This window comes from Ctenopharyngodon idella, chromosome 13 (assembly GCF_019924925.1).
Source record: "Ctenopharyngodon idella isolate HZGC_01 chromosome 13, HZGC01, whole genome shotgun sequence".
Lineage (NCBI taxonomy): Eukaryota > Metazoa > Chordata > Actinopteri > Cypriniformes > Xenocyprididae > Ctenopharyngodon > Ctenopharyngodon idella.
The window spans coordinates 32,081,905-32,365,343 of NC_067232.1; the positions used below are offsets into that span (position 1 = coordinate 32,081,905).

The 283,439-nt window shown below is 37.6% G+C and overlaps 6 protein-coding genes across 9 annotated transcripts; 4 read left to right on the forward strand and 2 right to left on the reverse strand.

Annotated features, from left to right (window-relative positions):
• The first annotated feature begins 314 nt into the window (after positions 1–314).
• On the forward strand, positions 315–13,540 carry znf451 (zinc finger protein 451). 3 transcript variants are annotated; one of them, XM_051916349.1, is made up of 14 exons: positions 315–453; positions 691–778; positions 910–993; positions 4,293–4,406; positions 5,389–5,500; positions 5,577–5,724; positions 5,829–5,955; positions 6,614–6,773; positions 6,943–7,090; positions 9,233–10,710; positions 12,538–12,630; positions 12,800–12,877; positions 13,049–13,080; positions 13,378–13,540. In XM_051916349.1, the coding sequence occupies exons 2-13, from the start codon at positions 725–727 to the stop codon at positions 13,060–13,062; spliced, it is 2,610 nt and encodes an 869-aa protein (XP_051772309.1). In that variant the 5' UTR covers positions 315–453; positions 691–724; the 3' UTR covers positions 13,063–13,080; positions 13,378–13,540. The 3 variants fall into 3 exon arrangements, with proteins under 3 accessions (XP_051772309.1, XP_051772307.1, XP_051772308.1); XM_051916347.1 differs by lacking the exon at positions 13,049–13,080; XM_051916348.1 differs by lacking the exon at positions 13,049–13,080 and having other exon boundaries at positions 347–485.
• Positions 13,541–14,174: 634 nt separating this feature from the next.
• On the forward strand, positions 14,175–20,988 carry bag2 (BCL2 associated athanogene 2). Its single transcript, XM_051916359.1, has 3 exons — positions 14,175–14,409; positions 17,300–17,409; positions 17,491–20,988. Exons 1-3 carry the CDS (start codon positions 14,288–14,290, stop codon positions 17,883–17,885), a joined length of 627 nt encoding a protein of 208 aa, XP_051772319.1. The 5' UTR covers positions 14,175–14,287; the 3' UTR covers positions 17,886–20,988.
• Positions 20,989–21,106: 118 nt separating this feature from the next.
• rab23 (RAB23, member RAS oncogene family) lies at positions 21,107–36,990 on the reverse strand. The gene is made up of 7 exons (XM_051916356.1): positions 36,511–36,990; positions 33,158–33,388; positions 28,668–28,753; positions 28,425–28,581; positions 28,261–28,343; positions 28,094–28,186; positions 21,107–27,370 (listed from the first exon to the last, which is right to left on the reverse strand). Exons 2-7 carry the CDS (start codon positions 33,310–33,312, stop codon positions 27,231–27,233), a joined length of 714 nt encoding a protein of 237 aa, XP_051772316.1. The 5' UTR covers positions 33,313–33,388; positions 36,511–36,990; the 3' UTR covers positions 21,107–27,230.
• An 11,141-nt stretch (positions 36,991–48,131) lies between these two features.
• On the reverse strand, positions 48,132–130,909 carry ifngr1l (interferon gamma receptor 1-like). Its single transcript, XM_051916353.1, is given in 7 exon segments — positions 48,132–49,797; positions 49,800–49,849; positions 49,851–50,044; positions 54,565–54,698; positions 119,332–119,513; positions 119,612–119,729; positions 130,711–130,909. Coding segments are annotated over 7 exon segments (813 nt in total). The 5' UTR covers positions 130,781–130,909; the 3' UTR covers positions 48,132–49,732.
• Positions 130,910–143,236: 12,327 nt separating this feature from the next.
• On the forward strand, positions 143,237–152,674 carry si:ch73-52p7.1 (uncharacterized protein LOC100321084 homolog). Of its 2 annotated transcripts, XM_051916358.1 has the most exons (4): positions 143,237–143,410; positions 143,841–144,159; positions 149,103–149,274; positions 151,374–152,674. In XM_051916358.1, exon 4 carries the CDS (start codon positions 151,397–151,399, stop codon positions 152,033–152,035), a length of 639 nt encoding a protein of 212 aa, XP_051772318.1. In that variant the 5' UTR covers positions 143,237–143,410; positions 143,841–144,159; positions 149,103–149,274; positions 151,374–151,396; the 3' UTR covers positions 152,036–152,674. The 2 variants fall into 2 exon arrangements, with proteins under 2 accessions (XP_051772318.1, XP_051772317.1); XM_051916357.1 differs by lacking the exon at positions 143,841–144,159.
• A 55,221-nt stretch (positions 152,675–207,895) lies between these two features.
• Positions 207,896–209,965, forward strand: olig3 (oligodendrocyte transcription factor 3). Its single transcript, XM_051917386.1, has one exon. It carries the CDS (start codon positions 208,343–208,345, stop codon positions 209,108–209,110), a length of 768 nt encoding a protein of 255 aa, XP_051773346.1. The 5' UTR covers positions 207,896–208,342; the 3' UTR covers positions 209,111–209,965.
• Positions 209,966–283,439: the final 73,474 nt, after the last annotated feature.

Consider the following 283,439-nt stretch of genomic DNA (forward strand, 5'->3'; position numbering starts at 1 on the left):
TCTTGTCTTGTAAAATATACATTTTCCTTGTCAACCATAAATGACTGTACAGTTACCTTTCTTTCTTTTTTTTTTTTACATTAAAATTGCTAACAATTTTATAACAATACATTAGGCTACATACAGTAGTAGGCCTGTGTCAGAAATAGGCTTAGCAGTTTTCCATTTATTGTTTTTTTTTTTTAATCAAGTTAATTAAAAAAATGTATTTAAAAAATGCACAATAGTTTCAATGTTATTATTTTTTAATAATGAAAAACAAAAAACAAAAACAAAACACGTGTTCATATCAGGTTCACATGGACGTTGGACGACTTTTATTTTGACGATGTTTCTTCCTGTAACGTCAGTCTTATCGCTGGCTTCCTATGCGCTCAGTTTTGGTAATGTTTTGCTAACTTTGAGGCGAACCAGCATTAGAAACTGTAATTTTGTCTTGACAGTGAATTGTTTGTAAGTATCATCGTTGCAGAACTTATTGTTTGGTGAGACTTTATCCCATTTTCTTGTCGACGAGTAGTTGAGATTCATGCAAGCTGTTTGCAGGATTGATTACCCGTTTTCCCTCTAGAAGGAAATAACTATTCACTTTTATTAACGTAAAATAATAATTAAACGCTAGTTAAAATATTAATACTTAAGCATGCAGCACTGAAAATGCACTTCATAATGCTGTCTTTTAATTCGCAGTGGTTGATGTAATGCTCCTCAGAGCACAGATGTGATGTCTGCCTCTACAGTCATTGAGGAGGTGGAGGATGATGTGGAGTTTGTGTCTGTAAGTGTGCTTAAAATGTCACTGCCTGGATTTCTAATTTGAGTTATGAGGACAGTTGTGTGGATCTGGGTCTTCTCACTTGAGAACTGGATTGAGTCTGTATATTAAAGCACTGATTCATGTTGTTTTAGGAGGGCCCTCTCAGACCAGTGCTGGAATGCATAGACCTGCTGAGTGACGGAGAGGATGAAGGAGGCTTGAACGCTGCAGACACCGTGAGTTTCTTCACACACTGTCTGCAATATACAAGTTAAAGGTGTAGAAAATGTGTTCATCGTTTATGCACCGTCATGTTGTTCCACAACACAAAAAACACAAAAGAAGTTTGGCAGAATGTCCAGTCTGCTCTTTTCCATCATGATTCATGCAGCCAAACTCCAAGTCTTCTGAAGCCATTTGATAGCTTTGTGTGAGGAACAGGTAATTATTTTTGGTGCTTTTGTAACTTAAAGTCAGCATGAAACAGAAGTTGTGATCATCTTTTTTTTCTCTGTTGTGACGTATATCTGAGTGAAACGGCTTCTGGAACACGAACAAATGTAGGGTGGGGCTTGATTTTGTCTGTGGGGAATTGATTGGATGATTGAATGGTTGTGGTTTGCTATTGGTGGATCTCATGTGAGTGACAGGTTGCCCCGCCCTCAAAATATGTAAATATGTTTTTTTGCCTTCCACAGAAGAAAAGAAATTCATATAAGGTTTTGAAATGACAAGAGGTAAGAGTAAATCAGGGGTGCCCATTCCTGTTCTTGGAGATCCTGCAGAGTTCAGATCCAACTCTGATCCAACACACCTGTCTGTAATTATCAAGTGCTCCTGAAGATCTTCATTAGTCGCTTCAGTTGCGTTTGATCTGGGTTGGAGCTGAACTTTGCTGGAAGGTAGATCTCCAGGAACAAGTTTTAGCACATCAGAGTAAACGATGATGGACTTAAAGGGTTGGTTCACCCAAAAATGAAATTTCTGTCAATAATTACTCACCCTCATGTTGTCCCAAACCCGTAAGACCTTTGTTCTTCTTCAGAACACAAATTAAGATATTTTTGATGAAATCTGAGGGTTTCTGAACCACACATAGGCAGCAACATCATTGCAGCTTTTGAGGTCCAGAAAGGTACTAAAGATATCATCAAAACAGTCATGTGACTGCAGTGGTTCAACCTTAATGTAATGAAGCGACGAGAAATACTTTTTGTGTGCAAAAACAAAACAAAAATAACGACTTTATTCAACAATTTGAACTGTTGTCATACGCAGTTGGCGTAGTGAACGCAGTTCAGAGCTTCCAGGTTCTACGTCAGAACGCCGACTCATTATTGGCCGGCTCCTGCGTCAGCATCACACACATGCATCACATGTACGGCGTCGCCCAATACTGAGCCGACGTTCGGACCTAAACACAGAAACCTGCACTGCGTTCACTACATCAACTGTGTATGACAAACAGTTCAAATGGGACATGTCCCCACCACTTTTTGCCAGGGTAAATATTGTACCCACCCCTTTTTGAAACTTCTCGCGGCACCAAAAAGTGGTGGGGGCAATACCAGTGCTGCACGGATGTACCTAATAGAAAAGAAACAGCTGGGATGTGTTGTTTTTGGAATCATGTTGAGTGACAAAATGCACATAAACGTGTCCCTGCTCTTGATATATAATCACTGATGAATATCTTTGGTTTTAATGAGAAAAGAAAAAAACTATTTGAGGGTGGATTAGAACCCAGAAACTCTGACACGCTTAACAAAAGTTCTACCACCAGACCATTAAGGCACACAATCTGTGTATTTATTCACTGATGTGAAGAATCTCAGGACTAACAATATTGTATTTTATATAATATATATATATATATATATATATATATATATATATAATATATATATATATATATATATATATATATATATATAGTAGATGTAAGGATTAAACTATCTTGTTAAACACGACTTCTGTCTCGATAAATTAAACTGCGTGTACTACGGAAATTGATTTCTGAACATTTTTTCTGCTGTTGTTATTGTACATGTCATTGTATTAGCACCCCATTCCATCTCCATTACTTTTGACCTAACTCCTTTATCACATTGATTTAAAAATGATAATCTTGTACTATATTGATATAAAAATACAAAGTGAAAGAAAATATATTCCATTCTTTGTTATTAACAAATGAAGTGCATTGAATATTACATTACATCACAGTTTCCCAGACTGGGGTTTCTGAGTTTATTGAAAAGCTATCAAGTAATGAAATCATGAAAATTTAAAATGGAAAAAAAGAAAAAAACTTAAAAATAAAATAAGTAAAAATAAAAACAATAAAACTAAAAAAGATTTAAAAACTTTTCAATGGTCATGTGACCATTAACTGACATCAGAGAACAGTGAACTTAATTTTTTTATTTATTATTATTATTATTATTATTATGGATTTAATTTTATTGACCTAACTTATTAACTTAAAATTTCAGGGCTTTCTTTAAGTAAATATATAAGGTCAAAGAGGTCCAGCTGACAAAAAAGTTGGGGAATCCCTGAATTGCATGTAAAATGAAATGATGTGATGTGTTTGAAAAAAAAAAAAAAAAAAATCCCTCCAAAGACTGTAATAAATGACTGTTTAAATGGCTGTTTTTTTAATATTTTAAACTGTAATTTATTCCTGTGATCAAAGCTGAATTTTCAGCATCATCGGTCTTCAGGGGCGTCACAGTGGCTCAGTGGGTAGCACTGTCGCCTCGCAGCAAGAAGGTCCGCTGTTCGAGCCCTGGCTGAGTTTGCATGTTCTCCCCGTGTCAGCGTGGGTTTCCTCCGTGTGCTCCACACTAAAGGCACCAAAGACATGCAGGTTAGGTGGATTGGACATGCCAAATTGGCCTTAGGATTAGGAGTGTGTCTGAGTGTGCGTCAGGAAGGGCATCCGGCGTAAAATCTATACCAAATGTGTGTGTGCGGATAATTCCGATGAAGCAGACCCTGCTGCAAATGAGCTGCAAATGTAAACTAACGCTAGGAAAATATTAGGGCTTTATGAATGATTATTTTATAGAAAGTTCAAGTGGTGTGTGTAAGGAATTGGAAGCAAGCAGAGTACAGTTGTTTCTAAAGCACGCAGTGCCATCTGCTGTTGAAAACTAAGCTCAGAATCGATTTGACAGAGAATCACGATGGATTCAGAAAATCTCTGAATCGATCCAGAATCATTTCTCGATTCGTGATGCATCGATTTATTGTCCTAGCCCTAGAAAATATATATTACTCCAGTCTTCAGTGTCACATGATCCTTCAGAAATCATTCTAATATGCTGATTTGCTGCTCAAGAAACATTTCTGATTATTATCAATAAAAACAGTTGTTTTTGTGAACATTTTGATACTTTGATGAATAGAAAGCTCCAAAGAACAGTATTTATTTGAAATACAATTTTTTAAAATAACATCTTTACTGTGTAATGTATCCTCGTTGAATACATTTCTTTTAAAAAGTAATTTGTGTCCGTGTTGTGCTCAGATCGAGGATCAGGTTGACCGACAGCGGGCTCATGCTGTGTCCACGCTGGACAGACTGGCCCGTCAGGTTGCTGTGGAGAAACAGGAGAGGGCTGAAAAGTGCAAAGCTTTCAAGGTTTGCCTCTTCTCAATCCTTATGGAAATGAAAAATATGCATAGTTGTTGCATATACAATCACTTGAGACTGAGTGATCATATATGCTTCTGTAGAATCCACAACTTTCTACTTCCTTAAAGTACTTATATGCATATTAAAATATAAATATATAAAATATATATATTAATATTTTACGATAATCTGTAAAAGTATATTTTTGTTTTTATCAAGAACTAGAAGTAGAAATTTCAATTTAACACATTTAGTGTGTTACATTATAAAACACTTAGTTCTTTAGAAAGTATGCAAGGAAATTACAAAATATTTAATCATGCCATGATTAAATAATCATGTAATTAGTTTACAGCCCTAAGTAAATAGTTTTAAATTTTACCACCATTTTTTATTTGATTATTTAATTTGCAATGCTTCCTTGAGGAGTAGCACCTTTTTCACTTTTAAACTTTTTTATTTTTTGCTTCAAATCAGTTTTTAATGATTCACCTCAGAGCAGGTTGGTTTGGTTTGTTACTTAGGACTCATCCTTTGAATAATTATTTTTAATGCCTGTGGAGACAATGAATTGTGAAAAATATTTCATTTAAGAAGATCATGTAATTTTTTTCCTTGAATATTTAACGTTAGAAGTTAAAGTGTAGCCATTTGTGATTTAAATATATTTAATAGTATTCATTTTTTATTTGTTTTAATGCATTTCTTCAGTGATGCTATTAAAACCTTTGAATTCTGTTCTGTGTGATCTCTAAAAAGTGACATTTGTTATGAATGATATATTTAACAAAACAAAATTGCATAATTTGTATCATTTTCAAATACTTCTTTGCATCAAATTAAAGTTTGTAATATAAAGTAAAATGATTCATCAATTTGGTTTATGGCTTATAACTATAAAACTCCATAAAAATACCCCTGGAACCAAGGCTGCTGGGAAAAGTGTGAGGTCACTGTTGAGCTCTATATTTTGTCATTTGTACTGTAGGAGAAGATTATTTCACAGCAAGCACATGGGCGACACGAGCTGTCGGTCAGCCGGAGTAATAATGACAGAGATGATGCCAAGCGTTGTGTGGACATTTGGCTAAAAATGCCAGGTCTGTAACTTCAACTAATATGAGTGTGTGTGTATGTAAGAGGGGTTCTTGTGCTCACGTTGTCTGGACTGCTCAGGATTACAGCCAGGCTCCATCAACTCCTGCTCACTGTGGAGACGCAGATCGGCTCCTGCTGCGGCACGCTTCTCCCCGCAGACCTGCCCGGTCATCAACTGCGGCAGAGTCTACGACAATGTGCCTTTGCTTGAGGGGCATCTTAAACGGTACTTAGCACAAGCTGCAAAATTGCATTGTTTACAGTTGAATTTAAATAATTGCACATTTATAATTTTTTTTTTTTTAAATGGTATTTTACTTTCATTGACAGCTTTGATCATTCACCGTGTGACCCCACTATCACCCTGAAAGGCAACCCTTCTTCCATCTACGCCTGTGTGGCCTGTGGACGCCACTTTAGCTCTAAAGAGTCGTGGAGGGACCATCTGGAGACTAAGGTTTTCAGTTTTATTAATATTTTCAGCTTTTCCATGGTAAATTGATTGGATGGTTGTGGTTTGCTATTGGTGGATCTCATGTGAGTGACAGGTTGCACCGCCCTCATCATCAGAGAAGAGAAGTCACTGCAAGAGGGAGGGGAAGTTATTCTGATTCAAGATTATAGAAACATGAATTTAAAACAATAATGATGTGCACGGATCATTCATTCATAATAAACACTGCAATATTCCATATGTACATTTTGATTTCATGGTGACTTTTGTTTGTATCATTGAATCTCTACAAGTTAAATACCACCCATGAGTGAAACGGTGAATGTTGAGAACTAATGTGCATTTGTTTACACATGTTCTGATGCAGTTTGAGGAGTATAGAGCTGTTTTTTGTGCAAGTGAGATGAGCATCACATTTTCCACCCTCTTTGACCTTTACAATTAAATGGGCCGGTTGTTGTTGCCAGGCTTGAGAAAATCTAAGTCTGAATGCATTGCCACACAAATTAAGACCAGAAATGATTGGAGATTATCTCAAAAGATTTAGGACAAATATTTTGTGCATTATTATGATCTTACTTAATTGTCTTATAATGGAAATTCTATGAGAAAACAGCGTCTTAAAGCATGCTCTGCCTCTTGTGCTTGATGTCATCTGTAGGTGTCCTCCTCCGACGCAAATGGTCACAGTCGTTCCCAGACCTATCAGCTGATTGTATGCTTTGCATGTCCTGCCTGTTACCTCCTCTTCAACATCAAGGACGAATGCCTTCAGCACATGTCTGCAAAAAACCACTTCACTCAGTCCATCTCTCTCTGTGGTGTGTGGTCGATCAAATCAAAACTGCACATGTATCATGACTCTGAACAATGGACTGGATGACACAGCTAAAAAATATCTTGACATTTCAGTTTGTTCAGAAATATCATCATTCAGCTTTCTGATCAAGCTTTATCATTAATTAATTTATTTGTTTTGAACATTTCCAGAAGCAAAACCATCAGCCGCGCCCGTGCCAGTTCCACGGTACGCGAAGAACCGCTTGATCGCTCTCTGTAAGGATATCAGCTTCAACGTCAAGTGCACAGCCTGCTCTAAGGTGCTTGCCTCGCATATGGAGGCCAGAGCACACTTCAAGTAAGTTTATATTGGTGTTTTCTTGGATTTAAAGTGCCCCTATTATGCTATTTTAATCCTACAACAGGTTCACATGCATCCAAGGTCAAAAAACACTGTAATTTTCTCATCATATATACACTGCAGCATCAGCTGTTTTTTCACAGTGTCTGAAACGGTTCGATCAAGGATTCGGTCTCTCTAAACCCCACCTTTAGGAGAGACTGCTGTGCTTGATTGGTCAGATGGCCCAGTCTGTTGTGATTGGTCGACCGCTTACCGCTTACGCCCGTTACCATATCTGAATTTCAGCTCTTCCTCCGCACTTTATACACAGTGATACGAACAGTAACGATGGCATCAGTTGTACCATATCAATTCCTCATCCTTTGGAAGTTCATGCGAAGTTGATTTGTTTTGGCAGCAGAAAACAGCATCTTCCTGACATGTCAAACACAAACCAAACTCTTCCAGTCTCAGATACAACTGCAGCGTTTGAGGGCGTGGCAAAGTATACGTTGTTCGCAGGCAGCAAGGCAGTGGATTTTGGCAATATTGTGATTAAAATTTACCTCATATAAACGCAATACTTCGATTAAAGTAATACGATTAAGCTCATAATCGTAGAAAGCATAATCGCATTAAGGCTAGGTGGTGTACGCTGATTTTAATCGCAATAAACAGGCATGTAAACACCTTAAATGCATTATTACCGCTCTGACCAAAGTGTGCATGTGCCCGGACATTTCATGAATTTCATGAATGAACTCCGTGACATTATTCTTAAGTTTTCTCTTCACCAAATCACTAAACTCAGTCAACACAACTCGCTGCGTAGTCTCTGCTCCGTATCTTCATCCAGATGGTGCGAAGAACGTGACGGAAGTGCAGGCAAACCCGGCATTGCGATGTTCATCATGACGCCGAATAATATCCAGTACATCCATAAAAATGTCTTTTGAATTTGATGTGAGTAGATGTGGCCGGTAACATGCATACTGTATGCCTATCTGAGTGTGGGATAACCATACTTATTAGCGAATAATCAGAATAATGAAAATTGCATGTAAACTGGAGTGAAGAGTTCTGCTCGTGTCATGTAAACATCTGTGATTAAGACCTTACTCTGATTATGAGAAATAATTGTATTATTGGTGCCCATGTAAAAGTAGTCAATAAAGATCATAGGCTGGCATTATGCAAATTTGTTCCAAACCTACATAGGTTAGACAGGAAGTAAAACCCTAATTACTGATGACTCATTTCAGGCAGTTTGCTTCTTTCATTTTGAAGGCAATAACTCCATCTATCTGCACTTTGATCTTTGAAACTTTGCAGACCTTTTACATTCACAAACAGCTGCATTAAATACTACAAAAAAGGTATCTGAGAAAAGCATAATGGGGTACTTTAAGTTTTATTTTCCTCAATCCATCGGAAAAGATGGATGTGTAAGCATGTTAAAGGTGCACTCATTTTTTTTTCTCTAGCCAGTACCACAAAGGTCTTGGACTTCATACTTAGATCTTTAGGTGTGCATTCGACATTTACAGATAGTATTGTATAAGTACACAATTTGCATGCAGTTTTGTCACCTGATTAATTATTCTGCAACTGATATGGGCTGGTACGATCTGCTTAAAAACCCCAGATTACCGTCTTTTTAAACCTTGCTTTTAACCCTGGGTAAAGCAATGTTTGAAAGCATTCAAAATTAGTGCCAAAGTCAATCAGTGTGCAACTAAACAGTGTTAAAACGAAACAATTAGTAGTTTAGGAACAAACAACCATTCATAAACAGATCAGTGCTTGCCTCATTAATATTCATACATTTTGTACAGTCACAGTGACTTTCTTGAAATGAATTTCATTTCAGAATTTTAGGGGAAATATCAACGTCAATGTCAAAAAAGTGATGATGAACAAATTCAAGTGAAAAAGAGACTTACTGTTTCTGTAGTATGCATACTTTGCACACTATGCATATTTTCAAGATGACCTATTCCATTACGAAATAAACAGTATACACCAGAACAGACTGTGAAGAATACTGTATATCCCATTTCATTTCCATCCAGATAGTGATAAAGTGCATCTTTGCAACATTGAGATCCAGGTTTTATTGTGCACTAACAACTCCATGCTTCTTGTTTGGTTTCCCAGTGTGCACTGCAGACATGGCTGCGCTATTGCCACTGCTGATCAAAGCGTGGCTGACATCATGAGGAAGATGGCGGTCATGGGTCAGTGCTCCTCATGCCTCAAACCTTTTCTTAGCGTGGGTCAGATGGAGGAGCACAAAGAGCAGATGAAACATGAGGTGGAGAGGGTCGACAGCATGGCCTGGGCCCTTCTTTACTACAGCAACTACTGTGAAATCCGAAACGCTCAGAAAGGCACGGCGCGTGGGGCCAAAGAGAATCCGAACGATTCACATGGGCCTTTAGCCAAGCGAAAAAGACTGGCTAGCTTAGATTCCCAAGTCAAGTCAGGAAAACGGTTCCAGCTCGCCTGGTTCTGTGAATGCGGTCTACGCTTCACAGAGGAGGATAGTGCAAGAAAGCACCTCCTAGCGGCAAACCAGATCTTTCACAAATGTGCGGTCTGTGGAAAGTTAATGGGAGAATCGTCCATAACGCGCTTGCATATGAGCCGTTTCCACGGTGGCGCGCATTTGTCCAACTTCCTTTTCCACTGCAGGCAGTGCAAGGTGGAAATGCCAAGGATGGAAGACATCATGGCCCATATTGGTGTGAGCCACAGAGGGCACAACTACTACCAAGAAAGAGAAGACACCGTAGATGACCGTGTCTCCTCTAGTATGTCCCCCAAACCGTCCACCAGTGCGGAAGCCAAAATGCTCAGGCCAGCCAGTTCCTCTTGTGTCTCGCCTCCGAAAGCCGAGTCTTGGCTCTGTCGGATGTGTGAAGACCTCTTCGACTCTGAAGCAGCAGTGCGGACACACTGCAGCGATTTAAGCAGCCACAGTTTCCAGAGGTTTGCCTGTGGCCACTGTCCGCAGAAGTTTTTCAAAGAGTCCACCCTGCGGCGCCATTGTGCCAACGAGCACGGTGGCGACATCGTCCTCCGCTACTTCTGTGGACTCTGCGAAAGCATGCTGTACGACACCGAGAACGAGTTTCAGGAGCATTACAACAGTCTGCACAGCCAAGATTATTACTGCTTGGAAAATGCTCAGAATACTTCCCAGGCAGCCACGGAAAACGCTGTTGAGAGTCCCATAGCGAGTACAAGCCATTCCCAACCTTGTCCTTGCATGGGCTCTGAGAAATCCAAAGAGGAAAGGAAACCCATTTTCACAAAGTGCATGAAACAGTTGGCTGCTGAAAACAAATGCAGCTACTGCTGCCGCCAGTGCGACAAGAACACGCCTGCCTACGCGGAGATGAAGACGCATATCCTTCTTCAACACAAGACCGAGGGCAGTGAGAAAAGTTTTGATGTTCTGTGCACCATTTGCTCACAGAGCCACAAAGATGTACCTAGTTTCCATTCACACTACCATAAGCATCACTGCCCGGCAGAGCCTTGCGCTTGTTCCCGACCCAACGGCACAGACGAGAAACAAGCCCCCACCGGCAACATCATAAATGCAGAGGAGATCTTCCCTCAGAGTAATGGTGAGGTTTATAAAGTTAAGGCCTGTTCACACCAAGAACGATAACTATAACGATAACTATGTTTGCGTCCACACCAATGAACGATAACGGTCTGCAGATTCAAAGTGCGTGCAACATGTTTTTGCTGTTCTTGTTGCATTTACACGGCTTTAACCAGCAGATGTCCTCAGCATGCTATGTTTCGAGTGAATCTAGTTAGTGCAATTGATCTATTCTAACAGTCAATTTAGCTGACAAAGTCAATATAGTGGAATAAAAACAACGCCTTTTTCACTGCAGCTTCAAAGGGAGCTAGATGATGTTGTTGAAACTAGCGCTGGATATCTGAGGTCATTTTGTTTTTACACTGTTTGCTAGCTTGGCATAATGATCTCATCGTTAATACTTTTCACAATTTATTCCGAGGGTATGACCGATTGTTTTCCATATATCCATTTCCTTTAAAGTATCCTTGAAAAGGGGGTTTGACTTGTCAAACATTAGTGGATTTTTCTTGACCTCGGCGATTAACTTCTCTGCAGTGTCGCCTGCCATTTTAAATGTGTGAGCCCTTAAATTAGAATGGGTCCTGATTGGCTGTCAGTGTGTTATCGTTCAATAGTTGGAAAAAAATTGTTCTGAAAGTGATCCCAAGGATATCGTTTTTCTATATTGTTATCGTTATATTTGTGGTATGGACTCTGCTATTCTTTTATATTTAGAACGATTTTTAGAATTAAATCTTTATCTTTATCATTATCTTTATAGTTATTGTTCTTGGGGTGAACAAGCCTTTACTGGCTTGTTTTTTCCCCCTTAATGACGACGCCAATAGAGTGCTGCAGTGATGACGTTTTTTTAGGCCAACCCATAAGTTTGCATCACCCTGATTCCCTTGACAAAAACTCAATAGGATTTTTCCATTGGCTTTTGGATTAATGCAGAAAATAAGCTCTCTGACCAACAAAAGCTTATGGTTCTTACACGTTTTGTTCTTTATGATAATCTTCACAAATGAACACAACTTTTGAATGTAGAAGTAAGAAGCTAAATGTAGGCTGTAAACGAACAACACTGCAAAACATTTTCCCTGGAAGTTTAGTTAGAATAGTGTGCAAGAGCATGATTATAAACACAACCAGGCTGTGGAAGTGACTAGTTAGTAGATGTTTACCTGTTTGACCTGATGATGTTTAATGTTCCCGACAACCTCTTTAGTCCCATTGAGCCACTTTCAAGACAAGTAAAAGCTTTTAAAAAAAGAGTTTATTACTAATGTTTTTATGTTGTAGAATAAAAACAGAGCTTGTGTTCACCACGGACCTTATTTCTGGCAAAAACCACAAAAAATCCATTGACTTCAGGATGATGGAAATGGAAGTTTTAAAATGCGCACCCATTTCTGGGTTTTGGCTTACAAAAATACATCATCCCTGCAGCACAGTATTGAATTATAGATCAGGTCACACTTTAGTTTAGGGTGCAATTCTCACTAGTAACTAACAATTAACTATGACTTTTTCCTCAAACTCCTAATTACTGCTTATTAATAGTTAGTAAGGTAGTTGTTAAGTTTAGGTATTGGGTAGGATTGAGGGATATAGAATATGATCATGCAGAATAAAGCATTAATATGTGCTTTATAAGTACTAATAAACAGCCAATATCCTAGTAATATGCATGTTAATAAGCAACTAGTTAATAGTGAGACTAATGTCTAAACTAAAGTGTTACCGTAGATCAGTTATCCCTTCAAATTCCACTACCAGTCTGGACAAATTTGACTAAATTAGTTTTTTATGATTTTAAAAATAACGCTTCCTGTTGTTGTTTTTTTTTTTTTTTCAGTGGAGGAGTTTCAAGATGTAAAGAATGCCATTACCTCAAGTGTTCTTGGTGTTAAAAAAGAGGTGTGCGTTTCGCAAGATATTGAAGATGAAGGTAGGTTTTCACCTTTCTCTTCTCTGGATTTTATTTATTTTGGTACTTCTATATTATTTCATTTTAGATTTGCAATGTTATTTTTTATCTTAGTACTGTTATAATCTAAATAGATATTATTTTACATGGAAAACATAATGTTTAAGTACCAATTTTTCTTTCTCCTTAGATACATTTGATCATGACATGAAACTGGCTTTGGCCTTGAGTGCGGAGGAGGCCATGAAATCAAAGGAGTTGGATATTGGTGGGTCATCATGATGATTTCATAATCTTGACACGTTTTTGTGACACGTTTTTGTGACACTGGTACTGAAGATGTTATTTCTGAACCGTATGGAGGCGGTACTGTACTTCTGAAGTCAGAGCTCAATGAGAGTTCACTGTTCATTCATTAATCATATGTTTATTTTGCCAGCTTTGCATGCATGAAGAGTATTATCATTGTGGGTATGTTTCATTTTTATGGAACTCTGTCTCAGAGTGATATTTACTGTAATAGATGGGATTTTAGGAGGGTCTCAGGAGCACATATATGGTGCTGGGGTTGGGTGTAACCGCACAGAGGTTGAATTTGTCAAGTTGAACATTGTGTCACTGCAGCGTCATCATGGTAATATGGTAATATCACTGGCTGGAAGAATTACAAATCTGCATACAACCATTCCTTAAATTTGATCTGTACATAAGGTTTGTTTTTAAAACAATATAACGTGATTTTTTTCCCCCCATTTTCTCATTTTGCAGAGATGGAAGAAGCCTTGAAAAGAAGCTTACAGGAGTTTTGATAAGAGAAGAGACACGGTTCTGTTTTCCCATGTCGTCCATGCACTGTAGTCATTAAACATGTATTTCTTTTCTTTCTGTGTTTTTCTTTTAAGTTTAAATAAAGGAAAGTAATTAAAATGGCTTTTCTTGTTCCTGTCTGAGCAGTATCTCATTGTGTTCTGGTTATTGTCTTCTCTCTGATGTAATCTTGGCCCTTGACCCTAAAAATGAATCCCACCCTCCTTTGAAATCCCAGAGGTGAACTCCTCCGCTCTGTCTGAAGGAGTGAATTACCCAGGGAAGTTCCAGCCCATGTTTGGAGATGTTACTCTGGGGTGCTGGAAACCGCTAGAACGTGGTCGATAGCTCTGAGAAGTCCGATTCATATCAGCGAATCGGTTCTTTTGGACGATTCATTCCAACGAACGGGTTCAGATTTAATTCACTGATTCAAAAAAAAAATAATAATAATAATACTGATTCTTTTGAGCCATCACACAAAGTTTTCCGCGTGGGTCATTTCATGTGTTCCTTTGAGTTGATGTAAGATATTTTTAGATATATAAAAATATTAACACATTTCTTTTAGTTTAGAAAAACGAGTACCACAGTGTCATCTGAAAAGTTGGCGCTGTTACTCTCTAACTTGCATGATTTGTGCCAGATGAAGTCTGTCTTGCTCGAGAAAAGACTGTTGAATGTTGCATCCCACCCACTTTACAATCGCACAGTTCGGTGCGCTGTGCGAATCGATTCGATTGAATCATTCTAAATGTGAACGATTCACTCGCAGACCGGTCATCGATATATTGCTCGGGTGTGCCACTGTGGTATATCCTATAGGTCACTGCACCCGTATAATCATTCAGTAACGCGACTAGCAGCAGATATGGCACAAGCTAAAATTAATGCCAAAATGAACGATGCATCTAAAGGCAAATTCACCCGAACCATGTCAATGGCGGACCGGTCCGGACGCTTACTGGAAAGTCTGGATCAAATTGAAACGAGGTGAGATCAATGGATATTGACTGTCTTTACAGACGAGATCTGAAAAGATCAATAAGCACTTGACTCGACTTCGCTCAAATAACTACATTTGCTTATCGCCGCAACTGAACAGTAAAAGTTTCTAGAACACTGTAAATGCAACTGTGTCTAAATGTGGAATTGTCGAAGAAAACTATAGGTTTTGTGATTATTGCACCGTAATTCTTGTAATGAATTTAGGAAAATGCAAAACATAAGATAGCCTACTATTCCGTCTGTAAACTATGAATATAAGATACCCATTTTATAATAAACGTATTTACTATGTACTAACATTTAAATCTTTTGACACAATGCACTCATGTACATACATTGTACTTCTACTTAAAAAACCTGCATGTAATTACAGCTGGGATTAATTTCTAGAATCACATCAATAATTACACTGTTGACTGTTGCTTCCTTCCATTTAATATTTAGCAATATTATACATCTGACTGCACATGACATCACTGTTTTCTGCAGAACTGCTTTATAGATGAAATGAACTAATTTAAAAAATGATGATCTTTACAGTGGAACTGACTCAACACTGAACTGACTTCAGCTGAACAATGACACGGTTTTCTTTGGAAAATGAACTTTGCATCATCGACTCATGTTCCTGTTATCACTGTAAAGCTGCTTTGAATCAATCTGTATTGTATAAAGTGCTTTAGAAATAAAGGGGACTTGACTTCCCTTACCCTTTAACACACCCTTAAACCTACCCATACCAGCAAACCTGTTCTAACCATTCCTGTATCCAGCTCAATAGCAGCACAAGTGTTTTCCAGTACATCAACACAAGAAGTACATTGTTACTACAAATATTGTTCTTATTATTTGACACCTAAAGTGTGACCAATATGACATTTTCAGTGAGGACTGTTGTCACGAGGGCTGTAGATCTATAAGAACTAAAGGTAGGGCGGGCAATTATTTTCATAAACACTTTTTGTTATGCTGGTTGGAACACAATTCACATCCTGATAGCAATCAATAATAGAAGTGTTCTAAATATTAAAACATGTACATATATCTTCTGTGGAAGTCTCGGGACCAAAAAATATTCATTCAGTCATTGCATTCATTTCGAATATGTCCTCTCTGCCTGTCAGCATATGTATTTCCATACCTCCGCACACCTGCTCACGCAGGCGTCACACTTCATCAGCGCGTTCCATCATGAGGTTATGCAGAGTTGTTGACAGACAGTCACCGAGTGCCACAAACAAACAGCAGCCACCTTTTACAGTTCCTCCTGAACCAAAACAACTAGCTTACTACATAGTTCACGCCATGTAGTAACCGTAATTACCATATGGCAACCTGTTAAGTTCTGCCCGGAGCTGTTCACGTCCTCAGACTCGCATTTATGCTTTTCTATTTCAACACTATCAACACCTAAATGAATCTGCAGCAGTCAGATTGTACAAGTAGAGCTCTGTAAGTTGTTTGCATTCATTATTATTGTAATGTTATGTGCTTTGAGACATGAGGTCATTTAACGTTGTCTCTCGTCTCGTGAGGCTGCAGAATCTGCTCTGGCTGTGCATATTAAAAGTTAATAGGAGTTTAAAGGGAGACCTAATGCAATGACTGGACAAAAAAAGAAGATGTAGATGTTTTGAAGGGGTGGTTGTTTATAATTTCACTTTTTTAACTTTAGTTAGTGTGTAATGTTGCTGTTTGAGCATAAACAACATCTGCAAAGTTACGATGCTCAAAGTTCAATGCAAAGGGAGATATTTTCTTTTACAGAAATCGCTTTTTAAAGACTACAACAAACGGCTGGTAGGGACTACAATGAGCTTTTTCCTGGGTTAGTGACATCACTAAAATTTACATAAACCTCACAATAAAGGGGGCGAGGCCATGTTGGGCTGCTTTAGAGAAGAGGAAGAGTTGTTGTAGTAGAGTGTTGTTATCATGCCGTCATTTTACACCGGACTGCTTCACAAACAAGGGTCAATTCAACACTGGATTTGCACAAAAGATTAACATGACGACACATGCTAGTGGATGAGTTGAATCAACTCCACAGCAACTACATAAATGTATCCATTAACGTCCAGTTTCATTCTAAAAGTTGTAACTTCTTCCTGAATCTCTCCATCAGTGTCGACTCCGGTTTGAACAATGTAAGGCTGAACACCGTTACTGACAATCCTCATTTTGGCTGCGTGAGATTCTCCAGCTTTGTTGTTGTTGAGCAACCGAAGCGTGAGCTGTTAAAGCTCCGCCCTCTTCTGGAAAGGGGGCCGGGAGCAGCAGCTCATTTGCATTTAAAGGGACACACACAAAAACGGCGTGTTTTTGCTCACACCCAAATAGGGGCAAAATTGACAAGCTATAATAAATGATCTGGGGGTATTTTGAGCTGAAACTTTACAGACACATTCTGGGAACACCAGAGACTTATATTACATCTTGTAAAATGGGCATTTAAAACAAATAAGTTATCATTATAAAGTGTTTATAAAACAAATTGCCTATCCTACCTTTAAGTTTTGGAGTCAAAATAAAAAAAAACACAAATTATTTTTTCTAGCAGTGATATTTTATGTTGAGTTCAAAAAACTTAAATTCAGAATGTTTATGAATTCTGTCCTCCAAACTAAAATTCCAGAATTGTAGGGTAAGAATACACAATAAAACCACACTAGCAAGACTATATAGTGAAGATGGATTTGAACTGACCTGTTTTCAGGACAGCTGACATTGTCAGTTACAGCAAAATGTGTTTATATTTGCATGTTACATTTTTTTTTTTTTCATTTTTGCTGCTGGTTTGCTTTGTGTTTCATAATTGACTATGTAAGCAAGTTTTACAGAGTTGTGTCTTGTATAAATGTGACGTTTGTCTCAGGGTGGAGGCTCTGCGTGAGGAAGCCACTGCTATGGAGCAGGAGAGAGAGAGCTTGATTGAGATGATCCAATCCATACAAAACAGCCAGGAAATGAGGAGCATTTGTGACGGTATGCCTTCTATGCTGCGTGAAGAGCATTTGCGGCTTCTAATGGATCACGTGTAAAACATCATTTGAACTTGTATTTCAGGGGAAAGGGAAGAGCTTTCTCTGACCGCCACCAGACTCATGGGCAGGGCGCTAACAGTGCACGTCTCTGTGGATACGATCCGAAACAGCCAGCAGGAAGAGGCCTTGAAGAAAGCCATAGCCATTATTGATGAGATTGCCACTAAAATGCTGGAAGACATGGAGGCGGCTAAAAAGAGGCTGCAGGCGCTTCATGCTGCATGTGTGACTGACGCACCGCCGGTGCCTGTTGATCAGAAGTTTCAGAGCGTCGTGATCAGCTGTGCCCTGGAGGACCAGAAGAAAATCAAGAGGCGCCTCGAGACCCTCATCAGGAACGTGGATAATGCTGAGAAAACCATTAAAATTATGGATAACCAGAAAGTTGATCATTCTAGTCTTGCCAATGGCAAATAGAGTGCATTAGTGCCTCCCCACTTTTTCAGCGGCCTTGTTCCGGAACTATTTTTTCCATTCATTTTTTTCCCATAGGGATTTAAAAAAAGTCCAATAGAGGATATGCTCCAATAATGGGTGTGTTCGAATAACTGATGTGTTCCAATAATATTGAATATGTCCCAATAACAATGTTCCAATTATATTTAAGAGTGTTCGAACACAGGGTGTGCTCCAATAATAGGCATATCTCAATAGCAAATATGTCCCAAATATATGTGTGTTCCAATAATGAGTGTGTTCCAGTGTTTTTTAGATGTGTTCCAATAATTGGCAAACGGATCTTTATAAAAATTTACATTGTTATTGCAGATGAAATGTAACATGGATAACATTACATAAATATTTTTATCATGTTAAACGTTGATTATTAGTCACTCAAACCCCTTTATCTAAACCTCTCTACCTAACTGTTGGTCGCGCAAATCCGCCATGTTTTGTAGTTTTTTAACACTTTTTATTCGTGTTTGTAGTTCTAAACCAAATCCTCCTCCCAAGAGCAATGGGTTATGGGTAATATTAGCCATTATAGTGTGCATGGATCCACACTTCGAAAATCTACCAAAAATAGTAGACCATCCGGGGACTTTTTACATACTCTTTTCAACATACTATGCTTTGGGACACACTTATTGTAATCCTACATACTATTTGGGACACAGAGGTATTTTTGTAGGCCAAGCCGGAAGTTTGCATAACCCTGGTTCCCTCGACAAAAACCCAATAGGATTTTTCTATTGGCTTTTGCTTTATTGCAGAAAATAAGGTTTGTGACTAACAAAAGTTTATAATTCTTCCATGTTTTGCGATAATCATGAATTCATGAATTCAACTTTTAGGAATTTTGAAGCCTAAATATAATCGGCAGAAGTCAAAAGCTAAACGTAGGCTATCCACCTTTTTCCTGCACCCCATGATGCTTTGCGCAAATTATGGGAGTAACTTCCACTAAACTGTAAACAGTCAGTGAAAAGTTGCCTCTATGAATGCAATGAACATTTTCAAAAACTGGGTACAATGAGATGACATTATCCACTCGCCCATCCAACATTAAAAGGAAACTTTAAAAGTATAAAGCATTAACAAATTACTACAACAGGCCATGATTATATCATAGAATAAAACGTTAAAATATCTTGAGCTTGTGTTCACCACAGACCTTATTTAAAGCTTTTGACTACAAAAAATCCATTCAAAAAATCCATTTTGACTTCAGGATGATGGAACTGGAAGTACAAAAATGCACTTGTTTCTGGGTTTTGGCCAACAAAAATATATCATCCCTGCAGCACTCAATTCACACACTTATGCAGCATTCTGTAGTATAAATAGTGTGTTCACACTGAAAATTCACGTGATGATGCACTTAACTGAAACTAACTGACAATAACTGACTATTTTGGTGCAGTTTGATCGCTGTGCCTGATTGGTGGAATTTTCTGTACAGCATCATGGGTAATGTAGTTTTTTTTAAAATCACAAATTCAGCTGTTAAACACAGTTATTTTATAAATAAGTTGAAATAATACATGCTGATGGGTTCAACAGAAGCATATACTGCTGATTAACACCATCTTAACTGTCTTTAAAGATTTATAAGTTATCGTTAAAAATCAGTTTCCTTATGGAGAAAATGAATGGAGTTTTTACTTCCGGAACTTGACTGCTGCACGCTGTAGAGGTTGAGGGGAATCACGAGCACCGCACATGTGCCTTTGACAGCCTTCAGGACAACACACACACACACACACACAACTGATATGTAAAGGTGTTACATTATTTACCACTGGCCTCTTGGTCACATGAATATTTATTTTTATTTTACTTCTATGCATTTAACATACAGGAAAAAAAGCTATACTGATCTTAAACCTTTTGTTATAATTTGTTATAATAATTCATTATATGTTAGATTTATTAACCAATATGAAGCAATGTGAATTCAGTCAGAGTTCAGAAGTGGTTCTTACCTACATTCCATCTGAAGCCCCATGAATATTATTTCACTGGCTTGTCGTAGTTTATTTTTAGCGCAGCTGCACATGATATTCTTGTTTGCTCTCTACATTCTAACGAGAACGTTTGGCTCTCGGCTTGCTGGGAATCTCACATTTGGGCGTCAGGTTTTTTAGTCTTAAGAGTGCAGAATGAAACTGGCCAGAGCAGCTGGAGGAAACATTACAGCAAAACACAAACTGCCTTTGATGATTCTTGGATTTGTGATCACTTTGTAAGGGCTCTCAGGGGCCGTTTACACGACACTGTTTTCAACTAAAAACGGAAAACTTTTTATGCGTTTGGGACGTTTATTTAAGTTTTGGGGGCCTGAAAACGCAAAGTTCAAGTTTTTGAAAATGATACTGGTGACGTCATGTGCATGTGTTAAGTGTTCAGTCTATAGGCTTGTAGTGTTTCTTTACAAAATGACATCTTTATCTTCTGGCCTGGCAGCAGAATACAGCATTTTTAGTCATTTTCATGAATCCGTGTGAACGGGGATCGTTTTGACAATGTTGTCATCTGTACACAAAAAATGCCAAGGAAAAACTTTTCTGTGGTGAAGTTTATAACTTTTGCCATATAACTAATTAAGCCAATTAACAATAACAATAATCCTTTATTAAGGCCTTGCCATACAGTTAAGGTCTGTTGTAAGACACAGCACAAGGTGGCTTATTGCTTTGGAAAACGGTTGCAATAGCTTTATTATAAACCCATGTTCAATAAAGCTATAATTATAATAATTAAAATAAAAACATGGTTTATTAGTCTGAATAGGCTGTTTACAGTTGCCAATCAGTGTAGCAAATCAACCAAACAATGTTTAGAGTCAGAACTATTCAGAGTTACACTACAGTGTTCAAACGTTTGGGGATTTTTAATTTTTAAAATCTCTTCTTCTCACCAAGGCTGCATTTATGATCAGGATTCTTTGATGAACAAAGTAAAAAAGAACAGCATTTATTTGAAGTAGAAAACTTTTGTAACATTATAAACATCTTTACTGTCATTTTTGATCAATTTAATGCATCCTTAATGAATAAAAGTATTGATTTCTTTTGGGGTTGTCGTTTGAATAGTTATTTCTGGATTTATTTTGGGTACTTAAATACTCACAAAGTTGTTTTGTAATCATGCACATACAAGGTTGTGTGAAAAAAGTACAATAAAAATCAAAGAACTACAATAGATTCTTTATTTTGTCCATTTTTAACAACCACCCAACAAACCAAAAACAAAACGGAGCGAAGTATCACCTGTTGAACTGTGTGGCACGGCAGATAAAACATCCGAACAGACCTTTTTATCATACCGTGAAAAACAATCACTTCAAATGACAATTCTGCTGACTAAGAAATACGCAGGTAGTGAAGGGTGCTGGCATATTCTCAACATCTACTAGAAAGTCATGAATACATCAGTATAAAGAAGAATGAAAAACTAAAACAGAAAAGAAATCAATTTTGAAAGCAGTTTTCATATTAGAAAAAATTATCCTTACTGTATATTTAAAATAACCTAACAATAACATGATCAGGAATTATATCAGATGAATAAAGTGCCTTTAGTCCACTGTAGTGTCGTCATGTGAACATCAATAATAATCAGGTATATCCAGCGCTGTAAACATGAAGGCCCTTGTGGCGAAGTACCATGTTTCCACATTCAAACATAAATCAAGGCATGCGTTTCATGAATAAATACAATCAATCAAAAGTTAAGCCACATGGAAGGAATCCCTCGCACTGGAGCACAAAATCTGTGGAAAACCGACCCATTCCTTTCAATCCATCAGAGATTATTTTAGAATAATGTGGAAAGGTGAACAATTCAGTAACATCCTCTGATTCACTTACATTGTAAAGCATGAAACTCAGAGAGGGAATGTTGGGTTGATGGACCCAAATTTAGTAAAACATTTAGCACATTTAAGTTTTCAGTAAGCTCAATTCAACACTTGCACTAAAACTTTCATTTGTTGCGGTCACTCTTGTGCGTTTAGTGGTTAAGGCTCTGGAGCTTTGGGAGGCTAGATTTAGTCATAGATCCTCTAGAAATCTAAATTATACGTTCACCTACATGAAACAAACTTCTGGAATGGTTTCCTGTACATATATATAAAGCCTAATACTGTCTCAGTGCAATTCAGCCCCAGGTGATAAACAGGTGATGGATGAGGAATCGATGCTAAACTTGATAACCGTTACTCAGATGTATTCTGGAAACTTTAAAGTGAGTTTTATACTTTGATTGTAATTTCATGGTTCTGGGAGGATGGTGAGTGTAACTCGCTTAAAATATGTGCATTTACTTTTTAATAACGAAGAATATGGATTCCAGTAATTCACATGATAAAACAGACATCATGATGAAAAACTTCAAGCGTTTGATATTTTATGAATTCAAAAATATGTTAGCAACATAATGAAATGTGTACAGTGAAGGGCTGGGCGATATACTGAATGATCATTTCTAGTTTGTCCTACAGAAATTGTAATCAGACATGTTTCATGATCTATTTGTGAGAGTAGAGCGTTACAGAGATGTTTTTATAGAATCAGATTTTAACTTTAGCGGCAAGAACATTAGTGAGTGAGTGGGTTATGAAAATAATAATGAAAAGGGTTTCAAGCAAACACTTAAGGCAGTGGTCATTGGCCTCAAGGTAAATCTTTATATCTTTTACATGTTATTTAAAATTCAAAACAACAGCAGTACTTTGAAGTAGGGATGGGCATTTTTTCTCAAGTACTGCTTGGTAAAACCAAAGAGTATAGAAGCCAAGAGTTGAAACTCAGCTTTTTTGGTAACGGCCACTAGGTGGCGCTTTGGAAGCGCGGCCGCCATTTTGGGGTGAAAATGCCAACTGGACAACAGCACAGATACACAGAAACAGACAGAATGACGAAAATCACACAAAATCTGCGAATCTCACAGCCAAATCAGAAGCGCAATAGAACATTTCTCAAATTAAACCATCATTAAATTTTATGACACCTACAGTCAATGTTGTATTGTGTTATTTGTTTTATGTTATCAATTGTGGAATCCAACCATTAAGTATACATTTGAGGTAGTTTTAGCCTACTTTATTGAGTATTTCCATTTTATGCAACTTTTCACATTTACTATTACTATTATTAGTTACTATTACTCCACTAGGTCTGAAATATATATTGTACGTTTTAATCTCCTGGATCACACTATAAACATGATAATAGAACATGATGCATTGCTGTGTCTGTTATCCCATAATTCCCACTTTTGGACACAGTGGTTGTGTTTTTTTGTTTACATAGTCTTGCTTTAACGGACATTAATATAAGACAACACTGCAAAAACAGTTTACTGTCAAGCTGTTCTATTGTCCAACATTCCCAATTTTTCTGATGCATGTCCTTAATTTAATTTCATATGTTGGTATTAATTCAGTGTTTATAATGCTAATACTTGAACTTCAAAGAATTTTAACCCAAACTGACTGGGTTTCTAGAGAGCAAAGGTTTTGTGAAAAAAAGTGGAAGACGTAAACACAAAGTCTGTAAAATAAACTGTTAAATGATCACTGATAAATGTATTTGATGATCACAAGTGATTGTACGTTATCATGTGTTGTCATCATTCAGGTTGGATTTCAGCTTTAATGTACTTTTTTTTTTTTTTTTTTTTTTTTTAAACAAAGCAGTTGATATTGTCATAGCGACAGCAAGACACTAGTAGACTGCCAAATCACTTTCACCCCAAAATGGCGGAAGCGTAGGGCTGCTGCTGGGTGCCGGTGTCGCAATGGAACGTTCTATTGAGTTTCACTTCTTGTCAATAAAAGTTCTTTGGTAAAACGATTAATCGGTTAATAGGGGGCGGGGTTGTTATGCCCGTCATGACGAAACTAGGCTTTTTGAATTAAAACATACTGTTGATGAAACTGTGACGAGAAAATAACTTGTTGTTGTTAGTAACGCACCATCAATGTTTTGAACAAGAAACCTGATATATGAAATATGATTGTTTCAAATAACTCAATCACTAATGTCACTGACGCTGAAGAGTGAATGAACACTGGGAAACCGAAGCGCTTTGCTATAGCGGGTTAATAGACTCAAACAAATGCATCTTATATGAAATTATTAAGATATATACAACATAAAAGTAATATTACAACTTACATTTGCACAAAAGGAAGTGAATGCACACGTGAACTTGACCGTGCTCAGAATGTGTAACTTCTATGTGGATGCGCTCTTCCCGTAACAATGCGATGAAACACAGGCTAAACAAGGGTCTGTGTCTAATCAAAGACTATAGATAGAAAAAGATGGTTCACTCCTATTAGTTATGAATGGCAGAAACTGCAACGCGCAATATGGCGGAATACGTCCCGCCTTCTAAGTAAAAGAGCCAGTCGCTGATTGATAAAGTCATTGTATCACTGCAGCTGTCGTTAGAGGCTCCGGTTCCCATAGAAACCCGAGACTCGCACTTAAGACTGCACATGCGCATTGGCTTTTTTTTAATGCTGTTTGAGCCCATTCAAATAGATAGGACTTGGTCTTGGATCCCTGGAATAGCTGCTCTTTTTTTCTGACCATCGATCATGAAAACGATGATCGCCGTGACTTATATTTTTATGATCGATGGTCGCTGTCACGTTCGGGCCCATCCCTACTTTGTTCCCTACTGAGTTGTATTCTATGCTGATTTGTTTAGCAATACATTCATTTAAAGTTTTTTTTTAATGTTCCTCCCTATTTAAGGACTTCAATGCTTTAGTAAATAAACAGCAAAACAATATATGTAAGTAAACATTGAGGTTTATTTATTTTTTTGTTACATTGGTGTGTAGATGAATGAAAATTATTAAATTTAATTAGGGGCCAAGCACCAAAGGTGCATAGGTACCTGTTATAATCGCTGGCGTTCTTCTTATTATTCTTCTTCAATTTCCGCTCGAGTCTATGGCAGCCCATAGAACCGTATGCTAAAATGTTGTGAAATTTGGCACACAGATAGAGAACAGTCTGATATGTCGACATAGCAAATTTGGAGTCTGTAACTCAATCCCTCTAGCGCCACCGCCTGTCCAAATTTGCACTCATGTTTATGCTAATAACTTTTGAACCGTAAGGAGTTTCCTCTGATTCCGTTGCTCAAGCCAATTCGATTGCACCCATTTTTAATTCTATGAAAAACCTACTTTTTCAAACTCATCCTCCGTTACTCCGATTTTCACAAAAATTGAACCAGATCATCTTCAGACCATGCTGACAAAAAGTTATGGAATTCAAGTCGATTTGTCAAACCGTTTTCGAAAAGCATGCAAACGAATTTTACATAGCGCTTGCGAAAATAGACGCAAGGTTGTATCTCCTCAACGCTTTATCGTATTCAGACCAAACTTGGTCCATGTCATCACAAGCATGACCTGAGGTAACATGCTGCATTTCGGCACAACACCACCTACTGGTCCGGAGATATGAAAAATTGCTATTTTTGTTTAGAACTTTGTCCAAAAATCATAAAAGTGGTCTTCATAAAAATCATAAAACCTTCGGCCATTTGAAATCCCATACTGGCCATTTTGGGCATCAGCCATTTTGAATTTTGGCATTAAAAAATTTTATGAACAGTGTATCGCTACGAAACTTGGTATGTGCCTTTGGCACTATGCCCTAACAGTACTCAAAAAGTTTCAGGGCAGCGCCACCTTGTGGTCAAAAGTTATAATGAAATTTACAAAAATGCTAATAACTTTTGAATAAATGAAACTGGTCTTAACAGATTCCTTGGGTCATGCCGAGAACACATACCAATTTTGCCATATTTTGCCAAACTTCCTGTCCACCATTTTGATTTTTTTTTTTCATAACCTACTTTTTCTAACTCCTCCTAGACTGTTTGTCCGAATTTCACCAAAATGGAATCGTATCATTTTTAGACTGTGCTTGCAAAAAATTATGGATTTCATGTTGATAGACGAAACCGTTTTCGTATACCACAGCAACGAAGCTGTAATTGTAATTGTGTTCATTTAGTTTAAAACAGTGTAGAATTATGCATGATTTTTACTGCATTTTAGTGTGAACATTTTGATGCATAATTTACTACAGTGGCTTTTTGGTTAAAATGACCGATTGAAAAAATAAATGCATATATATTAAGTAGAATGTAGAATAACTTCAAAAGGCTTAATAATATCAATACATAATTTCTAGTAACTATATCGCCCAGCCCTAGCAGTGAGTGTATGATGTTATATGCTGTAATATCTGACAGCATTGCCAGTTGTCAGCAAATGAATAATAAAAAAAAAAAGTTAAACTTCCTTATTCCAAAAGAATGTGTTTATATAATTCCACCTCTTGCATTTGGTATTGAGTTAGAATATGACAAAGTCTCAGAAGAGCATGGTGATGCATATCAATGATGTTGATTTCATTTGAAACAATATCTAAAAATCTGACTTGATCAACCATTTACTAACGCTATTTACATTTCTTACAAGTACGTAGAGTTTAGAAACATTTTGGCACTGTGTTAAATGTTATGGATTTAAGTAAGTCATTACTTTACTACATTTTTCATACAAAAATACCTATAAGAACATACAGGTTGAACTTCATGACACTGTTCATATAAGAAACAAATGAACATTACTTTTAAGGGAAGATTGCAAATGATGCATCTCCATCGATAATAACATATTGCACAAACGATGAACAGTCCAAAAGCACAAATGGTGTGTTAAAAATCTGATTTTTTTTTCTTTTGTAATTAATCTCATTAGAGAAAATCTGATTATTACCCTGCTGTGTACCACATCAAATAATGCACATCTGTGAGAAAATATATTCGCTTCTCATTTAAATTTTGAGCCATAATCATTGTTAAAATGTGAGGACGGGCAGTGTCCATTTTGATACTCGTACAAAAATAGCTTAACAGATCTCCAATTTACTGTCACTCACTGTGGGTTGTTTTTGACTTTTAGGACACAGTCAAGTCACTTCTGCGCCAGTAGAGCATATTGTGTGTCATATTTTTTTACGCAATTCTGACTGATGCTCCTATTGGCGCAGAAATTCACCATCTAATTTAAAAACTAGTGTTTAAAGCAGCTGCAGCCAGCAGAGGGCTCGGGTGCGCAAACATTCACCCGCAGCAGACACACTCATCCACAGGAGTCCATGATGGTATGAAACACAGAATATGACAGATCTGCTGTGGATGAAGAGACCTTTCTTTATGTTTAGTGAAGCCTCATGTCACCTGCGGCTCATCGACCCCAGCAGTGAATCAGGAGCCGCTCTACAGCAGTCTGCAGCTACCGAAGGGGTTTTTTGTTTTCTTCGTCCTCTGCTTGTTTGGGCGCAGATTTATGACCTCACGGCCATTCAGATCACTGGCATTCTGGTTCGGATGAGAGCCACCGGTAGTGTTAAAAACGCCTGGAAAAAAGCAAGAGAAAGAGACCATTTAAGAAAAGCACGAAAATGCTAAATCTGAAGTTTAATGACCACTGGTAGTGTTGTTTAAATATGCAAAAAAAAAAAAAAAAAAAAAAATTATATATATATATATATATATATATATAAAAATAAAATTTATATATGAAAAAAGCTATGGTTAACTTTGATCCTAGTCAAAAATAAATAAATTGATAAAATATGCTCTTATGCTCACCAAGGATGTATTTATTTATGTATTTATGTATGAAATATTATAATTTAACTGTTTTTTATGTGAATATATGTAATTATATAATCATTTATAATAATAATTTATTCCTGTGATCAAAGTTGAATTTTCAGCATCATTACTCCAGTCTTCAGTGTCACATGATCCTTCAGAAATCATTCTAATATGATTTGCTACTCAAAAACATTTATGATTATTATCAATGTTGAAAACAGTTGTGCTGCTTCATAATTTTGTGGAAACCACAATACATTTCCCCCCTCAGGATTCTTTGATGAATAGAAAGTTCAAAAGAACAGCATTTATTTGAAATAGAAATCTTTTGAAACATTATAAATGTCTGTACTGTCAGTTTTGATCCATTTAATGCATCCTTGCTCAATAAAAGCATTAATTTCTTTCAAAAAGAATAAAAAATGACTTACCGACCGCAAACATTTAACAGTAGTAATGTCACCCAAAAGTTCTCTTACCTATTTTATTGCTGGATGTGTGAACAACCTCGGTCTCTTCCGCTGACTGTTGTTTGAGTCGCTGCAGGTATTTGTCAGCTAGGTACTTAAAAACTACAACAAATAAAATGTGTTACTTTATAGTAAAGCACAATCAGTTTTACAAACTGAAAAACTTTATCGCTCACCTTCATTGACGTTGAGATCTTCCTTCACTGATGTCCGATAGAATCTCAACTTCAGCCTCTTAGCAAGACCTTCAGCCTCTTCACTGAAGCAACAACACAAAGGTTTTTCACATCAATCCCTAGAAGGAACGCATTAAAGTGCATTACTGAACTCTGATTCTTACTTCTTGATAACCGTGTCATCCAGCAGATCGATTTTGTTCTGCACCAGGACGGTGGGAATGTCGCCCACCTCCATCTCCACCTTCTCCCTCCAGCTGCTGATGGCCTCAAACGAGTCTCTGTCGGTGGTGGAGAACACCAGCACACAGGCCTGAGCCCCTGCAGGACCAATCACACGTCAATGCCTCTCATCTTACAGCAAAACACAAGCCTACACCTGAAGAGAAACATCCCAGCGTTCGCACCTCTGTAATAGGCCTTGGTGATGGCATCAAACTCCTCCTGTCCGGCCGTGTCCCACAACATCAATCTGACGTCCTCGCCGTTAACTCTGGAACACATGCAGACAATCTCAAAATCCATATATGCATAGGTCTTGAAACCTTGAATACAACAGTTACATCAAATAATACAGCAAAAAATTTGTTGGGGCAGCCTCTCACAGCTGCAATTCAGATCAGTGGTTGCATAAACTGCTTGGGACTAGTCATGTTAGTCATCAATTTTTTTTTCTTCAAGACTGGTCATAACTTAAGTCAGTTACATAAAAAGGTAGATTGGTCTAGTTTGAATCCAAAAAGTAAGACTGGTTAGCCCTAAGCAATTGCTTGTTGGTCAGACTAGTTAAGACAGTCTTAAGTTAGCAATAATGTTTACACAACCGGCCCCTGCTTTCGCTCTCAGTTTGACGAAACTTTGAAACCGATGAAGCCACTGACAGCTCATCTGTTCCTCGTTTCGTTTTATGTGTATAACCAGTAAACCACACAGATTTTCTCTGGCATTCCCTGAGGATGACACATTTCATGTTATAATATCTGGAAAGAGACCGTGATCCAGGAACTACACGTTTGTGTCGGCTACTGCAAAAGAAGCAAGAGGATCTTCTTTTCCCACAGGGTTGCCTGAGCGTCACAGCGTGTTATTTGTCATATACTATATTTAAATACAAACAGGAAACGCGCTTGCTCGGAAGTGTTAAATCATCTCTCTTGGGTCAAGTGTGAGCCATAATTACTGGCATTTATTTCTGTTCATGTGACCAATTCAGGATGTTTTTTTAGTGATATGTACAGTACATATGAGTGGAATACTGAACATTCTGTGTATATATGTTGCCTACTAATTTCTAAAAATCAGCATATGAAATACAGATGGGCGGTACTGCCAAAACATTACATTATATAGTATGAGAATTCTATATCATAAAAACACTATGTCAAACAGGTCAGTCCATTTAAAAAAACTGCAAAGGTTAAAAAAAACAAAAAGTTTTTTTTTTTTTTTTTTTAAATCAGAATTGTGAGTTATGAACTTGGAATTGTGAGATATCCAGTCAGAATTGTGAGATATAAACTCAACTGCGAGAAAAAGTCAGAATTGCGAGATATAAACTCAACTGTGAGAAAAAAGTCAGAATTGCGAGATATAAACTCAACTGCGAGAAAAAAGTCAGAATTGCAAAATATAAACAACTGCGAGAAAAAGTCAGAATTGCGAGATATAAACTCAACTGCGAGAAAAAGTCAGAATTGCGAGATATAAACTCAACTGTGAGAAAAAAGTCAAAATTGTGAGATATAAACAACTGCGAGAAAACTGCTGAATTGTGAGACATAAACGTATGTAATTGCGGGAAAATGTTTTTAATGTTTTTTTATACTTATTGAAGTATAGTGTGCAAGCAGAACATTTCAGGTCTGAGACTTATCTTAAAAGGTAGGGTAGGCAATTTCGGAGAGGCTAATAATAGCAAGCTAGCTTTGAAAACATAATATTCCCCCTCCCTTCAGAGCGTCTCCAAAGCCACGCCTCCTTCAAAACACATGAATGCTCACAGCCAGAGCAGAGTCTGCAAAGCGTTACGAGAGACAGCGTTAAATTACCGGACTAAATGCAATGATTGGACAAACATTTTTTGGTCCTGAGATAGGGCTGCACAATATATTCTTTTAGCATAGATATTGCGACGTGCGCATCCACGATAATCACTTCGCAGGATACACGATGTCAAGTATAGGGATTGTAGTTGATCCGTATGGACCAGGCACCACGGTTCGAAAAGCAGGTGATTCTCAGATTAATTGCAAAATTTAACCATCATAGAGCTAAAGTTGATCATTTGCACGTTTTAGGTCCTTTCAGTTTAAACATTCCAGCGATTTTAAAACCACAAAAGTAATTTTGTACTCTGTTCTCTTCCACGTCTATTGGTGCTTGAACGGACACATGCAAAATTATGTCAAAATGCCTTGACGAGTATCCTCGTAAACATAGTTGCTTATGGCTTTATGAACAAACAGTTGAGAAAGAAAAAAGATGCATATCATTATATTGGATCCATGCATTCAGTCTTAAAGTGACAGTAGCCTAATATTCCTGCTGCTGTCTGTGTCATTAATGTTAATCAAACAACAAAATACAAAGAGAAAAAGAGAAAATCACTTTTGTAGCATTTACAAAGATTAATTATATTTAATTTATACAGTGAAGACTATGCATTGTTATTTTACATTTGATTATTCAATTTCTGTACTTGAATACTGTTAGACTTACCTGAAAAACAAAGCACTGCTTATTTCATTTGTATCTTTGTTCTATTGTATTTATCTATGCTTGTAATTTGTTTATTATTTTCTATGCAGATTCACTCCCCTACAAAATCACACCTAGAATGATTCATTCTTTCCAAATACAGCTATTCAAGTCATCTGGTGATTTTTTTTTTTTTTTTTTTTTTTCATACTGCTATATATAATCGCAGAAAATATCACAATGTCAGTTTTCCAACATTGTGCAGCCCTATCCTGAGACTTCCACAGTTGTACATTTTATTTAGACCACTTCTATTATTGATTGCTATCAGGATGTGAAGAGAGTTCCAACCAGCATAACAAAAAGTGTTTATGAAAAACATTGTCTAGCCTAGCTTTAAGCGAGGAGGTGTGAGAGAGCAGTTTTACAGTGTGCTGTAAAACTGAGTTTCAGATTAGACTGGTTGCAGAGCTATGGCTAGAAGAAATCTGGGGAAAAGCCTATTTTATTCATGTGCTTAAAAACCTACAATGGTCCATTTGAGATGGATTAACTCAAACTGGTTTATATAACATATGATAATGCCTATTAATGGATTATCTAGTAAATTAAACAAATAAAATACGTAATTATTCAGACCGTGATGGGTGCAAACCAAATGATCAGATTATTCATAACAAAGGAATGAGTCAGTGCAAAAACAGCTTCGTAGTATGTGAATCTTGGATTAAAAGCAAAACTCAAAAAGGCTTGGCTTGTTTGTCCCTCTCTGTATTTTCACACTGTTATGTGTTTCTTTGTCACTCTCACATGTAAATAATGTAAATAATGTAAAGCAGTTCTGTCCACTAAACATATCTACTGTGTTATATACAGTATACTGCATCTGGTTAATTTTGTAAATCTGTAAAAGGAAGGTCAAGGTGAATGCTTTGCATTGTGGGATACATATCCCATGTGATATACTCATCTTCTATACTACACATTCTGGCAGATTCAGTAGATCATTGGGGTTTTCCATGCAGAAAATGTGCATATTGTGCACTGGTTTACATACAGCAAAAATAATTTGCATTAGTAATGATAGTATGCTATTCCAAATGTCTTCTTGGATTATTCCATTTCTGAAGAAATGGGATTCTTCCTGGTAAAAGAGTTTAAAAAAAAAAAAAAAAAAAAAAAAAAAAGCACAACAAAGAAATGCAGCCAGCCTTAAATGGGTACTTCACCGCTGGTAAAATGGGCTTTCAATAAAACTTGGCTGACTATACTGTAGAAAGGCGGGGAAAATTTTTTAAATCAGTGCTACCTGACTACAGAAAACAGAGAAAAAGACTGCTGTTTTCCCTTTTGCCAAATAGGTAGGAAAACTTCAATACCCACAATGTACTGGGCATGTTGCCATCCAAGGCCACGCCCACCAGTCTGCTACTGATATGCTTACCAGAGTCAGATACCACCTTGCTTTAGTAGGAAATACTTCTTAGCAAACTTTTAGTCATAATGATGTCGACTTGTATTGAATTCAAAGAGTAAATGTTTAGTGGAGTGAGTTACTTTCGGTTTCAGTGAAGGATAAAGCGCGTTGTAGGCAGCGGATAAAGGCTGCAGAGAATTGTAAATACGAAGAAAGCCACGAACACAGTGTTTCAGACCAAAAGGAGGGGAAAAATGAGTTTTTAACTTGTAAAAAGCATTCACAATAGTGTTGCCATAGAAACGCATAATTCCCATTTAGAGGATGTGAACCAAGTAGATTGTCACATGATCTCATCTCGAAATTAAGGTAATTATGACATGGTGTGAACACAGCAATAGTACGATACAATGTTCAGTGATAAACCTACCCTTACAATAACTGTTCTGTTAATAACCCTCTGTCGATCCGACTGTCCGTGGCGGGGATACAAACATGCATAAGTATAATCTGTAGTTTTCACAAAAGCCCTGGAGCTGTCAAAAGACTTATGCTGACAAATAAACGTGATTTTCTCAGTCCAGGTAAGACGGAGAACGAGTAAACATTGTTCATTTACATGTACTACCAGTACTTACATTGTAACAATACAAAGTGGGTTGAAAATAGGCGAAGTTACGCTTTAATGTGGTACATCTGCAAATGACTGCCGAGCAATAGTGTTTAAACACAGAAACCAAAAGCTGTGCATGAGAACTGACTGAAGCGTAAAAGCATGCTTACATTATCTGTCTTTCCAGAAAGTCAACCCCAATGGTCTTTTTGTAGTCCTTGGTGAAGATGCCCTTGCAGTATCTCTGAATCATACTGGACTTCCCGACCGCTCCGTTCCCCACCACCACCACCTTGATGGCCACTTCCATGTCCTCCTCCAGCATGGCTGGATCTGTGTGGGCTTTCACTTCACTTTGACCCGGCTCACTGCTGCTGCTGTAAGATCTTCTTAACTCTAGCCTGTTTTAGGAAACATCAGTTATAATCCCACACATCAGGTGTTACTTAAACATACTTTTGCTGACAAGATGCAAAACACATTATAATATAAACCAAAAAAGTAGACGTAATTGTCAAGTCCTGCATCATGACTAGATGGTCATTATGTGTTAGTCTCTGAGTATTTTGGGTCAGCCGTGGCACACTTTCCATTGAGTAAGCCTGCTGTCGGTCTGGACAGGGTTTCCCACATCATGATGTTTCTTGCATGGTTGATTTATTTATTTATTTGAACCATTAAGATTATTTTCACTGTGATGGCACAAATCAGCTTTTGCCCCCAAATTCTCCTGGCTGTAATGCATCTAATTTGGACTTTTGTTTGCAATTTCTATTATTCTCAGTGGTGATTGTGATTAATATAATGCAAAGATTTATTACTGAAATCAGCATTAACTGAAGGAAGTACAACAAATACCACCATAATTTAGAAATATTAGATTTTAATAATATATTAAATAATAACGTTTTAATAATATACATATTTTAAGGTCATAAGAATTTAGGCGAACATGCACTTAACTGTCATGATAATAATTTCACAATGCCAAAAAATAAATAAATAAATAAATAAAATCTAAAAATAGGGTTCATTTCATAAGCAAAGTGGAATTTTATCTCTTTCTTTTGGTTTGGGGATGAAATATGACTAGACATGATTTTGACAGGTTTCATAGGATTCACTCAAAATAACAAATCAACGCTGCATAGATTCAACAATTATAATCAATGAAAATTAGCTGTTTTATGGACTTTGAATCTGCAGAAAGGTAGAAATTATTGTCACGATACTGGAATTTCTCATTTTGATACGATACCTTGAAATATATCGATATTCAGTACCATTTTTGATATCACGGGGAAAAACTGACATATAGATATTTTTAATATTATCATCATTCATCTCAAATAATTTCAATGCTGATTCAATTAAGTTCAATAGCTGTGTGTTGCCAAAGTTCATTAAGTTTGAAATTAATCTGATTCAGCTATAAAGCAGCTCTACAGAAGACAAGTGCTGCGTCCCAATTCACATACTATTCATCCTAAATCAGAATTAGTGTCCCAAATTGTAGTATGTTGAAATAAGTATTCCCAGATGGTTTACTTTTTCTGGTTAGAATCTGAAGTGCAGATTTGTGCACACTCTAATGGCTAATATTATTCACAACCCATTGTGCATTGGACGAGGATTCGATTAGAACTACAAACACTAATGAAAAGTGTTAAAAAACTACAAACATGGCAGCTATGCGAGTCTGATGTTAAGTAGAGAGGTTTAGATGAAGGGGTTTGTGTAATTAATAATCAGAATCTAACCTGACGAAAATATATTTTTTCAATGTTATCCACATTATATTTCATCTGCAACAGCATTGTGAACTTTTATAAAGACATGTTTGGTCATTAACTTTTAAATGCATCATTATGACAAAGTAGTGTATGTCCCAAAGCTTGTCTACTCTTCTGCCACACATTCAAAGGTATGTACTTTTCTTCACAAAAACTGTACAAACTTTTAGGTCATAGTAAAATTAAGTAGGTGAATTGGGATGCACACAATAGTTTTGTCTGCACCAGGAGGCTTGAACGTGAACGCAAAAGTGCAATCCAAGAATGCTGGATAGATAGCAGCGAGACACTACCGCTTACATATCAGGTTACGTTAGCGAGGCCTCCCACGTTTCTCTGGGTAACTAAATACAGCAGCCGACCTGACACAACAATAACCATATCCATGAGTCTCTACATCATCTCCACAGGATATTCTTTCATAAAAGACACACGCAAAATGATGCTGCCCTTATATGGCTCAAATCAGATTAAAATATTATCTATCTAAGTTTGTGCGTATATATTAATTTTATTTATGTTCTAATGATACATATATTTAATTGGACTTTTTATACTTCAGAATACAATACATTTATAAAACAATTCAATAAAAACTAAGTTATTTTTCAATGTGTTTTAACCACATTTGACAGACAAGATTAGATTTCCTTCCTTTCGTTTGGTTTGGTTTGGTTTTCAGAACAAAGGATGAATCACAGCATTGTTTCCTGACAGGTGTTTATGAGGTCTGGCTGTCTGAAGGACTGTGTTACTGTAATGGCACTGAGATCCACGTAACCAAGGAAGTCTGCATGATATACAAAGTGCTCTCACTCAGTGTGGCTGTATATGGCAGGCGGGAAAACACACTGAACCCTAAAATAAACGTATGACACTCTATAGCACCAAAACTTCAAGGGATCCGTCTGTTTAAAGCAGCTGTTAGTGGACAAATTACAAACATCACAGAACGTCTTGCACAGGATTTCACGTGTTGCAGTTAGTTTATTTAAGAGATCTATACAGTACTTTGCTTATTACACTAATAAAAAAGTGGCAAAAACACTGGAGGAAATGTATCCATCACCATGTTTTTTACCATGGTATGCTACTCAAATTCACTTCAAAGAATTGCAAGGAACCCCCATAATATTTAATATTGTACTGTTATTACTATAAGTACATGGAACATGTAAGAAGTATACTGTAAGATAAAGAACTGTAGTGGAACGTTCTCAGAACTTTAGCTAAATTTCTAGCATTCTCTCAAGCGAACGTTCTTTAAGTGACATTAATAGAACGTTCGTTCAATGTTGTCTGGTCTTTAATAATGTTCTCAGAACGTTAGCACGATTTCATTCGCGAAACGTTTTTTTCCTGAAATATTTTGGGTGGTTGAAAAAATGTTTTTTCAAATATTTCAGAGAACATTCTGAAGTAACGTCCCCATAATGTTTGCAGAATGAACAAATGGAATGTTCCCTTAACGTTCGCATAACCAAAAAAAAAAAAGAGTTACGAAACGTAACGTAATGTTTTCGTAACTTAATGGGAACGTTAGCAAAATTTTCTTAGAACATACATGTGTTCATTGGGATGTTACATTGATGTATCTGATAGTAACGGCATGGTACTTTGTTACAGTTGTACTGCACTATTAACATGTTCATGCACGATGGTATTTGGATGGGACTTAAAATAATTCCATGGCACATTTTATTAGTGAGAAAGAGATCGCGATGTCTTACCTGCATTCGTGTTACCAGGTTACATTGTTTCGTCTTTGAAGATGCGACACGAGAATAATGATACACGCGAGATTTCCAGAAGGATCCAAACACGCAGCTCTAGTGATTTATGAACAAACACACCTGCTGAATGTAAATATAACACAGCAGCAGCTGCATGAAGACAGCTTTTTAAGTCCGCTCAGTTTATCAAAGGAGTGGCCTCCTCCTCCTCTACTGCTCTCTCTCTCTCTTACCTAGACTAACAATCCCGCTTCAACCTGGATGATCAATGTCAAACGGGCTCGGAGGAAGCAAATGTCAACAGATATAAATGAGAACAGATTTAACAGAGCGTCTTAACGTGGTTTACGGTCATTCACGACTCTGTGTGCATCTCATCTGTTGACCGCAGCAGAAGTAATGTGAAGCGGGAGACCACTCTGTGATTTCGGTCTATCGCCCACCGAAAAGACCCTTTTCAAAATAAAAGCCTGGCTTTATTTATACATTTGTTTAATTGTATTTAGTCACCATGAAAACAAAATGGACAATTCTTGATTTTTATGGAATATTGCATTATTTATTATAAATGATTTATCCGTGATTTATCTTTTTTTTTTTTTTTTTTTTTTTTTTTTTTTTTAATTTATGTGTCCCCATGCTCTTTAATCAAAATTTGGGGGGAAAAAAACTTTCCCTCTTGTTGCTGCAAGATCTCTTCTCTTCTTTGATGACGTGTTTACTTGTGCGAGGGCGGGACAAGTTTGACCATTAGCAAACCACAACCATCCAATCAATTGTCCATGGACATGGAATTCTCCATCCTACATTTTTTTTTTCTCGTTCGAGAAGCCATATGTCGTGTTGTATTGTAAATGTTTTATGCACAAAAACAAATTTCTCAAGATTTTGCCTAGATTTTACATCTTATCGCTAAGATTTTGCTTGTTGTTAAATCTCTTAAATCAATTGATAAGTTTCTTAAGACTTAAGGTAATATTTTTCATACTGATTAAGATGTTATTGTTTTGTTTGTTTGTTTTTCATTTTGTTCAATGCAGTGCTGTTTGATGTTTTTTTTTTTTTTTTTTTTTTGCAATAAAAAAATAAAAAGATAGAGCAAAACAAAACACCGGTCACAAATTAGAAGTCTAAAACAAGAAGTTTTAAAGAGATGAAGAGCTTGAGTTTGTTGCACAGCCCTATTTGTTTGAACTGTGAGAAGCGTCTAAGCGTACGATACTCCTACATCCTACGTCATACATCACATCAGGTGTTACTCGTTTGGCGCAAGCCAACTTGCGCAGTATGCGTATGGTCATCCGCCGGAAGCTAGTAATTTGTAAAGTTTTAAATATCGATATTTTTCTTACAATTTTCTTATAATTTTCATTTTTGGGTGAATTATTCCTTTAAGAAATACAGTAGTGTCATCAGCTAGTTGAGATATTTTAAATTATTTATATAGAGATACCTTTTAAACTGGGATTTTGTAAAATATCAATTGATAGAAGGAAATATCAACAGCTAGAAGGAAAAGAAATGGGGAAATGGGGCAACCTTGGCGCACTCCTCTATCACAATTAAAGCGTTTAGTAGTTTGAAAGCCGACCAAAACTGTGTCATTATAAAGCATTCTCACCAAGTTGATAAAAGTACATCCAAAACCAAAAACGCTAAGAGATTTAAGCAAAAATTGGTATTCTAAAGATCAAACGCTTTATAAAAATCCAAAAACATTATAAAAGCATCTGAATCAATATTCTGTGAATAATCAATGAAATCAAGAACTAATCTTATGTTGGAGCTGATATGTCTTTTTTTCATAATTCCATTTTGTGTTTCGCCAATTATAAAATTAAGTAGTAATAGCTGTCGAGGTTCGCAGGTTCGTCGACTCATTCTGTGTGTGTTACCACAGCTGATTAGTTGATCAGCGCCAGCTGGAGCTCATCAGGGTCGCTATTTAATGTCTGTGCTTTTTGCGCTGTGTTGTCGTCAGATCGTTGGTGTTCTCAGGCGGTGTGTTTCCTGGCCGTGTTTTTGTCTCTCGTGTCATGTTCTTCGTCCTTGTTTGGATTACCTGCTTCAAGCCTGTTTGGATTTTCTTCCTGTTGGGATTTTCTTCCTGTTGGATATTACTCTGAGGACTGGTTGCCCATTGCGGTCCCTGCACTGCCAAGCGACTGTTGCCACGACATTCTGACTGTTGCTTTCTCTGCTCTGCTGAAAGTTTGCTCTAATAAATTGTTTTTCTGCATTCGCCATTGACTCCTCGTCATTTCCCGTGACAGAACGATCTGACCAATATGGATTCAGCGAATGCTTCTGATTTACAGGATTTCCTGTCAAGCAACAGTGCTCGCATGGATCGTCAAGAGGAACAAATGGTTGCTACGGGTCGCGCGGTGCAAGCCTTGGTAGCGCAGGTGTCCGAGCTCACTGCCCAAATTCAACACCTGAAGGCCGAAACAACAAGATCGCCCACTGCGCCACCCCCACTGCCAATTCCCCCAGCTTCAGTGGCGACAAGCCATCAGAGCGAACCCCGTCTACCACCTCCTGTACAATATTCCAGTGAGCCCAATCTCTGTCGAGCATTTTTAACTAAGTGCTTGTTGTTCTTCTCTCTACAGCCTTTGACGTTTTCTACTGAACAGACTAAAGTGGCTCTGGTGATGACGTTATTATCGGGACATGTGGCTCTGTGAGGAACGGCGGTGTGGGAGAATCAACATCCCTGCTGTTCCTCGTTCCAAGTGCTCTCAGATGAAATGAGGCGGGTCTTTGGTCGCGGGTCGCAAGGTGGCTCGTGTGCTGGTGGATCTATGTCAAGGACATCGACCCATGTCAGATTACTCTATTGAGTTTCATACCCTGGCGGCCAAGTGCAGATGGAACAAGGAGGCGCAGTGGGACATTCAAAAGGAGATCTTCACCCTGGAATTACCCACAGATCTTGACGGTCTCATCGAACTGGCTCTTCGGGTGGATGCTCATTTGCAGCGACGGGACCAACAAGCTTTGCAAACTTTTGTTCCTGAAGTTCCTGAGTATTCTGCTTCCAGTGTCTGTAATATGGTCAGCCCCGCATTAGATCAAGAACCCATGCAGGTGGGCAGAGCTTGGCTAACACGGGAGGAGAAGGATCAGCGGAGATTAAAAGGACTGTGTCTCTGTTGTGGTGCTGCTGGACACATCGCGGCTAACTGTCCTGTAAAAGGCCAAACCCGGCAGTAGAACCTGCCTGTTATCACACACACCACCGGCCTGATAACCTTCATTAATTCTGGTAATCACCCTGAGGAGTTATTGTTCCTGCTCACTGACTCTCCTATGGCCCCTATCGTTCTTGGTCACCCCTGGCTTGTTCGTCATTGTCCACTCATAGACTGGGGTCTTAACACCGTAGAGCAACTATTGTCATGCTTCTTGTCTTGTGTCTGCTTGTTCGTCTGTGTCTTGTTCTGTGTTGCAGGATGAGTCGGTGAGCCTGTCTAACGTGCCTGAGGAGTACCTTGACCTGAAGGAAGTGTTCAGTAAGTCCCGGGCTTCTTCTCTTCCTCTACATCGTCCCTATGACTGTGCTATAGATCTATTGCCAGGTATGTCTCTGCCTAAGGGCAATACTCGCAGAAAGGGTTATACTCGCTTTCTGCTCCAGAAAGGGAGGCCATGGAAAAATATATTTTTGATTCTCTAGCAGCCAGGCTCATCCGCCCTTCCTCTTCTCCAGCAGGGGCAGGATTCTTTATTGTAGAATAGAAGGATGGTTTGCTGCGACCATGCATTGACTACCAAGGGCTGAACAACATCACGGTAAAGAATACTTATCCTTTGCCGTTGATGTCTTCAGCTTTCAAGAGGCTGCAGGGAGCATCCATTTTCACAAAACTGGATTTACGTAATGCCTATCATTTGGTTCGCATAAGGGAGGGGGATGAGTGGAAAACTGCGTTCAATACCCCTAGAGGGCACTTTGAATACCTTGTTATGCTTTTCGGCCTGTCCAACTCTCCCGCAGTCTTCCAAGCTCTCGATAATGATGTGCTAAGAGACATGGTCGATCAGTTCATATATGTCTACCTGGATGACATATTGATATTTTCCTCTTCTCTCCAGGAACATGTTCAACACGTCAGGCGGGTGCTCCAGAGGCTGCTCAAGAATGGGCTTTTTGTCAAGGCGGAGAAATGCGTTTTCCCATGCACAGTTGGTTCCTTTTCTGGGGTTCATCATCTCGTCCGAGGGAGTGCACATGGATCCCGACAAGGTTAAGGCTGTGATGGATTGGCCAACCCCAGATTCCCCGTAAGGCTCTGCAGAGGTTTCTGGGGCTCACCAATTTCTATCGGCGGTTTATTCGCAATTTCAGCCAACTAGCCACTCCTCTGACCGCTTGGACCTCCACCAAGACGATGTTCAGGCGGTCTAGCGCAGCTGAAGCTGCCTTTTCCAACCTCAAAAGCCTGCTTCGTTTCGGCTCCTAATCTTGTTGCCCCTGATCCTTCACATCAGTTTGTGGTGGAGGTCGACGCTTCAGAGGTGGGGGTATGCACGGTTCTTTCCCAGCGCGCTCTCACAGGTTTTTTATCTGTCGAACGCAATTACGACATTGGTAACAGAGTTGCTGGCAGTCAAGGTAGCGTTGAAAGAGTGGCGTCATTGGTTAGAGGGTTCGAGGGTACCCCTTATCATCTGGACTGATCACAAGAACCTTGAATACATCGGATCTGCCAGGCAGGCAGGCTCGGTGGGCACTTTTTTTTCCGGTCATTTTGATTTTTCTATCTCTTATCGTCCGGGTTCTAAGAACATCAAACCTGATGCCTTGTCTCGTGTTTTTGACCATTCAGAGCGTTCGTCCACTCCCAAGAGCATCATTCCTGAGAGACTCGTTGTCTCTACACTCACATGGGAGATCGAATCAAAGGTTCCGCATGGCCTTACAAAGGGTAACGCCTCAGTCCAATTGTCCACGAGTCGCTTATCTGTGCCGGAGGAATTACGGTCGATGTTTTTCGATGGGGTCATTGCTGTAACGTTGCTTGCCACCCGGGGGTTAATCGTACCATATTTTTGGTCAAGCAGTGATTCTGGTGGCAATCCATGGCTTGTGACATTCGGGTTTTGTGTTGGCCTGCTCGGTGTGTGCTCATTGTAAGACTTCCAATCAGCCTCCGGGGGGGTTACTTCAACCGCTGTCTGTCCCTTCAAGACCCTGGTCCCACATCGCACTAGATTTCGTTACTGCCCTACCTCCTTCTCAGGGCAACATGATCATTTTGACTGTGGTGGACCGGTTTTCGAAGGCGGCTCATTTTATTCCCTTGCCTAAATTACCCTCTGCCAAGGAGACGGCGGTTACTGTCATTGATCATGTGTTTCGCACTCATGGCCTCCCGATGGACGTGGTCTCTGACGGGGACCCCAATTTGTTTCCAAATTTTGGAAGGAATTTTGTTGGTTACTGGGGGCGAGTGTCAGTCTTTCTTCTGGATTCCATCCTCAGAGCAACAGTCAGACTGAGCGGGCCAATCAGGACTTAGAGAGAGTGTTGCGATGTTTGGTGTCTCAGAGTCCGTCCTCCTGGAGCCAGCAACTCTCATGGGTTGAGTACGCGCATAACTCGTTACCAGTATCGTCTACGGGCCTCTCTCCGTTTGAATGTAGCTTAGGGTACCAGCCACCCATTTTTCCGAGTCTGGAATCCGAAGTCGTGGTCCCCTCTGCTTGCGCTTTCATCCAGTGGTGTCGTCACACTTGGAGGAGAGCCGGATGGACTCTCCTTCAGGTGGGGGTGCGCACTAAGGCTCAGGCCGATTGCCACCGGTCAAAGCCTCCCATCTACGTCGTTGGTCAAAAAGTGTGAACATTCCTCTCCGCTCCGTTTGTAGTAAATTAGCTGCTAAATTTATTGGCCCATTCACTGTCACTAAGATCCTTAGCCCAGTGGCAGTCCACCTCAAAGTAGAATTCATCCCGTTTTTCATGTCTCCAAATTGAAACCTGTTTTTCACTCACCTATTTTCTTCCTGTTGGATATTACTCTGAGGACTGGTTGCCCATTGCGATCCCTGTGCTGCCAAGACACTGTTGCCATCTGCACCCACAACATTCTGACTGTTGCTTTCTCTGCTATGCTGAAAGTTTGTTGTAATAATTAATTTTTCTGCATTCACAATTGACTCCTCGTCATTTCCCGTGACAAATAGCGTTATAGTGTAGGACATAGTGTAGCACGTCACTGCGTAGTGTAGCATTGTGTACTACGTCGCGGAAGTTAAAGGGTTAGTTCACCCCAAAATGAAAATTCTGTCATTAATTATACACCCTCATGTCGTTCCACACCTGCAAGACCTTCGTTCATCTTGTAGCGTCTGGATAGATCCGGCGTAGTCAATCAACTTTGGAAATTTCAGAATACTTTTAGCCTCCTGAACTGTGCATGTAAATCACGAATCGGCTCCGGCAAGTCCGGGACCAATTGCCCCATTGGCACCTTTGTTACCCCAGTAAAGAAAAACAGAACATATTCTCACCAGCTCCAGAGACTTCAAAGAGTCACCCTGGTGGGACTAAAGGTGATGTGGTCACAGACACTGGCCACAACCCCAATACACACACACATACAGACACTCACAAACACGCATGGAGATTGTGAATGTACATTTATCCTCCAAATATGACTGTGCCAAAGTGTACCCGTCGCTGTATTTAAAGGTGCATGTATTTATCCCTAGTATATAAGCTTAGCTATGACTGTAGTTGTATTAGTTTTCTTCTAAACGATAAAACTCAAGTATAAACTGTATCTCCCCTTTTATGTCTTTGCCATCTGACAAGTTTGGTCTCATTGTAAAGCTTTCGTTATGCTCTAATTGAAAATGTATGTCACATGACTGTAAAATGCATTCTTCTATTTTTAATGGTACTTTGAAGAAAATGTACTCAGATCGGACACTTCATAAACCATGCAAATTAGGTCATAAATGGAGACAAAGAAAGAGTTTGCCCGCCAAAATCGCACCCTCATCATTGGCTGATGTATCCCAGGAGGAGTTCTGGTCTGTTGTCCTTAAAACACAATGACACGCGTCTCTCGATTGTCTCTCGATTGTCTCTCGCCATTTCACACCCGTCTCTCCCGGACGTCTCAGGCGACCGCGCTTCCATCACGCGCCCCCTCTTTTCGGGACGACCATCTTTTGGCAACAAGTTTCTTTGTCAAACCCTCTTCATCCGTCGCCCTAAGTCTTCACTCTTCATCGCCTAGGAGACGGACTCTTTTTCTTTATTTTCCGGTTATCTTACTCTTAAGTTAAACCCTTGTTTGAAAATCCCGCCGAAGAACACCTTCTCGTAAAAGGACCAATCGCTTCAGCCGCATGCACCGAAACTCCTGCAGAAACACGAAACGACCACAGCACCTGAACCTATGCAAGTATAGAACCATTCTCTCCAAAGCGTTTTAAGCTCGATGTGTAAGCTGAGTTTCCTTGCTGGCTCTCAAAGGTTTTAACTGTTCGTAAGTTGCCATTCCTTTGATCACCTCTGTTTTCTTGACTTTACTTTCGCTTTCTATATATGTGTATTGTTTGCGTATGTTTAGTAGTATAGTCTCTGTATCCGTAGTTTCATATATTAAATACATTATATTCATGCTCGATTGTTGTTTTTGCTCATGCAACAAACCCAGGTCACTTTAACGTTTCGATCCAGTATCCTTGCTTTACGCATTGATGCTAGAATAGGAAGTCTTTCTCGTGGCCAGAGAAAAACCTTCCTTTTATAATTGGCTATGAGGAGCTAACGGTTTGCTGGACAAACTAATAGTTTCTCTAAATTATTATCAAACCAGAACTAATCATATATGTGATTGATTATAATTCGTTGTGATTAATTCACAATATATGTATAATTCCCTCTCGGGTCGGTATATGTATTATAATTAATCATAAAGCTTTATGATTTATTATATTCATATATTTCACCCATAAATTAATTAAATACCTGTACAGATTCGCTACAATCTTCAGAACGCAAATTAAGATATTTTTGATGAAATCCGATGGCTCAGTGAGGCCTCCATTGACAGCAAGATAATTCAATGCCCAGAAAGCTACTAAAGACATATTTAAAACAGTTTGTGTGACTACAGTGGTTCAATTTTAATGTTATGAAGCGACGAGAATACTTTTTGTGCATCAAAAAAAACCAAACAAAAAAAAAAAGACTTTTTAACAATATCTAGTGACGGGTGATTTCGAAACACTGCTTCATGAAGCTTTGAAGCTTTATGAATCTTTTGTTTCAATCAGTGGTTCGGAGCATGTATTAGTGATGTCCGGTTCGCGAACGAATCGTTCTTTTGAACCGGTTCTTTTTAGTGAACCGGTCGAACCAGTTCACCAAATCGGACTGAATGGTTCGAAACAGTTTGCATCTCCAGAGCAAGCACTAATCCACAAATTACTAAAGTTACTCACTTTTTGACGTGCCTGACACTCCCTTTGACTCTAAATAAACCAACATCCCGTTATTCAGTTACTCCAACAGTACACTGACATAACCTGCTGTGAGAGAACTGATGATGATGAGCACGAGCAGCTGATGATATACTGAGCATGCGCGGCGTACACGAATGAACGTGCACGGCCTGTCACCATTCTCGTTCTCGAGTCAAGAATCGGTTGCATCCGGTTGCAACGGTTTTCGGATCACCAGTACACAACCGAGAACTGCTTCTTTCGGACATGTCCGATTTGAGAACCGATGAGCTGATGATACTGCGCATGCGTGTAATTTTTCAAGAGAATGAAAAGCATTTTAGTCAAGTTTTGTTGAACATCGGAAAGTGTGATAATATAAAACATACTGGAAATATGTTTATGACTTAATTCAAAATATAAAGTTTATTGTGCTTTTCCAAATACACTACAATAGATTAATAGCATACAAAATATATACTGTACATTATTTTTCAGAAGCTTCATTTTGCTTCTCTGATACATATCATCATCATGTAAAGTTACTGTCTGTTTCAGACTGGATGTGAGTGCTCAAGTCCCTGTAGCTCTGGCAGTGTGTGATCTGGACACACACCGAGGCTGTTCTCATTGAGGGCCAAGACCCTGTTTTGATAATCTCAGACATTCTCAGACTTAACTTTGCTTTGTTAGAGTTGATGAAAAGCATAGAACTGTAAAAACAATCCAAATAAAACACTAAAAAAGATGACATATTTAATTTGTTTACATGCATGTCACCATTAACCAACATCAGAGCACAGTGAACATGAAAGTGTTGTTGTTGAATTATTGAAATATTAACTTTATTAATCTCAAGGGGACTTCAAGTAAATATTTTAGGTCAACAGAGAAAAACATTTGGGAATCCCTGCCCTACAATGTTGAAGATCAGAAATGGTATAATTGTGATACTTGTAAAATGAGAAGAAATATTTTTGAATAATATTTTCAAATCTTAAACACGATTATAACACAGCATTATGGATTATTAAGTTTTGGATGATTTCACTTACCATTATAAAACACATGACATGAAAGTAGGTTGTTTTTCAGTGCAACGTATGGTCAAAGAACAGACACGATGTATGCTTTATATAAATATATACAAATATGTGTGTAAGAAATTATTAGTAATATAATATTTATTAGTAGTAGTTATTTCTCTACACAGTATTTTACTGTTAACTAAATACAACCTGTTTTTGTTAATGAAAACAGGATGTGCTCTTTTGAGTAGAGATGCACTGATACTAAATTTCTCTGCCGATACCGATAGCCGATTATTCAGAATGATATCGGCCGATGCCGATACCGATAGTTTGGTTTTTCTTAAGGAAAAAAAATCTCTCCCAAATAATGTTGCAAACTATACAGGGAACCTCTCATTTGGTACACTACACTATTAGAGTTTACAATTAACAACAGAAGTTTTATATTCAGCTGCTGTTTATTTTCAGATATAATAATTACACTCAAATAAAAACTGAAATGTTTGTATAAAACTTAGTATCACATAAGGTAGTTTTCATAAGCACTTATTGTCTTCATGGCAAATTTACACAAACATAATTAACAGTAAATAAGCTCCTCTCTAGTGTTATATATATATATATATATATAGATAGATAGATAGATAGATAGATAGATTTATAGTTTATATAGATTATAGATTATAGATAGATAGATAGATAGATAGATAGATAGATAGATAGATAAATAGCTAAGGAACTGTGAACATTGGAAAACATTCCTGAGGTAAATTTGACATGATGTGACATTGTTCACAAGCTGTTTTATTGACGTCTTTCGGCAGTTGAAGCACAAATAAAGTGATTACATGAGACGTGATACATTCTGGTAAGTTGTACTAGGCTATATCTTTCAACATACCTTTGATATTCATGCATGTTTTTCGAGATATAACTTGTATTGAAGAGGAAGAAAAGACTTGAGCTTTGCGCAGCCGCCTGAACTGAGGCATTACAGCGATCTGACACGTCACATTTAAGAGCGTCAAAACACCATTTATTGTTTGAATTTCATGATAAAATGGACAGAATTTGAAAACTGAAACTTTTATTCTTATCAGAAGTAACAAAGCACAAAGCCTTTTGCGATTATTGGACGGGAGGCGCTACAAATAATATTTGATGTAGCAAAAAATAAAAATAAAAACGCAGACCTGGCAACCCTGGCTTAAAATACGGGTGGTTCATAGGGTCAAAAAGAGCCTGCTTTAGCGTCACTATTTTTAAACTGTTAATGCGTTAAAATTCAACACAAAAGCTGGTTTGCCAACCGCCAAGAAGAAGAAGAAAAAATTCAACACAAGAGTGATTTTCTTCACACACATTAGGCCTATGTATGAGTTGCAGTATGAACACGTTTTTCCGCACCCTTTTGATTGGCCGGATATAATCGGCCCTGATCATCGGCCGTTTTTAAACAATCGGCCGATGGCCGATAGTGATAATAATAGCTTTTATCGGCCGATACCGATTGTTGGCCGATACATCGGTGCATCTCTACTTTTGAGGGTCCATGTTAAAGGGGTAGTTAATTAAAAAATAAAAATTGTGATGCCCTCATCTTATTTCAAAGTTGTAGGCCTATGACAATTTTTTTTTGTGGGACATATTTTAAAAATGTATCAGTGTATTTTTCATACAATGGAAGTCAATGGGCACCAAAATCAGTTCTACTGGTTCCTAATGTTCTTCAGAATATCTTCTTCACAGGAGAAAATAAAACATACTGGTTTCGAACGGGTGAGTAAATGATGCCAAAATTTTCATTTTTGGATGGACTATACCTTTAATGTATTATAATTGATTAGTACTTGGAGACTAGTGATTCCCAAATAGGTGTGGAATGATTTTGATGTTGCTTTGTTGAAGCAAAAAAAAAGAAAGAAAAGAAAATTGTGACAGATACAAGTAAATGTGCAATTGTGTTACTTTAATTAGGCTACAATTTTACATAATATCCAGTAAAAATGTGTAGTTTGGTGTTGATAAAGGAAGTTTGAGGCTTACTGACATGGCTGTGGAGGCTGGGAAACACTGGCTATAAAATAAATTAAGAATTACACAAATACTCACAGCAGGCTAGCTTATATACATTTTATTAGGGCACAGATGTTTATTTCAGGCATTGTTGTTAACACTCTGCTGTCACCGAATTACAAAAAGGTATTGTACAGGCTACTAACCAAAATTTTCAAATTAATAAGAAAACCTCACAAATGAAAAAAAAAAGAAAAAAAGATAAAGACATCAAATAGTAATAAACTGTATTAGCCTAGACGAGCATGGGTTATTCGCTGATTGTTTGCTCTGCTGTGTCTGTAATCAATCAGGCAAAACAGCACAGATGATTTATCATATCATTACACAATATATTCATAGTTTTGAAAATGTCAGCTGTTGCAGTTAATGCTTAACATTGAAACTTCATTGCCGTTCCGACACACACAGTACAATCTTTTCGTCCATTGTGCTTTCTGCGTTTGTTTGGATGCCCCATTTCTATTGGCCGCGCAGGTAATCGTCACAGAGCGCAGCGGCAAAAGCTGAACTATTTGGAACTTTGACCGCGGCCTGCGCGAAAGCTGTGCTTAGGTCGACGCATCAACAAATCGTCCTCGCGCAGCACAAGCCATTGAAATAAATGGGTTTCATAGCGCAGCGCATTCCGCGTCCTGTGTGAAAGGGCCTTGACGTGGGTCCTCATTCAAAGTTTAACGCAGACTGTCAGGACAAGCCTTTATGCAAAATGGAAATGTTTGTGTTAATTCGTAACATTTATAGATAAGGATATAGCCGTAGAATGAACATTTTGCGCTGAAGATGCACATGCATCTGTCAAAGCGCCTGACAGGGCAAGCCATTACACTAATGAATTAGCTCGAAGCTTAAAATAAAGAATTCTCATGTTTTGATCAGCTTTGATCACGCATCTTTCCTGCAGCAGCTCAATCTGTTTCCTCCACTATTTTTAGGTGTATTTTGTCCATAGAAATGCTTTATTCAGTGCTGTAATTTGACACGACTGGCGTAAGTCTTCCGTGCACGGTGGGTAGACCCGACTAATCGATAATGAGAATCGTTGTCGATGATTTTCATTATCGATTATTATCGATTTTATCAAATAGTTGTTGCAGCCCTATCGCTGCAGCCATATCATTTAAGCGCGTCCAGACAGAGTGAGCTTTTGCGCGGTAGCAAGGGAGGAGGAAATATATTGCAAACTCCAATTCTTTCTTGACCCAAGAAATTATAAAAATGTGTTCTCATCTCATGCAGAAGTACAGTCAAAATGTTGATTCTGTAACGGCATGAGAGGACATGTGCCCGTAATTTTCCCACTGACATGTTGGAATACTCTTTGGTTTTTAATGCTTTATTCAACATCACAACAGGCATAATAAATGGAATACACAAATATTAGTCAAATACACAAATGATTACGCTGTTTTTACCCCACTACTGGGAAACAACCTGATTTATTAATAAACACTTTATCTTTGCTAGCAAAATAGAAAAAGATTCTAATTTTCTGTGATTATAAAATGAAGTAAATGAGTAAAGAAAGAAGTAAATAAGCAAATTAATGATCAAAGTCAACTATTGTAACACTGATCTCACAGGCTGACCTTATGATTATTGAGCATATTGCCCAACACTAGTCATTCTTACACATGTTCAGGCCTACATTACTGGTGGCCGTGGGCCGTATGCCTCAGCAAAGTCCTCTGGACCAATCTCAATCAGACATCTGGATTGTTATAATCAGACGACTGGCCCAAGACTGTAGATTCAACATCACTCAGGTTCATTCATTTCTGTGTTAGCAAGGTCAGTGGTCATTTCACAGACTTCCTCATCTGGAGAATTGGGGAAAGAACAATAGCTGCCTTTGTTCAGTAGGGGTTGGTGTTTAACAGGTGCCATTCGAGAAATGGCGGGCTGCTCGGATTGTGAAAGGAGTGTTGTAGGAGGTTGGTCGTGATCTATGCTTCGCTGCATATGGAAAAGAGCAAATGGTTAGTCTTGGCACTGCTGATAGTACTACTAAAATACTGAGTCAGCAGGAAGTCACTAGACACAAATCAAAACAAAAGCTGCATAAAGCATAACAGCACAAAGGAACAGTTTTTAAACTCAATTTAGTCAATTTACTGATCTTTATATTATTCCAAACATATGACTTTCTTCTGTGGGTTGTTCTTGCCCATAACATGAATTTTGAAGTCACAGTACAGCACTATGGCCACATACACACAGCAGTTGTCAATTCATCTTTTAGCGCTTAATCCTGTTCTGGACATACAGAGTTCAGTCATTTATGGGTGTGACAACAACATTTTGCAACCAAATTAAAATTCAGGTAGTGACAAGAACATTTACGAAATTCTACACAATGGGTACCAAACTGAACTGAACAACTAGTTGTTAATGATGCATTTAAATGTGCATCAGGGACATGTCTCTCTTACGTAAGTGTGGTGCAAGAAAACCCCAGGGAAAGAAGAACGAGCCTTGATTCATGTGTTGCCAGATCTCGCTAAAAAACAAAAAGCCCCTAAATTGAAATAAATCCAAATGCTTTATATTCAAAACAAGACCAAAATATTGTGACCCACACCTCCCCACTTTAATAACTCCATGAACTTGAAAGCTTTATAAGCCAAACCCAAGCAAGCCCAAAAAATGCCTATAATAAGTGGACAAGGTAACCCTTCAAGTGCGCTGTGTGAAGCAGCCATGCAAACATAAAACATGACACCATTGACGACACCGTAGACGGTGGTTTAGTTAAAACTGCCAAACAATGAAGTTTCTTGTCGCTATAATGTTACTTTGCTCAAAATAATGGATACAAAACACACAAGACGCCAGAATGTTGCTTTGGTTACCACAATGTCAATCATTGCGATTTCAGGATTCCCTTCACTCCTGTATAAATGCAGTTGTCAGTCCTGAAACTTTACAGTGTGTATGTGGCTTATTATATGGGTCATTCCGTGTCAACTCAACCAGAGGTCCCCGGCTCAAATTTTTGATTTTGTTAATATTTTTTCTGTTGAAAGAAACATAAATAATATTAAAGATTAAAAAGCCAAAATATTAAATGTCACAGATGTGTATTTACTGAGTAATCCACTATTTTGTAGAGGGGGGTCAAAATAACAATTTTCACCTTAGATTTGGAGCCAATTTTCAGGGGTGTAAAAATGACTTTAGAAAGACGGCAGCATCATTATATTATTTTTTACACAGAGATTGGTAGGTCTATTAGTAAAATCTGTTGACTTTAACAATCTTTGTTTCATTATATGCCAACAGTGACAGTTCAAAAATCGTAAAAAGCACTTCTTGTGTTTCTTGCCTCAAGTTTGCATGCCTGTAACTCAAGAAGTATTAAAGATATCTTAATATCATTTTAGATTCTGGTTCTTAACAAACTTTCCTTTTGGTATCTGCATTTTAAAGGCCCTCGATGGTTCAATCCCAGAGATATGGAGATCTTAATGCGGATCCATTAGTAAATTGTACACATTTTCAGTGGACAAAAACCAAATGTGGGTCACTTTTCATACAGCTGATACTTTTTTATTTTAAAGAGGAGTATCTGAAGAACAAATAATGTTGAAACTAGAAATGTATCTCATGTTTTTTTTCTAATATCTCAATTCCATAGAACATACCTGAGTGCCATAAATACTCCTTTTCCAAAGTTTGCATGCCTGCAACTCAAATTATTCAAGATATCTTAATATCCTTCTAGATTCTCATTCTTAATAAACTTTTCTTTTGAAATCTTCAGTCAACAGATTTTACAAATAGACCTACCAATCTCTAAATAAAATAAAATAATGATGCTGCCATCTAAAGTAATTTTTACACCCGTATAAATTGGCTCCAAATCTCAGGTGAAAATTGTCATTTTGACCCGCCTCTACAAAATAGTGGATTACTCAGTAAATACACATCTGTGACTGTGACATTTAATATTTTGGCTTTCATCACTATTTATGTTTGTCTTTCTACAGAAAAAACATTAACAAAATCGAAAATTTGAGCCGGGGACCTCTGGTTGATTTGACACGATTTGACCCATAAGCATATTCTTCAACAACAACAACAACAGTGTCCCACAGAGGACAAAAAGACATACAGTGCATTATGGGATCTTTCACCAATAATACACTAAAATTTGGGCAAAACCAGCGGTGCACATAACTTTTTTGGTCTGGTTCTCAAGGGAGCACCTGGAGACCATGCTTGGTACTCATACTTTACGCGACACACTTACCCTAAAAGCTGTCCTCATCATTTTCCTCCTGACTGCACTCCTCACTATCTTCTTTTCTCTCGAACATGGTAGATGATGATAATGATTTTTTTTATTTTACTAACATTAATGACGCAGACAACAGCAAGAATATTAGGCTGCTGTCACTTTAAGAAGGAAAGCACGGACCGAATAACTGACACACATCCGGTTCCTTTCTCAACTGTTCACTTATGATGACATAACCAAGAGAATACTTGCCGAGACAGGTATTTTGACATAATTTAGTTTGAGCGCTCTCTCTCTCTCTGTGTGCGTGTTTCGGGGGTGTGAGGCTGTGCGCACAGATAACAGCTCGCGAGGTACGATTTTCGCCTCTTCTTCCACTTTTAAAATAGTTTGAATGTGTTAGTTGGTGAGACAAAACATGTCCAAATGATAAACTTTCACTCTATGATGGTTAAATTTAGCAGTTACTGCGATCCGTTGCACACCTAATAATTAAAGAACACACTTCTCATCATAACCAGAGATGGAGAAAAATCCTACTCCAGAAAGTAAACGTGTCCCTTTGAACCGGTCCTCAAAAATGTTAGTACTCGAAAGCACTTCCCGCAATGTTTTCTGGTGCGCATAATTTATTTTTACCACGCAAGCGCACATGCGTACCACTTATGTGCACCCCTGGGCAAAACAATGTATTTTAGAAGGCAGCAAATACTTATATTTCAATAGTAGATATATTATGTAAAATATATCAATAATAATATAACAATAATAAACAGATTACCATTCTTTTTGGTGCAGATAGTGGCACAGAAATAAAACTCTTTACCTATAAAATATTTTGTAACCAAAATCACCCCTTATTCCCTAGTGAAATATTAGTAGTGCCAAAGTGGAGTGCACTTATTCAATCCCAGAATTCAGTTACTTAAATTGGAACGTAAAGCAGTGGCAAAGCTACGGGTAGTTGGTCATTTTCCAAAAAGATGTGTGAAATAATTTAATAAGCGCTAACAATTATAATAAACGTATTTTCACACTATAACTTTATTAATTTATTTAGTTAAAAGAATGATTAAATGCATTTTTCATGGTCAATTGCAGGTGGATGGTTTCCCCTCTCCCAGACCTTATTCGCCAGAGAAACAAGTGCGCCACCATCTTTATAATATTGTCTTTGAACTTCCGGTTTTACAGTAGCTCTGTATATTTCTATGGCATTGCTGTCAAAGAATAACTAGCTGGTGAAGTAAATTTACTTGTTGTAGAGTTAACAAAAGTTATTATGAGCATTGTATGTTTAAAGCAGCTGCTTAATAAAGTTAATAAATACGTTAATAAAGTGAGATTAAATACAAAGTATGTTTGTGTAATTTAATATAGTTAATTATTACAGGTTTGCGTAAAATTCTGATTGCATTTCACTGTTTTTTATTCATTTTGAGGAATACTAAATGTTTTTGTGCAAGTGAGATGAGTAAATGAATGTTCACATTTAGACTAGAATCACAATAACCATCATGTTCACACAGCACACACAACACCTCTGCACTTTATTTCTCTCAACATGAAGACAGGAGAGCTGTCAGTCAATACATGTGAAAAAATAACTTAGATATTTTGTTGTAAATTGAAAAAGTAATGCGTTACTTTACTAGTTACTTGAAAAAGTAATCTGATTACGTAACTCAAGTTACTTATGTGTTAGTAACCAGAAAGTAACTAATGCCTTACCCCCAAGACTGCTGCTAACAATGTAATCTATTATATGTAGAGTTACACTTCAACTAAGTTTAATGGTGCAGCGCAAAAATATTTAGTAGTTGTAATTTAGTGCCCATATATACCAAAACTAAGTTAATTTGCACACAGCTGGTTCAACCGGCCCCTGATGTCTACTTAACAGCACAATAAGAAAGCTGCACGCACTGTATTAGAAAAAATGAACAAAGTAAAAATGATGAGGATCTTACCGGTCTCAGGTGTCACAGGTGGGACACAGACGTTTCTGTAGGTATATGTAGGAATAGCATCAATCTTCCCTTCAAACTTCAACTCAACACACTGTCCGGCCACACTTTGCTTAAGGGGGATTTCTGTAGTGCATAGATCCTCATCCGCAAAACATAAGTATGAACTCTTTTTCTGAAGATGGAGAATAGAATAGAGTGATTTTTAAAAAGAAAAATTGCAATAACAGGTCTTTCAAAGGTTTTTTTTTTTTGACTGCATTTCTGACCTGATCATGTGTGATTGTGTACTTGAATTCATTATTCAGAATTTCCTCCTCATAAAGTAAGTAAGGGTGCTGAAAGGACACTTCAATCACATCTTTGTGGACAGATGTATTTACAGCTGGAAAGTCCATAGAGCCTGTAAAAAAGCACAAGCCAATATTGCTTAGAGAAACAACAACAACAACAACAAAAAACCCCAGAAATAATAATCGAATAATATTATTCAGAAATAAAAAAGTAATCTCGCGACTAAGGCAAATTAATTCTATCTAGAGATGTTTATTTAGGGTAGATGTTCATTTTTTTTCTTAACAGAGAACCAAAGCTGGTTAGCTGATCATTAACCACTAACCGACAAGCTTGTGTTAAATTAAATATTGTGAGTGTATGAAAATAAAAGTAAACCCTTTACAGTTTCAAATGATGTCTTATCTGTATGACCATAGATTGAGTATTTTAAGTTGTTTCCACTGTTATAAGGGTGGGAATCAAGTGATCACACCGGCACCTCACGCGGACACACGACATACCACTACTAGCATTGCTAACTTGACAACATCGCAGCCTGTTCATTATCAAAATAAAATACATGTCAACCAAACATATAAAATGTTACACTGCTCAATTTAAACAGTCTGTGTACAGTCTGTGCCATTCAGAATGAATGGATGAATGAAATGTGGCCAAATGAGAATGAACACATAATACACAGTAAAGGCAGCTATATGTTTAAATAGACACAGTACTGAAAGGACCAATCAAGTAAATATTAATGACGTCATCACTAGGGGTGTAACGATATGGGCCTATTGTAATACTGCGATATAAAAATGCGACAATATGCATTGGTGATATGAACAATATGAATTTAAATTTTTGGATGAAGCCTTTAAATCATGGGAATAGTCATTTGAAATGCTTTGCGATTAAAACTGTGATAGATTGCATTGATCATCTGAAGTGCATACGCAGCAGCAATCCTTAAAGTGAAAGCATAGACATTTAATTCACCATATTGAGTCCAAGCCTATTCAAGTCCAACCCTGATGTAATACCAAATTAAGCATTTTAATCAACAGTACATTTTTGTTAACTTTTTACCATAATAATACAAAACCCTTGTCTTTATTTTGGCTTAAACTATCGTAATTGTATTGTGTCATGTATCGTGAAATGTATCGAATCGTGACACGAGTGTATCGTTACTCTCCTGGTCATCACTGTCAGTTACTTCTGAATGCTGAACATTCTTTCAAACAAGATTTTCAAAGATATTTAAGCTCAAAGTTTACTAAAACTATAATTAAGTGTGTCCATACACACCAGTTTGGGATGAATAAATTAAAATTAAAATATTAATAGTATTTCATCATTAGTGTCTTGCAAACACTGTTAAAACACTGTAAAAAGTATAATACTGTGTATGATTGTTACATACAGAAGGGAGCGGAGACACAGGTAAGGATTAACAGGTTTATTTCAGGTAAAGCAGAGCGTGAGCAGAGTGCAGGTGAGTGATGGCAGATGAATAGGTCGATGAGCCGATGAACTGGAACTGATACTTGACTGTGTTCTCTTAGGGAGCGTGGATGCCGGGAGACGTGGAACAGACGAACACACAGGAGAAGCACAGGAGACGAGGAGACCCTAGGAATCACTGTGGACGCTGGAGACAGGTAAGTAGTCGAGTAAGGGAGTCCTGGAGGTAAGTAAACACTGGTATGTGTTAACGAGACCGGACAGTGACTGAGTGAACTGGCGTGACTTTTATGTGGCTGTGGTGATGAGTGTGAATGAGCGTCAGGTGTGGCTTGTCAGTACTCAGGAGAGGGAGTGCGATGTGATTGGGTGAGTGTAGAGCCTGGCGTGTCTGTGACAATGATTAAGTTATACTCAGAGAACTTACATTTATATGTATGTTTCTTCTCATCATAATAGTCTATGCTGTAGGTGAATTTAATGGAGGCACTTTCTGATTTCTCTTGTCCAACCTGTGCTGTCACAGCCACAAAGTAATCATCACCCGCATCGTTGCTGTAGTCGCTGATATCAAGGTACGTCTGGGAAGTGTCAACAGTTTGGGAATCACTAGAGACAAGACAGAAAGAGTGTCTTTTGAATAAGAAATGTCACATTTTTTGAAACTTTTTGTCAGCTGCTTTTGACGCACACACACCCACACACACACACACACACACACACGTACCTATCAAAAGTTCTGACCAGTACACTGAACTTCAGCTGTTCAGCTGGATGACTGTAGTTCCAGTACAACACATTCACAAAGTTGTGGCAAACAACACTGACGTTTGTTGCAGAAGGAACTGTAGAAGAAAAAAAAAAAAAAAAAAACGGCAAGATTTAGACACCATCACAAACTCTCTATTACAACAACTCCTTCAAGTATTGCTTAACAGGTACTGAAATGTTGAGGCTAGGGCTGGGTAATAAGCAAAAAAATAAAATAAAATCTTGATATTTTTTTTCAGAACGTTTGACCGATTCAAGATTTCAGGGTCTAGGGTTGGGAAGTGGTAACATTGTGATTATGATAAATATTTGGTGTGGTGATGATGGCAAGAGACAAAACGCTAAACGAAATAATGTCAGAAGAATTGATTGGGTGATTCTCACAAAAACGTGGTTTTAAAAATTTCAAACATAAAAATAAAAAAATGGGATAGCTAAAGTGTGTGTTCCCTTTCGAAAGGGAACTCAACTCTGCGTTTACCGCTATAGGGGAACCGTCACTTGTGACAGGTGTCTGAATGCCAAAGAATCACACCACTCCAATCCTATTGGCCGGCAACAGCCTATGACGTCATCATAGCGCGAACCCGGAAGTATAAAGGGAGCGCCTGAGGAAGCAGTCAACATCTTCTCCTCTTTCGGGACTGTTCTGTCTATGCCATTGTTTTCAACGCCGGTAAGGAATTACTCTATATATGCCTTACAAACGTTCAGGAGAATGTGTTCATCCGTGTCCCAGGTTTTTGACACTTGATTTACACGTTTCTGGCGTTTTTTCTGTCTGGAGAGGAGCACGCATAGACGGTGCTTGAGGGCGCCGTCTGTGTGTTTGTCTATTGTTCACTGTGAGCGTCTCCCTATCGGGATGCTCCGTTCTCGTTTGGCACTCATCCCGAGGGAAGAGGTGTCTGCATCTGTGCCTGGTGATTCTAGCCTCGTGTGTGCTGAGGCAATACGGCGGCTGCAATCATAGGGCTCGCAGGTGAGCTCGTTGGGAAGCTTCCCCGGGGCTGACGAGGATGAGGGGCTGGATGACGGTGACGTCCGTGTTTGTAGTCATCGCGTCCGATAACGAGCGCTCCTCTGGCTGCTGGGGTATGTGGAGCTGCTGTGTTTTTGGGACGCGCTTTTCGGCGTTCTGCAGCTGCCGTGAGAGCGCGTTAAGAAAGGGGCCGTGCGCGGATGGCTCATCGAACGGTTCCTTTCTGTCCATGAATGTTGCAGCTCCCAGACTTTTCATTCCTTCCTCATCTCCGTGTTTGAGATCGGGAGGGCATGAGAAGTCCCCTAGCCGTTCAGATTTGGATCTGAGCCAGACAGACGGGAGGAGGAAGAAGCCAGAGTGAGATGGGTGATCGATTGTAAACACCGTTGCGTTTGTAATCGATCCCCCAGCTATTTAAAGGCCGATTTATATCTACCCTCTCCTCTTCTTCTTTCACCTCATATATATATATATATATCATGCTCAGATACTTCTTATGGTCAGACTGATGGCTGGGCCCAAAGTAATTATTTCTGTCGGCCTGCTTTTTCGGTTTAATAATGAGAGGATCTTTTAGGCTTAAAAGAACCTTAGATTCTATCCTTTTTCATGTAAAAAAAAAAGAGAGTATTAGGGATCTTTGGTCTTTTAACCGCAGGAATATGAGATGGGTCTATTTTATGTTTTTAAAATAAGACCTTGTTTTCCTGTATAGTTTTTCTGAGCATGTAGTTTATCAGGAGGCTGGCCCATCTCGAGCTGAGGCTCTGAGACAGGGCCAGAGGTCCAGTATGGCCGCTCAGGCACCTCCTCTTTTCAGAACAGGGAGCAGAGACGGCTGGACTCGAGGAGGAAAAAGCAGGTTTGAGGAGGTGATCAATCACATACACCAATAGCGTCTGTGATCAATGCCCTCTCAATGCAGGGGCAACTTTGCATTTGCCTTCACCCCTTCTTCCTCCGCCTCCTGAGTTTGAGCTTCTTTCTACTTGCTCAGGTGTTTCTTTTACAGTTAGGCTGATGGCTGGGCCTTTGATAATATTTTTTCTAAAGGCCGCCTTCTGGCTTGATAGTGAAAGTGCTTTTAGGCTTAAAAGAACTCTTGATTTCATCCTTCTTCATGCATAAAAATAAGGAGGGGAAAATCTTTGTTCTACGAGCCGCAGGAAGGTAAGCTAGGTCTATATTTATGTTTATAAAAAGTATGGACCTTGTTTTTCCTGTATAGCTTTCCTGAGCATGTAGTCAGTAAATTTAGAAGGGGTTCTTTTGGGCAAAATAACTAGCATTAGGATGGCTAGTTTTCAAAACATGCAGGCCGCTTTATGGCCGCTATTTTGTAGCCTCCTATGTTAGAGTAGCTTCTCAGCTAATACTTTAGTTTGGTTTGAGTTAGCACTCGTCACTTCAGTTATTTGTGTGCAGGTCGGCTTTATCAGCCCCCTGACATTGTTTGCTTGTAGTGCTTCATTTTCTCCTCATATTTGAAGGATTCAAAATTAAGCCCAAGCTTTGTTTGGCCCAGTAGGCCTTAGCTAGCGGCTAGGCTAGAGCTAGGTTTAGGTGCTTGTTTGTTACATCACCCTTACTATTACTATCCCTATGAGGTTGTATAGTTCCTAGTTCTGGCCTCCTCCTGAGGGAGTTGCTGGCCGTATGCCCATTTTCCCTTCGATGTGATGTAGGTGCTAGGTTATCAGCTAGGGTTATAGGCTGTTATGAGCCTTCCTGGTGCTGTTTTTCCCAGGTGGTAGGCCCTTATCTTTGAGAAGATAAGTTATGCAGTGTTGCTAGGCCCCACTTTGTAGAACTTTGTCATGCTTATAATGTTTTTTTTTCATGAGCCCCTTGAATTATATTCAAGTTTGAGTATACAGTGCTAAATGCTTTTAGCTTTCGTTCTCAAGGGTTCAACACAGATCTCAGATCTGTTTTGTGAAAACATTTATCCTGTTTGGATGGCATGGATTACAAAGCATTTATTTTTGCTTTGGGTTCTAAGCCTTAGCCCTACAAACTTTAAAATATGTGAGCTTACTCTAGTGCTGCCACAGGTTATCACCTGTTTCTGTGATAGCAGGCTGTGTTTAGCCTCTATCTAAGGACGTGGTGTTTTGTTGTACTCCCCGGCTAGGGTTTGTGTTTCACTGAGTGCATCACCTGTTGAATAGCACACTCAGGTTGAGTGTAGAGAGTCTTATTCTGGTTAGAATAGAAATGATCTCTGATAGCTCCCAGTCGATCATGACCACAGCAGCTGTTTTACATGTACTATTAAGATTGTTGGCTCTTTTTGATAGCTTCTTTCTGAGTACAGCTTGTATCTCGGGCGCTGTTGGTTTACGATCGCAAGTTTGCTCACATATCTTAGCACTGCCTCAGGCTTATGCTCATGTTTGTTTGAGATGGTAGGCCTTGTAGGCCTCCCTTAGACCATGGTAGCATGTTTATTTGTACCATGTACATTGCCTGTTGGAATGTGTAGGCTTAGCTCAGGTTGTGTAGCTAGTTACCCACAATTAGCTTGTTGGGTCTAGAGCTGGTCCCCTTTGAGCTTGGTCCCTATTTATGACCACACATGGTGCTAAAAGTAGTATGCACTGCCAGGCCTCCTTTTCACTTTTCATGTTGGTTATATTTGAGATGGTTGAGTCTTGTTTGCTGACTCACACCGCCATCGGCCACGCCCACCTCTGTAAGAGTAGGCCCTAGGTCAGGCCTCTCATAGAGTACTGTGGTGGAGTGTGTACTCCTCTTATCCAAGTGTTATCGAGTACTTGGCCTACTGGCTGGTTTAGTCATGAAGCTACCACTGGCTGATGCCATGTGTTCATGAAGGTTGAAGGCCCTACCAGGGCCTCCTTTCAGTTTGCATGTTGGCACAGTTTTGTGTTGGTTTCTATGTGACTCATCACCATGGATGGGTCATGATTGCCACTAGCTGACGCCACGTGTTTACAAGTCGTAGGCCTTTTTTAGGCCTCCTATGTGTCATACTAGAGTTTCGGCTGTGTACTCCTCTCGCTTAGAGAGTAAAAGGTGCTTTTACTGAGTATGTTTTCTGAGTGGCTTGCCTCTTCAGGGTGAGTTCTTGTGTTAAACCGATTGGTTGTTCGGTTTTATGCATTTACTTCCTTGAGCATGGTCTCCTTTAGCTCTAGTTGAGCTAAGTAGTTACCTTGTTTTTAACTCGGTTCTATTTTGCTCCTAGAACTTTAGTGGCTGCTAGCTGGCGCCGCATGTGACAGGTAGGCCCTCGGGGCCTCCTTTGGGAACATGCTGGCATGTACCTTTTACATTTCTTTACTAAGAGAGTAAAGGGGATTTTATGTCGCTGGCTGGCCAGGGCTTCGGGTGACTTATTAACCTCTTTTGTAGTTGGTTTGTCCCGCCTGGAGCTTGATAACACTGCCACGAGCTGATGCCACGTGTCTGCTGAGGTTATAGGCCCACGGGGCCTTCTTTGGTGCGTGATGGCGTACGCTGTACTCCTCTTGCTTAGAGTAAAATGGTTCTTTTACTGAGTACACTGCTTGCTGGATTGTGTTAGGATGGACTGTTTTGTGGGCACTCACAGCTACTTAATTACATGGTTGGTCGTGCGCCCAGCATGTTATGTTTTCAGGTGAGTGGCCTTATGGTCCACCCTGGAATACCACCATGCGATTTGAGTTTCTGGTGTGATATTTAGTTCCTCTTCTAGAACTTTAGTTATGTTGAAGGCCCCTTTTTTTCCTGGTCTCCATGACTATGTGCCTACAGTATGGTCTGTCTGTTAGGTTGAGCTTCGTACTTCCCTTTGGGTTGACTGTGTAATTGTGCTTAGCTCCCTAAGCTGGTCATTGGTTGTAGACTTCTATGAAGTCTCCCGTTGAGACCAGCCCCAGGCTGGTTTGTGCTCCCCTGTACCAGGGTTTTTCTAGCGCACAGCCTCCTCAGTGCATTAGTCAGACACTGAGTAGATCCTAGGATGAGCGGATTATACTCTCCTCAATACGATAGCACTGAGCTGAGTTCTGCTCTCCGGGATGCGCGTGGGTTTGAGTTGCTTACTGTTCATTTGCAGTCGCTCTTACTTGCTCTCTTCTCTGAAGAATGCGTTATGGAGATTCTGTGTATCAGACAGGGTTGGCCCAGACTAAGTTTGGCCTTCGCCAAATTAGTACGGCTTCCCTGGTGGCGCTGAGGGTGACTTTGTTCCCCTCTAGTGACTGGCCGGGGTTCCTTTCGGTTTCCTGGCCACATTCCCTTTAAGGGACCGCTTTCCACGGAATGCTGGTCCCAGATGCCCTGAGCAGCTTTGGAAGGCTTTCTGCGGAAGGCCTCTTTTAGGCTCAGCTTGGGCTGTTGGCCGTAGGGAATGCTATCACTGACAGCCTTGCGTGACCCGAGGGGGAGTTGCTCCCGGCGTTTCTCTGAAACTGCTGGGCGTTTGTCTAGTCATTTGGCATGCACTCTCCTTTAGCATGGCGGCGTGGGTATATCGTTCCCCATAGCAGTAAACGCAGAGTTGGGTTCCCTTTCGAAAGGGAACGTCTCAGGTTACGTATGTAACCATGGTTCCCTGAGAACAGGGAACGAGACTCTGCGTTGCCCTGCCATGCTTCGGGCTGCCTGCTGAACAGTCCCTCAAGACGAGCAGGTGTTGACTGCTTCCTCAAGCGCTCCCTTTATACTTCTGGGTTCGCGCTATGATGATGTCATAGGCTGTCGCCGGCCAATAGGGTTGGAGTGGTGTGATTCTTTGGCATTCGGACACCTGTCACGAGTGACGGTTCCCCTATTAGCGGTAAACGCAGAGTCTCGTTCCCTGTTCTCAGGGAACCATGGTTACATACGTAACCATGAGACGTTTTTTATGGCTACTGCAAAAGGTTTGAGTTGGTTCTTGTAAAGGGTATATCTAAGCAAGAACATCTAACTTTTGAAGTTTTTCCCCAGCTTGTTCAGCCCTAAAAGGAAGGTTCACACCAAGAAAAGGTCTTTAAAGTAATGTCATGTTGTTGTTGTTTTTTTTTTAGTTTTTTTTTTTTTAGCATTTTTAAAATGATATTTCTTTATAAATGAACTCCTTCCAAATAACCCTAACCATTCTATAATGATTATTTTTTCCTAATTAGAACTTAAAATTCCTGTATTCATTATATATATTTTTTTAATGTTGCACATTATTCTATTAGAGACTGAATGGCGTACTGACTGTGTGTGTTTGTGTGTGTATACATCCTGTAATAAGGACTAAATGGCTTACAGTCTACAGATTTTACTTTATTTGTTAAGGCTATACTATATTTTTGGTTACTATATTTGTTACTAAAAACTAACTATAAAAATAACTACAAAGAGTTTTAAAAAGAGAATAGTAGAGTCCACACCACAACGATAATGGCAAAGAAAAACAATATTGCTGTAATCACTTTCAAACCAATCAGATTTGACCAAATTTAAACAGCTCAAACATTCCGCATTAATATGTGGATGTCATTACCAACACTTTGCAGCATCTCAGCAGCATGAAAAACAAGGCTTTTATTACAATTCTGAATAATTAAATTGTGATGTATACGCATGCATTTTCTGTAAAGCTGCTTTAAAACGATGTTTTATTAAAAAATCTAAAATGGCCAAAAGTATTCTGTGAGAGTTGTTTACAGGTTAGGGAGTAGAAAATATGAGCTTAGTATACAAAATAATTATGCCTGTGGAAAGTCTTCATAATGATAGATGTGCCAACATGTGTGTGAACATCCACATTTGTGTAGACTTTTCTCTTTGTCACCCTAGCCTTTGCTAAAGTTTTTCAACAGTTAGTAATAACTTAATAGTTAAACAATAGTATAACTTAAAAACAGCCTGTATGATCAAATTCTCATTAACAAAACAAAAGTTCTCTCTACCGCAACTGGCTTTAAATTGTTGCGGTAAGTGAGAATAGCATTGCGGAGGATGAGGTACCTTAGCATATTTTATTAAATTCAGAGAAGCCATGCTGATTTAGCCAACTTTTATTCAATGTACATAATTAGACATTAATGAAGTACATTTCACAGAAAATTGTTAATATAAAGTTTTTCTAAATGAGCAAAGTTTCCTGTTACGGTAATGATAATCAAAATGTCGTGTACGTGGTCTGATAAGATTTTTTTTTTTTTTTTTTTAAACTGGATAAATATAAAGAGATCTGCCTACTTGATAGCCATCTTTAAGGTTCTAGCAGATGTGCTTAATTCAAAATCAAGATTTATTTAAAATTTTGTGTGTGTAAAGAGTCCTTAAATGTTGTGGAGGATGAGAACATCAGTCATGGACACTTCATGTTTCCACTATTATTTCATTATTTCATTATTATATATTATACATTAATATTTTTCTGTCATTTGAAAACATCTATTACAACATCCATATACTTTTTTTTTTTTTTAAAGAATATTTTCATTTTTTTTTCTGTTTAAATTAGAACACAACATGCATTCAGACATACCTGGACGCATTGCGGTAATGAGAATTTTAGCTGAAAATGCAGTCAAATACATAAATAATTCATTCCTATGTTGAAATTACTCTTTGTTCAGTGTAGAGAATAATATTTTCTTTATTATGATGTTTTTATATATTACTAAAATGCATGTTTCATATTTAAAATCATTAGTGCCGTGGTGTTTTAATGGTTTCATGAGGATGACCTGATTATGCAAATTAGAAGATTAGGGTACAAAAGGTGTAAAATAGTAATAATAATGAAAAAGTACACAGAGGAAAAATAAAATAATAGGCTATTTACACAAATCAAAACAAACAAACTAACAAACCCAAGGGAAAAGGGATGTAAGCAGCAACAAAGGAAAGAACATAAAACCCAAAGAAAACTTGAGTTTAATCTAACAAAATAAAAACAAGGAAATCAAAAGTTTTCAGCATTTACACACCCTAGCTGAACTATACTAACTGCCACAACAAAACGTATAGGGGGTGGCACTCACTTCTTACCTATTGTGTCTGATCATCAAGGTCTCTAACCCCTGGTTTCACAGACAAGGCTTAAGCTAGTCTCAAACTAAAATGCAGGTTTGAGCTGTTGTAACTGAAAGCAACTTGCACTGACATATCTTAATGTCACTTCCATTTATTTTGTCTCAAGATGCACACCAGTAATGTTTTCTTCTAAGGCATGTTTAAAAAAGCTCCTTAAATATCCTAACTGAACTAAGGCTTAATCTTGGCTTAATCTAAACCCTGTTTGTGAAACCAGGCCTACTATGTGTTGCATGATGTAAGTCACATGACATCTCACCTATCCACTTTTCCCCCAGGGCATGGAGAAATCATCCCAAAAAAAAAATTACAAATGACCAAAACACGAGATGGCAACAAAAGAAGTTGTTTAAGTTAAGATTGTCGCTGAGACAAAAAACACTAGTAAACATGTTAGGCTACATGATCACAGAGAAGCAAACAAAGTAAAAGAGCTTTTTAACGCTCCTCTGATTCAATTGTGCTTTTAAACTCTGGCAACAGCATCACACAGGCTAAATAATGATGGACAGCTGCTCAGACCAATAATACTCCAGAGGGGCTGAGCCTAAGAAATTGATAGAGAGCGAGGGAGAGAGAAGAGAATACACAGGCACACCCACAAGGACGTAACAACAACATGACAACATTCTCTTTATTAACCATCTGGTTAAAGAAAGTTCTATTTCCAGTGCTACACACCTGAAGTGATCAACATGGTGTAAATATAAAACCAATGACTTGTTAAATATATAATAAATATCTTTGCAGAAAAGATGTATGAAATATGAATGCAAGTATTGTACAAACTTACCTTAAACATATCCTTTGAATTCAGAAATAACATAAAATAAGAAAAATGATAAACATTTCTTAGCCAAAAAGTAGACATTCAGTTTTAGAGGTTAACTAAAAAAGTCAAGGGAATTAAAATTCCAAATTACTGAAAGCATAACACCAGTAGTAGGTTATTATTAACATGGTTAGTGGTATTGACACAAATTTCACAATTCGATTTTGATCTTGATTCAATATCTATTCATTTGAATACAGTGTTTCCCATACCTGAACTAGACTGTGGCCCGGTGATTGAGTTAGAGGCCAAAAATAAGTTTAGCGCAGATATAATTTCATTGCCTGTTGAGCTTTCTCTTACGCATTTGCACTCACCATGAGAGAAAGAGAGGCTTTTTACACATGCCACGCAAAGAGAATCGACGTGATACATCTAAATGCAGGGCTCGACAGGACTGCACAATGGACAAGAGTTGACAGACGCGATCGGGCCAGTGCTGCATCGTCATGAAAGTTTATTATTTGCACGTGCTTTTTAGCAGGAAGACGTGAAAGATAACTCGTGCATGTCCGACAAAGCCCAAAAAGACAGTTGAGCACGCGAGCCTTTCAAAGTATACTCCTTTGTCCGTGAGCGCGGAAAAACGGATTTAGTGGACTGCCGTTTTGACGCTCTCAAGTCACTCACACATGCCCTGTTGTACACGCGGATCGTCCTGCACGCGGACGGGGTGTGTGAGCCTTTAACCAGCTGTAGTTTAGGCTACAGGTAGGCGCGGGTACCAAAACCTGGTAACGAGCCCAGCGGCTAAATTATTATACAAGCCTGTATTGTATAGATAAACTCTGACGTTATCAATTCTGTTTCTGTACGTTACTGGAGAATTTCTCTCCCTCTGAGGCTGCGTGTGAGACGGAGCAACTCACACTCTGCAGCCGTGCCTTGTTGACACACAGCTTCAACTAACGATGGCAGGGAAAACAGACCGTTTTGAAAGCGTAATTACGTTGTAGCCTACTAGAATTGATGCCGACCATGTTTATCATAAGTGCAACAAGTCATTTGTATGTGAAAGTAGAAATATGTGCAATTCAGATGAAACTTCTGGCTAAAACGTGCATATTAACTTTCCTCATTAAATGTGTCTGTGTGTCCGACACATAGCCTCCACAGCGTCATCGCTCGTGGCCAGTGCACTCGATGCAGTTATGAGCAGCAGGCTGTGTAAAATGGGTGAACTCTTATTTTTGTTATCACTTACATTTTGGCTATTTGACTTACAGTATAGAAGCATGCTTCAGAATAGTTTTGAGAAGGTGCTTAAAAAGTTGAGCCATGTATTATTATTATGAATTAGGCTACTAAGTTAATTTGACAGTCTAGATTTTTGATTACCTGTTTTGTGTATTTAATATTTAACGTACAAATTATTTTTAGTGCACTGATTGGAGAGGCTTGTGTTGTTCAATAAATGCTTAATTTAAGCAGTTTTCTGTATAACTTCTTATTACTTAACTGTTAGATTTTATGAGATGAAGGGGGGAAAAAAACAATCGGCCAAAACAATCGGCATCATATATCGGCTATCAGCTGCCCTGATTTCTAAATATTGGCATCGGCCAGAGAAAAACCCATATCGGTCGACCTCTAGTTGTTACAATATAAACATTTCTTAATTCTGCGCTTTTTCTTAATTAAAATTAAATATTAATATAATCTTATCCATTTTTGATAATTCCAGGTTGCTATGGTTGCGCAGGTTGTTTACACATTTAACTCGTGGCCATGAGAAACAGATGTCGTTCCCTCACCATATGATCTTGAGGCCATGACTTTACATTGCATGGCCACGACATAAGGATGTCGTTACCTCGACAAAATGATCTCGTGGCCACGACTTATCACGTTCCCACGAGTTTATATGTCGTGGCCCCGACAAAACTAAGTGAACCGAACATGTCCCCTCCCGGTCACCGTACTCCGCACTGTTATGAATGCCCGTGCAGCCGTGTGCATTTTACTATCATTTTATTTCGAATTAGCAATTTAAAAGCAAGGTGTAAAAGAGGGGAACGCGCATCCCCCCCTTCCTCCCAGTGATACCGTCATTACTAGTGTTGTCACATGTCGATTAACCGGTGGGAAAATGTCCTCACCGTCACAACCCTAATAGTCAAGCATATTTACAGTTCAAACCTTGTCAGTGAACTATGAGGACCAAAAAAAATAAATAAATAAAAAAAATTGTTCATTAATCATAATTGAAGTAAAATTCGATTTAGATTTTATGTCATATCGTCCAGTCCCACCACTATCATTCACACAGATGACATGTTTACCTGTTGTAATTTATCCAAGTTGTGTGCACGAAATGTGCCATCGGAGCAGCTCTAATTAAACGTCACTATTTCGTTCAATGATTCTGGCCCTCCAAAACCATTTTGCTAACGTTTACTCACTGATCGGTCTCGATCACGCGAGCACTAAACAGCACTGTGAGATCCAGTGAGAAGCGCTTGAATTCTTTTCATCTACAAATTGCCATCAGGTTGTTACAATTTTTACAGATGTTACCATTTTTGTTAATGAACAGCCTAATGAATTTATTTTTTTATCCTAACTCAAGCTACTACTACTGTCAACTCAAGCTACTGTCAAATGTGCATTTCTAAGAAACAAAACATGTAATATTATTAATATTGCAGCCTGCACTGCAAATTGTGCTGAAGATACATGCCATTAAAGTCAGGCGACACAAACCTGTTTCATTACTTGAAACAATATCACCTGTAAGAAATTCATTTTTCTAGGAAGTTCTCCCAAATCATTTGATTCTTTGAAGACGGCAAGTAAAAAGTGAGCAAGGTCATTATAGAAAGTTTTATAAAACTCCTGTCAATCCGTCATTTCCAGGAGACTTAAAGGGTTAGTTCACCCAAAAATGAAATTTCTGTCATTAATTACTCACCCTCATGTTGTTCCACACCCATAAGACCTTCATTCATCTTCAGAACACAAATTAAGATATTTTTGATGAAATCTGAGGGCTTCTGATCCACAGATAGGCAGCAACGTCATTGCTGTGATGAGAAAAGTATTCTAAGCCCTTCATAAAATTAAGGTTGAACCACTGCAGTCACGTTGACTGTTTTAACAAGGTTTTAACTACCTTTCTGGACGTCAAAAGGTGGAAGATGAACGAAGGTCTTACGGGTGTGGAACAACATGAGGGTGAGTAATTAATGACAGAAATTTCATTTTTGGGTGAACTAACCCTTTAATGTTTTTAAGATTATTTATGCCATTTGTAATTTCCTGAAAATTTAGTTCTTTACCACATGAATTTCTAAAACCTGCAGTAATCTTATTAATATTGGCTAATAAACTACTAAGAAAAAGATCTGCATTATTGGGTTGATTATTTAAATTATACAATTTACTATAAAATTTAGTTACAAAGTTAGACACGTCCTTAGGATTCTCATTGATAACACCATTTATTAATAATTTACTAACAGAGGTTATTTCCTGATTTCTTTTTTATAAACTGAAAAAATATTTGGTGTTTCCATCCCATCCATTTTCGTCTTAGCCTGAGCTGCTTTTGTAAGGTCTTCTCTTCATAGATATTGTCTAACTCATTCTGCATTGTAGCAAGTTTCAATAAATCATTGTTTGGCATAATTTGGTTATTTTTTTGCATGTAATAAACATTATTTCATTTTCTTTTTTGTAATGGATTTTCCATAGGATATTGCCAATGTCATTATTTCATTTTTGTTTGTTCCTAGAATTTCCCATAAATGAGCCATAGAAGCCTGTTGCCAATATTTAACAATTAATTTCTTAATTTGATCGCAAAAATCATTGTTTTAATACAAAATTTAGTTTTCAATATCCTCTCTTAGCCCTACTTGACTGACACCTTGAAACATTAATCTAATGCATAAGTCTTTGTGATCAGTTAAAATTAATTGTTCAATAGTAACAAATTCAACTATCTTTTATATTTTCTGAAATGAGCCAAACATCAGTGTGATGATTTGTCCCTATTACTCCATGTATACATTTGATTCGACTGTTGATTTTTATCTCCAAATGTCAGTTATGTTCAATCTTAAAAATTACTTTAGTTCATTTGCACTATTGTAGATTCTAGTGGGGCATCGATCGTTTTCCATCAAGCACCGTATTGAAGGGTGTACTCGCACTAGGCGCTCTGAACAGTGCCCGAGCGCGTTTGACCCTCAGCCCGGTTCGTTTGTGTGATCGCTCCGCGTCGTGCTCAGGCACGGTACACATGCAGTGTGATCGCTAGCTGAAGCACGGAACAGCTACTACTTTTGTGCGCTTCTGTCATCATTACGACGGCAAACGTCTTTACTACTACTTGGATAGTAGGCTACACTTTAATTAATATAATTAATTGGAGTGTATTTGGGTTTATTCGGGTCTGGGTCTCACCTTATTGATGAACAGGAATTGTAATTTCCGAGCAAAACGTCAGCATGCCTACGTATTCCTCTGATACATGCAAGTGAAAAGTACATTAAAGCTGAAATCCAACCTGAATGATGATAACACAGAATAAAATACTATCACTACTGATCATCAAATCCTTTTAACAGTTTATTTTACACACTGTGTTTAAGTCTTCCACTTTTTTCATAAAACCTTTGCTCTCTAGAAACCCAGTCAGTTTGGGTTAAAATTCTTTAAAAGGCTTATAAACACTGAATTATTACCCACATATGAAATTAAATTAAGAAAAAGCATCAGAAAAATTGGGAATGTTGGACAATAAATATGAATATAGCAGCTTGATTTTGCAGTGTTGTCTAATGTCCGTTAAAGCAAAAGTTGATGCGATAACGGACACAGCAATGCATCATGTATTATAAGATCATTATGTTTGTAGCGTGATCCATTAAAACGTACAATATAGCCTATTTCAATTCAGACCTAGATACTATTACTATTACTCCACTAGGTCTGAAATATATTGTTCGCTGCGAACATGATGATCTTAAATTTATTAATTATTAATTTACTATTAATAAATATGTAGACAAAGTTGTATAAAATGGAAATACTGGATGGATGGATGAATGGTTGGATTCCATAACTGGTAAAATAAAACATATATAAGACAATACACGATTTACTGTAGGAGCCATACAATTTACTGGTGACTTAATTTAAAAAACTGTTCTACTGCGCTTCTGATTTGGCAGTGAAATTCGCCGATTTTGGGTGCGTAAGATGTGAAGGCCCATAATGGCGGCCGCGCTACCGGAGCGCCATGTAGGGGCTGTTACACAAAAATGATCATAGTGTCGCCTCTTGGGTTCTATACTCTTTGGTTCAAGGCAACCGTATGGAGGTAGATTTGTAGCTAATCTCCAAATAAATAGATTATGATCCACAAATAAATGTAAAGATATTCACAAAAAATAATCGTATGCACAAATGAATAGAATGAGATCCACAAAATATATGTTTGGAGTATCACAAAAATTAATTACATTCACAAATAAAGAGATTTGCTAATAAAAAATAAAAAAAAAATATTTACAAATCGCTTTATAATCGGGGGCGGGAATAGACCCTTTTCACGTCACACAGCTTCCGTTTGGACTCGAAGCAGTGTATCCTCACTTCCGTCAGCGTAGTGGAATACTAGAACCGCTCGAATGAAGTGCACCCAAAAGTTGTACATATGCCACAAATGTGGTTAGAGGATGACTGTAGTCGACTAATTTCATGTAAATTCAAGGAGAGGTGTTTGTCAGATCTCAAACGAACTTACCGATCGGCGAGATTTGCTGCTTGAAGTCGGAGGAGGAGTTGAATACGGAGCACTGAAGCCGTACACTTTCTGCTGCCCGTAGTAACGTGCAAACTTTGCTGTCTTTATTGCAGATGAAGCTGTTTATATGTATTTGTCAGTATTTGTGAAATTAACGCATGTTTCCGACATTTACATGCAGAAAAAAAAACATTCAATGCTGTACTATTTCAGTGCCTGTATGTACAATGAAGATCAACATAAGCTTATTCTTTTTAAATAGTCTATTTTATTTCGATAAATGACATGCATAATAATAAAAATTGAGTTTAATATAATACTATTTCTACATGAAGACTGTTAATGTTGTAAAAACTGACTCCTGTACATGGCATTTTACCATAGTAAAAAAACATCATCATCATTCATCTCTTTATTGCAGAACAAGACTGTCGCATACAAAAATATACAAAGGATTTACTCATTGTGATAGCAGCATTAAATCGAATTATTTCTCCAGGGAATAACATGAACACATACTTCCGTTTTGTATTTTCAATACACTTCTTACAAATTATACAATCTTAATATATTGCACCAGTTCAGTTTAAACTGGTATGATGTAAAAGGATCTAAAATCTTCACACCATGTGGATGTGTTACTATCAGGTGTCCATTACTCATGAATAAAACTCACAAGAACAATACCGTTATCATAGCCTACCAATTTCTAAAAATAAAGATTTGTTTTTAAAGACAATATTCTTGTTATTCCAAATAGGCTAACAGATTTGTGTGGACACACAATCATTGTGATAAAACTCTGACAGCAATTCAAGGACACAACATTGCTAAAGTTCCCTAAGCAAGGCAGTTACAGAAAGGAAATAATAAATAACGTTACCAAAAGAGCCGACTGTGTAAATTCTTGACATAAACAGTTCGCGTTTAAAGTTATTAAAACATTTTCCCAGAGAAGTCGCCGGCGCAAAGATAATACGGAACTACGGATCCACTGCTTTGTGGATAGGCGGAAGTTAACTGACATCATTGTGAAAAGGATGTATTGAGCTGAAGCTGTTTGTGTGATTAAAAACACCCCGTTTACAAAATGTAACAGGCTTGATTGTGATTAATCTTTTAATTTGTTTTGTACATATTTCTGTGGGTGTAATTATATATAAGGTCTGCATTATCTGTCTTACAAAGAGGGACTCTCTTATTTTGACAGGTATTATGGTCTGATGTTACTGATCACTGCAGTAATGAACAAGAGAACGTGTCGTGCACATTATTACGGTTCATCTGAGTTTTCTTACGGATAGAAAGTTTACCAGTTAGTTAAGCAACCCTGAAAAGGCATCAGCTCTTACAGTGATTATCTGGAGTTAAAAACGTACATTTTAATGCTATAATGTCTACATGCGGCGCGGTGCGACATAAGTCAGTGGCAGTAAACGGATGTCCTGTTCAACTTGCACATGTATAATACCAAATATGAGCCTGAATGAGCATCAGTGATAACAGTACGAGCCTCGGCATCACTATGGTTTTGGATAATGCAAATAAAGAGGTTGCAATGCTGAAAAACACATTTTTTGTATTTATTTTGGATACTGTAAATAACTTTTACAATAAAAAAAAAAAACTTAAGTCTGATTCATCTGAAATATTTCCGTGATGAAGTGTTTGACTGCTGGACATTTTATTTTTAACTGAAATGCATAATCTATAGGCTATGTAATTCAATAACCTGTCACATTTAAAAAGTCTATCTTCTCTACAAACAATGGTAATGTTAAAACGTTTAATTAATGTTTAAAATATTATTTAAGGGCCTGTTAATGTTTAATAGCTGGTTTGCTGCTCATATCCGTCCGTGTGATTGATAAACTGGGAAATGCTATTGTTAAGTTTCATCTATTCTACAAACTCGCATGTTTATCACAAGGTTAAATCCAGTTAGATAAGTTAATAGCTAATTATTGAGGCTTTCTGTTGAATCTTGAATAACGTGACGCTTTATACCTTTATAGTTCCCATAACAGAGAGCACCGTTTCTCTGGCATTTTAAAATGGCGCATAAAATATAATAGTTTGGCTTGTCTTGACACACAGTCTAATGGTCTTACAAAATATAAATTTTAAAACTATTTTTACTGTACCATTGTTTAAGAACCCTCTACATCCTTTCTAAGCCAATGCAAGACGAGACTGCCCCGATAGTAAAGCAAAACGTGATAGGTTGTAGCGAAAGTGTGCTGCGAGCAGAAGGAAATTTTGAATGCATGACCATCTGTTTGTCTATTTTGGCCTTCACCTTTAGTAACTGGAGTTAAAAAAAAAAACCTGATTTTTTTTTTTTTTTTTTTTTTTCCCCTACTTAAAAACAATCTGCAGATGACAAAGAAACTGTCCAAAACAAGTTAACTTTATTTTGTTTTGATCTTCCCTTCTGGGATTTGATCTGGATTTTCCCCTTGGGGTTAAAGTGCAATCAGAAACAACAAGCCAAAAAGACAAGATGGCCCTGCCATTGTAAACAGTGAAAATGTAACATAACATAAAATTATGTTACCCTTTTTAAGTTTTCTTTAAAGGGGACATCGGATGCAAAATTCACTTTTACATGGTGTTTGGACATAAATGTGTGTTGGCAGTGTGTGTACACAACCACCCTATAATGATAAAAATCCACCCAGTGCTTTTTTTTTTTTTTTTAATCCCCACAAATCATAAGCACCTTGTCAGATCAAGCCGTTCACAGATTCTTGGCTAAGTGACGTAAATTTTCACAGGCCCCTCCCACGACTGTTGACGGACACTGCTGTTTTAGCATAGACCCGCCCTGAGTGAGCTGTAAACAGACAGTCCGACGCCCGCAGGTGTAGACAAGAATGTCTCCAAACTAAGGCGTTTTGTTATTGGATATAAGAATGAACATAGCAGTCGTCCTTTACTCTCGACATCTGAGCCGCGGAAGACGCAGTGGATTCATTTTGTTTTTGAAGGGAATGGCCCCCCGGATCTACCTATATGCGTTTATGTCTGCGCTAAAAAGTTTGTTTTGCTAAAAAGTTCCTGAAGGATTGATCACTTCCTCCAGAAGACGTGAGTAATGTTATAGGTTTTTTTTTTTTTTTTTATGAATCTTTGCAAATTGCCTTTCCTAATAATGTGCTAGTTAGCAAGTTCCACGACAAATGCGGCTAAAGTTAAAGGCCAGTTCACACCGCACAGATAAACACCAACAAACACGTTTGTTGGATCAGGATGCAGCCTCCGAAATGAGACACTGCCAGTGTGATTCCCCTGTCGGCATCTGTTGCCGTTGGTCGGAGTTTGTTTTTACCCAACTGAAAATGTTTAATCGCCATTTGTTGGGTCGGGGAATGTCTGAGCAGTGTGGTATGATTTTCCAACAAACTCTGACATAATCTGACCTGGCCACAAACTGTTGCCATGACGATGAGCAAGTCCCCTGCAAAGACTGCTGTTTGATCGCGCCGGCGCCTCACGCACGCACAGCAAAGCACTGCAAACGTGACATCGCAGTTTGTTCATTATCAAAATAATACAGTCGAGCAAACATATGTCGTCATTTCTATTTAGAACCTTCTCACTGTAATTCATAACTGCACGTTTATAATGAACAGTGAATTAAGGCAATTGTCTTATTACAAACTGTGTACATTTTATGTAAAGATAACATGGTAACACTACAATAAGGTTTATAAAGGTGTTAGTTAATGACTAACAAGTATTTTGAGCATTTATAACTGCATAAATAAGAATGGTGAGTTCAATGCAATACCTGCCAAATAGTGTTTACAGCCCGCCCGCAGAAGATAGGGGTGGGGTGAACAGTAGCTCATTATCATTTAAAGGGACATGCACCGAAACAGCTCGCTGTGAACAAAGGTAAAAGGGTTTTTTTTTTTACACAACCATTAAGAAATTAATCAAAGTATGTTATAGACTTTTCATGAAGACCCTAAAGAATCACACTAACTTGTGGAAAATTGGCATCTGATGTCCCCTTTAGAACACAAGTTTAATATCATGCTATTCAGTAGATAGGAGGTAGTTCTGATAAAGTGCAAACCATAACTTTTGCCGCCCTGGTGGTTAATAACAGAACTGCATGCGTCTTGAGGAAGAACATTGTAGCCGGATTTTTTTTTGTTTCTGTTTATGTCTATGACGAGTTGCACAGGTACTGTGCTACTCTGCAGCGGTTCCTACCAGACCGGCAGAGCCGGCCCAAGGCATAAGCGAGCTAAGCGGCTGCTTGGGGCCCCCCTGGCCACCAAGACCATATGAAATGACAGCTTGATTTTTACAGCGCACAATCAGTTGCAGTTCTAGTGCCTCCGTCCAATAATACTGTACAACTCGACACGTTTAGGTTTTGCATAGACCATCTTAGACTGTTTGACACTATATTTCTGTTATGATTATTTAAGTCTGAATAAATAATAATTAAGTAATTAAGTCCCATAATATTTTTCCTTCAGAAGTAATGTTGGTAGTTTATCCAATGTGCATTAATTAATTTATTCATATTTATTCATTCTAGCATGGCAAATAAACAAAGGTAACGGCTACACATGACCAATTTGAAAATTCTGTGCGACTGCCACTAGGGGGCGAAATGCGACAATCGTGCAGTGAAAAGACGGCTTACTGGCTTTTTTTTTTTATTATTATTTATTTTAGCTTACAGTGTCCTAACCACAGATTGTATATTATAGGGAGATAAGAGGGTCTGCATTTCTTACCATTGAAGAAAGCGTAACGGCTAACTTAATCACGTGCGGCACCTCTCAGCCTATTGTGTAATGGCAGTGACATCAGTGCCCTCCGTTCAAAACTCCTTCCCTGCGTACTGCCTATGCGTACCGCCAAAGTGTTAGCATTAGCTGTTACGCTTTTTTAGCTAAAGGTTGCAGGCTTGCCTTCCAGTGGCTTTGTCCTAACCAGACTTAAAGCTACAAGACAACATCAATCATAAATCACAGCCAATCATAACAGCATGTGGGCGGGCTCTGTTCGCAGCTAAACACAAAAACCAAACGAAATTGAACTAAACAAAATTAAACCATAAAACATTATTCAAAATACATACTCAGTGACTGATACAATCTTTGTCATGAAATACACTTGAGCTTTGCTTAATATTTGCATGACTTTAATAGCCACTATGAGAACAACAATGGATAATTTACCTTAGAGTTTGAAAAGAAATAAAAGGAAACAAGAACGTTCAAACTGTAATACTTTTCTTTGTGCATTTATGTCCTTGTTCCCTCTCTACGACCTGAACTATTAGCTGCAAAATCTCAGAAATATAGAAACCATTTCAAAAACAGAATCCTTTGTCGTGTCGCGGCTGGTTAGGACAGTCTTTGAAGTGGTCATTTTGTAGCCAAAGCTCTTGGTTAACAGGTACAGGTGACTGCATTTGACTTAAGTTGACGAGCAGGAAGGGAATAAAATGCAGCTGAAAAATAGCCTAATCATAACAATACGCAAAACACATGATACAACGCAATAAAAAAAATGCAGTATAGAAAAATTATATTTTGATAAATGGAAACTAAAATTTAAAGCAACAAGCAAAAATCCCTGATATTCCATAACTTCGACAAAAAAAACAAACAAAAAAAAAAAAAAATATTCCCTGACTTTCAATGTCTGGAATAGACCTTTTAAAATTCCATGATATTCCAGAAATTCCATGACCCGTGGGAACACTGGTACATTCTCATTATATAATTTTTGTAAATTTTGTACACAAAAAAAAGTTAGGGACAGCAGCTTTAAACAACACCCCTTCCAGCTCCCTAGCGATCATTTGGCGTTTACTATTATATGAGTCATTCTACGAAACGGGTGCCATTTGGGTCTGCAACGTTTGATCAGATGCAGAAGTTTTTTTTTCAAACATATACTATTTTCAGGATTATATGTGTGTCCCTGTTTACATAAGATATATTTATTCACAATAAACATTTTTTTTTTGTAAATATTTAATGATGTGTGCGCGTCCCTCAGTTTGACTTACCACCCCGTCACACTAACTTGTTTTATCTATAATGCACTGTTCCTTTAAATGACATCACAAAGCCGAAGTGACATCATTTGAGCCTTACAGCCACCAAGAACAAAAGAAGGAAACTAAGTACATTTTTTTTTTTTTTACATTGGTTTAACCCGTGGACATGAAAAACAACCTGCGGAAACAGTGTAAAAGTAGCCTAGCCCAATTCCATGGGAAAACCGCAGACTTGGCAACACCGTTAGGTTCATTCACTCACTCACTCACTTTTTACTCAACTAAAATGTCTCCCCTCCCCCAGTTTTTAAAGTTTAAAACCAGCAGATCATATAGAGAAACACTTTGTCCATACCACCCCGTCACATTTACCACCCTGTCACAGGGTCATTTTGTTAAAAGTTTATGGAAAGAAAATAAAATATTACATAAATTAATGTTGAATTATGTTCTTGTTGTGTGGACTAATCAGATAAATGTAACATTTTGTTTGTATTTTTTAAAGTGAATTCATTTTTTCAGTACAAACAGTGAGGCCATTGAAACGTCAAATTCATATTTCAAGATTAAAAATCTAAGAATAAAAAAAAAATACATTAAATTACAGACTTTTTATTGATGGTTTCCAAAAAATGGACATTTTACTATTAGGAAAACATTAGATTTTAAAAATCTATTTCTTTTTTTACTACTCCAATAGCATACATATTGTCCGTGACGGGGTGGTACAAGAATGGCTTCCTTGCCTGAATAAAAAGGATAATATCAATAAAGATTTTGTGCCTGAGGTGGGAAAATATGTTTTTGGAGGATTAACATATCTTTCAAGTTGTAGGTTTGTTTAAAAAAAAAAAAAAAAAAAGTTCTTAATGAAATTTTTGAAAAATGCAAGTGGAAATGGCACCCGTTTGGTAGAATAACTCTTATAGCTGAGGCAAGGCAACTTCAGAAAAATAGTTGCGGCTTGGTAGCACATACCTACGGTCCAAAACTTTCAGCATGTGAATAAACCCCGGCTTTTCCACAGTATATATCATGGGCACCATATCTTTTGCAATATACATTGCGACTGCATCCGTGATCGCTTTCCACCAGAACCCATTCTTATCATACCGGATTACAGTTTGTAAATGTTTGTAAGACTGTAGGTTGTTTTTTGGCGGGTGTGCTTGTGCTGCCGCGGTCTTGTTTATTTCGTAGGGTGCAACATCTCTCGCACTCGGCAGCATGCCTCTGTTTGAGGTGCTGCAGTAAGTTGGTCGTAAATTGGTTTGCTAGCAACAGACACGCTTTGCAGCGGTGAATTGTTTGTTCGTCTGACGCCGAAAAACCGAACCAATTCCAATTTACGGATGACACTTTCAGATGTGCCTTTCTTGGGAACGAGTTCTTCCCTGCTCGCTGCCATGCTATGTGTGGATCTCTATGGCAAACGCGCGGGGGGAAGGCTGAACCCGGGAGCCCAGAGGGGAGCGTAGACGATTTAGAAAACAAGTCGATGTAAACTACACATTAGAGTAAATCGATAAAATCGATTTATCGCCCAGCCATTGTCTCGCTCATCTACCACACCTGATTCAACTCATGAGCTCATTAGTAGAGACAGCGAGACCTGAAATGGGTGTCAGATATAGGGAGACATACAAAATGTGCAGTGCTGGGGGTCCTCCAGGACTGGTTTGAGAACCACTGGCTTAGACTGTTATTTATTGAATATTTAAGAAATCACACTTCACATCTCATGGACGCACGAGCTCAGATAGACAAACAGATACAACGATGTCATCGTTAGAACGATCAGCTTTAGCAATTTGATACTCACCAAAACCAAAGACACATTGACACAATAACGCATAAATCACCCCAAACTGGAATAAAGGATCCATTGACATTGTTTTTCCAAAATGTTATAATTTTCAGACGTCTGTCCCAAAACCGAACATTTCCTTAATTCTTCCCCTTCTTATTCTTCTTCAGATGTTTATAACGGTTGGCAAACCAGGTTAAATGGTGCATTTACCGCCACCAAATGGACAGGAGCGTGAAGTAGTGATGGGACGGTTGATACCGGGGCTCCGATGCTCCGACGCAGTTTTCAAAGCACTATTGTTTCACACACTGTTACCGATGCTTGTATCGAAATGACAATACCACGTGATTGATGACGTTTGAAGCTTCAAACGTCGTGCAGTATCGGAAAGTCAGGAGGGCTGGTTTGAAAAAATTGGCGCTTCACCTGATGCATGAAAGGAAAATGAATTTAATCATGTTTTATTACTGGGGTCTCAGAGACCCCGAACAGAACATAAGGCAAGAGTGATTCCGTGTGTCACACCCTGCGTTCCATTCGGAAGGGCTCATCCCTATACCCCAATCCCTCCAAAGGGTTTACCCTCCGGAGTGAGAGCTTCGAAGGGATGAAGGGTGTAGGGGTAAAAAAAAAAAACTCTTTTTTTGGAATGCACTTCTGCGTCATCTTAAAGGGTTAGTTCACCCAAAAATGAAAATTCTGTCATTAATTACTCACCCTCATGTCGTTCCACACCCGTAAGACCGTCGTTAATCTTTGGAACACAAATTAAGATATTTTAGTTGAAATCCGATGGCTCCGTGAGGCCTGCATAGCCAGCAATGACATTTCCTCTCTCAAGATCCATTAATGTACTAAAAACATATTTAAATCAGTTCATGTGAGTACAGTGGTTCAATATTAATATTATAAAGCGACGAGAATATTTTTGGTGCGCCAAAAAAATAAAAAAATAACGACTTATATAGTGATGGCTGATTTCAAAACACTGCTTCAGGAACAACTGCTGAACGAGAGTTGCAGCAGGAGTCAGATTTCACCTCACTTCTCTGAATGACGATAGATGAAGATTTGATTGCAAAGCGAAATGTAAAAGCATATTTAAGCGAGTTTGTCAGTGTACTGTTTTTTTTTTTTTCATTAAGAATAATAATGAACCCACCCACCATTCAAGCAATTGCAGCCTCCGAGTTGCTGCTACTTTAAAAGCGAAAGTTAAATGTTTTATTAATTTTTGGTGGTATTTTTGCCCTCAAGCCCCCGTTAATTTCCAACATTGCTTATGATAATCCAAATGCAGTATTTCCAGTTAATTTGGCTGAAACATCTTACTTTTGTGTTCACCATTTTCCAGTGGCTGAAGGATTGGGAGTCTGACTCTCACGCCGTCGACCCGAGTTCTAGTTCCGGCTCTGACAACAATGCCTATATTGTAACCTTGCCATCTATGAAAATGTTTTCAGGTAACAGCCTATGTATTGTTGTGGACACTAAAGGGATTGCATACACATGGCTACCACATTCATAATAGAATGTGACTAAACTGTGAACTTCTACATAGTTATGAACCATATTATACGCTTAAAGTTAATTAAAACTGACTTTTTCATCCATTAGGCATGCAGGACTTGCCTATGGTATGTCGGACCTGGGGTCCATTCCTCGTACCTCGCTTAATACATCTGAGATTATTCTAAGGGAAACCCTCAGAGATCGGTTTTATTAGTAGTAACAGTATTAGTACTAATGTAATAGAAATTATAATCTGCCAAAGAGTTACAAATAAATGACAAAATTACGGCTTATTTCTGCATTTCCAGCAAAATTGTCCCCCCATGGTTCCATCCCGTATAAGGGCAGGAGGACTGAAGGAGGCTCTCATCCATGGCACTATACCATTTCCAGGATCTGCTGTGGCTCTCCATCCTCAGTGCTCACACCAGACATTTTACATCCTACAAAAATGCACAAACATAATACAAAAGCAGTCATTTTAACAGCATAATGTCATCTGAATTCTGTATTAGAAGTAACAAAATGATCTTAATTTATGTTTCAGGTTTTCCCTTTTTTTTTTTTTTTTTTTTGTTCACAAATGTCACCTTGCCTTGCAGGTCCTGCTCCACCACAAAAGCTTTGCAGCAAATGTACAGAAATCAAGAATCAGAAAAGAGCTGTAATAACTCTGTTTGAAATTACAATAATTAAAATAAACTATAACTTAAGATTGAAATAGATGTTTTTTATTAATTTCTGTAGTACACTCACTCAAAGCCTTTGATGGCAGCATTCCTTCATCAGCCTCTCTCCACCGGATAAACACACGTGTGATCATCTGTCCCTGTAACATCCAGACAAGATTCAAGTTTCCTCTGATTTATGTGCTCAACACTACATTTACATGTTGAGGTAGTTGAGGATGTGTTAAACTCACTTTTTTTTTTTTTTATTATTAAAGATTTATTTTTGGTGTTTTTGCCTTTATTATGATAGGACAGTGATTAGACAGGAAGCGAAGTGGGAGAGAGAGAGGGGGACAGGATCGGGAAAGGACCACAAGCCGGGACTCAAACTCGGGTCGCCCGAAGTGCATTGGCGCTACATGTCGGCGCGCTGCCCACGAGGCCATCAGCGCCGACTTAAACTCACTTTTTATCCAACACAAATGTTCCTTAATATATCAACAGTACTAATGGACAAATAAAACAGATCAATTATGTTTAGTTACTTTGTTTATTTGTTTATTACATTACTTACATTCATGTAATGTAAACAGCGTTGACAACAGTGAACATCACACACACATAACTCAGATGTCTATTTCATGTTGTGATGTGCTCATCATCTGCAATACTTAACGAAAATGTTCCTATCAGATGTTAAATAAACATTTAGTAAGCATCTTAGAGATGTATATGGTTTAGAATTTAAGTAAACCCACTTTGGAGACATATGTGTGCTTACTAGAGCTGCCCTGTTAGCTATACATAATAAAACAAGTTTTTACAGAAAAATCACAACTATACTATCTTGCATTTTTATACCTTCAACAATTCAACTGTTTACTCTACAGTGGTTCAACAAGGAACTGTATTTTTGGTTACATTTGCAAACACCCGCATCGATCTTCTCCACTTCCGTTTGATTATGACATATCCTTTCCCATTGCCTCCTGGGATAGAAAAGTATCCATCGGATGAGCACTCAAGAATCTGGGCTGAAGCAGTAGGCCATCTGGGAACTTCTTGCCTACTCTTTTATGAATACTGAGGTTTCGGACATACTACTCCTTTTACGTACTGTTTTCTCCTACTATATATTAGGTAAGTAGGCATATTCGGACACGACTTAAGTATACACACGTCCAAATCTCGCGAGAATTAGTATATCACCCAGGTAATTCTCACCTACTCTTTTATGAGTACTGAGGATTCGGACATACTTATTTGCTCTCCTACTGCTTTTATCCTACTATATAGTATGGAAGTATGTGGTATGAAGTTGCTCCTGCTTTAACAGCTGTGGTCTGTATGTCAGGCCTTGTTTACACCTGGTATTAAGATGCGTTTTGGTCGATCGGATCACAAGTGGATGAGGGAGACACATTCGCATTTACACCTGGTGTTTTAATCCGTCTCTTTTGTCCACTTCTGTCCAGATTTCGCCCCAGGTGTTTTTTTTATGGCTGTTCGACCACATGAGCATTCACACTAAAAAATCAATCCGGTTGAATGTGCTTTCGGCCCTGTTTACACATGGTATCAATTGGATCACAAGTGGATGACGCTAAATACAGGTGTAAACGAGGTGTACAGCGTTTTGAGCTTGTCCACTTTTGACAACTTCCAGAGGTAGTCGAAAATACATTAGACCGGATTGCTTTTGTAGTGTAAACGCTCATGTGGTTGAATGTGTCCGAACAGCCACTAAAGACCGTCTAGTCTCCACCTACTGACAATAATGCGTAAACATTATGGGAAGAGCTCTAGCCAGATGGGATTTAAACTTTGTCGGCTGAAGACCCATGTTCTCTCACCATTCCTGATTTCTAACACACTCACAGTGTTCAGAGTGGTCTTGCTGCTGTCAGAGCAGAAATGAAAGCTGATGCTTTCCGTATGTTTTTTCACTGTCTTGGGCCCTATTGTCCATTAGATTGAAAGATCTGAAGAAGAAGAGAAAAAAGAAAAAAAAAACATACATTTACCCGCCCATAGACCCTCTCATTGAAGAAATCAAGACAGAAGTGTTTGGAAGTGGACAAAAGAGACACATTAAAATACCAGGTGTCTCCCTCATCTACTTGTGATCTGATTGACCAAAACACATCTTAGTACCAGGTGGAAACAGGGCCTTCGACTACCTCTGAAAGTGGTCGAAAGTGGACAAGCTCAAAAGTTCTCCTCCAAAACTTTATGCGTAGAGTGATTAATTTATAAATTTTAAAATTTTAATTTTAATTGATAAATTTACCGTCACTTTTGATCAATTTAATGCATCATTGCTCAATAAAAGCATTAATGTGTTACTTTACAGTAAAGCACAAACAGTTTTACAAACTGAAAAACTTTATCGCTCACCTTCATTGACGTTGAGATCTTCCTTCACTGATGTCCGATAGAATCTCAACTTCAGCCTCTTAGCAAGACCTTCAGCCTCTTCACTGAAGCAACAACACAAAGGTTTTTCACATCAATCCCTAGAAGGAACGCATTAAAGTGCATTACTGAACTCTGATTCTTACTTCTTGATAACCGTGTCGTCCAGCAGATCGATTTTGTTCTGCACCAGGACGGTGGGAATGTCGCCCACCTCCATCTCCACCTTCTCCCTCCAGCTGCTGATGGCCTCAAACGAGTCTCTGTCGGTGGTGGAGAACACCAGCACACAGGCCTGAGCCCCTGCAGGACCAATCACACGTCAATGCCTCTCATCTTACAGCAAAACACAAGCCTACACCTGAAGAGAAACATCCCAGCGTTCGCACCTCTGTAATAGGCCTTGGTGATGGCATCAAACTCCTCCTGTCCGGCCGTGTCCCACAACATCAATCTGACGTCCTCGCCGTTAACTCTGGAACACATGCAGACAATCTCAAAATCCATATATGCATAGGTCTTGAAACCTTGAATACAACAGTTACATCAAATAATACAGCAAAAAATTTGTTGGGGCAGCCTCTCACAGCTGCAATTCAGATCAGTGGTTGCATAAACTGCTTGGGACTAGTCATGTTAGTCATCAATTTTTTTTTCTTCAAGACTGGTCATAACTTAAGTCAGTTACATAAAAAGGTAGATTGGTCTAGTTTGAATCCAAAAAGTAAGACTGGTTAGCCCTAAGCAATTGCTTGTTGGTCAGACTAGTTAAGACAGTCTTAAGTTAGCGATAATGTTTACACAACCGGCCCCTGCTTTCGCTCTCAGTTTGACGAAACTTTGAAACCGATGAAGCCACTGACAGCTCATCTGTTCCTCATTTCGTTTTATGTGTATAACCAGTAAACCACACAGATTTTCTCTGGCATTCCCTGAGGATGACACATTTCACGTTATAATATCTGGAAAGAGACCGTGATCCAGGAACTACACGTTTGTGTCGGCTACTGCAAAAGAAGCAAGAGGATCTTCTTTTCCCGAAGGGTTGCCCGAGCGTCACAGCGTGTTATTTGTCATATACTATATTTAAATACAAACAGGAAACGCGCTTGCTCGGAAGTGTTAAATCATCTCTCTTGGGTCAAGTGTGAGCCATAATTACTGGCATTTATGCTCATGTGACCAGTTCAGGATGTTTTTGAGTGATGTATGAGTGGAATTCTGAACATTCTGTGTATATATGTTGCCTACTAATTTCTAAACAACAGCATATGAAATACAGATGGGCAGTACTGCAAAAATATTATATCTTAGTATGAGAATTCTGTATCACAATAACTGTGTCAACGGGTCAGTCCATTTCAAGTGGTTCAAAAAAATGTAAATGTTCCGTGTTTCCACCACAGATTTTTTTTTTTTTTTTTTTAAAGCTTTTTTTAAGTCAGAATTGTGAGATATAAACTCACAAATATGAGAAAAAAAGTCAGAATTTCGAGATATAAACTGACAAATGTGAGAAAAAAGTCAGAATTACAGGTGCATCTCAATAAATTAGAATATCATAAAAAAGTTTTTTTTTTTTTCTGTAATTTAATTCAAAAAGTAAAACTTAAATATATTCTAAATTTATTAGACATAAAGTAAAATATTTCCAGACTTTTTTTGTTTTCATTTTGATGATTACAGCTTGCTGCTCATCTAAATAAAATAAAAAATCAGTATCTCAAATTATTAGAATATTTAATTTCAAGTTCTATTAAATGACCATTCTTAATGTATAAATACTGGGTTTAGGTCAGTAATCCCAACAGCAGTCATGGGGAAGTCTGCTGACTTGACAGTTGTCCAGAAGACGATCATCAAGACCCTCTACAATGAGGGTAAGCCACAGAGGGTCATTGCTGAAAGAGCTGGCTGTTCGCAGAGTGCTGTGCCAAAGCATATTCGTGGAAAGTTGACTGGAAGGAAAAAGTGTGGTAGGAAAAGGTGTACAAGTGACAGGAATGACCACAGGCTTGAGAAGATTGTCAGGCGAAGCCGATTTAAGAGCTTAGGAGAGCTTCAAAAGGAGTGGACTGAAGCTGGAGTCAGTGCATCAAGAGCCACCGCACACAGACGTCTTCAGGAAATGGGCTACAACTGTCACATTCCACGTACCAAGCCACTTCTGAACCAAAGACAACGTCAGAAGCGTCTTACCTGGGCTAAGGAGAAAAAGAACTGAACTGTTGCTCCGTGGTCCAAAGTTCTCTTTTCAGATGAAAGTAAATTTTGCATTTCATTTGGAAATCAAGGTCCCAGAGTCTGGAGGAAGAGTGGAGAGGCACAGAAACCATGTTGCTTGAGGTCCAGTGTAAAGTTTCCACAGTCAGTGATGATTTGGGCTGCCATGTCATCTGCTGGTGTTGGTCCACTGTGTTTTCTGAAGTCCACAGTCAACGCAGCCATCTACCAGGAAATTTTAGAGCACTTCATGCTTCCTTCTGCTGACAAGCTTTATGGAGATGCTGATTTCATTTTCCAGCAGGATTTGGCACCTGCCCACACTGCCAAAGGTACCAAAAGCTGGTTCAATGACCATGGTGTTACTGTGCTTGATTGGCCATCAAACTCACCAGACCTGAACCCCATAGAGAATCTATGGGGTATTGTCAAGAGGAAGGTGAGAGACACCAGACCCAACAATGCAGATGACCTGAAGGCCGCTATCAAAGCAACCTGGGCTTCCATTACATCTGAGCAGTGCCACAGGCTGATCACCTCCATGCCACGCCGCATTGATGCAGTAATTCATGCAAAAGGAGGCCCAACCAAATATTGAGTGCATAGAAATGAACATACTTTTCAGAAGCCTGACATTTCTGTTTAAAATATCCTTTTTTTTATTGGTCTTATGAATTATTCTAATTTTTTGAGATAGTGAATTGGTGGGTTTTTGTTAAATGTGAGCCAAAATCATCACAATTAAAAGAACCAAAGACTTAAAATACTTCAGTCTGTGTGCACTGAATTTATTTAATACACGAGTTCCACAATTTGAGTTGAATTACTGAAATAAATGAACTTTTCCATGACATTCTAATTTATTGAGATGCACCTGTATACTCCACTGCGATCAGAATTGTGAGATTAAAACTCAACTGCGAGAAAATTCAGACTTGCGAGATATAAACTCAAGGAAGTATAGTGTGCATGCATAACATTTCAGGTCTGAGACTTATCTTAAAGGTAGAGTAGGCAATTTTGGAGAGGCTAGCAATAGCAAGCTAGCTTTGAAAGCATAAGATCCCACCCTCCCTTCAGATCGTCTCCAAAAACACATGAACGCCAGTTTATGCCACGCCTCCTTCAAAACACATGAACGCACACAGCCAGAGCAGAGTCTGCAAAGCGTTACAAGAGACAGCGTTAAATTACCGGACTAAATGCAATGATTGGACAAACATTTTTTGGTCCTGATATAGTGGTTGTTCCTCTGCGTTGTGTTGATTTTTGATGTTAATAAAAGGATTTTCCACACAAAGCTAGTTTTTATGGATGATTTAATTTCAGTGCCTGTGTGGTAAAACACATAAACAGACAGGCACTGTTATCTGCAACTTTCTTGCTCTTTTGCCTCTCCTCTCTAGTCCTCTCTATTGTCATTGCACTTCTATACAAATAATTCACAACAGCATTACAGTGTTTCTTGGATACCAATTAACATACCTGTGTGGTAAAACACAAACAGACAGGCATATCTGCAACTTTCTTGCTCTTCTGCCGGTTAACCATAAAATATATGTTAAGTACACCAGGTAGTTAACCACAGAACCAATGAATGCAATGTACAATATATATTAGACTACAATATCTCTCTTTAGTGTACAAAATATATTTAACTATACAAACACAGCTTCTTAGTTATACATATCAATCTATTATTGATCAATTTGTATTTATCTATATATAAATATTACTTAATCGAAATCTCACCCTAACCCTAACCCTAACCCATCTCACGCAAAATCTAACCCTAACCCTAACCCTAACCCATCTCACGCAACGCACTATTCACCCGTTAACAGTACTCAAATAAACTACATTTACCAAAGTGATAACTCGAACTACTGGTCAAATATAACATCACATGGAATTCTTTCTCACATTTGAACATTTAAACATGACATGAACACTTATAACACAATTTAACATTTGATGACGAGCTCATGAAATCGTACCTCATCTCTAGTGTCATTGCAGGAAAGAGGATGAACCTATCCACCTTATTCCTACGCCCCATGACGCTTTGCGCGAATTATGGGTGTAACTTCCGTTAAGCTAAACAGTCAGTGAAAGGCTCGCTCTATGAACGCAATAATACATTTTATTTTTAAACTGGGTACAATGAGATGACATTCTACTCACCCTTCAACCAATGAACATTAAAAGGTCATTTAAAAGTGTAAAAGCATTAACAAGGTACTCTCAACAGGCCATGAAAAAGCGCGATTCTTTCCACAGCAATAACGAACGGGTTAAATATATATATATATATATATATATATATAATGTAATATACGTTGCCTTAATAAAAAATGTTCATGAACTTCAGCATTGCGTGATACTATTTCAAAGTGATTTCCATCATTTTTACAGATAATAAATTGTATACCTGTGAAAACAAATCTGGAAAGAGACGTGAAGAAAAAAACAAGAGATTCTTCGTGCATTCCAGTGAATTATTAATGCGATATCCACCTTATTCCTGACTAGCCTACTGCGTTTCGAATTATGGGTTCCACTTCCGGTTTGTGGAACTTCCATTTAAAAAGACTGAAACGAATCGTTTCAAATCATAAGGTTGCCCTACAAATAAAGCTTATCTGTCAGTTTGACTGAATGAGCTGTCAATTTTTCTTTCATGTTTTATTTTCAGACATCATGAGAATAACGTGACGCTTGGTATTTTAACGTAACATGTTATAACAAGAATATCTATGGCAAGAGCTCTTTTCAGTCGCTGCTTTCTATCCTCGTGATTATTTTCTTTTGTCCCTTTGCATACTGCTGTAATAGTATGAAGGACAACATATACTGCACATTTGTGGTCTGTTCTCCCGATATAATTTACGATATATAATTCACTGGAATGCACGAAGAAGCTCTCGTTTTTCTCCTCAAAGCCTCACGTCTCTTTCCAGATTTGTTTTCACAGGTAAATACAATTTATTATTTATAAAAATAATGGAAATCACTTTGAAATAGTATCACGCAATGCTGAAGTTCATGAACATTTTTTATTAAGGCAACGTATTATATAATACAGATATATATCACTATAGTTATATTTAACCCGTCCGTTATTGCTGTGGAAAGAATCGCGCTTTTTCATGGCCTGTTGAAAGTACCTTGTTGATGCTTTTACACTTACATGTCCTTTTAATGTTCGTTGGTTGAAGGGTGAGTAGAATAACGTCATCTCATTGTACCCAGTTTAAAAATAAAACGTATAATTGTGTTCATAAAGCGAGCCTTTCACTGACTGTTTACAGCTTAATGGAAGTTACACCCATAATTTGCGCAAAGCGTCATGGGGCGTAGAATAAGGTATCGTAAATAATATATCGGGAGAACAGACCACAAATGTGCAGTATATGTTGTCCTTTTTCATACTATTACAGCGGTATGCAAAGGGACGAAAATAATCACGAGGATAGAAAGCAGTGACTGAAAAGAGCTCTTGCCATAGATATTCTTGTTATAACGTTACGTTAAAATACCAAGCGTTACGTTACTCTCATGATGTCTGAAAATAAAACATGAAAGAAAAATTGACAGCTCATTTAGTCAAACTGACAGATAAGATGTATTTGTAGGGCAACCTTATGATTTTAAACGATTCGTTTCAGTCTTTTTAAAAAGAAGTTCCCCAAACCGGAAGTGGAACCCATAATTCGAAACGCAGTAGGCTAGTCAGGAATAATGTGGATAGACCTTTATCACAGCGGAATTGAATACCGGAAGTGCTCGTCGAAGCAGCTCGATTCTTCCAGTTATGTATATTTTCAATTTCAACACCTAGTTGAATAAACGCCTCTTAAAATAAGCATCCGCGGGATAATTTCAAAATCCGGACATTTTCAGAGACAGGAGAAGAGATATTTTGATGATTGCTGTGTACATAATTTATCTGAGAAAGCCGTGACTCGTAAACAAACGTGATTATTTCAACACACGGTGTCAGTGTTCGTCTTAGTAACGGCAACGCTGCAGTGTGTGTGACCTGATGAATATCAGAATTAACATATTTATTCATTTGAATTAAATATTTTAGTCATTATTTTGCGTCATTTTTCATTGAAAATCATTTCACTGTATGCAATTCACAACATTTGTCAAAATTCAAAGCAGTTGCGCTGTCAACGCATTTCTGATTACTTAACATTAACACATCATTAAATTTCTTTAAGGCAGTTGGCGCATGCATTCATCTTTTTGAATACTGCTCTTACGAAATCATGGTTTTACTACAAGTAAAACCAAAAAACAATAATTAAACTGTGGTAACCACAAATCAACCATGGTATTTGTAGTAAAACTGGTAATACAAGCTGTAATCAACCCGCGAAAAAAATATGGTTACTACTTTTTTTTTCAATAATAAAACCATGGTTAATTTTCGTAAGAGAGCTCATCAGTCAAATTCTTTTTAAAAACACTGTTCATAAAAAGGAGCACTGGACTGCAGGTTGGTTGGGGAAAACATTTATTTATTATTTAGAATGCACATTTATATTTATAGGAACATTTCAGCAGGTTGAAGATATGAGATGAAACGTCCTCAGTTTGGAAATGCATAGGTCTTCTACACACGAACGTACTTATTTTAAAAGAATGATTCTTCATCCTGCCGTGTCAGTCTCACCCATGCTTTCCTCTATTCTTGTTGTGTAGGGAAATCGTGAGAATTCATAGGTTTTGAATGCGATGCGATGGGACCGGAAATAGCGATACACAGCTTCGCTTAACGGAAATAGGAAGTGTGATAAAGGTCTTGCGATGCCATTTGAACCTCTCACCTACGTATGACGTCAGCCGACGTACATAGAGACAGAGCGACACGCGTCATAATCTGAAAACCACGCCTACCGGGGGGGAAACAATCCAGCTGTCTCCATTGACTTTGTATTGCGTGAAGCTGCCTCCTTGTCATTTTTGACTTATAACAAAGAACAGAACAATGTCTAAAAGCTGCTGTGTGACAGGGTGTACAACAAACAAGCTAAAAAACCCAGAACCAAAAACCCTGGAGTTTTTATAAGCTGTCAACCCAAAAAACGAGCGTTTAAGGACTAAAAAGTGGATACAGGTGATTGAGACAGAGTGTGACACGCCCACTGGAGGGGAACGTAATCAGCGACAGGAAATATATAAAACTGACATTTGACTTAACAGTGACTAAATGTTCACTGCACATGTAGGCTTAATGAGTCATAGTGAGTGTCAGGATCCCAAAATTGACCCGTACTTCCTGCTGATGCTTCACGTCTTATTGCCTGTATCCACTTTTGTCTCCTTAAAGGCTGGCTTTTACAGTTCAGTAGCTTATAAAAACTTAGTTCTGTGTTTTTTAGCTTGTTTGCTGTACACCTTGTCACACAGCAGCTTTAAGGCATTGTTCTGTTTTTTGTTGTAAGTCAGAAATGACAAGGAGGCAGCTTCACGCAATACAAAGTCAATGGAGACGGTTGGATTGTTTTTCCCCCTGGTGTGGGCATGGCCTAAATGCGCTCTGTCTCTATACTGATATTTAACAGTAGCATGCAAAGTTTTCTGAATAAAATGCATAGAATAATATGCATGTGAAAATACAGAGAGGGACAAACAAGCCAAGCCGGTATATGCCTTATACCATGGGCATTTCCTCCGAGGAGGCAAGGGAGGCAAAAAAAAAAAAAAAATAGGATGAGAAAATAATATTACATATAAAACAACACAAATATTACAAATTATGACATTAAAAAGAGCGCAAGTCACTCGTATTTCTTAAGAAACACTGCCCAACAGCGACACCCGCAGGTAAAGTTACAGCAGGAGTCATGCCTCCCTTTGCTCTCATAGAAAACCATCAGACCCCCGGCGTGCGGTGGGTTTTATGGGGGGTAATTGAGAATGAATGGGGAAAAGTCATGTGAGAGGAGGCTATGATTGGATGTAATTGGTTACGATTGGATATGATTGGTTTGTGCGATAAATCCTGCCTCTTGTTGACGTGCACGTTCCGTGCATCAGTTTGAATGAACAAATGATGCCGTCAATTGGAAGACTAATTGAAAAGTAAGTAAACAGATCACCCAGTTAGATATCACCGCTTTATGTCACGTCAAAATCAAACTTGAAATGGACTGATGGCATGATGTCTGCGGTTTTTTTTAGTGCAATCAGCTTGGTGCAAATACATCTTCGTGTCTGTGACAGACGGTGTTTACGGAGCATGACTGATGATCCAAAATAGCCTAAGTTGACTATTAAAAAGAAAAACATCAATACACAAATAAAATATATTGTTTAAATTATTATTGCCTTTAGTTATTATTTTGGAGTGAATGTAGAAATGCTTGAAACACTAACTTGATGAGATTGACTTGGTTTTGATAAATAGAACATTACATTGTTAATGTAAAATTACAAAACAGAATTGTCTTTGGTTTCTTTTTTGATGTAAAGCAATGTTCATTTAACAAGGAAGATGTGTCAACGTTAAGAGTAATGCATGAATTTACATTGATTCATAAATAAATAAAAAATGTGCGTCCTCATTTCAGAACACCACTGCACGCCACTGCCTTATACCCACTAGGAAAGGTCAAGGATTTCCGTATATCTACGCAAGGATACGGATTTGGCGCACTTTGATGTGGTGTGACAGCTCGCTGTAGCCTCAGTTCAAGAGAAGCGTCAGCCTGATGCGCACGTAAACGTATCCTCTCCTCTGGTTAATACCAGTTACAACGCGAAATAAACATGAATCAACACCTAAAGGTATATTAAAAGATATAAACTTACCGAAATCCATATCTCCACAGCTTTTGACATTTGACAGACAAGATTAGATTTACTTCCTTTCATTTGGTTTGGTTTTCAGAACAAAGGATGAATCACAGCGACAGGTGTTTATGAGGTCTGGCTGTCTGAAGGACTGTGTTACTGTAATGGCACTGAGATCCACGTAACCAAGGAAGTCTGCATGATATACAAAGTGCTCTCACTCAGTGTGGCTGTATATGGCAGGCGGGAAAACACACTGAACCCTAAAATAAACGTATGACACTCTATAGCACCAAAACTTCAAGGGATCCGTCTGTTAGTGGACAAATTACAAACATCACAGAACGTCTTGCACAGGATTTCATGTGTTGCAGTTAGTTTATTTAAGAGATCTATACAGTAATTAGCTTATTACACTAATAAAAAAGTGGCAAAAACACTGGAGGAAATGTATCCATTACCATGTTTTTACCATGGTATGCTACTTAAATTCACTTCAAAGAATTGCAAGGAACCCCCATAATATTTAAAGGTAGTTCTAAACAAATTAGGTTTAGCTGCTTGTAATTATGCATAATGTACTGTTATTACTATAAGTACATGGATTATGAGTACACTGTAAGATAAAGAACTGTAGTGGAACGTTCTCAGAACTTTAGCTAAAGTTCTAGCAGTTGTCTCAAGCGAATGTTCTTTAAGTGACGTTAATAGAACGTTCGTTCAACGTTGTCTGGTCTTTAATAATGTTCTCAAAACGTTAGCACGATTTTCATACGTCATTCGCGAAACGTTTTTATTTTTCTGAAATATTTTGGGTGGTTGAAAAAAGGTTTTTATTATTTTTTTTTTAAATATTTCAGAGAACATTCTGAAGTAACTTCCCCATAATGTTTGATAATGTTTGTAGAATGAACAAATGGAATGTTCCCTTAACGTTCGCATAACCAAAAAAAAAAAAAAAAAAAATAAGTGTTGGAAAGTTACTTTAAAAAAAGTAATGCATTACAATATAGTGTTACTCCCTAAATGCGCTACTTTTTATGGAAAGTAATGAGTTGCGTTACTTTTTCTCACCTGGGATGGGCTTGCTTGTTTGTGTTTTAACAACAAAAAAAGTTATATTTTAGCAAATGTAAAGGTCGTTTTACCAAAAGGGAAATGACTAATGCTATGTCGTAATTACTGTAGTCTCAAGAACATGTGACGTTCTATTCGAAGCTGTTCACATCCTCGGACTGGGAATTATGCGTTTCTATGGCATCACTATCAACGCCTAATAAATCTGCAGCAGTCAGGTGGTACAAGTAGGAGCTCTCAAACAATTCCCATCTTACAAGCTGTAATTACAAGCTCTACGAGGACGTGAGTGCTTTTTAAAAGTTGAAATCATGTAATTGCGGTAATTACGACAGGGCATGAATGCACCTTAAAGGGATAGTTCATGCAAAAATGGAAATTATCCCATAATTTACTCACCCTCAAGCCATCCTACTGTAGGTGTATATGACTTTCTTCTTTCAGACAAACACAATCGGAGATATAAAAAAAAAAATCCTGGCTCTTCCAAGCTAATGGGAGTGAATGGTGACATTTTTTTTTAATGCCCAAAAAAGTGCATCCATTCATCATAAAAGTAATCCATACCTCTCCAGGGGGTTAATAAAGGCCTTCTGAATCAAAGCCATGTGTTTTTGTAAGAAAAATATCCATATTTAAAACTTTATAAACTAGAAACACTCGCTTCCGAGATGATTCTGGCGGAAGAGTGACCTTTGACCCGACGTATGATGTATGCAGAAGCATAGAGGTTTGAGCAAAACAAAATACCAGTCACAAATTACAAGTCTAAAAGGAGAATTTTAAAGAGAAATATCGGAGGAGCTTGAGTTTGTTGCCTAGCTCTATTTGTTTGAACCGCGAGAGGTGTCTACTCTCACCTAAGCTTACACTACGCCTACAACCTACGCCGTACGACGGATCTCGACTCTTTTATGAACGCACGGACAGACGTTACCGGAAACTAGTAACTAATTACAGTTTATAAAGTTATAAATATGGACATTTTTCTCACAAAAACTCATCCCTTCGCTTCAGAAGGCCTTTATTAACCCATTGGAGCCGTATAGATTACTTTCATGATGCATGGATGCACTTTTTTGGGCTTCAAAATGTTGGTTACTATTCACTCCCATTATAAAGCTGGGAAGAGCCAGAATATTTTAAAATATAACTCTGATTGTGTTCGTCTGAAAAAAGAAAGTCATATACACCTAGGCTTGAGGGTGAGTAAATCTTGGGATAATTTTCATTTTTGGGTGAACTAACCCTATAAGCCTCAGGTTGAAGAAAATACAAATTCACGCCTGTACAGTAGAGGGTGCAGCTCCAACAAACCTTTCAGCTGTGCTGCTATTCAGCAGGAAAAGAAAGTTCAACACCCCATCATCAGTGGAGTACCTCAGAGATGACGTGTTTTTGTAGGCAAAACCCGGAAGTGAGTTAGCATTTTAGGACTTCTGGTTCCATCGCCCCAAAGTCAATGGGTTTTTTGAATGGGTTTTTGCTAAATTGCCTGAAATAAAGTCTGTGGTTAACAAAGCCTCTAAATATTTTCACGTTTTGATCTATGACATAAAACACACCAGTTATAACCCGTTTGTGATTTTGTAAACCTTTATTGTGACTTAAAAATGGTGGTTGCTAACAAGTTGCTAAAAGGGACTACTTCCTTTGGCGGGGACTTTAGACGTCATCATGACAAACATAAGACTTGAATTTGATACGGCCATAGCTAGTACTTCTGCGTGTTTTTTTTTTTTCTGGTGAATTGGCAAATGGTATGCAAACACAGTATACAATCAAACATAATACAGTGAAAGATAATCTTTGAAGTTTATATGGGGCACAGTGATCAAGCTTAAGAATTTTTAAACACAAAGAAAATAATATTAAGGTTTATATAAACTAACAAAATAATAAACAAACAAATAAAACATTAACAAAAGATAAAAATATCTCAGAGAGGCATGCATAAACAAAATGATTTTCTAACATTTTTGGTAAAAACTAATAGACAGCATTTCTCATGAAAATGTGGATAAGTATTCATACACAGCACAGATCATAATCAGCGAGCATGTTTTTAAATAAAGTTTGAGGAAGCTTGGTGGTGGTGACGTTGATCCGCGACCATGGTGTGCTGTAGTCCGTTTATAGCCTGCTGTTAGCTTTTTATATCTGACGACTTTATTTAGGCTTCAAAATGTATAAATGTTGTGTTAACTTGTAAAGATTATCATGATAGACAAAACGTGCAAGTGTCATAACCCTTTGTTATTTTTTGCGATTTTCCAAAAGTCTATGGGAAAAATGCATAGGCTTCCTATCGAGGGAACCCGTGCGCCGCTAACTTCCGGGTTGGCCTACAAAAACACGTCATCTCTGAGGTACTCTATTAATACAACAAATGAGATGTTTATCAAAAGTCATTTTTATTTATTAGTATGGTTGAATTGGATCATTGAAGGTCAGCAGCAAAGACATTATTAATAAAGTGAGATTAAATACATAAAGTACAGGTGCTGGTCATATAATTAGAATATCATCAAAAAGTTGATTTATTTCATTCAATTCCATTCAAAAAGTGAAACTTGTATATTATATTCATTCATTACACACAGACTGATATATTTCAAATGTTTATTTCTTTTCATTTGGATGATTATAACTGACAACTAAGGAAAATCCCAAATTCAGTATCTCAGAAAATTAGAATATTGTGAAAAGGTTCAATATTGAAGACACCTGGTGCCACACTCTAATCAGCTAATTAACTCAAAACACCTGCAAAGGCCTTTAAATGGTCTTTCAGTCTAGTTCTGTAGGCTACACAATCATGGGGAAGACTGCTGACTTGACAGTTGTCCAAAAGATGACCATTGACACCTTGCACAAGGAGGGCAAGACACAAAAGGTCATTGCAAAAGAGGCTGGCTGTTCACAGAGCTCTGTGTCCAAGCACATTAATAGAGAGGCGAAGGGAAGGAAAAGATGTGGTAGAAAAAAGTGTACAAGCAATAGAGATAACCGCACCCTGGAGAGGATTGTGAAACAAAACCCATTCAAAAATGTGGGGGAGATTCACAAAGAGTGGACTGCAGCTGGAGTCAGTGCTTCAAGAACCACTACGCACAGACGTATGCAAGACATGGGTTTCAGCTGTCGCATTCCTTGTGTCAAGCCACTCTTGAACAACAGACAGCGTCAGAAGCGTCTCGCCTGGGCTAAAGACAAAAAGGACTGGACTGCTGCTGAGTGGTCCAAAGTTATGTTCTCTGATGAAAGTAAATTTTGCATTTCCTTTGGAAATCAGGGTCCCAGAGTCTGGAGGAAGAGAGGAGAGGCACACAATCCACGTTGCTTGAGGTCCAGTGTAAAGTTTCCAAAGTCAGTGATGGTTTGGGGTGCCGTGTCATCTGCTGGTGTTGGTCCACTTTGTTTTCTGAGGTCCAAGGTCAACGCAGCCGTATACCAGGAAGTTTTAGAGCACTTCATGCTTCCTGATGCTGACCAACTTTATGGAGATGCAGATTTCATTTTCCAACAGGACTTGGCACCTGCACACAGTGCCAAAGCTACCAGTGCCTGGTTTAAGGACCATGGTATCCCTGTTCTTAATTGGCCAGCAAGCTCGCCTGACCTTAACCCCATAGAAAATCTATGGGGTATTGTGAAGAGGAAGATGCGATATGCCAGACCCAACAATGCAGAAGAGCTGAGGGCCACTATCAGAGCAACCTGGGCTCTTATAACACCTGAGCAGTGCCACAGACTGATCGACTCCATGCCACGCCGCATTGCTGCAGTAATTCAGGCAAATGGAGCCCCAACTAAGTATTGAGTGCTGTACATGCTCATACTTTTCATGTTCATACTTTTCAGTTGGCCAAGATTTCTAAAAATCCTTTCTTTGTATTGGTCTTAAGTAATATTCTAATTTTCTGAGATCCTGAATTTGGGATTTTCCTTAGTTGTCAGTTATAATCATTAAAATTAAAAGAAATAACCATTTGAAATATATCAGTCTGTGTGTAATGAATGAATATAATATACAAGTTTCACTTTTTGAATGGAATTAGTGAAAAAAAAAAAAAAAAAAATCAACTTTTTGATGATATTCTAATTATATGACCAGCACCTGTATATTTGTGTTGTTTAATATATTTCGTTATTGCAGGTTTGCATTTCACTGCTTTTATTCATTTTGAGGATGTCAGGAAATGAACACAGACAGAGGATCCAAATGCAAGTATAACAATATTTATTGACAGAATACGCTGTACAATAACTTCACTCCAAAAGGACAGTCGAGGCAGAGACTGTGACGTGCAGAAACGGTGGCGTGCAGAGTGGCGATGAACCGGGTGGTGCAGGGCTACAGCGGGTATCAGAGACCAAGGATAATCCAACCCAGAAAACAGGGCACACGACGATAGTCCAGAATCCGAGAACCAGGAAGAGAAAAACAGAGAACACGACACCGGGACAGCCTGCAACGAACTGACAAAGACCACATAAAGACACGCACAATATATAACAAACACTAACAAGACACGGCTGACAACGGATTGCAATCAGACCATAATGGGTGACGCCCACACAATCATTCACTCACACCCATACACACACACACAACAAACACATGAGGGCGAGTAAATGAATCCATGAACCGTGACAGTACCCCCTCTCCTACGAGCGCCTCCTGGCGCTCCCAGGAGAGCCTACCTGTTGATAGTAATCATCAATAAGAGAGTGATCCAGGATGTCCCTGGCAGGAACCCAACTCCTCTCCACTAAGTACTGGAATCCGCGTCCCCTTCGTCTAGCGTCCAGAATACGACGAACCGAATAAGCGGGTTCCCCATCTATGAGGGGGGGGGACCGGAACCGGCGGATTAATGTTAGCATGAAAAACAGGTTTGATTTTAGATACGTGGAACACGGGATGAATTCTACGGTACGCTGGGGGGAATTTGAGGCGGACTGTCACCGGACTAAGAATTTTGGTGACAGTAAACGGACCAATGAATTTGGGTGCCAACTTATTACATACGGAGCGGAGCGGAATGTTCTTGGAAGAAAGCCACACTTTTTGACCGACGACGTATACGGGAGGCTTCAGCCGGTGGCGATTGGCCTGGGCCTTGGTGCGCGCTCCCACCTGAAGAAGAGTCTCTCGGGCTCTTCTCCATGTGTGACGACACCTCTGGACGAAGGCGTGAGCGGAGGGGACCGCGACTTCGGATTCCAGACTAGGAAAGATAGGTGGCTGGTAACCTAGACTACACTGGAAAGGCGACAGGCCCGTAGCAGACACTGGTAACGAGTTGTGCGCGTACTCCACCCAAGGAAGCTGCTGACTCCAGGAGGAAGGATTCTGAGCTACCCGACATCGCAACGTTCTCCCCAAATCCTGGTTGGCTCTCTCAGCTTGCCTGTTACTCTGGGGATGGAACCCAGACGACAAACTAACAGTCGCTCCCAGTAATCTGCAAAACTCCTTCCAGAATCTGGAGGTAAATTGGGATCCCCTGTCAGAAACCACGTCTACCGGGAGGCCGTGAATACAAAAGACGTGATTAACGACAGCAACCGCTGTCTCCTTGGCAGAGGGTAATTTGGGCAAGGGGATGAAATGTGCCGCCTTCGAGAACCGGTCCACTACGGTCAAAATCACCGTATTGCCCTGTGAAGGAGGGAGGCCTGTTACGAAATCTAGCGCTATGTGGGACCAGGGTCTCGAAGAGACAGACAGCGGTTGAAGAAGCCCATCTGGGGAACGATTAGAAGTCTTACCACGAGGGCAGACAGAGCAAGCCAAAACAAAATTGCGAACGTCGCGAGCCATGCAGGGCCACCAGAATCGTTGCTTAACCAAAAAATTGGTATGACTAACCCCTGGATGACAAGCCAGATTGGAATCATGGCCCCATCGGATAACGTCTGAACGTAACCTCTCTGGCACAAATAATCGACTCGGCGGGCACCCGGGCGGAGGCGTTACCCCTTCTAAGGCCGTTTGGGCCTTCGACTCGACCTCCCATGTGAGTGAAGAGACAATGAGTCTCTCAGGTAAAATACACTTGGGAGTGGACGGGCGCTCGGAACGATCAAAAACACGAGATAAAGCATCGGGCTTGATGTTTTTAGACCCGGGACGATATGATAGAGAAAAAAAAAAAAAAAAAAAAAAAAAAAAAAAAAAAATCGAAACGACCGAAAAAACAGAGCCCACCGAGCCTGCCTAGAGCTTAGTCAATTAGCGGATCTGATGTATTCTAAATTCTTATGATCGGTCCAGACGATGAAAGGTACCCCCCGAACCCTCCAACCAGTGACGCCATTCTTCCAAAGCTAATTTGACCACCAGCAGCCTGTTACCAATGTCGTAATTCTGTTCGGCAGCGGATAAGCGATGAGAAAAAAAACGCGCAAGGGTGCATCTTATCGTCTGTGGCGGCGCGCTGGGATAGAACTGCACCTACCCCCACCTCTGAAGCATCAACCTCCACCACAAACTGACGTGATGGATCAGGGGCGACAAGAATGGGAGCCGAAACAAAGCGGCTTTTCAGATTGGAATATGCAGCCTCAGCTGCATTAGACCACCTGAACGCCGTTGCGGTGGAGGTTAAGGTGGTCAAAGGAGCAGTTAGTTGGTTGAAATTGCGAATAAAACGCCAGTAAAAATTGGCGAATCCCAAAAACCTCTGCAGAGCCTTACGGGAATCTGGGATTGGCCAATCCACCACAGCCTTAACCTTGTCAGGATCCATGCGCACCCCCTCAGACGACACGATATACCCTAAAAATGGAACTGACTGTGCATGAAAAACCACTTCTCTGCCTTGACAAAAAGCCCATTCTCTAGCAGCCTCTGGAGCACTCGTCTGACGTGGGTTCAGGATCGAACGGGGGACCGACCATGTTACCTCCGCTGGCTCCGCTCTCCTCCAGTTCTTCGAAGCGCGCTACGGGCCTCTTACGCGCCGCGCGTTCCTGCAAGCGGGCATCCACCCGCAGCGCGAGCTCAATGAGACCGTCGAGACTGGTGGGTAGATCCAGCTGGTAAATCTCCTGCTGAACACGGTCGGCCAACCCATGCAGGAATTCCACTTGCATTCCGCTGCCAGGGTGCGGAATTTGATGGCGTAATCAGACACTGGTTGGATTCCCTGCCGCAGGTCCGCGAGTTTGCAAGCGGCCTCCCGTCCCGCCACCGAACGGTCGAAGACCCGTCTCATCTCCTGCGACGGTGTGGAACGAGGAGCAGCACTGATGTTTGTTCTCCCACACCGCTGTTCCCCACAACGTTGCGCGCCCCGTCAGTAGCGTCATGACCAACGAGACTTTAGATTCCTCAGAAGAAAATGTATTAGGTTGCAAAGAGAAATAAATAGAGCACTTCGTTAAAAAAGCTCTACAAACATCTGGTTCTCCAGCATACCTCTCTGGTGCAGGAATACGTGGCTCTTGTTGACTGCTGATGTTGGCGGATGGGTGGGGAACAGACGGTGGAGCTGGCGCAGTGGGAGATGAGAGATGTTGAACCTGGGTAGATAACTCAGCCACCTGCGCCACCAATGCCTGAACGGCACGAGCAGTGGCCACCACTTGCTCGTCCTGATGATCCATCCGTTGAGCACTCCTGCTCAAATACTCCTGAAGATCCGACGACCTTGCTGGATCCATAATGGTCAGTTCGTTCTGTCAGGAAATGAACACAGACAGAGGATCCAAATGCAAGTATAACAATATTTATTGACAGAATACACTGTACAATAACTTCACTCCAAAAGGACAGTCGAGGCAGAGACTGTGACGTGCAGAAACGGTGGCGTGCAGAGTGGTGATGAACCGGGTGGCGCAGGGCTACAGCGGGTATCAGAGACCAAGGATAATCCAACCCAGAAAACAGGGCACACAACGATAGTCCAGAATCCGAGAACCAGGAAGAGAAAAACAGAGAACACGACACCGGGACAGCCTGCAACGAACTGACAAAGACCACATAAAGACACGCACAATATATAACAAACACTAACAAGACACGGCTGACAACGGATCGCAATCAGACCATAATGGGTGACGCCCACACAATCATTCACTCACACCCATACACACACAACAAACACACGAGGGCGAGTAAATGAATCCATGAACCGTGACAGAGGAATACTTCATCTGTTTTTGTGCAAGTCAGATGAGTAAATGCATGTTCACGTTCACATTTAACTACAAAAACCATTATGTTCTCACAGTGCCTCTGAACTTACACCCGATTTTTCTCAACATGATGAGAGGAGAGCAGTCAGTGTATAAATGTGAAAACAAAGCAACGTGCGTTATTTGAAAAAGTATCTCAGATATTCTGTTGTAAAATTAAAAGTAATCCGTTACTTTACTAGTTACTTGGATAAAAGTAATCTGATTATGTAACTCAAGTTACTTGTAATGCGTTACCCTAATAATGGTTATAATACTATTTATGAGTTTTTATATATTTTTGGTTTAAATTAAGACAGTTAAATATTTTTTAGAAATGTTTCTGTAAGAAAAACCTTATAACACAATTTAAGCAAATTGATAAAATTGTATTTAGGAAGTCACTTATGAAACGACTCAGTTTCAGTACAGAGCGATGAGGAAACCACTCAAACCATTATTTTTTAGTTTGTCTAAAATCACATATGCTGTTGTCTGATATATGACTGTTTTATTTGATATATGGTATTATAAGAAAAAATGATAAAGACATTGAAGATCTTGATGAAGAAGTTTATTCCAGCGTAGCAGTGACAAAGTACACAAATCACCTTAGGTTCTTAGCTCTAGCCAGATGGGATTTAAACTTTGTCGGCTGAAGACCCATGTTTTGTTTGAAGATAATAAACGTACCAAGCACAGTGTTCTCTCACCATTCCTGATTTCTAACACACACTCTCAGTGTTCAGAGTGGTCTTGCGGCTGAATGAAAGCTGATGCTTTCCGTATGTTTTTCCACTGTCTTGGGCCCTATTGTCCATTAGATCGAAAGATCTGAAAAAACCCGTACATTTACCTGCCCATAGACCCTCTCCTCAAAGAAATCAGGACAGAAGTGGTTGAAAGTGGACAAAAGAGACAAATTAAAACACCAGGTGTAAACAGGAACGTGTCTCCCTCGTCTACTTGTGATCTGATCGACCAAAACACTAATCTAATCAAAACAATCTTAATACCAGGTGTAAACAGGGCCTTCGACTACCTCTGGAAGTGGTCGAAAGTGGACAAGCTCAAAACATTTTACTTGCCCCAGGGGCATCGATTCACAAGGTAGTCAAAGAAAAACTGCATAAACAGAACAGACCGGAACACATGCAAGCTACAGTGACAATGGAGGCCTACATAGATGAGAGATTGTGTGAAGAGGTTAGAAAGGACCCTCATTTGTACAACTCGAGCATGAAAAAATACAAAGATGTTTACATGGGTTGTAACTCGTGGCGAGAGATTGTTCAAAACTGTGTACGAATACAAGTCAAATTAAGTATACTTTGCAAGGCTGTGTGTTCGACTGTGTGAGTAAGCTAGCTTATGTTTAAAAAAAAACAAACAAAAAACAAGTATACTTTCAGCTTTAAGGGTTCTGTTTATCTCAATGGGATCAAGGGAGGCGAGTCTTCAGTTCCGCTGTAACTTTACCTGCAGGTGTCGCTGTTGGACAGACTTACTTATAAAAGCGAGTGACTTTTACACTTTTTAATGTGACATTTTTTAATATTTGCATTGTTGTTGTTTTTTGTAATATTATTTACTTATCCAGTTTTTTTTTTTTTTTTTTTTTTTGAAGAGGCACTGCCTCCCTTGCATATATATATATATATATATATATATATATACACACACACACATATACATATATATACACATATATATATATACGTATACATACATATATATACATACGTATACATACATATATATACACACGTATACATATACATATATACACATGTATACATACATACACATACATATACACATATATATATATATATACACACACACACATATATATATATATACACACACACACACATATACACACACACACACACACATATACACACACACACACACACACATATACACATATATATATACACATTATATATATATATATATATATATATATATATATATATATATATATATATATATATATATATATGCGTAGAGTGCCCGAGAGTTTTAATAAACAGCTTAAGTAAAGAAGAAGCCAGTCACTTGGTTTATTGCAATTTAAATGTCTAGCAACTTAATTTGGAAATACATATGAACATCAAACAGACATTATATACAGATAAATCAAATTACAAATTAAAATATTTAAAAACAAACAAACAAAATAAAAAAAATACAAAAAAAAACAGCATGAACTTGTTACACATATACAAAATTGTCACACTCGACTGGCACTAACAACAGCAAGGCCACAAGTGCAATTTTTTTTTGGAAATACCCACTGATTAACCGTATGCCTTGGAGGCATTGTGTGTGAATTCAGATGAAAAGTTCTGCCAAATGCACACATGTAAATGAGAATACTTGTACAGTTAGTAAGGGATGGGATTGTCATTTTTGGGGCCCTAAGCTAACTTCATAATTGAGGGAGCCTTTTTTTTATAGCAATCTTGTCTGGTCAGTGTGGAGATTCCTACATTCTTGATAAATTTTGATTAAGTGCAAAATTTCATTATTTTTTTTTTTTTTTTAAAGCATAATGGTTTAAAATGAGAAGAAACTTGGGGAAAAAATTAGAAGGGATTTAATAAAAAGTGCATAGAGTAAAAAAAGAAAGTAACATCAAAACTACATCATGAAATGTTTGCTCGAGGCATTCAAAGTAATGCTGTTTGCTCTTTTTAACCTACATAATTTTTTTTTAGGCACAGAAATGTACAATTACAGAGAAGCGTCTGGCAGATATTAAATGCAGCCTGTTATTATCATTATTAGACACTTGAATATGATGTTATTGCAGCAACGACTTTAAATACTGTATGTAACAGATTAAACCTCTGCATTGAAATGTGTATATAGACAAGTGAGATATTCAACTTGGCAAAGCCATTGACAAACAAGTTCTCCACTGTTAAACCTACAGCAGGACTGGATCCACTTCTTCAAGTGCCCCAAACATAAATGTATGCTATGATCTGTACATGCGTTTCATGATAAAATCAAGAAAAATAAAGTTATGGCTCATAAGCATTTACTCAGACTAGAGAGGACTTGCCGGAGCGTTTGACAGACAGGAGTGTGTAAGATGAGTTTTGATGTTATCGATTGGGAATACAGCAAAATGGATTTTTGGAAACGGCTCTGTAAACTTCTCATTGGTTACATCAGAGTGCGTTTCAGCAAAAATTCTAATTTTCACAACTTTTTGGTTGATTAATGGAGCATCGTATTTGCATTCCCATTTGAAATCAATGGAATCACATTATCTTCTGATGGAGCATAAACACCACACAGAAGAGTCTGTAAAATGTACCTTAATATTAAGACATTTTCTGTATTCATTTTTTTTCACAGGTATTTTACCCATAATCTGAACTATGCTTTTAAGTGTGTTGTGTTTTAGGATTGAAATGTCTGTAAACTTAGGGAAAAAAAGTTTTGGTAATTTTCTGACAGGACTTTGTCCATTTTTCTATGGCTTTTCTTTCTTATAGTGCCATGTGTAGACACCCTTAACATTCTCACCAAAATTATTTTATTTACACAATCATTTAATGCAGGTCACCATGGCTGTAGTTAACACTGAGAGCGTTTACATGCACGTTCTTCACCTGATTATGCTTAATAAGCTGACAATGTGTGTGGTCATGTGAAAGCATTAACATGTTTATCAGAGTAAGGACAGAAACAGCTAAAACCAATCAATACAGCTAGATTACAGCCCAGTACCCCAATTTCCACCCACATGGAAACACATTACCCTGCATTCTGTGGCCTTATTGAAATGTGCATGTATGAAATGTAACAGGAAAGTGTCTTTACTGCGGATTGAAGTGCATCCAGACAGAGCAAGCGTTTCGCGGTAGGGGAGGAGAAAATATATTGCACACTTTGACTCTTTCTTGACCCAAAAAATTATAAAAAATTGTGTTCTCATCTCGTGCAACCAAAGTAGAATTGGTTCAGTCAAAATGCTACATCCATAACTGCATGAGTGGAAAATATGAGTTGTTACAATTTCTGCTGATATTTTGGAGTATTAAAAACTCTTTAACATCACATGAAAATGTCACTTTTTTTATTTCTCTTTTTTATGTGATGTTAAAGAGTTTTTAATACTACTACTCTTGAGTCAGATACGCAAATGATTGCATTTTGACATCACTACTACTGGGGAATAACCTGATTTTTTTTTTTTTTTTTTTTTTTTTAAATCCTGTAAACGCGGTTAAAGGTGCAAAAGGTAATTCTCTACAGAAACATTTTTGTTACACTGGTTGGAAGTCTCCTCATATCCTGATAGCGATCGGGTCTAAATGGTCTAAACCAGTGGTTCCCAAACCTATCCTGGAGGACCCCCAGCACATTTTGTATGTCTCCCTATTTCTGACACACCTATTTCAGGTCTCGCTGTGTCTACTAATGAGCACATGAGTTGAATCAGGTGTGATAGATGAGGGAGACACAAAATGTGCAGAGCTGGGGGTCCTCCTGCACAGGTTTGGGAACCACTGGTCTAAACGGTCTAAATGTATTTTTAAAAATATATATGGTCTGTGGAAGGTATTGGACCATGAAATGTTCATCTAATCATTATATTCGGTATAATTAAATAATACAATGACCTGCATGTCAACGTATGTTTTTACATACCCTTGCGCACCCTTTTGCACACAGACATCATACGACATCAGTGTGTTTAATGCTATGCAGAGTTAGACAGATGTCAGTCGCGGAGCGCCGCAAAAAAACAGCAGCCACCTTTTACAGTTCCTACCGAATCAAAACAATGATGTGTTCACGCCGTAACTACCGTAATTAAGAGATGGCAACCCGTGATGTTTTAACCGGAGCTGTTCACGTCCTCAGACTCTGAATGCATTTATCAATCTGCAGCAGTCAGGTACAAGCTCTTTAAGTTGTTTACGTTCATTATCGAGTGTTATGTGCTTTGAGGAATCAGGTAGTTTAACGCTATCTCTTTGCCGAGAGCAACTATGTATGTGTGTACATTCAGGTGTTTTTGAGGAGGTGTGGCTTTGGAGATGCTCTGAAGGGAGGGTGGGATGTTATGATTCGAAAGCTAGCTCGCTATTGCTAGCCCCTTCTAAAATGTCCTATTGCACCTTTAACTTGCATTGCCAGGTTATTGGTTTGCATGTAAACCGGGACAACAGGTTTATTCAGAAAGCTGATTTTTGGGAGTTGGATGTGCATGTAAATGTTCCCACTGTCTAAACTACGAGCATCACAACTAGATCGCTCTCACCATAATTAAAAGATCTACTCACTGGCTGCACTGTAGACAGCTTTGATGGTTTTAATGGAAGCATCTAGTATCATTGGGTGTTAAGCACAACCCATGCCTGCTGGATCAGTGTATGAAATTGCTAATGGACCAAAAACTACCATCTTTCCACAAGACATAGAAAGATTTTACACACATTAAGACCTAAATTACTGCTGGCCGTGGGCCGTATCCCTCAGCAAAGTCCTCTGGACCAATCTCAATCTCAATCTCAAGGCATTTTGGACTGTTATACCCAGATGGTTCGATGACTGTAGATTCAACATCACTATCCTCCCTTGCAAGAAACTTAGGTTCATACACGTCTGTGTCAGCAAGGTCAGTGGTTATTATTTCACAGCCTTCTTCATCTGGAGAATTGGGGGTAGAACCATAGCTGTCTTCGTTCAGTAGGGGTTGGTGTGTAACACTTGTCGTTTGAGAAATGGCGGGCTGCTCGGATTGTGAAAGGAGTGCTGTAGGAGATTGGCCGGGAATTATGCTCCGCTGCATATGGAAAAGAGCAAACGGTTAGTCTTGGCACTGCTGATAGTACTACTAAAAGCAGGAAGTAGACACTAGACATGTCACAAATACAAAACAAATGCTGTATAAAACCCCTAAAGGAACAGTTCATGTAAAACTCTGTCATAATTCATATTGTTCCAAACATGCATTGTAAAAAAAAAAAAAAAAAAAAAGTTACAGTAACTACAGTAAAAACCTGCTGAATAGTTAACAGTAAGTTCCCTTACTATATATGTAATGTTACAGTAATTCTCTGTGTGACATATTTGATGGTTTTTTCATTTTAATAATTGTTTATTTCTTAGTTTTTTGGTATTAGTTGTGTATATTAGGGTTTTACATTACATCTTATGCTGTTAAATGAATGTTAGCTGCATTATTTTAGTGTCGTGTGTTTTACCATGATGGTGTTTTGTGACACTTTTCACCTTCTATATATTATTTACCTCAGCTTGTGGAAAAGCTACTTGTGTTTCTCTTTATCATCAGTGTTATGGAGGTTGTCATTATTTGTTAAAGGGACCAAACAGTTTTTAGACTTTAGTAGTAGAATGGCCTTGCTAATTCAACAGAAAAGGGCTGTTGGATTTACCTTTTTTTGTATATTTCAGTTTTAAATTGTAAAATTTACAGGTTGTTCTGTAAATATGCTTACATTTTTACTGTATTTTATAGAATTATTCTGGCAACCACAGATGCAGTTTTTTTCTGTAAAAACATTTTTTACAGTGTATGACTTTGTTCTGTGGGTCAAACTTGCACATAAAATGGATATGAAAGTCACTATGGCCATGTACACACTGCAGCTAAATTTGAAGGTCAATTCACCTTTTAGTGCTTAATCCTGATCTGTACACACACGCTTTAGTCATTTACAGGAGTGACAACTGCATTTTACAACCCAAATAACCAATTAACAGGTAGTGACAAGAACCGCATTTACAGAAATTCTACACAGTGTACACAACTAAACTGAACAACTAGTTGTTAAAGACATATTTAAATGTGCATCACAGATGTTTATCTTTCCTGTAAGTGTGGTGCAAGAAATTACAGAGAAAGTGGTATCAGCCTTGACTCTTTCCTGTTGCCAGATCTTGCTAAAAAAAACAGTTAAGAAGAAGCCCATAATAAACTGAAATAAATCCAAATGCTTTATACTGACAATAAGACCAAAATATGTACCTCCCCACTTTAATATCTCCATAAACTTGTTCGCTTTATGAGCCAAGCAGAAAAATGGTTATAATAAGTGGACATGGCAACACTGTGAAGCAGCCTCACAAAGAACACAATGCCTCTGTAGATGGTGGTTTAATTACAATTGCAGAAAATAAAAAGTCTTAGGTTGCTGTGATATTACTTTGGTCAAAAATAGTGGATAGCAAACAAGTGTGATGCCAGAATGTTGTTATGGTTACTACAATGTCAATCATTGCAATTTCGGGAGCGAGTCGTGTTCCGTACAGACACGGAACGATAATTTAGGTTGTCACTCCTAAAACTTTACAGTGTGTATGTGTCTTATTATAAGGATATTCTTCAACAAAAGGGTTGAATACTACATTTTTAGGTGAAATGTGCATATAACATAATGCAAGATGTAAAAATAAAAATAGAAAGTGAAAGTACTCAAAGACACCAACCAAAACTTCAGGAATTTTGGGGATTTTCTTCCACTTCTTGCAGAGGACCCACACAACGCCCACGGTAATGAAGAGCAACACGAACGCTCCTCCCAGCAAAGCCGCGATTATTTCTGTGTGGTCTACAGAAAAGAACATTTCAATGAAGCCATCTACTCTAGTACTCACAAAATACTGACTTTATTATAAGGTAAAGATGAAGTTCTACACCACTATCGGCATCAGACACAACTGGAAAAAACAAGTTTTCAAAAAGTAAGTTTCCAGCACTCCTCAAACCTACCACTGTTTGAACAGAGAATGGCTTAAATAGTTATTTTTCAGTATTGAATGAATTATAAATATATATTTTTTGTATCATTCATCTTGCTTAAGCCAACAGCTTGGATTATTTCCACTGAGATGGGATTCTCCACCAATAATACACAAGGTGCAAAATTTTGGGCAAAAAATGTATTTTAGGAGGCAGCACACTTGATAGTAAATTATATTGCAGTCTCTATAGTATATTATATACATATATACATATACACACAGTGGCAAGAAAAAGTATGTGAACCACTTGCAGAATCTGTGAAAATGTGCAAAATTTTAACAAAATAAGAGAGATCATACAAAATGCATGTTGTTTTTTATTTAGTACTGTCCTGAGTAAGATATTTTACATAAAAGATGTTTACATATAATTTATAAGACAAAAAAATAGCTGAATTTATTAAAATAACCCTGTTCAAAAGTTTGTGAACCCTTGATTCTTAATACTGTGTGTGGTTACCTGGATGATCTACGGCTGTTTGTTTGTTTTGTGATGGTTGTTCATGAGTCTCTTGTTTGTTTTGAGCAGTTAAACTGAGCTCTGTTCTTCAGAAACATTCTCCAGGTCCTGCAGATTCTTCAGTTTTCAAGGATTTTTTGCATATTTGAACCCTTTCCAGCAGTGACTGAATGATTTTGAGATCCATCTTTTCACACTGAGGACAATTGAGGGACTCAAACACAACTATTAAAAAAAGATTCAAACATTCACTGATGCTCCAGAAGGAAACACGATACATTAATAGATGGGGGGTGAAAACTTTTGAACAGGATGATGTACAAATTTTTCTTATTTCACTTGAATATCAATTTTTTTCATTTAGTACTGCCCTTTGGAAGCAACAGAAGATACTTTCATGTTTCCCGGAAGACAAATTAAATACAATTTACCTTGATCTTCAAATTCCAAATGTTTTCACCCCCGTCTATTAATGCATCATGTTTTTTTTCTGGAGCATCAGTGAATGTTTGAACCTTTTTTATTAGTTGTGTTTGAGTCCCTCAGTTGTCCTGAAAAGATGGATCTCAAAATCATTCAGTCACTGCTGGAAAGGGTTTAAATATGCAAAAGATGGTGGAAAACTGAAGAATCTGCAGGACCTGGAGGATTTTTCTGAAGAACAGAGCTCAGTTTAACTGCTCAGAACAAACAAGAGACTCATGAACAACCATCACACAACAAACAAACAGTCGTAGATCATCCAGGTAACCACACACAGAATTAAGAATTAGTGGTTCACAAACTTATGAATGGGGTTATTTTAATAAATTCAGCTATTTTTTTTTTTTGTCTTGTCGATTATATGTAAACATCTTTTATGTAAAATATCTTACTCAGGACAGTACTAAATAAAAAATAACATGCATTTTGTATGATCTCCCTTATTTTGTTAAAATTATTAACATTTTCACAGATTCTGTAAGTGGTTCACATACTTTTTCTTGCCACTGTATATATATATATATATAAATAAATAAAATAACAGTTCTTTCTGGTTCCGAATCTGATTGGTTGAGAGGTCTTTCCAGCCATGCGATATTCTACCAGTATCGCCACGGGAACCATTTCACCGTTTGAATCACTCCGCTGTCAGCATTCTCACAGTGAGTGTCATGACGGACGAGCAAACCCACCATATTTTTATAGATACTACTGCTATTTTGTAACGGAATGTAGTTTTAAGAGTTTTTTTTTAGGTGAGAATATAGTTGTTTAGATCTAAGATTATTTGTTTAGACGTTTTCAGAGATGTGAGCTCCAGGCCGTCAGCGAGCGTTCAGCGCTCATGTACCCGCAGAGAACAGCTTCATCTCGGCCAGTGCTTCGGGAATGGCTCTTATGTAGACAGTGTTTAAACATAAGGTATTCGCTTTGAGTATATCAAACGGGCAATCTTTGGTCTTATTAATTTATTACTTGTTCCAGAGCTAATAGATTTGGCTTAATGGCTATATTAACTTTATATTTACATTGAAATTAAATCCTGTACCAACTAGAGCGCTGCTTCCTACATCTGACTGAACTTGCTTGTGTTTATTTCCTATTTTGGTTCTTATACTGTTATAATGGCTATTGTTTTTAATTTAAATATTATTGTTCAATAAATAATATTTTATATAACATGCTGTATTTTTTGGTATTGATAAAGAGTCCATTAGTGATTTCGACTTCAGTGAAAGTTACATTAATACGCCATTAGATGGCGGCAAAGACTGCCTTTATGAGTGAGTAAGTCAGTCGCAAAGACTTTTATCTTGAAATGGACCACAAGGAAGTTGTCTTGACTTTAAACAACATCTTACGAGACGCAACTGACATATGCATTGACTAGCGCTGTCGTGGGAATGTCTTAAATGTTAAAAGGACAAAGATATCACTTTCCTTAGCGGACATTCAAACTGATTTTGTGATTATGAATATAAGATTGACCTGAAGAACATCAGCTAGATGCAGGTAATACACTCGCTCAGGCGATCTCTCTCTCATAATACTCTACATATTACAATGAGTTTCAATGAAGCGACTCAACGTTCCTTCGTTACTAGTTCTGAAGTGACGTTTTAGATTCAGTAATGGAGGCTTGGGCTCAACTGTTAAACTGTCAACTTGAGATTTGAGTCTGTGGCAGAAGGAAGTAGTTCCTCACAAAAGAGGGTTTGTAAAGACAATCCGTTGTTGCTTCTTATTTGTTTACACACTCGTGCTGTCGAACTGTTTTATAAACGCAATATCACACTCATAGCCGTGCGATATGGCCTACGGCTGAATCACAGCCGTGCTGATATACAGCCATATTGCATGGCTACGTGTGTGACATTGCTCATATGTATATATCACAATAATATTTTACCAATAATAAACAGATTACAATTCGGTTTGGATGCAGATAGTGGCACAGAAATAAAAATCTTCACCTTTAAAATATATGTTATAATAAAAATCACCCCTTATTCCTTAGTAAAATATTAGTGGTGTCTGAAACCATAGTGGAGATTATCTAGTGCACTCAATCCCAGAATGCAACCACAGTAAAACATGTGCAAACCATATACGCTCATATACGACTAGAAAATAACCATAATGCACTGTTAGGGTCTCATGGAATGAAACTGTTTGGGATGAAATTGTTTAAGATCCACAGTCGTCTCTGGTGCATGAATTTTACATCAGTGTCCAAATTCACTCATTTCTCATGTAGTGGACTATATGACATGGAAGAGTCAGTGAGGAGATGAGGTGATTTCAAACACAGCTCATGTGTGGGCTTTATCATGTGCAAACAAGAAATCTCAATCTGGCTCATATCTTTAGCATCCTGATGACTCAGGGTTCAGTAGATTATTTGCTTTAAATGAATGGTTAATGTCTTGGTGTACTGAACAGAAGCTGCTCTTTGTAAATAATTGGAATCTTTTCTGGGAGCGACCTAGGCTCTTCCGTGCTGATGGCCTGCACCCCAGCAGAATCGGAGCTGATCTTCTGTCGGAGAACATCTCCAAGACGCTTCGCACATTATGACTAGTAAGTCAAACCTCAAGTCACAGTCTGTGTTCTGCCCACTTAATTGATAGAAATATGAGTGTAGTACAGTCAATAAAAACTGTGTCTATTCCCCGAATAGTGAGGTTTAACAATAAAAATAAAGGATCTAGAAAAAATCTGATCGTGATCAAACCAGAAATTCGCAAAATTACTGAACAAAAACAATTTCTAAAGCTAGGGCTACTAAACATTAGATCGCTGACACCTAAGGCGGTTATTATAAATGAAATGATCACAGATAATAGTCTTGATGTAATTTGCCTTACTGAAACATGGCTTAAACCAAATGATTATTTCGGTCTTAATGAGTCTTGTCCACCTGGCTACTGTTATAAAAATAAATGCCGTCCGGTTGGCCGTGGCGGTGGTGTTGCAATCTACAGAGATATTCTTAACGTTACTCAGAAAACAAACTACAGGTTTAACTCATTTGAAATTCTCGTGCTAACCGTTACACTCTCAGATATAAGTGAAAAGTCGCTACTCTCTCTTGCTTTGGCTACTGTTTATAGACCTCCAGGGCCTTATGTTGATTTCCTAAAAGAGTTTGCAGACTTTCTCTCAGACCTATTGGTCAACGTCGATAAAGCGCTGATTGTTGGAGATTTTAACATTCATGTAGACAATACAAATGATGCGTTAGGGGCTGCGTTTACAGATTTACTAAACTCGTTTGGGGTCAAACAAAACGTCACTGGACCCACTCACCGTCTTAATCATACACTAGATTTAATTATATCACATGGAATCAATCCTACTGATATAGAAATTATACCGCAAAGTGATGATATCACTGATCATTACCTTGTAACATGCGTACTGCATACTGCTGATATTTGTCAAATTGCACCGCAATATCGACTAGGTAGAACAATTCTTCCGACAACTAAAGATAAATTCACAAATAAACTGCCTGATCTGTCTCAGCTGCTCATTGTACCCAAACACACAAATGATCTTGAGAAGATTACTAGCAGTATGTGCACCACTTTCACTAGTACATTAGATACTGTTGCACCCATCAGATTAAAAAAGGTTAGAGAGAAAAATACTGTACCATGGTACAACAGTATTACTCACGCTATCAAGAGAGAAACTCGTAATCTAGAACGCAAATGGAGACAAACTCGTTTAGAGGTCTTTAGAATCGCGTGGAAAGACAGCTCGTCCCGTTATAGAAAGACTCTAAAAGCAGCCAGGGCCGAGCATCTCCGCAAACTCATAGAAAATAACCAAAACAATCCAAGGTTCTTATTTAGTACAGTGGCTAGATTAACAAATAAACAGACATCACCAGAACAAAACATTTCATTGCAGTTTAGTAGCGATGACTTTATGAATTTCTTTACTGAAAAAATCGAAAGCATCAGACATACAGTTGTAAATGTACAACCTTTGACACAGTTTTATAATTCAGCCTCAGTTATCACCCCTCAAGAACAGTTGCAGTGCTTTACAACTATAGGACAGGAAGAGCTAAATAAACTTATCACAGCGTCTAAACCAACAACATGTTTATTAGATCCAATACCCACTAAACTACTGAAAGAATTGTTACCTGTAGCAGAAGAGCCTCTTCTCAATATTATTAACTCGTCTTTATCTCTAGGTCATGTTCCAAGACCGTTCGAGCTAGCAGTTATTAAGCTTCTCATTAAGAAACCACAATTAGATCCAAATGTATTGGCAAATTACAGACCCATTTCAAATCTTCCATTTATATCTAAAATACTAGAAAAAGTGGTGTCGGTCCAATTGTGCTCCTTCTTGCAAAAAAATGCTATCTATGAAAAATTTCAGTCAGGATTCATACCTAGGATAGCTAAGTCCTCTAAAGGAGGGAGAGCGTTTTCACATTTGGCTCCTAAACTCTGGAACAGCCTTCCTGATAATGTTCGGGGCTCAGACTCGCTCACCCAGTTTAAATCTAGATTAAAGACGCATCTCTTTACCCAAGCATTCACATAATGCATCTCATATCAGATCAATTGCACATGACTATCTTTGCTTAATGTTATGAACAGCAGCTATGCTAATTATTCTCCATTTGCTTTTCCGTTGCGTCCCGAGGTGACTAGAGAGTACAGCAGCTTCAGTTTAGATCCAGCCTCTTAAGAAGACCTCAGATGACCAACACTTTTGAAGAGACAGCGCCAACTCCTGCGAGGACTTCAGAAGATGCAACATCTGGATCAACACGCACATTCGCAAATTTCTATATATACTAATTATTGTTAATATGTAATTCATTTTTTTCCAGGAGCTCTTTGCTTCTACCTTCAATTAAATTGCTAACAGTGATTGTAAATTAATTGCCTAAATTATTACATTATTAACTAACTGCAGTCTCCAAATTGTAATGATGACATGCACTCTCTGTAAAGCTGCTTTGAAACGATATGTATTGTGAAAAGCGCTATACAAATAAATGTGAATTTAATTGAATTGAATTGAATGACTACTAGTTCTCACACACTATCTGCACTTAACAGCACAATAAGAAAGCTGCACGCACTGTATTAGGAAAAATGAACAAAGTAAAAATGATGAGGATCTTACCGGTCTCAGGTGTCACAGGTGGGACACAGACGTCTCTGTAGGTATATGTAGGAATAGCATCAATCTTCCCTTCAAACTTCAACTCAACACACTGTCCGGCCACACTTTGGTTAAGGGGGATTTTTGTAGTGCATAGATCCTCATCCGCAAAACATGAGTATGAACTCTTTTTCTGAAGATGGAGAATAGAATAGAGTGATTTTTAAAAAGAAAAATTGCAATAACAGGTCTTTCAAAGTTTTTTTTTTTTTTTTTTTGACTGCATTTCTGACCTGATCATGTGTGATTGTGTACTTGAATTCATTATTCAGAATCTCCTCCTCATAAAGTAAGTAAGGGTGCTGAAAGGACACTTCAATCACATCTTTGTGGACAGATGTATTTACAGCTGGAAAGTCCATAGAGCCTGTAAAAAAAGCACAAGCCAATGCTTAAAAACAATCAAAATAACAAGAAGTTGAAAATAAAGAGTCAACTTTCAAGAGACTAAGGCAGATGAACCACTAAAATGGCATCCAAATAGATTCACATTTCCTGAAGGAAACAGCAGTGCCTTGCAAGGCAGCAAAATGATAGAGTTAAAGTTTTAGGGAAGTTTGTCTTTTAGGCTTTGGTTGAGCGTAAATGAAAAGTAAAAGAGTGAAGGCAACTATATGGTTTAACAGATGCTGTACTTAAAAGGACCAATCAAGCAAATATTAATGACATTATCAATAGGGGTGTAACTATATATCGTTGTATTGCGATATAAAAATGTGACGATATATATCAGTGATGTGAACAATATGAATTGTGGTATAGAGTTAGTTTTATCCAAGACTCAGCTTAATGCATTTATAATAAGTTCACCCAAAAATTAAAATTCTGTCATTATGTACTCACCCTCATGTCGTTTCAAACCTATAAGATTTTCGTTCATCTTCCAAACACAAATAAAGATATTTTTTAATGAAACCTGAGAAATTTCTGTCAATTTAAAGTCCATTCTCCTAAAACTTAAAAGGATCCAAAAAAAGGTCATAAAGGCATTGTGTAAATAATCAATTGTGAGGTTTAATCCAAGTCTTCTGGAGAGACACGATCGCTTTATATGATTAACAGGTTTACTGATCAACACACATACTGTAGTAAACACGGACGCTCAAATGTACCTGCGTGACATGCAAGGGTGAGTAAATTAAGACAGAGTTTTAATTTTGGGCGAACTAACCCATTAAAGTTTGGGAATAGTCATTTTGACACGCTTTGCGATTAGAACTGTGATTGACTGAATTGATCATCTGAAGCACAGTATGAGTTTTTTTAGTAGTATGACGGTTCAAAGTGTTTTAAATGGCTGCTTCTTATCATGTAAGTGCAATAGTAGAGGGAGAGACAGGACATAGTGCCAAATGTCTGATTTTACCAGTAAAATGGGTCTACATTATTTATATGTAGTCAGGGACAGAATGCAAACAAATGTGTCTAACATAATTCTGTATTTTCAGCTTCAGAATCATGAATATATTTATTCTGGTGTCACCACTGCCCTTTGCATTGGGGACCAGGACCAAGTCCAAGCCTATTTAAGTCCAACCCTGATGTAATACCAATTCTAGCATTTTAATCAACAGTACATTTTTGTTAACTTTTTACCATAATAATACAAAACCCTTGTCTTTACTTTGGCTTAAAGTATCATAATTGTATTGTGTCGTGTATCATGAAATGTATCGAATCGTGACACGAGTGTATCGTTACTCTCCTGGTCATCACTGTCAGTTACTTCTGAATGCTGAACATTCTTTCAAACAAGATTTTCAAAGATACACTATATTGCCAAAAGTTTTGGGATGCCTGCCTTTACAAGCACATGAACTTTAATGACATCCCATTCTTAATCCGTAGGGTTTAAGGGCCCACCCTTTGCAGCTAAAACAGCTTCAGCTCTTCTGGAAGGCTTTCCACAAGGTTTAGGAGTGTGTTTATGGGAATTTTTGACCATTCTTCTAGAAGTGCATTTGTGAGGTCAGGCAGTGATGTTGGCGAGAAGGCCTGGCTCACAGTCTCCTCTCTAATTCATCCCAGTCGGGTTGAGGTCAGGACTCTTTGCAGGCCAGTCAAGTTCCTCCACAGCAAACTCGCTCATCCATGTCTTTATGGACCTTGCTTTGTGCACTGGTGCGCAGTCATGTTGGAACAGGAAGGGGCCATCCCCAAACTGTTCCCAAAAAAAGTTGGGAGCATGAAATTGTCCAAAATGTCCTGGTATGCTGAAGCATTAAGAGTTCCTTTCACTGGAACTAAGGGGCCAAGCCCAACCCCTGAAAAACAACCCCACACCATAATCCCCCCTCCACCAAACTTTACACTTGGTACAATGCAGTCAGGCAAGTACCGTTCTCCTGCCAACAGCCAAACCCAGACTCCATCGGATTGGCAGACAGAGAAGCGTGATTCGTCACTCCAGAGAACACGTCTCCACTGCTCTAGAGTCCAGTGCCGGCATGCTTTACACCACTGCATCCGACGCTTTGCATTGCACTTGGTGATTTAAGGCTGCTCGGCCATGGAAACCCATTCCGTGAAGCTCTCTACGCACTGTTCTTAAGCTAATCTGAAGGCCACATGAAGTTTGGAGGTCTGTAGCTGTTGACTCTGCAGAAAGTTGGCGACTTCTGCGCACTATGTGCCTCAGCATGCGCTGACCCGCTCTGTGATTTTACATGGCCTACCACTTTGTGGCTGAGTTGCTGTTGTTCCCAATGGCTTCCACTTTGTTATGATACCACTAACAGTTGACCGTGGAATATTTAGTAGTGAGGAAATTTGAGGAATGGACTTATTGCACAGGTGGCAACCTATCACGGTACCACGCTTGAATTCACTGAGCTCCTGAGAGCGACCCATTCTTTCACAAATGTTTGTAGAAGCAGTCTGCACGCCTAGCTGCTTGATTTTATACACCTGTGGCCATGGAAGTGATTGAAACACCTGAATTCAATGATTTGGAGGGGCGTCCCAACACTTTTGGCAATATAGTGTATTTAAGCTTAAAGTTTGCTAAAACTATAGAATAGTCAAAAGATTAATAAAAGTTTGAACTGAGTCCATACACACCGGCTTGGGATGAATAAATTGCAGATGTTTTATATTTAAAGCAAGTATAGTAAAACATCAATTGTGTTTGTTTAATCATCATTAGTGCCTTGCAAACACTGTAATTACATTGTAAAAAAAAAAAAAAAAAAAAAAAAAGTATAATACTGTGTATGATTAAGTTATACTCAGGGAACTTACATTTATATGTATGTTTCTTCTCATCATAATAGTCTATGCTGTAGGTGAATTTAATGGAGGCACTTTCTGATTTCTCTTGTCCAACCTGTGCTGTCACAGCCACAAAGTAATCATCACCCGCATCGTTGCTGTAGTCGCTGATATCAAGGTACGTCTGGGAAGTGTCAACAGTTTGGGAATCACTACAGACAAATGAGACAAAGAGTGTCTTGTGATTAAGAAATGTCACATTTTTTGAAACTTTTTGTCAGCTGCTTTTGACGCACACACACCCACGTACCCATAATAAGGTCTGACCAATACACTGAACTCCAGCTGTTCAGCTGGATGACTGTAGTTCCAGTACAACACATTCACGAAGTTGTGGCAAACAACACTGACGTTTGTTGCAGAAGGAACTGTAGAAGAAGAAAAAAAAAATTTAGACACAATTACAAACTCAAAACTCGTGATTACATCAATTCCTTCCAGCATTGCTTAACGGGGACTGAAATGTTGAGGCATTTTGTCAGACAGACGTCATTTCTTTCAAATGTCACAATCTTAGACTAGACTTTGAGGTTTGATCAACATGTTCACTGCATCATATGATGCTTAAATGCTTGAAATGAGTTTAGTAGACAAATAAAAATTGTGCCTACATGAAAATGTCTTTAGAAAAAGAACATTTTAATAATAAAAAAACTGCTGAGTCACATTGAGAAGTATCCAGCATACGTGCAAACCGAAATCCTTCAATAATAACCTCTAAAATAGGGATGCATGTTATATCGGCCACCATATAAGTATTGATATATGTTTATTTTTAATGTTATCGTCCCCATCAGAAAATTTGGCCGATATATTAAAGCTGATAAATAATGGATTATTTCCTTCAGCTGAGACACTTCAGAAGCACACTGTTTACCATGATGGTTTTGAATTGCTTGAAATGTTATTGTAATCACTTCAGAAAGGAAAATACAGTTAAGTACAACATGTGCAGCCCAAGTCTGTCATATAGACTACATAAAATTATAATGAGAACATTTTAATTGTGTGCTTGGGACATGGCTTTTAATGGTGAGACTTGTTTTTGTAATCAGACTCTCAAAAATGATATAAAAAATTGGTTTTAGATTTATCGGCCAATATATCGGTTGTCGGCTTTCGAATATAAAGAATTACCGGTTATCGTATTGGCACATCCTTACTCTAAAACCAGCAAACCAGACCAGCCTGAACAGAGCGGGAGACCAGCTAACATCAATAAATGAGTTTAGACTGGAATAAGCCATTTTTATATTTCATCAGGTTACATAATTGTGTTGTTATATTGTTTGACTGATAGTGTATAAGCTGAGGTGAACCTATTTGTGAAAAATAGGCTTTAGATAAATGTGTTTTGTGCATTAGCCTGCTATTTCAGGTTAATGGGGTCATTTTGATGTGAGGAAGTTGCTGTTAGTCACAGGAAATGCAACTCTTGCCCAAAATTAAGACACTCGAGGCATCAGACTCCTGGTGAATTAGGTACTAGGACTCAGTTTTTACAAAGTAAATGTTGGTTGTGATGATTACTGTGATTTGAGGGGGGAAAAAAACCAAACCAATCTTAATTTAAGCCATTAGAGTAGATAAAAATGCTTTTACAGCATTAATTTTAAAAGAATGACTTGAGCTGTTTTTCTTTATAAAGAGTGAAATGAGTTGTTTTTGTAGTGTTAAACTATATGAACATAACCTTAGCAAGTAACTAAGAGTATGTAGACATATTTCGGCTATGTCACAGTTCAGCAAAGCTATTAATGCAGTTTCTGAAGTTTGAGAAGAAAAAAATAGCCAAATTATCAATGAAAAGCCTGATAAAAAAATCTGACTTGCAAACGTGAGAAAACTTTGTTGAAGAGAAGTGAAATTTAAAGCAGAAATCAGTTTTTGCACATAAGAGGAAGTTTTGTGCTGTTAACTCAGCGCTTTCCAAGTTTCGTTTTGATATGAGAGTATTTCAATATAAATAATAATAAATTGAAAAAAATTAATTGTTGAGAAAAATTCAATTCAACATGATAGTCAAAATTTTAAGTTCTCTCAACTATTGTTTTAATAATTGTACCAAGTAAAGGTGTTTTGTCAATTTGAATTTGTTTGTTCACTAAATGCAAAATGCCTCATTCAGCCAATATATTCATCAAGACAACAAAAGATTTCATGTTCAGCAAATTTTCTTTTAGTAACTCAAATTAATTTGTTATTGAAAGCCATATGTAGTATAACCTTATAGGACACTTAAAGGGGTCATGAATTGAGAAATCAACTTTTCCTTGAGCTTTTGATACATAAGAGGTCATCGTACTATGAAGCCCAAAAGTATACTTCACTTTTTACACGTACGCGAGGGTCAGCGCACAGTGCAAATTTCGTCATCAGAGGAGTATGCGCGTACTCTACGCGCATCGTCAACTTTTTGTAACCGCGTGTACTTGTAAGTGCAGGTCGCACATGCGCATTCAATTTTTTTTTGCAGTAATTAGTTTATCCACAAGGTGGCAACTGTGCCCTGGGGGCGTTGGTTCACAAAGTAGTCGAAGAAAACCTGCATAAACAGAACAGACCAGAACACATGCAAGCTACAGCGACAATGGAGGCCTACATAGACGAGAGATTGTGTGAAGAGGTTAGAAAGTATTATTGCAATGTTAGACCCGCCCATTGGTGTGTTAGTGAGATGAGGAAGAGAGAAAAATAACATTACCTTTAAAAGGATCCTAATGCTAGGAATATGGTTATTTATAGAGATGCATCGATTGCAATTTTCTTGGTCGATTCCGATTTCCGGTTACGGCTGTTGTTTACGCTATGCCGGCATTTTCGAACCCGATTAGTTGAAAACACCGGGGTTGCATTTCAGTGTAAATGTACCAAAATGGAGACTTTTGAAAATGATGGCACGGCTGCCCACATTCACTCTGCGTATCCTTGACGATCGCGTAAACAATAGTTATTGAGACTGAACTACAATATTTGCTGGCTCTGTTGTCATTTTTAGCAGCCATTGTGCAGTTCAACTCGGCATATTTTTAATACTGCAGCTGCCTACTTGCACAAGAGGCAACTGTTTACACTTGTATGCGCATGCCCAGTGTGCGTGAACGGTCATGTGACATGCGTTTTCGGCCGTGTAGTGTAGAAGGAGATTGTTTCTGAAACGCTGTGGAAACGCCAGTGTAGACGAGGATTGTTTTCATTTTAAAACGCCGTTTTAAAATAAAAATGCACTAGTGTAAACGGGCCTTAATGATCCAAAACTAACTGTGTTTATCTGAATACTCGCCAAGACGGGCATTTTGACAATTTTATGTACTTGACCATTTTAGCGCAGTAAGCCACTCATTTTGGTACTTGCGACTCACAAGCTGTTTGAGACTTAAGCCCCAGGTATACTTCGGCCGTCCGCGTTTGTGCGCTGCACACCCCGTCCGCGTGCAGCCCAAATTTCGAGACCGCGTGCAACAATGCATGCGCAAGCAGGACAGAAGAGTCCACTAGGGGGCAATATGCACAGTACTGAGCACAATGTGTAGTCGTTGAAGAAGAGACTGTAAAGCGCGATTCAAAAACAAGACGAGTAAACTCAGAAGCATGCCTTCTCCATTGTTTTTGTTTCTTGTTCTCTTGGTGTATCTTCTGAACTATGTTGCAATGGTGGATGCACTATTTTTCTTCTCCGATCCTGCCCAGCTAATGTCCCGTTGATGACACGATGTCTGGTAAAGAGTATATGTACTGCACATGTGTCGAACTCGGTCATCCGCGCGCATCCGTGGTTTAGTATACTTTGAAGGACACGCGGACGCGACTGCGCGCGAGACGCATCCGGGCGCGGAAAGTGAAGTATACCCGGGGCTTGAGCGTGGCTTGTGCACTCCACTTAGATAGATGAGTTGTGGTGCGTGCGCTTTTGGTGCGAGTGCGAAACCTGTGGGGATTACTAAAATTATGCACATTATTTAACAAGGTGGCTGTGAGTCACTTTGCCGTCAGAAAGAAGAGAGCGAGAACGCACGGCTGACGTTATTGCCTGTGCCGCTGGCAACAAAACGAATCGGCTCGGAATCGGAAAGACGTGAGACTGGCCGGTCACCGATCCGGGCCGATCATGAGGAAAATCGTCCGATTCCGATCTCTGGCCGATCGATCGGTGCATCTCTAGTTATTTATTTTCAACAATGTGAATGTCTCAGTTGAGCTTTATGTATTTGTTTTTGCTACATTTCACTGTGATTTATTTGGTAAATAAATCGCATTTCGGCGCAGGCTTTGAAAACAGACTTTTACGATATGGACTCGACAGTAATGCAACATGTAAGTAACTGCGTTAATTCTAATGCCTGATCTGATTTTAATGATTCATGTACAGTCAGATGTTCTTTGTCTGTGTGTCAGTAAATCAAACCAGTGACTAAACGGACAACTTCATGTTGTTTCTCTTAGTAGGATGAAAATAATCAGTTATTTAAATGGTGATTAAATTATATATAGAAAGCAATCAAAGAACGCTCCCTTTACAATCACTGGAGCTGTCAATCAAACAGCGCAAGTTTATCAATGACTGAGTTCTGGACTCGCGCCAAAACTCTCGTTTTATTCAACAAATCTCTTAAGGCCGGAACACACCAAGTCGACGGTTGGCCGTCTGGCAGTTTTTGTTCGTCGGCCGACTAAGTTTTGAAATGTTGAGCGGCGTCGGCGCTCGTCGGTCCGTCGGGCCATCTGATCATTCTGATTGGCTGTTCAGCTACTGCCACCTGCTGGTACGGAAAGGCATTTCATCTTGCGCAGGCGCAGAACGGACGTGCTACTTGGCCGTCGGGCGTCGGTTTGGTGTCAGGGCAACTTTGGACACAGACGCTGCCGACGTGAGCAAACCCCGCAGTCTGCTTTCGTCACCACTAGTTCGTCGGCGTTGGCTTGGTGTGTTGCGGCCTTTAAGGTGATGATACACAGGGCAACCTTTTGAGCAATGTTGCCGAGCAACGTTGCTTGGGCACTTTCCCACTGAGAATGAGCAACAAATTTATATCTGGATACGTTAGCTCGGTCGTGGGCAATTTTTTGAGATCCTCCAATCAGAATGTTAGCAGCCAATCACGTGACCGGTTCGGAGATTTCAGAAAAAATTCAAACAAGATGGCAGCCTCTCAGCGGCACTGGAGCGGAGAAAAGGAGTGTGAACTTATATCTTTTTACGCTAGTAAGTTGTCATGCGTCAACCCAAAACAGGGAATTTACCTCATATATTGCTTAAAATACCAACAACTGTCCAATGTAATGCGTGTAAACTGTAATTAAGGCATTGAATGTTGTCAGTTAAATACTAAAAAGACGGGTGTATTTAACGTCTGTGGTAGCATAGGCTGTAGGGCGTATGGCACATGAATGTAGCTTTTGATGCGATCGACGCAAGTTCGAATCTGCCTTTTGCTGAACTTGCTCTTCTTTCTTGTCCTATCACAAATCAGATCGGAAAGGCATTTTTTTTTAATAAAAATGAAGAAAATATTTGAAAAGTTGAAATAAAGTGCCTAACAAGTGTTTATAACAAAAGTATTTATTGGGTTGGCAATAGATTTGCTCCTCTCTGATTAGTTGCTGCCAACTAGTTAGTTGCCGTGTGTCTCATCAGGTTGCCCGTTGACGGCAACAATGCCCAGCAACATTGCTCAAAAAGTTGCCCTGTGTATCATCACCTTTAGTTACATTGCGTTTGCACTGTTAGTTATGATGAAAGCATTCGTTAGTGTGCAGAAATTGAGTTACAATGACGAGATCACTGCTTTCATGAGCTCAACAACATGTCTGTGATCGGCTACAATCTTCATCACTGCAACCTTTCATGCCACCATCTAAATATAATGCCATAGATCTAAATGTAATGCTATAATCAACACTTTTCATGATTAGTTAACCTTGAGAGCTGTAAAAGTAAAAACGTGCTAAAAGTTTTCCAGAGAGTAATATTTTCATATGCAAAGATGTTAGCCAATCACAGCAGTGGGCGTTTACTCTGAAGTCTCACAGCAGACGATAAAATCAGGGTAGGAAAAATGCCTTTTATTTCTAAATTATGAAAATTTTTAATATAAAAAGCATACTAACATTATAAGTGCACCCCAGGAAACATAAAACAAAACAATGCAGTTCATGACCCCTTTAATGTGTTAAGTGAACGATGCTATGATTGTAAAGAAGAAGAACAATCATCCCTACAAAGCAAAGATATCTAAGATTAGATATAGTTTTAAATGGCTGAACATACTTTAGGTCTCTTGACACACACACAAACCGCGGTGACAAACAAATGTAAAATGGTGAGTTCTTTACATCACAACAAATAACTAACAATAATGAGAAATAAAAAAAAGTTTAAATGAAGTCATCAAAAGCAAAAAAAAAAAAAAAATCCTATAACAGTAACCACAGTTTATTCATGCTGCAATGCATGCTGGGAACTCACAAAGTCTTAACATTGCAGCAATATGAAATTCTTTGTTCAGACAACTGTTTTTGTCTAGTTGGGACAACAATTTGGGGCAGTTCTGTTAGTCTGACATGGGTTTTTGTGTAGTTTCAAGAAAATAACATTTCTTAGTTTTTAAAACTCAAGAGATTTTGTAAACTGGAAAATATGTAGTGGCCTTTTTACAGTGTAGCAATAATCCACTGGAGGCCTTTGTTTGTTCATTATGATTTCAGCCTGAGAGTGACAGAAGCAGAGGCCACACTGACTCGCAGCTGTAACCACGTGTGATTACTGACATTTTCACACCCACTCATATCAGACCTAGCTGCGGTTTTACTGTGATACAAGTGTGAAAATAAAACCAAAGTGTCCGTACTACATTACAGCACCCATACTGTACATTCAACAACAAACTCTGGCCAAAACAATGGGTAACTGGCTGGCACATTGGTGCGAACAAAAACAGAGAAAGTAAGATAAAAATGAAGGAATGAAAATAACAGGAAGGAAGTTAAAGAGCAAGAGAGAGAAGTGAGAGAAAGATACTCGTGCAAACACAAAGGGGAAAAACGTGCAGACAAAAGTTTAAGTGATAAACCTAAACTGCATCCAACATAGAGCTGCAAACTGATACTAACAAGTACAATAGAAATAAAATATAATATCTGCTAAGTGAAACCTAATGTAAGAATCTGCCTGCAAGTCATGTGACATTCATAAAGCAAGAGTAATGTACCTGGAGGTAAAACTACAGTGTTACATTATATAATGTTTAACAGATTATTCTATCTTCGGATAAACATAATTAATACTAACTTGAGGTTTTTATCATATACATGTTTTAATGTAGCCTATATGGCCTACAGATCTTAAGCATAAGGTTAGGTGATGATATACTAAAACCACCAGTGTTTTATTATTTATTACCAAGAAGAATTCATATTTTATTTATGTTTACACATATTGTATATGGGCCATTCTACAGAATTAGTTCAAAGTCAGAGCTGGAAAAAATGTCTTTTTCCACAAATTTTGTATGTATGCAAACTGTATAATAATATCCACATTTCTAGTAATTGTGCAGTTATTTCTCATATTGTATTTTCAGAAAGTTTTGGAATATTTTTCCTCTCCCCAAATTTGTCACTACCAAAACACAATAATAAATAATTTAATAAGGGTTACATTGACCTATTAAGATTTTGTTTACATCTACCTTGCAAAAAAAAAAAAAAAAAAAAAAAAACCTGTGAAAAAAAAGTTCTCACAGGTAAATAAATAACAATTACAATTTTAACAATATTTCATGTGTACGTAGTGTTCAGTAGTTTCAAAATTTAGATAATTTTGAGTCTAGCTCCAAGATGATAATCAGCACATGGTTAGCTAGCACAGTTCTGAACAGTTTTACACACATAAAAACGAAATTTTATGGAATAACACCCAAAACTGGTGCTTGATGAAAAATAGTGTTTGGTAGTGACGTTCCTTAAAGTTACACACAGGCTATGAGAGGGAGGGACACAGGAATATTTCCTGATCAGAAATGTAGAAGTGTGTTAAAATCAGTCTCAGTTAATGGAATAAAACATGCACTCTGTCGGTAGTGACATGAAAATGCAGGTTTTTTAAAACGTTTTATGATTCACAAAGAAAATAAAAAATTATTTTTTGAACCACTTTTTTTTAAAAAACAGCAATGGAATAAAATGCAAAAATTATTTCAACATCATTTTCACAAGTTGAGATTTAGGGGTTAGGGTTTAGGACAGCCACCTCCCAATTGAAAGTACCCAATAAATGATGATTTTATATATATTAATCTTACTGATATTTTAAATATTATTGTGGGTTTCAACAGATAATAGAAGGATCTTAGTAAACAGCTAAGATTTGAATAAATAAATGCTTTTTTTTTTTTTTTTTTTTGGTTGTGGGACATCAGTTTGCACCAATTCTGTAGAATGGCCCATATAATAACAACTTGATAGTCAATAATAACACTGATCTCCACCACTAACACACTCCACCACTGATCAAATCATGTCAACTCTATTTCTGCCTTGCAGAAGCTCATGAATTGATTATACGTAAAGTATTTACACAAGGCCGCCGTACTTAAAGAGCCAGACAGATTGTCTGACCGCCCACTTTTCCAAGAGCCTTGTTTCCGGAAGCATTTTGTCCACAGGGATTTAAAAAAAAGAAGGAAAAAAAAAAAAAAAAGCCATGAACAAAAAAAAAAAAAAAAAAACTTTTGAGGCAATGAACTACATCCAAGTTTAGCAAATTATATTAAAAAAATAATACATAATTCATAATAATAATAATAATAATAATAATAATGTTCAAATATATTACGACATATCACTGCACATTTTTATGATGTTTGGTGGTGGACGCCTTCACTGTTCTCTCTTGCCAAGACTTGCATTTCCAAGATAACAACTCTGACGGATGGACCCTTTAATATGGTTAATGTAGATCTCCACCAGAAATCTGGCAAGTAAACACAACTGGGATTGTAATGAGTACAGATCTCATTACACGGATCTTTGAAATGCTTCATTCAGACTGGTGTTCAATCATGGCATTCAGCTGTCAGATATTCCCTAGTATTTACGGTCATCCATGGATATGCTGTATATCAGGGTAACTTTACTGGCCACTTTCATGTCACACGCAGACTGTCATCATCTTGTGCCTCAGTTATCAATCGTAGTGAATGAACATCACCTCAGAGGACTATAGTATTATTAATTGTTGCTAGGTTGATTTGTATGTTGTAATGGACTATTTTTCTTAGTGGAATCTTTAGGATAATATACTGGTAAATTTATAAAATAATGCTTCAAGTAGTTTTTTTTGCTGGCTTACCAAATATCGAACACTTACTTATCAAACACAAAGAGTTACAGCAGCCTCAGTCATTTATTAACAGGGTTGGGTAGGTTACATTTAAAATGTATTTCACTACAGATTACAAAATACATGCTTTAAAAAGTAATTTGTAACATATTTTGTTAGATTACCCAAGTTTTGTAACTTAATCTAAATACTTTACCATACTTTGGAATACTAATAAATATGCAACACAAAAACAAAGTTATTGCGAGTTACCATCTCACAATTCTCACTTTTTTTCTCAGAACTGCATGATAAAGTCAGAATAAACTCGCAATATTGAGGAAAATCTGAATTGTGAGATATAGGGCCGGTTTCATAGACATGACTTAGACTAACCCAGGATTAGGCCTTAGTTATTTAAGTAGCTTTTATAAACGTACCCTAGAAAAAATATTACTGGTGTACATCTTGAGAAAAAACAATGGCACTGACATAGTTTAGGATATGTCAGTACAAGTTGCTTTCAGTTAAATCAGCTCAAACATGCATTTTAGTCTGGGACTAAAAGTCTTTTTAAGACTTTTTAAGACTTTATAACTTGCAATTGTGAGTTCATATTTCCCAGTTCTGACTTTATATAAGGCAATTATGAGTTCAAATCATGCAATTATGAGGGGAAAAAAAGGAAGAATGGTGAAATGCAAACTTGCAATTGTGAGGAAAAGTCAGAATTGTGAGATAAAGTGTCACAATTACCTTTTTTTTTTTTTTTCACAAACAACTATCACAAAACATGAAAACAGTCGTGGATCATCCAGGTAATAACAGGACAGTTAAGATTCAAAGGTATGTACATTTTTGAATGGGGCAATTTTTATAAATTCAGTAATTTTGTGTTGTGGAGTATATGTAAACATCTGTTATGTTATTCAAGACAGTACTAAATAAAAAATAGCATGCAATTTTTATGATCCTGCTTGGCATATTTTGTTAAAATTATTCAAATGTTGCATTTTCTGCAAGGGTTATGAATCTTATGAGCAGAAATGTAGCTTAGGATGCTTTTGTCAGAATCATCAATTGCCCGTCGCAGTTTACATTAATGTTTAAATGAAATAAATGACATTAAAATTCAAAGTAATCACTTTGATAACCTAAAATACTTTTCGGAAGTAACTGTAATTTGATTACCACCCATTTCAAATATAACTGTAATGAAATACAGTTACTCAAATTTTGTATTTTAAATACGCAACTAAGTTACACGTATTTCGTCAACAGTTACTCCAACCCTGTTTATTGATAAGAAGAACACGCCTCCAAAAATCGCTGTATTGTGGTACTTTTTTCGGTAGGCCACTATTATGAGTGTAATGTGGCGACGTAAACCTTTGTTTGTTTGCATAAAAACGCAGTCAGCGCAGTAAATAATACGGTCGATTGATTCTTGATGAGGAGGAGGAACATTTTTGTTACATTACAAATCAAGTCCCTCGGCTGCGACTCTCTGACATTTTGAGAAACAAAAAAAATGAAGGGGAACCTTTAAATGTGAGCGCATACGCCTATAAACACTCGCTCATGTTCTATAATTATGTTATAAATAGCAAAATGTGAACTATTTTGATTCTTAACATATTTTGTAGGCTATTTTTTAAACGCAAAAACAGCACAGACGATAAAATATTAAATGCATATTCTCTATAAACACTTAACGAGTTAACTTCATAACTTCAGAGATTTTCAGGCAGGGAAATCACAAACACAACGTTACATTTCCCAGATTTCCATAAACGTTTATGGGAACCACATCAGGCCTGTTACCAGAAATGATCGACGCATTTGAATATCATAGCCTACAGCTCAACACACTCAAGCAGGTTTTATTTAGAAAATAATGCTTAGACTGTTATATATTGAATATTTATGTTCATATCTCATGGACGCACGCGCTCAGATAGACAAACAGATAAAACGACATCATCTTTAGAACGAGCAGCTTTAGCAATTTTCTATTTAGCAATACTCACCAAAACCAAAGATACATTGACACAATAGGGCGTAAATCACCCCAAGCTTGAATAAAGGATCCACCGACATTGTGGTAAATCGGTTTTTTCAAAAAATTTCAGGCCAGCTTCAGATGAGCGTCCAAGACCCGACCAACATTTCCTGACTCGGCTTTGTGTTTGTGGCTCTTGCGCATTCGCCTCTACTGGACTCGATCTGGGTTGCCAAATATTCAAAATCCCCCTGACACAGTAAAAACGTGACGGGTTCCGCTTTATTTCATTATACACAATATGAGTTATTTACTTTATTTGATTGGTAAAATATGTTTTTCTAATATATAAATACTGCTGACTTGATGTGTATTTTAAGCTTTAGTTTTTACGTGATCTGGCAACCCCGGGGAATGATACGGTGCTTTCCATCTTATAATGCCTCAGGCAAAAAGCTTACATGAAACAAGTGCACTAGAGCTTACCTGAAAGATTGGTAAAACATTACAGTTTCGATATTACTCATCATATATATATATATATTCTGTAATGGGATCAGGGCTAACTTAATTTCTGTGTTATTTTTGAAAGTCAAGTTGACTATAAAACATCATCAACACTGGAGGAAAACACGTTTATTTAACAGTTTATGTACAGCATAGTGTAGAGTGTTATCATTTATACTACGGGGCTGTTGAATGCTCAAATCTGATTGGTTGACCAGCGTTCTAAGGCGCACAGTTATTTTCAGGGAAATGCACGGCTAAAGTAGTTCCAGGCAGGTCTTGACTGCATTACAGTTCCATATTACTTCGCCAAACGTTTTCAGTTATTTCAATAGGTCCTACAGACTACAACCGCAAAAGACACAAAACCCACAACGACACTGACCATGAAAATAAATATAGTAAACAATAGGGTGAAAACGACAAATTATTGTCATGGTTTTTGCCACAAAATATGTTTTATTGTGTCCAGAAAGTGCATACTCTCTTGCGCTCTCTCTCCTTCTTGTACACACCTACTGTATAGTACGTACACACAATCAAACAGAAACGTTTTGTCAGCGCTGCTCTGATGAATTAATCAGTAAATTAGTTTAGCAACTTAAAAGCTACATGACTCACCAGCGAGGAATTAACTGTGTGGTTCTTGAGGTAGGTACAATTTTAGCTTCGCTATTAGTAGACGCTGCTGCCGTGAGAGAGGCACAGACACTCAGGTAGGCTAATTCACATGCTTATTCTCTCTCTCTCTCTCTCTCTCTCTCTTTCTCAAGTACGTTAATAACTGTATCAACGGTATTATTCTGCTATCAAGGCTCAAGCCTCCATTACTAGTTCTGAAATGACGTTTTGGAATTAGCAACGGAGGCTTGGGATAAGATGCATAAGAAATTAGTCCCACACACTATGGAGCTAGAAATATGACATAATGATCTGAATTTGAATTGTGTAAATTTGAATTATTGGCAAGTATCATTTAACAGAATGCAGCATGCATAACAAATTCAAAACACCAAATTCAATTATTCGAACCACCAAATTCAAAATTCGAAACACCAAATTCAATATTCTAAAATTCAAAACGCAGAAATTCAGATCGTACTGAAAGTAGGTCAGAGGTCCAACTTCCGGGTTCCACAGGGAAGAGTAGAGGATCTCGGAAAAGTCGAACGTTGCATTTTGGCCAATTACAGAGCAGCAATAATTCTCAGCATGCGATACATTTATCTCTGGGGGTCTCTGCTACGCCTATTTGTTTTAGTATAAAGTATATTTAGTATGGAAGTGATTAGCATGCGTAACAGTCACACATATCTCTATAATTACTATATTTCTGCTGCATTCTGTTATCGAAGTTGGATGTTAGGCTATTTCACTCGCTGGTGTTTTTAGCTCAAGACATCACAAATGATCATTCAGATATGTGTAACATAGCAGGCGCGACTACATGATTTATTTCTGCTCAATATCATGCCAATGGTAGGCTTATTAAATTAAATCTGAAGGGATGTGTCTGTGACCTATTAAAAATACCATGGTAGCCTGTTCATGGTCACATCGCACCTGCAGCGCTTCTGTGAACGGAGAAAAACAGACTAAATTATAGCCTGTAAAAGGAATAGGTCTAAACGAAACATAGGCTATGTTACTCCAATTAATTAACAGATTAACAAAAGAAAAAACTGCGTAGTAAAGGCTGTGCTGAATTTTGGTTAATTTTTGCGCTCCACAAACCTGTTCACGGAAATGGTAGAAAGCGCATTGTTTTGTTTTTATTTGTAAGTGTTAACAAATAAAGAAACACACGCTTTAAAGTTTCCAATGATGATGTGTTAGCTGTATGACTATAAATGATGGAGTATTATAGCCTACTGCTGTTTAAGGAAAAAATCCAAGTGATCGCGCCGGCGCCTCATGCCTGTACAGTACACACAACAGGCTATCAGTTGGATTGTTAAATTGACATCACAGACTGTTCATCAAAATAAAATGCAGTCGACCGAATATAGCCTATAAAAATTACACTGCTCGAGTTCAGCGTGACCACCGGCCCACTATGCTGTTATGCCAAGCACATTTTTGCTCACGTGAAGAATGCTGTTTTACGAGGACACTGAACAAGAGTGAAGTACAAAAACTTGTTTACTAAGTAAAAGTTTAGCAACCAAATGTTAGCCTACATCTCGAATAATATGGAAATTGGCGTTAGTGCTGAATGAGAGAAAGCCCAATGCCGTTTGTTTCACTTTTAAATAAATTCGTTTTGGCTTTGCATTTAGGCTATATGTTGTTTATAATGAATGCCGCTATAGTTAGTGCTTTATTTTACAATTTTAGCCTATATACAATTTTATAGCCTATTACTAATTGTATAGGCCTATAGTTTTTTTCTATATTTACCCACGTTATATAGTAGGCCTATTACACATATAGCAAATGGCAACTAAAATAGCCCAAATAACATTATACCAAAAGTTATAGGCCATAATGTGTTTACACAATGATAGAGGTTACAATCAAGAGAGCTTTACTCAGTCCATTTTAAATTCTATTTTTTGCCGCCTCTGAAATAGGTTAAATCATATAGCCTACTGGCGAAGTTCAGTATGCTAGATGCACAAAACGGACTTCATTTGCGTCAAAGAAAAGCATATTTACACTGTCTGAATCATTCCCTATTCTCTATATAGTGCACTATGTGCCATTCACCATGTAGAAACTAGTAAATGTGTGAACAAATGACCGATTTCAGCCGAAGCTTCAGCGTCTGTTTATAGTGTAGGAGGAGGCGGGACTTCAGATTGTAGAGAGCATTTGATTGGACCGAAGATTTGACGAGAAACTGAAGTGTGATGTGATGTCATGAAAATCCGTGATCCATTTTAGCGGAAGTGAGAGACTGAATTTTTGAATGCTTATATCTCCTAAATGTGAATTTTGTCATTGTTTTGGAACACACCAGCTTATTCATAACCTTAAGGCGAACATATTCATACTAAAAGCTAAAAAACTTAAATTTTGATTTCAGGGGGACTTTAACATTCATCAAAGACAAATAAGGATGTTCAAAAAATGTTGTTCTCAGAATGTTTTCTTTCAACATCATAAGAACGTTCATCATGTAAAAACAACATCATAATGACATTCCAAGAACGTTAAGAACGTTTCTCTAAACATCATGAGAACGCATAGCAAAGATCAGTAATGCTACAAATGTTATTTAAAGAATGTTTTATCTTTAACAAAACATTAGTGAAAGTTGTGGTAATGTTTCCTGTTAGCTGGGTGGTCAGAGTTATAGCCTACTGTACCTGTTTATTGAAAAGAGAAACTGAAACACATGTGACACTTTGACCCAATATCAATGTGTCAAACTAAAATTTATATAAACTTAACAACACAGTTGAAAATTTCAATCAAAATCTACTTCTTTATATAGACTAATCTTATACAAACTTGTCTTAATGCCAGCGTTTCATTGAGCTCAGTTAGAAAATATTAGGAATTTTAGATGGATGACAGAATTCACAAATATGTCTCAATTTACAATACTGAAATAGCCCTTATTACAACTTCCCCATGTGAGAAATATAGCCCTTATTGAATGAACAAGACGTATTCAGTTTATCCCATCATTGTCAGGCAGGTGATATTGTTGGCAGGAAAATAGTAACTTTCATGCAAGATCTGTATTTCAAGGTCCTGTAAGTTTGATGATGTCTTCTTGGTCACTTTAGAGAAACGCTTAAGTTACTTGCCTTGAGCAGAAGGAAGTTTCTCCTGGATTTGCACACGTGTACAATGGTGATTGGTTTCTATGGTTTCTATTCTTTTACCAGTGTCAGGGTTGGGTCTTGTTTCTGTTTATCTTATTTTGTTATACTATGAGTTGGTTTTTGCTCTGTTTTCTGTTTCCTTTGTTCCTTTTTTCCACTTCTACACTCAAAAAAATGATTCTTGCCACTAATTGAAATTAAGCAAACAATTCAAATAAAATGTATTTAAAAACGTATAAAATAACTATTATTATTCCAAATTACTTTTATACAACATGAATGAAATGGATTCAAGACCAACCTGATCAAATTACATAAACTATACTTAATTCATTGCCGTAAGGCGCAAATGCAAGTGTTGCGCATGCTCATTGGAGTCTGGAGTCAAATAACAACAACTGAAGGCGGCAAACTGGCAACGGTGATCTACTCTCTGACTCAGCGAAAAGGAGGATTTGGATGCATAGATGTGGATGTTTTCAAGGTAAGATATGTTTATTAACGATTTAAACTTCAACAATATCCATTTTTATGTTTATTCGATCTTGTTTTCTTAGTTCTAGCATGATCGAGAGCTATCTGGCCTCCAATAGACTGCAACACAACTATCACTTTCAAGGTCCAGAAAGGTAGTAAAGACATCATTAAAATAGTCAACATGACTGCAGTGGTTCAACCTTAATAGTATGAAGCGACGAGAATACTTTTTGTGCGCAAAACAAAAAAACAAAAACAAAACAAAATAACTTTATTCAAAAATGTCTTCCCTTTTATGTCAGTCTCCTACGCAGTTGATGTTGTACACACAAAATATCTTAATTTGTGTTTTGAAGATGAACGAAGGTGTTAGGGGTTTGGAGCAACATGAGGGTGAGTAATTAATGACAGAAATTTCATTTTTGGGCGAATAAACCCAAAGATGTTAGCCCTTGTGCTATTCCTTGTCCAGGAAGTTAACTTGTGAGTAGCACACTTGGGCTACTGAATGCCTAAATGCTGAAATTTGACGGACAACAGAAAACCTGTTATATGTAAAGTAAATTATAATCCTTCAGATTGCTTTTCTTTTTTTCCCCAAGTGTCCTGATTGTTTATTTGTTTGAACAAATGTTTACAAGGAATGTAACCATTTACAGATCTGTATCAAGTTTTAGATAAGTGAAAGCACAAACTGATGACAATACTATGCAGTGAGATCCCAATATTACCTTGAAATTGTGAAAATAATGTTTGATGTTGAAATTTGGTTCCATGTTGATCTATGAACTTGTTGGCACACAGCCATAACCATTGTGTTAGTTTGGGAGAAGGCACAAAACTGCAGTAAACAGTTGCCTTAATTTGTGAAATACTGCATTATGTTAAATTTTTTTTGTCAGATTGGATGTTTCTTATTATTCCTGGAGCAATTGTGACAATAAATGTTTATAAATGTAACACGTATTTGACCATTTATTTAATATAAATAAAGAAATGTAAGATAGTTATATAAAGCAAGTAAGAATAAGTTATTTGAAAAGAGTAAGGTTTATGTATTACACAAGCTTAAATTGCAGTTTATCAGTTAACATAACCTTTATTTAATTCATTCAAGTCAACTGAACATAATGGGGAAGCTTAAGTAAAAGTTAACTTTTTTACGTTGGATTTATGTGATTAAATTGGATGGAAATTTTATATGCAATTGAATTACATAAGTTTTAACTTTTGGGGTTAAATATTTTTTTGAGTGTAGTTAGTTTCTATGGTTACTCATGGTTTAATTTAGTGTTTACACCTGATGTTCATTTAGGTGATTGGTTTGTTCAGTGTATTTAAGCTCTGTTTCCTTCAGTTCATTGTCTGTCCTCATCAAGATTATGCTGTTTTTTCTGTTCCTGTGTTCTGAGTTTTTTTTTTTTTTTTTTTGAGTTTGTGTTTGAACAAAACAAGACTGCTACTTTTAGATCCTTTTCTCACATTTATTTGAAACCACACGACAGAAGGACAACTAGCGGCAGCAAATCCTCCTCCTCTCGCAGGGGAATCAGTCCCTAGAGAGGCACACACAGGCATTTCTGGACCTTTGCCATCACGCCCAATTATGATGACTTCTGTCTGTATGCTTTTCAGGACAAGCCTCAATGTGGAGACGAGAACACGCTTGCCCGGAAACAAGTGTCTAGGGCAGTGGTTCTCAACTGGGGGCCGTGGCCCACTAGGAGGCCTCAGTGATCCTCCAGGGGGGCCCAGATAACTTTAAATAATAAAATTAATTTAAATATATTAAGATAATTCATTAATTTTATTACTAATACGTTCAATTAAAAAATTAACAAAGCACCACCTCTCTCGCACCTATTCTGTGGTTGTTTCGGAGCAGCCCAATCCATTTCTCATCGCACTGTGTGAAATATAGACTGAATGGCGGCTCAAAACACGTATACGTAAACTACATCTCTCATTTGAATAAAAAAAAAGTTTTGCTAAAAAAGTTTTGATGGATGACGATTGTAATGAAGTACAGACAATTACAGTGACATACAGGAGTTGTACATTAGGCATGCGGGAGTCTGTTATTATTAGCTGAGTTTCCACTGTCCGGCCAAAGGCGAGAATGCTAGTGCATGCCAGGGTCAGTCATGTTTACACTGTCACTTCCAGGGGCTTCCTCTGGGCCAACGGCCAGAGTTTTTTGGCCCGCCGAATACCTTGGTGCAAAGCGGGCCAACTGGGGCTTGAGGAGTGGCCATTAACAGAAGTGGAGTTTACCAGAGTCAAACCGTGTATGTACGCTCTCGGCTCACTGTTTACAGTTCAATATTAATGTACTGTGAGTGTTTTATGATGGATGTTCGCTGAAGAAGCGTGTTATGGAGAAATTTGTGCGGATCAGTGGTGTTTATGTACACATGGGCATCAGACACTCCAAACATAGATATGATTGCTTGTTCTGACAGAGGAACTGTTCACTGATGACATCGACCCATCATCTGTGCCCCTAGGATTACCAGTGGAGTTTGAGGGGATGTCATGGAGTTCAACCTCCTCGACAGCAGCTGACGAAATGCTTATAGATTTTGAAAGTAAGTGCATCCTGCCCATTTCTGTTTCCTGCACCGAGCGTTATCAGTATTTAAGTTTTATAATTTGAATTCCTGCCCTGCCTCCCACTCCCACCTCCTCTGCTTGTTTTAAGTCAGCCTGTTCTGTGTCAACCTAGAGATCCCTTTCTGAATTTTATGCCGGTCCCATGTGACCCTGTTAAGCCTGTCTGTTCACCCCCACCTGCACTGCCCCATCCTCCAGCCCTGCCAGCACTGCCTCTCCTAAGCCCTTTGGTTCCCTCTCTGGTCATCATTAGTTCACCTCGGTAAGAGTATTTGTCAGCTCAGCCCATGATGATTGACCCAGTAGCTGCAGTATTACCAAATCCTTCAGAAGGAGTTACTAATTATTTGGATCAGTATTCTGAAGTGAGAAACATGATAACTCCCTAGTAACTACTGGAGTCATTGTAAACTTTTGAGGTTTTTGTAAAGTATTGGATAGTAATAACTCAAGAGTTACTATATAACTCTAAAGTAACTACTACTTCTACGGATCAGTATTCTAAAGTGAAAATCATTGTAACCCACTAGTAATTACTCAAGTGTTACCAAATACATAATAAGGAACTACTGTACAAAACTGTACAAAAATATACAAAAACATCAAGAGTTTACAATGACTCCAGTAGTTACTAGAGAGTTATCATGTTTCTCACTTCAGAATACTGATCCAAATAATTAGTAATTCCTTCTGAAGGATTTGGTAATACTTCAGTCATTACTAGTAGGTTACCATGACCTTTACTTTAGAATTAATTATACATTATGCATCATTCATGTTAATTATGAACCTGTATATAGTAGTTCTTAGTAGTTCTCTGGAAAAACAGTAGTTACTGATTAGCTAATAGTGAACTACCACCTTCAACTGAGCACTATTACTTACTAATTCATTAATCAGAGTTTTTTGTTAGTTAATAGTAGCTACTAGAGTGTTAATAATGTGTTACTCATTTGTTCCTGTGTAGTTATTCATTAATGAAGGATCAGTATTCTAAAGTGTTACCAAATAAAGCTGCAAGCATCAATGAGAAAATGTTCCATGATGAACAGAGGTGTACATCTCTGCATTTCCACCACCTTTGTAAAAAATGATATGAACAATAAGCCACAACAACATGTCTTTCCATTACTTTGACACATCAATTTAACCAATTTCAATTGTTTTTTAAAGTTATGACTTGTAAAGCCAATTTGGTTATACTTAAAAATTTAGGGCAGCAACTGAACTGAAGTTCTCAAGTTGAATTAGGGGGAAATTTTATTTTACAGTGCTCCCCCTGAACATTCAGTTCTAGCATTTGTTACATCCGTGGCACCGCAACCACAAAACTTTGCACTTCAGCATTTTATTACTGTTTTTCAACAGCGTGTCAAACCACATGCAAGCTAAACATTTTTAAATGGGAACTTGAAGAAAGAAACATGAACGTGATTTCTAATAACATTGTCTTTTTGTTTCTCATGATCCTAACAAAGATAGTTATGAAATTCTTTGCACAGCTATTTGTAAAAAATGATTATGTCATGCTGATATTCAAATATTGCTTAAATATTATACAACAATATTATCCATGACTGTGGGAATGAGATAAGGTTTACTGAGCCATTATATTTTGCCTCAATGTGTGAACTTGTGCACCAAGATAACTGTCCTGCTGAAAAGAGAACATGTACAGCATACAGATGGTCTTTTAAATGCCTCTTTTTTATATCTTTATTGCTGACTCCTTCACCTGCTCGGTAATTCTGTCTGCTCTCATACTGAGGAGGTTGAATATGTACTAAATCACATTTCAGTATTATTCATATCAGCAAAACATGATAACTGGTCTTAATACGTTCATTATTTACTGTAAATGATAAGAAAAATATTTGGTAAAACTTTATTTCAATGGTCCACTTTAGACATTCTGTAGACCAAGTAACTTTGCAACTACATGTCAACTAACTCTCATTAGAGTATTAGTAAACTGTCTGCTTAATATCTGCTAACACTTTATTTTGATGCTCCCAACAGACATTCTACTGACTATAAGTAACTTTACAAGTTCATGTAAACTTATTCTACTAACCCTGACAGTCTACTAATACTCTAATGAGAGTTAGTTGACATTTAGGTTCAATATTAGGCCTACTTATAGCCAACAGGGAGACCATCAACATAAACCAAATATTTACAGTGAAATGTAATGGGGTGAGAAATTGATGGTGTTTGTAAGTTTTTCATTCTTGTTAAGTGCCTGCAAGAGTCTAACTATTGCTTCAATAGCTTTAACTTTAAATAAACCTACTAGCCTGCTTTTTGCTTCGACTGAATAATTAGCACACGCTAGCATCCTGTTTGGTCTGTAACACCTAATTCTGTACATTGAAAAGAGGAGGATTCATTACACCTCCTCTGGACATTCTAATGTATTACACTCAAAAAAAAAAAAAAAAAAAAAAAGGAACAAAAAGGGAAAGTTCATGTGATTCATTGCATGATCCATATATGAGTAATTCATTTGTTTTTGAGTAGTTCTGTCGAAACGCAGCATGCCCATGGAGAAGATTTTAGTTTCAAATTTACATAAATGTAGGCTTTAAAGACTATATTTTAGGTCCCGTAACTGTTTTGAATGTTTCACTATTTTAATCATGTTTTTACTTTCACTTATTTTAAATGATTTTTTATTTTTTTATTTATGATTCCATTTAGCTTGTCACAATTATAATATTTTCTGTAGCCTAAATTTTAAAAATGGTTTCACGATTACGTTCACAAAACATTAACAATTCCCTCCTAATTCTCTTCTATTCTAGTTGTTTTTTAACATTGATAACCATAATAAACATTATCCATAATTCTCTATAAATCCAAGTTACAATATTTTTTTAATGTTATACGTTACTTAACCCTTATGGACATTTCTGTCTTTTTCAGTTCTGTTTTTTTGATCATTTTGCCTGTGTTAATGCCAACTGCATAAATTTTGGTACAGGTGTGTATTTTTATTGGAATTTTACTATTTCACCCCCATTTCCTTTCAAAAATCTATTTTGCACTAGGTACACAAAATAGTTCCTCTCAGGACCTTAAGGACAAAAATGTTAAAACTACAATTTTTAATCCCAGGGCCATTTGTAACTATAAAATGTTGTAATCTTTGTTAATAGGTTTTCATTTTGTTGGTAAGTCTTCAGAATTTAAATTTTTACTATTTTTTTTACCAGATGGTGCCATATTCTCAGGTTTGGCCTATAAAGCAAATACTCACTTTATTCTTGTTTTCTGCTTATGCATATTATAGAGCCAATTAGATACATTATGCAGTTATAATTGTGTGGGTGTGTTGGTATGAATGTTAGAGTGTGGTTTAACCTCCTGGGACCCAGAAAAAAAGTTTTTGAATTTAATATTTTGTTTCACATCATTACATTGTTTAGAGCATAAGAAAAAAAAGGAAAAATAACATTTTTGAAAAATTATATTTTATTCATATTTTATGTTATGTCCTTTGTAATGGACACCAGGACTAGGTTGTTTAAAAAATAAAATGACAATAAATTACATGTATAGGCAAAAACAATGGAATTTTTTTTTTTTATTCAACAATCAATTTTTAGGTTTCAAGACTTTGTTTAAAGATGAGTCTTAACTATGTTATGAAAGATAGAACGGAATGAATCGATATACCATGCAATATGTGGGTAAAATGGCCATATATGGATTTTCCCATTCAATACAATGCATCTATACACTGTATCTAATTTGTATATTAATGTGTTCTTGGAGCAACATGCAATGAAAAAAGAAGTGTAATAATGGGAGTAAAAATTGGCAACATTTTTATAATAATATCTAATAATTAATAGGAATATTGATATATAATTTATTTCGCTATTCACTTGTTGTGTCTCCCAAAATGTCTGATAATCATGATTTAAGTCCTGGTGTCCTCTACAGAGGTCATGTATGAAATCAATGCCCTGTTTTGTAACAGAAAGTCATATTTTGATTAGAAACCCCATAACATTTTCCTGAGATGTTGATTTATAACAAACAATTTAAAAAATAATCCAATTTAAATGATAATTACAAAATATTATCATTTTCCATAAGAGTGCTAAATTTGATCACTAAATTAATGTCAGTTATTTTTAAAGACCAAGAAGTTGTTGTCATGGAAAAACTTCCAAACATTTGGTATCTCTGCAAAGCCCTGAATGTGCTCTTTACAGGACATCCAGACTAAAACTGTGACATGTATGATGTTAGAGAAATTCACTAAAAGATAATGTCCACTACAGAGGACAAAAGTCTATTCCTGGGTCCCAGGAGGATATATGTATGTAATAAAATAAAAATTGTGTGTGTGTTTGTAATATTTGAGAGACAAAAACTCTACTGCAAATCAGAAATCCAACCACTGTGTGTACCAGCAGAGCTTTGCTGACATCAGACTGGGAAAATGTGGTACTGAGCCCAAACGAAATCTTACTGAAAGCTCATTTTTTGAGATATCAACCTCAAATTTGGAACACATCTTGTTTAGATTTGTGGATTTGATTTTGTAGCAGTTTGAGTTCAACATGTTTCAAAACGTTTCATAATATATATATATATATATTTTTTTTATAAAATAAAGTTCATAAATTGTTTTCATAAACTTAAAACTCTATAATTTTTTTTTTTTGGTTTCACTTTTTAAACTTTTTTTTTTTTTTTTTTTTTTTACTTCAACATGATTCTGCCAAGGGTCTTCTTTAAAATGAGTCCACACTGAAGTCTGTGCTCCCAAGCTTCAAATTTTTATGACAGTTTTTTGACACGAACATTTTTGACACGCACATGGGTTAAACTGAAACCAAAGTTATTGTTAAGCTTTAGGATTTATTTCACATTTACATTCATAAACGAGGATATTACATTGTAAAAATAAGGTACACAGAACCAAATATCAATATAAATATGGTCTGAAAACACACATTATAATTGTATCTGCTTTATGTTTTTGAACCTTTTTAACTTTATTCTTTAATACAATCATTCAGTGCTTAGATTTCCAGCACTCCCAGGAAAACCTCACCCTTGCTTCATACTCATGCTTTTATGGTCTAAGCTTAGTCATCTGCGTTTTTTTTATTGAGTGTCTCATGTTGTTCCCAGATGTAGTTAATATTTTCCTTCTTGGCTTAGCTGCTGTGCTCATGCATAGCAAGATGCTGAGGACACCGTCTTGTGGCTTTGGCAGCCTCTGTGGACTCGGTAAGCCCAACCCCACAGTCCATGAATGATCTATGAATCCTCAGACGTGCAGACCGTGAGATGGACATGTGTTCGACTGCCTCTCAGCATGACAACGACAAACAGGTATTCCGTTTTTGCTCTCTTTTTGTTTAAATGTGACTTACTGTAAACCTTTCAGGACTCAGAAAGTCAAGTGCAAGTGTTACAAAAGCCAGAATACAAACTCTGAGAATCAGGTTTGCCATATGAGGACAGTGTTTATCTAAGAGACAATCTAACCACTTTAACAAAACATACAAATCATTGCCTAGGGTATTATCTTTTGACAAGACAGATGTTTTCTTAGATTAACTAGAGAAAACAGTGAATCAGCACAAGCAAAGCTGCCAGGAATTCTTTCTTTCTGCATTAAGGAGAAGGACTGTACTGAGAAGCTTCATGAATGGGTCCATTATGTAGATCTTTTGTGAAAAGGATGTAAAGAGTTGAGAATGAATAGTTGGTGATTTATGTTTACAAGAGCTTCAACGCACTGTTTGCTCTGTGTAAGAAGGTGAGATGGAAAGTTAATCCTGAACGAGTTAATCGGCATGCTGATGAAGTGTGGACACACCCTGGAGTTATTCAGGAGAGAAAATGGAGGACAGCTGCATGCATTCTGGACCAGGCAGAATAAATAGTGGTTGCTAACGGCACGTCACCTCCGGCCAGTTTTGTTGCATAATAAGAAACACAAGCATAGTTTAAGACTCTGGAGGAAGAAGCCCACTAATCCAAGCAGCAGGACTGGTGCTGAGGAATTTTTGTGAGAGTCTAGCTCATAAAGTCGAAACCTTCAGGTCTGAAGTTGCCAAAGAAAGCTGATAAAAAAGGTAAAGCTAGCCTACTTTGTTTTTTGATGATAGGCGCAAGTACTTGAATGTAAATCTGTAAGAGGCAGACAGTGTTTTAAACATGATGATGATGCAACTGTCTGTTGACTGTTTAAAATGTGCGGTGCTGTGCGAAAGTTCCTTCAATCGTCTATTTTTTTCTTATATTTAATGAAAAAAATCATCGCAATTTCTGCTGTATTTCCAGAAGCTGGCCTGAAAATATAGTCAAAGTCACCTTTCAGTGATGGCCTGCACTCTTACAAGAACAGGTTCTATATAGTACCTTAAAGGGTTCTGTCTTGATGCAACCTTTTAGGGGTTTCCATCATTTTATGGATCTAATTTTAATGAATTAATTTTGTTTTAATTAATCTTTTAACCCTCTGGTGTTTTTCGGTGATTTCAGATCGAAAAAAAAAATGTTTTGAATTAAAAAAAAAAACACTACTTAATCGGAATGGTAAGAAACTCTGTGACTTTTGTAGCAGTCAATATGTGACCACAAAAATCAAAAGACGGCCTTGATTAAAAAAATTGTTGTCAAAAAAAGTGTCACAGAAATGACCGCCATAGGAAATAAATGGGAAATATGAAAAATATGACAAAAATAGATACATGCCACCCATAACAAACATATATGAACTGGTCTGACTGTAACACAAAGCAAGTTTTTGCAAATGCGTGAAATAAAATTAATGATTCAGCCAAAATGCGGTAAAAAAAAAAAAACAGACGGCAAGGAAGGGGTTACACTTGCGTTTTCACAGATCGTTTTAAAAGAAGCCCAGTTCGCTTAAGTGAACCAGCCGAAAGTGACCTCAGTCCTTTTGGTGTTCACAATCTAGTGGACTCAAAAGGGAACCCAGTTAAAAAAAAAAAAAAAAAAAAAAAAAAAGGGAACCCAGTTCTTTTTTTGGTCCTCTTCAGCACTGAAGTGATCTCAGACCCTTTCATAAGAACTCAGACCCCGGCTTTCTGTGTTTTCAGTAGCACTGCTGCATCTTTCCAATTGTGAAAGGCAATAAATACAGAAGAAAACCGAAGTTTATCACATCACACGACTGGCTCAACCTAATCAACCTCATTTGATACTATAATCTTCATGTCTGCTGTAAATCTTTTGTAGCTCAGAAAAGAACAATAAAAACACTTCATAATAAGGTTCTATTAGCTACCTTTGGTTTTTATTTTAGGTATCATGAATTAACAGCATTTATATTAGTGGTGTGCAGCTGAGCCTGTATCTGTAACAATCTCAAAATTATTTGTATCTGTATTCAGATAAAACCGCTTTAACCAGAAGTTTTTACAGTTACTTGAGAAGACTGTCATGTTTATGGTTTTAAACGTATATCTATTTCCTTCCTAGTTCAAATATGCCATGTATAACTCTTAAAACTATATATATATATATATATATATATGGTACAACGGGGCTAAAGGCGCCTTTGATTTTATTTTCCTCTAAACCACTAGATGGCACAAAAACTTGCCGCAGCACTTTCCTAAACATTCGCTTTTCAAGATGCACGTGCAAATTTGTCTGATCCTTGACGCGATCGCGGGCAGCAGCGTAAAGTTGATTCTGAGGTAGTTTGAACTAATATTTGATGTTTTTAAAAATATTGTTGATTTAAGTAGCAAATAAGTATCCATTAAATTAATGTTTGTATTTTCAGACAAAGGTCTTCTTAATGATTTTCAGTTTTGTTCAAGGTAATTCAAGCAACAGTTTTTCAATAATGGGAGAATATGTAAAAGTATGGTATTTGGGGTAAAAAGCGCCCCTGTTGGGGCAAAAGGCACAATAATTAACATGATAATGAATAGCTGGCTGACTTTTCCATTTTTTGACATGACATGGTTAGATTCACATAGCAAATATCATATATCAAATTGGGTATTCATCTTAGAGATAATACCCATATTTATAATGAAACAATCATATTTTAAAATATATTAATCATATCATAATAAAATATAATTTATTGTTACTACTGTAAATCTATATTAAATAGGCTATTATGGGATCTCCTTCGATGCTTTCAGAATCTTTACTTTTTAAAATAATTTTTTTAAATCTATTTTTATATTTTATATATAAAAATAGATATCACATAGGCCTATTTTAATGACAGTATATTTATTGAACAAAAATGAATTCTTTTATTTATTAAAAAAAACAGAAAATAGTACAAACTTTGCTAAAGTTATTCTTTTGAACAAGTATTAACCTATTCATTATTAAAAACATATTATTATAGCTAAAGTATTTGTATAAATACTGTGTGCCTTTTACCCCATGTGTGGGGTAAAAGGCCCCCTCACCACCTCATACATTTATAAGATTTTTAAACAAAATTAACCACTTTATGATTTTTTTTGTTTGTTTGTTTTCCACACAAAATATGTTGCTCCATCAATGTTCAATACAAACATATATATTTTTCCTGCAATCATATACTTTGAGAGTAGTGAAAAGCACAATTTTTCTTAAGGTGTGCCTTTAGCCCCGTTGTACCCTATATATATATATATATATATATATATATATATATCTATTGGAGCCGATAGCCTCATATAGGCAGAGCTTATGTTGTGCTTCAGTCCGTTTGAGTCTTGGCTCGGGGACATTTCTTGAACCTGATAAATAAATATTTAAGCATCTTCTAATTGAAACAAAAATACTAAATGTTTAATAAAAGAAAATAAAGTTTATTATTATTTTTTGTGTAGGGTACAGTTATGTCAGGACAATCATCTACAAACTCAAATAAGAGTTGGACTCTGTAAATAGCTGATTAGAGAACATGGAAGTTGAAACATTATTCAGTGGCTGAATATTGCTAAAACAACTTTCTATGCATACAAAAAAACCTATGGAACTTGTTACAATATAAAAATATAAACAAAATGGGTTAGTAAATGTTGACATTAACCAAGATTATATGTTGCTAGTGATCATTAGTAGTTTATATTAAGTGTAGCAAATGAATGCAATATTTTATATTACATCGCAAATATATTAAGCATTCCTCCTGGAACACGATCGTGAATGGACCTTGTTGTCAGCAGTGACGAAAAAGACGGAACAGCGGGTGTGGCAAGCCTGCAGGTACACCTGTCGAAATAAAACGCAAAGTGGACCGGGACCTCGATGCTTTTACATATCACGAAGAAATCAAATTACAAACGGACCCATAAACGAACCGTACTCAGACCACCTCCGAGAGTGTGTGAAAACACCCTAAAACATCAAGAGTACAATACAGACACACACACAACACACAGTTATACACACACACACACACACACACACAAATTAACTGGTGTGGCTGTACAAATATGGCAAAACTGAGCTAGAAGACTCAAATAAGAGGCTGGATCAGATCAGACCCTGCTTTATTAGGCTCTGATAAAGAATTCCTTTTCAATTTGTTACATTTTTATTGAATTTTGATGTTATATGTAACAAAATGTTTCTCTGTTCAGGTTTGACTGTAGTACAAGTAATGGAAAAACTGACACTTCAAATCAACATTTCAAACAAAAAATATCTAAACCTTGACAAAAAGTAGTCTTTGAAAGTGTCTAAATTTATATCCAAATCATAATAAAAGTAGTTATATATGTATAGTTTCTATGTCCAAAAACAACTGTACACTGTAAAAAATGATCGTCATTTTAACAGTAAAAGACTGTAAAAATGCTATATGATATATACAGTGAATAACTGTAATAGATCTAACCATACATTTAATGTTTTTTTTACAGTGAAATACCCTGAAATTTACAGTTTTTGGAAGTGAAAAATAACAAGTCATTGTATAATTTACAGTAAAAAAAAAAAAAAAAAAAAAAACATGAATTGATTTTCCCAGAATTCTCTGTGTGACACTTTTTTTTTCCGTAGTTTTTTCTTTCTAATCAGTTATGTACATTAGGGTTTTATGTTACATCTAATGTTAAATTAATGTTAACTGCATTTTTTAATGTCATGTGTGTTACCATGATGGTGTTTAGTGTGTGAATGACACTATTCACCTTCTATATATTAGTATTGTCCTTCTCAGCTTGTTGAAAAGCTGCATTTGATGAGCTTTAATTCATCATGTGACTCTCATCACCACTGTGTTTAGTGGTTGTCAGTGTATTAGAAAGGTACTAAACAGATATTAAACAGTAATTGTTTTTAAAGTGTAGAATTTACAAGCCTTCTTTAGAGAAAGCTATATAGGAATCTGGAGGTTACACCATGGCATTACAGATGTTTTTCCGTTTTTACTCCCACCAGATGACAATAATTTGCCTTCAAAAATTAGATTTTAAAGACCTTGTCTCTATTTTAACATGAAATACAGCTTTAATTGAACAAAGTCTATTATTTTCAATGGGAAAATATTATTATATTATTGTAGAAATATTAATTAGTTTCATAAAATTCTCCCAAAATACAAAATAAAAAATATTATTGAACAAATATTACACTGATTTTTAAATAAAAAAGTTACATCTCAGGTGTTCAGTCACTTTTGACCGCAAACAACACAAGTGTGACTCCCAAATGAACAATACTAATTAACAATATTAATTACATTTTTATGAATTAAACAGCTCATAAACATACTTTAACACTAGAAAAAAATCGAAATAACCTTAAATATGAAAGTATTATGCTATCATTTAAGACATTTCTCCTTATATAAAAACTTTTTGGCATAAAGAGTTCTTTAAAATTGAGTTAAGAACCCTAGAGTTCTATATAGAACCCCGTATAACCTTTTTTCAGAAATAGTGCATAATGAAATGCTTCATTTTCAGAATCTAACACGTTCAGTTCCCTGATTAAACTTCTCATTGTGGACCACTTCGTGTTGTCAGTTGCTGATGTGACCTGATTGACTGTGATCACTATGTTCCCTGGATGTTGTTCTTTTCAGCCAGCTGAGACAACAGCTTAAACGGTCTCCTAAAACCATGGCACTGCTGAAAGTGGGCTGCACATCAGACCGTCAGAGGGCCGAGCCTGTTTTATTGTCCTCTCTACATCTTGCATTGGCTAACTAACCAAACATCGCACCACTTCTTTTCACACATCACTGAAACATCCTGGTGGGTTGCAGTTCTTTCACTTGTAAGGAGATTGGCTCTGTTCTAAAAGCTTGGTTGCCTGCATAGCATGTTTTGAATTAGCATGTTTTAACAGGTTGTTAACATGAATTAGAATGTTGTTAGGATGTTTTAGCACATTGTTAGCATGGATTAGCATATTGCTAGCATGTTTTAAAACATTGCTAGCATGAATTAACATGTTGGTAGCATGTTTTATCATGTTGCTAGAATGTTTTCACATTGTTAGTATGAATTAGCATGTTTTAACACATTGCTAGTATTATTTAACACTGTTAGCATTAATTATCATGTTTTAACATATTGTTAACATGAATAGCATGTTGCTAGCATGTTTTACCATATTGTTAACATTATTTAGCACTTTGCTAACATGAATTAGCATGTCGATAGCATGATTTAACACATTGATAGCATGAATTAGTATGTTGCTAACATGTTGTTAGCATTGGTTTATCACATTGCTAACATGTTTTAACATGTTCCTGACATGAATTAGCATGTTGTTAACATGTTTTAACACATTGCTAGCATTTTTTTACATGTTGCTAGCATGAATTAGCATGTCAATAGCATGATTAAACATGCTGATAGCATGAATTACCATGTTGCTAGCATGTTTTAGCACATTGCTAGCATGTTTTAACATGTTGCTGGCATTAATTAGCATGTTGTTAACATGTTTTAACACATTGCTACCATCAATTAGCATGTTTTGCTAGTATGTTTTAACAGGTTGCTAACATGAATTAGCGTGTTACTAGCATGTTTTACCATATTGTTACCATGAATTAGCATATTGTTAACATGTTTTAGCATGTTGGTAGCATGTTTTATCATGTCAATAACATCAATTATCATGTTGTTAGAATGTTTTAACATGTTGCTAGCATGAATTAGCATGTTGATAGCATGATTTAACACATTGATAGCATGAATTAGTATGTTGTTAACATGTTGTTAACATGGTTTATCACATTGCTAACATGTTTTATAATGTTCCTGACATGAATTAGCATGTTGTTAACATGTTTTAACACATTGCTAGCATGTTTTATAATGTTGCTAACATGAATTAGCATGTCGATAGTATGTTTTACCACAATGCTAACATGATATAACACTTTGCTAGCATGAATTAGCATGTCGATAGCATAATTAAACATATTGATGGCATTAATTACCATGTTGCTAGCATGTTTTAACATGTTGCTGGCATGAATTAGCATGTTGTTAGCATGTTTTAACACATTGCTACCATGAATTAGCATGTTTTTCTAGTATGTTTTAACAGGTTGCTAACATGAATTAGCGTGTTGCTAACATGTTTTACCATATTGTTAGCATGAATTAACATATTGCTAACATGTTTTAACATTTTGGTAGCATGTTTTATCATGTCGCTAACATCAATTATCATGTTGTTTGAATGTTTTAACATGTTGCTAGCATGGATTAGTATGTTGATACCATGTTTTACCACAATGTTAACATGATTTAACACTTTGCTAGCATGAATTAGCATATCGATAACATGAATTAACACGTTGATAGCATGAATTAGCATGTTGCTAACATGTTTTAACAAATTGCCAACATGTTTTAGTATGTTGCTGGCATTAATTAGCATGTTGTTAGCATGTTTTAACACATTGCTAGAATGTTGCTAACATGAATTAGCATGTTGCAAGCATGTTTTAACATGTTGATAGCTTGAATTAGCATGTTTGTCAAGCCAATGTAAATAATTAATTACTAAAATCAATAGCTCTAATTCTAAACCGAACCAATATACCCCAGTATTTTGATTTCTTCTATATGTTTTAATGTTAATTAAAGTATCACATGGTTAGCTTAGCAACATGTTAATATCGGACTCTATTGAAATCTATAGTCAGTCAAATCTCCCATGCGTGTTTGTAAGAAGAGTGCTGCAAATTGTAACTTATGAGGTTCCGTTACACTTAGGATGCTGCTTTAGCTGTCAGCAGACACAAGGCAGCTCACCAGCTTTTGGAACAGAGCCATGGTTGTTGCTGTCTGGCTGAACAAAAACTCATTCTTTTTTCTTGCACATGCAGGGCTCAAAGAATCCCTTTCAGAGATGATCCTCTGCAGTCAGATGAGTTTCGCAGTGCTGTACTGCATACTGTGGCTCGCCGCGCCTGCCGTCCTGCGCTCTGAATTCAAGGTGGCCTACGTGACCGAGCGCAGTGTGTACATGTGCACATGTGCGCAGGATCTAAGCTTCTGTGAGAAGATGAACTCCAGTGAATGCAACAACTGCAAGGACCAATCATCAGTGCTGCAGAGGGCCGAGAGCCCGGTTCAAAAAAAGCGTCTGACGGTGTGGTACACCTCGCCTCTTAATGTGGCCCTCCTGCTGAACAACTCTGAGGTGCGGCACCTGTCGCTGGTCCAGTGCAAGCCCTCTGATGACCAGCCCGTCCCGTTTGAATACTTCACAGTGCAGCGTTTGGAGACTCTAACGGTCACCTCCCCGTTCTGGAAGCCTGGACAGAGTTATGACGTCATCATAGGCAAGGACAGGGACGCCCCGTATCAAGAGGAGGCGAGAATCGCTGTCATTCATACCTCTGTGTTGACGGGGAAAACAGAGGTGAAGTCGTACACCGTCCAAACCAAAGTGGATCGCAGTGGCATGATGTCCTTCCCAGAAGTTTTTATGTCTCGCATCACGCTTTCGGAAATGTCCAGGATATTTGTCACTTTTCTGTACTGAGAGAGGCATTCTTCCACAGTTGCACCATGTGGAATTTAAACTCATCATTGTAGATGTAACAGTTGTTGTTGTCACTATAACACAAATAGCTGTTGTGCATAATTAGTAATGTATATACAATAGTGGCCAAAAGTGATGTCCAGAGGGGATATTTGTTTTTAATGACCCTACAAGTTTGATTAGGAAAATGTTATATTTTTAAAATAAAAATAAATTATTTACAAATAAAACAATTGACTCCAAGCACAACTATGTGATATGCTTACAAAATCTTTAACAAATTTTGAATAATATTTGAATAAAGGGTGAAGATGTCAGTTTTCCTAGGCCAGAAATCACTTTTGGCCACTACTGTACATAATATATACAATTTTATATACTTATTACACATACATTTCAAACAACAATACCTTACTTTTAGAATCAAACATTATTATGATACAAAACTAGACCAAAGTAAGGACAAATTTATTTTCTGAGGATTGTATAGGCTTTGCACATTTTGTGACTTGCACATGCGCTGTTGTTTTACTGAGGATTTAATTCTCTTAAGATGATTTGTATTTACAATAATTTTGAAATAGAATAATATTATAATTTTTTAAAAATGTATTTATATAAATAAAAAATGCCAAAGAATTGTGTGCTGCTGTTGTGCAAGATTCTGCTGCCCTGCAGAGTCGTAGCCTATCATTTGTAATCTGTTCAAATCCAACCCTCTTTGGAAAAATGTGTCTCTGGCGACATTTCAGCAAAATGCTATTACATTGCTTCTTGCATGTTTTGCGACACATTCAAGGTGATGTCGTCCGGTGAGTGGGGCTAACAGCGTGTTTAGTTTGATCAGAATCAAATGTAAGTTGCAATGTTTTATTACGCTGGTTGCTGTATAACGCGGCAGTTCGGAAATGAAATGTCTGGTGAGTGGCGCTAAAAGGTTAATGCTTTCTCGTTTAAAAAAATAACACTTGACCCTACCCTAAACCTAAAGCAAACGCGAAATACAAATACATGTGCTGAAGCAACCGTGCCATTTTAGCTTAGTCTTTAAGCTGTTTTATTGTGACTCGTGTTTCACGGGACTTGTACCGCTGCGCTCCACACCCCAAGTGCAGTGCTGTACCAGGTGAGCTGCTGAAAAAATTTATTGTGTTAGAAAAGCCATACATATGGAGATGGTGATGTGATGCAAATGTCAAAAGGTATTAGTTTATAAATCATACACTATCATGACTCAAGCCATTGTTCAGATGTTTTATTTCAAGACATTTATCAGGTTTTTATCCTTAAAACACTTATGCATCTCATCCTAAGCCTCCATTGCAAATTCCAAACCATCATTTTAGAACTAGTGAATGGAGGAACTGAGGTTTAAGCTATTGATATGACTAAGGCTGTTATAGAGAGAGAAAGAGAGAGATTAGAGTTCACTTTCGGAGTGGAACTTCGACACTGTTTGCAAATTACAATTGGAAGTGAGTATCCCTATGCCCTACTCACTCTGAAGGGCAGAACATGGCCATTCAGTTGTTCACTTTTGTTTGGAATGCTCCTAGAAATGGCATCCCCTTTACGAAGTGCCCTTCAAGGGTGCAAAAACGCCATTTGGAATTCACTATGTGTCTTGGGGCCCTATCATTCACCCAGTGCAATGTGGTGCAAGGTGTAACGCAAGTGTTTTTTGCTAGTTTCAGCCCGACGCAGTTATCATTTTCACATCCAGTGCCACGTTGTTTAAATAGCAAATGTTCGCCCATGGGCGAGCTGGTCTGAAAACAAGGTGTGTTCAGGTGCATTGTTGACGTGTTGCTATTTTGAGGCAACTGCAAACAACTGCGCTATTGACCAACAAAAACCTGGTCCAAAGTCAATGCCGCAGTATTTTTTTGTTATTTAAAGGGCGCGATAGTAATAAGGCGGATGCACAACGCGCGTACACTCTGCTTGTTACACACACAGGGACGCGCAGCAGCACACAAACATGCCAAATATTAAAAATAAAAGGATTACAATGTAAAATATTATTGTGTGCATAAACATAAAAAATGCTTTGGTGGAATCCGGCTTTTCCCGTAGATGGCTTTAACCTCGCGCACGAGCAGATCCGTTTCCTCACTAGAGAAGAGTTCAGTTTTTCCGCTTGCAAATTCTGCCATGTAAATAGCGAATCCGTCATGGCGTGAGCGCACCTGGCTTTTAAAAGGAATTGGAGATGAGTATCTGATTGGTGTATTGCACGTTATGCCCAAAACAGACTCATTACTCATTAAGAGAATAAGGACAACCCTTTTAGACCATGCGCCAGGTGCGCCGATCATTTTTCCCATCGTTAAACTAGAAAAAGTGGATTCGGACACTCCCTAAGTGCACTTGTGCTGTGCGTTTTAGACCATGTGCTTAGATCATTAAAATAGGGCCCTTGGTGTTGACACTATGGGGAACGCCCTCGGCGTGACAAGTGTCTGAACATGTGTAAACACGCCAATCTACTGGCAGACAGCAGTCCATGACGTCACACGCAGAGCGCTCGTGCATATAAGGGCGCCTAACACTGTGTCTACAACAGACGTGAGCTTCACGATGCAACAAAGGCAAATAGAACTCATTATAATCAGTGATGCTGTCTACACTGGATGCGGCGCGGCACAACACAACAAAAAATTGCAGACAGTAAACTGATGCCCTGTTCGAATTCTGACATTCTTCAAGTGCTCACACTACTTCTCAAATGAAGAACAAATGGATTTGCAAAGGTTGCTTGTGGTCGCTCGTGTCCAGTGTAGACAGCCACAAGCTGTTGCGCACGATGAAACTTAACATCTGTCGAGTCTGGTGTAGACATGGTGGTAGAGTAAAATTACTGATAGTGAAATTATGATGATTGTGAAATTACTGAGCTTACTACCTCTGGCAGCCTTGCATACGGGGAGCTGCTTGTCGATCGGATCACAAATGGATGAGGAACACACATTCCTATTTACACCTGGGGTTTTAATCCGTCTCTTTTGTCCACTTTCAACCACATCTGTCCTGATTTCTTTGAGGGGAGGGTCTATGGGCAGGTGAATGTATGTTTTTATCAGATCTTTTGATCTAATAGACAAAATAAGCTCACGCAATTTACATACGAATGTGCCCGAAGATGACGGAAAAACACACGGAGAGCATCAGCTGTCATTTCTGCTCTAATAGCCGCAAGACCGGCCGAACACTGTGAGTGTGAAATCAGGAAATGGTGAGAGAACATTGTGCTTGGTACATTTTTCGTCTTCAAACCAAGCTTGGGTCTTCAGCAGACAAAGTTTAAATCCACCTGGCTACCGCTCTTCCCATGTTTACACATTAGGTCAGTAGGTGGAGAGTAGACAGTCTTTTGTGGCTGTTCGAACACATTCGTCCTCATGAGCGTTTACACTATGAAATCAATCCAGTGAAATGCATTTTCGACTACCTCTGGAAGTGGCTGAAAGGGGACAAGCTCAAAACGTTTTAAACCCCGTTTACACCTGTATTTAGCATCATCCACTTGTGATCCGATTGACCAAAACGCACCTTAATACCAGGTGTAAACAGGGCCTAAGGTGCATGAGAAGTGGGAAGTCGCTCGTGCCCCTCCCACGTGGGCCTTCACACTGAGGTGGAGAGGTCCTGGAAGAACCCATACTCTGCAAACTCATAATTTTTCCCTTTCAACATTCGAATTATTCAAATTTGGAGGGATAATGTGACCAGGCGTATGTCAAGATGCCCCATGTTAAAGAGACTCTGGCTAGCTATCTCTCACAGAATGAAGTATTCTCATTGAGGGCTCCGGCCTGTGTCAGACCACCTCGTGGCTTGTAGGTAAGGCATATGCGGTTGCGGGTCAGGCTGGCGGTGCTCTGCACACTATGGCGAAGTTGCAGGCATACCAAGCTGACCTGCTTATACCCCTTTTCCACCAGCACGACCCGGGTGCTAGTTCAGAGCTAGTGCTACTGCCAGTTCGGAGTTGGTTCAACTGACGAGCCTTCTAAGAACCGGTTTGCCTTTCCACAGGCTAGAAAGCCAGCACAGAGCCAGGTCTTACGCCACTGTATACATCTCCTCTTTCACAGCAACGCTAGCGGTACCAAACACAAACACACCAAGCTTGTTAGAGATGCATCCGCTTCTCGCAGAGCGATCGGCGCATGATATCAAAGCACCACAAGAGCGATCCAAAAGCACAAGGAGTCGTAAGCTCTACAAATGCTCCCACGGATATGTGGCACTCCCATGTCACATGCCGATCAGTCCGCGCAGCTCCAATGCATCTTGAACAAGCCTTCCATCAACAATGTCAGACGTTTCGTTACTACTGATGCTCATGGCTTTGCGAACCTACATCGGAATCCAAACACGGCTCACCATAATTTGTATAGACAGAGATTACAAGCTGCTATTAGCTCGATTAGCTGCTATTTCAAAAATGGCGGTCACAAGTTTCTTGTTGGTCACGGTAACCCCGCCCCAAGCCCTGGATGCAAACGGTTACTTCTAGACCAGCAATGTTTTGGTTCTACTTACAAACCACTTTTTCTGGTTCAGAGCTGGTGCTTTAATGCAGACACCTCCACATTAATATGCCTACAGATCCTTTCCGTGAGCCTACACTGCTCTGATTGGTGAGATGGCCCAATCCTTTGTGATTGGTCTACTGCGCGCACCGCTCGCCCATTGCCATAACTGAATGACAGCTATCAATTCACAAGACATTGAATACAATGTATGGACACAAAAGATAGCATCGATTTTACCATATCAATTTGAGCCCAAGTCCAACGATGAAACGTCCGAAGTAGTCGATCAACCAGAAACTGATTCGCAATCACGACTGGAGTACGACGTTTCTATATGATAAGTGTCACTTTAGATTATTTATAAGACATGATAGCAGTGTCACTGTTATACTTTATGTAGGTGCACCTGTGGAAACTGTATCAGAATTACATTTACATTTAGTCATTTAGCAGACGCTTTTCTCCAAAGCGACTTACAAATGAGAATAGTAGAAGCAATCAAATCAACATGAGTACAACAGTATGTAAGTGCCGTGTCAAGTCACAGTTTCATCAGTAAAGTGCTCGTAGCAAGGTTTTTTTTTTTTTTTTTTTTTTAATATATACACAAATAAATGGAGAAAGACAATAGAAAATTGAAAAAAGAAATAATAAAAATAATAATAAAAATATAAATAATAATAATAAGTGCTAATATTACTGGGTCAAGTGTTGACGAAAAAGATATGTCTTTAGCAGTTTTTTGAAAATGGCTAAAGACTCAGCTGCTCGGATAGAGTGTGGTAGGTCATTCCACCAACCAGGAACAGACCAGGAGAAGGTCCATGAGAGTGATTTTGTGCCCCTTTGGGATGGCACCACAAGGCGCCGTTCACTTACAGAACACAAGCTTCTGGAGGGCGTGAGAGAAGTTTGAAATAGTGAGTTTAAGTATAGTGGCGGAAAGTAATATTTGTGGAAGTGTACACAAGATTGTAAGCGTAAATTAAATTTGCATGCGCAAGAGGAGATTTGTAAAGGTGTAAATCGCATTTCAAGCGTAAGAAAAAATGATTTGCAGCATTTTACTGTTATTCGTAAGTGCAATTCATGAATTGTGAAACTGCAGCTTTATGCTAAAGCAAAATAAATATGATCTGTATTCTTCTGACTTCCATTTTTCCGCGCTTACACTTTTGGCACTGTTGGGAAAGAAGGGAAATAAGAGATATTGCTTTAAGACCACTATCTACGGGTGTTGTAGTCCTTAGCTAAATGCTTCATGGGTAATGTAGTTCAGATCAAGCGTGCTCGTGTGATAAAAATATATGCTCTCGCTGTGCTGCGCAAAGGAAGATTCTCCGTTGCTTTTCTGTTAGTTCATTCAAGTCGATCCACCCAGGAGTTATTGTGAACTGTAACTCTGACAACTTTACCCTGCAAGAATCAGTAAAATTGCATGTATTGGTAAACTTTGTTCTTCGCATCATTGCCCGAACGCGAACTAACGAGCTGTTACACCTCGCTGTGAATGGCCGAAGTGGAGAAAGTAACAGCACGTTTTTTTTCGCCGAAATTTGGCCAAAAGCATTGCAAGCCTGTGAACAGTGATTTGCAAGCGAAAACAACAGTTTAAAGAACTGCAAAACGGATCTGTATGTGTAAAAAACAAACTGTTGCAAATGTCTAAGTGACTTGTTGTGTACGTACGGCAAAAAGGTCCCGAAATAACCCGATTTGTACAGTTCTGTCTTTCTTTTAGCTGCGCTTACAGTTTTGGCACGATTCTCTCACTCACTGAGTTGTGCAAACGTGAGGAGGAGGGCGGGTCCTTCTTCTTGTAGCCAATCAAATCAGCTTCTCGCTGGCTCTCGATTTACTCTATTCTGATTGGTTCAATAAACACGCCAGATGTTCTCGCTGCCGGAATGGTACTTTTAACGCACAAATACCCAAATAATAATAATAATAATTATTATTATTATTGTTATTATCATTAAAACATGATCCTTTATACCATTAGGCTGACTGACTCCCATGTGTTTACTGAATTTTGAGCTGGTGTTGAGAAAATTTCTGTGTTCACTGTATATTTCTCCTTCTCATCCTCTTCAGCAGGCCATATGATATTAGTTTGTAATCTTGATGCTACTTTAAAGTAGGCCTAGGTGTAGTATCACCTAGAAAATGTGTATGGTTTCTAGTAAAATTTGGTTCAATATTAAATGCTCCGATAGGAAGGGTCTAATCTTCCTAATGTTGTACAAGGCAAATCTGCAGGACCGGGCCGTTGTAGCGATATGAACTGTGAAGCTTAAACAATCATCCATCACCACTCCAAGGTTCCTGGCTGTCCAGGAACCTTGGAATGCCAAGCAAAGCTGAAAACCTCTAACATAAGATAAACAGATGTGTACACAGACTTTTTCGTCATAACTATTAACAAAGAAAAACGTTATATCATTGTTTGAAATTACAATTGGTGTTTACTGTTTACAGAGAGAACTAGTTAGCGCGGTCTAGCATCTTAACATCCTATTGCAATACAGGTAGAGCTCCACTCTACTGTAATAATAAAAACGCAGAGGAAAAAACTCCCACGTTAGCCAAGCACAAACGTGAATAGCTGACAATGCATTACACTTTGTAAACAAAAGTCGTGCTTCATCCTTGATCAGTACTCCAAGTAATAAGACAGACAATCTGCATTAATCAACACAGTGAACTTTTTAGACGATATTGGACCCACATCTGAATATCAGAACTACAGAAACGTGAGTTAGCCGGTTAGCAGGAGACATACAGACTAGGGTGTACATTACACAACATAACATACTGTAGCGTTTCGCTACTAACAGTGACCAGGCGGGTTTTTCCTCGTTCTGAGACTTTATTAAAGAACTGCAGAGTTACTGTTATGGCTGTAACCCACGCCGTACGCACAAAAACAAAACAAAAGGGAATATAGCTTGCTGCTCTGGCTAGTGAACTCCTCTCCTAGCTCTCAATTCTCTCTAGACCCCCTGAACCCCGCCTCTTAAAGTGAACAAGGGACTAACAGCTAGAACCACTTCTTATTAAATTAACACTGTGAACATCTTCACATTAACTAGTGTCTTCCTGCATTCGTAATGACATTACACTGCCCCTCCACTTAATAAGAAGAACCCTCGTCCTCAAGGGGGCAAACAAAGTCTTTGAGGTATCCAGGATCCCTGGCAAACGCATGGGCTGTTTCCATCCGATCCTGAAACTGCCTTGCATACTCTGGTCCAGCTGGTATAACCGGCCTGTCAGGAGGCTTCCCGAATGACAACTCTGGGGGGGTCCGAAGCTCACGCCCCAACATAAGCAAAGTAGGTGTGCACAGTGTGGAGTCCTGTACCGCAGATCTGTAGGCCATAAGAATGAAAGGAAGGTGTGTATCCCAGTCCCGCTGATGGTCAGCTGTAAGGATGGCTAGCTGCTGGGCCAAGGTCCTGTTAAATCTTTCAACAAGGCCATCGCTTTGGGGGTGCAGAGGTGTTGTACGTGTTTTCTCCATGTCGAGCCGTTCACACAGGGCCGCAAACAGCTTGGATTCAAAATTCCTCCCTTGATCACTATGAATAACTTCTGCCATACCGAACCTGCTGAACATTCCCTCCACTAGTGCATCTGACACCGTCTCTGCTTCCTGGTTTGGTATCGCATAGGCCTCTGGCCACTTTGTAAAATAGTCCATAGCAGGAAGAATGAATCGGTTACCTCTCTCGGTGACAGGAAAGGGGCCCAAAATGTCCACGGCTACTCTTTCTATGGGTGCTCCTACAGCTTGCTGTTGAAGTTTGGCATGGGACTGGTCAAGAGGGCCTTTATAAGCTGCACAGGCATCACATCTGCGGCAGAAATCCTCCACGTCCCTTCTTTGCTGGCCCCAGTAGAACCCCTGGCGAAGACGGTGGAGTGTTTTGGACACTCCAAAATGGCCGGACCCCGTACTCCCATGACAAGCGGTTAACACTGCTTCCCTCATTGTTCTGGGCGCTACCACTTGCCATCTGTCCTCCCCGGTGGCAGGCTCCTTCCATGCCCACTGGAGCATTCCATCACTCAGCCGCAGTGAGTTGAATTTGGACCACAGTCCCTTTGTGACCAACGAGCACCCTGTAATGTCCCCACAATCGGGTCTCCGCGGTGCCTCCAGCCAACGTAGCACAGGCCTCAGGTCCTCATCTCGCTTCTGCTGCAACTTCCACTCTTGTGTGTCAACCACCCTCAGTGCCCCACATGAAGGTTGCGCCGGTTCGTTCTCCATACACAGTTGCCTCTCCTGTGTCTCTCTCTTTTCACAGTGATGGCAGCCCTCAGCAGCACAGGGTGACGTGACAAAGCATTGGCATTGGTGTGGCTAGACCCGGGTCTATGAACTACGGTGAAGTCGTATGACTGGAGTTCTTCCAGCCATTGTGCCACTTGCCCTTCAGGCTCCTTGAAGGACATCAACCATTGAAGCGCAGCATGGTCTGTCCTTAACGTGAATGGTGCACCACACAGGTAGTATTTGAAGTGTCTCACTGCCATTACCACCGCAAGGAGCTCACATCTGGTGACACAATAGTGCCTCTCGCATTTATTAAAGACCCTGCTAAAGTACACCACCACCTTCTCCCCGTCTGGTCTTTCCTGCGATAACACCGCCCCCATGCCTTGTTGCCATGTTGCTTGCGTCTGTGTCTAACACAAAAGGCAGTGCAGTGTCAGGTGGAACCAGGACTGGGGCTTTGATTAATGCTTGCCACAGGGTTTTTTAGGAGCGGACTCAGGAGACAATGGCACTTGCCAGTAGTCACTCCTCAAGTCAAGGGTGGAGAACCAGGACGAACCAGCCACCAAATCGAGGGACTCATCCACTCTAAGCAGGGGGTACGAATCCTTTTTTGTGACTTTGTTGAGCTGCCTATATTCTATGCAGAATCGCTACCTGGGACTATTTTTCCGCGGCACCATGACGACTGCTGAAGCCCATGGGCTCTCTGAGGTCTCAACTATACCCGCCTGCAGCATTTCCTACAACTCCTTATCCGCTGCTTCCTGCTGGGCCAGAGGGAAACGACGTGGCCTTACTCTTATTGGGCTGGCATCTCCTGTGTCAATAACATGCTGCACTAAGTGAGTTAAGCCCACTTCATTCTCATTGAGAGCAAAAATGTCCTTAAAGTTCTCCATGACCTCCCACAAGCACACTTTTTGTTGCTCACTTAAGCCATCACAGTTTTTGGACCAAATGTCTCTCACAGCCGAGAACCAAGTCTCTCTCTCATCATTGCACAGCCCAACATCTGAACAATAGCCTGTGTAGACGGAAAAGGGGAGGAAGGGGATGCAGCATTACAACCGGGATTGTGGTGCATGTACCCATCTGAAGTAATGGGCGGTGATTTCACAGAGTGAGGTGGTGGCCCAAAGGCTGGGTTTTCTACACCAAGGGCATGCCTGGATGTGTCTGCTGAATACACAGATAGGGACACTGGGGTCAGGCTCGGAGCAGGGTGGGTCAGTTGCACTGAACGTCCGTCAGGGAGGGTAAGTGAGTCTCTACATAGGTCCAACACACAGCCAACGGCCCTCAAGAAATTCAGCCCTAGAATGCAGGGGTCCTGCACTTCAGCCACCCACGCCTGGAACGAGACGGGCAGACCCCCTATGTCAAACAGGAAGAGACCTTTCCCTTTTATTGGCGCAAAGTCACCAGTCACAGTTTTCAGACGAGCAGACGTCGGTTCCAAAGCTGTCCCCACTAGGACCAGATTATGACGAACCAGGGTTGCATCTGATCCAGTGTCAACGAGGGCTGTGCAAGCGACTCCCGTCACTATAATGGGTATATGACAGAAATTTCCAGCATAAGACGAGCCCACTACCATGACAGTGTCTGTAGGTCGTAGTTGAACTCCTTCCTTTACCCTTGACCCGTTGCAGCCAGGGGGGAGGTATGGGGAAATGTCATTATGGGCCTGTGTCCCCTCGTCTACACAGGCCCTTGGGCGTTTCCCTGCATTTGCCTGATCCTGGGGCACTGTCTGATCAGATGTCCTGGCTGACCACTGCCCCAGCAAACTGAAGGTCGGCGGCGTGGGCGGGGCTCTGAGGCGGAGCGACCTGGGCGCATCATGGCAGCATTTGTATAATTTTTCATCCATGCAGGTGCCCTGTGGTACAATTCAGTCATTTCCGCAGCTCTCACTATTGGAGTAACTTTATCTGCATCAATTTCGGCCCCCAATATCTCCCTTTCAATAGCCAGTTCCAGCGCTTCACTCAGTGTGGTTGGGTGAGCCAGCTGCGTTTGCACACGGAGCTCTCTTGGGCTGAGAGCCTGGATAAATCTGTCTCTAGTGAGTTCATTCTGGACTGATTTTGGCATTTCAGCATAGGCGCGTTTACATAAACATTCAATGTCATTGGCTAAAATGCTGAGGGGCTCACCTTGTTGTCTGTGTCTGTTATGAAACTCTGTCCTTAAAAGGACAGACTGGCTACATTGTCCAAACCGTCTATGAAGAGCTCCGACCAATGCATTATAATCATTCTGTTCTGCAGGGCTCAACAACAACAGGCAGGCAGTGGTATCATCAGTGAGGCAGAATGCTAATTGCAAAGCTTTATGTTTTTCAGACCAGCCTGCGGCATCAGCTTTGAATGCATTCCAATCCGTCTTACCGGAGAACCGTGGTGTTTTAATAGCGAGTGTGTCTGAGTCTCTGATGTATTCGCTGTGGGCCTGGGCGCCGCCATGTTTATTTACAACCCGTCTTCACATCATCGCGAGAGTGCGTCGTGCCGGGCTGCACATGCGCCATCATGTCGGCGCCAATTTGCTGATGTACAAACTCACTGCGTGGGGCAAAGGGAGGCGCGAAGCCAGCTTCAGCAGCTTGTAACATGATAGCCTGTCTCATCTTGGCCGCGTCACTCGGCACACAGCGTGGATCTGCCGCTGGTCTGTGTGTCCATAAGCACTCGCCTTTTCCCCTTACGATCTCCTCCGGCATCTCTTGTTTCACTTTCAGCCGTGGCCTGTAATCCATCTCTGCGGCGAATGATAAGATCGTGCGTTAAAGTCCGTCACTTCTGACACCAAATGTAGAGTTTCACTACTAACAGTGACCAGGCGGGATTTTCCTCGTTCTGAGACATTATTAAATAACTGCAGAGTTACTGTTATGGCACATTAACTAGTGTCTTTCTGCATTCGTAATGACATTACAATACAAAGCTACAAATTTTGAGCGATTGCTAGAAAATATAAACACCAATTATTAATCATACTTACAGGTTGAGATTCAAAGGAGCAAGCTGGTCCAAATAAACTGGTCACTGATCCATATTTTAAGAGCAAGCTTTTTGTGAATCCTGCGTTAAACTCCCCGAGGTTTGAGAAGCAGTCGTCAGTAAAATGACAGGAACACAACAAAAGATTGTACTGCTGTGGTACTGTTAAAAAAATGAATTTTCCCTGGTGTCTGTGTGCGCAATAAGTGGGCAGGGAATATGCTAATGTTTTGTTGTGACGTCACAACAAAACGGCTTGGGATTTGTTTTACAAATGACTCGTTTAATTGACTCCGAGTCGACTCTTACTTTTGAAAGACAATAACTTTGTATATGGTGCACTTTCAGATTTAAAACTTTGCAGGATGTTTTCATTCAGCTATGTTACACACTACATGAAAGGTAATTTTCAAAAATCCACAATAGGGGCATTTTAAAACTAACTTGGCGCTTCAAATAACGGTTGGCACTAGGTGGCGACAGCTTACTGTTAATATGTATTTGACATTAAATGATTCATTCAAAAGATTCGTTAAAAAACATTGATTCATCTAGTAATGAAACAAGTAGTTATAAGTGAGTAATTGAATCATTCATTCAAAACCATTTTTTTTTTAAATTAAATTAAATTAAATTAAATAGTTTTAAATAGACTGCAGAAATTAATATTTTGTTCTCTAGTAAATAATAATAAGATATTTGGTTTAGTTGTCTGTTCAGAAACGTGGGAGAATCATCTGTGTTTGGAAAAAAAAAATTTTGGCTTCAAAACGCGGCCCACCCTTCACAACCATTATAAATCTTGGAGGACTAAGGATATTTTTAAATATATCTCCAATTGTGAGTCATATACACCTGGCTTGAGGGTGAGTAAATCATGGGATAATTTTCATTTTTTGGTGAATTATCCCTTTAAGTCCAAGTTCAAAGTAAAACTCTGAACCGCTCCATTGTGAATGTACTTTAAACACTGCCAGCAGGACGTTAAACAGGAAGTGTTTGTCCGGAGAGAACTTGGAAATAGTTTGTCGTTTTTATCCTATTGTTTGTTGGGTAAGGTCTTTGTAGATTTTGGTTCATTTGCTGTTGTACTGTAGGCTGAAGGCCCTTTGAAATAGGCTGAAATCATTTGGTGAAGTGATATAGAACTATAATGAGCTCAAGACCTGCATGTGCATTTCCAGGAAAATAATTGCACACCCTTAGAACGTTCGTCAACCAATCAGAATCAGCATTCAACAGCCCTGTAGTATTCACCTTATTAAGATAAGAGGGGCGCGGCCATTGCAACCTGATTGCGTCGAGGAGTGATTCTTGTTAGAGATACATTTTGCATTTCAAAAAGTTAAGGAAAAAAACTGTTTATTAACAGAAATTCTTTCTATTAACAGAAAGTTGCTTCCTTTCATTTTTACTTTTAATGAAAAAAACAAAAAACAGATTTCTTTATATTGTTTGTCAACTCTATTACTATAATTTTTTCCTTTTGATATTGTGGTAACAATTTTGACCTTTTACAAAATAACTGTTGTGTAGGAACTTTTTAGATTAAAATTTAGATAAAAAAATTCTCTGAGAGAGCACATACACATTTCAGTGCTTCAGATCTTATCAGTGAGGGAAAGTGACATCATTTCCTGTATCTTACATAGTTGTGTGAGATAATTCCACCAATTTAAAGACAAAGTATGGTACTGTAACAGAATTGACGCAAGATATATCGACACATATTTTTATAAGATAAATGTTATTTTTAAACAATTTAATGTTGTAGAATTAGGAAAATGACTATTTAGAGCTTTTATAAATAAAATAAATGAAATATTACCAAAAGAAAAGTGAAATATTTTGATTACATAATGATACATGATGGAAAAAATACACTGACTAATTCAGACAACAAGAAATCATGATTCCCTTTCGAAAGGGAACTCACATTGCGTCCTAGAATGCTAATGGGGAATGCCTCCGCGGGAACCGGTGTCTGAAACGCTATCAAATCATGCCAATCGTATTGGCCGGCGACAGCCTATGACGTCACTACTAGTGCGACCCGAACGCACATAAGGGGCACCTAGAGAACAAGTCGTCCTCTTTTCGTCTTCAGGGACTGTTTTGTCTAAACGCTGTTCAAACGCTGTTCTAGGTAAGAATGGCTTTTTTAAGCAGACGTTTCAAGCGGTGTGTACATCTGTGTCTTAGATATTTGATGCTTGATGACACTCATGACTTGTGCGTCCTTTGTTAGAGCATACATGTTCAGTACTTTACATGTTTTTGTAGAGATTTCCCGTTGAGGAAATATGTAATTCATACAGATTTCAAAGCTCTAGTCCTGCTTGTTTATGACAGGACATACGCGGCAGCAGATTACGCTCTGTGCTCCCGCCCTAACCCTGGAACACTTCTGTGTCCGGCACAGAGCTTGTTAGTCAGCGCATCCTTTCAGACTGCAGAGTATGGCAGGCCACTTTTACATTTAGGCCTCTGCTCTTTAAGGTCTCAGGTTGAGCTTTAGGTTACCTCTCCTTTCGTGAGAGCCATATAAAATTCAGTGATCTCAGCTCCTTGTAGAAAGGAATAAAGTGGGTGGTTATTCTTTGTGTTAGATTATGATATACATGTGTGTGTGTGTGTGTGTGTATGTATGTATATATATATATATATATATATATATATATATATGTATATATGTATGTATGTATATATGTATGTATATATATATATATATATATATATATATGTATGTGTATATGTATGTATGTATGTATGTATATTTGAAGAGTTTGGTTCCAAAAGGCGATAAATGCCATTTTCAAAAAAAATTGAGTTTCCGCCAAAATCAGTATTGTATCTGGTCGGTATTGAAAAGTCATTTATTAATTTTGCGCAAAATGCAATATCCGTCATGTTATTCTGTCATGTTTTCTCCCTTTCTTTCCAAAACGCGACAAACGCCAGTCTCCTTTCTCTGCAGAATGCGATATATCCGCTCAACCAATCACAGCGCACCATTCCACGCACTGTAAACAGTAATGGCGGCGCTCTGAATACACCCGGCATCCTAGTTTTCCTTATCTGCTTTGTACTTTGTGATCAACAAAAACAGAAAAATGAATAATTTTGATGGCATTGATGAACCTCTGGTGGTTTCTGTGGTGGGGAAGAAATGCAAGTCATCGAAATGTAATCATTGACATGAGGAGATTAAGAAGATAAGGCACTCGAGTCGGGAGGAGGAAAAATGCTGGCTGTTGCTTGTTCCACGACAGCATCAAACTTCTGTCACGGTCCCCAAAACTGAATCATGGACAGTTTTTAAAAGCCGTTTTTAATACCAATGTACTCTGTAAATGTGTTTATTTTAACCGTACGGTGGCGCCAGATACTCTTTAATTGGTAATGACAAACGGAGACATAATTCATTTATAACATTAACAAGATGACTCGTTGAATTCATTTTGGGAGCAACGGCTGAATGTATTTTTAGTAAAATGCCTGTATATAAGATTAGTATTGGCAAAGTTCAGAGGCTGTCATATATGTGAATCAACTTACTTTGTTGTGTATTTTCAATATGAAAAATAACTTTTATACTGATGGATTAATTGCATTTTGAAAAAAAAATGTGCCATGGATTTATTGCATTTTGGGAAAAAAATAATCAAATTTAAAATCAAAATGTAGATTTGAATTTTTAATGTTTTTATAACCAAAAGACGCTATGTGAAAGTTTGAAACAGAAAATAGCGGTTTTCATCTTGCCACTTTCTTTGTAAAGAAAACACCTTTTTACTCAAATTAATCAAAATGGAGTTGTAGCGTTTTGGAACCAAACTCTTCATATGAACGTACATATATATATATATATATATATAAATGTGTGTGTGTCTATTTATATATATATATATATATATATATATATATATATATATATATATATTACAGTGGTGGTCATAATTATTGGCACCCTTGATAAATGTGATCAAAGATGACTATAAAAATAAATCTGCAGTGTTTATGCTTTTGATCTTTAATTCATAAAATTAGCAAAAATCTAACCTTTCATTGAAGGAAAAGAATTGAAGGTGGGGGGAACATCACATTATGAAATAAATGTTTTTCTCCAAAACACGTTGGCCACAATTATTGGCACCCCTAGAATTTTTTATGAGTAAAGTATCTCTGAAGTATATTCCCATTCATATTTACATTTTTTTTTAGCATACCAGGGTGATCATGAACATGAAATTGTCCAGCCATGACTTCCTGTTCCACAGGAGTATAAACATGAGGAAACAGAAAGGCCAAATTCCCTTAATCATTCATCACAATGAGTAAAACCAAAGAATATAGTTCTGATGTGCAGCAAAAGATTGTTGAGCTTCACAAAATAGAAAGTGGCTGTAAGAAAATAGCTAAAGCATTGAAAATATCCATCCACCAATATCCACCATCAGGGCAATAATTAAAAAGTTCCAGTCAACTAAAGATGTTACAAATCTGCCTGGAAGAGGACGTGTGTCTAAATCGTCCTAATGCGTGGTGAGGAGGAGAGTTTGAGTGGCCAAAGACTCTCTAAGGATCACAGCTGGAGAATTGCAGAGATTAGTTGAGTCTTGAGTCTCAGAAAGCCTAAAAAAATGATCAAACAGCACCTACATCCCCACAAGTTGTTCAGGAGGGTTTCAAGAAAAATCCTCTGCGCTCATCCAGAAACAATCTCCAGCATATTCAGTTGTCAGACACGACTTGAACTTCAAACGGGACCGGCTTCTATGGTCAGATGAAACTAAAAAATGAGCTTTTGGCAGCAAACCCACCAGATGGGTTTGGTGCACACATGGATAAAAAGTACCCCATGCCCACGGTTAAATATACTGCTGGATCTTTAATGTTGTGGGCCTATTTTTCTGCTGGAGGTCCTGGACATCTTGTTCAGATACTTGGCATCATGGATTCTATCAAATACCAACAGATAAAAAATCAAAACCTGACCGCTTCTGCTAGAAATCCAATAATGGGCCGTGGTTGGATCTTCCATCAGGACAATGATCCAAAACAAACATCAAAATCAACACAGAAATGTGTCACTGAGTACAAAATGAAGCTTCTGCCATGGCCGTCCCAGTCCCCTGACCTGAACCCTAAAGAAAATGAGTGGAGTGAACTAAAGAGAGAAAGAAGCACCAACATGGAGCTGGAATCTGAAAGATCTGGAGAGATTCTGCATGAAGGAATGGTCTCTGATCTCTTGTCAGGTGTTCTCCAAACTCATCAGGCATTATAGAAGACGACTCAGAGCTGTTATCTTGGCAAAAGGAGGTTGCAAAAAGTATTGAATAAAACGGTGCCAATAATTGTGGCCAACATGTTTTGGAGAAAAACATTTATTTCATAATGTGATTTTCCCCCCCCACTTTCAATTCTTTTCCTTCAATGAAAGGTTAGATTTTTGCTAATTTTATGAATTAAAGATCAAAAGGATAAACAATGCAGATTTATTTTTATAGTCATCTTTGATCATATTTACCAAGGGTGCCAATAATTATGACCACCACTGTATATGCTGAGCTCCAGGTAATATCACGATTGAGGTGTATGGCCTTTGTTAGGACCCCTTAATACCTTCCCTAGGTCGAGTGAAGTGGTTTTCTCTTGCTAGAGGGCGATATGCTGAAGTCTCCGCTCCCCCGAGCTCCAGATAGATGATGACTGTGGGTGTCAGCCCCCTCTGGGCCGCCTTGACATTACCCTGTGGTGAGTGAGCTGGCTTCCTCTCGTTTGAGAGTCTTTATTTGAAGCCACCACTCCATTGAGCTCCAGGTGGTGAGTTCACCTGTGTGTTATGAGCCGGCCTCCTTTATTTAGAGTTGTTAGGCTGAAGTCTCCACTCCATTGAGCTCCAGGGAGGTCATGAGTGCGAGTGGGTCGGCCCTTCTTTTTGGGCCGCCCCTATATCTGGCCTAGGCTAGTACTTTAGTGTCTTTTGGACAGAGGCGGTTATGCTGTAGCTTTTCCGCCTCCTAGCATCCCGTAGCTCGGAGTAGGCTACTCCTAGGAGAGCCTCTCCTGCTTAGGACTGGCAGTTAGTGATCCTGGTACGCCTCCTCTCATTGTGAGAGTGGCCCCCCTCTCAAAGCCCTCCTTCTGCATTAGGCTACTAATGCGAGTAGCAGGCTTTGCAGCCTCCTCAAATTGCCTAGGTCGAGCTGGGGCTCCTCTTGATATTAGAGTAAAAGCACTATGCTGAGCTTTAGTTCCCTAGTGGTATTAGGCACAGACAGATAGCCAGGTGTTGTAGGCTTTCGTAGAAAGCCTCCCCGGTGGTTATCCCTGAGCGTTGTTAGACTTCCTCTCGTTTAGAGAGTGGAAAGCACTATGCTGAAGTCTCCGCTCTCTAGAGCTTTGGTAGTAGCTTTATCTGGTCGAGCTTAGAGCAATCTCTCAGCTATAAGAGCCTTTTTTTTATCAAGTCGTGGGGTCGAGTGTTGCAGGCCCCTCCTGTGGAATTTCTTCCTGTTGGGGCCTCCATTCCTCCAGAGCTGAGCTCGGACGGTCTTTCTCGTCTTGGAGCAAGAGTTTTTGCTCAGATTTTCACCCTTGAGCTCTTTTTCGGTTTAGCTCACTACACTCCCAGAGCTCTGTGTCCCATATGTGCCCATCACCAGCGATGCTCAGGTTGAGCATATCAAGTACTCCCTCCTTTCAGGGCGAGTTGAGCACGCTCCCTTGGAGCTCGAGCATTAGCCCCGGGCCTGTGGCTGTGTTAAGCTAGAGTGGTAGGCCCTATCTGAGGCCTCCTCATAAGCCCGGTCGCATAGATTTGTACTCCCCTTGTTTTAAGGGTAGAAAGCATTATGCTGAGTACACAGCTCGTTATGGCAATGCAAACGAGTATTCAAAGCCTGCAATACCTCTAGTGGAGTTCTGCTGGAGTTGATTTGCTACCAAGTAGCTGGCCCTCCTTGGGTCTCCTTGGGAGCGATCCTCCCGGTTGAGCTAGGTTCCTGCATGTCCTAGTTCCCTAGAGTTGAGCAGATGGTTATCAAGTAGCCCAGGCTCAAGTGGAGCCTCCCTGATACTAGCCCTGGAATTCTAGATCTGCTAGCAAGTAGTTGGCCCTCGAGCGGGCCACCTTGAAGGCAATCCTCTGGGTCGAGTAGGTACTTAGCATGTCCAGCTAAGTTTGTATCCTAACTCCCTAGAGTTATATCAGAGTGTAGGCTCTTCAGGAGCCTCCCTTGTACTTGCGTGAGCTTAATCAATACTCATCTTGGTTGAGTCTAGTTTGTACTCCCATCGCATTGAGGGTCATTCCTTATGGTGCGTTCACACCAGACGCGAATGAAGTGTTAAGCGCGAGTGATTTACATGTTAAGTCAATGCAAAGACGCGAATAGACATCCTGTGGCACGATTCGCGCAAATGAGGTGGCGAATCGCCCGAGTTGAAAAATCTGAACTTTGGCAAATATTCGCGCCGCATTAACCAATCAGGAGCTTGCTCTAGTATTGACATGATTACGACGTAGCGAGCGGAGGCAGAAATCCGAAACAACAATGGAGGACAAAATCATCGTCGCTGTACAATACATCTTTGTACTTTTATAGAAACAGGAATAAAAAGGATCTTGCTTGGAAGAAAGTGAGTGAGGAGGTCAGACAATCTGGTAAGTTTTAAAAAATGCTTTTTACTCAATTTGAGCTATATATATATATATATATACATATTGAGACTATAAGCTAGCTGAAGCCAGCAAATTGAGCTTATTCGCCATATTTTACAACTATTGTCCCGCTGACGAGTTGATGTGTTTATTCAGAGGAAGTGTGCAGAAACGAGATGAGCTGCCTGGCAGAAGCCCCTCTCATGGCGCGAATTCGCATCTGTTGTGAAGTGAATTTCACGCGCAAATTAAAGGATTAGTTCACCCAAAAATGAAAATTCTGTCATTAATTACTCACCCTCGTGCTGTTTTACACCCGTAAGACCTTCGTTGATCTTCGGAACACAAATTAAGATATTTTTGTTTAAATCCGATGGCTCTGTGAGGCCTACATAGGGAGCAATGACATTTCCTCTCTCAAGATCCATAAAGGTACTAAAAACATATTTAAATCAGTTCATGTGAGTACAGTGGTTCAATATTAATATTATAAAGCGACGAGAATATTTTTAGTGTGCCAAAAAAAACAAAATGGTGCCTGGTGCCTGTCTCTACGATCCGGTCTGAGTTGGTTACTGCCGGTTTGCAGTCCCTCTTTCTGGAGGCAAGTGCTTTAGAGACTGTGTTTAGGTAACAGACAGGTTGCTGGCCAGACTAGGTCACTATGATAGGACCAGGTCGGCCTCCCTGGTGGCATTATAGGTAGACTATTCTCCCCTGAGAAGTTACTGGCCGGGGCTCCTTTCGGCTCCCTGGCCACATTCCCTTAAAGGGGGACCCCTTCTGTTGGAAGTTGTTGGTTCCAAGCCCTTAAGCGGCCTTGGTAGGCCTCTGGATATTTCTGAGGGCCTCTTTGAGGCTTATAGCTTGGACGTTGGCCATAGGGAATGCTGTCACTGACAGCCTATTAGACCCGTAGGAGGAGTGATTTTGACATTTCTGTTGGAATTGTCCATCTTTTTTTTTGTCAGCCATTCTTTGGCATGCACTCCCCTCAGCATGGTGGCGTGGGTAATTTGTTCCCCATTAGCGTTCTAGGACGCAATGCGAGTTCCCTTTCGAAAGGGAACGTCTCAGGTTACGCATGTAACCATGGTTCCCTGAGAACAGGGAACAAGACATTGCGTCTCCCTGCCATGCTTTGGGGCCGCCTGCTGAACAGTCCCTTCAGACGATAAGAGGTCGACTTGTTCTCTAGGTGCCCCTTATGTGCGTTCGGGTCGCACTAGTAGTGACGTCATAGGCTGTCGCCGACCAATACGATTGGCATGATTTGATAGCGTTTCAGACACCAGTTCCCGTGGAGGCGTTCTCCATTAGCGTTCTAGGACGCAATGTCTCGTTCCCTGTTCTCAGGGAACCATGGTTACATGCGTAACCTGAAACGTTTTCAGCAATATAAGACACTTTTTACAGAAAATATTACATTGTTATGACCTGTAACATCTTGAGATCCATGACAAGATATAAAAATATAACCATTTGAAAAAAGCATTTTAAAAATAATGACATTGGACACCAAATGTACCTGAAATTACCCATAGGCAACTACCCATTACATGTTCTTTCAGCCTTTAGAAACTCTTTTGCAGGATTTTGCAGTAAAGTTTTAGAATTTTCAGTGAGGGGACGACTCATCTTATTTAAAATAAATCAGGCTACTCATATGTCTGGATAATCTTATAATATGAGTGTCTATAAAGTAAGTATTAATCTTTTCCTTACTGGTAAATCTTATGGGCCATTCTACAGAACTGGTTCAAAGTCAGAGTTGGAAATGTCTTGAAAAAAATGTCTTTTCCACAAATTTTGTATGTATGCAAATTGTATAATATCCAAGGTACACATTTCTAGTAATTGTGCAGTTAATTCTCATATTATATTTTCAGAAAGTTTTGGAATATTTTTCCTCTCCCCAAATTTGTCACTACCGAAACACAATAATAAATAATTTAATAAGAAGGGTTACATTGACCTATTAAGATTTTGTTTACATCTACCTTTGTCACAGACCCGCCAGGCTCCACCATCAGCCAATCCAAACACTCTCCCTCACCAGAGTACTGATCACGTGCACCTGCATCCCATCAGCACACTCATTACCAGACTACTTAAGCACACTACTCACCTCACTCAGTTGTCCAGTCTTGTCACACGAAGAGGACTTCTCCTATAATTGTTTCCAGCGTTCCCTGTTACCTACCTGTTCTACTCTAGCGTATTCCCTTTATCTTCGTGCTCCAACGTCTGTGTGTCTCTACTTACCTCCATCAAGTGTGCTTACTGCCATCGGCCATCCATCCACTAAGTCGTCACCTGTTAGATAAAAGACTATATCAGTATCAAGTTATCCAGCAAAGGTCATGGGTTCGATTCTCAGGTCCGGCAGGGATTGTTGGTGAGGGGAGTGAATGTCCAGTGCTCTCTCCACCCTCAATACCATGACTGAGGTGAAACCCTTGAGCAAGGCACTGTACCCCACTGCTCCGTACCGCATTGGCTGCCCACACTGTGTGTTCACAGTGTGTGTGTTCACTGCTGTGTGTGTGCACTTGGATGGGTTAAATGCAGAGCACAACTTCCGAGTATGGGTCACCATACTTGGCCACATGTCACTTCACTTCATTTCACAAGTTATCACTCTTCCAAGTTCACTTATCCATTCACTTACCTGCAATACTGTCGTCATCATCAGCTGTTTGTCTAATAAACATCATTCTATGTGTACCTCTGTGTTTCCCGAGTATCTGTCTGTAACAACCTTGTAAATTTATTTTTTGTTATTTTAAGTTTTCACAGGTAAATCAATAACAATTACAATTTTAACAGTATTTCAAGTATAATTTATGAGATTTGTTGTATTTTGAATCCAATCTTTCTCTGTAAAAGTCATAAAGTTTATTATACTGATTTCAAAGTGAAGGATTCATTAGTTTGAATATACATTGAACCAAACACTATAATAACATCTTATTTGATAATTCAATATACTTTATTTTTGACAAAACATCCCATGTTTCAGTCATGACTGCACATTTTCGGTAGTGACAGTAATGTGTTGGTAGTGACCACAAAAAATTACAGAATTTTTCGCATACTAAAACATACTAAAATACAAATGATTTGCATAACTGTACTAAAATTGTTTATTTCCCTCAAATAAACGATTATGTGTTCCCTTTTGTCACTACCAAAACAATGGTCATTACCGAAACGGTCACGACCGAAACATGGTGAAATTTTGGTAGTGACAATTTTAGATCCTTTTGAGTCTAGCTCCAAGATGATAATCAGCACATGGTTAGCTAGCACAGTTCTGAACAGTTTTACACACATAAAAACTAAATTTAATGGAATAACGGCCAACAAAATTTGCTTAATTGCAGAAAAAATGTGTTTGGTAGTGACGTTCTTTAAAGTTACACACAGATTTTCAGACTTTTGAACACATTTAACTCAAAATGATGGACTCTATCTACTGTGAAAGAGAGGCTATGAGAGGGAGGGACACAGGAATATTTCCTGATCAAAAATGTAGAAGTGTGTTAAAATCAGTCTCAGCCAATGGACTAAAACACACACTGTTTCGGTAGTGACATGAAAATGTCACACATTTTTTTTTTTTTTTTTTTACATAAAGTTTCATGATATAAAAATAGAAATATAAAATACTGTAAATATCTATATTTTTAACTTCACTTTTTAAAAAAAAATAAAAAAAATATTTTTTTAAAAACAATAATGGGAAAAAAAAGCAAAATTATTTCAATATTTTCACAAGTTGAAATTTAGGGGTTAGGGTCCAGGACAGCCACCTCCCAATTGTAAGGACCCAATAAATTATGATTTTATATATATTAATCTTACTGATATATTAAATATTATTGTGGGATTCAATAGATAATAGAAGGATCTTAGTAAACATCTAAAGTTTGAATACATAAATGCTTTTTAAATGTGTTTTTTGGTTGTGGGACAGCAGTTTTTTGTAGAATGGCCTGTGGAAAAACCTACTTAGCGCACCTTCAGCTAATGGAAATCTCAGTACTTTTTAGCCACAAGGTGTCAGTAATGCTCTATGTGATGTGATGGGTTTCTCTTCCTGTCTGCTCTGAAGGGGAAAACTCAAAGCAGATGCTGGTTGCTTAGATAAGTGGTCAGTGAAAGTGTTGCAAGTTTAGGTTAGAAACATGTTTAGGATATTACGATACACTCTCAGAAAAAAAGGGTACTAAAGCTGTCACTGGAGCAGTGCCCTTTCAAGGTACACGTCTAAAATATGTTTAAATACTAAATATGTCTGAATACTAAAGAGTGCATATTACCTTAAAGGAACATATTAGAACTTTTTTAAAGGGTACCGACCCAGTGACCAGTTTTTCTGAGAGGATATCTGATCATAATAACCTGGAGTGATATAAAGTCCAGCTAGTGGTAGTAGTTACATGTTCTTATCTTATGTTTATCTAGAGCAAACAAGAGTATTTATTGTAGTACATTCAGGGTTGCCACACATTTCCATGACTTTTGCAGCGGTGAAGTATTTTAAGGCTCAGCATAATTTGAAAATAGAAGTAGAATAGAAATTTCTATGACCATTATATGACATTTTAAGATTGTATTTATTTTCATGATTTTTCCACAGTTTTAAAATTCCCTGATTTTCCAGGTTTTCCATTTAAAAAAGCCTGATTTTAGAGGATTTTTACCAAAATTACATTCTTCAGAAGATCACAATAGACTCCCCATGAAAGGTAAGAATATTTAAACCTGTCTTCTTTGTAAGAAATCACAGTATTTGAAACAAACTCGCAACTGACATTACAGATATGATTGGTAAAATGCTAAAACGTTTACCAAATACAGTCTGATCCCGTCAGCGTAAAACAAACAAAGACTTGTTTTACAGATCAGGGTCAAAAGGTCAGGGTGGGCAGGATCGCATCACTTTTATGACGGCAGATGTTGGCATTTACAATTAATAATCTACCCAGGGAATTGCATTTCCCAACTCAAAACGCACATCTTGCAATTAATAGAGACCAATTAGCGAATGCAGAACTTACAGGGAAGAAGCAGACAATCGAAAGCTGCGTCTCCCCCCGAACACGCGTCTTGTTTTGCATCTCAAAAACATCCAGCGTATGGATATCAAACAACACCGCACCTGCTGAAAGACTAGGCGTTCGTTGAAAAATGACAAATCAAGGCTGTGTTTTGAGCTGATTGCTGGGTGAACGCTCGCTGATATAGTTGACCTCACTAATGGGTGCCAACCAGTTGAATAGGGGTGGGAAAGCACAGATTGCTCCAGTGCTTCGAACCGAACCCGCACGCATGGCTTTTATTTATTCATTCTTTTTTTGTTGTTGCACGAAAGCCTGGGAAGTCTATAAAAACGAGCCCTTGGTCTCCTCACCGGCAGTTTACCACTAAAACATTTTTATAATCAGCCTTTATTGTTCATTCGCTCCTTGTGGGAGATGCGCCCATGTTCATTTTTTAAAAGGGCAAATCAACCATAATTCAGTTTATAAACTGCAGCGGGGCTGGCGCATGCATGGATGAATATTCATGAGGCTTCCTGAAGCTGCCACTGCACGGTGATTCATTAGGCATATGTAAATATCACTCACTTTAATTGCCCCTAAACTGACTCAACATAATGTTGTCATTAGCAAATTATTACTTATTTGTCTTACTAATCGTACAGTATGGCACAAATGCAGCGTCTCTACATATATGATTACAATTATAAACCTCTTTCTCAGTGGCTGCCCGCATGATGTGTGCCGTCCTCACTCCTGAGATGGATTGTGGGTAAAGTCTGGTAATGAGTTAGCGAGGTGTTTAGAGATGTGCGACAATTAAACAAACGGGCGCTTTTGTGGGTTTAGGCTCACTGTGGGCTGCTGTCTCGGGCACCAGACCTCGGCTTCGTTTTTCACGTCCTGTCACTGCATGCAAGTGAGAAATCACCATGATTATTATTATGATGGTCCCATACAGAATATAACGGTGGTACTTTTTCAAAGAAACTGTTGTCATAATCGGAAGTCCTTTGAGGTTGAGAAAAAAGAGAATAGTCTGATGACAAACATAATGGTCCGATCAGCAATGAAAGATGTAGACATATTTTATGTGAGGACAGTTAAAAACTGACATGCTGTTTTAGCAAATTAAACCCATAGATGTTGTCAAACGTTTTCTAGACATTAAGGATGCGCCGATACCGATAACCGATAATTCTTTATATTTGAAAGCCAATAACCAATATATTGGCTGATAAATCTAAATCCAAATTTTTATATAATTTTTTAAAGCCTGATTACAAAAACAAAAGTCTCACCATTAAAAGCCATGTCCCAAGCACACAATTATAATCATCTCATTATACTTGCGCTGTACATTGTATTTAACTGTATTTTCCTTTTTGAAATGATTCTAATCATATTTCAAGCAATTCATAACCATCATGGTGAACAGTGTGCACCTGGAGTGTCTCAGCTAAAGGAAATAATCCATTATTTATCGGCTTTAATATATCAGCCAAATTTTCGTACCGGGCCGATAATGATAACATTAAAAATGAAAATATATCAGCCGATAACGATATTGTGGCTGATATATTGTGCGTACATACTCTAATTATAACTGGTTATTGATTTATGTCTTGTGTTAATAAAAAAGTAAGATACATTACATTATTGCACTTGCATGTGCACTGTAAAAAGTCTACTCAATAAAAAAATATACTATTTTTTAATCTAAATTGTGGCAACAGATTACAAGCAATATTATTAATTAAATTCAACATATAATAATTGAGTTAGAATTAATCAAATTAATTCCTTAAAAGTCAACCATTTAAAATGTGTAAAATTAGCAAACACCATTACAAAAACCACAAACTGACATAAAAAACAAAGAGTCAAACTACACAACTAAACGAAACGCTGATCACCATAATGGTGACCAAACACTTTCAATCAAATCAACATCGACATCTAAACCTCTGTTAATTCTTGTGTTTCTCTTTCCTTCAGTGATTCTGCCTGTTATCATCAGGTGTCTTCAATGTTGGCAATAAAAAATAAAGAGTTCTTAATTTATCTTTGACGTTTGTAAATTTTACTTAAATTTTACTCGTTTTAAATAGTTGGCATGTAAGGAATTAATTTAATTAATTCTAACTCAATTATATTTGTTGAATTTAATTAATAATATTGCTTGTAATCTATTGCCAAAATTTTATGGAGTAGATATAGGATATTACTTTTTACAGAGAGAAATTGAATTATTATTAATAAATAAAGACAATAACAATTTATACAATTCAATTTATACAAGTTACTGAAATGACAATTTCTTAAAGATTATCATTATCATTTTGTCCTTTTCTTTTATAGAAGGCACTATTAAAAAATTCCATTGCAAAATGTAAATTATGTGAAATAGCAGAATAATCTGTTGTATTTGCATTGGGAAAGACTGATTTCTTTATGGTCGTGATTTATGAAACACACCTCAGTCATTCACCATTCACTTTCATTGTAGAGGAGAAAAGATGCAGTAAATGACAGAAAATATTCAGATTTGGATGAAAAAGTCATTTTAATGGGGGATAAATTCTATTTTGTATTTGGCTATCATGAAAATGCAATTCTTAACCCTTCAGTTCAGTCTGCATGGTTAAGACTATATGTTATGTAAATTTGTATCTAAGATAAAATTGTGCAGATGTTGTTTTTTCTTTCTCTATTTTACAATGTTTTACTTCTGCACTAGCTTGTGTAGTACAGTAATCTATTATAGATTATACATAAAACTTGGCATAGTCTACTGCAAATATTGAATCTTAAAATAAATTAAAAGCAGATAAATTAAGTTTGCATTTTATTGGTTACATTTAAAATTAAATGCTGTTGTATTTGGAACATATTTTTAAACACTGCCAAAGACAAATTATCAGAAAGGCTCCTACTTTACCTTTATTCACCGTAGCTAATACTATTCAAATAATGAATGTTATTCTGAGTGTTTGCTGACTGTCCGTATCATCCACTCAGTAAAGCAGTAATTACAGTTTATATAGTTTCACACATACGTATTTAAATACTGAGCCAAATATTTTAATCTCTATTGTTACCAAATTGTGATGGTCAGAATAATCCTGACATGTATTTGCGTTTGAAATCTTTCTTAGTTCTTTCAGAATGACTGAACCGACAAAACTTGAAGGTAATTAGATGCTCTCATCTGTCACAGCCTCTCACTACAGGACTGTTTAGTAGTCAAAGCATGATTGAAGGTTCACGGTAACAAGCCTTCCATTGACCCCACCAGACACCCAAACTCATAATTGGTGCTGATTTGATTGATTCATGGGGGAATTCTTTTGGACTGCACTTGTTGAGAACGATTTGGCTTACTCTTCAGCAGATATTTTACTATACACCTCCTCTTCTCCCTCTAACTCACCACGTTCCTTATGTGCAACTTAGTTTTTACAACATTACAATTCATCTGTTTCTTTATGGGCCTGACTTCATACAAACAGAGCCAGAAAAAGTAGGTTACACTTTACAATAAGGTCCCATTAATTAATGTTAGTTAATGCATTAACTAACATCAACAGACAATGAGCAATACATTTGTTACTGCATTTATTAGCATTTGTTTAGTTAATACAAATTGCTTGTGTTTCTGTAATGGATTGTCTGGGTTTGTTACTGTTTAGGATGGGTTTGCTATGTGTTTCAGGGTACATTTACACAACAACAATGTACAAAAATCGGAAAAGTTTTTTTTTTTTGGTTTGCGTACAGACAACAAAGTTGTCAAAATGATCCCTATTCATGCGGATATGCGAAAATAACTAAAAATGCTGTATTCTGCTGTCAGGCCAGTAGATGGCGATGTCACTTTGTAAAGAAGCACTACACACCTATAGACTGAACACATGCACATGATGTCACCATTTTCATGAATTCACGTTTTTGTGGTTTACATGAAGACAATAGCAGTCTCGTTTTTTTAAAAAACTTGCACTTTGAAACCCGTTTTCAAAAGTTTGTATTTTCAGGCCCCCCAAAATGCCGTTGTGGTGTAAATGAACGGCCAAAACGCATAAAAAGTTTTCAGTTTTTAGTTAAATGTCCCCTTAGTTCTAGTTTTCAGTTCGTTGCTATGGTTTCTCATTGATTTGGTTATGTGTCACACCTGCTGTTCATTTCATTGATTCGTTCACCTGCGTATTTAAGCCCTGTGTTTCTCTCTGTTCATTGTCAGTTCTCATCTCTCTATATTTGGTTGTTCTGTTCCTGTCTATAGTCTTCAGTTCTTTTGTAAATAAAACGTAAACTGCTGCATTTAGATCAGTTCTATCCTCGTTATTTCCAACTAACTGTGACATTTTCGTAGCACTCATTCATAGCACTATTTTTGCATATGCACAGAAATTAATGAGCAATGGATATTCCTAATTTTATGCTTAATGCTGTTAATCAGGACACATAATTCTGATTAACACAGAAACTCTTAGTATATCTATATGGTGCATATATATGCGGAATTTGCCCAAATGGACCATAATCCCAAAACTTGATTTAGAAACTTCGGCAGCACTTTACAGTAATAATAAATTGCGTCCATACGTCACTCGCCAGTGCGAGTCTCGTCATATATTTGTAAACAGAGAACAGTAGCTCCAGCTGAATCACCCGTATTAAAGATAACGCCAAACAGAGGAGAGTCTGCTGGCGAAAAGAGAACGTGATAAAGCTCGTAATAAAACAAGAATCAACATTGGCTTCATTTTTCAGAGATAGCGAGGACTGAGGGATTGAAATGTTGTAAAAGTGACTCGGAGATGATGGTGTTTTTATTACTCAACAGGTGAGTGTTTTATTGAACAGTTAAATTTCATATGTAGCTCTCTAACAGAGTTGATTGTAAAGCATTATTAATTCTGAAGGCTCATTTCATTATGGTTGTTGTAGCGCTGTACTGGAGTTTATTTTCAAGGAAGTACAGTGTCAATTAATGGGTAAAGCTACAGTAACGTCTTCAGCCAGTCAGCTTGAGATCCTTTCCATCTAAACTGGTTATATCTGGTTATATATTTTATAAACAGTAGAATAATCTCTTATTAAATACTGTAGTTGTTAGTTCATGTTAAAGGGTTAGTTCACCCAAAAATGAAATTTCTGTCATTAATTACTCACCCTCATGTCGTCCCTAACCTGTAAGACCTTCGTTCTTCTTCAGAACACAAATTAAGATATTTTTTGATAAAATCTGAGTGTTTCTGAGCCACACATAGGCAGCAACATCATTGCACCTTTTGAGGTCCCGAAAGTTATTAAAGACATTGTTAAAACAGTCGATGTGACTGCATTGGTTCAACCTTAATGTTATGAAGTGACGAGAAATACTTTTTGTGTGCAAAAACAAAACAAAAATAACGACTTTATTTAGCAATTTGAACTGTTGTCATACGCAGTTGACGTAATGAACGCAGTGCAGCGCTTCCGTGTTCCACGTCTGAACACCGGCTCATTATTGGCCGACGCTGTTGTTAAATTTTTGTTTTGTTTTTGCGCACAAAAAGTTTTCAAAAAGGTAGAATCACTGTAGTCACGCTGACTATTTTAAATATGTCTTTAGTACCTTTCTGGACCTCAAAAGGTGCAATGACGTTGCTGCCCATGTATGGTTCAGAAACCCTCAGATTTTATCAAAAATATCTTAATTTGCGTTCTGAAGAAGAACGAAGGTCTTACAGGTTTGGGACGATATGAGGGTGAGTAATTAATGACAGAAATTTCATTTTTGGGTGAACTAACCCTTTAACTAATGTAGTTAATCAATGTTAACAAATGAAACCTTGTAGTAAAGTGTTACCGAAACTTAATTTTATGATCACGTCGTTTCATTTGAACTGCAATTCTCTTTTTAAAAGTCTGTGGCATTAAACTAGAGGTAGCTGGATATAAACATGCGGTAACACTTTATTTTTAGGTCTTTTAACTAGTTGCTTATTAGCATGCATATTACTAGAATATTGGCTGTTTATTTAATACTTATTAAGCACATATTAATGCCTTATTCTACATTACCTTATTCTACTTTCTTAATCCTACCCAATACCTAAACTTAACAATTACCTTACTAACTATTAATAAGCAGTAAATTAGGAGTTTATTGAGGGAAAAGTTGTAGCTAATAGTTTATATGTGTTCCCTATACTGAAGTGTTACCAAACATGCTTGAACGATAAAACACAGTAGAAGAAAACATCAGCAACTCTTCACTGAGAAAGCAAGACGTACTTTTTTTTTTTTTACTGCTTTTACACATTTTGTAACACAACAGCAAAGTAAATCAAGTTTGCACTGCTACATGCATTGGTAACACTTTACAATAAGGTTACTTAGTTAACATTAGTTAACTACTTTAGTTAACATGAACTAAGAATGAACTGCACTTTTACAGCATTTATTAATCTTAATTTCAACATGTATTAATATATTATTAAAATCGAAAGTTGTATTTGTTAACATTAGTTAATGCACTCTGAACTAATATGAACGACTGTATTTCATTTTAGCTAGTGTTAACAAAGATTAATAAATGCTGTACCCAATGTATTTCTCACTGTTAGTTCATGCAAGTTAATACATTACAATAAGGTTCGTTTGTTAACATTAGTTAAAGTGTTACTGAAGCATTTGCGTTCACATACACTGAAGAAAATTAGGTGTAGAAATAATTTTCTTTCAAAAATTGCTACATTTCACAAACAATTACAAAGAGACAGCAAGCAACACATTGAATTAAATGTGAAAATTCTGAAGTAGAAACACTAAAAAACACTATTTTCTTATAAAACAATCTTTGTTTTATTTACAACTTAGAAAAATCTTTTGTACAGTGTATTCTTTGTCATGCTCTAACTTGCTCTGTCCGGTACATGCACTTTATTTATTTATTTTTTTACAACCTCACAATTAAGCTGTTTAGAGTTCTTTATGGGGCCAGTTGTGCTCTGTACAACAAGCATGACAAAACAGGACCTAAAAAAAAGAAAAGAAAAGTGAAAGGCTGGACTGAGTAAGACAGGGTGGAAAGCTAATAAAGTAATGTGATGGATGGCTCTTTCTCCCCGAAGGTTTCCACACCATGTAAATTGGCCCAGACAATGCATTATGGATAAGGCGTTTGAGATTATAGCTTGTTAATGTGTTTCCCCCTCCTCTGTTCTCTTGGCCCCTCTGCTTGTGTGCAGGCAGGGACATGGCCACCTCATTGTCGGGGCATGCGGGTCTTTAGGTGCAGATGGGGAGGTTTGGGGGGGTCCTGTGCTGCAATCTGCCAGGCACTACAGCAGCAGTGTGTGTGTGTTTGGCAGTTGTGTGTATGCATGTGTGTGTGTGTGTGTGGGTGTGTGTGTGTATCCTGTAGAGGCCGAGCTGACAAGCAGTCAGCAGGGGACGGGACTGCAGCCATATGCCTCTGCATCACCCCTCCCTCCAGAAGAGCCAGTGCCGTCCGTGTATCCTCGTGTCCTCAGAGACTGCAGGCCATCTGTTTGGGGCTGAGGCTTTCTTACAGCCACGATGGGTGTGAAGTGGGACTGAGGATGTTCAGGCCTCCATAAAGAATGGATGGATGGTGTCTTAAAAATTACAGCGGGTCATGTGCATCGTTGTCTTCCTAATATGCTTTATACTGCAATAGCAGCACTTCACCTGTCTCTGTCAGTGCGGTGTTCAGAAATGTGTGCGATCTTACCAGTGTTGGGGAAAGTTATTTTTAAAAGTAATGTGTTACAATATTGCGTTACTCCCTAAAAAAGTAACTAATTACATTACTTGTTACTTTTTCTCACCTGGCTATCGCTCGCTCTCTTCCAGGCCTTTGCAAGTGTTTAACGCATTCAGTTGAATGCATTCAACAATATAACCTATATAACATACACCTTCATTTTCTTTTATAAACACAATTAGAATATGCGACCCGTGCTGGCAAAATGATTCGAATGCGCATGGACTAATTACGAGCTACAGGCAAAACAAGTGAAAAATGTCAATATTGTTCGAATTTGAGGTTTTCACAAAAATGAGTTCATTAAGCCCTCGTCTAGCGATCCCAATGCTCTAATTAGCTATTAAACATCTAAAAGTATCTTTATTTGTATGTTTTCTGAGAGGAGTACCTTTGCTTTGTCCATGAAAGATGCTGTTTTTCTCTGCTCGCTTCACCACTCGTGCTTACTCTCAGCACAAGTTTAATTTATAGCGAATTCTCAATGGCATGAGTCTGAACCAATAAAATGTGATTTTCAAACTCATCCTGATGTAAACAAAACGATCTTACTCGCGCTGACTGACAAATCTGAAGTGCGTGCACAAAGACAGCATGCAATCCCAAAAAACACATATACACAGAATTACAGTATTTCAAAATATCTGTCTTGGCGAGTATTCATGCAAACATTATTTGTTATGTCTTAAAGTCCCCCTGTAGTCAGTAATTTTAATAATCTTTGATCACCAAAATGACATATTTAAACATTTTTTTTTACTGTGAAAAAAATTCTTCATGCCTTAAAATAGCTTGAATGTAACTCTACACGCTAGCTTCATTTAATATATACGCGGATCTATGAATATTTCTTCAGTGTGTAATGTTGCTGTTTGAGCATGAAAAAGATTTCCAAAGTCCCTCCAGCAGGAGTTCTCTATATCAGTGTCAGTGTTTCTGAACTTTCTGAAACGCCTCTATTGTAGTCTTGAGTTTTCTTCACAATATTCCTCATTTAAATAATTCATACGCAGAATAAAGGGGTGGGGCCTGGTTGAGTTAGTTAGTAGTGTGTTAAAACTGTTAGAAGTGTGTTAAAACCAATCAGGTTTCAGAAGGAGGGGCTTCATAGAGACAGGAACTAAACAGAGCGTTACTGACAGACTGGGAAGAGAGGAGCTGCAACAATGGAAAATATGAGGAAAATAATCAACAATCAAGCAGGAAAACCTGTTCTAGTAGAGCCCAAAAACAACATCAAGACTTTGTAAAAGAGCATAACATGGGCTCTTTAACATTACAGGTTATATTACCTACTGTACAACTCTTTGAAAGTTGAAAGTTGGAAATGTGTTTTGTTACTTTTGTACTCTCACACGTAAGTGCACGTCCAAGTGACTGTTATGGAGAAAAGAAAGAATTTTAATTCAGTAGTTTGAAAAATGTTTAAGCAAATTAATTAAACTGAAGTAATGTGCATTACTTTTTTAAAGTAACTCAAATATTAATCTGTAAATTTATAAAGTAATGTGTTACTTTACTCATCACATCAAATAAGTAATCTGATTACGTAGTGAAAGTTACTTGTAATGCATTACTCCAAACACTGGATCTTACTGAAAGTACTTCCAATTAAGATATCTTTGATGAAATCCGATGGCTCAGTGAGGCCTGCATCGCCAGCAAAATCATTTCCTTTTTCAGATGCCCAGAAAGCTACTAAAAACATCTAGTGATGGGTGATTTCAAAACACTGCTTCATGAAGCTTTATAAATCATTTGTTTTTTAAATCAGTGGTGCGGAGTGTGTATCAAACTGCTAAAGTCATGTGAACCATTGAAATTTCAAAACGTTTCGAAACACGACATAACAAATCCTCGTTTAATGAAATCACGTGACTTTGGTGCTGCGAACCACTGATTCGAAACAAAAAGCTTCGAAGCTTTGTGAAGCAGTGTTTTGAAATCGCCCATCAATAGATATTGTTGAATAAAGTTGTTATTTTGTTTTTTGGCGCACAAAAAGTATTCTCATCGCTTCATAACATTAAGATTGAACCACTGTAGTCACATGAACTGTTTTAAATATTTTTAGTAGCTTTCTGGGCATTGAAAAATGAAATGATCTTGCTGTCTATGCAGGCCTCACTGAGCCATCAGATTTCATCAAAAATATCTAAATTTGTGTTCAGAAGATGAACGAAGGTCTTACAGGTGTGGAACGACATGAGGGTGAGTAATTAATGACAGAAATTTTCATTTTTGGGTGAACTAACCCTTGAAGGAACAAGGAATTGCTTTATTCATAGATGCATTTCCCCCACAGGAGACTGAAAATGGCCTGTTGTAATGTATAGCGTTCTTACACTTTTTGACCAATGATTTTCCATGACATTTCCATGTCCGTTCCAGTTTCTGATTACTGGATAAGCATTTTTACATTTTGATTCAATAATGAGTCATTGTGACCAGTTCATTGAAAGGAATCAACTGAACAGAGTAAGTCCCTCACAAACTGAACATCACTCTGACAAGATTTACTCTGAGAAATATAGCCAATGAAATATTTGACATATTTAGATTTGGATATTTATTTAAAATTTGAACTGAGGAAAAATAAGGTTTAAAAAACCCATCTAATTCCATCAAAGGTTAGAGCTGTCAATCACACAGTCTTTCTTTATAGTTTCAAATCTGTTAATAATGCTAATAATATATTAAAATGTCTTTCAACATGTAATCAATTTAAACAACTCATTATCTGACTGATATACGAACCAGAATGCTTTTATAGTAATCACACACATTGTACAACAAAATTAAAGTACTTTACAAGAGACATGATTTACATAACAAAAGAAATGTTACATATATTAGAAAAATTAAACAAGTAAATATTAATTATCATTAAAAAAGTTTGGAATAATAAAGATTTTTTTTTATGTTTTTGAAAGAGTCTCTTCTGCTCACCAAGGCTGCATTTACTTAATACAGTAAACATTAATATTGTGAAATAGTATTACAGTTTTAAAGAACTGCTTTCTATTCGGATATATTTTAAAATGTAATTTATTCTTGTGATGGCAAAGCTGAATTTGAATCCTTCAGAAATCATATATCACTCTAACACTACTGTATCTATCAACACTAGCAATTAAAAGTAGTTTTTAAGCTTCTTGAAGTTTCTGATTCATCCATTGTCATAAACTGTTATTAAAATGATGACTATTAGACTGTTCCAGCCTCGCCTGACACTTCCAGCTAATGTTCAGACGGTGTTGATTTGATGAAATTGGTGCGCCATATGCTAGCAAAGCCAGACACCTTCATTTGCCCAAACAACCTTACTGCAGGTCTTAACGGCGACATCATTTTGGCTTGTTTATCTAATGCGTCTGTTAATGTAATTTATAGCATTTTCACGCCTCATGCAGCGCCAGCGCATGCTAAGGAGAAAGGCATAAGATATGCTAATGTCTTTGTCAGCCCAACTTTGCCGCAGTAAAACAAAACATTTGCATTTGATAGAGCACGTAATAAAGTGGGCATTAGCATTTTAAATGCGTACAAATAAAAATATGGGGAAAAAAGCTATTCGGACTGTTGGCAAATTAAATACACAGCTACATGGCATAATCATATTGCTTACATTAAAGAGCTCAGAAAGTTTGGACTTCTTTATCCATCAGCCTGTCCCAAGTGGGTAGCAGTTATTCTCCATTGATAGTCAATACTGTAATATAATAGGCGGACATGTCCTGACCACTTTTTGCCAAGGCCAGTATTCCCTTCAGAAGTTTTACGATTATATTTTATTTTGTTTTGAATATTTTGCTGCATTGTTACTGTAGAGTAGTGATATATTTGAGCGAACAATAAGCTGATATTGAATCTCAACTGCAAGGTGGCATAAAGGCCATGAAACTGAAGCCAATCAACAGGACATTCACAAATGAAAATATTTTATAATGATTATCCCAATGACAATATATAAAATAATAATGACATATGCAATGATTTTGCTGGTAATTTAAAATTAATCGACTTCAGAAGCATCACACTGATTTTAATGTGCATTTATTTGGCCTCAATGTGTCCTGAAGACCAGCATTAGACTTGCAATAGTTTTGCAGTCCGTTATGGGTGAATCACTGTTACAGTTCCTGTCTCATTTCCCATTTTGTGTTTAAGGACTCTTATTTTGAAGTGTGTTTTTGTTCCTATTGTTTGATTTCCTGTGATTCCTTCTGTAGCCCCGCCCCTTTTCAGTGCTGCACTCTTTGTGTTCTTTCGGTTTGTATTTTCCACAGCATGAAGGTAAGATCTTACACTCTAAAAAATGCTGGGTTAAAAACAACCCAAGTTGGGTTAAATATGGCAAACCCAGTGATTGAGTTGTTTTGACTCAAATGTTTGACCCAACCTGCTGGGTAGTTTTATTTAACCCAACTATTGTTTAAAAATGACTATATGGCTGGCTTAAAATGAACCCAAAGTATGTTGGACATTAAAAATCAGACACATAATTACTAGAGGCAACAATAATAATCAAAAGGTGAACATTTATTAATAAGCAACTTAATAAATGTTTATTTATTAAACTTATTAATAAATGTTAATTTCCAACCTATTTTGGATTCATTTTAAGCAAGAAATACAGTCATTTTTAAACAACAGTTGAGTTAAATAAAACTACCCAGCAGGTTGGGTCAAACATTTAACCCAAACAGCAGGGTTAAAACAACCCAATCGCTGAGTTTGTCCATATTTAACCCAACTTGGGTTATTTTTAACCCAGCATTTTTTAGAGTGTATGATCTCACAAATTTATGAATGAACTGTTCATTTTAAAATCTTCCCGGTCTACTGACATTTGTTAAGACATCTGCTTTAAACATTACAATGCTCATGGTAACTTTTGTTAACTCTACAATAAGTAAATCCACAAAATTCTAAAGATGGCTGTGTGCTATCCATGGGTTTCAAAGACGTCACTTCCGCTATGCCCGCTGCCATATTTGTGTCCGAGATGGCAACTAACACAGCAGCGATTTATTGTACTGATGATCATCTTTAGCTTCAGCGTGAGCGCTCAAACAGCAACACAAAACATTATCTACGATTGTGGCTGTCATATTAATAACATTTTAATTGTATAGACTATTTTATTAAAGGGATAGTTCACCCAAAAATGAAAATTTGATGTTTATCTGCTTACCCCCAGGGCATCCAAGATGTAGGTGACTTTGTTTCTTCAGTAGAATACAAATGATGATTTTTAACTCCAACCGTTGCAGTCTTTCAGTCATATAATGCTTGTCAATGGGAACTCCATCTATAAGAGTCAAAAAAACATGCACAGACAAATCCAAATTAAACCCTGCGGCTCGTAACGACACATTGATGTCCTAAGACACGAAACGATCGGTTTGTGCGAGAAACCGAACAGTATTTATATCATTTTTCACCTCTAAAACACCACTATGTCCAACTGCCTTGCGCATCCAGTTGGTGAGGTCTGAACGTGCTCTGACAACAGAAGTGATGTCTCGCACTCATTGAAGTATAAGCGCGAGACATCACTTCCGTCATCAGAACGAGTTTTCAGACCTCACCAACTTTTAAATCCCAGTGTTTGGTGTTGTCCTTGCTGGATATGTGTGCTTGTTTCAGTTCTGTTTTTCTCTGTGTCTGGAGCATTCTGTTTCTGACTGGATTTACTTTTGTTGTGTTTGTTTAAATAAATGTTTTTGCTGGAACCAACTCTCTCTCGTTTCAGCAACAGCCTGCGCTACAATCACGACAGACACTTTAACAGCATTTCTCATTTACACGATATTCAATTAATTCCCATGAATCAGTTCAAACCGGCAAAGTCAATGATTCGTTTAATGATTTGATATTGTTTAGAAGTCTGGGGCCAGGAAGATTTTTTTTTAAAGGAATTGATATTTTATTATAGAAGGGTGCATTAAATTGATCAAATGTGACAGTTAAGACATATATAAATTTTTTTAAAAGAATCCTGAAAAAAAAAAATCATGATTTTCACAAAAAGTATTAAGCAGCACAACATTGTAAATGTACAAATGTTTTTGAGCATCAAATCATCATATTAGTATGATTTCTGAAGGATCATGTGACACTGAAGACTGTAGTAATGATGCTGAAAATTCAGCTTTGATCACAGGAATAAATTACAGTTTACTATATATTCACATAGAAAACAGCTGTTTTAAATTGTAATATTATTTCACAATATTACTCTTTTTACTCTAATTTATGATGATATAAATACTGTCTTGGTGAGCAGATGAGACTTCTTTCAAAAATATAAATATACACATTAGTGTTGTAGTACTTGAGACCGGTCTTAAGACCAATTTTTGAAGGTCTCGGTCTTGTCTTGGTCTCAGACCAAGGGATTTTATCTCAAAGCTGCAAGTATCACTAAATTGCCTTTGCATTGTCTGATTTCTTTGTTAACCTCATTAATTTGATTGGATGAAAACTTTCTGCTTCAAATGCAATCAATAACTTACTTCTAATTTGATTTATTTTGTTACTGTTGTGCCGGGTCAGAAATCAACAAGGGATTGTGTCAAAAATGCCACCAAAATTAATAAAAATGCCCACAAAATTTAAGATATGATTGTAAAAAAGTACTTGTATAAGATCTTGATATTTATATTATAACATACGATATAATTAAGCAATATCACAAGAAAGAGGGCTGTTTTCACAAATATGAGCTCAAATGCAAATGTGATATTGATTTTTTTTTACAAATGTTCAATAAACAAAGTTTTATTTTTAAAACATTAATCTCAACATTATTTATGCATTTCTAATTGTACCAAATCAGATGCAACTTCTGTTCCACCTGCAGTGTAAAGATGAATTTTGTTGTAAGTGATTTCAATTAATTGGTAACAGCTCAATATAGTGTCTTATCATTCTAATTGTAATTATTGTTTAAAAATAAGACATTCCTCAGATGGTAAATGTGGATCTTTCAGATGAATTTGAGGAGTGCTAGTCTGGTCTTGGTCTCGACTTAGGTGGTCTTGACTACAACACTAATATACATATTTAAATATTTAAATTTATTATGTTAAAATAATGTAATATTAAAAAAAAATATTGTATCATTAAAAATATTAAGTCATTGTTTATTTACTGTAAACAAGTGTGGAGAACATGCACGATTTTTTCATCTCTTTTTTTTTTTTTTTTTTTTTTTACAATTTTTACACTTTTAGGCCAATATGGAGCAAATATATTACTATTGACACACCAAATATTTTTTGTGAAAAGATGTGATGTGCCCATATGCTAACAGCAGGATAACTAATACTATTAACTGCAGAAGACTGAGTTGTTCAGCCTGTCCGAGAGGCGTCCTGTAGCCATGAGACGAACGGCTGCTATTTCATACAGATGGCATATTAAATTCCCCTTCTCTTCTCCTGCTGTTGTTGGCCAAACTTGTGCTGAAGTCACTAACATAGTCAGTATCTGTAGTCCTAGAAAACAAGATCTGATGGAGACTAAATTCTCCATTTTATGCTTACTTGGCAACATGTGTTCTGTTTATCCTTGTTGATTCTGACTGTTGTATTGTTTGCTTTAATTACAGCTATTTTGGATCTGGCTGACAAGCTCAGCATTTGTAGATGTTGTTTTCATTGCGCAATGAATGTGTGTGTGTGTGTGTTCGGCTGAGGCATGCTGTCCATGCTCGTCCTATTACTATGGAAATAAGGCTGGCATGACAGGTGGCTTTACAACCAACACAATTAACTTCCTCCATTAGCTGATGGGCTGACAAAACGCGGGGAGCCTCTACATGCGCACAGACCCGAGCCCGGGAGGCAATGACACCCTGTTTGCAGCTGCATATGAGAGGGGTGGAGAGGATCGCGTCCCCCTCAATATCTCTAAATTACCCTACTCTCTGGGTTTCTCCTTAGAAAAGGCCTCTTTTTCCAACTCTAAACTGCTTTACTGTCATTTGTAGCACAAGGGTTTTGATGGCCTTTTCAGAAGCTCTCTGCTTCTTTAAGAATTCAAATTGTTGGTGCTAATTATACACTTTAATTGCATGTATAATTGGTTGATTTTTGTTTTACAAATATTTTGAGTAATATATGTAAGGAATAATTGACTCCGGGCCTTTGAATTATTATCAAAATAGTGTACTGTATGAGTGTGCGTTTGTATGGGAGAGAGAGCGGGAGAAAGGGATAGATAATGAAACAATTTTCGTGGGGAAAACATGGAAATAGTTCGTCATTTTTATCCTATTGTTTGCTACATTTATTTACTTAATGTCTTTGTGGGTTTTGGTTCTTTTGTAGGCTGTAAAGGACATTTGACATAACTAAAAACATTTGATGAAGTGATATAGAACTGTAATGCAGACCTGCTGAAGATGTGCGTTTACTGGAAAATAACTGCACACTTTAGAACGTTCGTCAACCAATCAGAATCAAGAATTTAACAGCCCTAGTATAAAGCCGGTGTAGTGACAAATTGGGTCCCCCCTCTCCTTTAGGACCCCATGCAATCCCATTGGTTCAAATTGCTTTTAATAGGTACTCTCTTTAGCGCCTGATTACAATTCCTACAAAATCATGTTAAGATAAATGCTGTTATAATGACCATTTATGTCTGTATTAGTTAGCTTACTAGCAAAGCATACAGATTAGCCTTATAGCTTATAGTTTAAACACATCATCATCTTTAATGTAATTGTGGTAAATCAAGTGTTAAATGTCCAAATATTTTGGTTATAAATAAAACAAATTAATAATGTTCAATTATTCAGTTAAAAGGCTATTATTATTATGATTATCTATTAATTAACAGTTAATCAAGTGTAAGAAATTACATTCAATTGGTTTTATTATGCACTAATGTGTTTTCGTACGCATTATATAGTAAGCTGTGAGTATTTTAAATTAATATAATTCGTATATACTTACAAAAATCATTAACTGACAGTTTGGGGAGACCCGATTTCGAGGGAGGACCCGATTTGTCAGTGTTTAATCCTAACCGATTATGAAATCTGGTTTCATCACGCACATAAGGGGAATCTTTACAGATCGTCTTCTCTCAGATCTCAAACATGCACACACTACATGATTTAAAAATCGTGGCACATCAAGATATTATTATGATTATCACACCAGAGGGAGCGCTTCACGTGATCTCATGCGGAAGCGGATGTAAACAAAATGGATGTTGTTCTCCGTCTCCTTGTAAACTTGTTTCTCATTGGCTATTGTGAAAGCACTGATGTAATCATAGTCATAATCACTCTAGTTTAAAATCCTAAATATCAAACATGTTTGATATTATCAGACAACCGATGTGTCTGTCAGCAAATCGGGAGGTTTAAGATTTGATCTGGAAATGCCTCACATTACCAGATAATCTGGGCCGAACATCGGAAACAACCGAGGTCCTGGACAAGATTTGTTCTCAAATTGTTGGAAGGGGAAAATCAGGGATGAATCGACCCAAAACTCCTATTATCTGAGCCAGATTACGATATGTTTATGATTTAACATGATGGACTGCAGTTCTGCTATGAAATGCTTTCGATTTTATAATAAAATAATGTCAAGTAATAATAAAAAAAAAAGAGTCTTTCTTAATATCCCCAAAATGTGAAATATAAAATCTGTTAGTTTTCGTGGAACCATTCATCCAATAATTATTATATTATTGATATTTTGTCATTTTCTCGCTACAAAATTTTTTCCATGAGCTTTCCCGTACTACAAATGTGGATGGTGATTTATACGGCAAAGTTACAAAAAGGCCAAAAATCAGTCATTTGAAGCCATTCAATAGCTTTGTGTGAGAAACAACATAAATTATACCTTATTCAATAAATATCATCTTCTCATTTGCATTTGATAGCTTAATTTGCACTTGTTTATTAAAACTGTATGATGCATCATGTTTGGTTTAATGTCACTGATGTCAAAAACCATTGCTTAATAGGTTTGAAATGACTGAAAATGAGATTTTACAGGAAGATTTTCAGTGTATAATGACCTACATAAAGCTATCATGTGGCTTCTGAAGTCATATTGACTAGTTTAAGACTTTTATGGTGCCTTTTAGGAGCTAGGCAGTATAAATGGCCATACACTATAGCAGAAAAAATGGGTTTTCTGCTTAATGTCTTAAAAATAAAAACTATACAGATTTGTAATGCATTATGATGAGTAAATGACAACAACAATTTCATCTTTAATCTTTCGTATTAGTATTTCATCCAACTAGATCTGTGTAAAGCAGCAGGCTATCAGTTTGCCACGTCATTTGCCTGATTTTAATCCAGTCCTGTCATGTGTGTGTGGTTTATAAGTACATTGTCAGATTAGAGCAATCAGGCAGAATGAATCCACTTTGTTTGCCGTTTGTGGGTAATTAGATAAGTGTTAGTTTAACTTCATGCTGGCCTTCACCTCCCAACTGAACTACCTGAAAAGCTAATGGCCCTTGACTAGTGAGTACTAATGAGGTGTTTCACAGTCCTTCCCTCGAGAGAGAGAGAGAGTGAGAGAGAGAGAGAAACACAAACAAAACACCCTGAAATATGCAAGACTGCAGGTGCAGACACACATGCGCCTTATATATGACTGGAGGATTCATCTAATGTAATGACGAGTAATCAGTCTACGCATCTTTGTTCTTGCGTAGATGGAAATGCAAGAGAAAGCAATGGTCATTTCCTTTGATCAATCAACCCCAGTACATAAAAATAGAGCTGTGCGAACAATGCATAAACATCGATAATTACCTACACGTATTTACTAAAACATTTTATTATAAGAAAGTGTTCCATGAACACTTTTGATGATACAAAATTCTTTGAATTGATTCAATTGAGGTTAGAACTTCACAGAAATTGATCTTAATAGCTCTAACATCGTTTTTGAGACTTCTTTCTTAACTCTGTAATACTTGCGGGTTGCAGAACAATGAAGCATCATGACAGAAAGTGATCTAATGACATGTTCTTTAGACTTAATGGCCAAAAAAACATTGCAATATTCACAATTTTCTGTGCGCAACTTATTTGATTTTTATTTTGCTTCATTTTATTTAAGCAAAATCATCCTGAATATACCATTAATATTTCATATATCGCCCAGCCCCACACAAAACACAATACTACAATACAATAAGAGGCATCTGATGGTGATTAAAGTGAAATTTACTTTTGCGCACCTCCTTCGGCCTGATGACCACTTACATCAAAGAGCCCCAGCGGACTATGAATGTCTCAGGCATGAGTGTAATAAAGAAGGCTTTTCATGGGGAAAGACATGAGAGGGTAAAAGGTGAAGCTTGGCCACCAACACTTAGAGTTTACTCAAGGCTGACCTTAAGGCCTGCTGCTTCAACAGGGGGCGGGACCACGGTCTGAAAGGGTTTACATCACTATAAAATCACACATCAGCATTTCCAATCAGTCTCTGTGGAGACTGTAGGAGACTGGAAATAAGTTATGAGGAACGTCTGTTAGTCTGGTCATACAATCTGACCAAGAAATTGTAGCATAAATGTTTTACGTAATGTCAGAATGACCTGCATTAAAGAAAACTTTTATACACTCTAAAAAATGCTGGGTTAAAAAATAACCTAAGTTGGGTTGAAAATGTACAAACTAAGCGATTGGGTTGTTTTGACCCAGTGGTTGGGTTAAATGTTTGTCCAACCTCAACTATTGTTTAGAAATAACTGTATTGCTCACTTAAAATGAACCCAAAGTATGCTGGAAATTAACATTTATTAATGTTTAATAAATTAACATGTATTAATAAGTTTAATGAATAATAATTAAACAATACTGCTTTAAGAAGAAAACATATTTTTTTATAATAGCACTGCAGTGATAATGTATTTTTTTAGGCCAGCTGGTAAGTTTGCAAAAACCTAATAGGATTTTTCCATTGGCTTTTGGATTATTGCAGAAAACAAGTTCCGTGACAAACAAAAGTTTATGAATTTTAAAGCGACTAGGTAGTAGATGAGTTTACCTGTTTGACCAGATGACGTTTAATGTCCTTGACAACCTCTATAGTCCTATTTAGACACTTGTTAGCAATCACTTTTGTCAAGTAAAAGCTTTAAAAAAAATCACGAGGGGGTATTACTGATGTATTTTATATCATAGAATAAAACATAAACATATCTTGAGTTTGTGTTCACCACAGACCATATTTCAGGCATTTAACCAAAAACCCAATTTAAAATCCCATTGACTTCTGGACGATGGAACTGGAAGTTAACTCGTTTCCAGGTTTTGGCCTACAGAAATACATCATCCCCGCAGCGCAGTATTGCCACAAGTAGCAAAATGCAAGGCCATAATAGAGGGGGACCAAATATAACCACTTAGAGATCAGGCATTTTAATAATGTCATACTGACTTGAAATGAAGGAAGACCTTCATAGGCCCCATCCCAAACGCCACTCTCAGCCCATGCAGTCCTCCTCTACTTTAGTGACATAACCCCACATGGACTGCTCGGTAATTGTCCACTATTGAATCCAGGGCAGATAACAGCTGCAAATGGACGCTCTTGAATAGCCCGAATCATAAATGTGCAAAACTGTTACTTTTAGGGGTAAAACAGCTTTTCTCTTGGGCAGAGCTTTTTAACTTATATACTCCTAAAATGTCCATAACTTACAGTCCGATCCTGCTCCTGGAGGGCAAACATCCTGCAGTGTTTAGCTCCAACCTGACCAAAGAAACTTGCCTGAAAGTTTCTATATTCTAAGACCTCGATCAGCCGGTTCAGGTGTGTTTGATTAGGGTTGGAGCTGAACTCTGCAGGGGTGTGTTTCCCGTACAATGACATACCTCTCTGCTTAACTGCATAGTACAATGCATCATTAAAGAAATTAACTGGCTAGTCACTGCTGTTTCCCAAAACTATAGTACAATAGTCGCACCTCAGCAGCTTTCTCCACAATGTAATTCCTCTGAGATGCTGCTGTAGTGAAAATGGCATCTGAGGACCACTTCACTGTTTTTGTTTCTCCGTTGTTTTGTTTTATTTGATGATCGATTCATTGTGGGTTCCCTCTTACGTCCTAAATGCACACTCTTCAAAAATGATGCTGATTCTTCACACACTAAAATATAAGATTGACATGCGTATAAATATTTAAATGGGATGAAAGATATAGATTGTACTCAATTTTCGTTTACGTGGAGCATTGTATTCTAATTACAAACGGTTTAAAAGTCCCATCCGAATAAAAATACTCCATGGTAAACACCTCAATTGGAATAAAAATGCCCAAACTGATCGAAATTTCAATGAGGGGCGGGATAAACCTTTTCTAATCCTTTAGATTGGACACTTGATTGAAAACTGAAACTGGAAAGTTTTGCACATGTGCAATTATGTAGAAATGGCATAATGATGTATGATGCACAGAATGAGCTGATGTTTTTGATTAATATAATAAATCACTGTCATGTCAATCTTAAAATTCTCTTTCCACTCATCATCTGTGAAGGTCTGCAGGCACAGGAATTTTATGGCTTGATTAATATAAGCTTCTCATGTGCTCATCGTCTCCTAATTAGGACCTGAAATAGTTAAATATGAAGACTGTTTTTTTAAAACAATGAAAATGTGGATGGTTATTATGTGACAACCATGGAAAACTCTGTATATTTGTGCAGTGTGCAGATGTCAAATGATTAAATCCGACTTGAAGCTTGTGACACATAAACTCGCGCATTAACCTGCTTACTTTATTTAGCGTTCATGTAAACACATATTCGGAATGATTTTATTCCGATTGAAACAAAAAATGTCCATGTAAACGTGGCTAGTGTTAGCTTGCTTATTGTGCCCAAGAGCATGATCTATTAAGTCCTCTGATTCTAATAGTTTCAACTACACACCTTTGCGATGCTGTTTGCGAATGTTTGTTGGAGCTATGGGTTTGGGAAAATGCCAAATCGTTGAACTATGTTTGTAATGATGGAACTTGCAACCATAGTTGGCTAATAATGCTTTTGGGAGATAGTGGATCTCCAGGAGTAGGTTTGGAGACCCCTTGTTTATGGTAAAAAGGTACAGAGATGCCCCTTTGTGTGTTCTGCCCCATTGACAAGCCATTGTAATCTCAAAGGTACAAGTTTTGCAATTTTTTGCTGTTTTCCTGATTTTTAATTTTTTTGCATATTTGTCAAACTTAAATGATTCAGATCATAAAACAACTTTTATTATTACACAAAGATAACCAGAGAAAATACAAAATGCAGTTTTTAAATGATGATTTCATTTATTAAGAGGAAAAAAGCTGTCCAAACCGACCTGGCCCTATGTGAAAAAGTAATTGCCCCCTAAACCTAATAACAGGTTGTGCCACCCTTGGCGGCAACAACTGCAATCAAGTTTTTGTGATAACTGGCAATGAGTCTTCACATTGCTTTGGAGGAATTTTGGCCCAATCTTCTTTGCAGAATTGTTTTAATTCAGCCACATTGGAGGGTTTTCGAGGATGAACGGCCCGTTTAACATCATGCCACAGCATCTCAATCGGATTTAAGTCCAGACTTCTGAAGTGAAGCAATGTGTTTGTGTAAGAAAAATATCCATATTTAACAAGTTATAAAGTAAAATCTTCCACCAGATCGCCTTCCATATTCAACTTACGGAAAAAGTGTAACTGATGTCGCGCAAGTTAAATAGGGAAGGTGTAAGACGTAGCGTAAGCTTTTTGAACTGCAAGAGTTTTACATTTTCTTCATACGTTTGAATACAGAAGGCGGTCTGGCAGAAGCTAGATATCATAACTTGTTAAATATGGATATTTTTCTTACACAAACGCATCGCTTCACTTCAGAAGGCCTTTATTAACCCCCCGGAGCCGTGTGGAGTATGTTTATGATGGATGGATACACTTTCTTGAGCTTCATACTCATTGGTCCCATTCACTGCCCTTATAAAGCATAGATGCGTCAGGATATTTATTAATATAACTCTGATTGTGTTCATCTGAAAGAAGAAATTCATATACACCAAGGATGGCTTGAGGGTGAATAAAGCTTGGGGTAATTTTCATTTTAAAGTGAACTAATCCTTTAATAAATGAAATCATCATTTAAAAACTGCATTTTGTATTTATTTGGGTTATCTATGTGTAATATTCAATTTTGTTTGATGATCTGAATCATTTAGGTGTGACAAATATGCAAAAAAATTAAAAACCAGGACGGGGGCAAATACTTTTTCACAGCAATGTACATCTGTTGCTTAATTGAAATAAGAAAAGTAGCAGTCTCGTTTTGGCTCGGGGATCTTGTAGGGCATTGTTGATGGAGGGAGGGACGCTCTAATGGGAGACAATCCAGGGGAACATTTAGGCAAGCCCTCATAAAGTTGTGACCCTCCCACTGGTTTTAGTGGGTTACCAGGGGGCTGGAGAGGGCCGTCCCAACTGAATGACAGTTATCCAGAATAGGTCATAAAGCAGCAGAGGTTTGCAGCGTTGGCGAGCCGGAGGAGAATGAGCACAATGGGATGAAGCCTGATGCACCCTCTCAGGGTACAAGCCTGGGCTCTTTTCAGCCGTATTGTCTCGTGTGTGAGAGCCTGGTGCTGGTGGGCAGAAGGAGCAGCAACGCCTCATCAAGCTGGTGTGATTTCTCTTCTGAAGTGCCTGTGACAATGGCTGCTTAGGAGAGACTTAGAGAGAGACAATGCAAGACCACCAAGCATTTTACTGGGATAAGGTTCGGGACAGCCAAAAAGTGCCTCCCCTTCCAAGCCCGCACAGCCTCATTTTAGATGAAAATCCTTTGGATGAGATCAATGTGTTTTCTCGTTCTCTGCCCTCGCTCGATCTGGCCGCCAGCACATCTGTATTTTCTCCATCGTACCTCCCACCTTGCGGCCCAATGGCTAATGTGTAATTAATGAAACAACCGCCCTCATGTCGACTCGCACAATGGTGAGCGGGCGCTCCTCGGGACATGTTTTGGTGAATGAAAAGGCCAGCCCCTCTCTCCTTACATGTAACCCTCCCTGAGCACAAAGCACCCTCCCCTGTATCCAGCTTAGCCGCAAAGCTTACATATTAATCTCTTCTCGCGGTTCCCCGTCTTGACGAAACCCTCATGCAAGCCTTCATTTTCTGGTCATGTGCACCCATTAGAAGGGGGCGAACCAGACACAGAGTGACACACAAAGCAGAATGGAGGCTACCAGGCTGAAACTGAGCTTGAAAAGAGACAAACAATTGTTGGCGCTGAAAGGGACAGTTAAAGTGAGCCAGCGAGAGGCTGTTACCGCAGTGGAGTCCCGCGCCGGACTTTACGGCCAGCCAGCCTCGCAGAGTCAGACGGCCTCTGTTGCTGGATGTATTCTGAAAAGCTGGACTTGTTGGCCATCTGGCACATTTTAGCCTTTCGTGTGGAGGGATGTTAAGGCCCTGATTTATACTTCAGGTGAAATCGAAGAACGAATGGGTGACTTAATTTTGAATAAAATCTGGCCAAAACAAAAGTGTTTTGGAGTTTGTATTGGTGGTTCGAAACAGCTTGCCAGCTGGCTGTGAAACACCTTCGAACCGCCCTTGGTCTGTGGTGATTACGTAACAGCTGGGTGTGATCTGGGCCTCCAACTTCTTTGACGTGGAAATCATTTCTAGTTTATTCCACCCCATACGGAAGTTTAATATATGACATACAGTCAAACCAAAATTTATTCAGACACCTTGAACATTTCATTCATTAATACAGTTTATTCACTATAGTTTAAAAAAATGGTAATAAAATATGACAAGATCTCAGAGTTAAACTGTGTCAGAAAAAATTAATCTTAATTATGTCAGATAACACATGGTCAGATCAAAATGTCTGAATAATTTTTGGTTCCAAATTTTTATCAATTTTACTGGTAGTCCACTGTATGAAGAATTTTTGGGTATAATATGTCACAGTTTACTTTATTTTGCTATCCTCACTTACATAAATGAACTATAGCGTCCTGCACCCACTAGTACAAATATATCAAAAATATAAAAAATGTCTGAATAATTTTTGATTTGACTGTATATATATATATATATATATATATATATATATACACATGCATACCATTTATGCTTTCAAATATCTTAAACATACATGTGCTTCTTTCATATGTAGATATTGAAGGAAAACATACAATGATTCTGGGAAATATATCTGTTTGTGTATGCCGGAACAGCTTCAATTAGGTAAAAATAGAAAATATTGTGAATTTCAGTTATAGCATATAAGGGAACTCTTAGTTTCGGAATGTTCACAGACATAATGTCATTTCAGAGACATTAACATCTTTGAACATCTCCAAATTAAAGGTGAAGTTTGACATTAAATCGAACTGCAAAAACAATGATGTCTCAAAATCATGCGTTGATTGAGCTGGTGTTGCCGGTTCGGGCTGGTCGGGATGTTTAGACAAACAAACCAATTTTTAGATAGCATCATGTTGGACTAAACCTTATATTTCATGAGAATAAACCTGTCTTATGTATAGTTGTCTCTACATATAAGCTATGATGGAAGAAAATATTTTAATATTACACACATCTTTATAATAATGTTGGACTAATGTTGTACATGGGCTACAGTGTTAGTCAAGTGTTTGATAAGACATTAATTGAATAAACATAATGTTTTGGAGCAAAGCATGTTGTAATGAGTTATGGTATTTATTGGATCCTTTACCAGTGTGACTAATCTTTCAAAGACGTTTCTGAGACTGACAGCTTTGAAAAGTAAACTGTACAGTTACAACTTCACACTGCTCAATCTAAAGGGAAACATAAAGGTATAATTTTTTTTTAACACTGAAATGTTAATTTGTCTCGTTTTGCCTAATGAATGCAAATGTCTTCTTTGAGGAAAATAACCCTGAAAATATTAATTAGAAACCTCACATTCATTGTACTGCTTCTTACAAGCTCTTTAATTAGGGAGCTTTTATCGTTTGATCGCAATGATAATTAGATTTCTTAAATTTCAAGGTTTGTTTACTTGTAAGATAACAGAATATAGAATCAAGGGACTCAAAGTTTCATTGATATCTTTCTCTCAGCAACCCTATGGCATCGTAACAAAAAAGAATGAAACTTTTCCCAGTTCTGACACAAATAGTATATTCATCTGAAAATGTTCACTTTAAAAACCTACATCTGATTTAATTTGTCTAAGGGAAACAGAAAGAAACAGTGCTCATATTAAAAGTTTATAACAGGATGCGGATTGCATGTAATAGCATATCATAAAGAGTGAAAATTATATGCATATTATGGTTGCAAAAAATAATTGAGAGTCTTATTAATTAAACCATACATTTCTGTAGTCATTTGATGAGGATCTTTTTTAGGTTAACCAGGCTGTTAACACTGAGCATTCTAGCATGGACGAGCAGTAAATCGTGTCTGACAGAGGCCGATGTAATCCGGGCCTCTACCACGTCACCTATTGTCTGAGAGCACTGGGCCTTTCAGGGGCTGGACGTCCCTTACTCACCCGCGCAGTTCTGTCAGTGTGCCAACTGTGCCATTAACATGGGTGGCTTCTGTGATACTTCTTATTAAACTGATGAATAAACTTAACATGACTGCACACATTTTTGCACTGATTTTGGGGAGAAATATTGTGCCTAGAAATGTAAATGTATTTGGACACTTCCTCTGCTAGGACACTCACCTACTTCCCTGATGGTTTGTGATTGCCAAAATGTCTCAGACAATTGAAACAAGTACTTAGAAAACCTCTAGCATCAGTTGTTTGCAGATGGCACTAGGTTTGATATTTAGTTATCTGATGTAATGGAATTCATACATTTTTAAGTGTGGCTTAAATAAGCAAATAGATTGTGGACTGTATAATTTGAAGCAGCTTGAAATGTCTGCAAATGTTGTGCTTTTAAATGCTTTTTTGACGTGCCTCATACTGTATGCTTACTGTTGTAGTCTTAGTTATTGTTTTTGCAACCCTGACCAATCAAACTAAAAACATTGGTGTAGAACCATTTTCACTCAGAAATCGCTAGTAAATTTCACAATTAATTACAAAGAAACAGCAAGTAACACATTGAATTAAACATCAAATTTCGAAGTAGAAAGACTGAAAAGTTTACACTATTAAAAATCTTACACTACACTATTAAAGTTTCCAAAATGGGGTTTTCACAACAATTCCATAGAAAAACCATGTTTGGTTCCCCAATGAACCTTTCATGGAACAGTTCTTTAAAGAACCACTTGTTCTTAGTGTGAAGAACATTTTAAAAACCTAAATAACTCTTTTTCACTATAAAGAACCTTTTATGCAATCAAAAGATTCCATGGATGTTAAACGTTCCTCACTGAACCATCAATGCCAATAAAGAACCTTTATTTTTAAGAATGCATACCTCAGTAATCTTTATTTACGACTTTTAATTTTTGGTTAAATTTTATTTCAGTGGTCCACTTTAAACATTCTACTAACTATTAGTAACTTTGCAACTACATGTCAACTAACTTTCATTAAAGTATTAGTTGACTGTTAGGGTTAGTAGAATAAGTTGACATGCACTTGTAAAGTTAATTGTAGTCAGTATAATGTCTGTTAGGAGCATCAAAATAAAGTGTTAGCAGATATTAAGCAGACAGTCTACTAATACTCTTATGACTGCTAGTTGACATGTAGTTGCAAAGTTACTTGTAGTTAGTAAAATGTCTTAAAATGTCTGCAAATGTTGTGCTTTTAAATGCTTTTTTTTTTACATGCCTCATACTGTATGCTTACTGTCGCTGTCTTAGTTTTTGTTTTTGCAACCCTGACCAATCAAACTAAAAAACTGTAGAAACCATTGACATGTAGTTGCAAAGTTACTTGTAGTTAGCAAAATGTCTTGAAATAACTGAAAATGCTGTGCTTTTAAATGCTTTATTGATGTGCATTATACTTTAGTTGCAAAGTTACTTGTAGTTAGTAAAATGTCTTGAAATGTCTGCAAGTGTTGTGCTTTTAAATGCTTTTTTGACATGCCTCATACTGTATGCTTACTGTCGCTGTCTTAGTTATTGTTTTTGCAACCCTGACCAATCAAACTAAAAAAAAATAGGTGTAGAAACCATTGACGTGTAGTTGCAGTTACTTGTAGTTAGTAAAATGTCTTGAAATGTCTGCAAATGTTGTGCTTATAAATGCTTTTTTGACGTGCCTCATACTGTAGATGCAAAGTTACTTGTAGTTAGTAAAATGTCTTGAAATGTCTGCAAGTGTTGTGTTTTTTAATGATTTTTTGACGTGCCTCATACTGTATGCTTAATGTCTTTGTCTCAGTTACTGTTTTTGCAACCCTGACCAATCAAACTAAAAAAATAGGTGTAGAAACCATTGACATGTAGTTGCAGTTACTTGTAGTCAGTAAAATGTCTTGAAATGTCTGCAAATGTTGTGCTTATAAATGCTTTATTGACGTGCCTTATACTTTAGTTGCAAAGTTACTTGTAGTTAGTAAAATGTCTTGAAATGTCTGCAAATGTTGTGCTTTTAAATGCTTTTTGACGTGCCTCATACTGTATGCTTACTGTCGTTGTCTTAGTTATTGTTTTTGCAACCCTGACCAATCAAACAAAAGAAAATGGTGTAGAAACCATTGACATGTAGTTGCAAAGTTACTTGTAGTTAGTAAAATGTCTTGAAATGTCTGCAAGTGTTGTGCTTTTAAATGCATTTTTGGTGTGCCTCATACTGTAGTTGCAAAGTTACTTGTAGTTAGTAAAATGTCTTGAAATGTCTGCAAATGTTGTGCTTTTAAATGCTATTTTTTGGTGTGCCTTATACTGTAGTTGCAAAGTTACTTGTGGTTAGTAAAATGTCTTGAAATGTCTGCAAGTGTTGTGCTTTTAAATGCTTTTTTGGCGTGCCTCATACTGTATGCTTACTGTCGTTGTCTTAGTTATTGTTTTTCCAACCCTGACCAATCAAACTAAAGAAAATGGTGTAGAAACCATTGACATGTAGTTGCAAAGTTACTTGTAGTTAGTAAAATGTCTTAATGTCTGCAAATAATGTGCTTTTAAATGCTTTTTTGGTGTGCCTCATACTGTAATTGCAAAGTTACTTGTAGTAAGTAAAATGTCTTGAAATGTCTGCAAGTGTTATGCTTTTAAATGCTTTTTTGACCTGCCTCATACTGTAATTGCAAAGTTAGTTGTAGTTAGTAAAATGTCTCAAGTGGACCATCAAAATAAAGTGTTACCTCTTTATTTACAGTGTATATAGCTACGTGTATTTTTGTAGGAACAGGGGCCGTGCTGGGAATAACACGAGTGTGGCTGCTGTAAAAAGCCTCAACAATGAATCGGCTGCTCTGGCGTCTGCCTACAGAGACTGTACCACCGTCCAGGTTCTGAGACCGTCAGCAGGATGATGGCGGGAGGGTTGGAGTGTGTGTATGAAGGGGGTCCTGCTGTTTGGGTTTCCTTCTCGGAGCAGCAGTGAGTAAATGAGACCCCCCGCCACTCTACATCCCCGTAACGGCCACATCATCCCTTTCTCTGCCCCCTCCTGTCCCCACGCCTCCGAACTCTTCCCTCTCCCCTCCGCTCACACACTGAGACATTTTTCCACATTGGCCGGATTAGGAACACTTTCACTTAGATCTATGTGGTCGCCCCCACAGACAAAGAAACACTTGGAGACAGGATTAGTAGGATTAAAAAGGATTCACATATGTCCAGTTCAAGCAATTGGTATTCAAAGCTTTACACTTTCAAATGCCACCAAGAGAGAGTAAAGCAGTCCCGAGCTTTTCTTTGCATTGCAGCACCTTTATGAGAAACGATTCCCTTTCAACTTCCTCTATGGTGCAGTGAATTCATGTTTTCACTCTTTTTATGCGGGGATTTTATTGCTGTGGAAAACCAGTGAGACTACGAGAGGGAAGACACAATTTTTGGGGGGGAACTTCTATTTCGAAAATACTGTGGGAGAGTTTTCATCTCACATATTTTCTTTCATTTTGATTATGTTCTGATGATTACCCTGTAATTTAAATTTTTAGTACATAGAAATGTTAATTGTTTTTATAATTATGAGACTTTATACATATGTATATCACACAAAACTTAATCTGCATTTATTCTACAAACAAATTTACATTCTCACTTTTCTTTGTTTATTTGTTTCATATAAACCAGACTCCTTTAGAATTGAATCGATAATGAAGAGACACTGTAACAGTATAGCAGATATAATCACAGTGTGGATTCACTCCTCCAAACATGTCTGTATACCATCTGCTAATGAAAAGATTATTTATATATTGTACAGATAAACATATTTAATATTTATCTTATCAATGTATATATTTGCGCTGTTTGTAATGCATAACCAGATATGCCAAATTGAATCTAAAGATAATTAAGCATATTTCAGTAAGTGAGCATAAATCAGTATCAGCACTTTTTCATAAAATAATTAAATATGTCGGACAGCATTTACTGATTATCCGTGGTAGAATGCTCAGTGTTAAATATATATATGTGTGTGTTAATATTAATCATGATAATCCTGCTGAATGCTGGGTCATCAGCAATTTATATTAACTTGAGGCCAATATTGTTTCTGTAGTTGCTACTAAATACATATCTGAACATATTGTCTGCTTTTTTGCTTCATAATAATGTTGCAGAATTTTAACAGATAATTGGCTAAAGGTAAGCAAGTGTTAAATTTATAACATACAGTTTTCACGCAGTTTAGGTGATTATAATTACAATTTATTGTTTTTATAGAATAGTGACTAATTTTATTATTTTTAACTTGACTTTGTTTCTTTAATGTAAAGAAATATAATGGCACAGATGTACCAATGCAATTTTAGCTATAATTTACACCAGGGAAACAGGTTAAAAAATTGATGAACTAATTATGAAATTAACAAAACACATTCTACATTTAAAAGAATAACTATATGCATTCAGGGCATTAAATTTCAACCTAATGGAAAAATGTAGTCCACAAGGTTGATCTAAATTTATACACATTTGATTTCAGAGCTACACACAAATGTTTGTAACGATTTTTCAGTTTACAGAATTTCAAATCAGTTTTCTTGATCAGTAATTTTAAAAACTGTAAGTTTGGCACCACTGATTCTTCTTCAAATTTAAGCAATTAAATTAAAGTTTTCAGTTTTAGGGGCATGAATTTTTTTTGACAGTATTGTGGGCCTAAAATAATAGCCCTGCACAAGAAAGCATTTCATGTTTAAACCAAAGTAATTATATATATATATATATATATATATATATATATATATATATATTTAACTTTTTTACATTATCTAATGCTTAGGATCATTAATCTGATTGGTTAATATGATTTTAGATTAACGAAAGTGATAAAATATTATTATTCTATGATAATACATACCAATACACATACAGGATGCATATTTTGCGATTGCATACATAATGTGTGTCATGAAATGAATGGTGCAAGGTGCGTTGTGACTGACCCGGCATCGTTTCTTAAGTGTGGAGAAGTATTTGCAAAGTTTCGGAGGCTCCTGGGCTGAAGTGTCCCCCCATGGTGTCGTTACAATGAATATGAATAGATGCTCCTTTGGTCAATGGGACAGTCAAAGCACACCGCTCCAGATAATGGGGACGTCATCCTAACAAGACCGTTATGAATAGAGGGGCTCCTTTTGTTTGGCCCCTCTCGAGCAGCGCTATAAATACGGAGCCCTGTGATGAGCAGCCACAGAGCAAGAGGTGCATCACCGAGCGAAATCAAACCAGGCGACACGGCCTCGGTCTACAGACAGAGAGAGAGAGAAGAGAGAGAGGCTCCGGTGGGATAAATCAGGTGATCAAGCAGGAGTGACTTGAAATAAAAACAAGACAAGAGAAAGAGACAACCTCCTACCCAAGCGCAGCCATAAAATGAATTCGGACTCCAGCTCCAGCAGAGCTTCCTCTCCAGACATGGACGGGATGTACCTCCGCGATCACCACCATCCACAAGACGGACGCCTGAACTCCGTGTCCTCCACGCAGAACGAGCTGCTCCAGAAGATGACGAGCGAGCACTTGTCCAAAACGCCCTCGGGCAGCAAGTACAAACTCAAGAAGCAGGTGACCGAGCAGGAGATCCAGCAGCTGCGCCTGAAGATCAACGGCAGGGAGCGCAAGCGCATGCACGACTTGAACCTGGCGATGGACGGGCTCCGGGAGGTCATGCCGTACGCGCACGGGCCGTCCGTGAGGAAGCTGTCCAAGATCGCCACGCTTCTGCTGGCCAGAAACTACATCCTGATGCTGACCAGCTCCCTGGACGAGATGAAGCGGCTGGTGGGCGAGATTTACGGCGGCCACCACTCGGCGTTTCACTGCGGGACGGTGAGCCACGGCGCTGCGCACTCGGCGAGCACGGCGCACCAGGTGCATCACCCGCTCCTCGGGAGCGCGCTGACCTCGTCCACCTCCTCGACGCTGTCGACCACTTTACCCGGACTTACTTCCATCAGGGCGCCGCACTCGTTGATGAAGAGCACCCCTACACCACCTCTGCAGCTCGGGGGCACTTTTCAGCACTGGGCGGGCCTGCCGTGCCCCTGCACTATTTGCCAGGTGCCGCCACCTCCCCACCTCCCCATCACTTCGACAGGACTGACGAGGCTTTCCACAGAAAACAAGGAAGTGATGAAGTGAACGTGTACATTGTGAATGGACTGGACTTTGCATGATCTGTATGTCTGTTTGTTTGTTTGTTTGTTTTAGCCCTTACAAATTCACTACTTCGTCCTTGTAACAAGGATCTCATCGATTGCTTTGTAAGGTAACTACTTTACAGTTATGGAGTATGTGCTGCATAACGCACTGTAAATAACGTCAGGGCCGCGCGAGGCTCCGTGTACATTCACTGTAAATGAGAGTAAATTGTTCTATTCGCGGTGGAATCTATGTGTTTGAAGTTGCCCTGGAAACGCGAGCACTCCCCTTACACGAGTTTACCTTGGTAACCACATTTGTCTGCCAAAAAGATAATTTTTAATACTACATTAATGTGGGATCTCCTTATGTGCAAATCTCTATGCGCAAAATATGGGTATCATGGTAAACTTGCGTAAGGCTACCTGTTGATCATGTGATGTGGGGGAGTCGCGTGCATGTATCTTTTTGCAAAGGGCATGAAAAGACGAAACCCACATGTTCCTTGTAACAAGGATTGTGAAATGGCATTTCAGATGAAAACTGTACGACTATGGATTTAGTTCGCACTAGAGTGTTATTATGATTATGTTATTCCTCCATTGTCTGCCTGAGTAATAGCTGAACCTTCAGTCGTGTTATTTCTGTGTCGTATCTTTATTTGAAATTCTTCAGCATGGCATCAACCTGTGAGCATGATCTTTTTTCCTGGGAAAATTTTGTTATTCCAGAGAGATTGCCGTGGTGTTTATTTTTGTACATTCTTGTTGACAAATGAGATATTTATTATTGCCCAGTGTTCCTGGATGACATTTCAATAAAACGTTGCTGTAAAAAAAAGAAAGAAAAATCTGTTTTGTTTTGTATATTTTGTGCATATTAAATTTATTGTGCTTTATATAGTTATTACACCTGCAATTTAAAGGAAAAATGTTCAGACTGCATTTCAAAAATTATTACAGAATATACAGACAATTATCTGTTTGTAGTATAAAAATAGTTCATTTAATATAGCTACAATCAAATATTTTACACACTTAAAAATTGTTCCAAAACATAATTCGTCACAGACACAAATCATCGCCTTGGCCACTCAACATAAAACATTATTTCATATATATATATATATATATAAAGAATGAAACAAAGAAAGAAAATAAAATAGATGGAATGTCCTTAAACATGAATTTGTTCATGCTATAAAAAACACCAGTTAAAAGCGTATGAATTGATGAATGTAAATGAAAAAATCAACAAAAATACTGTTTCAATGCAACAAAAATATCAACACAGCAAAATTAATTTTATGAGAAAATCTTATTCACTAGTATGACTAAAAAACGAGTAGCCTATACGTAAAATAGGCTAGAATTTTACATCAATGTATATTATTAGCCTATAATAAGAACAAACAACAGTTTTAAATAAAATAACATATTATTATTATTAGCCTATTATTATTAATTATAATAAACAGTTCCATTTTATATTTTTATTGTAAGGGACACAATGCTGTATTTGGTTAATCTATTCTGTGATTTTTTTATTATGAAAATTGCTGAAGGAAATAATATCTTATTTATTATGTATGCTATCCCTAAAAATAATAGAATATTTCCTTCAGTATATATCAGCGGGAGAAGTAAATGATAAAACTGGACACATTTGAAACACAAAGGCAGTCCCTCGGGTCCTCGCGCAGATCAGATAGGCAGCAGCTGAATGTATGTTTGTAGAGATTACAAGTTAATTGTTCATAGGGGAATGGGAGAAGAAAACATCAGAGAGAGCGAGCGGATTACAGGACCCTAAATGCAGAAGATTAGATATTCAGGACTCTATTCTTGCGGGATGTAAATGAGGCGAAGGATTAAAACGCTCTTTGTAACTAACTCGTTGAGGGGCTCAAGTCTCCTTTTTAGACAAGTAACAAGAAGAGCCCGGGCGAGAATGGTGAGCTAGTTTTACACTTTGTTTTTAGGGACTACAAACAGTGTATGAACACTGGCCAGGACTCGAGCCAGATGGAAGGAGAGCAGCAGCTCGCGTCGGGACAAACGCTTGAGAAACGCCGCGTTGGCAATCGGCATTTGCGTAATTGGATTCGTTCTACTGTGCAAAGCATTCATTTTTATCCACTGATTTTCAGAATCAGCGAATTAGTATTTGTCGTTAAAGTTAAGGGACTGGGCGACAGACTGGGTTGATCACGCTTCACAGTGTTCGTGTTACAGTAAGTTTGCATTTCCAGAAGGAAATAGCAATGCTTGAATGGCAGAAGTTCAAAAGTTTAGGTTTTAGGTTAGATTTGGTTCTATGTAGCCTACATTTGATATATTTCTCAGCTTCATAATCACTTTATAGATGGTAAAATAGATCTATAAATGGAGACCAATCATAATTCAGTAGCCTAAGAAAAAAGGCCAGCGACGATTCATCATGCGTTTCCGTTTCAAAGTCAAAGAGAATTTTTAAAAATTTAACATTAAATGTAAAAAATTTACATTTTACAAAGCCAAACAGACAGTAGCCTAGGCTAGGTTAAAACCTTAACATAAGAGTGAAATTTTTTATCACGAGTGGAGCTTAACGACGATCTTTTTTACATGTTTAATTCGTAAGCCTATTACATCATTTGGTGATTCAACCGAAATTTTCTAAAAATTTTAGTGATGCTCCAGGCAACGCTTGTTGTTACAGTGCAAATGTCTTGGGTGGTTTCCAGGGCGTTACTTGGTTGCTGTGGTGAAAATAGCCCATCCCAAATGTCTCTGTGATATTCTGGCCTCAATATATGGCTATAGGATTCATTTTATCGCCCACCAAATAACTTGAGGCATCAATAAAGTCGGCAAGAAACGGAAGAGTTTAGGCTATTTTTTCCTGCTGTGACGGATATACTTATGCGCCAGAGAAACAAGCGCGCCGCCATCTTTATAGTATTGTCTTTGAACTTTCATTTTTGCGGTAGCTCTGTATATTTCTATGGCATCGCGAATAACTAGATGAAGTGGATTTACTTGTTGTAGAGTTAATGAAACTTATCATGAGCATTGTAATGTTTAAAGCAGATGTCTTAATAAATGTCAATAGACCGAGAAGATTTTAAAACGGGCAGTTTATTCATAAATATGTAAGATCGCTGTGGAAATACAAACCGGAAGACAACGAGCGCAGCGCTGAAAAGGGACGGGGCTACATAAGGACTATATCAAAATAAAACGGCTTCTTGAGGGGGAAAAAAAATATAGGGCGGAGCTTGATTTTGTCCACTGGGAATTGATTGTTATTGTTTGCTATTGGTCGATCTCATTTAATTGACAGTTTGTCCCGCCCTCGCGCCAGTAAACACGTCATCAGAGAAGAGATGGCTGAACAGAGTGCGGAAGTTGTTTTGATTAAAGATTATGAGGCACATGAATTTTAAAAAGTAATGATGTGCACAGATAAATCATTTATAATAATAAATACTGCAATATTTGTGACCCTGGACCACAAAACCAGTCACAAGGGTCAATTTTTTAAAATTTAAATTTATACATCATCTGAAAGCTGAATAAATAATGGTTTGTTAGGATAGGACAATACTTGGCCGAGATAGGCCTACAACTATTTGAAAATCTGGAATCTGAGGGTGCAAAAAAATCTAAATATTGAGAAAATCATCTTTAAAGTTGTCCAAATGAAGTCCTTAGCAATGCATATCCACTCACAAAAATACATTTTTGATATATTTTCGGTAGGAAATTTGCTTAATGATCTTTACTTAATATCCTAATGATTTTTGGCTTAAAAGAAAAATAAATAATTTTGGCCCATACAATGTATTGTTGGCTATTGCTACAAATATACCCGTGTGACTTATGACTGGTTCTGTGGTCCAGGGTCACATTTATTAATAATATGGTGACTTTAATGTCTGTATAGTGCAAACAGTGTGTAAGCTGTGGCAAAGTTTAATACTTAGATGGCTTTACTATATTATGGTCTGTCTATTCTTGCTTCTGGATTGTTTTGTGTTCCAAAAAGTGCCTAAGCTGCAGGCCAGCAAAATGGAAAGCAGCATGCGGTATACTATCGTGCGCTTCTGGAGTCAGAATCTGTCATTTGTCAAAGTCTGTGTTTATGTGTTATGTCTTCCAAAAAAGCATCTGTGAGACCGCCGATGTAGCCAATGTGAGCTTTGCGCAAAGCAATTCTCACACACTCGCTCGAAAGGAAATTAAACGCCTCATGGTATTTTTCGCTCCATGCCTCTCCCTTTGTTTCCTTTAATTACAGTTTGGTGGTTAATAAACTCCTTTCCTGCTGGTGCTTCATTAACCATTCTGATTGTTATGATAACATGTTTGTTTGCAGTTCCTTTTCACAAAGTTGAGATAGTTTTCTATGCCGCACATTTCCAGGTTAGCAATGGTCGGGTTAACTAAACTCAGCTCAGCTGCGCATTTTGAATTAAAATCACTCAAAATCAGAGGTTTGTATTAGGTGGCCTTAACTATATGTGCTTAACCATGTGATACAATATATTTATTATTTGCATTGTAATATTTAAAGTATGTGCAATAATTAACATTACACTGTTAACTTCAGCCTTACCCCAAAAACTATAATCCTAACCATAACCCTAGCCTTTCTCCTGAACCTAAACATACCTCAAAGAAATTTTCCAGATCAACACTAATATAATGTGTCACACAGTCACAGCTATGGAAGCTTATTTCCGCCACTGAAAAAAAAAAAAAAAAAAAAAAATGTAATCGACTATTTATCTCACAATTCTTACTTTTTTTCTCGCAATTGCAAGTTTATATCTCGCAATTCTGATTTTTTTCTCAGAATTGCATGATATAAACTCACAATTGAGAGTTATAAAGTCAGAATTGTGTGATATAAACTCACAATTGAGAGTTATAAAGTCAGAATTGTGTGATATAAACTCGCAATTGCGAGAAATTAAGTCAGAATTGTGAGATATAAAGTCAGAATTGTGTATTATAAAGTCACAATTGCGTGATATAAAGTCAGAATTGTGAGAAATAAAGTCAGTATTGAGTGATATAGTCAGAATTGTGCGATATAAAGTCACAATTGCATGATATAAAGTCAGAATTGAGTGATATAGTCAGAATTGTGTGATATAAAGTCAGAATTGCAAGAAATAAAGTCAGAATTGAGTGATATAGTAAGAATTGTGATATAAAGTCAGAATTGTGCGATATAAAGTAGCAATTGCGAGATATAAAGTCACAATTGCGTGATATAAAGTCAGAATTGCAAGAAATAAAGTCAGAATTGAGTGATATAATAAGAATTGTGTGATATAAAGTCGCAATTGCGTGATATAAAGTCAGAATTGCAAGAAATAAAGTCAGAATTGAGTGATATAGTAAGAATTGTGTGATATAAAGTCAGAATTGAGTGATATAGTCAGAAATGTGTGATATAAAGTCAGAATTGCGCGATATAAAGTCGCAATTGCGTGATATAAAGTCAGAATTGCAAGAAATAGTCAGAATTGCGCAATATAAAGTCAGAATTGCAAGTTATAGTCAGATTTGCGAGAAATAAGTCATTCTTGCGTGATATAAAGTCAGAATTGCGAGATATAAAGTCAGAATTGCGAGTTATAAAGTCAGAATTGCGTGATATAAAGTCAGAATTGCGAGTTATAAAGTCAGAATTGCGTGATATAAAGTCAGAATTGCAATAAATAAAGTCAGAATTGCGTGATATAAAGTCACAGTTGCAAGATATAAGCTTGCAATTGCGAAAAAATGTCAGAATTGTGAGAAAAATTTAATTGTATTTTGTTTTTTTAAAAATTGTGAGTTTATATCACACAATTCTGACTTTATAACTCGCAATTGTGAGTTTATATCGCGCAATTCTGAGAAAAGAAGTCAGATTTGTGACATAAAAAGTCGCTATTATCTTGTTTTCTGTTTTATTCAGTGGTGGAAACAAGCTTCCATACACAGCCACCTAAAATAAAGTGTGACCAAAGATTTTAACTCAGACTTGACCTGTTGAAAAATCCTTGCACCCATTTGCTTAACTTGCGATTTGATGCAATGCACAGTTTCTGTAGCAAGCGAAGAAGGCAGCAGATTGCCAGCCATAAACTCGGAGGGGTCAAGCGGGGTTGGAAGAGACTCCCATGCTCCCGGGTAATTTCCCTGCGGCCGCTGTCGAAAAGACAGCTACGCTAAGTGGAGGCCTTTCTTTTCACACATGACAAATGGGTAGTCCTCGTCAGTGGACACACCTGTTACTGGAAACACTTGAGATTTTACACTTTCGAGAGTGGCCTTATTACCATCCGACCGCTCAAAGGTCCTGAACAATGGACGCGGACGCTAACAATGCTCCGGGCCCAGGGCTACAGAGAGTCCCGTCAAAGCCAGGCTTGTGCCGGGCAACACCGGGGGCTGCAATTGAAAATAAATTTCAGTTGAATAAGGGCATGGGGCACATCGGAGGAACCCGCAAGCTTCGGCTAGAACAAAAGCAGTTGTGGGGATAAGTTATTGACTCTGCTGACAGGATGAATGCAGTTCATTATGCCTGCCAGTTACTCCAGTCCATGTCCTGGGCTGAATTAGGTGGCAGGTGCATGAGCCATTTTGCACTGCCCCCGGGGAATGCCTAAGGCCTGTCATCAGCTGATTTCATAGACAAATGTTTATCCCATACAGCCAAAACAGAAAGCATATTTCCATCATAAGAGCGTTTTGCAACAGCCATTAGTGTCACCGCTCATTTGCATGTTAATTGTGCAGTTAAAGCGGCAATGTCCACGTTTCCTATTGTTCACACTATGGTACACTGAAAACAAATTTGGTGTTGAAACAGTTTTCACTCAGACATTGCTAGTAAATACCACAATTACAAAGAAACAGCAAGTAACAAATTTAATTTAAAATGTGAAATTTTGAAGTATTGTAGTTTCTTGTAAAAACGTACTCCAATAAACTTCAGAAATAATTTTTGACAGCTAGTATGCAGAAATCAGTCCACCGTTTGTATTGGCCCGGAGCAGCTTTATTAATTTAAAGTACTTTTGCGTATCATATCACCCGATAAATGCGTTTACAACGCCGTCATTCTTCTGTTTACAGAGCAGAAACTTCAAGCAGAACGTCCTCATTTAAATTGATAATTCTTCAGCGTTCATCCTGGAAGGACTTCATTGCGGATAACCAAATTACAAGCTAAACAGACTAAGCGGGAAAGCACAAACCCTGGAGCTAAATGACAGAGAAGCAGACCCTTTTTGTGTTAGTCAATCTACAACATCCAAGTCAGCATTTGGCATCCCTTTTTACTCTAAATACGACAACATAAAAGAGCGAGGCTCTCAGTTCTGTGCTCCGTAATGTTCTCCTACTGTGTCTGACAGATGGCGTTCACTAGTTGGCCATAAATGGCTGTCACTGAGTGTTTGTCTGTCTGCCAGTAGCCTATGGATAAGGGACTCCCTGGGAGAATGTTACTGCCCTGATATTGCCGAAAACGAAATGTCCTTGATTGTCAACCGCCAACGAGCAAGGTCCTCATGCCACCCGGCCTTCTGGTCAGAGAGAGGGAGGTTTTAGGTGTGATCAACGGATGTGTGTTTATTTAAATTGTAGTCCGACACATGCTTGAAAGCTGCCGCAGCTAATGTAGCATGGGGTGAACATGCTCTGTAAGATGTTGGGGTACATTGGGTCACCTGGGTTCACATTGTGTAAATGTTTTAATGAAGTTGCCTGAGCAAGTTAAAATACTTTCTCCTATCCCAGTTGAAAGTGCAGATACAGCTATATAAGTAAGCCAGTCATACTGTAGGATCTATGAAAATGTTGCTCATTTGTGCTGTCCAACTCATAAACTCCACAAATTATGGGACTTTGGGGTGGGAGGAACTGTACATCCAATTAGTGTCAGGTTGGGAAGCTGCAGTTCCTTTTGCTGCCACTAGTGGTGCAGAAATTACACATGCAACCTTTCCTACGAACCACCTGACTAGAGAATCAATGTAAACAGTAGCAATCTAAACTGTTCCAGAACTCACTGAGATTGGAAGGAGTGCTCTTTTACTGAAATTAACAAAAAATATTTATTTGAGATGTTAATTGGAAGAAATAGAAAATTAGTGAGCCTTTCTGAACAAATAAAGATATGATATATCAGTCTGATCTGACTCCAGTTCTCTGCATTTTGAATGGTCCTCATGAGGTGAGTATAAAGAACAGTATAAAATGCTGACGGACAAATTCAGCGCTACGTCTATTTTTTTTTTTTTTTTAAATGCTTTTCAAAATGTTGGTTGACTAAATTGCATGAAGTTTGGAAATCAGCTCCTTCATTTTATTGTAATATTTGGTAATCATTTGCGCTGCTGTCTCTTCCTTCTCGCAAAATTCACATTTAACTATGTGATGTATGTCTGAACTTAAATCTGGAAATTATGGTTTCTTCTCTTGTAATTCTTCCTTCCATTCTACCTAACCCTTCATTTCATTTCTTTGAATGTAATAAAACTATCTACCTGTTCTATCCGCCACTGTTTTTGCCATCTGTGTTTAAAGGGGTCATGCCATGAGAAATCAAATTTGCCTTGATCTTTTGACATATAAGAGGTCTTTGTACCATTAAAACATCCTGCAAGTTTCAGAGCTTAAAACATCCTCGACCATTATAAACAAGGCATTTATTTAATCAAGCTCCAAAAACAGCTTGTTTGGATATTGTGGGATTTGTGATGTCACACGGGCAAATACACTTGCATATGACCACCTCTAGAGCAAGACATCGACAAATAGTTATACATCATCGCATCATAGGCCACACCCACTGGCATTCGGCTGACATTTGCCTACACTGGATGTGAGAGTCGCATCAAAAGCAAATAGAAGCCATTATAATCACTGACGCTGTCTATGCTGATACAGCATACAGATGTGTGTTCAGTTTCTGAAGTCATTATAATGACTGACGCTGTCTACGCTGATACAGTATACAGATGTGTGTTCAGTTTCTGAAGTCATTATAATGACTGACGCTGTCTACGCTGATACAGTATACAGATGTGTGTTCACTGACGCTGTCTACGCTGATACAGTATACAGATGTGCGTTCAGTTTCTGAAGCCATTATAATCACTGACGCTGTCTACGCTGATACAGCATACAGATGTGTGTTCAGTTTCTGAAGTCATTATAATCACTGACGCTGTCTACGCTGATACAGTATACAGATGTGTGTTCACTGACGCTGTCTACGCTGATACAGTATACAGATGTGCGTTCAGTTTCTGAAGCCATCATAATCGCTGACGCTGTCTACGCTGATACAGTATACAGATGTGTGTTCACTGACGCTGTCTATGCTGATACAGTATACAGATGTGCGTTCAGTTTCTGAAGCCATTATAATCACTGACGCTGTCTATGCTGATACAGTATACAGATGTGTGTTCTGTTTCTGAAGTCATTATAATCACTGACGCTGTCTACGCTGATACAGCATACAGATGTGTGTTCAGTTTCTGAAGTCATTATAATCACTGACGCTGTCTACGCTGATACAGCATACAGATGTGCGTTCAGTTTCTGAAGCCATCATAATCGCTGACGCTGTCTACGCTGATACAGTATACAGATGTGTGTTCACTGATGCTGTCTACGTTGATACAGTATACAGATGTGTGTTCAGTTTCTAAAGCCATTATAATGACTGACGCTGTCTACGCTGATACAGTATACAGATGTGCGTTCAGTTTCTGAAGCCATTATAATGACTGACGCTGTCTACGCTGATACAGTATACAGATGTGTGTTCACTGACGCTGTCTACGCTGATACAGTATACAGATGTGCGTTCAGTTTCTGAAGCCATTATAATCACTGACGCTGTCTACACTGATACAGTATACAGATGTGCGTTCAGTTTCTGAAGCCATTATAATCGCTGACGCTGTCTACGCTGATACTGTATACAGATGTGTGTTCAGTTTCTGAAGTCATTATAATCGGTGACGCTGTCTACGCTGATACAGTATACAGATGTGCGTTCAGTTTCTGAAGCCATTATAATCACTGACGCTCCCTACGCTGATACAGTATACAGATGTGCGTTCAGTTTCTGAAGCCATCATAATCGCTGACGCTGTCTACGCTGATATAGTATACAGATGTGTGTTCACTGACGCTGTCTACGCTGATACAGTATACAGATGTGCGTTCAGTTTCTGAAGCCATTATAATGACTGACGCTGTCTACGCTGATACAGTATACAGATGTGCGTTCAGTTTCTGAAGCCATTATAATCACTGACGCTGTCTACGCTGATACAGTATACAGATGTGCGTTCAGTTTCTGAAGCCATTATAATGACTGACGCTGTCTACGCTGATACAGTATACAGATGTGCGTTCAGTTTCTGAAGCCATTATAATCGCTGACGCTGTCTACGCTGATACTGTATACAGATGTGTGTTCAGTTTCTGAAGTCATTATAATCGCTGACGCTGTCTACGCTGATACAGTATACAGATGTGCGTTCAGTTTCTGAAGCCATTATAATCATTGATGCTGTCTACGCTGATACAGTATACAGATGTGCGTTCGGTTTCTGAAGTCATTACATACTCCAGGTGCTTGAGTCTGTTGACAACAGGACAAATGGAAGAGTGAAAGAACGTTCGCTTTGGCGCATCCAGTTTAAACAGATGGTTTGCGTCTCTGTACAGACCATTTGTTGCATGGTCATTATTTGCCATAGAAATGGGAGCTTTTAGAAAACTCTACTTTTTACTTCTGTTTATGAATGTTCTACTTCTAATTACGAATTTAACAAAGGCATGAGTGGTTATTACCACTCAGCAACTCACAGTTATGGTAATTCCCACATGAGGTGAATGCACCATTAATTCTTTGTGGCACAGCTGACAGAAAGTTTGAAAATACAGATAAAGCGAGATGTAAGATGTCTGTAGGCTGTAATACGTGTGCCAGCTCGTGTCTTGGCATAGGGAAGTATAGTAGTGCCCCTCACTGTAGGGGACATTGTTTGACAAAATGATCTAGGCAAACAATGAGAGTGTTGTAGTAGACACAGCGGATTTCTTGTACTCGTTTGTCAGGTTTACTCAAAATGAGATATTGTTGACTTTACAAGACAGATAAAAATGTCAAATAAGTGCATACTATGACACATTTAGAGACCTTAAAACGAATGCATCGAACACAGGTTGCTAGCAGTGGCGGAATAATGCGAGATGATTCTCGATTAGGCAAGCGTATGGATTGCCTCTCCAGAGACGCATTATCTCAAACAAATCTGATTGAGCAAAATTGATACAGTTACTACTTAATCACACGCACAAAGGGGAGTGGTGTACGCTAATTAGGGGCACATCATGCAGCCTTTTGGTAAATGGCTGGCTGTCAGCTCTCGTCGGCCGCTGAGAGAGAAGCTAGTTAGCACAGGGATGGCTGAGACACTGACAGTTTGGCTGAACGAATGCTCCACGCATGGCACAGGGTAAAGATTCACTGGATGCAGATGGTATAATGCAAGCTTATGCTTCAATGTTATCATTATAATGTGCTCATAGTATGCAGAGTATAACATGATTTGCACTGCTTCCTGAAAGGTTGATGATTCAGATGCTATTAGCGGTGACCTATGAACTATTGCCACTGTTTGGAAGTAGGATATTTAACAAAGACCAAGGTTGCATTTATGTGATCAAAAATACAGGAAAAAGAGTAATATACAGTAATATTGTGAAATATTATTAGAATTTAAAATAACAGCTTTCTACATGAATATGTTGTAAAATGTAATTTATTCCTGTGATCAAAGCTGAATTTTCAGCATCATTACTCCAGTCTTCAGTGTCACATGATCCTTCAGAAATCATTCTGATATGATGATTTGCTGCTCAAGAAACATTTTTGATTATTATCAATGTTAAAAACAGTTGAATTGACTAAAAGTGACAGTAAAGACATTTATAATGTTTCTGTTTGAAATAAATGCTGTTCAAAATCAAAAGATCACAGTTTCCACAGAAATTTAGTGTAATTTGTAAAATAAAATATCATAGACTTCATGCCACAAGTCAAAGGTTTGGCCTTTATTTTAGGACTGCCGGAGCAATGCGAGGTTTGGCAAGCTCAGTGAATCTGGCCATGTGCCAGCAGAAATCAGTCACACTATGTGAATCTGAATAGCATTTAAATGTAAACGACAGAGAGAGTTTCTAGTGAAAACAAACCTACAATGAATTGAGAGATGCCTAGATATATTTTACTTCTTAAACATATAGTTTCTGAGGATATTATAAGGTCATTTATTCAATAAAACACAAAGAAAATATGTAGTAATTTACTGTTTTGCTTTATTTATCTTTTAATAAACATAAGCAATAAGGTTACAAATACAGTCACAGGCACGTTGTATACTGTAGCTGTTATAAGCCTCAAATCACTATATCAGATCTACTGTAGGCAACAGATCGCTCTTGTTACAACTGCAAAAGTATAAACAGTAATGACAGTGTTTTCAGTCAGTTTAGCAGAGCATTGATCATTTTTGCAAATTCCTGATTTAAAATCAAATGTATAATTTTTCATATTTCAAATGTCAAGTGCAAACATTTTCATTAGAAATTATATGGACAATTTAGCAATCCCAGTTAAAAGTTTTATTGATAAAAAAAAATTTAATAAATTTTTAGGAATTTCTTGTTACTAGTGAACCAACGACACTTATCTGTTAGTGTGAACATGTTACAAAGTTTACATTACGGCATGTTGAATAGCATTGAGCTACAACATAAAGCTCCATGTGTATGTGTGTGTGGCTCAGGCCAGAAGAGCTAATTATAGTGTGTGTGTGTGTGTGTGTGTGTGTGTGTGTGTGTGTGTGTGTGTTCTGTGCACTGGTGTGAAAACAGAAGTGACAGCAGCGCTGGTCTGTCGTCAGTGAAGCCCCCCACGTCTGGCTAGGCCAGAGTCATCATATGGACAAATCACAACTGATCTGGGCCTGTAATGGATGCCAGATGTTAACGTTTTGTACCCAATGGCTCTCCTGAGAGCTCACCTAATCGGAAGAGAGACATCGCTGTGGGTGTGCGTGTGTGTGTGTGTGAGACTGCAGCTGATATTATCAGAATATTTATATTTCTGAGCATGATCTAAAACCCCTTAAATAATATTTTTTAGAATGTGGGGTATAGATAGATAATATTTATATGCATTACGTAACCCATTATATAACTATATAAATATAGTTATATAAAATATATATAGTTATATAAAATTGTTAAATTGATCATATAACTTGTAATGAAAATTTTTGGAAACACTTTATTTCGACAGTCCACTTTAGACATTCTACTAACTGTAATAATGTTGCAAGTACATGTCAACTAACTCTCATTAGAGTATTAGTAGACTGTTAGTGTAAGTAGAATAAGTTGACATGTAGTTGCAAAGTTGTAGTAGAATGTCTAAAGTGGACCATTAAAAATAAAGTATTACCAAATTTTGGCATTAGAAATTACAAATATGCAAAAATCATGAATGTGTTGTAGTATGAGCATTAAAATTCCATATTAATGAGTTTGTGGTTAAGGCACTGTACATAAACTGTGTGTATTTTTTATTCCTATAACTGAAACAAGCAAAACCAGTACTGTACTGCAGACTCCTGCTGGCACTATCCGGAGCAGTTCTCTCTGACAGATCGTCCAGTGCGACAGTGTTCAGTTGTGCTCAGAAGGCAGTGGAGGGTATAATGATCTGGGTGGAATCACAGGCCACTGTTATGGGAGAAACACCAGATGTTGGGTTATATGTGTTGGATGCTGAAATGCAATATAACAGCTGCTCACCATGAGACAGACAATGAGGAAGGAGTGTGAGTGACTGCTACTGAGGACCAGACGCCACAACAAAAGTGCTGAAACTGGCCATTTCATCTGTTCTGATTCATCTGATTATTTAGTTTTTCATTTGTACAAACAAATGTGAATTATTCTATCAATAACACAGCCCTGCATCTGCTGATTTTTTAAAAAAAAAAAAAAGGCTTAATATGATCTAATTTGATAATGTTGAGTATAAAATATCAATAAATACTTTCTATCATGTTCTTTCTCCACAAAATAAGAACTTAGATTTTTCAAAATATACATATGTATTAGCTTTAATGCACTTGTCAAAAATAATAAAAGCAGTCAAATGTCAAAAGTGTTACAATCTGCAAAGGAGTGCAAAAACATGCTCAAATACTCCATTTAAAGGGGACCTATAATTCCCCTTTTCTCAAGATGTAATATAAGTCTCTGGTGTCCCCAGAATGTGTCTGTGAAGTTTCAGCTCAAAATACCCCACAGATCATTTATTATAGCTTGTCAAATTTGCCCCTATTTGGGTGTGAGCAAAAACACGCCGTTTCTGTGTGTGTCCCTTTAAATGCAAATGAGCTGCTGCTCCCGGCCCCCTTTCTAGAAGAGGGCGGAGCTTTAACAGCTCACGCTTCGGTTGTTCAACAACAACAAAGCTGGAGAATCTCACGCAGCCAAAATGAGGATTGTCAGTAACGGTGTTCAGCCTTACATTGTTCAAACTGGAGTCGACACTGATGGAGAGACTCAGGAAGAAGTTACAACTTTTAGAATGAAACTGGACGTTTCTGAATGGTTAGTGGATAAATTTATGTAGTTGCTGTGGAGTTGATTCAACTCATCGACTAGCATGTGCCGTCATGTTAATCTTTAGTGCAAATCCAGCGTTGAATTGACCCTCGTTTGGCGTAAAATGACGGCACGTCAACAACACTCTACTACAACAACTCTTCCTCTTCTCTAAAGCAGCGCAACATGGCCTCACCTCCTTTGTTGTGTGTTCTCAGGGGCGGAGTTTATGTAACTTTTAGGGTTTGTGATGTCACCAACCCGGGAAGATGCTCGTTGTAGTCCCTACCAGCTGTTTGTTGTAGTTCTTAAACAGAGAATTCTGTAAAAGAAAATATCTCCCTTTGCATTGAACTTTGAGTGTCGTAACTTTGCAGATGTTGTTTATGCTCAAACAGCAACATTACACACTAACTAAAGTTAAAAATGTCAAATCATAATCAACCACACCTTTTATGTCAAAGAACTTTACATAAATAAATAAGGTTCTTTCACAAAATCTGTAATTTTCTCTCTGTTTGGATGCAGTAAAACACCCACTGATATAGCAGAAAACATCTGGCTCATGTTTGCTGTTTCTTCTGTCACTGATGCCCATACCTTCCAACCTTGAAATCAGGATTAGGCATAAAATAATGTCATACATGTGAGAATGGGTTGAGAATTGAACAGAGAGTTCACAGGAAGACGGGAAGCATGTCTTTCTGCTGATTAAGGGATAATGCAAGACTTCTTCAACTCACAAATAGTTGCCGAAAGCAAAAATGCTACAAAATACATATCGTATTTTGTGAGAAAGAGACATTCAAGATCAAAACAGGCACTATTTTCTGAATCAGCACCCAAAATGAGCAAGAAACAAGCATTGGATTTCATTCAGCAAATATGATGCAGGACGGTCCAATAACAAATATATCAATCAAAAGACTTTTATACTGCTCTACATGAATCATTTTGTCCAGTTCTGTTTAGTGCACCCATTCAGTAACATAGCACAGTGATTAATGGCACAAATCCTTCTCATCTCATCCACTGTGATGGACTCATTTTGGAGCCATTCTCTATGGAGACAAAACCCATGCCGAGCGGCCCAGTTTCCGCTGTGACAAGAGGAAATGCAACAAGGTGGCGGCTGTCGCTCTCGTCAATCAGAGCCCTCGTTCGTTCTGATCCATCGCTCACTCCATCTGTGCTATAGAGCCACTGGAGTGGCAGGGGCCGGCGACATCCTTATTATCCCATTAGCAAGCCATTGCACTTCCCTCAATGTAAAGCTCTGGCACTGCAGGATCCTAATGTCACTGTGAATACCTGCTGCTGGAGAAGCCCCGCTGATGCTGCAGGTTTCTGCTTCGCACAAAGAGCAAAGATGGCACACTTCTGCGGTCAGTTTCTGACACATATGTCACCCGGGACAATACAGCCTGCTGTCGGCATGACCAGAGGACTCATTCTGACATATTGACAAACAAATCTCAATATGTCAATCCTAAACAAAATGTGCCGCAAGAGATGTTCGATTTAAAATATAATAGGTATTGATAATAGATTGACAAGTCATTGTATTAAGTTTAAAACCCGATAAATTACGGTAACTCAAACCATTTGAGGAAATCGATTGCCTTAAACCATTTAAGTTTTAAAACCAATTTTTAAACCAATAAGTATGAGCACTGTAAACTCAAATACATTAAGTTAAATTCACATATTTTAGTGTTGGTTTAGTCAATCATTAGAGTAAACTCAACTTAAAGATTTTAAGTTTATTCGACTCATTCTGTTTGAATTTGGGTAACAAATCTAAGTCTTAACAACTATATAGCTACCGATTGCCTTAAATGGTTTAAGTTCATCAAACTCAAAGTAATAAAGTTACATAAGAATAAGCAAAAACTAACATTGGTACAAGGCAATGATGACAGAACAGGAGATACATGTATTTATTATTATGTATTTATTTGATTAGCTTTTAGAAAGCTATAAAAGATAGGCTATACAAATGTAATTTCTCAGAAATCAATATTTAAAAGAAATTAGAAAACATGGAATAAGTTGAAATTTCTTTTAAATATGTTGTGTTCAGCCACAGACATAAGCTACTTGATTAAATGAATTTTGTAACTTAAATCATTAGAGTTTAAAATAGCATATTATTTCTAGTAACGTATTCAGATTGAGTTCTGCTTAATATAATTCATTTTTGAGTTCACATAACAAATTTTTAAGTTGATTTTTTTTTTTTAAATTAAGTAAAATGTACAGGTGCTGGTCATATAATTAGAATATCGTGAAAAAGTTCATTTTTTTATTGTAAAAAATTTAAAAAAATGAAACTTTCATATATTCTAGATTCCCTACATGTAAAGTAAAACATTTCAAAAGTTTTTTTTTGTAAATTTGTTGATTAGAGCGTACAGCTCATGAAAGTCCAAAATCCAGTATCTCAAAATATTAGAATATTTACATTTGAGTTTCATTAAATGACCATCCCTACAGTATAAAATCCGGGTATCTTTTGTTTTTTGAAACCACACTAATGGGGAAGACTGCTGACTTGGCAATGGTCCAGGAGACAATCATTGACACCCTCCACAAAGAGAGTAAGTCACAGAAGGTCATTACTGAATGGGGTGGCTGTTTACAGAGTGAAATATCAAAGCATATTAAATGCAAAGTTGACTGGAAGGAAGAAATTGGGTAGGCAAAGGTGCACAAGCAACAGGGATGACCGCAAGCTTGACAATACTGTCAAGTAAAGCCGATTCAAACACTTGGGAGAGCTTCACAATGAGTAGAATGAAGCCGGAGTCAGCCCATCAAGAGTCACCACACTCAGACATCTTCAGGAAAAGGACTACCAAGCCACTTCTGAACCAGAGACAATGTCAGAAGCATCTTACCTGGGCTAAGGAGAAAAAGAACTGGACAGTGAACAGTGGTCGAAAGTCCTCTTTTCAGATAAAAGTAAATTTTGCATTTCATGTTGAAATCATGGTCCCAGAGTCTGAAGGAAGACTGGAGAGGCACAGAATCCAAGCTGCTTGAAGTCTAGTGTGAAGTTTCTGAAGTCAATAATGATTTGGGGGGGCCGTGACGTCTGCTGGTGTTGGTCCATTGTGTTTTATCAAGTGCAAAGTCAATGCAGCCATCTTCCAGGAGATTTTGAAGCACTTTATGCTTCCATCTGCTGACAAGCTTTATGGAGATGCTGATTTCCTTTTCCAGCAGGACTTTAGCACCTGCCCACAGTGCAAAAACCACTTCCAAGTGGTTTGCTGACCATGATATTACTGTGCTTTATTGGCCAGCCAATATGCCTGACCTGAATCTATGGGATGTTTTCAAGAGAAAGATGAGAAACAGTCGATCCAACAATATACAGATGATCTGAAGGCTCAATAGTGCCTCAGCAGTGCCACAGGCTGATCACTTCCATGCCACACTTCACTGATGCAGTAATTTGTGCTAGGAGCAAGTCATTTGCTGTAATATGTCCTGCCGATCAAGTATTGAGTGCACAAAAGAACATACTTTAAAGAACTTGAACTTTTCTGTTTTGCAAATCCATTTTTTGATTGATTTTAGGAAATATTCTAATATTTTGAAATACTGGATTTTGGACTTTCATGAGCTGTACGCTCTAATCATCAAAATTAAAAAAAAAAACTTTTGAAATGTTTTACTTTACATGTAGGGAATCTAGAATATATGAAAGTTTCATTTTTAAAAATAATTTATAATAAAAAAATGAACTTTTTGATGATATTCTAATTATATGACCAGCACCTGTACTTATTTCATTTAGCAATATTCACTGTTAGGTTTTACAGTGTAGATTTCCAACTACACTGAGAAAAAAAAATAGTGTAGAAACAATTTTAACTCAATAATTTCTAGTAAATTTCACAAATAATTGCAAGGAATTGGCACTGAAGTAAACATGAAATTTTGAAGTAGAAAGACTGAAACAGTATTTTCCTGTAAAACATACTCCAATAATCTCTTTTGAAATTTGAATTTTACAGTATTCCTACAGATTTCACTGAAAATTAATTGTTGTAGAAACAATTTTCACTCAATAATTGCTAGTAAATTTCACAAAAAAAATGCAGACTCGGCAAGAAACAGAATTAAATGTGACATTTTGAAGTAGAAAGACTGAAATAGTGCTTTCTTGTAAAACAACGTTGAAAATGATTTTTTTACAGTGTATATTAGATACTACAATATATTCTGCATGCTTTCTAAATTGCATTGAAATAAATTTTTGTTGTTAAAATATCAGCATAACATGAGGACATGAATTTCTGAATGCATTAATATTAGAAACTGAGTAGCAGGAAAATCTTGTTGATATCTAAGATCACTAATGGTGATGATAGTTCACTTCACACATAAAAATCAAACTCCCAGAAAAGATTACATTTACATTTACATTACACCGATGCAAATAAAACTTTGGCCAAAGTTGAGCTTTCTTTACTCTTAACTCCAAATGCAAGACTTCACAGCTAAAGTTTCGAGGTTTTTATTCTGAGGATTTCATTGTTTATAATTTCTCTTTAGATTGGAAAGATATAAGGTATAGGATCTCCCATCTGGGAAGGATTATAATCAGTGCAGAATTAACGCTATCCGTTGTGCAAAAGCAGCTTAACAGTATCAAATTAAGTAAGAGTGGAATAATAATAATGCACATGTATTTGTTCATGATCAGCTGATGGCAGGCCTGTAGCCGCACTGTTCGATTCTCTTTCCATCAAATCGGCCTGTCAGATCTGTCAGTCAGAGCAAACACACCTCCATCTCCATCTGTCTTTACCCACCGGGAGAACAGAAAGTGATTTTCTCCTATTAGCAACTCATTAGAGTCATAGTTGCACTTTCTCCTTGAGTCTATTCCCTCTACATTAAGGCTGATTTGAATACCTGTGCTGGCCTTTGTCCCTCAGGCCGGCCCTGGTGCTCCGATGGCCTCTGTTATGTAGGAGCGGGGCCAGTCTGATGGAGGTTGTTCAGAGGTCATCCATCACCTTCTGTCAAACAGGAGGTGACCTCCCGGAGAGCCTCCGCCCATCTCCTTCCCTCCTACTGCCTGATCCCGGCATGCCGCCACATAGGGTGAGTTTAGCCAAGAAGTTTCAGTGTGTGTGTGTATGTGTTTGTGTTATTTCAAGTTAGAAAAGCTTGTTTAATAAGAATGTTTAATTAGGTTGAAACAAATTGGGTTTATTGCTGATAAATATATAAATCTGGTTATTGTGTATTTAAAGGGGACCTATAATGCCCCTTTATTATATTACACAAGATGTAATATAAGTCTCTGGTGTCCCAAAAAAATTGTGTCTGTGAAGTTTCAGCTCAAAATACCCCACAGATCATTTATTATAGTTTGTCAAATTTGCCCCTATTTGGGTGTGAGCAAAAACACGCCGTTTTTGTGTGTGTCCCTTTAAATGCAAATGAGCTGCTGCTCCCGGCCCCCTTTCCAGAAGAGGGCGGAGCTTTAACAGCTCGCCCTTCGGTTGTTCAACAACAACAAAGCTGGAGAATCTCTTGCAGACAAAATGAGGATTGTCAGTAACGGTGTTCAGCCTTACATTGTTCAAACCGGAGTCGACACTGATGGAGAGACTCAGGAAGAAGTTACAACTTTTAGAATGAAACTGGATGTTTCTGAATGGTTAGTGGATAAATTTATGTAGTTGCTGTGGAGTTGATTCAACTCATCAACTAGCATGTGTCGTCATGTTAATCTTTTTTTTGCAAAACCCGTATGGACACCCACTATACATAGAGTACCTGTTTGCCAAACAGAGCCATATACACCAGGCTAACATTTATGATTGCTATCAAATGCTGTGAATGGTCTATAAATAGTACATATATAATATGCAATATAGTACATACATATACACATACACTTTTTTCCCTTTTGATTTTGGGATGGAATGTGACCCTGATATGTTTTTTGGGTTTCACCCACATGCACTGGATCAGTATGACACTAGTCCCATTGCTATTTATTAATTATTAATGTGCAGGTTATATATCATTCTAGTAGTGTGGGGAAAGTACAGTCTACAGTGTTAGCTGCTAATGAAAATAAAATATTGTTAATGTGAGAAACACATGGACAATTTGGTTCCACAAGTGAGTAGAAACTTTTTTTTCTGCCCACGCTGTTGGCGAGCGCATGAAGACTGGACGCGTGTACCATCTGTGCGCTCAAGTCTTATGTGTGGACAGAGCCTGGATGCTTTATTTACTAAATCAACAGACCAACTACTGAGCCGAGCTCACAGCTGGGAAACAATCCTGTCTATCGGAATCATTTTCCCAATGGCAGGCCTTCCTGGCAGTTACAGCAAATACTTGCAGAAACGTAAGCAGACGGGGACACATCTGTTTTAGCAGCAATATCTATAAACAATATATTTATGTGTCATGCAGGTTTGTTTCTCAAACCATTTAAATGGATCTAATTAAATCAATTGAGATGTTGTACAACTGATAATGAAACAGTAAAGCAATAAGCCATGAAAGGCCGTGCAGTACAGTGATTTTACCACGGTAAGAGGTGTTCTTAGGGTCTAAACAACAGTAAAAACAACAATAGTCAACTAAAACCAGAAAGTTTGCCATGACAAACTAAATGTCTTGCTTTAAAGTTGAAAAAAGAGCCTTGGAATCAGAATATTCTTGAACTTGATCCCATTATATACCATTCTATGAATTTCCTTATATAAATTGTAAAATTATTACTACATTTATATTTGGGAAGTAAACAATTTAATAATTTGTATGTGAAATGAATATACATGAAATACTTGAATAATGAAATATAAATGGAATAAATTGTATTTGAAATACTAATTAATTTAAGGTGTAATTTTCAATTACGTATACAAATTTTGCAAATTTTGTCTTGTTTTTGTACCTTTTCGTATAGAAAATTTAAATATAGATAGTAATGCTTCAGCCTACACCTTTTCCGGTTAATACACTGTAAACACTGTAAGTTCAAATTTGAGGCAACTGATTGCCTCTATTTTTGTTAGTTTGCAAACTTAAATATCATCAGTAAGCATAGCTAGTTTTTTTTTTTTTTTTAATAACTGTAAATTACAAATAAACATTATTTAAATCAAAATATAGTAGTCAGCATTTGAAGTGGATCAAAACCTTTCATCAAAGTGGTCCTAAAACCTTCTTCTTAGGACAACTTTGATTAACTTTTTTGATCCACTTCAAATGCTGACTACTGTATATATTTAGTGTTTTGTTCAAAGTTTTAAGTATACTGTAAACCTGAATAAGTTGGCAAAACTCAAAATTTTTAAGTTAAGAAATTCAAAGTTTAAGAATAGCAGAACTGGCAGATTTTTATTTTGTACTCATACATTTTAATTGTTCTTAACTTGAAATGTTTGAGTACACTCATACATTTAACTTAAAATTATCATGTAACCCCAATGTAAACTTATTAGTGTAAAATTAGCTAGCTATAACAAGCTAATTCAAAAAATGCTAACTTGCTAATTTGTTAACATGTTAACAATAGCATGGTATAGCACTTGGTGAATGAGTACAGAAACATGAAGCATTTAACCTACTTGCTCTCAAACCAAGCAGCATGCGCCACTTGTCACCATGATGGTAACTCTCCAAAACCCACATTAACAGAAACTCTTCTAAATTAGCTTAACAAAACGTTAATCACTACTAAATCTCCCACTTAACATTAATCTTGCACACACACACAAAAAAAAAACAAAAAAAACATTATATAACACTTAATTTTAGTATTTACTCTCCCTGTTGAGTGCCATGGGCAAAGCATGCTGGGAAATAAAAATCCTAGCCCATTTTCACTTAAACTTAAGTTCATCTAAATGAAAAGAAATGAGTTCATAAAACTCAAAACAATGAAATAGTTCAGTTTACTTAAAATATATCAGTTCTGTGAACTTGAAAGAAAAAGAAAGTTCTAAATACTAATAAAAGTTAATTTGACTGAACTAATTTTTAGTAATGTTTAATTTAAGTTTGTCCTACTCAAACCAATTAAGTATTTTGAGCATTAGGGTTTACAGTGTGGATAACTGAGTAGCCGATACCAATTAGACCAGTCTGAAGCATTTTTATAAACAGATGAATACTTATTTTTGTGGCTATCGAAATAAAAATGCAAGTATTTGGACTTGAATTGACCTGCTGTCGAATCCAACTTCCCTGCGAACATCTGGGTATCTGTGTGGAGGGAAAGCGTCTGAGTGCACGTTCAGCAATGACGTCACATTTTGGTAAAAAACAAAACAAATGCCACTAGAGGGCGTATGTTTGATATTAAAATACAAGTTGTAAAAACTCAAAAAAAAAGTATTTAGTGTTAACTTAAATCTCTGATAGATGTTGAATGAACTCAAAAATAATAGTTAAACTTTTTGGCACATTTTGAGTAAAAGGTACTTTCCATTATAAGTTAGTTATACTGTTTGGGTTTACAGTGTAAAATTATGTATAATTATTCTGAAATTTTCTATGAGAAAATTTTAAGCTTTTGGGTTCCTAAGTTGATGATGAGGGGCGTGGCCGAGCTCAATTCACAACCACTGGCGGGAAAATCAATTGTAAAGAAAATAACATTACAGTCTGCAGTCAATTTTAAGCTAATAAAAACTTCATGTTCATAAATGACCTCACGGGAAAACATCACACAAAAGTGAGAGCGTACAAATACCTACGAATTAGCCACCAATTAAGCAAAATGTAAAATAGTTACGAATTGCTGTGAGATTGTGTTGGCTCAGCATAGCCTACTTATATAGCAATAACAATGATTGAATGGCAGATAGTGTAGTGCATATACTGCATGTGTATAGTGGAGTGTATTTACATGTACCTAATGAAATGAATTTCAGAATTGAAAGACAAATGGAGGCAGGGGGAAGACGAAAGAACAGAGAAGGAGGATTAATAAAAGTTGCAAGACATTTTTAAATCTATGGTTCTAAGTCTCTTATGTCCACCAAGGTTGTAATACTATAGTATAAAATACAGTAAAAACAGTAATATTGTGAAATGTTATTACAATTTAAAATAGCTGTTTTCTGTGAATATATTGTAAAATGTAATTTATTCCTGTGATCAAAGCTGAATTTTCAGCATCATTACTCCAGTCTTTAGTGTCACATGATCCTTCAGAAATCATTCTGATATGATGATTTGCTTTTCAAGAAACATTTCTTCATAACACTTTAATTTAGGGTCAAATTCTCACTATTAAAAGTTGGTCATGCATATTACTAGGATATTGGCTGTTTATTAGTAATTATAAAGCACATATTAATGCCTTATTCTGTATGACCATACACTACATCCCTTAATCCTACCCAATACCTAAACTTAACAACTACCTTACTAACAATTAATAAGCAGTAGTTAGGAGTTTATTGAGGGAAAAGTCATAGTTAGTTAATAGTGAGAACTGGACCTTAAACCGAAGTGTGACCCATTTCTGATTATTATCAATGTTGAAAACAGTTGTGCTGCTTCATATTTTTATGGAAACCATGATTGTTTTCAGGATTCTTTGATGAATAGAAAGTCCAAAAGCAGTTTATTTGAAACAGAAATCTTGTGTAACATTATAAATGTCCTTACTGTCACATTTTTGTTACTTTTGATTAATTTAATGCATCCGTGCTGAACAGTAATGTATACAGGTGTACACAGATGTGCGATGGCATTTTACAGTGTCTTTGAACTCTTCTCATCTAATCAGAATTTGGAGTCTATTTTATAATCCCCGTTGGAAGGTACAGCATGTGAATATGATGAAAACAAATGACAACAAACACCAGTCTTCCAGATCCATTTCAGAAGAGCTGTGATGATGATGATGAAGATGATAAATGATCGAGCGTACAGCCGTACACAGCATTCATGGGACGCTCTCTCTCTGGTTTTGACCAGCTCTGCCGAGCCTTTGTGTGCGTCTCAGCATCATCAAAGCAGGGCGGCCCGTCCCAGAGCCGCACACACAGGCCCAGTCCGTGGGCTCCTGGCGCCAGGGCCGCCGGGACACAGAGATCTCCCAGCACCCGCTTGAAGGGTGTGAAATCAGCATGATTAATAATTACAATTATTTGCAAATGTGCCAGCTGCTCTCGCGCGGCGGATACCTTTGATTTATGATGCTGTAAACGCCTCCAGCTATTGTGCTGTCCAGTGCTGGGGGACGTTTATGCTGAACCCACCGTTACGAAATATGATTTTATCTGCTTGCAGGGTTTTACCCTGTTCACATCCTCACACACACACATCCTCACACACACACACACACACACACACACACCTATTCCAGAGAGCCTTTCTCTCTAAACAAAAGCACCTCCTCGCTGCGGATAGGAGCAGCAATGCTATTGTGTGTGCTGTTGCTCAGAGGGAAACTTGATGTCGTTTCATGCAGGCAGTTTCATGTGGCTTCAAATGAATATGTATCAACACCCATTGACAATGTACTGAGCTGCTGTATAATTCATATCTGTACATTTTATCTTAGAGTAAGGGTTGAACAGTAAGTAGGGCTGAACATTTCAGGGATTTAATATGTGTGTTAATATTTAATTAATGTGTGTGTTTGACCCTGGACAACAAAACCAGTCATAAGATTTTTTTTTTTAAAATTGAGATTTATACATCATCTGAAAGCTGAATAAGCTTTCCATTGATGTATAGTTTGTTATGATAGGACAATATTTGGCCGAGATACAACTATTTGAAAATCTGGAATCTGAGGGTGCACAAAAATCAAAATATTGAGAAAATCACCTTTAAAGTTGTCCAAATGAAGTCCTTAGCAATGCATATCCACTCACAAAAATAAATTTTTGATATATTTACGGAAGGAAATTTACAAAATATCTTCATGGAACACGATCTTTACTTAATATCCTAATGATTTTTGGCATAAAAGAAAAATCGATAATTTTGACCCATACAATGTATTGTTGGCTATTGCTACAAATATACCCGTGCCACTTATGACTGGTTTTGAGGTCCAGGGTCACATATATTGTTTCCTAAGACTGCTTATATCGTATATAGTGAACACAACAAATCTGTGTTCACATGGTATGGCTCAAAATAAAATAAACTAAAATAAGTTTGCATCAAAACTCTTTTTGAGTTATGAAATTTCAACCAACAAACTACATTGAGTTATAGAGGAACTTAAAAAATTGTGGCATAAACACAAGATTTTAAGTTGATTACTCAAAAAAATAAGTTGTAGCAAATAATTTTAACATTTTTGAGTGGTGGCTCAATATCAATTGCCCAATTTCAGAAAAAAATCGTTTCATAAAAATTTCATACAATCGATTAACAGAAAAATGTCAGTTTAAATTACACACAATATTAAATTGGTGTATTGGACATTATTATGTCAGCAGAACTTATAAAATAATGTTTGCAAAGATTTAATAAAATCAATAAATTAGAACCATGCATTTATTTAAAGGGTTAGTTCACCCAAAAATGAAAATTCTGTCATTAATTACTCTCCCTCATGTTGTTCCAGACCTTCGTTCATCTTCAGAACACAAATTAAGATATTTTTGATAAAATCCAATGGCTCAGTGAGGCCTGCATTGACAGATAAGGTAAGATAAGATAAGATAAGATAAGATAAGATAAGATAAGATGCCCAGAAAGCTAATAAAGCCATATTTAAAACAGTTCATGTGACTACAGTGGTTCAACCTTCATGTTATGAAGCGACGAGAATACTTTTTGTGCGCCAAAAAAACAAATCAACTTTATTCAAAAATATCTTGTTTCAAAACAGTGGTCTGGAGCGTGTATCAAACTGCCAGTCACGTGAACGATTGAAATTTCGAAACGTTTCGAAACACTTATGACGTAACGAAGCCTCGTTTACTAAAATCACGTGACTTTGGCAGTTTGATATACGCTCTGAACCACTGATTCAAAACAAAAGATTTGTAAAGCCTCGAAGCTTCATGAAGCAGTGTTTTGAAATCGCCCATCACTAAATATGGCCTCACTGAGCCATTGGATTTCATCAAAAATATCTTAATTTGTGTTCTGAAGATGAACGAAGGTCTTACAGGTGTAGAACAACATGAAGGTGAGTAATTAATGACAAAATTTTCATTTTTGGGTGAGCTAACCTTTTAAGTTGTGGTAACAGGCCCCCCGAATTTCTTTTTAGAGTGACGGCTAGAAAAAAGTTATACACAATATGAAGAGTAGACATTAATTAATTGTTAATTAATTAAAGTGTTTAATTTATGTGCCACTAGTGGCTGCAAATAAAAAAAAAAATGCAAAAATAATGACTGTTTTCAAATAAGTTTCCTTAAATCCTCTCCCATCTGCCATTGGTCAGACAAACTGAAGTCCCGCTCTAAACTCACAGGCCAGTGTTGTTGCGTCAGTCAACGGGCTCTTAAGGGAATCAACCATTGAATTATTATCATTGTCTCTGCATATGAAGTAGGGCTAGAAGACTAAGAAGTATTTTAACATCAAAACATGACACACTTCAGTCATTGTCCACAATGTTTGAAACATTTGAGATGTGTATCTTCCATGCACTTGACTACCCTAATGAAAAGCTAATGTTTGTTTGGTGCAATGGTTGGGTTTGACCGTTTGGCACTGTACCCAGAGCAAATCAGAGAGGGCTGGAAGCGGCCAAGCAGACACTGATGATGTGTCTATCAGCCACATCACCCTCCACCAGATTAGCACACTCATTAATCACTATAAGAGCCATATCAGATCATTTGCACACAAAGTGAAGCTGACAGCAAGTGCCCGTAAACCTGTCCAAAGTCCTAATCTGATTACTGTCCGACCGGCATCTGCGCTGTAACGGGGGTTTGTCTTTTGACAGAATGAAGAAGACAGACTGTTCATGCGTAAAATACACACCTAAATCAGTATTTAGAAAGTTGTCACTCAGTTTGGATAGGTTTTGTTTGACGACAATATTTGGTGGCATATTTAAAATAATATTATGATCAATTGATCAGGCAGCCATTTGAGTGTGGGAGATTCTTTAATTAGGGAAGGTTTTTGTTCCCTAGAAAACAACCATAGTTTTAAAGGATATATTATTATTATCCTGTATTATTGTCTCTTTAATTACACCCCGAATTCCAGGAAATGTTGGACGTTTTTTAAATTTGAATAAAATGACCATATAAGGAACAACATCATGCCTGAAATCAGAGATGTTGAATGGAATTAAAGCCATTCCCTACATTTTTCAGCATTGTGTTTTTTTCAGCATTGTGTCTTCCTTTTTGTTTTTTTTGTTTTTTTTTGCAGACAGAAAACAACATTGGCGAAATGTTCCTCATTGACACAGATCCGCGAATACAACTAAAAACACTGTATTCTGCTGTCAGGCCAGTAGTTGGCGATGTCATTTAGTAAGGAAACACACACGCCTATAGACTGAACACATAATACACATGCACATGACTTCACCATTTTCACAAATTCACGTTTTTGTAGTTTACACAGAGACGACAACGGTATCTTGCACTTTGAAACCCATTTTTAAAAGTTGGCATTTTCAGGCCCCTAAAACGCCGTTGACATGTAAATGAACGGCCAAAAACGCAGAAAAAGTTTTCTGTTTTTAGTTGAAAACGATGTAATTTAAACGGAGCCTAAATTTTAAAGAATGTTAAATGAGCATCAGACTCTTTGACAACCAGCTATGTTTAACTTAAGACAAACGATCTTATCTTCATTGATGCTTTCTGAGAATTGCACACTCTCAGAACAAGACAAACCAAATCTCAAATTTTGAACGTGGGCCCAAGTCACTGGGGCACAGATTTATGTGATAGACAACACTATAAATACAATATAGATCTAAAATCCAGAGGATCCCTCATAACACCGTTTTATATCATCATTTTGCCCAGCACTAAAACTTGCTATAAGGTAAAATACTGGCGGCCAAGGCTCATTGATGCACGTGGGGAACGAAGGCTGGTGTGGTCTGTGGTGTGGACCGTGTGGTCCGATCCAACAGACGAGCTACTGTAGCTCAAATTGCTCAAGAAGTTAATGCTGGTTCTAATAGAAAGGTGTCAGAATACACAGTGCATCACAGTTTGTTGCGTATGGAGCTGCATAGACACAGACCAGTCAGGGTGCCCATGCTGACCCCTGTCCACCGCCGAAAGAGCCAACAGTGGACATGTGAGCATCAGAACTGGACCACGGAGCAATGGAAGAAGGTGGCCTGGTCTGATGAATCACATTTTCTTTTACATCACGTGGATGGTCGGGTGCGTGTGCGTTGCTTACCTGGGGAACACATGGCACCAGGATGCACTATGGGAAGAAGGCAAGCCGGCGGAGGCAGTGTGATGCTTTGGGCAACCTTGGGTCCTGCCATCCATGTGGATGTTACTTTGACACGTACCACCTACCTAAGCATTGTTGCAGACCATGTACACCCTTTCATGGAAACGGTATTCCCTGGTGGCTGTGGCCTCTTTCAGCAGGATAATGTGTCCTGCCACAAAGCAAAAATGGTTCAAGAATGGTTTGAGGAGCACAACAACGAGTTTGAGGTGTTGACTTGGCCTCCAAATTCCCCAGATCTCAATCCAATCGAGCATCTGTGGGATGTGCTGAACAAACAAGTCCGATCCATGGAGGCTCCACCTCGCAACTTACAGGACTTAAAGGATCTGCTGCTAACATCTTGGTCCAGATACCACAGCACTCCTTCAGGGGTCTAGTGGAGTCCATGCCTCGACGGGTCAGGGCTGTTTTGGCAGCAAAAGGGGGACCAACACAATATTAGGAAGGTGGTCATAATGTTATGCCTGATCGGTGTATATACAAACTTTTATGTTAGATGCGATTAATCACGATTAATCGATTTGACAGTACTAATTAGTAAATATTCAAATTAACATGAACTAATTAGTAAATGATTTAGAGGTGTTTTTCATTAATGTTAACAAATGGAACCTTATTGTCAAGTGTAACTGACAAGCTGTTTTGAAACAATGTGAATTCTGCTATACTGAGTAGCACAAAAATCTGCAAACTGCTATAGAAATAAATTTGACTATATTTGAAATTATTGTGTCCAAATTCGATCAGTTCTGTATTCTAGGAAATTCTAATTAAATATACATCATATTAAAAACATTTTTTCCCATTTAACACATTTAAATGAGTTTCATTTTTCAGGATTTCTGAAAAATCTCCTATTCATGAATGAATCCCACGAGCCATTCTCAATTTCTGAGCCTCGTATGAATCAAAGACCAACAGTGCATCATGTCGGTTGCTTTTTCTTGATTCTGTACAGAAGACAAACCCAGGTGAGCAATATCTCAAAGCAGAGGTTTTTCTTCAAACAGACAGAATGAGTGCAGATGCTAGCGATCAGCCGGGCCGGGCCGTGACAGCTGATACTGACGGAAGCCGCCGCTCGGACGGTGCTAAAGAGCTCGCCGGTGCCGTGACGCCGCACCCGAGGCGAAGGGAAGCTGCCACTCACCATCAGACACCTGCAGGCGGCCCTGTTCTACCTGACATCACTCTGCAGATGGGCCGGTCCCTCAGGTGGAGGCAGCCAAACACTCGCCATTAATCATTGCATAAACCTTGCCCAGAGGGAGAACCCAAGGTTAGCCATCATTTGGAGCTAAATTGAGTGAAAAATAGCTCTGGCAATGGGACGACTGTGTCACCGTCCCTTGAGGGCCCCCGCCAAGTGTGAAAACAGCTCTATCCAAGCAGCTAAGTAATCTGTCAGTTAGTTAAAGACATCATAATTCATTTAGCCTAATAAAGCCAAGAGTGATCACAGACGTGTCTGTTTGCTCTTGGATTTTGCTGCATTTATCTTCTTTATTTTCCTACATAGCCTTTGACAGAACTCGGATGCATAATCTCCAATGATATATGACTTTCCATCTAAAGGATTATGTATGTAAACAGTTGGCCTGGATTCTCTTAAAAAAGATGATTAGAAAACAAAATAAAATATTAAATTAAAATGTGTATAAATGCAGGGTGTACATTTAAGGTGGTCATAATTTCTATTATTTTATTTTAACATATTTTTAGCCATTATTAATCACCTTTAGTTTATTTTAAATGGTTAATTTTCAAATTCATATTTTCCATGTAATCTCCATGATAATGAACACTTTCAAATGCTCAGAAAGCTACTAAAGACATATTTAAAACAGTTCATGTGACTACAGTGGTTCAATCTAAATGTTATAAAGCGACAAGAATACTTTTTGTGCACCAAAAAACAAAATAACAACTTTATTCAACAATATCTAGTGATGGGTGATTTGCTTTATGAAGCTTTGAAGCTTTACGAATCTTTTGTTTCGAGTCAGTGGTTTGGAGCGTGTATCAAACTGCCCAAGTCACATGATTTCATAAATGAGGCTTCGTTACATCATAAGTGTTTCGAAGCGTTTCGATATTTCAGTGGTTCACCACTGGGGGGGCGACGATCTCTGTGAACCCATGAATCAAGTCTATAGGTTTTACCTGATCTCTGATCAGTTTTATACATTTTTAGACGTTTTAATTAGACATTAGTAGGCCTATAATTAAAAGGGATAATAGTAGTTAATAGTCTCTTATTGGCCTGTTTAGCTGAGCCATCCATGGAACAAACAAAACAAGCCCTGAAAATTGATAAAAGAAGGCATTTTATACATACACTTGATATTCAGTCTTATTATATGATTTATAGATTTTACTTTCAATAAAGCATTTGCAGTGGGTTTGTAAAAGGTGTTTATTTGCATGAGTTTTTATAGCAAAACGCAGTTCTGACCAGAATTCGAACCCAGTCGAGAACACTATCCACTCCCCCACACACTTCCTTGTTTGGCACAAACAACATGTACGTTATAATTCATCAACTCTTATCTGAAACGTTGTCAAGGTTATCTCAGATCAACACGTGCAAGTGACCAGTGTCACCATGGAGACGGGTGTCGGATTGTTTCGAAGCCTTGACACAATTCAGCTCATTTGCTTCAACTGTTTCAGTGTTTCATGAAGCCTCGCTCTGCCCATCACTAGTTCACAGAGATCATCGCCCCCCAGTGGTGAACCATTGAAATTCCGAAACGTTTCGAAACACTTATGACGTAAGGAAGCCTCGTTTACTGAAATCACGTGACTTTGGCAGTTTGATATGCGCTCCGAACCACTGATTCGAAACAAAAGATTCGTAAAGCTTCGAAGCTTCATGAAGCAGTGTTTTAAAATCACCCATCACTAGATATTGTTGAATAAAGTCGTTATTTTTTATTTATTTATTTTTTTTGGCGCACAAAAAGTATTCTCATCGCTTCATAACATTACCGACTGTTTTAAATATGTCTTTAGTAGCTTTCTGGGCATTGAAAGTGTTAATTATCTATCTAATCGGATTTTATCAAAAATATCTTAATTTGTGTTCTGAAGATGAACGAAGGTTTGGAGGACAGAATTTTTATTTTTGGGTGAACCTTTTAAATGTCACTTTATTAAGCTAATTCGGGAAGTGCCATCTGCACTGACTCAGTGTTGTTGTAGTTAACAGGAGCAAGAGAAGGCAGGCAGAGACGAGATGCAGGTAGTTTTAATGAAAAAGAACAAATCAACAATGGAGAACAGAACACCAAACAACGGCTGACCATGAACAAACGACACAAAAGGGCTAACAAGGGTAACAAGAACAAACACAGCTGGGAACAATCAGACTAATCAACATGAAAAACTACAATAGGACTCCAAAACTGGCTCAGGAAATGAGAACACAGCCTTCAACTTAAAAGTCCCAACACGACACAGGGTACATGTAACAGTTGTTAGGGTTCAACGGGGCTAAAGGCACCCCGGGGTAAAAGGTGCCTTTGATTTTATTTTCCTCTAAACCACTAGATGACACAAAAACTTGCCGCAGCACTTTCCTAAACATTCGCTTTTCAACATGCATGTGGAAATTTGGCTAATTCTTGACGCGATTTAATCTAATATTTGATGTTTTTAAAAATATTGTAGATTTAAGTAGCAAATGAGAATCGCTAAAATTATTTTAATATATTTTGAGAAAATGTCTTCTTAATGATTTTCAGTTTTGTTCAAGGTAATTAAAGCAATAGTTTTTACCGAAGAATATGTAAAAGTATGGTATTTGGGGTAAAAAGCGCCCCTGCTGTTGGGGCAAAAGACACAATAATTACCATGATAATAAACAGCTGGTTGACTTTCTATTTGATGACAGGACATGGTTAGATTCAGATGGTAAATATCATGTATTATGTTGGGTGTCCACCTTAGAGACAATCACCATATTTATAATGAAACCATCATATTTAAAAAACATATTAATCAAATCATATAATAAAATATAATTTATTGTTACTACTGTAAATCTATATTAAATTATTATGGGATCTCCTTCTATGCTTTTAGAATCTTTCTAAAAATAATTTTATGTATTTTAAAAAAACATTTCTATAATAACATATTTAATTGACAGTATATTTATTAAACAAAAATGAATTCTTTTATTTATCAAAATAAACCAAAAATAGTACAAACTTTGCTAAAGTCTTAACTTAGACATTTTTAAAAACATATTATTTTAGCTAAAGTATTTGTGTAAATACTGTGTGCTTTTTACCAGCTCATACATTTATGAGATTTTTAAACAAAATAAACCACTTTTCCATCAATTTTCAATACAAACATGTATTTTTTTTCTGCAATCATACACTATGGGTGTAGTGAAAGCACTTTTTTTTAAGGTGTGTCTTTAGCCCCGTTGTACCCTACTAAATTAAAACTAAAGTGTTTTCTGTAATTGAAATAAAGCTTAAATACAATATAAATATTTGATGAAAAACTTAAAAACTGAAAAAAAAGTAATAAAGTTAAAATTGAATTGAAAAAATTAAAGCTAAATTGAAATATTAAAAAGCAAAATTGAATACAAATATTACAAAGTCAGTCTAAGTCTCTTTAATTTCCAGACTCTCTAAAGATGTACAGTAACTGCTGATGCACATTTACTGTATATAATTAGATTAAAGATACATCTCACAGTTATAGTTTCAGTTGTGACTCAAGCCAAGCTGATCTTGATGACAGAACTGAACTGAAGTAGGCCTATACTGTAAGTATGTCATTTTTTATTCTCTGTCTTCTTCTTTGGTGTTTCCAAGCACACTAAAGAGCCTGTCATGATTCTGCCCGCCGTCACCTTCACGCGCTCCTCAGGGGAACTGAGCCCAGGCTGTTCTCCATGCAAGCGGATTAGGGGAACCAGGAGCGGAGCTGTCTGGAAACATGATTTATGACTGTGGGGACTGGGCCGCTCAATGGCAGAGCCTGCTGTATTGACACTTTAGTTATTGTCAGCAGTGACAACACCATGAGCCCTGGGGCAGCTTCTACCAACCCCTTTACAATATTCAACATAAGTGCGACTGAACAACTATTCAGCTAATCTGACAGTCTTCTTAAGAGACTATGTAAACATTAACATAAGCTATTTCAGGGTTTGTTTGGTTTTTTATTTGCTGTTAATTATTAATCTGAAAGACAAAAGAAAGTATTGTTCTTTCTTAAAGCTTATAGTAAAAAAAAAAACAAAAAAAAAAAAAACATGCATTAGCTTGTTGTAGTTTTGTGAGTTTTGTGTCTGTCTGTCTGTCTATCTGTCTATCTGGCTCCCACAGAAACATTTTATGGTTACACATTATTTTGTTACAGTGTAGTTACACAAACATGTGAATTAACATGTACTTACTTTAGGGTTAGGGTTTGATTTAGGGTTATTTGCATACATTTTATTATAGTTTAGTTTATAGTTTTATCTATTTGGGTTGAAACATCTATCTATCTTTATATCTTTATATCTATCTATCTATCTGTCTGTCTGTCTGTCTGTCTATCTATCTATCTATCTATCTATCTATCTATCTAACTATCTGTCTGTCTGTCTGTCTGTCTGTCTGTCTATCTATCTATCTGACTATCTATCTATCTATCTATCTATCTATCTATCTATCTATCTATCTATCTATCCATCTGTCTGTCTGTCTGTCTGTCTATGACTATCTATCTATCTGTCTGTCTATCTATCTATCTATCTATCTGTCTGTCTGTCTATGTCTGTCTGTCTGTCTGTCTATCTATCTATCTATCTATCTATCTATCTATCTATCTATCTGTCTGTCTATCTATCTATCTATCTATCTATCTATCTGTCTGTCTGTCTGTCTGTCTGACTATCTGTCTGTTTATCTATCTATCTATCTATCTATCTATCTATCTATCTATCTGTCTGTCTATCTATCTGTAATTCTGTCTATCTGTCTATCTATCTATCTATCTATCTACTGAGTAAAATGAATATCATGTACTTACTATATATTTATGGATAGGGTTTGGTTTAGGGTTATTGGTATAGGGTTAATTAGGCATAATTTACTGTTATGGTAAATATACATGTAACATGTAACAAGAACACTTTAAATTAAAGTGTTACCCATTTTATGTCTCTTTCATAGTTCTGAGGGCATAAGAAAGCTGACCTAAAGCACTAGCTGCCATGAGATGTAGGTTAGGGCCGTCTTCCCATTTTTTCTGTGGCGTTTTATTATGTGTCAGTCTGATTCTATCTGAGCACTTAGTGACAATAGAAGGTCAGCGTTTCACTCTCTGATCTCAGAGCTTCTATTGTGGCTGTGAGTGTAATTAATAGGCTGTGGAAGATGAGCGTGGCCTTTGTTTGTGTTCTGTCGGTTTGTTCTCACTCCCCCATAGTCAAGGGCACAACATGGGTGCTCATCTATCAAAAGGGGCATTCCTTTACCTGCCCGCCTTTGATGGCCGTCTAAAGAGACAGCTCACGAGTCAATTTATCAGCCGTGGCATACGCTGACCCCACCTTGCTGAGTTGTAGTAAGCCTACAACCCCGGCAATCGCCTTGCGGAATAATTATTAATCCGGCCAGATTGTGCTCTGGCTTTATGGTTACGTGAGGTCATTTTGCTGAGGTCATTCACAGGGGACACAGTGGGAATGGGATAAACTTCTCAGTTTCGGGCAAAAGATGGAGGATTCGGGACTGTCTGCGGTGTGAAAAATAAAACAAGGCGACTTTGATCCCACCAGTGGTCATCCTACAATATGGTCAGAGTGCTCTTTTCAAAATCAAAGCCATCCAGTCTAAAGAATGACTGACTTTCAAATGCAGGACAACCGTGAACAAAAACGATTGGAATGTCATTGCATTAGGTTCGATAAATAACTTTGCAACTACATGTCAACTAACTCTCATTAGAGTATTAGTAGACTGTTAGGTTAGAGCTCGGGTTAGTAGAATAAGTTGTGGGACCGATTTAATGGACCTGAGCTGACATTAACTAACAATGAACGACTGTATTTTTATTAACTAACATTAACAAAGATTAATAAATATTGAAATAAATGTATTGCTCATCATCAGTTAACTTCACTAATGGGATCCTAAAGTGTAAAGTGTTACCAATGACATAAATCTTTGGGTTACTTTAAAAAATATGTCCTGAAACTCGGCTGTACTTGTGTAAAAAGCGTCTGAGCAGCATAACCTGGGAACCGATGGATGAAGTGTGCACATGCCCCTCATAAAAGCTCTATGGCTGAAAAACAAGCCAATTTATGCTGCTTGCTCATTGTGATCTGAGGAGGCTTTGTCTGCCACTTCACAAGGCATATTCTAAAGATGTTTAGGCTCTGTAGAGCATAAATCAGGAGCTGGTCATTGCGGTGGCTTTAAGAGTCCGCTGTATATCATATTCGCTGAGGGCCCAGGGCCACTGGTGAATGGTCAGTCTACGAGGCCGACACTAGCGGGTGGTCTGCCACATAAGGGTTAAATATGGTTCAATCCACAGAGCTCTCAAAGCCAGCTGTTGTTAAAAAAGTAAGTTATGTTGGCTCTATATCTCGTCTTGCAGTCAGAAAATGACAAATGTGGCAAGGGAACGCATTGCTGTCCTGAAATTGAACTTCATGCATGAGTGCGAAATGTCGCCATCTCTCTGTTTGCTTCAAATTTATGAAGCACCTTTCCAAAGCAAAAAGTCAATGTGGCCTTTAAAAGTGCAAGATTTTAATAATGATGTCTCAGGCAAATTAAATTGATTACGTATAAAACATCTTTTGGTAACACTTAACAATGAGGTTCACTTTAGTTGACTACATGAACATTGAACAACACTGCATAGTAAGTATTCAGTAATAAAGTGCTTACAAATCATTTGCAAACTATTAGTTAATTCATAGTTTATATATTGTAGTCTCTACATTGTTGATATATTAATAGCCTATATACAAATAGTGAGTTCTTCGTTCATTGTCACTGTAATTAATACAATTATTATTGTTTAACTGCCTCATAAAAATAGATGATGTTTTTTATGCTTTGTCAACAAGTTATTAACCATCAGTGTTGGGCAGTAACTAGTTACTATAGTTACAGTAATAATATTACTTTTTGCAGTAACTAGTAGTGTAACTAATTACTAATAAGATTTCAGTAATAATATTACAGTTACCATCCATAAAACAGCTTGTTACTTAGTTACTTTTGATGCCTGAACCCCTACTGATTTGAAATCCAACAATAATTTAACAATTTTAATAATAATTTTAATATTTTTTCATAATTTTCACGACTCACACAGGCACATGAAGTCACAGCAGGCAAGCTTGGAATATAGAAAATCTTACATTCAGTGTATGGAAATATTGCCATTACACTGATTTTTTTCAGGAGAAAAGATGATCTGAACACCGTTGTGTAAGTTGTGGCATTACTTTACTCTGACATTACATGGCTTGCCCATCCAGATCCCTCTGATCCTGAAATAAATTATATTACTATAATTAAAAATCTTTTTGGAAAACAAAACATTTTCTCACAAACTTATGTGATTTTTTTGTTTGTTGATAAAATACATCACGGAATATAATCATATATGGGTAATAGGGAAATTATAGCTACAATTAGCTTCAAGCTACACATGACAATTAATGAGATTAATACAACACTTTTACTTACAAGTCACTATCAATCACCATTGAGTGTTTGTAATAACTTCTGACTGCGATCCAATGTGGGATTTGGTCAAATGATGAGGCAGAAATATGTTGTTAGTGACATTTTAGAAGAATTTTATGGGGAAGATACACAATGTGGGGCATGAAGGAAAGTAATATAACTAGTAGTGTAACTAATTACTGATGCTTTTACATGGTGTAGAATCTGTCGCTATTTTCACTTAGAGCAAATAGCCGCTGCCTTAAAAATATTTAGTAACACTTTATTTCGACATTCTTTAGACATTCTACTAAGTATAAGTAACGTTGCACATGTCAACTAACAGTCATTAGAGAATTAGTAAACTGTCTGCTTAATGTCTGCTAACACTTTATTTTGATGCTCCTAACAGATATTCTACTGACTATAAGTAACTTTACAACTACATGCCAACTTATTCTACTAACCCTAACAGTCTACTAATTCTCCAATTTAAAGTCGACATGAAAGGGAAGTTGCAATAGTCTTTCTTCTCTATTGTGACGTATATCTGAGTGAAACGGCTTCTGGAACGAGAACAAATGTGGGTGGGACTTGATTTTGTCCGTGGGGAATTGATTGGATGGTTGTTGTTTGCTATTAGTGGATCTCATGTAAGTGACAGGTTGCCCCACCCTTGTCATCAGAGAAGAGATGTTGCTGAGGGTAAGTTATTCTGATTCAAGATTATGAGGTGTATGAATTTAACAAAATAATGGTATGCACGGATAAATCGTTCATAATAAATACTGCAATATTCCATAAAAAAAAACAAGAATTGTCCATTTTGATTTCGTTTTGACTTTAAGTGTGTTAATGTTAATTTCTTCATATACTAATATTAACCTTAATAAATGAACAACTTAGACTATTAAATGCTGTAACAATTATCGTGTTATCAGTGCATGACATCCAATGCATGAACTTATGTTAACAAGTTGAACCTTATTGTGAAACATCACCGATTTTTTGAGTGTAACTGCATAGCATCTATATATGCGTGTGCTAGGAACTGTGTGAAATCAGGCCCTGCAGTGGTCAACAGGCAGTTTCCCTCCGAAGCACTGCTGTCTATTGTCAGACCGCCAACGAGAGCACCAACCCCATTGATCACCCTGACAAAGTGTCTAATGGCTGTTCCCACACAGACAAGATACTCACCAAGCAGGTATATTGCCATGGCTACAGAACAGCGCTCGAGAGCGAGAGTGGCCCGTCGGGGGGAATAGTTGCGTGGGGAGACGCCAAAGGCCGCCACTCACCTTTGACATGGCCTCATGAATGCCAGTTTGTTTTCCGATTGCTACGGTTCATCTTCACGTGGAGGCGGACAAACAGTGGTAAACAGGCAGCTAGCGGTTCAAAGCCAGAACAGAAAGGCAGGGTCCCCACTTCAGCTGTGTTCACATGAGAATCAATCTGTTTTGAGTCTTTGAAGAGCGGAGAGCATAAAGGAATAACAGGGGTCTGCTCTGAAAGGAAAACAAGAAATGAGCTTGAAAGAAACTCTTGCCCTGGCTAGTGTATCTCTCCATTTGGATGCTAACCAATGAACGGTCTGCAAAAAAAGTGTAACAATAAGCGACCTGGTCCCACTTTATATTAAGTGTATTTAACTACTATGTACTTTCATCATAAAATAATTATGTACAATGTACTTACTGTGTTGATGTATTGCAAAACACTTGTGTTGATATTGAGCTGGATACGGGTAAGGTTAGGACAGGTTTGCGGTTTAAGGGTGGGTTAAGGTGTAAGAGAAGGGTCAACGCTTTAATTATAGATGTAATTACAGAAAGTTCTGTTTCAGAGATGAAAGCTATTATTTTAACTATCAGCCATCGGTCAGTTGTTTAAAAACAGCTGATGATCATGGCCGATTATATCCCGTCAATCAAAAAGGTGCGGGAAAATGTGCCAGACTGCAACTGTGTGTGAAGAAAATGTCTCTTGTGTTGAATTTAGGGCAAGTTAACGCGGCAATAACGCATTAACAGTTAAAGAAAATAGCGACGTTAAAGCAGGCTCTATTTGAATCACCAGTAGTTCAAGCCAGGGTTGCCAGGTCCGTGGTTTTTCCCTACACTAAACATTATTTTGTAACGTTTCCCATCCAATAATCGCAAAGTGCTACTTCTGATCAGAAACAAAGTCTCAGCATTCAAATTCTGTCCATTTTATCACGAAATTCAACCAATAAATGGTGTCTTGACGATCTTAAATGTCACAGATTGCTGTAGCTCATCAGGTCAAGTGGCAGCGCGAGTCTTTTCTTCTACTTCAATAGAAGTTATAGCATAAAAAACATGTATGAACATCAGAAGGTATGTTGAAAGATACAGTACAACTAACCGAAATGAATCATGTCTCATGTAATCGCTCAATCCGTGTTTCAACCGCAGAAAGACATCAACAAAACAGCTTGTGAACAGTATCTCACTTGATGTTGCATTTACCTCAGGAAAGTTATCCAATGAATACAGTTCGTTAGTTATCAAACTATCGCTATCAGTCTCGGTATCTAATATCTATCATTCTGAATAATTGGTGGAGAAATTTAGTATCGGTGCATCTCTATTCTGTTTTTATGTACCCTAATTTTGCAATTAATTTGTTTTACATGTATTCCCAACAAATTTTAGCACATGTGAAGTGCCCATGTTCAGAAACAAGCACAATTGGTGCATTTGTCTTGATAACATATTAAAAAAATGTCAGAAAAGCTTTTTTAGCAAATTTGATGTAAATGAGAAGTAAATAAACATATGCATGTTTTTAAGGCATGTGTACACCACCATCTACAGCACCCAGATTGACATATTATTCGGATCGAGCTCAAACTGATTGATTGAGGCGTTTACATTAAGGCTTTTCAGTCCGATTTAGCCATCAATTTGATTATAAACAGATTATCAGGTTGCTTGTAAACGTACTGTAAAGCACCGTCTTCCGTTGTCTGCATGGGGGAATCAATAAATAGTTACATTTATTAATATTATTAATCAAATATCAAAACCAACTGATAATTGAGCAATTTCGTGTTTCTCGTATCACTCCCCGGTCTCTTTCTTCTCACAAAATAAAATAATTTTAATCAATATTTCATCTACAATTATTTATTTGTCTAATATCCTTCATGTCGAGATCCTTATCCCTTTTTTGCAATAATGATCAACTGACTGTATATAATCTCTGTTTTATATTTTCATTGACATTCAGTCTCTCTGGTTACAGTGTGTTTTTTAAACGTGCAGACCGTGAGGTTTCAAGGTTTTCCTCGGGCATCAAACAGTTGTCAGGCACTTTAGTTTGAGTGAAAGGAATGTTGTTTTATTTGTGTTCCACTCTGAAGGAAAACGCCGATTTCTGTCACGAGAGAGCACCAAGACAATGAGAGGTGGAGAGAAACACTTTTCAGCCTTTTTTTTATTTCAACGCCAACACGCTCAGACAACAGCGGCCTTTCAGCTAATTAAGCTGTTTTAAAAAGGGCTGGTCGACCAGTGACATCTTGGTGGGGTATCAGGGAGTCAATGGGGCGGTACAGAAGGGGAGACATTTATGGGGTGGCTTTTCCCATTGTTTCCAACCTGGCAGGATCTTTTCTACTTGGCCGCCTCTGCCTCAGTGACCTGTACAATGACAAGAATGCAAAGGGTAAACTCTGTGTTCGCCACAAAGGGGACAATTGTAGAATAAAAATTTCACGCTGCTGGGCAATGCCTCTTCTCTGCCAAGATTCCACAGATACTTCAGTCCAACACAACTTCATGGTGATGGAACATGGATCTCTGGTTTGGCCACAGGACTCGCATGTTGTTTTGCCTTAGTAGTACATCGATGGAAGGTTATTGTTATGGAGAAAGGTATAGCATGAGTCTACATTATAAAATTCGGTCACACTTTAGTTTGGGGGACACATATTCACTATTAACTACGACTTTTGTCTCAATAAACTCATAATTTACTGCTTATTAATAGTTAGTAAGGTAGTTAACTGGGCAATACAGAGCTCCAGAAATGTTAAAATCCACATAGCTGTAATATAGAAACAGCAATGACATGAAACAACTGTTCATCAGCTCCCATAGATGTCGACTACTGTATGTTGTAGCAGGAATGGTGGCACTTAATGAATTCCCTTATTAAACTAACACACATTTCTAATAACTGAAAGCACTGAGACACAGGAGAAGGGATCACTGCGCTTCACACTCTCTTAGAAAAAGGTTCCGTGTGGTTCTATATAGAACTCTAGGGTTCTTAACACAGTTTTAAAGAACCCTTTATGCCAAAAACGTTCTATTTAAGGAAAATGTCTTAAATTATAGCATAATACTTTCATAATTAATGGGTTATTTTCAATTTTTCTAGTGATAAAGTATGTTTACAAGCTGCTTAATTCATAAAGTTTAATTCAGATTAAAAACTATTCAAAATTAATTAATTAATTAATTAATTAAAAGTAAATCCTTAAAATGATCCCATGATGGAACCCACAAAATGTTCTAGATATGAAGCGCCTGACAGAACCGTTCTAAATAAAACATTTTCTTCCATCATGACTGAAATGCCTTTCAGCAGTGACTTTGTTCACAATATAGCATGCGCTTTCATAGCTTGCTGCTTACATATACTAATTTGAAGCAAATCAAAGAAGTCATTAGCTATTGAAAATAATAAGGAATGTGAGCCTGTCTCATTAATTATAAATGGAGAGTTCTGATTCAGACTCTGACTGGATGAGCCACATTTGAGGCTGAAATACACACATTTGTGAGCAGCTGAATTCTAGGGTGTGTTCAAACTTGTACTACGGTTCAATTCTCTTGGTTGTTTTGGTCTGGGCCAAAAAAGAAAATGATTAATTTAGTCCTGGCATGCATAGCATTCACACTGTCATTTTTAACACCAAATCTGAAGATACAAAAAAAGGCTTTTATGACATAAACACAAACAATGGTGTGTGCTGGACTAAACACGCTTGTTGTACTCTATGTGCACACATATGATGGTATTTTAACCAGCTGAGAACTCATGAAGAGCTTATAAAATGTGTAAAAGAGTCAAAACAGCAGCAGAAACTCCTCTATTACTTACAAATGAAGATCTGCTGCAAAGAGACGCCTGTACTGAACTCTAATGGGCACACCCTATATTAAAGGGTTAGTTCACCCAAAAATTAAAATTCTGTCATTATTTACTCACCCTCACGTCGTTCCACACCCGTAAGGCCTTCGGAAGACAAATTAAGATATTGTTGATGAAATCCGATGGCTCAGTGAGGCCTCTATAGACAGCAATGCCATTGAACTTCTCAAGATCCAGAAAGTTACTAAACACATATTTAAAACAGTTCATGTGAGTTCAGTATCTTAATATTATAAAGCGACGAGAATACTTTTTGTGCGCCAAAAAAACAAAATAACGACTTTTCAACAATATCTAGTGATCAAAACACTGCTTCGAATCTTTTGTTTTAAATCAGTGATTCGGAGCGCCAAAGTCACGTGATTTCAGCAGTTTGGTATTTTGACACATGATCCAAATCACTGATTTGAAACAAAAGATTTGAAGCAGTGTTTTGAAATCGGCCATCACTAGATATCGTTGAAAAGTCATTATTTTGTTTTTTTTGGCTATGTACACTATGTATCTAATCTTTATTTATAGCAATAGTGTCTCTTCAAAAGACTCAAATTAAACTGCTCAATTCATTCATTACTTTTACCATGTCTTTATGGACTTTTTGAAATGACAAAGTTTTGGGTGAATGGACTATCAAAAGAGGGACAGAAGTCTCTCAGGTTGAAGATGAACGACTTAATGTGTTTAGACAGACGTGACGGTGAGTAATAGATGGCAGTTTTCATTTTTGAGTGAACTATACCTTTAATTGTCATTTTTATCACTACTAAATTTATTTATTGAACATTGGTGTTTTATAGGGGTGTAATGGTACATGTTAGTTCATGAAGTTAGACGACGAATACAGTCAGTCACTTGCGATCCACACTCCAATCCAGAAGGGGGCGCACGCAGTAATACAACACTATTTGCTAACCGCCACAACATGGAAATGGAGTGGAACACGTAAAATGAAGTATAGGAGGGTTGGGCTTAAGCTTTGAGCATTTAAATATAGTTTAAATGGAGCAAATTGTAACACTCCTAATGCACAAGTTTTATTTTTCATTATTCTATTTATTTTGTACTTTTATAACACAAGATGCTTTTCAGTTTTGTAGCTGATTGTGACCAAATACCTTTTGTTTTTATCAGCCCTGCAAAAAAAATATGACCTGTCTGTTTACTGTTTACTGCTTAGCGCTCAATACACTATAGGAGACTGTACTAACTATGGGACTAAATGCCAGCTAGGTGCAATAAACTGGCATTTGGACTACTGTCTGTTTAAAATAAATTAAAAGAAACCTAGCTTCGTGGATTTGTTCTTTTGTCCGGTAACACTTTAGTTTAGACATTAGTCTCACTATTAACTAGTTGCTTATTAGCATGCATATTACTAGGATATTGGCTGTTTATTAGTACTTATAAAGCACATATTAATGCTTTATTCTGCATGACCATATACCATGGCCGTAACCACCATAGACATTTAGGGGGACAAGTCCCCCCTAATAATAAGAACTGGCCAAATTGCCATATCCTATATCCCTTAATCCTACACAATACCTACCTTACTAACTATTAATAAGCAGCAATTAGGAGTTTATTGAGGTGAAAGGCATAGTTAATAGTGAGTTAATAGTGAGAACTGGACCCTAAACTAAAGTGTGACCATTTTTCCTGTTGTACCAAAATCGTACCGAACCGTGAGCCTAAAACCGAGGTACGTAACGAACCTTGACTGGTGTACCATTACACCCCTAATGTCTTATATATCACATTATAATATAATATTATTACAATATTTTCATATTACATATATCACATTATACTCCTGGACAGTTTGTCAGAAAAACCTGTAATTATTTACTCACCCTCATGCAAAGGACTTACATTTAAATTAATGTCATTATTCATTGAAAATCTACAGCTCTCAAATTTCATTCTCCATACTTCATATTTAAACTGACACATTGAAGAACCAATGGTGAACCAATGAGGTTTTGCTTTCAATGATGTCAAACTTGAAAAAACAGACCAGCTACGGCAGTGAGGAATTATCAATGAATAACAAGTGAAATTTTGGTCTGTGGAGATCTGTCATGGCTACAGAAGACTTTAGTCAGATATTGTCACATATGTGTTTAAAACCACATGAGGATGAGTAAATAATGACAGCGTTTTCATTTTTGCCTGAACTATTCCTTTAACCAATAGTGACTCACAGCTGCTAAGCAAAACTTTTTTGACAAAAGAAACTCTTATTACGCTCAGATTGAAGATCAGTCTGGAGGGGCACAAACGGGCTTTAACAGCGTCTAATCGTAAATCTACACATTAGACAGTCCACCCTGCTGTGTTGGCAACACTTCATTTAGCTGATCGTGTTTTATTTACCGCCGCTTTCGCTCTTCTTCAACAGACATGCAAACCCTCCTCTAAGTCATATTAGCTCGTTGATGTTTGGCATCTGTGATCTGTGCGCACGCGAACTTTAAATCATTATTCTAAGAGCTGAAGGAAAACTGTCAACACCACCTGCCACGTCCGCGAGGTCCTGCCAGCTTGTATCTCTTTTGAGCGAGCCATGTGTTGTTATAATGTAACGCGATTACAGAAAGCGTTTCACACCGTTTTCAGCAGAGCCAAAACATGAACAACAAAGCATGCCAATTATGGAGTCATTTGAGTGTTTGTTGAGCTTCGGCTGGGCTCCATTTTCTCTGGCTGAGCATATTGAAGGGGTCAAATGGAACATCTGAATCGCTGCTTTATTACACATCCTGTAATCCCTCTTACATTCGGATGCCCAAGAAGAAGGCGGGAAAAAAACGTTCCTTGTTACAATTTGGCTCCGAGTGTCTGTGCACATTGCACTTGCGTCTGTAGCAGCATGTGTTTCTGGGATTGTTCTGGAAGGGAAAATGCCGAAACAGCAGGGAGCAGGAGATAAACAGGCTATTCGTGACTCGTTAAAAAAGGCGACGGTGGCCAACATTGTGGAGAGCGTAAGGACCCTCGTTCCAACTGGGCTATAAACTTTTTCGGCACCAGCTGGACCGAGCATCTGTCGGCTTGCGCGTGGAGAGATGATCTGGTGCGGATGACAACGGAGCTGTGCGTTTAAAAAACCCGACACCTTACATAACTGTGCTGATTAAAAACTCAGGCAGTCCAATAGCATGGTAGCTACTGCCTACTATCAAGGGGCCTCCGGCTGCACAGGGAGCAAGTCTGCAGACAATGTTCACTGTTACACGACCAATGCCAGGCTGCTAAAAAACTTGTTTTGCATAGGGTCAGTTTACTAGTACTGATCAGGAAGCGACCAAGAAGTGACACTGCACAAGTTAGGGTGATAAATGGGTAGCCGAGTTACAATTCATCATCATCATCAAGATTTTGCTAACACTTTACAAAAAGGTTCCATTAATTAAGGTTAGTTAATGCATTAACTAATATTAACTAACAATGATCAATACATTAGTTACAGTAGGCTACTTATTAATCTTTGTTAACATTAATTAATAAAAATACAACTGTTCATTGTTAGTTCATGTTAGTTCAGGTTCATTAGTGTTAACAGATACAACCTTTGATTTTAAAGGCCCACTGAAGTGCCTTGGAAGACGCAGCATTATTCAATGTATTGATGTAATTTCCACTGAAACAGGAAGACAGGGTGGGACATATCGAACAGCCCCTCCCCTTTTTTTAAAATAGCCAATAGCGTTTTGTTTATATCATAGTTCGACCACAGCCGTTGAGCTCGTAAAGCCTCAGTTTCCTCATATTCTCTAACCGTTTCTCTTCTCTTCTCTCTTCTTTAAAATATAGCATTCTGTGCAGAATTTAAATGGGTCCGATACCTTTCGTGGTCTGAGCCGGCTAGCGCGTATGATCCGCACTGTGCTCTCGTGTCTCTGGACCGGAGCAGACTGTGCTCTCACTGCAGCGGTTCACGTGACACTAACGTGAAACTAGACTTCATTCGCCTCAATGGAAAGCATATTTACACCGTCTGAATCGTTCCATATCCTCTATATAGTGCACTACGTGCCATTCACCATGCAGAAAACAGTAAATGTGTGAACAAGTGACCAATTTCAGCTGCAGCTTCAGCGTCTGTTTATAGTGTAGGAGGGGGCGGGACTTCAGATTCTAGTGAGGATTTGATTGGACAGGAGATCTGATGAGAAGCTGAAGTTCGCTGTGATGTCATGAAAATACATGATCCATTTTAGCAGAAGCGAGAAACTAAGTTTTGAATGCTTATATCTCCTAAATGCGAATTTTGTCATTGTTGTGGAGCACACCAGCTTAAGGCGAACATATTCATACTAAAAGCTAAAAAACTTAAATTTTGATTTCAGGGGGACTTTAATCATGTATTAGTAAATGTTGAGATTAACATTAATTGAGATTAATAAATGCATTAGAAAATTTATCATTGTTAGGTTATGTTAACTAACGTAGTTAACCAATGTCAACAAATGAAACCTTATCATAAAGTGTTACCAAGTTTTTTTATTTCAGTCCTCATAAAAATGTGTAATTTTTAAGCATCAGCTTATTTTACATACCCTTTTTTCTAAGTGTAATCCATGCAGAAGATGCAAAAACAAAAGTTTCTTAAGACAACATTTCTTAAGACCTTTATGCAACTGAAAATGTTATAAATTAATATATTTGTTTCAGATATTTCATATACAGATTATTCATTTCTTTATCACCTACTAGAGCTGCACGATTCTGGATAAAATGAGAATCACAATTTTTTGGTTTCAAATAGAGATCATGATTCTCCCACGATTCTGAATATACAACCAAACAAAATAACATGTAATTTACTAGAGGTTCTGACAAAATATAAATTGCTGACTCTAATTGCTGGAAAATGTTTGAATGAATTATTTAAAAAATGGTTTTGAATGAATTCAATGACTCATTAATAAATACTCGTTTCATTGCTGGATGAATCAGTGCTATTGAACGAATCTTTTGAATGAACGATTCAATGACAAATACATTTTTTAACAGTCAGTTGTCGCCACCTAGTGGAATTAGATGTAATTGATACAACCTTTATTTGACGTGCCAAGTTCGTTTCAAAAGGTAGTTTGCTCTATTTTGATCGCTATAGTAGACATCGGTGTTTAAATACTAACTTAAAACTTATATCTCAGTACTTCTGTGATAATGTGAATATTTGTAACACAGAAATAACTAATGTGTGATTCAAAACGGCTCTCTCTGGCTCTGGCAGCACGAACACAGATTTGAACGTTCCGGTATGATTTTGTCAAAGGTTTAATAGACGCGGGAGAATCGTTGCCATTAATAAAGTAGGATCCCGTGGGTGCTTGAATCGAGATCGCGATCTTTTTTACGATTAATCGTGCAGCTATCTCCTACACATTATAAATTCACAATTTTGCTTTTTTTTAGTTTACACTGAGTCTCTGTCGGGGTTGAGAGTTGTGAGGCTGGATCTAATTGCATCAGTCACTTTATTAAACAACTCAAAGTAAACAAACGCAGGAGAACAACTTAACATAGATGAGAACAGACAAAGAATGACTAAAACTAAGGGCTACGAATACAGAGTAACACAAGAGCTAAACAAGGAGCAGGTGGAACAAATCAATTAAACAATGAGTTGCTATGACAACAAATGAGAACATACTAGAAACCATGGAAACAAAACGGAAACACAGGAAACAAAGATCTACAAACTAAAAGTCCATGAAAACTAAACAGAAATCAAACTGAACGTTACTCTCATTTCAAACAGCCTCTGAATACATTTGGAAAGTAAATTATTTGCTTTATACATTATCTATGCAATTTTTAAATTAACTAGATTACTAAATTTTAAAACATGCAATTTGATACGTAGCATATAATTGGATAAACCATTCATTCAAAATTAAAAGTAAATAACTTGCTGCAACTTTCGTTGCAATTGACTTTTACAACCAACCAGCTTGCCTCCTTTTTCATGACCATAATTTGAAGTCTCACAATACATTTCACTCTGATATCATGTTGATTTTAAAAGAACGATACAGAATAGAAAGCGCATTTATTGGAGCACACTAAGATGCCTTCACCAGGTCAACATAGATATTTGTTGCAATGATATCTCACAGTCCTGTTTGTGTGGTTTGGAATAAAAATATTCACTTGGTTATCTCTAAATCTCACTTGAACAGTGAGGCCAAATACAAAGACACAGAGCAAAAGCTAATGACATTTGCCTTACACATATGTACATAGATCAACAATTAAACAACAACACAGATGGTGCATTCTGTGTGAGCAGCCCTCCAAATATGTCTGTCCATGTTTAATCCATGAAAGAGAGCGCAGTGCAAGTTTAGCCTTTTAGAAAGGAGTTATACTGCAAAAGATTCGATTTTTGAAGAACTTTTTGGTTATCGTCTTACATGGCATGCGACTCCATCACCATGTCTCCCTCCCTCCGCGTAAAGAAACTTCTCTGTATTTCAGCACAAGTTCTTTAGTCGCTCTCTTGAAAGTTTGCTAAGATGTTTACAGCCTCATTAGTCTGTAAGTGTGAATGAAGGCATGAAAAATAGATAAGCTGGATCTGCGCTGCGTGCCAGAGGAGCGGCGCGTGGCACTTAAGTCTTTGCAGTGTGACAGACGGCCGGCCCTTTCATTCTGCAGCATCAGGGTATCATTTGGAATTAAAGAAACTTTACGACTCCCTGAACTGATTTTCTGGAATATGAAAACATCAGCATATGGCTGAAGACAGCAGCAGGCTAAAAAGTCAATTTCCCTCATGGAACATAGCAAGAGGGGTGACATTCATATTTATATTGTCCTTTTGGCTCAGTGTTGCCTAGGACAGTGTTTTTTATGATATCTACTTTTAGTGAGCACACATTTCTGTGTTTATACATATCGTTCACCCATGTCACTGCCTGTGGAACACAAAAGGAAAAAAATGTAACCATTTTCAAGCTATAAAAAGGTCAACAAAGCACTGTCCCTCATACAAAACTATCATATGGATTCAAAAGACATGGAATAAAGTTCATGAGCAATGCAGACTACTTTTTAAAGTTGGAGCTGTGTAAAAATCAACCTAGGCTCATTGGAAAAACGTGCCTCTACCTATGTGTCATGCAAAGAAAAGGGTTTAAAGGGATAGTTCACCCAAAAATGAAAATTCTGTCATTAATTACTCACCCTCATGTCGTTCCACACCTGTAAGACCTTCGTTCATCTTCTGAACACAAATTAAGATATTTTTGATAAAATCCGATGGCTCAGTGAGACCTGCATTGACAGCAAGATAATTTACACTTTCAAATGCCCAGAAAACTACTAAAGACATATTTAAAACAGTTCATGTGACTACAGTGGTTCAACCTTAATGTTATGAAGCGACGAGAATACTTTTTGTGCGCCAAAAAAACAAAATAATGACTTTATTCAACAATATCTAGTGATGGGCGATTTCAAAACACTGCTTCATGAAGCTTCGAAGCTTTACGAATCTTTTGTTTCGAATCAATGGTTCGTAATAATTTGATAGGAATACAATGTACTACAAACCTTAATTTCATTCAGGCACAGACTACCCAACATTGGGTTACACTGACCCAGAGCTGGGTAGGTATGTGAGGAGGTTCATCATTTGTATTGACAGTAAAAATGACCCAACAGCTGAGTTACAGAAAACTACCCAGCACTGGGTAAAAATATTAAAAAATAACCCAGTAAAATGACCCAGCATGCTGAACCCAGCATTTGGGTTAAAAAAAAATCTTGGGTTATTTTAAGTCCTGGGCTCAGCCTTTTGGATCATTTTTTTTGGGGTTATTTTTTCATTCTTTGGGTAGTTTTTGTGTTACCCAGCTCCTGGGTCAGACGTAACAGCACAGTGTTTGGGTATTTTTTATGTTACCCAGATCCTGGGTCAGACACAACAACCCAGGGGTTGAGTTATTTATCACGGGCTTTTTGCGCCCTCTTCAGGAGAGAGCAGTGCAGCTCCGTCAAATTGGTGCACGTTTTCGGTAAAATACAGGTTTCTGTACGTTTTATTTTATCTAAAAATTCATTATTGTTCTGTATATCATTTAATTTTATGCAAAGCAACATACAGGGACGTGATGTGAGTCACTTAAACGAGTGCACCAAATGAATGAGGTCCACTGAAAAGAGTATTTTTTAAATTTCTATTTCAATTTTTATCTATTTACTTACATACTTCAGTCCTCCTATTTTGTTTTTCTCATTCTCTCTGCATCCTGTCATGCACCCATCAAACCTGACAGACAAGATGCAGAATGTCCCGCCCCCTTAGTAAGACATGGTGGGAGATGCTGTCAATCACTTAAATTGCTGAGCAGTCCAGCTCTATGTGCTTCTGTCATGCACTGATGGACATGTGGACTTTCCCACCTAGTAGGGGGCGACTTAGTGGCGGGTAAAGTGAAAGAGATGCATCCTAAATAAACTATTAATAAGTAATGAATGTTTCCTACATTGCTAGGCTTTTATTAAAAAAATATCAAATCCTATTATTTTAATGATGTATTTTGTCTTTTTTCGATAACAATGAATGTGTTAAATAAATAATTAAATATGTAAAAATGGATTATGCATATCTTACTTTTCTTCCCTCTAAAGTCCAATTACACAATAATATGGCAATTTCACAGTACAACAGGTAATGGGCAATTATTCAACTTAGTCATGCAGTGTAATGTTTCAAAACAGTTATGCTAAAACCACTGTTTAAACAACTAATTCACAACTTCAGGATTCGTTCCATACATGTGTATTGAGAGTATATTTTCTTGATAGATAGATGAATATGGTTGGACAAATCCATTTTTGCCCCTGCAATGTGTTATCGAGCGCACGGCCCTTCCCGCCTCCCCCCGATCGACCCCGTTTTTTATGAATAATTGGTGATGTGTGTCAATATTGCACCCCATAGTAACCATATGGTTGGCCTGAGCAGACAGGCGATTGTTTGGTGCTGTGAAATATTGTGTTACCCTGTGAGATGTGGAGCCAGTGGAAGCAGAAACTGTTGCTCAGACTGACAGTTACATTGTGTGTCTGAATGGGAAAACTTCTGAGGAAAAGATGCAAGTGGACCCAGACAGAATGTCCTGACCTCCAAAAGAAAAGACGATTTGACATGGTATAAGGTCTTCCATCGCTTCCCATCTCTCGCTATCTGCCTTTCAGCCAATGGGAAATGAAGAGGAACATTAAACTTAAGTGGAGCTTTCTTTTGTTCCACAACCCTTGAGGAGAAACTTTTTTGGTGCCCGACAGTTGTCCTTATATTCACTGCTATTAATATAATATGCAATATGTCTGAAAGGCCCCTAGACTATTTAACAGACTGCTGGACTAAAACTAGATTCAATTACTCTAATGGCACAATAACAGTTGTGATGCAATGGATGATGTTTAAAAAAGCTTTACATTACTGAAGTACCATTATGGACATATGCATTATAAAAATACATGTTGTGACTAGTTCTGCAATGCACAACTTTTTTCTTCTAGACTCAGGATCATTCTGAATGAAATCAACAGAGAAGTGTGAGATATGACTTCATCATCATACAGGTGCTATTTTAATGCAAAAGAAAATATTAATGTATTAGTTTAGTTGTACGACATTTATACATGGTAAAATTTATTGTTCTTCCTTTAATTTCTCTTTCATTCAAATTTATTTTTATAAATGAATATGTATGCATACCAACACACTCTTAGAAAAAGGTTCAGTGTGGTTCTGTATAGAACTCTAGGGTTCTTGACTCAATTTTAAAGAACCCTTTATGCCAAAAAGGTTCTATATGAGGAGAAATGTCTTAAATGATTCCATAATACTTTCATGCGATTTAATTATTGTCCTATTGATAAAGTATGTTTATGAGCTGCTTAATTCATAAACGTTAAGGGCCCTATTTTAACAATCTATGCGCATGGTCTAAAGCGTACGGCGCAAGTGCACTTAGGGAGTGTCCGAATCCACTTTTTCTAGTTTAAGGACAGGAAAAATGGTCGGCGTATGGTCTAAAAGGGTTGTACCTATTCTCTTAATGAGTCATAGGTGTGTTTTGGGGCGTAACGTGCAATAAACCAATCAGAGTCTCATCTCCCATTCCCTTTAAAAGTTGCACTTGCACCATGGCGGATTCGCTATTTACACGGCGGAATTTGCAAGCAGAAAAACCGAACGCTTCTCTAGCGAGGAAACGGATCTGCTCGTGCGTGAAGTTAAAGCGCGCGAGCAGACCATCTACAGGACAAGTCGGATTCCACCAAAGCATTTTTATCTTTATGCACACAATAATATTCTTTTACATTGTAATCCTTTTATTTTTAATATCTAGCATGTTTGTGTGCTGCTGTGTATCCCTGTGTGTGTAACAAGCAGAATGTATGTGCGTTGTGCACCCACATATAGGTGCATATTACTAACACGCTCTTTAAATAACAAAACAAATATTGCGCCATTGACTTTAGACCAGGTTTCAGTTGGTCAATGGCGCAGTCTATTTCATTTGCCTCAAAATAGCAACACACCAACAATGCACCTGAACACACCTCGTTTTCAGACCAGCACGTCCATGGGCGCACAAATGGGCGCAAATGCATTTGCTATTTAAACAACGTGGCGCAGGACTTGCTACTGCCAATACATACACGACACACTGCTGTGAGTAAGTAAGACATGCTGCTGCTGTACAACATAGTGTACATGAATTACCGATAGCAGATCTATACAGGTGGAGTTGGGGGAGGTGGAGGGTTTCTGAAAGCGCGCTGCAACTGCTACAGCAAATGCTGACCAAGTATTTGAAAGTTGAGCAATGAGCTCATTGGCTGCTGATACAGCAGGAACCAATCATCTGTGCTCTATAGAGAATGATGTGATTGCAAGCAGATTGAGTTAAGGATCTATTAGCCTGTGCCATCTAGAGTTTCATGAATTTTGTATTCGTCTTGCATTATGGTAATGCACAGCATACAAAAGCATTTTTTGAAATCGTATTGGTCTGGACTACACATAGGTCAGCAATCAGAATTGTTTAAGGCTCTCCCAGCTAACAGGGAACATTCTCAGAACTTCGGCTAACGTTCTCTTAAAGTTTTGAACAAACACTATTCCAGTAACATTAATAGTTTTCAAAACGTTAAGACGAAAACATTATTTATATATCGTTCATGGAACAATTTTTTCTGAATTGTTTTAGTTGGACGTTCACCTGACATTTTTCAAATGTTACTGCTTGTTTCAGAACATTCAGAGAACATTCAAAGGTAACATTCCAATGATGTTTGCAGAATGATAAAATTGAATCTTTGACCAAACTATTTTTTTTACTATTTAAAAAAAAAAAAAACATTTAGAACATTCAGAAATAACATTTTTTCATAACTTAATCAGAACATTAGCATTTTTAGAACTTTTTTGTTAGTTGGGTTTAAGCAAGTTTAACAACTGATTAGTGGCCTATATTCTGTTTAAAACAAACGACTCTCTTTTTTTATTATTTTATTTTGCCCTCATACGAAGGCTACTTGTCTTGGCAGTCCTCTGTTGGATTATGCATATTTTGATCAAGAGTGTGCGGCCTGATCAAAAGCGATGCATTCTCTTAAAGTGGTAACTTTCATCATCCTTTACACAACTTCTGGAACAATCACCATTCTGTCAGCATAATCGGCTTTGTTTACCACAAAGAGAGACTAAATTGATGCCCATTCTGCCTTTATCTTAAAAATAAAGCGGAACAATTAAAGCCCATGTCTCTTTGCTCAGCTTTTGATGTAACACAATGCTTTCCCACTCGCTGTTTTTTCTGGGGAAGTAATGTGAAGCATGCTGCTGGACCTCAAGCTAAGCAGTAACAAGCATGGGGCGGCTCCTTGTTTTTGCTCAATCGGAGGCATTCAGCAACACTGTTTGGACTATCAGTATGATTTATTTGTCTGTATTGACCTGCGTCCCCTGCTTAATTACCCTGGGATAATCTCAGACAGAGCCTCTTGACACTGGCAGAAAGCCCAGCCACTTTGGCTCTGGGGACCAACTGTTGACCTGATGGTTGGGGGTTGACGGGCAGGGGCGATGGGTCGCGGCCGCACCGTCCACTCCAACTCCCGCTCTCCGCAGTGGCCGGAGCCACGGACCTACAACCTCCTGGGTGAGCGAGTCCCATCACCCTAATGAGGCGTTAAAAACGTGACGGCGGCGGCGTTCGAGCGGCTCGCCCTCAGTGGTAAATCATTGAGTGAAGACGGTGGCTCTAGTGGAGCCAGTTCAACCTCCGACTGAAACACATTCGTCTAATATAAAAATGATCCGATGGAGCCTTTGAACTCAAAGTTCAAGAAAACAAACCTGAGCCGAGCTTTCCAAAGAAAGTAGTGCGACATCAATTCATTTCCTAGACGACGTCCCACAAATGCACAATGTGAAGGAAAGAAAAACTAATTAGCAGGAAAGTTGTGCCTGCAAAATAAACATTTAAAAACACAGCATGATGCCTGAGATTACATTTGAGGTGTTTCGTCTGTGCTTTTCTAATTGTATTTTTCTATATGTCTTGCCAGTGGAGTTTTGGCTGTTGTTTATATAAAAAGAAATCAAATGAGATGGTTTGTTTGAAATCAAAGTAACTGAGATCATTGCAATGTTCTCCCCCAACTCAACCCCCTTCACAAAAATCATTTAAAAATAAAATAATATCCTAATAATATCTCCCCAAAAATAAAATAAATTCATTAAAGATCTGATTGCATCAACATTAGCTGATTTCCTTAAACAATTGGAACACATTACAAACTCAAGTTTTATCATAATGTTAACAGTTTTCCCCAGAAGCAAATTACTTTTGAAGCACTTTTGTCATTTTTATTAGTTTCTGTTCTTTTTATTATCTTTTTATATTACTGTTTAGGTTTAATTTATTTTATTTCGGATTTAGTTTTAGTTCAGTTTTAGGTTTTATTTACTTCCAGTTTTCCAATTTTAGCACCTCAGCTTAAACTTATTTCAGTTAGTTGCCAAGATAACATTTGCAATTTTTACAGTGTACATTTATTATATGATGATAATCCACCATGAATATGAACTAAAATGTGCTTTTAACATACTATCTCTGTATTAAAAAAATGTATTTAGTTACCACTTGTTAATATTCATGGTGTCTCAAAAGAGCACAGTTGAGTACACTTAGATGTTCTTAAGATTAAAAATTAGAAGAATTTTTAGTATATTAAGTATAAAATTAGTGCTTGAAAATAGAGCACTTTAAGTACATTATGGAAGTGTACTTTTTTCACCTGGGTAGACATTTACTCAGATGCATAGTGTGAGATTGTTGTCCACATGATACTTGTATGTAAAGTATGATTGGAGTATAGTGCACTAGAAAGGTAAAGTGTCCTCCCCAGTCAGCAGTAAGCTGGAGGAACCTGTGGCCGTGGGTGTGAGTAACGCTCCATCACACAGAGAGTGACAGCAGAAGTGTGGAGAGAGTGATGAGGACCCCCGCTGCCTGTCTCCAGACGCCCCCTCTCTCCATTCACACCGCAGCACTCTTCATGTCCCGGCCAACAGGTAGCTGCAGCCAAACGTTCGTTTGGTTGCTAATGTCATTACTAATGTGTTTTATTTGTTGTGCATTTTTGTTTGTTTTGTCTCTCATTGAAAAGGATTTTCACAAATAAGGTACAAAATAGGGCCTGAAAGTCACTGTCAGTGAAAGGAGGAGGATCAGAGCAGATTTATTTCACGTTATCCCAGCTAATAAAAATATGTTGTAAGAATGAATATGTAAGAAGAATATGTTGTAATGTTATGAAAACATTATTTCTCTGAACATTCAAAACATCCAGTTTTTTAAATGTTTTATGTGAACATTAAGGAAACATTTCATTTTATCATTTTGCAAACATTATGGGAACGTTACATTTGAATGTTCTCTGAACATTCTGGAACATTTAAAAAATGTTACGAACATCCAACTAAAAGTTTCACACACACAAAAAAAACATTCCATGAACCATGTATAAATTACGTTTTTGTGCTAACATTTTGAGAACATCTATTAACGTTACTGGAAGGTTTGTTCATAACTTTGAGAAAACCTTGCCAGAATGTTAGCCAAAGTTCTGAGAACTTTCCCGGTTAGCTGGGACAGTACTATATTTACTATTACAACTTTTAAGATACATCTAAATATGGTTAAAAATTAACAGTTTTCAGTTAATATATTATTTTAGCAATTACAACTTAAAAGGAGCTATATATTAAGAATGTTCATGAATTAATCGCTTCTCTTATTTCCAATGTGTGAACAGCTTGTAACAAAACTTAAGAAACGAGACTTGTTGTCTATGAAAGCCTATAGACTGATTTTTATGTGAAGTACTCGGGACGTTTTTGCCGGGAAAATCAAAAGGATATGACAGTTACACGCGCTCCCGAGAGCCTCTCTTCCATTCTGTGACACATCATGAAATGAATGCTTACAATGTTCAAGATAATGCAGAAAGAGCCATTCTGTGTTGTAATGCCAGTGTGTCATGCAAATAATTCAAACTAAAGTCTCACATTGTCAAATCTAGTCACAAATTTTATATTCAATCTATCATAACTGTTAATTAGGCCTACCTCATCTGTCGACATGATGCTGGTGAATTGCAGAGCTGATTCAAACATATCCGCATCGATATGATCAGATGATTTCTTAACTGCTGTTTTCGCTGTCATTTTTGTTGTTGTTGTTGTTTTGTTTATCTTGTTATTGAGAGGAAAGCGCGCAGCACATATTTACATATTCATCTAAACGTTCCTCTCAGCAGTGTGGACGGCGTCTGGATGTTCGTGAACAGCTGCAAAGGTATTTCCAACTTATTTTTACTTATAAGCAAAGAACAAAAAATAACTTCTCCGTGAGTATATCAGACCTTGAATCACGTTGTACATTATGTGTGAACCAGTGCGAGGCGAGCACGAGCAGTAAATTGCTGGCTGTAGTTCACTTAAACGGCCACTGGTGTCGCTAATAACGGGGTTTCTGAATTCTACATATAACATCAAAATTAAATTAACAAATTTTAATAAAAACCTACACCAAAAGAGTAAGTAGCCTTTCCCAGTGTTTCAGGAACACGCTGGACGGATGGCCAGTCCACTACAGGCATGAAATACACTCACACATCCATAATAAACTTATAACTTATACACTCAAACTTATATTTGACCACAACATTATTTTGTCAAGAAAAGTATTTGTTTAATCACTTTTTTCTCACAATAACTTGAGCTTGGGGAAAGGATATTATAGGTAGATAAAACTAAATATGCTTACTAAGAAACCCCAAACACTAATAAAAATGACAAAAGAACAGAAACTGAAAGAAAAAAAAAAATATATATATATATATATATATATATATATATACACACACACACACAAGTATTGGTTGACTTTCAGTCAGAGTGAAAAGCATCATAAGTGCACACACACACACACACACACACTGGCTCCTCCTCTTGCCCGAGCGCAGGGATCCTGCTGGGCAGAAGCGCCACTCTCTCTCCAGGGGAAGGCGGCCCTCAGCGCGGGGCCTCTTTGTCATGCAGCCGCCGGCCCCTGGCCTTGGGAACTGACTTGCAGCAGTGTACACATCTATTGGTTTGGCTCGGGGCCGGAGGCTCCCTTTGTCTCCCCTGCAGACAGAGATGCCGACTGGGAAGTGCTTGTCATCGCTGAGTTACCGAGGCAGCCAACCTTCAAGACACCCTGAAATTTTAAGCACAACTGCATCATGGGACATCTACTAAGGTCTGTGGCCCACGGCGGCCCTTTGAACAGGAATGATTATGAACCCTCACCCTTCTTTAAGAGGAAAGAGAGGACATCATCTCCCTTTGACAAGACATTTACTAAATCATGCTGTGGACAAGGAAATGTAGCTCATGAAAACAGCAAAATCACAAGAAGAAAATGAAAATCAAGCCAACAGGACCGTTGTTTGTATTGTGACATCATTTTCATGATAATTAATCACATTTACCCTCCAAATTCTCATCCTTACACAATGTGTCCAAACCTATAGAATTTGTTTTAATTCACATAAATCTCAATGGTGATTCTCGATACTAAAGTCATTTGTATTTAAATCAGCCTAAATAAAGGCAGTATATGTCATATATCATTATCAGTATATCATTATTTTGTCATTACACTAGCGATAATGACAATTTTTGATATATTTTTTAGACTTTTTAGGTTGCCTTTCTTATTCTTGAATATTTTATTGGACAAAGACCTGTGAGAGCAGGATGAGTCATCAATATTTTTCATCCTCTTTACTGAAAAAGAAAGATTGCACATTTTAAATGTGTAAATATATGGGCATATCTACAGAATTGGTGTAAACTGCTGTCCCACATCCAAAAAACACATTTAAAAAGCATTTAAGTATTCAAATCTTAGATGTTTACGAAGATCCTTCTATTACTGAATCCCACAATAATATTTAAAATATCAGTAAGATTAATATATATAAAATCATCATTTATTGGGTACTTTCAATTGGGAGGTGGCTGTCCCGAACCCTAACTCCTAAATTTCAACTTATGAAAATATTGAAATAATTATTGAATAAAACTAACTCTCTTTAATACTACAAATACCATGTAGAGCCATAAGATTTCCGAGATGCAGAAAACACGCATTAAATTGAAGCCTAAACGCAGTCGCCAGAACTAAAAAGCTAAAGGTAGGCTATAAACGAACTACACCACGGTCGCTCAACTTGAACGTCACCATCACTAAGCTTCTGACAACTCTTTCGGTTTTTATCTAAAAACATTTTCCCAGCACGTTTGAGTTAGCATAGTTTATAAGAGTACAATTATGAGCATAATGAGGCTGTAAAAGCAGACTGAGCTTACCTTCTCAGAGTGATTCGTTTAATGTCCTTGACTGCCTGTGTAGTCTCATTTAGCCACTTGTTAGCAACCGCCTTTTTCAAGACACATAACAGCTTTAAAAAAATCACAAGTGGGGTAATACTGATGCATTTTAAGCTTGCGATCACCACAGACCTTATTTCAGCCATTTAACCAAAACCATTCAAAAAGCCCATTGACTTCAGGGCGATGGAACTGGAAGTGCTAAAATGCAACTCACTTCCGCATTTTGGCCTACAAATGATGTCATACCTGCACCACTCTATGAATAACTCTCTCTGCCATCTCTGATATAATCAGCATGGACTTTAAGATCATCTAACTGCCTGACATAAATTACGTTATGACGCAATTTCACATAATTAAATTTTAAACCGTATTTTTTTTGCGTTAAATATGCGTTAAATTATTTTAACGCGTTAAGGATTATGAATTAATCGCATGCGTTAACATTGACAGCCCTAATATATATATTAAAAATTATAAAAAAATATATTTTTATTAAAAAAAGAAGAAAAAAAAAATGTTTTATATTTTATTTTTAAATCATGAATCTTTATGTAAAAAAATGTGTCCTGCATTTTCATGTCACTACCAAAACAGTGTGTGTTTTAGTCCATTGTCTGAGACTGATTTTAACACACTTCTACATTTTTGATCAGGAAATATTCCTGTGTCCCTCCCTCTCATAGCCTCTCTTTCACAGTAGATAGAGTCCATCATTTTGAGTTAAATGTGTTCAAAACTCTGAAAATCTGTGTAACTTTAAGGAACGTCACTACCAAACTCCTTTTTTTCTGCAATTAACTTTTTTGGGTGTCATTCCATAAAATGTAGTTTTTATGTGTGTAAAACTGTTCAGAACTGTGCTAGCTAACCATGTGCTGATTAGCATCTTTGAGCTAGACCCAAAAGGATTGAAAATTGTCACTACCGAAACTTCACCACATGTTTCGGTCGTGACCGTTTCGGTAATGACCATTGTTTTGGTAGTGACAAAGTGGAACACATAATCATTTATTTGGGGGAAATAAACAAAATTTTAGTACAGTTATGCAAACCATTTTAGTATGTGAGCTAAAATTCTGTAACGTTTTGTGGTCACTACCAACACATTACTGTCACTACCGAAAATGTGCAGTCACGACCGAAACATGGGATGTTTTGTCAAAAATAAAGTATATTGAATTATCAAATAAGATGTTATTATAGTGTTTGGTTCAATGTATATTCAAACTAATGAATCCTTCACTTTGAAATCAGTATAATAAACTTTATGACTTTTACAAAGAAAGATTGTGATCAAAATACAACAAATCACATAAATTACACTTGAAATATTGTTAAAATTGTTATTCATTTACCTGTGATAACTTTTTTTAGGTAGATGTAAACAAAATCCTAATAGGTCAATGTAACCCTTCTTATTAAATTATTTATTATTGTGTTTTGGTAGTGACATGGATAGAGGAGTTTGGAGAAATGGAATTTGGAGAGAGAAAAAAATATTCCAAAGCTTTCTGAAAATACAATATGAGAATTAACTGCACAATTACTAGAAATGTGTACCTCGGATATTATACAATTTGCATACATACAAAATTTGTGGAAAAAGACTTTTTTTTTCAACTCTAATTTTGAATCAAGTCTGTAGAATGGCCCATATACGCATATAAACAGACTAAAAGACACAATAATCAATTATTGATTTGACCTGGATGAGTTCTTGACGGGTTTCCTGAGATTTGCACAGTTGTGAATTGTAAGAGCTGGAATTGTTGTTCTTATTAAGCATCATATTACTAGAAAAAAAAATAGAATTTCTGTAGATTTGATGTATTCTAGAATTGTGAAGTAACTATAATGTTTAATAAACATATTTCAATATATTGCTTGTTTTTCCCCCACAAAATATTTTTTCCTAAATTTAAACAAAATCATTGCATTCTAGTGAAAGAGCATCTGTGTCACGTCATGATGTTGTGTAAGGAAGACAGATGAAGATTAAACGCACAGGTAAACTTGAGAAAGTGGAGAAGAAGAGAGAGGCTCATGAATGTCACTCAGTGCTCTGAACTCAGCAGGGACTCTCAGAGTCATGTTATGTGTGACATGTATTCAACAATTCCTTTCTATATGACAGAAAAGAATTGTGCGAGGCCAGCCCTGCGACTAAAGCGTATGAAATTGCATTATTAAAAAACGTATTTCCAAAGCCTGGAGGAGGACGCCTCACATTGACCGCGCAGCTAAAGAGACTTTAAGGTCGTCTGTTCTGAAGGCAGTCGAGGTCAGCGGAGCATCAGCAGCATGTGAGAGAGAGGAGGGGAAAAGTGTAACAGGATTCAGGATTCAGGTGTTTGCACCTAATTACAGTCACTTTTGGTACAATTTTCAATAAACAAGTTACAATAAAACATCTACTGAGACTCAAAGAAAGAAATTATAATTGATATTTTGTTTAGACTAGAGGAAATAAAACATTTTTAGGACTATTATATTTTATTTACAAATCCTGCCACCACACACCCAACCAATTATATGTGTAGTTTAAAATTAATTATGTTTTCGTCATTTTTTTTTTTTTTTAATTTTATGATAAATTATTTAAATTGTGAAGTATTTATACATTATGGTAATATTTGTTTAATTGCCTTTAACTGATGCTGATTTTGAGAATATATTGAGAATAATGATAATAATAAAATAACTCAAAAATATGTCTTGATGCATTTCAAAATTGAGAATTTTAAGGAAAATGTGCTTGACATGAAAATAATGTAAGAGATCTTGAAGGTCTTAAAATAGGCTTGATTTTTTTTTTACAACAAAAAATTTACCCTTTCTAAAATCCACATCTATATTAAAACTCCAAGCTGTAAATTTATAATAATAATTATCATGATGATCAACTTACTTCTTTGAAGATATGAGCTGTGAAATAAAAGATAAAATAAGTGAGATAAGTCTTTAAGAGTGAATTATCTGTGTAAGGTTGGTTTTAGTCAAGAAGTAAAATAAACCTTTGCTGCCATCCAGTGTCATATCGTATGAATAACATTTAAATTGAGAATCACAATTAGCCTCAATTTGTCTTCACCTTTACCTCTTTCCAGTCAAATCTACACACTATAAATTACTGAAACTAAAGAAGGCATGTTTTAAGACACATCTTAATCACTTCAGTTACATGAAAAGACACAGTGCTTGTTTACAAATCTGAGTTCTTATACTGGACGTGGCCATAGGCAGTTGCCTTCGCATTTGTGACCCTGGACCACAAAACCAGTCATAAGGGTCAATTTTTTAAAATTGAGATTTATACATAATCTGAAAGCTGAATAAATACACTTTCCACTGATGTATGGTTTGTTAGTTTGTTAGCATGATTTTTGGCATAAAGGAAAAATCAATAATTTTGACTCATACAATGTATTGTTGGCTATTGCTACAAATATACCCGTGTGACTTATGACTGGTTTTGTGGTCCAGGGTCACATTTGGCTTGTGAACTGCTAATTGATTACAGCAGTGATGAAAATGCAGAGGCCAGACAGATACACTATATTGCCAAAAGTATTGGGACGCCCCTACAAATCATTGAATTCAGGTGCTCCAATCACTTCCATGGTCACAGGTGTATAAAATCAAGCAGCTAGGCATGCAGACTGATTCTACAAACATTTGTGAAAGAATGGGTCGCTCTCAGGAGCTCAGTGAATTCAAGCATGGTACCGTGATAGGTTGCCACCTGTGCAATAAGTCCATTCCTGAAATTTCCTCACTACTAAATATTCCACGGTCAACTGTTAGTGGTATCATAACAAAGTGGAAGCCATTGGGAACAACAGCAACTCAGCCACAAAGTGGTAGGCCATGTAAAATCACAGAGCGGGTCAGCGCATGCAGAGTCAACAGCTACAGACCTCCAAACTTCATGTGGCCTTCAGATTAGCTCAAGAACAGTGCGTAGAGAGCTTCATGGAATGGGTTTCCATGGCCGAGCAGCTGCATCCAAGCCTTACATCACCAAGTGCAATGCAAAGCGTCGGATGCAGTGGTGTAAAGCACACCGCCACTGGACTCTAGAGCAGTGGAGACGTGTTCTCTGGAGTGACGAATCTCGCTTCTCTGTCTGGCAATCCGATGGACGAGTCTGAGTTCGGCTGTTGGCAGGAGAACGGTACTTGCCTGACTGCATTGTGCCAAGTGTAAAGTTTGGTGGAGGGGGGATTATGGTGTGGGGTTGTTTTTCAGGGGTTGGGCTTGGCCCCTTAGTTCCAGTGAAAGGAACTCTTAATGCTTCAGCATACTAAGACATTTTGGACAATTTCATGCTTCCAACTTTGTGGGAACAGTTTGGGGATGGCCCCTTCCTGCTCCAACATGACTGCGCACCAGTGCACAAAGCAAGGTCCCTAAAGACATGGATGAGCGAGTTTGGTGTGGAGGAACTTGACTGGCCACAGAGTCCTGACCTCAACCCGACAGAACACCTTTGGGATGAATTAGAGCGGAGACTGTGAGCCAGACCTTCTCGCCAACATCACTGCCTGACCTCACAAATGTGCTTCTAGAAGAATGGTCAAAAATTCCCATAAATACACCTTGTGGAAAGCCTTCCAGAAGAGCTGAAGCTGTTTTAGCTGCAAAGGGTGGGCCAACTCCATATCAAACCCTATGGATTAAGAATGGGATGTCATTAAAGTTCATGTGCTCGTAAAGGCAGGCGTCCCAAAACTTTTGTCAATATAGTGTATATCAGCCGATATTTAATCATTTTGAGATGATCAGCATTGGCCATATTGTGTCGGTCCCTAAATATTGAGTAAAAATTACCTTCACCATACATCCAGTGAGCACTGGACATCAGTGTGACGTCACGACGACTCCAACGCAGGGTCGGCCCGTTGCATAGGCGACATATAGATGGCTTGGGTGCAAAACGACAGGGGATGGCTGCACAAGAGGCAGGCCCAGTTAAAAAAGCGACTTTATTCAACAATTTCTTCTCTTCCCTGTCAGTCTCTACGCTGTTGGCGTAGTGAACACAGTTCAGCACTTCCAGGTTCTACATCAGAATGCTGACTCATTATTGGCCGGCTCCTGCGTCAGCATCACATGCACTGGAGTCACATGGACTATTTAACGATGTCTTTACTACCTTTCTGGGGCTTGAAAGTGGTAATTAAATTGCTGTCTATGGGGGATCAGACAGCTCTCAGATTTCATCAAAAATATCTTAATTTGTGTTTTGAAGATGGATGAAAGTCTTACAGGTTTGAATCGACATGAGGGTGAGTAATTAATGACAGAAATTACATTTTTTGGGGAACTAACGGTCACATCTTCATCTTCAAGAGGAGGGTCACCTCTAACAAAGTCCAATAGTAGAGAGTGCCTCTCTTTATTTATATATATATATATATATATATATATATATATATATGTGTGTGTGTTTCTGCCTTAAATTAATACATTGTTTAAACTAACACATTGTTAGCTAACTGCGTGATTTGTATATGTACATTTCTGAAATAAATAACTTGGACACATTCACCTCTGATAACAGGTCACTATAAATTGTAATGTAGACATATGCATTTTCCGTAAAGCTGCTTTAAAATGATATGTATTGTGCTATACAAATAAATGTGAATTAAATTTAATTGAAAAATATAAAGTCCAGGTGCTCTGTGGTCTAGGGTTTGTAATAGTCTATCAGAGAAAATCTGTGGGTGTTAAAAAAACAAAAACTATTTTACTAATTTGTCCCCTAAAAAAGACAAAAAAAAGTATAATTTAAAAAGTATTTTTTAATACAGTACAGTAACAGCTGAAAAAATTAGACGAACTGATCAAAAACATTAGGGCATTTTACATAATGATGAATTGTTGGAAATATATTTCCAGATCCTCCAATGATAAGTTAAAAAAAAAAAAAAAAAAAAAAGTACAACATTAGGGGACAAATTAGTCCATAGTTTTTACCACCTATACCTGTAGAAGTTCTTGGTTAGGGAACAAACCTTGCTTTAAATGCTATCATTGTGATAATGTTGTACAAGGTAAAACGTTTTTAGTCGTAAATACAAACAAGATTTATTCTATTAAACATTTTATTAATTGTCAAACTACCATGTTATTTATAGACTGGATTGTCTTCAATGTAAGGTGTTTTATATTGGGAGAACAAAAAGACGATCGCTGGATCGACTGACTGAACACAAATATGCCATCAGGAGGAGTAATGAAGAATATGGCAAAACATTTTAAATTAATGCACAAGAGTAATCCAGCTATCCTTTGAATACATTGAGCACTATTAGGAAAGATAGAGAACTTAAACTGAAACAAAGAGAGATGTTTTGGATTTATAAATTAAAGGCTAATATATATCCAGGATTTAATGAGGCCTTGGATTTTACTCCTTTTTATAATAGTTTTTGTATAACCATCTAAAGGCCTTTTAACCAGAAAGAGTGTCATGGTCATCCTAAAGTTTTCTTTATACCCATATGTAATTAGAAATATGTATTAGAAAACAAGCAACTTGTTGTCAGGCTTGAACAAATATAAACACCAATCAACAAACGCTAATCTAGTAGGCTAATTGTATGGTAGGGTGACCCGTTTTCCGGGAACAGTCCCAGTTTTTGATGTTCTGTTCTGTTTTTGATGTTTTGACTGGAGCTGTCCCCGGAAATGTCCCCGTTTTACAGCTCGTGCAAAACAACCCGCAAACACATTGCAAAAAAAGCCCGACCAACATCCAGCAGCCTGTTGTTTATCGGAGTAATCGTGTAGTGATTATATTGACCAACAGAGGGGGCTGTGCAGCTACACTGATACACTTGGTCGCGCGCCGCTACTTCAGGAAGAACGTAACCTGGAAAGCAGAGCGTCATTATTGTCAATTATCAAAAGAAACATCGTTATCTGTTTCAAGGTAGTAACGGTAACATACTAACTATTCATTTTAAATTAAAGTAATAGGCAACTGTTTGTATGTTTTTTATAACAGGGCCTCAACAGGGTGTAGGATTGTTTTGCTCAATTTTAAACGCCCCCAAAACTTCCGCAGTCACAACGCAGCACTTTCCACTTTCCACACACACACACACACACACACACACACACACACACACACACACACACTTAACTATATCACGTGGTGTAGGTACGCATGTGAATAAATTAAAGATAATAATAAAAATACACTTGCTACTTACTTTGTGCTTAAAATGAGTCTAAAATGCAAAATAAAATTTCTGTAAACAGCTTGTGAAAATGAAAATATTAAATACAATAATAAAATAGGCCTATGTTAAACAATATTTGTTAAATGCCGTTTTATTTATCTTATCTTCTCATTTATGGTATGTAATCTGCTTTTGTAAAGTCATACTTTTGTTATAGGCTAATAGACATATTGTTTTGAACTGCTTTTGCAATGTGTACTATTAATAGTGTAGGCCTAATAGTTTTTTTGGTGAACTGTATTAAAACCAGACTAAGAATCCTAATAATCAAAATAATCATAATTATAAATTTTAATGTAATAATATAGGGAACCGACAACAAATAAAAAACAAAAACTTTCAAAAATGTATTGTCCCCTTTTTTAAATTAGGCTAATAGATAACAATAAATGAGATTTCGGTGATATTTTGACCACTCAAGTAGGAAATGTCCCCGGTTTCCATTTCAGAAATCTGCTCACCTTAGTGTATGGTCATAACATGGTGTTTTTCAAACTTTTCAAAGATGATTTACTTTATCACATGGATTCATTTATGATGTTTTTCTGGGGCTTGAAAGTGGTAGTTTCCAAGCTGTCAATGGAGGGACAGAAATCATTTAAGAATACACTAAATATATCTTAATTTGTGTTTCGAAGATGAATGAAGGTCTTACGAGTGTGCAATGACATGAGGGCGAGTAATTAATGACAGAAATTTCATTTTGGGGTGAACTAACCCTTTAAAGCTGACTCTAATCCAGTTCATGACTTTCAGAAAAAAAAAGACTCACAATTTCTAATTTTATTTCCTTTTTAATATCTAAAAGATAAGGGACCCTTTGCTCTGCCCCTGTCTAATACATCTGGGTTACAGATGGATGTGTAGGGAAGTCAAACAGCCGCTAGATGGCGCCTGAGATCTCCTGATCCTTCATGCCAAACTCAAATATCTGTATCAAATAATCTGTAAAATGCACCTTATATTGAAGTATGAGATCATGTGAGTTTATCTTGTGTGAAACTAACCCCCACAATCACCTTCATATCAATGAAGAATGTCTAATTCCTCCATGTTTTTGTTTTAAAACACACTGAACATGGCCGGATGTTACAGAATGGAGATGTTAAGGGGTCCCAACATTTGCACTGACAGATGATCAGAGATGCAGTGGTGTCCAGCAACTCACAACAGCACAATGCTGTAGTTTGATCTCAAAATGGATGATTTAAGAAGAAAGCCTATCCAGAAGTTATGGCAGTGTGTTCTTGAGGTCTCTTGTGTATTTTCTGCAGCAGTAAATAACCTTGTGGGAGTTTCCGTCCACAGACAAAGGGAGTTCAGATTAGATTAAAGATTAGGAAAACTAACTGGGACAGGAAGAGATTACTGCTAACTTCTGTGTGTCATATGAAGGCTATGAGGCAATCTGTGATTGTGTATTGGGAAAACCTGAACATTGTTTTACAGTATTCAAAAAATTTTCATGGCATATTGATCAGAAGTGCTGTCTTACAGTGACATGTAGGAATACAGCAAATATTCTGAGTTTTCGTTTCAGAATTGATGACGAAGATCCAGGATGAATAGGCATTTTTGATAAATAAAACTTGATTTCTTTAATATCTAGAAAACAAATATCTGTTTTCTACAAAGATTTAATGTCAAGAGGTGAAATCATAAAGTCAAAATGACACCCTGAATATGTGAGTGAACATCCTAATCATTATTTTCAAAATCCTTTTTGTTTCTTTTTACAAATATCATGAATTTTTGAATGAAAAAATTTGACATTTGACAGTGTTAGTTCAAACTGCACAGGAAAACATAATATTTGTTCAAAGAATTGGATTTTGAAAATAAACCGTGTCATAAACAAATCAAAATAAAATGTTTTTAAACAACTTACTGTCTTTGTCTGACAGTCATGAGGCTCAGCAATAAACTAAAATAATTTAGACACTTTAACCTCCACAATAAATATTGTAACTGAATTTAATCTCTGAAAATGAAAAATTGTTAATCAATCATACACTCTAAAAAAAAAATGCTGGGTTAAAAACAACCCAAGTTGGGTTGAAAACGGACAGACCCAGCGGTTGGGTTAAATGTTTGACCAACATGCTGGGTAGTTTTATTTAACCCAACTATTGTTTAAAAATGACTATATGTCTGGCTTAAAATGAACCCAAAATATGTTGGAAATTAAAAATCAGACATAATTACTAGAGGCAACAATAATAATCAAAAGGTGAATGTTTATTAATAAGCAATTTAATAAATGCTTATTGTTTAATTATTACTAATAAATGTTCATTTATTAAACATATTAATACATGTTAATTTCTGACATATTTTGGGTTCATTTTAATCAAGCAATACAGTCATTTTTAATCAATAGTTGAGTTAAATGAAACTACCCAGCAGGTTGGGTCAAACATTTAACCCAAACGCTGGGTTTGTTCATTTTCAACCCAACTTGGATTGTTTTAACCCAGCATTTTTTGGAGTGTATATGAAAATGACTAGTATTTTTTATGTATTACTGATCTGGACAGAGCTGAATTGGTCGTTGTGAATGAAGGTGCTGCTCTTCTACTCTCGCTGTCTTCCTACTGGGAAACTTTTTAGTGACGTGATGATGACGTTTCAATGAGGGAAAAGGGCATAGATGGAAAATTATGGCTTTCAAAAAAAAATCCCTCTACATTCTCGTCATTAAAAACTACAAAACCCACCTCTCTGTAAGGTGAAGTCAGACTAACATCATATCATAAAAACTACCGGCTACACTTTATTTTGATGGTCCCCTTTAGACAATCTGTTGACTATAAGTAACATTTCACCTACATGTCAACTATTAGTTGAGTATTAGTAGACTGATAGGTTAGGGTTCGGGTTAGTAGAATAAGTTGGCATATAGTTGTAAAGTTACTTATAGTCAGGAGAATATCTGTTGGGAGCATCAAAATAAAGTGTTAGCAGACATTAAACAGACAGTCTACTGATACTCTAATGAGAGTTAGTTGACATGTAGTTGCAAAGTTACCATCAAAGGACCATCAGAATAAAATGTTACCAGAAATTTAACAGATATTAATAAATCCATTAAAATATAGATTTACAGGTTTCAACATAAATCATATTAGAATTGTCTATAAAAAAATCGAATGGTTAATTAGTCATTAATGTGTAAAAGGGCCCAGTTGTTATGTTTTCTACAGTGATTTCTCTCTGTAAATCAAAAGAAACGTCCTTTCCATGCCTGTCAAACTACAAACATGATGTCCATGCAATGATTGCTCTAATGGAATAACTGTTATTCTCCTTCAGAGGGATTTCAGAATATTTCCCATTGGGTCACAGGCAGTATTGTGCACTTTACACATTTAGTTCCCTTCAAAGTCAGCATGAGCCACAAATAGTGACTGGCTTTTGTTTTATATTGTGATGTATATATCTAAGTGAAACAGCTTCTCGAATGAGGGAAAAAATGTAGGATGGGACTCGATTTTGTCCGTCAGGAATTGATTGGATCACTGGATCGCTGTCGTTTGCTGTAATTGTTTCATGTGAGGGAGAGGCTGTTTGACAATAATCATGTGCACAGATAAATAATTTATAATAAATACTGCAATATTCTATAAAATAATAAGAAATGTTGATTCTGATTTCATGATGTCTTTAAAATAAATAAAGCCGGGGTTTGGAGTTTTTGGGCGCTCTTTAAAAATGTATATAATATTCCATATATGTATGTATTTCTATAGAAATGTATTTCTGCTTATATGTTCTATAGCTTTTATGGCTGAAATATAACCTCTTATATCATGATTTAGATGCTATAGAGTGTAAAAACTTCTTGTCAAACAACACAGAGGTTCAATGAACTCTAAAGGTGTTGATAAAGTAGGTCAGCGCTATTGTAGCGTGATGTAAAGATGGTTGCTCATGTTATTAATCAAAGGTGTTATTCCGTGTTACCAAGAAATGTTGAATAGGATGAATGTAAAGAATGAACGACTCTGGCAAGAAATGAATAGTCACTCTTTATTACACTATTGTTGATGGGAACTTCTGATCAACTTCTCTTGAATAGAGTTTTAAACTTCACACCCACATCATCTTCATCATCATGTGCTATATGAATCTTTATGATTTTTTGGGGGGGGGGGTTGGGGTTTATAAAAACAAAATAAACAGAATATAAGCTAGCAGTCTTTAAAGATACCATAAACCTTTTTACCAAGGTACAGGTATAATCTACTAATAAGTCAACTCTTCAAGAACTGTTACCAGTAATCAACTGAAATGTGTGTATTTGTAGAAATAGCAGCATTAAATTCTCTAAATAAACTGTCAGCCTTCACAGCTAAAAAAGATATGCTCCAAAAACGTTTCACTAATGTTTCTATTAAGTCATGAATACGTTAGTTCTGAATGTTCAAAACATCCAGTTTTTTAAAAAATGTTTTAAAAGTGTGTTGATGTTTTTTGTTGGTTATGTGCAGGGGTGCGCATAGCTTTTTTGGTCTGGTTCTCAAGGGAGCACCTGGAGATTTTGCTTGGTACTCACACTTTATGCGACACACTTATCCTAAAAGCTGTCCTCATCACTTTCCTCCTGACTGCACTCCTCACTATCTTCTTTTCTCTCGAACATGGTAGATTTTTTTATTTTATTTTTTTTAATTTTACCAACATTAATGACACAGACAACAAGAATATTAGGCTGCTGTCACTTTAAGAAGGAAAGCACGGACCGAGTAAATGACACACATCCGGTTCCTTTCTCAACTGTTCACTTATGACATAACCGAGAATACTTGCCGAGACAGGTATTTTGACATAATTTTGTGTGTATGTGTCCTTTGAAGCTCAAGTAAACGTGAAAGAGGAATTAATTCGGTGTTCGAGCGCTGTCTGATTGCGTGTGCAGCGTTTCGGGGGTGTGAGGCTGTGCGCACAGATAACAGCTCGTGGGTCTCAATTTTCGCCTCTTCTTCCGCTTTTAAAATAGTTTGAATGTGTTAATTGGCGAGACAAAACATGTCCAAATGATAAACTTTCAAATTTAGCAGTTAATCCGCGAATCATGTGCTTGCCGAACCGTTGGACCTTATCCGTACGGATCACGGATTACTGCGATCCGTTGCACACATAATAATTAAAAAACACACTTATCATCACGACTGCTATCTTACCAGAGATGGAGAAAAAATCCTACTCCAGTAAGTAAACGTGTCCCTGTGAGCCGGTACTCAAAAGCGCTTCCCTCCATGTTTTCTGGTGCGCGTCGTTTAATTTTACTGCGCATGCGCATCTGCGTACCACTTTAGCGCACCCCGGTTATGTGAATGTTAAGGAAACATTCCATTTTATCATTCTTCAAACATCATGGAACGTTCCTTTGATTGTTCTCTGAACATTCTGAAACAAGTAGTAACATTTAAAAAATGAATGTCCTAAAACATTTCAGAAAAAAAGCTCAATGAATGTATAAATAACGTTTTTGTGCTAAAGTTTTGAGAACATTATTAAAGACCGTATGAGTAAAGTAAGAATCAGTTCACAGTAAGAAGGGTCTGAAAGAGCACTACTGTGGCACTGACCACACCAAACCTGATGTGCAGAGGGTTTTTTTTTTTTTTTTAAATGACCCAACAAGTTTACTTAAAGGGTTAGTTCACCCAAAAATGAAAATAATGTCATTAATTACTCACCCTTGTGTCATTCCACACCCGTAAGACCTTTGTTGATCTTCAGAACACAAATTGAGATATTTTTGTTGAAATCTGATGGCTCCGTGAGGCCTACATAGCCAGCAATGACATTTCCTCTCTCAAGATCCATTAATGTACTAAAAACATATTTAAATCAGTTCATGTGAGTACAGTGGTTCAATATTAATATTATAAAGTGACGAGAATATTTTTGGTGCGCCAAAAAAAACAAAATAATGACTTATTTAGTGATGGCCGATTTCACTGCTTCAGGAAGATTCGGAGCGTAATGAATCAGTGTATCGAATCATGATTCGGATCGCGTGTCAAACTGCCAAACTGCTGAAATCACGTGACTTTGGCGCTCCGAACCGCTGATTCGACACGCTGATTCATAACGCTCCGAAGCTTCCTGAAGCAGTGTTTTGAAATCGGCCATCACTAAATAAGTCGTTATTTTTTTTTTTTTTTTTGGCGCACCAAAAATATTCTCGTCACTTTATAATATTAATATTGAACCACTGTACTCACATGAACTGATTTAAATATGTTTTTAGTACCTTTATGGCTCTTGAGAGAGGAAATGTCATTGCTGGCTATGTAGGCCTCACTGAGCCATCGGATTTCAACAAAAATATCTCAATTTGTGTTCCGAAGATTAATGAAGGTCTTACAGGTGTGGAACAGCATGAGGGTGAGTAATAAATGACAGGATTTTCATTTTTGGGTGAACTAACCCTTTAAACCATCAAAATATGATGAAAATATTTTTATATTTTTTAAATATTTTAAAATATGAGGGAAGAACGAAACACTAAACTTAGTGCAGGTATTTATCTGACAAAATTATTTAGCAAAAAAAGGGAAACTACAACTACAGGTTTTAGAAAAACAAAAAAGCTCACAGGAAAAAAAAAGCAAACATTGACTATAACATAATCAGTTATTAATATTTCATTGGTTCTTTCTTGTTTTTGCATGTTTTCATAATTTGTTTGTATGACAGCCTGGTCAAAAATTATGTCGCACAATTTGCCATGTTTCATTGAGTTATCTTTGAGTGACTCCAAGCACAACACAATATGCTTACAATATGCTTTAACACATTTTTAATAATATTTGAATAAAGGGTGAATATGTCAATTTATTTAATATGTCACTACTGTATGTCAGTTCATTGACTTTTCACTGACCGTCGAACCATGTGGCAAAAGTAAACCACTTTTATGAGGATTTCAAGCTTCACTGGAGCTGTTGGAGCCGCTGAAGATGAAACTCATGTTCACATCATTGCTCCAACTGCAGATGAGACAACATATATCAATAGAAAAGGATTCTACACCATCAATACTTTGTGATA

Excerpts from the sequence above, each read along its gene's own strand:
- znf451 (XM_051916347.1), top strand. The coding sequence starts at position 725 with ATGTCTGCCTCTACAGTCATTGAGGAGGTGGAGGATGATGTGGAGTTT. Across the intron at positions 779-909 it reads ATGATGTGGAGTTTGTGTCT|GAGGGCCCTCTCAGACCAGT; the intron begins GTAAGTGTGCTT and ends ATGTTGTTTTAG. Across the intron at positions 5,725-5,828 it reads CTTGAGGGGCATCTTAAACG|CTTTGATCATTCACCGTGTG; the intron begins GTACTTAGCACA and ends TTTCATTGACAG.
- bag2 (XM_051916359.1), top strand. The coding sequence starts at position 14,288 with ATGGCACAAGCTAAAATTAATGCCAAAATGAACGATGCATCTAAAGGC. Across the intron at positions 14,410-17,299 it reads CTGGATCAAATTGAAACGAG|GGTGGAGGCTCTGCGTGAGG; the intron begins GTGAGATCAATG and ends CGTTTGTCTCAG. Across the intron at positions 17,410-17,490 it reads AATGAGGAGCATTTGTGACG|GGGAAAGGGAAGAGCTTTCT; the intron begins GTATGCCTTCTA and ends CTTGTATTTCAG.
- rab23 (XM_051916356.1), bottom strand. The coding sequence starts at position 33,312 with ATGCTGGAGGAGGACATGGAAGTGGCCATCAAGGTGGTGGTGGTGGGG. Across the intron at positions 28,754-33,157 it reads TTTCTGGAAAGACAGATAAT|AGTTAACGGCGAGGACGTCA; the intron begins GTAAGCATGCTT and ends CATGTGTTCCAG. Across the intron at positions 28,582-28,667 it reads CACCAAGGCCTATTACAGAG|GGGCTCAGGCCTGTGTGCTG; the intron begins GTGCGAACGCTG and ends TTGGTCCTGCAG.
- si:ch73-52p7.1 (XM_051916358.1), top strand. The coding sequence starts at position 151,397 with ATGATCCTCTGCAGTCAGATGAGTTTCGCAGTGCTGTACTGCATACTG.
- olig3 (XM_051917386.1), top strand. The coding sequence starts at position 208,343 with ATGAATTCGGACTCCAGCTCCAGCAGAGCTTCCTCTCCAGACATGGAC.